This window comes from Dama dama, chromosome 19 (genome assembly GCF_033118175.1).
Source record: "Dama dama isolate Ldn47 chromosome 19, ASM3311817v1, whole genome shotgun sequence".
Classification (NCBI taxonomy): domain Eukaryota; kingdom Metazoa; phylum Chordata; class Mammalia; order Artiodactyla; family Cervidae; genus Dama; species Dama dama.
In genome coordinates, this window is record NC_083699.1 from 82,006,486 (window position 1) to 82,258,508 (window position 252,023).

The 252,023-nt window shown below is 44.2% G+C and overlaps 3 protein-coding genes and 1 pseudogene across 4 annotated transcripts; 3 read left to right on the forward strand and 1 right to left on the reverse strand.

The window, feature by feature from the left end:
* Nucleotides 1–8,313: 8,313 nt before the first annotated feature.
* On the forward strand, nt 8,314–51,123 carry LOC133074024 (inhibitor of carbonic anhydrase-like). Its single transcript, XM_061167996.1, has 17 exons — nt 8,314–8,379; nt 19,596–19,768; nt 22,449–22,557; nt 23,360–23,521; nt 24,749–24,896; nt 25,835–25,890; nt 29,503–29,681; nt 31,019–31,190; nt 32,664–32,815; nt 34,765–34,855; nt 35,975–36,031; nt 38,418–38,573; nt 41,564–41,705; nt 47,356–47,420; nt 48,144–48,328; nt 49,990–50,176; nt 51,006–51,123. The coding sequence occupies exons 1-17, from the start codon at nt 8,340–8,342 to the stop codon at nt 51,038–51,040; spliced, it is 2,109 nt and encodes a 702-aa protein (XP_061023979.1). The 5' UTR covers nt 8,314–8,339; the 3' UTR covers nt 51,041–51,123.
* Nucleotides 51,124–75,417: 24,294 nt separating this feature from the next.
* On the forward strand, nt 75,418–159,275 carry LOC133073733 (serotransferrin-like). Its single transcript, XM_061167620.1, is given in 25 exon segments — nt 75,418–75,570; nt 77,480–77,649; nt 84,689–84,797; nt 85,553–85,729; nt 86,615–86,762; nt 87,546–87,601; nt 88,089–88,267; nt 88,954–89,131; nt 90,508–90,659; nt 92,984–93,074; nt 93,693–93,731; nt 95,088–95,243; nt 100,065–100,209; nt 102,208–102,272; nt 106,286–106,470; nt 107,669–107,859; nt 115,347–115,358; nt 120,811–120,885; nt 120,887–121,056; nt 121,663–121,757; nt 122,500–122,577; nt 126,377–126,459; nt 139,238–139,374; nt 148,449–148,503; nt 158,205–159,275. Coding segments are annotated over 25 exon segments (3,003 nt in total). The 5' UTR covers nt 75,418–75,527; the 3' UTR covers nt 158,419–159,275.
* On the forward strand, nt 155,258–158,196 carry LOC133073732 (chromatin target of PRMT1 protein-like; annotated as a pseudogene).
* Nucleotides 159,276–163,841: 4,566 nt separating the features above from the next.
* Nucleotides 163,842–222,347, reverse strand: RAB6B (RAB6B, member RAS oncogene family). 2 transcript variants are annotated; one of them, XM_061167622.1, is made up of 8 exons: nt 222,002–222,036; nt 194,697–194,755; nt 175,771–175,824; nt 175,468–175,573; nt 173,855–173,966; nt 172,828–172,921; nt 169,838–169,904; nt 163,842–168,335 (listed from the first exon to the last, which is right to left on the reverse strand). In XM_061167622.1, the coding sequence occupies exons 2-8, from the start codon at nt 194,724–194,726 to the stop codon at nt 168,271–168,273; spliced, it is 528 nt and encodes a 175-aa protein (XP_061023605.1). In that variant the 5' UTR covers nt 194,727–194,755; nt 222,002–222,036; the 3' UTR covers nt 163,842–168,270. The 2 variants fall into 2 exon arrangements, with proteins under 2 accessions (XP_061023605.1, XP_061023604.1); XM_061167621.1 differs by lacking the exon at nt 222,002–222,036 and adding an exon at nt 222,112–222,347 and having other exon boundaries at nt 168,135–168,335.
* Between the last annotated feature and the right edge of the window lie 29,676 nt (nt 222,348–252,023).

The following is a 252,023-nucleotide window of genomic DNA, read 5'->3' on the forward strand; positions in this document are numbered from 1 at the left end:
TCTACTAGTTGGTAATTAAACAGGAATCAGTTGAATTTCAATAGGCACTGGCACAATTGAAGGTTGATCATTTTTGTAGATACCCCCTACTTTTTTTTTTTTTTTAAATGATTGTGAAACATTGGTCAGCCAATGTAACAAGGGCATTTGTTTGTAACTCTGACCAACCTAGGTTATCCTTTGACTAGAGTAGTCAAGTCCTTTAAGCCTTCTGAAAAAGCAGAGTTAAGCAAGGGGCTGCTTTGGTGTTTAGAATGATTCAGGTGTCAAGCCACAATATTGCTTAAAAGTTTTTTTTCAAACCTTTCATAATAATCTAGAATTTATCCATCTGATCTTTGCTTGCACTGGTGAATCTCTGTCTGGTTTTTCCTTATCTTTTTCTTTTTGGAAAAACCTGTGGCATAAGTTCAAACAATTTCTGAGTGAATTCCTTGTATTCAGTGTGAGCCTGTGGTTCAAAATCCATTAAGGAATGTTTACATCATGCTTTTTAAAATTCATTCCCTTGCTTTGCTTTCAGAAAATAACAGCTATATTAATTGATATAGATCTGAAAACCCAGACTTATAAGTCCAGATGTGTAACTCAAATTCCTTAGCAAATCCTAATGGATCCTAGCTTGGATTGGGAAATTCCTTAGCTAAGGCTCTAAAGTTCTGCTTAGGTCCTGGGTGTGTTGTAAGCATTAAGGATGATTCATCTCTCCCTGTAATAGGTTCCTCCTTAAAGGGAGTTAATAATCACTTCTGATTTTTTTTTTCTTCCTTTATTGGGGAAGAAAAAACAGCAGGAGACAGATGAGTTGGAAAAGAAAAAGATATAGCGTCTGAACCAGGCAATTCAGATAGAAAAAGATATGCGGGAGGAGAGACAGAGCCACACCTGGGCTTGTTCAGAGGCACCATGACTGGAAGCCCCCTGCTCTTCCTGACTCATCACAGTGCTCCTTGTCACAGGCTGCCACACATCTCTGACATTTCTAGGACCCAGTGAAGGCCTTGGAGGAGGAAGAGGGGAGTCATGTGCTGTGCATAGTCACTCAGTCGTGTCTGACTCTTTGCGACTCCATGGACTGTAGCCCACCAGGCTCCTCTGTCTATGGGGATTTTCCAGGAAAGAATACCAGAGTGGGTGGCCTTTCCCTTCTCCAGGGTACCTTCCCAACCCAAGGAGCGAAGCCAGGTCTCCTGCATTGCTGGTGGATTCTTTACCATCAGACTATGTACAAATAAGGGGGTGCATAATTTAAAAACGAGGTTAGTAAATGATCTTTCTTGCTATAGAAATAGTCTCTGTGGTGGCAAAATATTTATTTAAACTGTTGTCTTCATATCTGGAAGGTAGAACATATAGATCAACTGAATCCACTGAAGGAGGAGGTAAAATAGGATGTTACTAGCATGCATTGGTTGCTATTGGCTGCATTTAATTTGGTATTATAAGAAAGTGCTAAACTCAGGGAAGGATTAGCTTGTTTACATGCAAGAAGTAAAAGGAATTTAAAAATCCAAAACTTGGATTTTGCAAGGTTGGAAAAGCTGATTGCATCTAGGCCCTAAAAATGAAAAGAAACCTGAGAGAAGGTTTCCAGAACAAACGTACATTATACCTCATCCATGTGAAAAAGACCTACGTAAGAGTATGGGCCTCCTACTCAATCTGGGTTGTTGTTGTTCAGTCTCTAAGTCATGTCTGACTCTTTGAGACCCCATGTACTGCAGCAGGCCAGGCTTCCCTGTCCTTCACTATCTCCTAGAGTTTTCTCAAACTCATGTCCATTGAGTTGATGATGCCATCCAACCATTTCATTCTCTGTCACCCACTTCACCTCCTGCCTCAATCTTTCCCAGCAACAGGTTCTTTGCCAATGAATCAGCTCTTCGCATTAGGAGGCCAAAGTATTGGAGCTTCAGCATCAGTCCTTCCAATGAACATTCAGGACTGATTTCCTTTAGGATTGACAGGTTTGATCTCCTTGCAGTCCAAGGGACTCTCAAGAGTCTTTTCCAGTGCCACAATTCGAAAGCATCAATTCTTTGGTGCTCAGCTTTCTTTATGGTCTGACTCTCAAATCCATACATGACTACCGGGAAAACCATAGCTTGACTATATGGACCATTGTAGGTAAAATGATGTCTCTGTTTTTTAATAGCTGTCTACGTTTGTCATAACTTTTATCCAAGGAGCAAGTGTCTTTTAATTTCGTGGCTGCAGTCACCATCTGCAGTGATTTTAGAGCCCATGAAAATAAAATCTGTCACTGTTTCCATCTTCCCCCCATCTATTTACCATGAAGTGATTGTTAGGTATCATTAATTGAGAGAGAAACAGGTATGGGGTTAAGAATAGCAATCAGGTTTGAGAGAACTGTGAGTGTGGCAACTCCTGTAGGGGAACAGCTCTGCCATGGCTTCCTGGCAAACTTGTACGTATCCATACAGGTGAAGGTTGAAACTGTAGCACATCTAAGCCAAACACTCTGTGAGCCTGCTGGAACATCAGAGGATGGAGGCCACCTTCCACTTGTCTTCCCACCTGCCCTAGAAGAATGTCATCAGATAACTTCTCATCACCTCCCAGATTCTGATGAAGTGTGCTCTCTGCACTGCTCCCCTCAGAACAGAGCTGCAGAATATAAAACCACATAGCTATGATCTAGATGTGGTCCCCAGTGATGAGGTTTCTCAAATCTCAATTGCAGTCACCAGCCCCTTTTCTTCAGTATCATCCTTTTCAGTGTGGGGGTAAGGACTCAGTAAGCTAGCATCTTTGGCTTCTTCTATTTTTGCTATCTATGGAAGCAATAAATATGTCTCATATATCTTCACCAACTTCATCACTCAGGCCTTGCCCTTGTCTTGTATGTGTGAAACTGACTGGGAGCAAGTAGATATGAAGGTTACTAAGGTTTTGAGGTCATTGTTGTGTGAAGAAAACCAGAAATTTGGAGTATTCAAACTTTAGTATAATTTTCAAACTTGCATAATAGGAAGTGGGTGAAAAGTCATACAGCCTTCAGGGAGCATTAGTTTCTCAATACCCTATCTAGACCTGGTTAGAGAGGATCATAGAAAAGGAGGACCCTCCAAGATGGTCTTTGGAAAACACTGAGCAAAGGAACTACTTTCAGAGAGCAGAACCTGAGTCAGGAAGAGGAACTATCCAGTGTCTCTCAAGTAGGACTTCAAAGTTGATACTGACCAGCAACAGCTAGGGATCTCCCCTCCTTCCGGAACTTTCTGAAAAGGAATTTTACTGTAGTTGTTCTGTCCCTGCTCCACTATTATATGTCACCATGTGATTGGTAGGGATGAGGGGTGAGCAGCAATCGATCTTTTCAGTCCATATGTCACTGGACCATCCAGTGGATTCTGGCAGAGACTGTGTAGCCAATCCTTAGTATCCCATACATATCCACTCAGCCTCACCACTCACAGGCATATTGGGAAATTTCCAGCTGCCAGCACCTGTGTTTCTTTGCACGAAGCATTCTGTGACACCAGGAGTCTGCGTTGCCACCTGCACAGTAGTCCAGGAAGCAAGGGGATTTATGACCCATGAGAAAAAAAAAACCTTCAAACGATTACTGACAGGAGTTGGTGTACAAAGACTCTTGTTTGCAAGCCTCTTGGATGGGTTATTTTACCCTTGCTCCCAGAGTTTCCCCAGTGGAATTAAGCTCCAGTCTCCATGGTGGTAACTGACCTGTCAGTATATCCTTTGGTTGCCTTCTTATGCCTGGCTCTCTTTCTCATTCTCTAATTTTATTTTAGCAAATATTCTTTATTTTACCAAATAAAACATTTGAAAAGTCTTGTCTACAAGTGTGTTTTCTGGGGAAATACAAACTAAGACAAAAGACCAAAGACATGTGATCTCTTTGATAGTGTATGTTGTTGCTGGGACAAAGTTGCTGAGCCAGGGATTCCAGTTCCCATCCTGTCTGCATCTCGGTGGGGTCATGTGACTGAGCTTTAGTCAATAAAATATAAATAGAAGTGATGTATAGCACTTCTAGATCTGGTTCATGGAAACCTCTCATACCTCCCACACTTTCTTATTCTAGGTGTCAACACACAAGGCAGTCTTGGAAACCACATGTTGAAACTGGCAGAGCATCTCTTAGCCTGTATCTCTGATTGATTAACCAGAGCTATGAAGGTGGAACCCCCCACCCCACCCCACCCCTGCCTGTCCAACAAAATAAGACCTCTGATTCCAACTGGGCTTTATATTAGCAGGAAGCCAACTTCCATTATGTTAAACCATTGAGAGTTGGAGTTTCATCTGTTATGTCAACTAGTACCAGCCTAATCAATTCTGAAGTTGCCAGAGTTTAAACAAATATGTTACCATTTCAAAAACTGTTTTTATCATCAGAAAGACCCTTGGAAAGAGGAAAAAGTGAAATAGGTTCAGAGATAAATGCCAGAGGTCACATGGGGAAGAGCATGGACTTGGAAGCATGCTGCCTAGTTTGAATGCTGGCTCTGACACGTACTGACTGTCTGATCTCGGGCAAGCTACTTAACCTCTTGGTGCTTCACTTTCTTCCTATATGAAATGGGGATGACAATAACTTATGTTATTGTGTGTGTATATATATATGTATATACATATATATATATACATATACATATATATATTGTATATATGTATATATATAATGTAACTAACTTATGAGGTTGCTATAAATTAATATTTGAAAAACACTTAGCTTAGTGCCTGGCACACAGTTATGATAAATTTACAAATTCCTAATTTTCCAAAGGCCATCATGAAGTCTTTCCATTGTTTCCTACAATACAAGGTAATCTGCTCTGCTGTTATGATCGTGTCAAAGCAACAGAGATGGCTTTAGGACTACGAATGTCCTTCCTTTGCAATATGACTTGACTACAATAAATAGGAATTTTCCAGAGTTTACTCCACTCAGAGGTCAGTGGGTATCTTGGGCTACTGGTTTTAGGCTGTGTTAGCTTTAGGCAGATCATTAACCTTAAAAGCAATGCTCATCTCTTGACCCTATTTAGTTTTTGCCCACTGACCTACAGAGAAGATTGCTCAACCTACTTTTGAGATAATCCTTTATGTGCATTTATTCACCTATTTGACAATTTTTTGAGCCTTACACCAGACACTATTTTCCAACTTAGGGTTAGCATGTAAAACAAGAAAAACGTTAGACCGTATTTCTTTTCAAAGGTATGAATAAACGAGGAGTTGGGACAGTTGTAAATGAGCACAATAACCTGTAAAAATTCATTCATTCAGTTAACAATATGCTAGAATCTTAAAAAAATAAAGATTAAAAATTAGTAGCTAATGTCATCCTCATTTGTGTTTCTGTCATGTTGAAGTAGCCTGTATAAGAATCGGGCTCTTGTTGAGCACATCCAGATGTGGATAAAGCCCCAGAAAACATCTATTTAACAGCATTAGACATTAGAGGTGCCAAGTTTCTGGGAAAGGGAAGGGGTAACCCAGAGATATACCCATTTGAATGCAAAGTTCCAAAGAAGAGCAAGGAGAGATAAGAAAGCCTTCCTCAGTGATCAGTGCAAAGAAACAGAGGAAAACAATAGAATGGGAAAGACTAGAGATCTCTTCAAGAAAATTAGAGATACCAAGGGAACATTTCATGCAAAGATGGGCTCAATAAGGGACAGAAATGGTATGGACCTAACAGAAGCAGAAGATATTAAGAAAAGGTAGCAAGAATACATAGAAGAACTGTACAAAAAAGATCTTCATAATCCAGATAATCACAATGGTGTGATCGCTCACACTCACCTAGAGCCAGACATCCTGGAATGTGAAGTCAAGTGGGCCTTAGGAAGCATCACTACGAACAAAGCTAGTGGAGGTGATGGAATTCCAGTTGAGCTATTTCAAATCCTAAAAGATGATGCTGTGAAAATGTTGCACTCAATATGCCAGCAAATTTGGAAAACTCAGCAGTGGCCACAGGACTGGAAAAGGTCAGTTTTCATTCCAATCCCAAAGAAAGGCAATGCCAAAGAATGCTCAAACGACTGCACAATTGCACTCATCTCACAGGCTAGCAAAGTAATGCTCAAAATTCTCTAAGCAAAGCTTCAACAGGATGTGAACTGAGAAATTCCAGGTGCTCAAGCTGGAATTAGAAAAGGCAGAGGAACCAGAGATCAAATTGTCAGCATCCATTGGATAATACAAAAAGCAAGAGAATTCCAGAAAAAACATCTACTTCTGCTTCATTGACTATGCCAAAACATTTGACTGTGTGGATGACAACAAATTGTGGAAAATTCTTCAAGAGATGGGAATACCAAACTGTCTTATCTGTCTCCTGAGAAATCTGGATGCAAATCAATAAGCAACAGTTAGAACCAGACATGGAACAATGGACTGGTTCCAAATTTCAAAAGGAGTACATCAAGGCTGTATATTGTTACCCTTCTTGTTAGACTTATATGCAGATTATATCATGAGAAATGCCAGGCTGGATGACGCACAAGCTGGAATCAAGATAGCCAGGAGAACTAGCAATAACCTCGGATATGCAGATGACACCACACTTATGGCAGAAAGCAAAGAGGAACTGAAGAGCCTCTTGATGAAAGTGAAAGAGGAGAGTGAAAAAACTGGCTTAAAACTCAACATTCAAAAAACTACAATCATAGCATCCAGTTCCACCACTTCATGGCAAATAGATGGGGAAACAATGGAAACAGTGAGAAACTTTATTTCCTCGGGCTCCAAAATCACTGCAGATGGTGAGTGCAGCCGTGAAATTAAAAGACGCTTGCTCCTTGGAAGAAAATCTATGACAAATCTGGACAGCATATTAAAAAAGCATATCTTTGCTTTTGTCAGCAAAGATCTGTCTAGTCAAAGCTATGGTTTTTCTAGTAGTCATGTATGGACGTGAGAGTTGGACCATAAAGAAAGCTGAGTGCCGAAGAATTGATGCTTTTGAGCTATGGTGTTGAAGAAGACTCTTGAGAGTCCTTTGGACTGCAAGATGATCAAACCAGTTCATCCTAAAGGAAATCAGTCCTGAATATTCACTGGAAGGACTGATGCTGAAGCTGAAGCTCCAATACTTTGGTCACCTGATGGGAAGAACTGACTCTTTGGAAAAGACCCTGATCCTGGAAAGACTGAAGGCAAGAGAAAGGAGTGACAGAGGATGAGATGGTTGGGTGGCATCACGGACTCAGTGGACATTAGTCTGAGCAAGTTCTGGGAGTTGGGGTGCTGCAGTCCATGAGGTTCCAAAGAATCAAACAGGACTGAGCGACTGAACTGAGCTGAACTGAACTGATGCAACACCAAGCCTCGGATTGTGCATCAACAGCAAGGTAGATGACTCTTACAAATATAACCTTGAATGAAAGAAGCCAGATGCAACATTGTACATTGGTATGATTCTATGTCTATAAAGTTAAACAATCAGCAGAATTAGTCTGTGTTGCTAAAAGTCAAGATAACGGATACGCTTGTGGGAAGATGGGAAGTAACTGGAGGAGGGGCACCCCCCCCCCCCCCATTAACGTTCCTTTTCTTGTGTTATATGCTTGTGCTCATTTTGTGATAATTCATCGTTGTATACTTGGGACATGTGACGTTTCATGCATGTTTATTACATTCAAGACAAAGTTTTTAAACTCTCTCTAAATTCGGAAGACTTGCCCCAGGCAGAGCTCATAGACTTCCGGAGGAAGTCTTCCCCAGTCTGAACCTGCGCTTCACCAGATCTCAGCCTTCAGCACAGGGTTGCAGGAGACCATTTTATGGGGGTTGGGGGTTGGAGAACTTCTGGGAGGGACCCGGAGTGGGCATCCGAGACGCTTTGGAGGAAGAGTCTGAGGATCCCTGAAAATTGTGTTCAAAATGTCGTATATACGTGTGCACATGCCTTCCTAGAGGAGGGATCCACAGGTTTCACCTCGTCTACCGCCCCCCAGTCCCGAAAGGGAGGGCCACGCAAGAGGTGATGTCTATCTAGGTCAAGGAACCCGCAATCTAGCTCCTAACCTGGGGCCCAGGCGGTCACACTCACCTTGGGCCTCAGTGTCTCTCTCCAGCGGTCTCCGGGGTTGCTGCGGCTCGTACATCTTGGTGCGGACCTCTAGCTGGCCAGCGGAGATCCAGCCTCGCAGCTCCCGGCGCTGGGCAGAGATGCAGCCGAGGCTCGGCTGGTGAGATGCCGGCGCAAGGGATGGGGGTGTGGCGAGGGCGATCCGCCGGAAGAGCGAACCTTTGGGAGGAGGCGGACCCGCCCCCTCGCGGGCAGGTAAAGCTAGTTGAGGCCCTGGGAGCCGGGTAGGTGTCGCGCGCCGACGAGGAGAATGAGGCTCGTCTGCTCCCTGCTGTGCGCGGCCGCCCTGGGTGAGTGCGCACTGGAAGCTGGGTGAGGGCTGCCCCTAGGATGGGGATCGGGTACCAGCAGAGGGTCAGCCACGGCGGGACGCTACACTGCCTGGGCTAGGGCGGCTTCGAAGTAGCCCAGAGTCTGGCTGGCTGCAAAGTGCCTTCCACCCCCGGAGGTGCATCAGTACACCCGACAGGCAGTCGCCCCTGAAGAAACCCTATAGCCTAGGACAGCAGTTCACAAACTCCTATGACCAGCCGGCCAAATTCCGCCAGCCGCCTGATATACAGCAGACTGAGCTAAGAATGGGTTTTACATCTTCACATGGGTGGAAGAAAACAAAAAGAAAAATAGTTTTGACACATGAGAATTAAATGAAATTCAAACGTCAGCGTCCATAAATAACACCTCACTGCAACAGGATCAGGCTCATTCAGTTAAGTCCTATCCACGGCTGCTTTTGGGCTTCCCAGGTGGCTCAGTGGTAAAGAATTCTCCTGCCAGTGCAGGATACGCAGGTTTGATTTCCGGGTGGAGAAGATTCCCTTGGAGGAGGAAATGGTAACCCACTCCAGTATTCTTGCGGGGAAAATCCCATGGACAGAGGGACCTGGCAGGCTACAGCCCATAGAGTCGCAAAGAGTCAGACCTGACTCAGCGTCGAAACAATAACAACAACAATAGCTGCTTTCAGGATTTAAGGCAGCGTTGAGTAGTTGCCGCAGAGTGTATGGCTCACAAAGCTAGTCATTGCCTAGGTAGCCCAGTAAGGAAAATGTTCATGACCCCTTGCCTGAAGGCTGTTCATCCCATTTAGAGTGGAGGGTCAGAGGAGAGAACGGACTTTTTTCCCCAGGACTCACAGACTATTAATAAGAGGGGCTGAAGCCCCTGAGGTAATCTTGTCAAGTGTCTAACCAGAAGGATATTTCCTGCACTGAATGTCCAATGCCTCCCATCCCTACTATACACTAGAGAGGTGGACAAATATGGGAGACAAACACCCACCCTAGAATGAGATCCACCCACCTCTCAGTGCATGTGACTCTGAATGGTCCCTTGCCCTCTCTGAGCTAATTTACTCCTCCGTTCAGTAGAAATTACTTTTTCACAACAAACACAGCTGCTGTGCACGTGATGTGAGGTCATGTGCCTAAGGGCAGAGCTCTCGGGCACAGATGCGGTATCACTGGAAAAAATCCTGCCCTTAAATGAAGGGGGCCCCTTCCTGTGTTGGGATACGGGCACGGCTCTTGGTTGGGTAATTGCAAGGAAGGTAACAACAGTACAAAGTCACTGAGCTCATGCAGGTGGAAGCCCTCCCAGGCTGAACGACTGGGTTCCGTCCAGCCCTGGTTCTGTCAGGTCTCAGGTTGTCTTAAGTCATTTCTGGGGCAGTGTATCTATCATGGGGGGAGGGGTAACCTGGGCTGGGCAGAAGAAGGCAGGATATGCAAGGAGTGCTTTCTGGGCCTCCCTGGCCACTTGCTGCCATCTAGGGCCACAGAGGGAGCTCTGCTGGGGCTGAGGAAGGCTGGCAGGGCTGCTGCTGCTGTGGTCCAGCTATGGCCACGGGAAATCTATGTGCAGCCCCTTGGTCTCTCCCCGTTCTCCCTGAACAGTGCTTGTGTTGTTTGTTCTTCTCCACCCTTCGCCTGGCAGTGTCAGGCACTGACACTCTCCCAGTCAGCTCTGTGTTTACTAAACAGAGGCGAGAGCTGCCTCTCCTCTGTCCTCGGCCCACTCCACCCCAACATTTCATCCCTCTTGGCCGTCGGCAAGGCTGGAATTGGGGACTGGCTTTCTTCAAAGCTCAGTGTTCTTTTCCAATAAAAATTCTTCAGGTGGCAGATGACAGGAATGTGACCAAACTAGCTTAAACTAAAATTGTCAGTGGAGAGGGGGTGGTGGTTAGGAAACGTAAGAGCCAAGAACCAGAGGCTCAGAACAGCCTGTCCCTCCACCTCGGCTTCCGCCTTTCTTGATCTTTTGCTCTTCTGGGGAAGAGATTTCTCCGCACAGTGAGCATGGGCCACCAGACTGAAATATTCGAGGTGGGCTCTGAGTACCCCTTCTTGAAATTGTCACATGATCTGATGGAGTGTTATTGATGGCTGGTGTAGTTTAGGCTATTTGACTCCATTGACCCTTAGCTTGTTTACATACACTCTCTTTCTTTTTAAAATAACTTTTACTTACATTTAAGATAATGCCTTTCTTTATGTACACATACAGTTCAATGAATTTCAACAAATATGCCTACCCACATAACTACCACCACAATCAAAACACAGAACATTTCCGTCACTCTCAAACTGTCCACTATCCCTTCCTAGTCATTCCCATTTTTTCCCACTTTAGATAAGTTTTTCCTTTTCTAAGATTTCACATAAATGGAATTATATAGTACCTAGTCTTTTGTGTCTGGCTAATTTCATTCAGCATAATTGTTTAGAGATTCATCTACATTGTTGTTCTCTCCTTTTTACTGCTTAGTAGTATTTCACGATGTGTCTTTACTGCAGTTTGTTTTCCATTACTTTCTTAGTGGATGTTTAGATTGTCTTCAGTTCAGTTCAGTCACTCAGTCGTGTCTGACTCCTTGTGACCCCATGAACCGCAGCATGCCAGGCCTCCCTGTCCATCACCAACTCCTGGAGTTTACCCAAACTCATGTCCATTGAGTCAGTGATGTCATCCAATCATCTCATCCTCTGTCGTCCCCTTCTCCTCCTGCCCTCAATCTTTCCCAGCAAATGAGTTAGCTCTTTGCATCAGGTGGACAAAGTATTGGAGTTTCAGCTTCAACATCAGTCCTTCCAATGAACACCCAGGACTAATCTCTTTTAGGATGGACTGGTTGGATCTCCTTGCAGCCCAAGGGACTCTCAAGAGTCTTCTCCAACACCACAGTTCAAAAGCATCAGTTCTTTGGCGCTCAGCTTTCTTTATAGTCCAACTCTCACATCCATACATGACTACTGGAAAAACCATAGCCTTGACTAGATGGACCTTTGTTGACAAAGTAATATCTCTGCTTTTTAATATGCTGTCTAGGTTGGTCATAACTTTCCTTCCAAGGACTAAGCGTCTTTTAATTTCATGGCTGCAGTCACCATCTGCAGTGATTTTGGAGCCCCCCAAAATAAAGTCAACCACTGTTTCCACTGTTTCCCCATCTATTTGCCATGAAGAGATGGGACCAGATGCCATGATCTTAGTTTTCTGAATGTTGAGCTTTAAGTCAACTTTTTCAGGTTGGGGATATTATGACTAAAACTGCTTTGACAATTAGTATCCAGGTCTTTGGGTGGACATATATTTTTATTTCTTTTGGGTGAATATCGAAGAGTAGCATTGCTGAGTCATAATGGTAAGTGTATGTTTAACTTGTTAAGAAAATGTCAATTTTTTTGAGTAGTTGTACCATTTTACATTCCTACCACCAATATGAGAATTTCAGTTGCTCTACATCCTGCTAACACTTGGTGTTGTCAGTATTTTCAGTTAGTCTTTCTAATAGATATGTGTAGTAGCTCACAATGATTTTAAATTGCATTTCTCTGAAAAGTAATAATGCTGAAGATTTTTTTCATGTTTTATTGGCCACTTGTATATCTTCTTTTATAAAGTGTCTATACAAATATTTCCCTATTTTTCAACTGGATTATTTGACTTCTTGAGTTAAAAAGCCCTTTATATTTTCTAGATGCTAGTCCTTGGTCAGATAAAGTGTATTATTTACACTTTACTTACATATTACTCAGTCGTTTCCAACTCTTTGTGACCCCATGGACTATATAGCCCACTAGGCTCCTCTGTTGTGGAATTCTCCAGTCAAGAATACTGGAGTGGGTAGCCATTTCCTTCTCCAGGGTATCTTCCCAACCCAGGGATCAAACCTGGGTCTTCAACATGCAGGTAGATTCTTTACTGTCTGAGCCACCAGGGATAGATGTATTATAAATATTTACTCCAAATTTGTGGCTTAGTTTCCCATTTTCTAAATGATTTCTTCTGAACAGCAAATGTCTTGCATTTTGATCAGGTTCACTTACCTAATTTTCATTTTTTATTATGTTTTATGTCGTCTCTAAAAATATAACTGGCTAGCCCCACAAGTTGCAGTATTTTCCTCTTTATTTTATTTTAGAAGTTTTATAGCTTCAGGTTTTGTATTTTGGTTTATGATACATTTTTAGTTAATTTTTGTGTGTGGTGTAAAGAAAGGGTTGCGATTCATGTTTCTTGTATGGATATCTGGTTTTTCCAGGACTTGTTTTTGAAAAGAACATCCTTTCATCGCAGAATTACCTTGACAGCTTTGTTGAAAATCTACTGCCTCTATAGTAGTAGTACTGTTATAGTATGGTAGTAGTTTTAGTTGCTCAGTTGAGCCTGACTCTTTTCTGTCCCACGGACTATAGTCCACCTGGCTCCTCTTTCCATGGGATTCTCCAGGCAAGAATACTGGAGCGGATTGCTGTTCTCTTATCCAGAGGATCTTCCTGACCCGAGGAACAAACCTGGGTCTCCTGCACTGCAGGCAGATTCTTTACTGTTTGAGCTACAGGGAAGACCCATTGCCTCTATATGGGTCAATTTCTAGACTGTTATGTCACATTAAGCTTTAATCTCTCCTTATGACAAGATCATGCTGCTTTGGTTACTATAGCTTTATAAGTGTTGAAATCAGATAGTATAAATCCTCTGACTCTATTGTGCTACTTCAGTGTTGGTTTGGCCATCTAGATATTTTGCATATCCAAACACAGTTTTGAATCAGGTTATCAATTTCTATAAAAAGCAAGATTAGGTTTGGAGTTTTATTGAGATAGCAATTATAGATTATTTTGAGGTGAGTTGACATCTTAATATTTAGTTTTCTAATCCATGAGCATTCTATATCTATTTATTTAGGTCTTCTTTCATTTATCTTGGGAGTATTTTGTAGTTTTTATGTACAGGTCTTATTCATAATTTGTTGAACTTTTCTCTAGATAGGTCATTGTAAGTAGTATTTTTAAAGTTTCATTCTTGTAGTTTTTATCTTTTCAGCATGGTAGAGATCCAGTTGATTTTAGAATATTAACCTCAAATCTGATGATCTTCCTAAACATTTATTCCTTAAAGTTTCCTTTGTAGAGAAACATGTTATCTATGAATATAGACAATTTTGTATCTTCTTTTCCAATCTGTGTGGCTTTTGTTTCTTTCTTGAGCTTTGTTAAAATGATTAAGACCTCTATTACAATGTTAGAAGTGATGAGACTGTCTATCTTTGACTTGTTTCTGACCTGAGAGGGAAAGCATTCAGTCCTTCACCATTATGTATGACAGTAAGTGTGATTTTTTTGTAGATGCTCTTTATCAGGTTGAGGACATTTCTTTCTATTCTTATTTTGGAATTTTTAATTGGCTAGTACCTTTTCTGTTCTATTGAGATTATCATATGGATTTTTCTGTTTTATTCTGTAATATGTATATGTATATGTATATGTAATATGTAATATGTATACTGATTAATTTTTGCACTTATTTCAACTTTTCATTCCTGGGTAAGGGATAAATATGTGTGTGTTTGTGTGTGTGTGTGTGTGTGTGTGTGTGTGTGTATTCATGTACTCAAAAAATTTTTGGCTGGATTTGATTTGTTAATATTTTTTGATTTGTTAATGTTTTGTAAATGATTTTTGTGTCTGTGTTCATGGGGGATATTTGGCTGTAGTTTACTTTGTCTTTAGTGTCTTTGTTTGGACTTGGTATCAAGTTAATGTTGGGTTTAGAAAATGGATATTTTTTCTAAGGAGTATTTTCTAGGAGTATTACTTTCTCCTCTACTTTAAAAGGTAGTTTGTGTAGCACTGATGAGATTTCTGTTTTAAGTGGTTGATCGAATTCATCAGTGCAACCACCTGGGTCTAGAACTTCCTTTAACATTCATTGTAGTGCAAGTTTACTGAACCCAAATTCTCTCAACATTTGTTTGCTTGGAAAAGTTTGTTTTTGCCTTCAATTCTTAAAGTTATTTTCATTGGTTGTAGATTTCTAGGTTAGTAAGTTATTTTTCTTTTAGCACTCTAGTGATATCATTCCATCGTCTTTAACTTGTGTGGTTTCTGACAAAAAGGGAGATATTTATTGTCTTTGTTCTTCTGTACCTAATTTTGCTTCTTTTGTCTAGTTGCTTCAGAACTGTGATTTTGTAGTTTTCATAATATTAGGAAATATTCTGACTGAATATTTCTTCCCATATTTTTTCTTGCCCCTTCCCTCCTTTTTTATCCCAGACTCCAGTTACATGTATGTTAGATCACTTGATACTATATGATAAATCACTGAGACTCAGATCATTTGTTTTTTGACTTCTTTTTCCTCTCTGCTTCATTTTGGATAGTTTCTAATAATGTCTTCCAGATCATCTTTTTTCTCCTGTAGTATCTGTTAATCCCACCTGATGGGATTTTCATTTCAGATATTCTATCTCTAGCAATTCTTTTTGGCTGTTTACATCTTACATTTGTATCCTCATTGTGCTCAAGTTTTTCTTTTCTGAGGTGGTCACTATTTATGAAAAATATTTCACATATCCATGATCCTCTCCAGTCAGAAGTTCTTTTACACAGTGCCACAAGGCTTGACTGGTCATTTGACTCTCCCATCCTGTGAATGGCCCCACAGATAGCCTCAGTTTTAAACTGGCCTTTGAACCTGCCTGTCATTTTGTCAGCCTTGGCCAGGTTCATCTGGATGGTCCTTGGTGCTGATGATACAGTTGCTGGTGGAGCATTTCCATGGACAGTACAGGTCCACAAACTCGCCAGCATCATTCTTCATGCTTAGCGTGCATGTGGTGACTCCACAACTAGTGTGAGAGCAGAAAGGAAGTGCCACATCCCCTGGCAGCACTGATGTTCATGCTTTTTAAAAAATCTCTGAGCATACTTTCAACATTTTAAATAGCTGTTTTAAAGTTATTTTCTGTTAATTTCCTCATCTCTTTCACTTCTGGGTCTGATCCTATTGGCTGATTTTCCTCCTGGTTATGGCTTACATTTTCCTGCACCTTCACATGTGTATTAATTTTACTGGTTGCTAGACATGGTGAATTTTACCTTACTGATACTGGGTTTGTTTTTAATTTAAGGGGTGTCAACCTTTTTTCTGGCAGGCACTCATAATGTCTTCAGATCAGCTAATATTTTGCTAATCTTGAAAGTACTAATATTTTCAAGATTAGTTTTCAAGATGTTTAGGCAGTGTCTAGATTATTTTCCTTTCTAGATCTAGTTTAGCTTACTTCTGGAATCTTTCAAAAATGCACTATTTACTCAGTAAGATTTTATCCACTCTGAATGGTGCGAACTCAAATGATTCTTAACCCCATTTGAACTCTGTGAAATGTTTGGTTTAAGGTCCCCATTAAATTTTCTTTCCCTAGCAGCTGTCCTTGCCTGGCCTCCACAATGATCAGATTGATAATTAGCCAGAATCTCCAGGGTGTGAAAATTCTGGATCTCTATTTCTCTCTCTTTCTACTTTCTTTTTGCACTCCCTGCTCTTTGGTACCCTATGCTGTACATTCTTACTTGCCTCTGCCTTGCCAAACTACGATCTCTGTCTCCTCAGCTTAAAATGACCATCAGACTGTTTCCTCCTCTGCCCTGCCGTCTGGTCATTTTGTCCAGGAAGAAAGCTAGAGTGATTTCAGGGCTTACTTTATTTGTTTCCCTTCTCTCAAGGATCATAGTTGCAAACTTCCTGTTGCCCAGTGTTTTAAAACATTCTTTTTTCATATGTTTTTTCCCAGGGTTTTTGTTTTTTTTTTTTTTTTAATCTTTTTTTCAGTTGTTTAAAGTGCTAGGGCAAGTCCCATATCAGTTATCTCTCACAGGTGGAAACAGAAGTCTATCTGGTTTAATTTTTTTGTTTTGTGTTTTCTTTGTTTCGCTTAGTTCCCTGTTTTAGTACCATGATTTTGTCAAGGTTTTAGCTTTTCCCTAACGATGCAAATATCATTCACCCTATTTTATATTCACACTGAATGAACTATGGCTATCACTGGGGAGAGGGAAGGAGTGAGGGGTAATACAGAAGTAGGAGAGGGGAAAAAAGGTTATTATAGGATTGTATGAAATCAGCTGTGTGATACTTTGGAAAATTGTAAAGCACTGACTCTTTCATTCAATAAAAAAATAATTTAAAAACATCAGTAGTGCAAAAGCTGCAGGTTTAGTCATTTGAACATAAGCAAAAGTGATGGAAAATACAGACCTTCCGTAGAAGCTTTCACAGTAAGTGTATACTTTTGAAAAAGAAAAAAACTGCAATTGTATACAGTAGCTCTTTGTGTAACTTAATCGACGTATAAAGCTATTCTCATTTATAAAGTTGTATTGTCTCCATGGTTACCAGTCATTTCCAAGAGCAGAACATTTTAAGAATATGCATTGGCAAGCAGAGTAAACATGCTTTGAAAGGCTCAAAATGCAACGTGAGTTGTTACGCTGCACACTTCTATTCTGCATAAGGGCACATGGCCCAGCAGCTCCACTCTCTCACTGGCTCTCCTACCCTGGGTGGCTGCTATCAAATGGGCCTGTTCAAACGAAGCTGAAGCACTCCATTTGTCACTTCCTGTCTCTGGTATGGATTTTTCTGAGTGAAATTTTATATCTCTTGCCCCATTTATTTTTGTATTTACTACTTATAGGCAGTTAAAGAGCAATACAGGTTTTGCAGTCAAACAGACCTGGGGGTTTCAAGGATTAGCTTCATGTCTAGTCTCTGATAGGTTTTTTCTGTTTGCTTGCTTAAACTCATCTACAAAATGGGAACATCAGTATTTAACTGGCAAGACAGTTCCAGCAGCTCGAGAAGGGTTGTGAGCGTGGCCCACTGCCTGACACACAGGGCCTCCTCAAAAACTGGTAGCTGTGACTACTGTTACTTTCATCTGGATTTCAACTAAGTTGACATTTTGCCCAAATACTGCAAATTTGTAAACAGCATTTTGCTTTCATAATACTGTCAACACTAATTACAACAGTTTAAAGGGCTAGTGAAATGAACTGACACTGATTTTAATGCCCCAGCCGTTACTACTATGGAAGGCTGAAGTATCCAACGTCAAGACAAAGATTCAGGTTCCAACTTCCCTTCCATAAGATTTTTTTCTTTTTTGAGGTGAAATTCACTAACGTAAAATTAGTCATTTAAAAGTATGCAATTCAGGGACTTCCCTGGTGGGTCAGGGGCTAAGATTCTGCACTTTCAATGCAGGGAATCCAGGTTCAATCCCTGGTCAGGGAACTATGTCTCACATGCCACAACTGAGAGTTTGCATGCAGCAACTAGAGATCCCGTGTGCCATAACCAAGACTTGGTGCAACCAAATAAATAAGCAAATATTTAGTGATTAAATGAAAGTATAGATTAAGTAGTATTCAGTATTCACAAGGTTATACAGATACCACCTCTATCCGGTTCCAGCATGACTATCCTGTAGTCATCCTCCTCCCCCAGCCCCTGGCCACCACCAGTTTGCATCTTGATAGATTTACTTATTCAGGATATTTCATATAAATAGAATGATATAATGTGTAGCCACTTGTGTCTGACTTCTTTCATTTAATATATTATTTTTGAGATTTATCAATGCTGTAGCATTGCTTTATTCTTTTTATGGTAGATTACATTCTGTTGTATGGATATACTATATATTGCTTATCAAGTCATTCCTTGCTGTACATTTGGGTTGTTCCCACCTTTTTTGACCATTGCAAAAAGTGCTGCTATGAATATTTGTGTATATGTATTTGAGTCAGTTCAGTTCAGGCCCTCAGCCGTGTCTGACTCTTTGAGACCCCATGGCCTGCAGCACTCCAGGCTTCCCCCATCACCAACTCCTGGAGCTTGCTCAAACTCATGTCCATCAAGTTGGTGATGCCATCCAACAATGTCATGCTGTATCATCCCCTTCTCTTCCTGCCTTCAGTCTATCCCAGGATCAGGGTCTTTTCAAATGAGTCAGTTCTTCACATCAGGTGGCCAAAGGATTGGAGTTTCAGTTTCAGCATCTGTCCTTCCAATGAATATTCAGGACTGATTTCCTTTAGGATCTTGTTTGATCTCCTTGCAGTCCAAGGGACTCTCAAAAGTCTTCTCCAACACCACAGTTCAAAACATCAGTTCTTCAGTGCTCAGCTTTCTTTATAGTCCAACTCTCACATCCATACATGACTACTGGAGAAACCATACATTTGACTAGACGGACCTTTGTTGGCAAAGTAATGTCTGTGCTTTTTGATATGCTATCCAGGTTTGTCATAGCTTTCCTTCCAAGGAGCAAGCGTCTTTTAATTTCATGGCTACAGTCACCATCTGCAATGATTTTGGAGCCCAGGAAAATAAAGTCTCTCACTGTTTCCATTGTTTCCCCATCTATTTGCCATGAAATGATGGGACCAGACACCAGGATCTTTGTTTTCTGAATGTTGAGTTTTAAGCCAACTTTTTCACTCTCTTTTACTTTTATCAAGAGGCTCTTCAGTTTCTCTTCACTTTCTGCCGTAAGGGTGGTGTCATCTGCGAATCTGAGGTTATTGTTAATTCTTCTGGCAATCTTGATTCCAGCTTGTGTTTCATCCAGCCCAACATTTCGCATGATCTACTCTGCATATGAGTTAAATAAGCAGGGTGACAATATACAGCCTTGACGTACTCCTTTCCCAATTTGGAACCAGACTGTTATTCCATCTCCAGTTCTAACTGTTGCTTCTTGACCTGCATACAGATTTCTCAGGAGTATTTGAATGCCTGTTTTCAGTCCTTTTGGGTATATGCTGCTGCTGCTGCTGCTGCTAAGTGGCTTCAGTCGTGTCCAACTCTGTGCGACCCCATAGCCGGCAGCCCACCAGGCTCCCCCGTCCTTGGGATTCTCCAGGCAAGAACACTGGAGTGGGTTGCCATTTCCTTCTCCATCTGGGTATATACTTATACCCAAAAGTATGAGTGGGTCATATAGTAATTGTATATTTAACTTTTGGAGGGTGCTTTTGGCTCTTTTCCCCCAAAGGGAAAGGTACAGTCAGAGGAGTGGGACCTACCAGATAGCCAGTCCAATTTGTGTCTACTCCTCTCAGGCAACCCTTGACCTTGTCTTCAACCTCTCCGTCCAGCAGAGAATGGTGAGTACTATGGCTCCCTTACACACCTGGCCTCTCTTCCCTAGGGCTGTGTCTGGCTGTCCCTGAGAAAACTGTGAGATGGTGCACTGTCTCGAATCTTGAGGCTAGTAAGTGCTATAGTTTCCATGACAATATGAAAAAAGTCCTCTCAGTGGATGGTCCTCATGTCACCTGTGTGAAGAGAACCTCTTACCTTGATTGCATCAGGGCCATCGCGGTGAGTCACTACTGTCTAAGAAGAGTGGGGGGAAATCCATACTTTCTTGTTCTTTTTCTGTACTTGCTATAGTTTATAGCTCTAGAACAACTTTCTCCCCAAAGGAATTAGACTTGAAAGTACAGAGACTGTGTGTAGATGAAAATATAGGTGATCAACATTCATTAATAGTGAAAACAGCAATATTAATAATATTTAAACAACTGATAGATAAGGATTCAGTGAGAACGCCCATAGTAAAGCAAAGCCAGATTTATACTGAAAGACAAATGTATAAATAGTCATAAATAAACAAGAAGTTTTAGTGTCACTGTTATTACTTAATATTGTTTTTGGAATTTCTTAGTAATGCAATGATATAAAATGATAGAAACAAACAAAATGTCAATATTTTCAGATGCTTACATGCCTATAAAGCATAATGAAATCAAGAGAAATACTACTATAATTATTAATGAAAAAAGTACTTTGGTAAAAGATAAATATATCACAATTTAATGTCATTTTAACTGTCAGTGGTCACTAGTTGGGGAAAAAAGAACCCCAAATTATGATCTTATTTACATGTAAGATGATACACAGAAAAATGTTTCGGGGAAAAAAATTGTATGAGAGATCTGCAAGATTACTGTAAATATAATACAAAAGCCTGAGACAAATGAACAATATTATTAATAAATTAAAACATATGCTGTATTCCCAGATAGGAAGACTAAACTTTATATATTTGCATATTCTCCCAAAGTTGATTCATAAATTTAATATAATTTTATCAAAATTATATTAAAATTTTTTTAAGTCAATAAAATAACTTTGCAATTCTTAAGTGTGGATGAGAATATAAAATAGTATTATGAAAATTAAAATGATCAGGGGAGTAGCTGAGGCCTGTCTGAAACTGGAACGTATTTAATAACAGTATTGCAAAGAACAAGGTCCTGGAAGAGAACAAGATTTAGACATATTTCCAGCTTTCTAAAAGTAGCTAATTATCCACATGATATGATATAGATGCAAACTATGAATGTCCAGCACTATGACATTGGGTTCCAGACTTAATGGTTAGATCCACATAGATTTAGACACTGTGTGACAAGGCAAATTTTTCAAACAAAAGACTGAGAAAGGATTGTTTAGTCGGACAATTGGATAGCTATTTAGAAATAAAATCAACTGAGATTTTTAATACATTTACCAAAATAAACTCCTAGCTTGACTCAATTTGACTAATGTAGCTAGATGTAACAAGATACATCAGAAAAGTAGACAAATTTGGAAATGTAAAAATTTTAAGTCTCTGACCAAAAAAAAAAAAAATTAAAGTCCTAAGCCTACAGAAAAGTATATTCACATCAGCTATAACAAAGCAATGTGATCTAAAAGCTATATAAAGATGTCATTTAAATTTATAAGAAATGCTTAAGAATAACAAGCTATAAACAAGCTACTCACAGAAGTTACAACTAATGATGATATAAACAAGGAAGGAAAATTCCTCATCCTTTTTAATAATCAAAGAAATGCAAATAAAAGCATCCTTAAAGTAATAGTTTATATTTTTTAATGTAGTATTATTTCTTAAAAGATAGCATTTCTTGCTGATAGTTTTGCATGAAATTGGCATGCATTGCTAATTATACATTATAAATTATAATTTATACATCATTTCTGGAAAAAATTTGGAAAGATCCTATAAGGGTCATAAAGATACACACAAGCTTTTATTTATTTTCTGTAATTCTCATTATAAATTATAAATTTGTATGCTGTGCTATGCTTAGTTGCTCAGTAGTGTCTGACTCTTTGTGACCCCATGGACTGCAGCCCACCAGGCTCCTCTGTCCACGGAGATTCTCCAGGCAAGAATACTGGAGTGGGTTGCCATGCCCTCCAGTTGAAGAAAAAAGATTTCCATAAGGGCTAGGGAAATGGTCTAACCTGATTTTTGAGAAGAGGGTGTGAGGTTACTGCTTTTCTCAGGAAGGAAGGAATCCTTGACAAATTCTTGAAGAGGCAATCCAGACTTAAGAGTGGACTTTTTTTTTTACTTAAGTAAAAGTGGACTTTTTTTTTTTACTTAAGTAAAACATGACTCTTACAGATGGAAATGCCAGATGGAAATGGAGAAGAGGGCGACAGAGGATGAGATGGCTGGACAGCATCACCTACTTAGTAGACATGAACTTGGGCAAACTCTGGGAGACAGTGAGGTGCAGGGAGGCCTGGAGTGCTGCAGTCCATGGGATCACAGAGTCGGACACGACTTGGTGACTGAACAGCGGCAACATGGATGGAAATATTCTGATTCATTCACTTATCCAACAACATTTGTCGTACTCCTATCGGTAATAGGTGTCGGGCTTTGTTAAGATAAAACAACAGAACACTAACATCCCCACCTTGGTGGAGCTTGCATTCCAAAGGGAAGGACAAACAATAAATGAAGAAGGTTTGTCAGATGGTTGCTAAGGGCTCAGGAGAAAAACAGTGTTTCCAGCATTTGGGAGGTGGTAGTTTTAAAAGCATGGTTGGGGAAAGGTTTTTGAGCCAACATGAGGGAGGTGGAAGAGGTCTGAGCTGTGCAAATGTCCCAGGGCATACAAGTGACCCTGGCAGAGGATTAAGTGAGTCTTCCTTGGAGCTGAGGGGCTTCATTCATGCCTCGCCTTTCTTCTTTCAGGCACACGAAGCAGATGCTGTGATGGTGGATGGCGGTTTGGTCTATGAGGCAGGCCTGAGGCCCTACAACCTGAAGCCTGTCGTGGCAGAGTTCTATGGGTCAAAAGATGGTGCGTCCCCTGTGGGGACCCGGGTCTCTGTCCTGACACAGCTGCTGTGGGGGGAGGCAAGGACTCTGTCGGTGTTACACTTGCAGAGAACAAGTTGCTGGGGTTCTTTGTACTGTGGAAGGCTGTCCCCAGTGCTGACCTGTGGGGGCTGGGACCTTGGCTCTTTCTGGGAAGCTGTGAACTTTAAGCCTCCTGATGGGAATGCTGCTGGGTGCAGCTGAGTGAGAGGGGATGTGCTGTCCAGAGTCCACTGCCCACTCAGTGGGGTTGCATCATTGGGACGCCTCTCTGGAGACACATATCCCTGGACAGCCTCTCCTTTTGCCAAGTCCCCTGCAGGTGCTAGAGAACATGGGCAGTGAATGTTGTGAGAAGGGACTTTAAAGAGCTGAAGAATGAGGTGCCTGTCCTATTTGTCCATAAATGTCACCGGTGTGTGCTGGAACACAGCTTGCCTCAATCTGAGTCCAACTTGCAGGCCCCAGCAAAATCTTTGGATGCCCTGTGTACCTTCCTCCCACACCTTCACCTTTGTGGCTGTGCTGCAGACAGAGGAGCAGAGAAGGGGAGAAGCAGTAACATCACGATGATCGGGAGCTGTAGATCCTCCAGTCTATTGCCTTGAAAAGGGACAGTTTGCTTTCTTCAGTCAATCAGGGGCCTTTCCCTTTCCTTTTCTACCTGTTTACTAGAAGGTGCTGCAGGTCCTAGAATCCCCCAGGCTCCACTGCACACACTCTGGAAGTTTGGTAGCAATGATGTGGCATCTTGCCTCGGCCCTTCTTTCTCTGCTGCTTTGCAGATCCACAGACTCACCATTATGCCGTAGCTGTGGTGAAAAAGGGCAGCGACTTCCAGCTGAATCAGCTCCAGGGCAAGAAGTCCTGCCACACAGGCCTGGGGTGGTCTGCCGGGTGGAACATCCCCATGAGGATACTTCTTCCCTCTGACTGGTCCCAAGAAGGTAAGCTGGCCAGGGTGGGGTGCCCTTGGGAAGGGTTCCTATTACTGGGACTCACATGGATTGTATTGGGGCCTTGCAATCATTGCCAGGTATACGGGTTTCATAATGTCCAAGATGGGGTGAGGACAACTTGCTTTAAACATGTACTGGCTGGATTTGCTGCATCAGTGACCCTTGTAACTGGCAGCTGAGACTTCCCTTCCTTCAGCCAAAGAGACCCTGTCTCTGAGCTCCTGGCAGCCCCACATTCGTGGTATCCCAGCAGTGGGGTTTGACAAGGGCCATGGTGGAGGCTCATGAAAAAGGGGAGCTCCCTTCCAGCTGCCCAGGAAGACTCTCTAAGGGTGACCACCATACCACCAGCAGTCAGGCCGCAATGCCTAGGGTGAGGGCTGGGGGTGAAGGCAAGAGGAGATGAGTGGACCGGAGCTCAGTTATGATGAGCCAGGGTGAACCGAGGGTGCCTTTTTGTCCCCTGAAAGATAGCCAGATTTTCTGCACTTTGCAAAAGTGTTTCTTTTTGAGCTCTGCCAGCTCTGCAACATTCATGTTTCACCTGTATTTTGGGCTGCAAAGGTCAGATGGGGTGCTGCAGCCTGGGGCACATCTCTGGCTATATTTTCTTGGGGTTCCATCTTGCCTTGAGTTGTTGGACGTCTGTCTGGGTGGTTATGTTGGCACACCCACTTGCATGAAGCAAGTGAATGCAACCCCCTCCCATGAATTCCTGGAAGAGGGATCCCCATGAGCCACCATGGGCCCTGGATCAGAAGAGGAGAAAACTGGGTGGGACCATTTCCTGAGATAAGGAAGGACTGTTGGGGTTCCTGAGTGTTTAGGTTTCTGTGCTCCCCACCACCACTCCCGAGCCTCTGTGTTGGTGACTGAGCCAGGTGAGGAGCACTGGGGCTGCCTGGTTCAGTGCAGCTCAGCAGCTTTGGAGCCCTGCAGTGGACACGCTGGGAAACTTCTGGAGACCCAGGCCCACACGTGAGCCATCCATGCTTTTGGACCAGGCACCGTTGGCCACCTCTACATGCCCACTTCCTCACGACAGTCCGAAGCAGTGCATTCAAATATCTGCGCTCTCACATAGGGCTACTCACACACACACACACACACACACACACACACACACACACACACACACACACACACACACACACACACACGACCCAGGGGCCCAGCCAGCTCATGCCCTGAAGTCCATGTGTCTGTGTTGAGCAGCAGCGGCCAAGTTCTTCGCGGGCAGCTGCGTCCCCTGTGCAGATCAGTCGAACTTCCCCCAACTGTGCCAACTGTGTGCGGGAAAAGGGATGGACAAGTGTGCCTGCTCCCACCATGAACCATACTTCGGCTACTCGGGGGCTTTCAAGTGAGTGGGGCCCCCTTCTCTTCCTCTCTCTGATGTTGGGGAAACTGAAGAACAGGGAGTAGATGGGGCCTGCCCCAGACCACCTGAAGTGTCCTGGTGAAACCTTGGGTTTTGACTGTCTCCCATGGCACATCCTCATTCCTGCCTCTCCTGCAGAGGAGTCTTCTGTGTGGGGGGGGCTGTCATCTACCCAGAGCCTGGAGTCTGGACCAGGGAGGCCCCTGGGATCCATAGACACAGGCTTGAGCACCCAGCCAGGCCGAAGATCAGGTCCTGCCCCGAGCCCTTCACTGGCTGCTCTCTGCCTGAGCATCTCCATGCCGGGTACAAGTGCTGCGTCTCCCCACCTCCTCCTCAGCCCTGTGCCCGAAGGCAGCTTTCCATTCAACATGCCTGCAAGGGACATCACTAACATTTGAAACCCGAGCAAAACTGACCAGGTATCCAGGCTGTCTAGAGTTTTTATACTCTATGTGCTGCGCTAAGATACTTCAGTCACGTCTGACTCTTTGCAACCCTATGGACTATAGCCTATCAGGCTCCTCTGTCCATGGGATTCTCCAGGTGAGAATACTGGAGTGGGTCCTCTATGTAAAAGGCTTTTGACCTAAAAGAAAAAAGTACAAAAACCCTATTGCTTCAGGCTGCCTACAAAGAGGAAGGTGAGGGTCCTTCTTTTGAACCATCCCTCCCCAGAGTTGCCTGGGACGGGGCTTATGGGGCTCCTGCCTATTTCAAACCCTGGCTTGGCTCTGGGGGTTCAAAGACTCCTCAGACAGGGCTGTTGCCTCTGCAAGGACTGACTGAAGCCTGGGAAACTGCAGGCGAAGCCCTGTGAGCCAGTTGCTGGGGCAGAGCATGGGGGGGTGCTGCTGGCGGGGTGGGGGGTGAGCCTATGTTGTAGACAGTGGCCTGACCACAGCCATCCTGTTGCTCAGGTGTCTGCAGGACGGTGTGGGGGATGTGAGCTTCGTGAGGCACCTGACGGTATTTGGTAAGTCAGACGGAGGAAGAATCTTGTGGCCACACCCTGGCCAGAGGAACTCCTTTCCTAAGTTTCCTTATATCTAGAGATGGGTCATGCCAAGATCTTTAATGAAATAGAGTTTCTGTATAATGACACTTCCATTATCTGTGCTTTGTTTAGTGTTCAGTTTATAAATCTACTGAACAAATTTTCTGAACATTTAAACATTCAGTTCAGTTCAGTTCAGTCACTGAGTCGTGTCCGACTCTTTGCGACCCCATGAATCGCAGCACGCCAGGCCTCCCTGTCCATCACCAACTCCCAGAGTTTACTCAAACTCATGTGCATCGAGTCGGTGATGCCATCCAGCCATCTCATCCTCTCTCGTCCCCTTCTCCTCCTGCCTCATTTAAACATTACTTGCCAACTAATAAAGCAAGGTTTAATAATTAGATTCTCTTAGTCACTGAAATGCCAAATTCAGATCTAATCATGATCTCCTGAATGCTTCCTTATAAACGGCTCTTAAATGTTTTCTTTAATCACCTTAAACAAATAAATTCTTATAATGATTGCAGAACTTGTTAGCACATCTACAATTAAATCTGTTGCAAAGCATTACTACTGTGGACAAAAATGTATTTCTTCTTTATTTCTATGTTAAAAAAAAAACCTTTCCAAAGTTTTGGGCAATTTATCAGAAACAAATAAAATAGTGTTTCATATGAGTTCAGTTTTCAGATTCTAGGTTTTATAACCAGTTAAATTTCTATCAGACACAGAACACATTTGTAACACTTAAGATGTTTAAACAAGAGATGTATATTTTATACTCAGTTTATTTTTAAAATCACTGTCTGCTACCTCAAGCAGAATTTTGAGCCTTACACTTTTTTCTGGGGGCCTTGATTCCTTGCAGACTGGTCTCTTTCCCTAACATGAAACAGAAGTGTACTGGCTTTGTTCCCTCACCTCAGCCGTTCATAATTCACTATTCCCGCATTATAATACACTGACGTGGTTTGTTAGCCTTTTGGCAATTGATGTGTGTCTTATTATCAGTAATTTTCATTAGTAGGGGAATCTATGGGTCTCTTCTCCCAAAATCAAGTTACTCTCAATAGTTGTCATTGTTATTTTCTGTGATTGCTCAAGTTGGAACAGTTAGGCCAATGGACAGAATCTTCTAACACTCACTCTGGAGAACTGGAAACATCCTCACTTTCTGAAAACAACCAATTGTCTGAGACCATGTAGATTTCCCTTTGCTGAAAGTTGTATGTCCACTATTACACACAATCCTGTGTTACCTTTTAAGTGGGAGTTTCTGAGAGACTGTCTACTGGGCTTAGGGGTGAAAATGAGTTTTGGTGAGCTTCTGCCAGCACTGAGCCCTAGAAAGACTGAGGTGGAAACGTTCTTTCTTTCTGAAGCTATTAGATCATATTGTTCTTTTAACTTTAACATTACAAAATTTGTTTAAATTTTTCTTTTAATATAAAGCTTTAAAATGTGTTTTCTCTGCAACATGTCTGGTTAAATGGAACTGTTCACAGGAACTCTAATTGCACTACTCATTCTCTTTCACTATAAGATTTTATCAACCTAAGATACGAGTTTTCTAGGGCTGCCATTACAGAGTACAGTCATCTCTCAGTTTACCAGCATTTGCAGGTAGTCAAGTCCCTAGATTACTTATAATACTTAATCAATGTAAATGCTATGCAAATAGTTGCCTCCATGGAAAATTCAAGTTTTGCTTTATGGAATTTCCTGGAATTAAAAAAAATCTTTGCAGATGTGGAACCTAGAAATATAGTGAGCGGCTGTAACACACTGAGTGGCTTAAGCAACAGAAATTCATTCTCTGAGGCTAGAATTCTAAGATTGGGATGTTGGCAGGGCTGGTTCTTCCTGAGGGCTGTGAGGGAGAACCTGTTCTATGCTCCCCCCACCCCTGCGGCTTCTGATGTTTGCTGACAATCTTTGGTGTCATTGGCCTGTAGTTCCATCACCCCAATCTCTGTCTTTCCCTCCACATGGCGTTCTCCCAGTGTGTGTGTGTCTGTTTGTGTCCAAATTTCCCCTTTTAGGAAGGATACCCTTCATATGGGATCAGTCACCCTATTCCACTATGAGCTCATCTTTTTGTTTGTTTGTTTCCAAAAAAATATTTACAAAAACAGACAACAAGCTAGATTTTGCACAAGGCTGTAGTTTTCCAACCACTGCTCTATCCTGTTTAATGTATTTGTCTATCTATGCATCAGTGCTAAATGGCTTGAATTATAGTTTTTAAGTAATGTTTCACATCTTCTAAGCCCAGCTCTGCTTCAACTCATTTTCCTTTTTCTCCAAAATGTCTTATTATTCTTGGTACATTGTAGTTCCATATAGATTTTTTTCTGTTTTCTTTTTTTTTTTTTTTTAGTTGACTAAAGTCTACACTTTCCTAACTTTTTACCTAAAGTGTTTTTTCTGTGCTAGTATTCTAAGATACCAGTTACAACCTCATCTTAACTAATTACCCCTGTACTGTCTCTATTTCCAAATAAGGTCATATTCTGAGGTGCTGGGGATTAGGACCTCAACATATGAATTTTAGGGAGACACAGTTCAACCCAGAATACCTTCTTTTACCTAGACTAGGGGAGCCAAAGAGTCTGTTTTCCTCACATGGTTTTTTGGTCCTTCTTTGGACCTGTATAGTATCCTGACTGGGTCCATTGGCCTCCATCCATCTCTCAACCCGCTGTCACCTTCCCCCAGCAGACTCTGTCCCCAGAGGAGTATTGCCACTTTAGTGAGGGACCTAAATTGTCCCTGCAGCATGGCTCTGTGTCAGCCCCAGACTAGGTCAGACTTTGATGAGTTCCCTTAATCCTTTGAGCCTCAGTCTCCTCATCTCTGCAATGGGATAATCACATTACCAGCCTTCCCCAGTTGTTATGAGGATTAAATGAAACAGAGCATAGAGAGCTTCAGCCCAGTCTCTGGTGTGCTATGAGCTCTCAGAAAGCATTTGCTGTCACCATTCTTGTTAGCAGAGCCCTGGGCAGAGCATGCGTCCCAGCCCTGGGTCTCTCTGCAGTGAGAATCTGTCATTTCATCTCTGGAGGGCTCAGCATCCTCACCTGTCTAAATGTATTTGGAAAAGATTCTCTTTTAGTCCTCTCCAGGCTGTTAAAAAATGATGAAAGAAGACAGTTCAGCTGATATAGACTTTAGCACTTCTTGAAGTGGGCCATTCAGTCTCCAGAGAACTGCAAAACTGCAGAAGGCAGGAAGCTTTGATGGGATAAAGAATAAAGAACAATGAAGAGAAAAACATAATATCTGATTAGCCAGGGTCACTTTGCTCAGGGTGAGAAGAAAGAAGGAAAGAGGTATAGAGCCCAGAGTTAGTTTGGCATTGGATGCCTGGCTGACTGGATAGACTGCGTTTCTGTTAAGCAGAACATTTACAGGCACAGGAAGTTATCTAAGTTTCCATGGTGATGCAGCATCACAGACAGGAGTGGCTTCATCTTGGGATTGGCAAGCTATTTCAACAAATCCCTAAACAAACACTTTGGGAGGGATGGGCACCACAGCTCATGGTCTGCCAGCTGTCGGCTCATGTAGGCTTCCCTCCTCTAGAGAACCTGGCTAACCAGGCCGACAGGGACCAGTATGAGCTGCTCTGCAGGGAAAACACCCGAATGCCTGTGGACGCATACAAGGAGTGCCATCTGGCCCGGGTCGCTTCCCATGCCGTCGTGGCCCGAAGTGTGGATGGCAAAGAAGACTTGATCTGGGAGCTTCTCAATCAGGCTCAGGTATCCCTGCCCCCTGTCTTCCCCTCCTGCATAGGGGTCCCTGCTTGGTTTTGGGGTGCTTTCCCTCACTCTCTTCCAGCCACTGTGGAAATCCTGGTGTTCGGCACAGTGGGAACCACACCACATGTCCTCCGCTTCACTGACCAGCACTTGGTCTGGATATGTGATGGGCAGCAGTCACCATAAAACTCCTTTCCTTGGCATCACCAGCACCATGGGCCAAAGACTCTGCAGAAGGCCACTGTTGCCCCCATTTTATTCTTCTACGTTATATAGGGATCCTCAAGCTGCAATGCAGATGCACCTCTTCCAGGAGCTGCTCCCCTCTCATCCCACTGGCCTGGACCCCTCAGCAGCAGGTTCTGACCGTGAGCGTTTAGTGTCCTGCGCTGAAGGCCCTCCCTCCCAGCGCACCCACATCTGTCACCTGTCCCATCTCTGTTAGTGCCCTGTGCTCAGCACTAGGCATTCAGAGATGACCTGGACACAGACCTGCCATGGGATCACTCACAGATGACTGTGGAAGACACAGCAAGCACGCTGTATACAAAGATCACTGCCATGGGGCACAGCCTTGCACACATGAGCTGTGTACTTTGAAGAAAGTGATTTGCAGGCTGTATCTGGAAAGGTTTCTGGGCCCCAAGAGTAAGCTGTGGACACTCCAAGGAGATGTGGGGTTTGCCAGAGAAGGCAATATGCAGAGCCATTCCAAAAGCAAAAAGGAGACATTGCAAAGAGCATGTGGGTAGGTGCTACTGTCAGCTACCATCAGGAGCAGCTTTGGGCCAGTCAGTGGGGTTACAAGCAAAGGGCTCTTGGTTTTCTGGGAGGGCCAGAAAGAGTAAGGGACTGCTTGAAGTCCTTCATGGCAGGCCTGGGGCGTCAGGTGCACCTAAGACTCATGACCCCCAGGCTTGATGGTCCTGGATCAACACCCACTCCAGGATGAAGCCCACAGGAGCCACTCAGGACAATCAGATGTCCAGCAACAAGGTCACCGTCACTGGCTGCCCCACCCGTGGGAACACAGCGTAGGAGATGGAAGCTTCCTGACCCATGGTGACCATTACCCTTTGTACGGACCTGGGGGACAGCCCCTGGCAGTTTCCCTGAGGCTGCACAAGGCAGACAAATTGGGATTTGAGTGAAGTGTTTGCTGAAGAAGATTTGAGAACCCTGTGAGCCACAGGGACTTTGGAGGGTCTTGCCATGGTCGTCACTCTCAAGCATCCGTGTTTCTCTCCCTTTCTATTCCCCTGAGTTGGGGATTTGTTTTTACTTTGCTTCTCTCTGCCAGCCTCCATCCTTTACTATTTTTTTTATCCCTTGAACAGGAACACTTTGGAAAAGACAAGTCAGCAGAATTCCAACTCTTCTACTCTCCTCATGGGAAAGACCTGCTATTTACAGATGCCACCATTGGGTTTTTAAGAGTCCCACCTAAGACGGATGCCAAGCTTTACTTGGGATATGAGTATTTCTCGGTTATTCAGCATCTGGGGAGAGGTGTGTAAGGTCCTGGGAAGCCCTGGAGAGCTTGGGCATAGGGAAGGGCGGGGTCGTGGAGGCTTTCCTGGGGCCTGCAAGCCCCACCTCACCCACCCACACTGGCCTGTGGGGCTCAAGGGAGGGCCAGCTGCGCTGGGTTCTTGTGGGGATGTTCTGCTGAACTTGGGAAAATGCCTGAACCTGGGGCCACAAAAGGGTTTAAAAGACCTTCAGATTACAGGTAACTTAAGTAATGATGGGGGCTTCCCTCATAGCTCAGTTGGTAAAGAATCTGCCTGCAATGTAGGAGACCCCAGTTTGATTCCTGGATTGGGGAGATCCTCTGGAGAAGGGATAGGCTACCCACTCAGGTATTCTTGGGCTTCCCTTGTGGCTCAGCTGGTAAAGAATCCACCTGCAATGTGGGAGACCTGGGTTCAGTCCCCGGGTTGGGAAGATCCCCTGGAGAAGGGAAAGCTACCCACTCCAGTATTCTGGCCTGGAGAATTCCATGGAGTGTATAGTCCATGGGGTCTCAGAGAGTCAGACACGATTGAGTGACTTTCATATCTAAGTAAGGACAGTCCTGTCTCCTTTGTGTTAGCCAGGCTTGCCCCACCCCACAGCGGGTCTATTTGACAAGGAATAGAGCCCATCCTAAACTGAAGTGGGAACACAGCCTCTGCTACCACCACGATCAGAGCCAGAATTTCAGAGAGTTGGGACTTCCCAGGTGGCACTAGTGGTAAAGAATCTGCCTGTCAATGCAGGAGACATGAGAGACTTGTGTTCAATCCCTGGGTCAGGAAGATCCCCTGGAGGAGGGCATGGTGACCCACTCCAGCATTCTTGCCTGAAGAATCCCTTGGACAGAGGAGCCTGGCAGGCTACAGTCCATAGGGTCAGAGAGAGTTGGACACATCTGAAGCGACTGAGCACACACTGATCCAGCACACAGTGATCCAGCAAGCCCTGATCCAGCACTTGCTTTCCTTTGGTTGTCCATGCTTCCTTCCTCCTTCCTTTCTTTGTTTTCTTTCAGTAGTTACGGCACATCTGCCAAAGCCCTTGTGATTGATGTGGACATACTTGGTGGCAGGAGCAGGTGTGTGGGGGGGTGGGGGGTGGAACAAGCAGGCCCGCCCAGGACAAATGACACTAGCTTCCAAGTGGGGGATGCTCCCTGGATGGGAGATCTCCATCCTGTGAGAAAAAAACCCAGAAGGCCCTGAGTTGGGCTGGTGCTGGCAGAGGCTTCCCCTGGGGAGGTGATGTCTGAGTAGGGAGATCAGGAGGGGGCTTGCTCTGCCTTCACTGCTCTGTCTGGGAGCCGAGTTGGCCATTTCTCCTGGAGGTGATATGTGGGAATAGGTGGTGACATGGGCGTGAGACACGTCAACTCTGCCGCTGCCAGGAAGAGCCCGGTTGGGCAGCCACTTGGAATCCTTCCCCCATCTGGGGGCTTCTTTTGGATCCCTGGCTCTTCTCTAGCAGTCCCAGAGGCAGAAGATCCCCAGAGGGTGATGTGGTGCACAGTGGGCCATCACGAGCATGTCAAGTGTAACCAGTGGAGTGCGCTGAGCGGGGGCATCCTGAAGTGCACGATGGAGGAGAGTGCCGAGGACTGCATTGCTGCCATCGCGGTAAGGAGCACCTGCTTCTGCAGCTGGGCTTGGACACTTGGACATGCAGCGCTGCTGTGCGCTTGGTGGTGGAGGCCCCCTTCCCGTGTCTTCCCATCAGCTGTGAGGCTGAGACAGGCCTGTTCCATGCTGCCTCCCCCAGCCCCGCTCTCTGAAGCCCCACCCCACTGGCCCCACCTCCCCGTATCTTCAGTTCAACTCTGGAGTCCAGGGAGCTCTGAGGGGTCCTGCCTAGCATGTAGGGTGACATCCTGTGGTCAGAGCCCCTGTGGACTGTGAAAGCAAATCAACCTTATTGGTTCTCTGGACAGGTTAAACTTTTTTTTTTTTCCTGTGATAAAATTATTACATGCTGGAAGAGAAATGAAAAATAATATCATTTACAACTTCACAACTCAAAACTCATTATAATTTTTGAGTGATGGTGTTATGTTGTTAATAGCTGTCCATTTCAGTTTTGGAGATTAGAAAAAAAATTATCAATAAAAGACGGAAAAATTGACAAACTTAGAAGACACTACAGTTTTTCTTCAAAAGATCATAATTGCGGTAAACCTCTCTGGGACTAACCCATAATATTAAGGTCTTGCAATTTATATAGTCTCCTGAATTTGTCTGTTATAAGGATCAAATGAATTTGAGTGCTTGTAACATTGCCTAGTGTGTAATAAGCAGTCAATAAATTTTAACAGTTATTATTTCAATTCTTGAGCACAATTGGCACACTTTCTTAGGTAATGAAATATTCATTTAAAATGTTTTTAATGGCTGCATAATAGATCACCAAATATTTATGCCTCAATTTATTTAACCAATTTCTAACTGTCTATATTTGAATTATTTCTGAATCCTTGTCTATTATGGATAATATGTGATTGGATATTTTTGTTCTATGCCCATCAATATTTTTGAGTATATCTTTAATATTAATGACAGTGAATATGTCTGGAGTTACTTACTGTGTGCCATGCATGTGTATGAGTTCTTAACTTGTATTAACTCATTTAATCCTCATGATAAGCCCATGAAAGAGATTTTTTTCACTCATTTGATGGATGAAAAAAATGTACATAGTATTTAGGGATGTGTCCTTTGGAACAGTCAGTCCCAGAGGCTGACACATTCCATCGTGGTTATGAGCAAAGGCTAAGAAGATTAAACCGCCTGAGTTTGAATCTTAGTTTAAATCTTATCCAATCATCTATTGGATAAACTACTTAGCTTCTCTCTGCTTCAATTAAAAAATGTATAAAAGGGGGAGAATTATAGTACCCCCCCTTACTGGGTTCTGTGAGGGAGTACATGAGGAAATAGTGTTTAGAAAAGGGCCCAGCACATTTTCAGTAAGGTAAGCTTTTGCTTTTGTAGTTACTACTGTTTTAAGATAGATTTCTAGAAGAGCAGTTAGCAGGGGAACAGCAAAGAGTGTTCCTGTGTCTGTATGTTTTTTTCTTCATGACCTTATCTATAAATATAAGTATGCATTTTTGACTTTGTTGTTGGAAAAGTTCATTGATTAAAATCATAAGTTAATTATTAATAAATTATCAATTAGACTAGAGTGCTAATGGGATTATAGAAACAGAATTAAACTCTGCCATATGGAAGAAAACATCTCCCGTAGAAAGAGATTAAATACCCTAAGTCTGACCACGTGGATTGTTGAGTGAATGACAATGGTCACAAAGAAAATATAGTGACAGCATGTCCCATACTAAGAATGGGGTCTCATGGAGGGCACAGAGATGTCTAGGGAGCATGATCTGGGTTGGGACCATAGGCGTGTCCCGTTTTCTAAACCCTGTGTTTATGTGGCAGAAGCTTTGTGTCATATGCCATTTGGTTTATCACAAAGACACATAACGTGAAGCCAATAAGATGGAAACCTCTGAGGGTGAGACAGGATAACAACCTCACTGTTATGCTACTGTTTTATTTCTTAACTTCAGAAAGGAGAGGCTGACGCCATGAGCTTGGATGGAGGCTTCATCTACACAGCGGGCAAGTGTGGTCTGGTGCCTGTCCTGGCAGAGAACTACTGTAAGTGGAGGGGAGGGTCCCTGTGTTTTCTTCCCTCTGGCCTATGGACATAGAAAGGTGAAAAATAATTTAGTTCAGTGTTGAGATAGCAATAGCTGTTTTTGGAGCATAGAGTACTAGTAAATAACATCTATTTCCCCAGAGTCAGAACCAGCTAAGATATATGTGGAACTTGGAGAGAAATCAAAATAACACCTTCATTGCTGGAAGAGTGATATTGGAGACCATGGCACAGAACTGGCCACAAGGCTTGTTAAATTGCCCTTGAGTTAGAGTCGCCCACCAATTCAGGTGGACAGTTCTACTGGCTGACTGGCTCCATGGCTTAGTACAGAAGAAAACATGTTCTGTCACAGATAAGGAGGTCAAAACCATCCTCTCCCCATTCTCTTCAACGAAGAAAGAGCCACAGGTGCCTAGATCCTTTTGCCAAGTTTACTAATCCAAATGCACTCACTGTAGCGGTTAGAACATTGAGGATTGGGGCTACAAGGTCATGGTCTTTGTGGGGATCCATCTACCGGGAAAAATAAAGCTGGTTCATTTGTTAAACCCCTAAGCTGCTAGGCAGTGAGAAGCCATACTTTATCCTTCAAAACAAGACAACTCTGTGAAGTAAATAGTGGTATTTCCATAATAACTGAGGCTTGGGGAGGTTGAATGAGGTGTCCAGGGTAGAATGCAGACTGCAACCAGTCTTTCTGAACCATGGGCTGGACCCTTCCCTTACAACCTAGCAAGACTGTAATGACTGCCTGCACATCCCAGAGCTCTGAAGGGAAGAATGTCAGGATGCCTAGAATCACATAGCAAAGTGAAAAACCTCTGTGAAGGTTTATATGGCTTCTGCTTCCCCCTCACCCCCTTCAATGAGCATTTCATTTTCTTTCTCTGTAGCTCCCCAAGTGTTGAGCTAATTCTGGGATGGAGGCTAATTTCAAATAGCAAAGGTCAGGGGAGAGGAGGTGAAATAGGATGGCAGGATCTCAGCTTGTTGATGGCCAATGACAAACTGCTTGGTCAGCGTTTCTCCTCATTTTATTCTTGACTGTTCAGAGTGAGAAAATTGTGACTTGAGTAATGTGAGAGTTTAATGACCTGTACCTCAATTGTTTTTAGTGTCTCAAGATGGCAAAGAGCAGCTTGGGTCTAAGTGTGTGAACACATCTATGAAAGGTGAGTCAGAATCAGTAACACTGGGGCTCAAAGGTCAAGGCCTATTGTGGGGGAGAGGGGGTGAGGAAAGCCTTACGAATAAGCCAACATTACTAGACTTGTTAAAAAAAAAAAAAAGAGAGAGAGAGAGATGACCCTGCCACAGTTCGCTGTGAAGGAGCAAATCTGTTGGGAGCTGTGTAATAATTTCTGTTTGTGGAGCATGTGACAGTGGGCAGAGGGCTCCTGCTTGCAATGCTCCTGCTCAGCCGTCCTCTAGAATGTGGGTGTCGCTGTGTGCGTCGCATAGATGGGAAAGTGAGGCTCAGGGACTGTGTGACTGCCCCAGGGCCATGCAGCCAGCAAGTGGCCGCACCTGGGCTTGTTCAGAGGCACCCTGACTGGAAACCCACTGCTCTTCCTGACCCACCACTGTGCTCCCATCTCTGCAAGGGACAGGAGCCCATTCCTGACATTTCTGGGGCCCAGTGGAGGCCTCAGAGGAGGAAGAGGGGAGTCATAGATGCTGCTAATGAAGAAGAGGAGGAGGGAAAGGAAATTAATCCTTAGCTTTTAGTGGCTGGCTTTGAATAGCAGGGGAGTCAACCTCCTCTTCAGAATAGGAGGCCAGGTGACAAGTTTTGCCATCTGTGTCATCTCATGGGCAGAAATGGTCTTTGTCTGTTTCTGAGGTGCCCTGGGTAATCTAGGGCATTGGCTAGAGCAGTGGTTGTGTATGTTGTGTGGTGTCTGGAGCAGTAGCCCCATCACCACCTGAGAACTTATTAGAAATGAACCTTCCTGTGTCCAACCACAGGTCTGCTAAGCTCCAGGATGTGGCTGCTGCTGTCTATGTTTTAGCAAGCCCTCAGAATGATTCTGATATGCATTAAACTTTGGGAACTATTGTGATAAGGGATCTTGAGATGAAAACAAGTGCTTACTTGGGTTTGGAATTTCTTATGAGATAGGAGAGCTAGGGGAGGTGTGGGGGCTTGAAGCATCACAGCACAAGTGTGGGGTCACAGAGGCCCTGCACCACCCATCACCGCAGAGGCCTCAGGGGTGCAAAGTCGCTCACCCCACAGCTTCTCCCCTTTGAAGGGAGGAAAATCCGGGATATATTATTCCTCTTTCCTCCTTGCTTTCCTGGCTAACAGTCTTCTCTGATTTGGGTCTGTATCCCCAACCCCAAGGGCCAGCATATAGTCATTCTGATTATAAAATACATGAAGTTCTAAAGAATTGTAATTGCTTTACAGGTGATTGAAATTTTCAAGAACTGCAGTGATATACAAATGTGGGTCAATGAGGATGCTTGGAAGATAGTTCAGGGTGACAGAGAAGGTTAGATTGGACTAGAGATGGAGAGGAGTTAATCTCGAAGTCACACACATGTGCGCGCAAGCGCGCGCGTGCACACACACACACACACCCCTCAGATGACAATAGTTAATGCCATTTTGTTGAAATTGTTACAGCTCAAAGAAAGTTACTTTAACAGTGTTTGGCTGCTGGAATGGTATCATAGAACCCAGTCTGGTAGACAGGAGAATCTGCTTCACCAAGAAAGTGGCTCTAGTACTGCTTCTGCTGCAAGCAACATGGCCAGAAACCTATCCATGTAACCTCCCCTTCCCATTCCTAATGTACATTATGATCGTATTAGCACATTTCATCCCCTTCAATAGGTATTAGCATCTAAATATTACTCTTATCATTTCATTTACGAGAGATTTAGGATCCTAGATACTGGGTGACTTGTCTGAGGTAGTTTAGTAACTGGTGAGGGAGGTTGTCCACTGCCATGTTGGCTTCCAACTTTTCTAGGCTTGAATATATAGACATCTGAACCACAACAGCAAGCAAAGGTGTGTGTATGTGTGTTGGGAGGGGTTGGGAGTGGTGGTGGTGAACCACATTACCCATGATTTCAGTCTCTAAATTCAGCCTTGCAGTTTAGGTCTTACTTAACAAGCACAATTCTGTTACACAATACTGTGATAGACTACATCAGATATCAATGGTGTTCCTATAAAAATCAGGAACAAGACAAGAATGCTCACACTCACCAAATATATTTGGCATTATTTTGTGAGTGAATTCAGTAAGATAAGAAAAAGAGGTTTTTTTTTTAAAAAAATTGAGGAAAGGAAGAGATTAAATTGTCATCATTAGAAAATGGTATTACTATAAGCCTAGAAAATCAGAGACTTAACTTTAAAATGGAAGTCATTAAAGCACTTTCTTTTGGACTTCAACTCAACAGAAATACTCAAACATGTGGCTTCACACAGTTCTCCCTCCCTGAGAGACTGACAGGTGAAGGTTAGCTGCAGTGGCTCTGGAGTAAATTTTAGGGAGGACCTGGGAGGTACTGAAATTGCATCTTGGTATCTGTTGCAAGGTTATTACGTCGTGGCAGTGGTCAAGAAGTCAGATGCTGACCTAACCTGGAACTCTCTGCGAGGCAAGAAGTCCTGCCACACTGCAGTTGGCACTTCTGCTGGCTGGAACATCCCCATGGGTTTCATATACAATCAAACTGGGTCATGTAAATTTCGTAAGTGTGTTCTGAGTGGCGGTGTGCCTATGGGCCTGTGCCTATGTAGGGGAGAAATTCAGTTCAACGAATGGCATAAGTGGGTGGTGGACAGGGGCTGGATAGACATGTGGGCAAGCTTCACATCTCCTTAGCAGGACCCCCCATTCTCCTCCCCTCTTGCTTCCACGGAAGTGGTTTGGCTCAAAGAGCAGATCTCAGGGAAATACATTACTCTTTATGTCTTTCGTCTGGCTCATGGAAGAGGCCTGTTGGCAAAACAAGAGTGGAGGGTAGAGTGGGTGTAGGTGTACATGCGTAATGTGTGTGTTAGTGTGTGTGTGTAATGTGTGTGTTAGTGTGCATGTGTTGTTTTTCCATTTAAACTTGCCCTCCTTTTTAAGTGTAAAACAGGTTTATTTGGGGAGATACACACATACACAGAATGTGGACGATCTCGGAAGACGAGAGACCTGAAGTTACTCTCTTAATTGAACACGTTACACCAGTATGGTTCATCTTCACCCTTTGAGTGCTTTAGCTTTCACTTTCACCCTTCACCTCTCTTACATTTCTATGTTAGTCATTTCAGCAAGACTCTGGCCGATACCTAAAAGGCTCCTGCTCCTCCAGGAGCTTTCCCCAGTCGTATGACAAGTCCCAGCCCTGCAGGAACTGCATCACCCACTCTCTTGGTGCTCTGCGCCTGAGCAGCTGAACACAGATGGAGAATGTCACAGGGCATAGCAACTCATTCCATGCAGATGTTCCAGCCGCTGGCCTCAGCATCACCCATACCGCCTCCCCACCCCCACCACTGTAGGCTCACAAGCACCCCTACTGTTCCTCTGCTCCACTCCCCACACTTCCCAGTAATTACCCTAATGTCCTAGTTGTCCATACACCTCCATCCCACTTTCACCTGTCTACCACCCTTTCTGAGCAGATGATCTTGTCTGCTTCTGCAAGAGACACTTGAAGCCATCAGGACAGTTCCCATCAATACCCCACCAACAAAGCCCAGGACTCCTGCTGGCTGCATCTGCTCAGCCAGTCCTCCTACCCACTTGGCTGTTGGTCCCTGCCTTGACCCCCTCCCCAGAGCTGCACCCTCAGTTTCCATTTCTTCCTCTGGTATATGCAACAATTTCTCTCAACCTGTAAATGCACCCAACATCTTTCATCTTTAAAAATCCTCCCTCTCCCTACCGTCCCCTCTAGCTCCTAACCTTCTCCTTCTGCCTTTATGGCTAGGCCTCTTAAAATCATGGTCTGAGCCATTCACCCCTGCACTCCCTGCTGTGGGTGACTCCCCTGCCTCATTCCACAGGGAGAACTCTGGTCAAGGTTACCAGGACCTCCGTGTTGCTCAGTTGGAAGGATGGGCTCCAGTCTGTTCCTCCATGACCTTTCCTTCTTTGAGTCATCTTAAATCACAGTCTCCTGGCTTTTGTGAAAACATACTAGCTTCTTTTTTCTCTTACCCCTACAAAGTCCCTCTTTCCCAACCTGGTTAATAAATGTTTGAGTTGCTTAAAGCAACTTTTCCCCCCACTTTAAACTCAACCTCCAAGCACTCATATCTGTGCCTGCAGCCTAGATGACCATCTAAACCAATATTATATGTGCAAAGCTAGGCTCAGAGCAAGCACTAGATCAATGTTTGCTGCTGTCACTGTTGTTATGTCAATATGCTGACAATGTCAGGTTTTGCCCCTAGCACGTATTTCTCTTTGATCTCCAAACCTGCATATATTGAACTGCTTGTTTGACATTATCTAATCTTGTATTTCAAAAGTGCATTAAACTTAACCTGTACAAAATAGAATGCATTCTCTCTACCAAGCCTGGGCCTGCCCCAGAGCCACCCAGCTTGCTGGAGGCTCCCAGTCTGTGCACTGGCTCCAGCTGGAAACCAACCTGCCATCATCTCCACATACCCGTCCAGCATGAGATTTCAGCTGTCCTCCCTCCACCTAGCTCCTCCCTCTGCTTCATGAGACTCAAAGCTGCCCTCATGTCCCCCGGACTCCAGCAGTAGCCTGCTGCCTACACCCCAAATCTGTCTTGACTCACCCTGCTAGACCCTTGGCCCAATGTTATCTAGCCTGTCAGAGACTCCCCATTTCTTTACAAATAAAAGCAAAATGTACACAAAGATGTAGGTCATCACATGTGGTCTGGACCCTGACCCTTCCCACTCACTGGATCACTGAGTGGTTCAGGCCCAGTGGGCCTCCATTAAGCTCTCTGTGCTGTTTTGCCCTCCTCCCCAACCCTTGTCTTAGCCTTTAAAGATGCTGCTCCCTGTCTGGAAAGTGCATCCTTTGCCCTTCACTAGGGTAACTCCTATTCATTCTTCAACTCTCCACTTGAGACCTCTCCCTGACTTCTAGGTCTGTACCAGGCTCCTTTATTTGTAGCTGTGGAGCCATATTCTTTTTCCCAAAGCATGATGGGGAAATACAATTATGGGGAAATGCTAATTCATGGTGTAGTTACTTGAGTTGTGACTGTCGCCCCATGAACTTGGGCTCCAGGAGGGCAAGACTTCTGTGGTTTCATCATAGTGGTACCCTGGGGCTTAGCACAGGGCTGGGCAGTTGGGCCTCTTGGGCTCCTTCCTGTCCTTCGAGTCATAATTGCAGACCTTGTAAAGGTGGACAAGGGCAGTAGAGATTGGAAAGTGTGCAGGACAGGGTCAACCAACCAAAACTTGCAATTCCATCCACTCTCCTAGAGTTAATCAGTGTCCATCCCTCCCCCTGCTGCCCTGTGCCAGGGCTTCCGTGAGCTCACAGACCCTTGTCCCAGCTTCAATCAGGTCCCCTTTACTTTGCTCCAGCTGCAACCTTTTTTCTCTTTCTATTCCATAGGTTCTTATTTCTAATCAGATGGTACTAAACACTTGAATGTGTCTTTATGTCACTCAGGCAATTTTAGGGACAACATCTGAGGCTTTCTTGCCAACACAGGCAGGGAAAGCTAACCTCTGGTGTCCTCCTATGCAGATGAATTCTTCAGTCAAAGCTGTGCCCCTGGGTCTGATCCAGAGTCCGGCCTCTGTGCTCTGTGCAGAGGCAGCTTCAAGCCAGCCCACATGTGTGCTCCCAACAGCCACGAGCAGTACTACGGCTCCAGTGGGGCGCTCAGGCAAGTAGCATCTGCCCACTGCCTTTTGCTTTGGCACCAGCCCATTGAATCTCTTGTCCTTTCTCCTTTCTCAGCACCCCACCATCTGAGTGCTGCATTTAGGAGGGGCCAGGACTGGAGAACAGGAACTGCAGATTCCCAGGCGCGCTGAGGACTCAGGTCCGGCCCCTTCCTGGAGCACTCTTGGGCAGAGCTGGTGGACTCAGGGCACCTGGGGAGGGGCAAGAATGATAAGCACAGGTCACAGCCCTGCTTCTGCTTTCGATCCTTCCTTCTATGTGACTGTGGACAAGTCACAGGATCTTCCAGAGCCCGGTTTGAGATCAAAGGAAGGACACTGAATATGTGCATTTTACACCTGTTTGATGAGTACATTTAAAAACACATATATTCCTGGGCTCCTCCATTCATTCAATAAATATTTATTGAGCATGTAGTATGTGCAGGCGCTGTTCTAGGTAGGTGGGTTAGAGCAGCAGCAAGACATATGGCCCCTGTGTCTCATGGGGGGAGTAAGACAACATATAAAGGACGATCACTCCCTGACTGTGGTAAGCGCTATAGGGTGTGTGTATGGGGGCGTGGGACCGAGGGGCATGATATGGCAGTGATTCAGGGATAATCTTAGAAAAAGTGGTCAGGGAAGGCCTCAGCATCATGGAGGGGCTGTTAAATATTGAGGGTTAAATATTGCAAGGGAATCAGGAGAAAATCTGGAGAAGAATACTCCTGGAAGAAGGAACAGCAAAGGACAAAGGCAAGGCTAGACAAATCATGCTGTGTTTGAGGCCAGGGAAGGCCCCAGAGTAGAGGTGGGTCCGGGTGAGGGGAGGCTGGGGTTGCAGCCGTTGGCTGTTTTGCCCTTGGAGATCTGGCTCAGGATATCTCCTGAGTTAATTCTAAGTATGGAGGGCACTCGAGGGTGCTATGGAGTTGGGATTGTGTGGAAAATGTGGGAGCCTCTATAAAGAAGGCTTCTAGTCATCACGTGGCCAGACTACTCTGTCCCTCCCTCTCCAAAATTTTGTCACTTTCATAAACCATACATAAATTACATAGTTTCACAGATCCTACTACATAAATATATGATGAACATTAAACTGAGGGTAAAATATTTAAACTTTTCTTTCCATTGGGATGTGCATCGGTGTTAGGGTCCATGGCCCCATTTTGGTATGATTATGATAGCATCACAGAGACCTAGAGTTCTGTCCAGAACCATGGAAGTTCCATCGTGAAGATGGGGACGCAAAGAACAGTCTTAGATCTAGGCATGTCATTCTCCCCACCACCTCCTGCCTGCCTTGGCTGTGCTTCCCGCTTCCTGACTCCAGCATTCCTACTGACCTGAGATCCGTTGATCCTGTTCTCACCCCCGCTATAAACTTTTCCCTCTCCAGTCCACAGCAGACTTTCTATAGCTAACCGTGATAATTATTCCCCTGTGCACGTCCTCAAATGCCTGTCGCCTACTCCTGGCTGAACTGCGGCCTGGGTTGGGTCCAACATTCCCCTTCGGTGCCGGGTCCTCCAAACTGACTGGCCTCCGTGTAAAGTAATGAGAACCCAGTTCCCATGAGCCAGACCATCTCTAGTCCGTTACCATCCCTCTCTCTTACAAGACCATTCCATGCTCTTTCCTCTCCTCAGTCATCCGACATTTCTTCCTCCATCTATCCCACTGTTGTTTCCTCCTTCACCTGAGAAAACTGAGGTCATCCAGATAGAAATGCCAGTGCACCACTGCCATATCTGGGCATGTGCTAACCTCCGTGCCGGTGGGTATGCTGCCAGTCCTTCTCCTGGGGATGAGCAGGCCGGCTCCTGCTGAGCCCGATCCTGTGTTGGCATCACCTCCCTGCAGCCTGTTGAAGAGCGTTGCCCCAGCACGCCTCTCCTCTTCCTCCTGTGTCATCACATCTTATTCTCCACAGAATTACTTCCAGCAGCACGCAGACATGCTGCTTCTTTCTCATCCTAAACATAAAGAAATAAGACAAACTTCTCTTGATCTCACTGTCCTCTGTAGCAACCTCCTGTTTCTTCTTTACAACAGAAGTCCTTGAAGGAGGTTATTCTAATGTCCTTGCTCAGTTCAGTTTCTCTCCTTTCAGTCTCCCCCAAACCTAGTTTAAGAAACTGTTCACCTCTCCCTCCCCAACCAGTGGAGTTGGTTTTCATTATTGCATTTAAATTATCTACAGAAGACATTCTTCCTCATTGTTGGCACATGGGAAGATTATTCCCACCACACCTACCGCCCGCCCCCACATTGACCCCCATCTACCACCATCCACCACACAGCTGAAACTACACTTTTAAAAAATATATTTATTTATCTGGCTGCATGGGGTCTTCATTGTGGCATGTGGGATCCTTAGATGCAGCATGTGAACCCTTGGTTCTGACATGTGAACCCTTGGTTCTGGCATGTGGGATCTAGTTCCCTAAGCAGGGAGCAAACCTGGGCCCCAGCATTGGGAACAAGGAATCTTAGCCTGTGGACCACCAGGGAAGTTCTGAAATCATCCTTTTAAATCACCAGGGACCTCTGAGTTGCAAATAAATCCAAAGCCCAGATCATTGGCACCACCCATCTCTTCCTCCTCTTGGATACATTCTTCTTCTCTGGCTTCTGGACACCACACTTTCCTGGATTCCCTCCTTCTTCTCCTGTTACTGCATCTCAGCCCCTTTGCTGGTTCTGCTTCATTCCCTGACCTCTACATATTGGCGAGCCCCAGGGCTCCAGCCTTGGTCTTGTCTCTTAGTGCTCAGACTTTAGTGGTTTTATCTAGTCCTTGTTGTCGTTCAGTCGCCCAGTCACGTCCAACTCTTTGCATCCCCATGGACTATAGCACACCAACCCCTCTGTTCCTCATCATCTCCTGGAGTATGCCCAAGTTCATGTTCCTTGTATTGATGATGCCATCTAGCCATCTCATCCTCTGACGTCCACTTCTCATTCTCCATCTAGTTCTGTATGTTGACAATTCCCAAATCTACGTTCCTCTTCAGACATCTCTTCAAAACACCAGATGAAACTCTAAACTCATACATCTAACTGCTTACTGGGCATGTCCACTTGGATGTCTAATCACCAGGTCAAGTTTAAATGTCCCAAACTGAGCTTTTGGAATTTCACATGCTTCCACCCAAACCAGTACCTGCTGCAGTCTTCCCCATCTCAGTTAAAGGAAACTCTGTTTTTCCTTTTGGAAAAATTCAAAGTCTTGATGTGTATTAACCGTGTCTACTCTCTTTCTCTGAGACCCCATATCATCATATTATGTTAGCTCTACCTGCAAAGGGTAACGAGAACTGACCTCATCACCCATCTCTGCTGATGCCACCTGGATCTAAACCACCATTGTCTCTCCCCAGATTATAACCCCTAACAGAAATCCATGCATCTGTCCTATCCCCCTCCCCCACCACAGTCTAGCTTCAACACAGCAGTGAGGGTGATTGTCAGCCCAGTTCAGGGGAAATCTTCCTGCTCACACAGCTCATGCCCTGAAGTTGTGTTGTAAAGTCCTAGCTGCCTCCAGTGTGACCAGGTGGATTGAAGGGGATGGGGAGGCCTAATCAGAACTCAAAAAATATTAACACTTGGTAGACCAAATAAGAGCCAAGAATTAAAAAACAATGTTACACAAAGGGAATTTTGTATTCTTAGATATAAAAATCACATTACAGTACTGCTTAATAATATGATCAATACAGGCTGGTTTATGTGATGACTGACAAATCAGTGGAAGAGAAAAGACTTCCAAGACAGATACGTAGACATATTATGTTTAGTCTAAAACAAAGATGACAGTTAAGATCATTGGAGAAAGGATGGACTTGGGACATCAAATAAAACAAGTACAAGGAACTGGATCTGGTGACCCAGGCGGGAGCAGATTCAATAGTGAGTCAGTCCCCTAAGATGACTGGCAAGGGTCAGGGACTCATGTGCAGGAATGCTGATGGTAAGTGCTGTGATGCTCTTAGGTGTTTGCATGACTTTAGGGGAGAGGCCCATTGCTAAGGGCAGTGTAGGGTCAAGGCAAGGCTTAGCGTTTGTTTATTTTTTAAAAGAAGCATAAGTGCTGATGGAAAGAGCCCAGTGAAGAGGGTTATAGAGGGGAAAGAGGATGACTGCCATGGAAAGTGCCTGAGTGTGGGTTGAGATGGGGTGCAGAGCCCCTGGGGAGGAGACTTTAGCTGGAGGGAGGCCTTCCCTCCTCCTTTGTCCCTGGAGGGCAGGAGAGTGCTAGAGTCTTGGGCTGCCAGATTCGACAAAAGGATGCTGAAAGGAAGCCCACATGTTGATCTCTCTATTTCTTCTGCGAAGCCCGAGTACATGACAGAGTGTAAGTGTTGTGGAGGGGTGTATGGAAAGACAGAGGTTTACAGGAAGTGGGAGAACATTTTGGGGTCCCTGCTCTGTAGAGTGGCTTACCTGGTAGCTCAGACGGTAAAGAATCTGCCTGCAATGCGGGAAACTTGGGTTTGATCCCTGGATTGGGAAGATCCCCTAGAGGAGGGCTCCAGTATACTGGAGAATACATTCTAGTATTGTTGCCTGGAGGATCCCCATGGACAGAGGAGCCTGGTGGGCTGCAGTCCATGGGGTCAAAAAGAGTCATGGGGATGCTGTCTCAGGCAGTGTTCTCTCATACTCACTTGAGCATGCTCCCACAGGGCTTATTCAAACCCAGAGGGCTGAACCCCATTCCAGAGTTCCTGAGCCAGTGGGTCCAGGGCCCAAGAATGTGCATTTATAACCCGTTCCCAGGTTGCTGATGCTGCTGGTCCAGCCCACCCTTGGAGAGTCACAGGTCTAGAGTAGAGAAGGGATGCCAGAATGCCCATGTGAAGTTAAGGATCGGGGAGCTCTCGTCTACTTCACTGCTGAGGTGCGGACACACCTGAGACAGACGATTGGGCTCATTCAGGACTGGGATTATTGAGGGGAGGTTGTTAATACAAAAAAATAGGACAAGATTGCTTAGGAAAATTGACGGGAGTAACTGATTCTAGTGAAGGATAGAGGGGCCTGATGATGGGACAGAGAAAACTGGAGAGGTATTCCTAAAAATTAATAACATCATTTTCTAACTGACTGAATGTCACAAAACTGATTTTTCGTGTGCTCAACGTTTCTCCCAAAGCATGCACCTTGAACACTGAGAAACATTTTTCAGGAGATTAAGCATGAAAAATATCTCGTGATACATGCACATTAACTTTTGTTAAGGCTGCGCAGACACATAAGGTGTGACAAGACTCCTTCAGAATCATATCTTCCACGCTGATTTTAATCTCTGATGTGAGTTTTGATCCAGCCAGAGAATTATCTTTGGATAGCCCTGTTAATAGAACACAAGCATCTCCCGTGGAGAAGCCAATCACAGTTTAAGGAAGCAAGCAATGGGTATCTACAGTGGAATCTAAATAAGCAGATTTCTTTTTCTATGACATTTCTTCTGAAGTTGCCAGGGACAGCAGACATTACAGCAGTGTGTGTGGAATAAGCGGGCCATGTTAGATGTGCCCAGTTGTCTGGGCAAGGGGAGGGGAGCTCCCAGGAATTCCGTCTTGGAGCTGCTCTCTCCCACCTCTGTGGGTCCCCTTTGCTGACCTGACCTTCTCTGTGCAGGTGTCTGGTTGAGAAGGGAGATGTGGCCTTTGTGAAGCACCCCACAGTCCTGCAGAACACTGACGGTATGCACCTGCACTGTCCTTTCCTCCCTCAGGAAAACTCAGAGTCCTTCCTGGGAAATCACTCCCCAGGCAGTCACATTGGTCCTAACATTCTTTATTTAGGGAATGAAAAAATTCTTCATGTCTGCTCAGACTGGACAGGGTTGGTTATCACATTGACCTTGAACCCAACCAACAAACACACAAAGGCCATAGTCCATAGAAGCACATCTGGCTATCTTGATTTTTAGGCGTTCTTTGTATTTTCTGGACACAAGTTTTTGTAGCTGTATGTAATGCACATAGCTTGTCCCTCTTTGAAAATACTTGCCTTTCACTTTTTTTTTTGGCCATGCTGCAAGGCTTGTGGGATCTTAGTTCCCCACCAGGAGTTGAACCTGGGCCCAGCAGTGGAAGCCTGGAGTCCTAACCACTGAACCACCAGGGAATTCCTGCTTTCTTAATAATGTCTTTTGATGAACATTCTTCATTTTAATATAGTTTAATCAGTCGATCTTCTCTTTTTTGACTAGCACTTTGCAGGCCTGTTGAGGAAATCTTTGCCTCTAACAGGACTGACAAATGAATTTATGAGTTTATGAATGTTTCTCTTCTGTTTTATGTTTTATTGTTTTGTTTGTGCCTTTGTGGTTCTCCCAGGCACTGGTGGTCAGTCACACCCCCCAGTGAGGGTGCCTTGACTGAAGTGATTAGCTATGACCTCTCCACCTCCTCTCTCTCCAGGAAAGAACCCTGAAGCCTGGGCGAAGAATCTAAAACACGAGGACTTCCAGCTGCTGTGCCTCGATGGCTCTAGGAAGCCTGTGACTGAGGCTCAGAGCTGCCACCTGGCCATAGTCCCAAGTCATGCTGTGGTCTCAAGGAAAGATAAGGCAGATTTTGTTCGCAGAATGCTCTTCAATCAACAGGTGTGGGAATTCAGTCCTCATCCCCCACGTGAATGCTCAGCTCACTTGCAGAGCTGCACAGACACGCCCCAGCCCAGTCGCACACTCTTTCTCCCTGGGCAGTGGACCCTGCCTCTGATGAAAGTGGGAGGCTGGTGGCTGTGCTCACTTCTTGCCCTGGGGCTGTCTAGGGTATCCCAGTGGAAGAGTCCAGACATATGGGCATCTCAAGTGTCTCCCTGAGACTGAGCAGAGTCATGGTACCTCCTGGGCTTGTTCTGTCCTGGAAATAAGGGAGTCAGCCCAGGTGCCCTTCCCACCAGGCAGGGCTACATGTGGGAAAGGTGGAACAGAGGTTACTCTGCCTGACCAAAAAGAGGATCTCACTGTGTTTCTTGAAACTGGGCAGGCTGAGCACTGTTTTGGGCTTCATGAAAGTCGAAGAGCTAACATTCAGATAACTTATGACCTCTATAGGCAGCCAAAAAGGGCTGACCCTAGGGAATAGTGGCTGCCTGAATCAGAAGATCTTAAGGAACCCAAAGCCCCGTCTGCCTTTTGCCCTAGCGCACTCTATTCCTGGAGGAGCCCCCAAAGAGTAATCTATATCTTAGCATAGGCTGTTGACACATCCTGCTTAAAGGGTGATGACCCAGAGGCAGCTGGCAACACAAGAGGCTCTTGGACTTGGGCTTTTGAAGGGATGGTACCATCCAGGGTGAGCTGCCACCTCTGCTACAACGGAAGTGGACAAAGGAAGTGGTGGGGGGAGGGGCAGGAAGCAATGGAAATGATCAGTGTGTGGGTCAGGTTCAGAAAACAAAAGATGCAAGGTAGGAAGGGATCTGGTCACAGGAAATCATGTAAAGATGACTCAGAGAGTTGAAAACATCCACCAGTTGTTGGTGGGATAGTAATAGAGCAGTGAACTTGGGGATCTTTCTATTTAACAGTTGCTTTACATACATTGGGCTTCCCTGTATTCTTTATCAGATAGTAAAGAATCTGGTTGCAATGCAGGGAATGCAGGTTCAATCCCTGGGTCAGGAAGGTCCCCTGGAGAAGGGAATGGCTACCCACTCCTGTGTTTTTGCCTGGAGAATTCCATGGACAGAGGAGTCCATGGGGTTGCAAAGAGTTGGATGTGAGTGAGTGACTAACACTCTCACTTTTTGCATAGATCATCTCAGTATCTAATGTAATTACCTCCATTTACAAATGAGTAAATTGAAGTTCAGGTGTTTCCACCTTGGTGCAGTGGGAAACAATCTGTGGTGCAAGAGGTGAAGGTTTGATCCCTGGGTTGGGAAGATCCCCTGGAGAAGGAAATGGCAACCCACTCTACTATTCTTACCTGGAAAATTTTATGGACAGAGGAGCCTGGTGGGCTATAGTCCCTGGGGTCCCAAAGAGTCAGACACGACTGAGCATGCACACATACAAAGTGTAGTTCACTGAGCTCAGTCAAGAATTTTCTTAAGTCACACTATAGGAAAAGCTAGGGCCTGGCTTTGAACCCAGAGAACTTTTTGCCGTTTTGCTCCGGTGCCTCCTAAGCTGTTGCTGTGTCCCAGGGTCGCCAGGCACTGGAGCTGAGCAGTCCAGCAGACTTGGGGCTTCTGATGCAGAACACGTGGCCCGGGCTGCTGGTCACTCGCTTTCTGTCTGTCTGTCTGACCCAGGAGCTCTTCGGAAGAAATGGGTTTGAATACATGATGTTCCAGATGTTTAAATCCCCAGCCAAGGACCTGCTCTTCAGTGATGACACAGAATGTCTGGCTAACCTTCAGGACAGAACAACTTACCAAAAATACTTAGGGCCAGAGTATCTTCAGGCTATTGCTAATGTGAGGCATTGCTTACACTCAGGTGAGTAGAATAAACACCAAGGAGTAGTAACATGTGCATCAAGGCAAACATGTTTGTCTTAAGGATGACCTTGTGCCGAGACTGGGCCGGTACCAATAGGAGCATAAAGATTCAGAGGGCTTGCTCCTGGCCCCACAGGAGGATTCAGGCTTACCAGGGAAGCAACTCAATTAGGCAACAGTATAAGATACTACCTGAAAAGGCCGAATTGTTTGAAGGAGACAGAGGATACAGTAGAACTAGAGATCTTTTGCAAATTGAACTTTTTTACATGTCCTTTTCCATTTTCTTTGGCTGCTAGAATGAAAATGTGTGTTAGCATTTCAGTGTAGGGAGAAGGTTTGAAATGACACATATATACCACTCACAGGGGACCAATTCACAAAGATTTTAAGTAAAACATATAGATAATACTTTATACAATTTAATAGAAACAAAGTATTAGCGCTAAGTAGGCCATTTCTACATATATACATATATAGAAATAACACTAAGTATATCATCTCTCTCTATTTTTGTGTATTATAGAAATGGCACAGCTGCCTCCAAAAGAAATAAGTTGGAGAAATAAAATCAGACCTGGAATAATCAAATTATTGGGAGTGTGCCTGATTTTTGTTAAATTATATCATGTATTAAAGATGAGGAGAGCAGGGGAGGAAAATGTAGATGTTTAAGAATAGCACTGACATCAGTTAGAACGATGAGAGAGAAATTTAAAAAAAAAATCTTTATTATCTACCATTTACTTTTAGAAAATAGGAAAAGGATCGTGTTTAATAAGCACAGGCAGTACCTGATGATCTTTCTCTTATGTTACCTCTCACAGAACTTCTGGATGCCTGCACATTCCATGGAAATTAAAAACTGATCAAAGTGGGCAAACACAGAGATGTTCAGAGCCTGAAAAATACAGTGGGGTTACATCCTCACTTGTCTGCCTGGTGGGTCTGTGTTAACATCACTTATCTTTATAATTATATACTGTAACTGATGCAAAAGTTGGAATGAATAAAAATTGTTGTGTCAGAAAACTTCATGAAATGTTCTCAGATTTTTTGGGGGAGGGCAAGAGAACGATTTCTTTATACTACAATTGTGCTTGTGAATTTAGTATCTATTAAATTATATGTATTTTAAAGACCTCTACAAGACTAACTCAACTTCCCTGTCAATTCTTTGATTATTTTACCCAAGAGTCAACTCACTTAAATTGAATTTAAGCAATAAATCTGTCTGAAGGGAGTCTGAGTGGTGATCATGAGTGTGCAAAGAAAGCGTCAGTATGCGCAGTATCAAGGACTTACATAATGAAAATAAAGAAGAAAGAATGAGTTTGTGCATTTTAAAAGTATATTCGTGTATTTAAAATTCACAATTTCAGGTAGAATTAAACTCCTGATCAGATTAATTGAAAAATATCAAAATTACTGTAAAAATCTAATCCTACTATCCTTCCTCAGTCAATTTCCTGAAAGTGTGATTTACATTTACTTAAGTGAGTTTCTTATCAGAGATTTTCCCATTTCTGTTATTACCATGATTCCAGCCTATGGTGGAATAAACACTGTATGGGAACCCAAGTTATATACTATGGAGTACAGCTTGGTGTTTGGACCTCTGCCTCTGCCTGTGAAAGAGTAACCAGTGCAGAATTTGCTCCTCTTCCATAAACAACTAAAAAACTGGGGGAAAATAGGTTGCACAAATGTTTTCAAACACTGGGCGATAATAGTGCAGGGCTATATGATCCTTGAAAGAGGGCAAAGAAAAATGGTGAGCACAGTGATGACCATAGTCTTTGCCTAGAGGAAATTTCCAGATGACAGCAAATGGAGGAGGAACCCACAGCAGCCCATCACGTTTGAGTTGAGGAACAGAGATAGGAGTTGGGGAAGCCAGAGTGACTGGAACTTGACTGGCATACGTCAAGAGATACGTACTGGAATCTGGTTGAAATGCTTGGCCAGATACGAATCTGCCTGTGTGTAAAGTGAAACTGAAGTCCGTCAGGCTAGGCAGAGAATGACTGTGAGAGATCTAGAAGTTGAACAATGCCCAGGGCTCCCATAAGACCAGGAATCAGTTACGGCCCTACCAACCAGTCTGAAGAGACCTCACTGAACACCTAAGCTTTTCACTGAAGGCAGCTGGGGTGAAACAGCTGTAGATTAAGGCCTGCTCCATAACTGTCCTTACTGAGAGTGATACTAGCCCTAGTAGGATAAACCAGATCTGCAAGTCACTTGACTGTCCCCTAAAATAAACCTCAATATTCACTAAAGGAATACAACAAAATCTCAACAGGATGGCATGCATAATATCTAGATGTGGCATGAGAAGATTGTTAGCTGTGTAAAGAAGCTCAAAGTGTGACCTAGAGTCATCAAAAAATCAACCAATGGAAACACACCTAGAAACCACAGAGATGGTATTCAGACGATGAACTTTAAACAGTTGTAATAAACAGGCCTAAGGATTTAAATGAAAACTTGAAGGAGAATTTCCTGCCCTCTAATGGTTAGAACTCTGCCCTTTCACTGCCAAGGGCCTGGGTTTGCTTCCTGATCGGGGAACTAAGATCTTACAAGTCACACAGCCAAAAATAAATAAGCAAATAAATGAATGAGTGAATAAATAAATGAACATAGCAAAGAAAAACTGTTAGATTTAAAAAGGAACTAGTGAAAAATATACAGTGGCAAAGTTTGTGTTTCGAGGAATTTGTTTATCTAAATTGTCTATTTTTGCCATAAAATTGTTCAAAATATTTTCTTATTCTTTTAGTATTTATGAGATGTATCTCTTCTTCCATTTTTCCTACTAGTAATTTGTATTTTCTCTCTTTTTTCTTGACTCATGTAGCTATTGCTCTATCAATATTCTTGAACTTTTCAAAAAATGAATTTTTTGTAAATTTTCACTACTATTTTTTAATCTCACTTTCTGTTCTTAGCCTTCCTTCTACTTATTTTTCATTTAATTTTCCTTTTTCTCTTAGATTCTTAAGGTGCAGGCTTAGATCAATGTTTAGAACATTTTATTTTTCTAATGCAGGCACTTAAAATTATAAATTTCCATCCAAGGACTACTTTAGCTGCATCCCCTAAATTTTGATATGTTTATTTTCATTATCATTGAGGTGAATTTTTTTCTAGTTTTTCAAAGATTACTTCTTTGATCTGTTGATTATTTAAAAACTATTTTTAATTTTCAAATATTTGGCAGTTTTCCAGATATGCTTTTGTAATTTATTTCTATGTTCCAGGTATACTTTTTTTCTTAATAGATATTCTTAATTGCTTGGTATAGTACTGTAATATGTAGTGTAGTATTATAAGTAGCAGTTAGGTCAAGTTGGTTCAAGTTATTATTCAAATCCTCTGCCTTGGCTGATTCATATCAATGTATGACAAAACCCACTGAAATGTTGTAAAGTGATTGGCCTCCAACTAATAAAAAAAAAAAATACAAAAAAAAAAAAACAAAAACACTATGGACGTGTACAAGACTTGTACTTCTGAGATGGTCCCAACGATCCCCATCTCCACATACTCACTGCTTTGAATAGACTCCACCACATCGAATAACGCTGATCTGTTTGCCCAAGTATACACATTGTGGAAATGATGTGTAATATCCAATACTAAATTATATTAAAAAATATATAGTTTCTAAAAAAAAAAAATTAAAAAAAAATTAAAATCAAATCCTCTGCCTTGACTCATTTTCTATCAACTTTTTGCATTAGCTACTGAGAGAAAAGGGTTAAACTCTCCAACTAAAAGTATGAGTTTGCTCATTTCTCCATCCAGTTTGATCAGATTCTGCTTTATATATTTGGAGGTTTTGTTAGATACATACCAATTTAGGATGTTAGGCTTTCTTGATGAATTGACTCTGTTACCATTATGAAATGTCCCTATTTGTCCTATAACACTTTTTCTCTTTGAGTTTATTAATTGGATATTAATATGACTCTTTCTTCTGATAGTTTTTTCTTGGTTTATTGTATTACATTCTTTTACTTTTAATCCATGTTTCTTTCTATTAAGGAAGGCTTCTTATAAAGAACATATAGCTTTTTTTTTTCATTCAGTGTGACATTCTTTTTTCTTTTAAATGAAGGGTTTAGTTCATTTGTATATAACATAATTGTTGATATTTGTTTTCTGTCTCATCTGTTCTTTGTTCCTTATTTCCTCTTTTCTGCCTTCTATTGGATTAATTGAATAATTTTTAGTATTCTACTTTTCTTCTCTATTAGTTTATTATTCCATATTGGTTTATTATAATTTTATTTCTTTGTTCTATAATAATTTTATTATTTTTATAAATAAAAAGATATTTATTTTAAATATTTTCTTGAGAGTTTGTAATATACATCTTTATCTTAAGACTGGCATCAAAGAACTTTATATCACTTTGTAAATAACATATTGGGTTGGCCAAAAAGTTCATTTAGGTTTTCCGTAACATCTTATTTTTGGCCAACCCAGTAAGATCTTGTAATAGTGTAGCTCTACCTTCACCAGTGGAGTGATTTTAACAACCAGATGTTCAAGGTAAAAAAGGCCCAGATTGGTATCATTTGCCAGTTTCATGGAGCACATTCTCTTGCCATGGATGATTTCAAACTATCAAAGTAATGTCAGAGATGAGAAGAGATACACAGTCAACCTTTGCAAGTCAGCCCAGGCTAGCTGCACCACCTCCCTGACTTCCCTGTTTTATTTTTTGTGTTTTTATTATCAGACATTTTACTCCCGCATATGTTAGAAACTCCACAATAAAATATATACAAAATCATAAAAGTGATATTTTTACATCAAGTCATCAATTACCTTTTAACAATATTTTAAAATGAATTTGAAATAGCTCCAGCTGCTATTTCAAATCCTAAAAGATGATGCTGTTAAAGTGCTGCACTTAATATGCCAGCAAATTTGGAAAAGTCAGCAGGGGCCACAGGACTGGAAAAGGTTAGTTTTCATTCCAATCCCAAAGAGAGGCAATGCCAAAGAATGTTCAAACTACTGCACAGTAGCACTCATTTCACATGCTAGCAAGGTAATGCTCAAAATCCTCCAAGCAAGGTATCAACAGTGCATGAACTGAGAACTTCCAGATGTACAAGCTGGATTTAGAAAAAGCAGAGGAACCACAGATGGAATTGCCAACATCCGTTGGATCATAGAAAAAGCAGGAGAATTCCAGAAAAACATCTACTTCTGCTTCATTGACTATGCTAAAGCCTTTGACTGTGTGGATCATGACAAAATGTTGAAAATTCTTAAAGAAATAGGAATATGAGACCACCTTACCTGTCTCCTGAGAAACCTGTACACAAGTCAAGAAGCAACAGTTAGAACTGGACATGGAGAAACCAGTCTAACAATGGTTAGACTGGTTCAAAATTCAGAAAGGAGTACATTAAAGTTGTATACTGTCACCCTGCTTATTTAACTTACATGCAGAGTACGTCATGCAAAATGCCAAACTGGATGAAGCACAAGCTGGAATCAAGATTTCTGGGAGAAATATCAATAACCTCAGATATGCGGATGACACTACCCTTATTGCAGAAACTGAAGAAGAATTAAAGAGCCTCTTGATGAAGGTGAAAGAGGCTTAAAACTCAACATTAAAAAACTAAGATCATGGCATCCAGTCCCATCACTTCACGGCAAATAGGTGAGGAAACAATGGAAACAGCAAAAGATTTTGTTTTCTTGGGCTCCAAAATCTCTGCAGATGGTGACTGCAGCCATGAAATTAAAAGAGGCTTGCTCTTTGGAAGAACAGCTATGACAAACCTACACAGTGTATTAAAAAGCAGAGACTTTACTTTGCCAACAAAGGTCCATATAGTCAAAGCTACGGTTTTTCCAGTAGTCGTGTACGGGTGTGAGAGTTGGACCATAAAGAAGGCTGAGCACCAAAAAATTGATGCTTTCAAGCTGTGGTGTTGGAGAAAACTCTTGAGATTCCCTTGGACTGCAAGGAGATCAAACCAGTCAATCCTAAAGGAAATCAACCCTGAATATTCACTGGAAGGACTGATAGTGAAGTTGAAGCTCCAATACTTTGGCCACATAATGTGAAGCGTGAACTCGTTGGAAAAGGCCCTGATGCTGTGAAAGATAAAAGGCAGGAGGAGAAGGGGACAACAGAGGATGAGATGGTTGTAATGGTGTCATCCACTTGATGGACATGAGTTTGAGCAACCTCTGGGAGATGGTGAAGGACGGGGGAAGCCTGGCGTGTTGCAGTCCATATCATTGCAAAGAGTCTAACATGACTTAGCAACTGAACAACAGCAACAACAGAAAATGAAAAAAAAATCTTTACTATTTACCCACATCTTTAGGCTTCCCTGGTAGCTCAGACGGTAAAGCGTCTGCCTACAATGCGGGAGACCCGGGTTCAATCCCTGGGTCGGGAAGATCCCCTGGAGAAGGAAATGGCAACCCACTCCAGTATTCATGCCCGGAAAATCCCATGGACTGAGGAGCCTGGGGGGGCTACAGTCCATGGGGTCGCAAAGAGTCAGACACGACTGAGCGACTTCAGCTCAGCTCAGCTCAGCTTACTGTTTCTGGCTCCTCCATACTTTTTGTAGCTTAGAGATTTTAGATATTTTGTGGATACATCTTTCTGGCTTGTCTTATTGTCTGTAGATATGTTATTTTTCATCTTATTTAATTTTTGGTAATAACTTTATATAGTATTTGACCATGATACTTCCTGTTATTCAATTTTAGGTGAAATTTGCTTTCCTGAACTTTTAAAATAAGGCTATTTTCAAGAAAGGGTTTCTTACTTTAAGAGCTCCATCTTCTGTTGTTTTGTGCATTATTCAAAAGCATAGTTCCTTGCTTTCTTGGGTTTCTTGGTTTTATGTCTTTGTCCACTTTGGTCTAGACCTTCTTTTTATTTCCTCCTTGTTTTCCTTTTCCTATACAAATTTGATTCCACTTTCAGCGGTTTCTTGCTCCAGACAGCTCTAGGTCCTTTTGTCCTTCTTGGTTGGGAAAGGTATTTTCACTCCTGTCCTAGGTTATCTCCTTGCAAGATATCCCTAGGAAACCACAGGCATGCTTATCCTTTACACTGGGGCTTTTATCCTTTATGACTATGACTATGGCCTCTGATTGGCTTGAGTTTCTACCACCAGTTTCCCCCACCAGGAGAGCCACCCATGCCGCCTTCAGTGGAATAGACCTGAGGCAGAAGCCTGAAGATTTTGGTCCAGCAGGGACCTCTCCCTGTTTGGGGAAGAGCTATCGAGTACCTTATCACTTGGAAAGAAGACCAGAGCAGATTATTAATGTTTAGTATTTCAACAGGTTTGAGGTACTAATGGACCCTTTTGAGGATTAATAAAATCCACTCTCACCCTAGTAACACACACACACACACCTTGGTGTGTAATTTTTGTATATTTATAGCTCCAGTCCAGTGATTCTTCCTCAACCTCACACCACCTTCCCCTAGGGTGTTTAGAGTTAATAGGGATAAAGGCTAGTTAATCTGTTTTCAGGCAGATGCTATCTCGTGGGGTTAATAAGTCTTGTTGCACAAGTTGCATATATTTATGTTAAAGGAACATTTATCTGTGGAACATTTATGACAATTAAAAGAGTAAGCTAATTCAACTGTAGATACCAACAGTTGACACCAATTTCTACAAATCTGTAAAGATCAGAGGTTTACTTTGGCACAGCTGAGAAACAAGGTGGACTTTGCCATCCTCTTCCCACGCAGAGCAGGAACATCAAACAATGGCATTTGCTGTCAAGGCAGTAGAGGAAATCTGTTCTCTGTTTGTTTTGCCCCAGGAGCTCCAGACTTTGCTCAGCTTCACCAGCCACTGCTCATGGCCCATTTGAAGATCTTGGGACTTGGCTTCTCTTGGTGAAAGAGAATGGGAAGTGAAATCCCTAAATGACTTAGAAAACATTATGAATGGCAACTTTCAAGAAAGCATGTCACCGGCTGGTGGGGAGAGCTCAGGATATTAAGTCTAAAGTTCTGGTTTTTGGCTTTGTCTGCCTTGCTGGGTACCCTACCAGTTATGTCCTCTGGCTGGGCCTCAGTTTTTCTCTCTATAAAACGAGATCATTGTACTGGATGGTCTTATAGGATATGTTTTGCTGAAGAGTCCATTAAAAATGGAAGGTGCCATAAAGAAATTGTGTGAAGTCACTTCATTAATTCACTGAATGTATTGTTAGTACTAGACTATGCCGAGTGTTCTGTGAAAATGATAGCATTGCCATTTATTGGTGATCGCTATATGTCGGGCAGGACTTGTACCTTAATAGCACTGTGAGTAATCTTCAAAATGACCCAAGAATGTAGGTGATCATATTTTTATTATTAAGGAGAAAACAGATGCTAGGAATAGATAAGTAACTTGTGCAGCATCATGTATTTTCTAAGTGGCCTATGATTCAAAACCAGGAGTCCCTGACTCCAATTTCATATCCATTTTGTTCCACAGATTGCACATAATACCCAATATCTGTCCTCAGTAATGGACAGGTGAATAAAAAGTGTGCATACATAGCTAGCATAAAGAGAAAAAGTTTTGCAGCATCTGTTTGCTACATTTATGATATCTTTAGGTATCATATGTATCTTTATGATACATTGTCTAGGATTTAGTGGTCAGTATTCTTTCAGGGCTCCCTAATGTGGTGTGACTTGAGGAGCTGGGGTCACAGCACTGTGTAAACAGAAATTGAAGGGGAAGATATTGGTCATGACATAAATAAAAATAAGAAGGAGAATAATGTGATGGATACTGTAGTAGATGATTCACCTTAATTGCTAATTTAGTTCTCATAATAACCCTATAAAAGTGGATATTATTATTCTCATTTTCTAGGTAAGGAAATGAGGCAATGAGAGTTAGATTAACTTGCCTAATTCACTAAACAACTGAAAGTCTGTTCAGTAGAACAGAAGTGAAGGTGCAGAAGCAAATGATCAAACCACACTAGTGAGGGAGAACCAGGGTCTCATTCCCTTCTCGTCCCAAGCTTTGCAGTTGTGATCATTTCTCATGTTTACTTAATCCTACTGCTATCACCACGACATTCTTATTTAGCACTGGGCAGATGATTTCCAAATTCAAATCTGGGAAGTAACTCCACTTCCGGGAGCAGATTCTTCTATCTGAAATTCTTCCTTTATTTAAAAATTCAGACTCCTTCATACCCTGGTGTTCTGGTCCACTGTATACTGAACTCTCAGAATTTCCCAGGCTTCCTTTCCCCTCCATATTATCCCACTGAGTGGACTAGGAGAAGTCAATTGTCAGAGTCGCCTCTGGACAGATGTTCGACCCTGAGACAGATCCTGCCTGTCTCACAATTTTGCCTGAAATCAGCCCTGCCATGGAGCTCTAAACTGTGTCCCAGCCCTATCTTCTAACTGCTTTCCCATCTTGGCCAAATCTGTCCGAGTGCTCTGCAAAGAGTATACCAGGGAAGACCAACTTTTCCTGCTTGCCTGCCTTTGATCAGGGACTTTTGTCCCTCTGCATATGACCAGAGTCCACTCAGTTCCAGGGTCAGTGGCCTGTGCATCTATTGGCCTAGAGGTCAGATATGGCCAGGTTAGGTTAAACGTTATACTGGTAAGGAAAGAGTTTTCTTAGGAGATTCTTTTGCTTGCAGAATGGACATCTTTGACTTTTGAAATACGGACAAACCCCTGCTAGTCTCTCCCAGTACTCTATAGAAGAATGATTGGGTTGAGGAGAAAGAGTCGAGAGCTTTGTTTAATGGTAAAAAGTGATGACTATCTCTGTTCAATTATTCCTCATTCCAAACATGATCCTGCATTCTGCCCTTCACAGAATACTGTGTAACTATGGAGACAGGTAAAAAAGGATAAAAAGGCTCCTCTTCCTTTTCCTTTTCTCTACTTTTCTCTTTCTGTTCTCTTTTTGTTCTTTTTCAGTTAAAAATATTTATTTGTTCTTGTTCATTTCATTTCCTTGAGTGTGTCAGGGGGAGTGAAGCCTGAGAGACTGGGGCAAAGAGGCAGTTGGAGGATCAGGAGATTGATAACATACAGGGGAAGGGAACAAAGCCTAGAAATATTGAGAATATTTAGATCAAGGAGAAGGGAGTTGCAAATACGTGGAGGGAGAAAACTAAGACTTGTGGTAGAGTCAACTTGAATTGCAGGAATCAGTGTGAACACATGGTTGGAGAGAGAGAGAGAGAGAAATGAATGTAGATGTGTGTTAGTATGGAGATCCATATCTATACCTAAGATATATCTATATATGTCTGTTGAAAGACCCTATTATCAGTTTCTCTCCCAAGCGGTTCCCGTACCTAGCACCCACATTTTGCTTCCTAAATACCATTCTATGCTACAATAATAAAGTTTCTTAGAGAAATGAGATTCCTGAAACAGAGATTCTAGAACTGGTATAGGGAAAGTGTGAGATAGGGCTGAATGTCATATTCTGCCAGAAAGTGAAGCGCTTGAAAACTTATAGGGCTTGTAAAAAATACACAGCAGCAAGCTTGAAGGGCCACAGCCATCTGATCATCCAAATAAATGAGGAGCAGAGTTCTGGGAAGATGGCAGAGTATAAAACACCAAAAATCAGTCTTCCTACTCAAACAACAAATGCACTAGTAGAATTGTTTGATTTAAGTATTTTTGGAGGCTTCCAACTTCTAGGGGAAGGTTTAAAGTGTAAATTGCTATTAATTTTGGTCAGTTTCAGTTCTTATCTTGACAGTGGCTACCTATCTCCATCCCCACTGCCCCGCATCAGACAGCTGTGCATGTATTCCAGGAGCAGCTTGCACATAGCTTGTGGAATCAAGGTGTGCAATAAGGATTCTGTTATGAAATATTTAGAATCTAATGTTAGGGTCATTGATAGTTGCTTATGAACATGGAGGTTCACGTACAGAGGAGGGATATCATTGTTATTGCACTTTACCTCTTTGTTGCAAGACCCTCCTCCACTGAGTGACTTCCAGAGAATTTAAAAGGCCAGTATAATCTTACCTGGGCTTTCCAGGTAGTTTAGTGGTAAAGAATACACTAGCAATGCAGGAGACTTGGGTTCAATCTCTGGGTTAGGAAAATCCCCTGGAGAAGGAAATGGCAACCCACTCCAGTATTATTGCTTGGGAAATCCCATGGACAGAGGAGCCTAGTGGGTTATAGTCCATGAGGTCACAAAAATGTTGGACATCCTTTAGAGACTGACAACAACAACCACCTTTTCATCATACTTTTTCACTTTTCTCCCTTTCTCCCTTCTGAGAGCAAGGCATTTAAGACTTAAAAAGCAACTCTGTAGTCAGAGGAAATTAAGACGTCATTGTGCATACACAGGGAAAGATGTGGGATCAAAAATACCTGAAAAGACCTTAACTTTGTACTTCTGATTGATTCTTGGCACAGAGACAGTACACAGCAATGTAAAAAACAAAACAAAACTGCAAACCCCAATGAAGAAGGAGAATCTGATTTCCAGAGTTACTATATTGTTAAATTCTAATGTCCCATTTTCATTAACAACAAAAACACAAGACATACAAAGAAACATTCAAAGGGGGGAAAAAATCAACAGAAAAGATCCCTGAAAAAGACCTGATGGTGGATCTACTAGACAAAAACTTTAAAGTGACTGCCTTAAAAATGCTCAAAGAACTAAAAGGAGATGTTGAAAAAGTTTTTTTTTTTTTAAATATATAAACAAAGTGGAAATATCAGTAAAGAGATAGAAAACCTAAAAAGAAGCTTAGAATTTCTGTAGTTAGAAGTATAATAACTGAAATAAAATTCATTAGAAGAATTCAAAGGCATATTTGAAAAGGGAGAAGAATCAGTGAACTGAAATTATTGAGTCTGAGGGAAAAAAAAGAAAAAATATAGAGGAAAAGTGAACAAAGAGAAAAGAAACTGTGGGTAATCATAATGCAGAATAACATATACATTGCGGGAGTCCCAGAAGGAGAAGAGAAAGGAGTAGAGAGAATATTTGAAAACATGGTCAAAAATTTCCCAAATTTGATGAAAGATATGAATATAAATCCAAGAATCTCAAGGAACACCAAGTAGGGTGACCTCAGGACTCACAGTGAGACATAACCAAAGTATCGAAAGCCAGAGACAATAAGATAATCTTGAATGCAGCAAGAGGGAAGAAATTCTTGACATACAAGCAATCTTTGACAAGATTATTAGCAAATTCCTCCTCAAATACTTTGGAGGTCAGAAGGCAGTGGGCTGAAATATTTATGGTGCTAAAGGAAAAAGCACAATCAACCAAGAATCCTGTATCTGGCAAAATTGTCCTTCAAAAGTGAGGGAGAAATTAAGATATTCCCAGAGAAACAAAAGGTAAGGATGATTGTTACCACTAGATCTGTTCTACAAAATATAGTAAAGGTAATCCTGCAGGTTGAAATCAAAGGACACCAGACAATAACTTGAAGCCTTATGCAGAAATAAAGATCACAGTAGAAGAAGATACAGAGTGATTATAAAAGCTAGTATTATTGTAACAATGGTGTGCAATTCCACATTTTGTTTTCTATATGTATGAGGCCAGGTGGCACTAGTGGTAAAGAATCTGACCGCCAGTGTAGGAGACTGAGGAGATGTAGGTTTGATCCCTAAGTCAGCAAGATCCCCTGTAGGAGGGCATGACAACCTACTCCAGTATTCTTGCCTAGGAATTCCAAGGACAGAGGAGCCTGACAGACTACAGGCCAAAGGGTCACATAGAGCCGGACATAGCTGAAGTGACTTAGCACACATGCAATGCAAAATAAATTATTACTCTATGTTTTCAAACACACTGTATAAAGATGTAATTTTATGAAATAAACTATTGAAAGTGTAGGGAATGGAGCTGTAAAGGAGCAGTTTTTGCATGTTACTTCAGTTCAGTTCAGTCGCTCAGTGGTGTCTGATTCTTTGTGACCCCATGAACCGCAGCACACCAGGCCTCCCTGTCCATCACCAACTCCCAGAGCCCATCCAAACCCATGTGCATTGTGTCGGTGATGCCATCCAACTGTCTCATCCTCTGTCATCCCCTTCTCCTCCTGCCCTCAATCTTTCCCAGCATCAGGGTCTTTTCAAATGAGTCAGCTCTCTGCATCAGGTGGCCAAAGTATTGGAGTTTCAGCTTCAGCATCAGTCCCTCCAGTGAACACCCAGGACTGATCTCCTTTAGGATGGACTGGTTGGATCTCCTTAAGTTAAATGGTATAAATTCAAATTAGAGTGGTATAAATTTAAATTATATAATCTATAGTAACCACAAGGTAAATAGCTATAGGAAACACACAAAAGGAAATGAGAAGGAAATGAAACTATTTCTCTACTAAAAAAATCAACTAAACACAGGAGAAGACAGTAATGCTGAAAATGAGGAACAAAAAAGCTATGTGGCTTATAGCAAACAAATAGTACTATGACAGAAGTCCCTCCTTATCAGTAATTACTTTCAATAAAAGCAGATTAAACTCTCCAACAAAAAGATAGAAATTAGCAGAATGGGGGAAAAAAGATCTAATAATACATTGTCTACAATGGATTTACTTTGATCCAAAGACACAGATAGATTGAATATAAAGTGATGGACATGAGTTTGAGTAAGCTCTGGGAATTGGTGATGGACAGGGAAGCCTGGCGTGCTGCAGTCCATGGGGTCACAAAGAGTCAGACATGACTGAGCAACTGAAATGAAACTGAACTGAACCCATTGGAAAACTACTATCAAAAAACCAGAATATTTTAAGTGGTGAGAATGTGGATAAATCAAAACCCCTAAGAATTGAAAGCAAGGTCTCATAGAGATATTTATACACTCATGGTTTATAGAAGTATTATTTGCAATAGCTAAAGTGTGGAAGTAACCCAAGTGCCCATTGCTAGATGAATGGAGAAGCAAATATGATATGCACACACAGTGGAATATTTTTCAGCCTTAAAAGAGGAAAGTATTGACATATGTACAGCATGGATGAAGCAAAAAGCAAATATTATATGATTCTGCTTAAATGAAGTACTTAATGTAGTCAAAATCGTGGAGATAAAAAGTAAAGAGGTGGTTGCCAGGGGCTGGAAGTAGGGTAAAAGGAGGAATTATTGGTTACTTGCTACAGAGTTTTAATTTTGCAAGATGAAGAGTTCTAGAGATGAATGGTGGTGACAGTTTGCACAGCAATATGGATGTACTTAATACCACTGAACTGTACATTTAAAAATGGCCAAGATGACAAATTTTATGGTATGTGTTTCTTAACCACAATAAAAAATGGGAAAAGGAATGATAGAAATGTATTATAACCCACTGAATATAAAAGAAACCCCTAAGCCCCATGCTGATAAAAACAAGTAAATGGAGAAAGAGAAGTACTTGTTTACTTTAGAATGTGAGTTGATAAATGTATAAGGAATGATATAATCAGAAAATCACTATTTGGCAATGAATATAGTAATAATTGATTCAGGCAAGAATCATCAAAGGATACTGAAACTGGAGGATGAAAGTTTGATGAGGAAGAAAAGTAGTCTCAAAGTATCTCCTCACAAGCTGCTCATTAATTACAAAGGAAAATTTACAGTGTAGAAACCTGTCAGACATCACCTTAACCAGGCAAATAAAGTTGACAGAAATGATAACAGGACAAATTATCATTGTCTTACTTCTAGTGCAATACTCAGACGCCAGCATCACTTCTGTGACGTTGCTGCCAAAAATGCACACCCTGAATGAAATCATGGAGCAATTTCAGACAAACCCAAATTGAGGGACTTCCTGTAAAATGCTGTTAAATGCAAAATAACATGTTAAATCACATAAGCCAAATTCAGAATATTGGAAATACCAAAGAACAAAAGATGCCGTTTCTTCAACAAGTAACTAGCATAAAAGGTAAAAGAAAAGAGTAGAAGAGTTTTAAGATATATAACCAATTCAACCCCTGGGTCTTGTTTTAAGTTCTAATTTGAACAAGGTAACCTAAAATTTTTTGACAACCAGGGAAATTGGCATATTCCTTGGGAATTAGATGATAATATGGAATAATTAATCTTTTGACAAATGTGATAAACATTTTGGTTATATGCTAAAAATTCTTTGGTTGTTAGAGACACATATTTTGTGGTGAAATAATGCAATGTCTGCTGTTCTAGGAAAAAAGGTGGGAAGTGGGAGGATAGCTGAAATAATATTGGCAAAATGTTGACAACTGTTGAAGTTAGATAAGGGGTTGTTGTTTAATCGCTCAGTCATGTCCAACTCTTTGCAACCCTATAGACTGTAACCTACCAGGCTCCTCTGTCTATGGGATTTCCCAGGCAAGAATACTGGAGTGGGCTACCATTTTCTTCTCCAGGGGATCTTTCTGACCCAGGGATTGAACCCACATCTCCTGCATTGCCAGAGGATTCTTTACTGCTGAGTCACCAAGGAAGCCCCAGGTAAGGTGTGCATGACAGTTTATTACATCATTTTCTCTATTTCAATGTATATTTGAAATTTTTCTATGTCTATGTAAAAGAAGGAGGAGAAAGAGGAGAAGAATTTGAAATACATCCTAAACCATAACTAGTAAAGAGTTTAATTTGCTTCTCTTTTGCCACTTCATTTATTTTTTAATTGAAAGATAATTGCTTAACAGAATTTTGTTGTTTTCTGTCAAACATCAACAAGAATCAGTCATAGGTACACCCATGTTCCCTCCCTCCTAAACCTCTCTCCCATCTCTCTCCCCATCCCACCCCTCCAGATTGTCACAGAGTCCCTGTTTGACTTCCCTGAGTCATATAGCAAATTCCCATTGGCTATCTATTTTACATATGGTATTGAAAGTTTCCCTGTTACTCTCTCCATACATCTCATCCTCTCCTTCCTCTCCTTCCCCCACATCCATAGGTCTGTTCTGCATGTCTGTTTCTCCATTGCTGCCCTGCAAATAAATTCATCAGTACCATCTTTCTAGATTCCAATATATGCATCAGTATATGATATTTCTCTTTCTGACTTACTTCACTCTGTATAGTAGGCTCTAGGTTTGTCCACCTCATTAGAACTGACTCAAATGCATTCCTTTTTATGACTGAGCAATTTTCCATTGTATGTATGTATCACAACTTCTTTATCCATTCATCTGTCAGTGGACATCTAGGTTGCTTCCATGTTCTAGCTATTGTAAGCAGTGTTGAAATGAACATTGGGGTTCAGTTCAGTTCATTTGCTCAGTCGTGTCTGACTCTTTGAGGCCCCATGGACTGCAGCAGGCCAGGCTTCCCTGTCTTTCACCAACTCCTGGAGCTTGCTCAAGCTCATGTCCATTAAGTAGGTGATTCCATCCAACCATCTCATCCTCTGTTGTCCCCTTCTCTTCCTGCCTTCAATCTTTCCCAGAATCAGGGTCTTTTCCATTGAGTCACTTTTTCTCATCAGGTGGCCAAAGTATTGGAGTTTTAACTTCATTATCAGTCCTTCCAGTGAATATTCAGGGTTGATTTCCTTTAGGATTGACTGGTTTGATCTCCTTGCAGCCCAAGGGAATCTCAAGAGTGTTTTCCAACACCACAGTTCAAAAGCATCAATTCTTCAGTGTTCGGCTTTCTCTATAGTCCAACTCTCACATCCATACATGACTACTGGAAAAAGCATAACTTCAACTAGATGGACCTTTGTCAGCAAAGTAATCTCTCTGCTTTTTAATACACTGTGTAGGTTGGCCATAGCTTTTCTTCCAAAGAGTAAGCATCTTTTAATTTCATGGCTGCAGTCACCATCTGCAGTGATTTTGGAGCCCTAAAAAATAGTCTCTCACTGTTTTCATTGTTTCCCCATCTATTTGCCATGAAGTGATGGGACCAGATGCCATGATCTTAGTTTTCTAAATGTTGAGTTTTAAGGCAACTTTTTCACTCTCCTCTTTCACTTTCATCAAGAGGCTCTTTAGTTCTTCTTTGCTTTCTGCCATTAGGGTGGTGTCATCTGCATATCTGAGGTTTTTGATATTTCTCCTGGCAATCTTGATTCCAGCTTGTACATCATCCAGCCTGGCATTTCGCATGATGTATGCTGCATGTAAGTTAATGTGTCTTTTTCAATTTTGGTTTCCTCGGGGTATATGCCTAGGAGTGGGATTGCTAGGTCATATGGTGGTTTTATTCATAGTTTTTTTATTCCTAATGTTTTAAGGAATTGCCATACTATCTTCCATTGTGGCTGTATCAATTTACATTCCCACCAGCAGTGCAAGAGGGTTTCCTTTTCTCCACATCCTCTGCGACATTGATTGTTTGTAGACTTTTTGATGATGGCCATTATGACTGGTGTGAGGTGGTATCTCATTGTAGTTTTGATTTGCATTTCTTTAATAATGAGTGATGTTGAGCAGCTTTTCATTGTTTGTTAGCCATCTGTATGCCTTCTTTGGAGAAATGTCTGTTTTTTTCCCACTCTTATTGGGTTGTTTGTTTTTCTGTTATTGAGTTGTATGAGCTGCTTGTATGTTTTGGAAATTAATTCTTTGTCAGCTGTTCCCTTTGCTATTATTTTCTCCCATTTCTGATGGTGTCTTTGTAGACAAACTACAAAGTACTTGTTTTTAGTTTCCTTTGCTGTGCTAAAGCTTTTAAGTTTAATCAGGTCACACTTGTTTATTTTTGTTTTTATTTCCATTACTATAGGAGGTGGGAAGGAGGTGAGTCATAGAATATCTTACTTTGATTTATGTCATCGAATGTTCTGCCTATGTCTTCCTCTAAGAGTTTTATATTTTCTGGTCTTACATTTAAGTCTTTAATCCATTTTGAGTTTACCTTTGTGTGTGGCTTTAGGAAGTGTTCTACTTTCATTCTTTTGTATGTAGCTGTCCAGTTTTCCCAGCACCACTTATTTTTTTTTCATTTGTTTTTATTAGTTGGAGGCTAATTACTTTACAATATTGTAGTGGTTTTTGCCGTACATTGACATGAATCAGCCATGGATTTACATGTATTCCCCATCCTGAATCCCCCTCCCACTTCCCTCCCCACCCCATCCCTCTGGGTCTTCCCAGCGCACCAGCCCCGAGCACTTGTCTCATGCATCCAACCTGGGCTGGTGATCTGTTTCACCCTTGATAATATACATGTTTCGATGCTGTTCTCTCAAAACATCCCACCCTCGCCTTCTCCCACAGAGTCCAAAAGTCTGTTCTGTACATCTGTGTCTCTTTTTCTGTTTTGCATATAGGGCTGTCATTACCATCTTTCTAAATTCCATATATATGCGTTAGTATACTGTATTGGTCTTTATCTTTCTGGCTTACTTCACTCTGTATAATGGGCTCCAGTTTCATCCATCTCATTAGAACTGATTCAAATGAATTCTTTTTAATGGCTGAGTAATATTCCATGGTGTATATGTACCACAGCTTCCTTATGCATTCATCTGCTGATGAACATCTAGGTTGCTTCCATGTCCTGGCTATTATAAACAGCCAGCATCACTTATTGAAGAGGCTATTTTTGCCCCATTGTGTATTCTTGTCTCCTTTGTCAAAAATAAGGTGCAAAGGTTTATCTCTGGGCTCTCTATCTTGTTCCTTTGGTCTATATTTCTGTTTTTGTGCCAGTACCATACTGTCTCAATGACTGTAGCTTTGTAGTATTGTCTAAGTCAGTAAGGTTGATTCCACCAGTTCCAGTCTTCTTTCTCAAGACTCCTTTAACTGTTCAGGGTCTTTTGGGTTTCCATATGAATTGTGAATTTTTTTTTGTTCTAGTTCTATAAAAAAATCCATTAGTAATTTGATAGGGATCACATTGAATCTGTAGATTGCATTTGGTAGTATAATCATTTTCACAATATTGGTTCTTTCTACCCAGGAACATGAAATATCTCTCCATCTGCTTATGTCATCTTTGATTTCTTTCATCAGTGTCTTATAATTTTCTGTGTACAGTTCTTTTATCTTCTTAGATAGGTTTATTCCTAGATATTTTGTTCTTTTTGTTGCAGTGGTGAATAGGATTGATTCCTTACTTTCTTTCTCATTTTTCATTGTTAGTGTATAGGAATGTAAGTGATTTCGGTGTGTTGACCTTGTATCCCCTGACTTTACTGAACTCACTGATTAGCTCTAATAATTTTCTGATAGTTTTTTTTGACATTTTCTATGTATAGTATCATATGAGCTGCAAACAGTGAGTTTTACTTCTTTTCCAATTTGTATTCCTTTTATTTGTTTTTCTTCTCTAAATGCCATAGCTAGGACTTCCAAAACTATGTTGAATAACAGTGTGAGAGTGGTCACTGTTGTCTTGTTCCTGATCTTAGAGGGAATGCTTTTTTCACCACTGAGAATAATGTTTGCTGTGGGCTTGTCATATATGGCCTTTACTATGTTGAGGTAGGTTCCTTCTATGTCCATTTTTTGAAGCATTTATATCATAAATGGGTGCCAAATTTTACTGAAGGCTTTTTGCATCTATTAAGATGATCATATGATTTTTATCTTTCAGTTTGTTAATATGGTATATCACATTAATTGATTTGCATATATTGAAAAATCCTTGCATCCCTGGAATAAATCCCACTTGGTCATGGTGTGTGAGCTTTTTAATGTGTTATTGAATTCTGTTTCCTAAAATTTTGTTGAGGATTTTTGCATCTATGTTCAAGTTATAGAAAGCACATAGGTAATTTTATTGATAATGAATACCTGAATTATATAGACATGACAATTATATTTCAGATGTCAGTACTTAGAATTGGCAGAAAAATTTAGAAAAATCAAATGCATTCTGTTCTAATTTTGAGATGCTACAACTTACACAATCAACCAAATGTCTCTTTAAGGTCTTTTGTATTTCTTTATAAACTTTAGAATTATATTGTCCATTCCCACCAAAAAGTATAAAAAAAGTTCTTGGGAGTGAGACTGGGAGTGATTGAACCTAAATATTATAATTTGAGAAGAACTGAAATCTTTGTAATATTGAGTCACCACTACATTTTCTGGGTATAGCTCTTCATTAACTCAGAGTTTCTTTAATTTTTCTCATCAATATTTTATAGTTTGGTATGTGAAAATTTTAGACATTTTTTGATAGATTTATTCTTGGACATTTGTAGTTCTTATACTATTTTAAATAGCATTTCTTTTAAAATTTTGAATATAGAAATATAATTGATTTTGCATATTTATCTTGTATCCAGAAACACTGCATAACTCAATTACATTTCTAATATTTGATCTAGTTTTTTTTTTAATTTTATGTATTTTCAATCATTTCATTTGTGAAAATAGCAGTTTTATTTTTTCCTCTTCAATCCTTTTACATATTGTATCTTTTCTATACCTGAGCAGACTGGCAGGTAGGATTGGAAGTAAAAATGTTGAATAGAATGATAATAGTAGACCTTCTGATCTTTTTCTTGATCTCAAAGGGAAAGTTTTTATGTGCCATTTCACCAATGAATATGATAATTTCATATATAAGTTTCTTATATGTATTTTTATACATTTCTTTTATTCATATTTCACACACACACATACATACTCTGTCAGATTAAGCATATTTCCTAGAAAAATTTGCTAAGAGGGTTTTAAAATGGGTGGTTGTTGGATTTTACCAAGTGCTGTTCCTCTACCTACTGATAATCATACAATTTTTCTTCTTTATGCTGTTATTGTGATCAGTTACACTGATTGATTTTTTTAAAAAGAGAACTGCATTCCTGGAATAAACTCAACTTGGTAATGGTTTAGTATCCCTTTTAGATGTTGCTGGATTCAATCTGCTAATGTTTTCCTTAGGATTTTTGCATCTATGTTCATAAAAAGAATTTTTTTATCTTTCTCATGACATTCTTGATGGTTTTTGCTTTTTGCCATACTTACTTGCCTCAAAGGGGGCTTCCCTGGTGGAAGGGGACTTCCTTCAGTGATAAAGAATTTGCCTGCAATGCAGGAGACACAGGAGAGATGAGATTGATCCCTGGGTCAGGAAGATCCCCTGGAGGAGAAAATGGCAACACACTCCAGTCCTCTTGCCTGGAAAATCCCATGAACTGAGGAGCCTGGCGAGTAAACAGCTGGACACAACTGAGCAACTTAGCACATACACACACACTGGCCTCAAAAACTTAGTCAAGGAGTGTTCCTTCTTTTTCTATTACCTGGAAAATTGTGTGTAACAATTCTTCAAGGTTTGGTAGAATTCATCCATGAAGCTATCTGTCCCTGGACTATTCTTCTTGAAAAAGATATTTTTATGGGTTTCCCCAGGGAAAGAATAGAAAACCTAAGAATCATTCATTGTTCAGGGACTTCTGAGGGGTAGAAATGAGAGAGAGATGGAAGTGATGGTGTATGGCATTTCAAATTATCTGACATTTTCCAAAGACACTTTGCTCTTGTTTACCGACTGTCATGCCACACATCTTTGAGCTGGCAGATCTGTGGGATAATGAGTCTATGAGCATAGTTCTCAGGCTGCCTGATCCCATCTTCCCAATGATCCAGAGGCAAGTCTCTCCAATGGTGTTGGGCAGAGGGCTGTGAGGGGAGGGGGAGGAGTGACCGGATTAAGCAGACAGAGGCTCTTTGTTTGCCCTGCTTATGTAAATCTTATGTTGTAAATGAGGCAACATTTGGAAACAAATATTGGCTCAGAGGACTAATGCCTTCATGCCATCTCCTTTTAGGTCAGCTACCCAACCTCCCTGCACGTACACACAATTTCAGCTCTTTCAACAAGAAAGCTTGTTGAAATTTAAGACTTTTATTCAGTTTATGGTGGAAGATTTGGGTCACGACTTAGATTCATCTGTAACTGGAAACTCTCTCTCTCTCCTGCCTCCCTCCCCCCTTTCCTTCCTCCCTTCCTTTCCCTCTTTCTCCTCTCCTTTTCTGGACAAATGAAGAGAAGATCAACATAGAAAAAAAGGAAAGAAGATCAATATAAAAAAGAGAGGATCAATATTTTTTTAAAAAAGGAGAGAAGATCAACATCAAGAAGGCAGCTGTGGTCTAGAGAAGGCTGGGACTTAGGAGATTTGAGTTCAGGTCCCAGAGCGCTGTGAATGAGGAACTTCATTTTACTATGATGTCCACAAATAAAAAGTGGTGAGCTAATCTTATCTCCTTAGGCAGTTGGTCAAGATCACAAGGTCTTGCCTCAGGACAGTGTCTGGCATGTGGAACAGTTGAAAACATGATTCTTTCCTTTCATCTGAACATGATAAGCCAATGTGTGCCTGAGATGCTGCAGTCAGGGCACCCAGATTCCTCCCAGAGACAAGCTCTTCTGCAGTAGAAAATGGGTCCATGTGTCTGTGGAGAAATGGCAGGGCTGGAGGTTCTAGATCTGTCTCTCTCTCAGTGTCACCCCAAACAAACCCCTTGGCCTCTATGTTTGTTCCTGTTTGATGGCAGAGGCAGTGTCCCTGGTGGATGGGTTCACACACTCTGGAACCAGACAGCCTGATTTTGCACCTGGCTCGCCAGCTGACCTTGGACAAGTTATTAACCCCTCAGAACCTCAGGCTCTTCATCTCATCTGTAAAATGGCGAATCTAATGCACCTATCTTACAGGGCTAGGGTGAGGGCCCAGTGAATCTCTCAGCAAGTGTTAGTCATCATCAAACTGTAAAAGAGGGATGATGAGTTTCATGAGGCCAGAGTGTCTCTAGTAAAGAATTAAACACCAGAAGGGAGAGCAAGCATCATGGGACAGGGACAATTGTCACAAGAGAGGGACAAGAGTCATGGGCCACCAAGGACACAAAACACTGACTCTTTAACCTCTCACCTCCACACACCCCCTTACACATCATAGATGTGGGCACAGCCATACCACCAGGGTCACACACACATGGACCACCAGAGCCAGCTTCACCCCTTGCCTCCCAGAAGTGACAGACACAGGCCTCTATCCTGTCCTCTTGGGCAAGAACCAAGGCCCACGTGAGAAAAGGGCATAAGATTCTGTTCTCTGTGTCTCATCTGGCCCTTCTTCAGATTCCATGGGCCTGCCTGTCTGGGGCTCAGAGTCAGAGGGCTCCACTGAAGCAAGGCATGGGCTTGGCTGGCCTGGAGAGATCTCTGCCTGGCCAGAGTGCTCCCTCTGAGGGGCTCAGGCTAGGCGGTGGGGCTGTTCCTGGAGGGACTGACTCAGGAAAGGCTCACTTGTAAGTGTAGAAAGGACCCCAGGGGAGGATCATGGTCCGTCTGTCCTCCACCGAGCTCCCCTGAGTTTGTGAAGCAGCTCAACATTTGACAACTCTCCTTTCTGCTTCTGGGCAGACTCTGCAAGCTCACTGCAGGACCTGTAGAAGGCGTGAGCTGAGAGGGGCACCCTGATCTGCAGAGTCTCACCCAGCCACCCCTGCCCTTAGGTTTCTCCCTCCGTCTTTCTCTCTGTACCTCAAGGTGTCCCCATGAGGCCAGACCACCCCCTAATGCCTGATGCAGGGGGCAGCAGGAAAACACCCCTCCTGCTAAGATGCTGGCTTTCCCAAGGCTGGAGCAGAGGCCCTCCCACCCCGAGGGCAGGGGCAGAAGAAGAGCAGCAGGGATTTGGAGAGATGGGCTTGTCTTCTGTCCCTGCTGTAAACAGCAAGTCCCTGCTAACACAATGCTCTTTGTACTGGGGTGTGGGTAACCCCTTGCACATCAGACAATCTACTGGGGTGTGGGGAATTTATCCTAGCTACAGGTTATATTTACACCTCCTGCAAAAGATAAATAAGTTAATATTCACTCCTGCTTCACATGAGGATTAGCACTGGCTCCCACCTGGTGTGCAGGCCAGACCAATGCACAGCCTTGAGGGCCTTTGAGGTGTCCTGAGGAAAGAAGTGAAAAGTCTCACAAAGAGTGAGGTGGGGAAGGGAATGCTGGAAGCTTGTGATTCCCTGACCTGTTCTTTACTTTTGACTTCTGTGACTCCACATTTTGTGGTTTGCACATGCCCAGTAAAATGGATGTACAGATGAAGCAATGTGATTTAACTCATCAGATCTCACAAGATGCACAAGTGCCTTAGAAAGATTTCTGCAAAGAAACTAGAAGATGATTCTGAAATCAAAAACATAAGTGAGTGAAAATGGCACTACTGACATATCTTCTAAGCCTGGTATAAATTAGTGTAAATAAAACCAATAACAATGACCATTTGATCAAGTTGGATAAGTAGCTTTCTTAAGTAACTTAAGAAAACCCTAAAATTATCTTGATGATCCCCTGGAATGTAGATTTACAACAACTATCAGGAACCCTACTCTCTCCCTAAGTGTATATTTTGCTTTGAGATATTTTTCATTGTATATAAGGCAAATAGACATTTTTAAATGAATGTTTCATTTTTCCCATAGTTTAAATTTTTTCTATTCCTTTCATGATTGAAATAAACATGATGTTAGTTTTAAGTATATATATGGAATGTACAGCTTCACTATTTTTCCTGATAAGGATGGGTGATCAAAATGGTTTGGAGACCACTTTTTTGGAGGGAGCTGGGGATGAAACAGGGGATTGAGATCAGGCCACATCCTCTCCTGGGTCCCTTTCTTTGTGTTCATGAGTCCCTTGTCCTCAGTGTCACAGAGTCTCGACCACACGCCTGGACAGCTCCTTGTAGGAGAGACGTTGTCTCTCCTGTGACTCTGTCCCTAGTCAAGGTGCTCAGCAGTCTACATGAAGGGGAGGAAGGTTACCTGTCTCGGATCCTGTGCTCAGGAGGGTACACAGGGACGGAAACTGGTCCTTGGGGTTTTAAGGGCCCAAGAAGGAGCAGGGAAACAAGTGAAAAGGGATGAGCCTGTTGTCTTTGACTTGCGATCAGCTTATTCTTCTCTCACACCGTCTCCCGGAAGGTCTCTGCCTGTCTTCCTCCTATTCTAGTCTGCCTTTGGGGCAGTCGGCTTCCCTCTTCTATGGAACGAGCACAGAGGTTGATTCAGGACAGCTCTGGCTCCCCAGGATTCAGAAGCAGAGCCACCCCCACACCAGCCGGCTGCAGCTCTGCTCCTGGTACAGAGCAAGCACACTTGAACAACGGGCTGACTTGTCTTTCATTCCGTTCCAATCAGCACTTTTTTGTTGGATTCCACCCACGGGTCTGTTCCAGAGGTCAGGAAATGAGGTGATCAGCCTGGGCGAGGAATGAAGGGGGAGGGCTGAGGGGCGATTGGGCAACCGGGCTGAGCAAACACAAGGGGTCAAGGATTGTGCTCGGCCAGCCCCGCGGGAGATATAGGGGCGCCGGGCGCAGGGAGGCGACGCAGAAGCCGGTCGGTCTGTGCTCTGCGCTCCGCGTCACAGACCGGGGAGGATGAGGCCCGCTGTCCGCGCTCTGTTAGCCTGCGCGGTTCTGGGTGAGTGTGGCGGCTGGGAAGGCCCTCAGCGTCGCCGGCCCTGGCGCCCCTGCATCTCGGAGCCCTCTGCGCCTTCCCTGGGCTCCGCGCTGGAGCTGGAAGCCTGGGACCTTTCCTTCGCTTCTCCCCGCCGCACGCTCGCACCTGCTTCAGCACTGCCCTGGGGACAGCTCTGCGCCTGCGCGCACCTTCCGGACATGCTGGTGCCTCTGCCACCTTTCCACTCTCTCCTTCCTTTCTGCTCGTATCCAGTAAATCTCGTGCTAGCGGAATACAGTAAATTAGGGCGCTCCCATCCCGGTTTATCAAATCCCTTTGTTGCGACCTCAAATAAGTCCAAACTGCTTAGGATGGCCATCAAGGCCTTCCCATAGCTGGTCCCACCCCCACTGACAGTCTGATGTCCCATGGGTGCCCTTGGTGCTGACCGTGCCTCACTAATGAGACAGGTCTGTCGAAGGGTCCCGAGCGTAGGGTTTGAAGCCAAACCTTGAAGGGTAGTGCAGCTTGGCCTGGGAGGGTCCCATGGAAGTAAGTAAGGCCACAGATCCAGGCACGGGTGGAGTGGACCTTGCTGTGCAGATCCGTGTTTCGCAGCTTGTAGCTGTTGGGCCCCCTTTGTCCTCTAACTTCTGCTGGCCACTCGTGCTGCCTTTATCTTACCTTTGGAGCCTTCTGTGTTTAGTTACTTGACTCTCTTGAAAAAGTTAGCCCTTGAGAGTCCACCCACCTTACTCACCTTTACCCTTCCCCCTCTCAACCTCAGAGGATCTCGCAAGGCTGTGGAAGGTAAATGCATGACTGAGGACAAACACCTGTCTTTGGGACCTCAGGAGGGATGGTTTGGAGAGGGTCTGGAGGAGTGGTTTTGGGGAAGTCTGCCACTGACCCCTTGTTGCCTGGTTCAATACCCCATGGGTGGAGCTGGGGTCAAGGGTGATTGGGGAGTAAATTTCCTGTGGTTCCTCTTTTTCTATCCTGGAGAACCATTCCCTCCCCATCTCCTGCTTTGTGCATCATAGATATTTATCAGCTTTGAGTCAGCCCTGTGCTGTTGATCCATAGAGTGGAGATGACAGAGGGCTTTAGGGAGAGTGCCAAATGCTCATATCATGGGAACAAAACATCTGCAACCATGGCGATTGATTTTCACAGACACAGCTGGCTTTAGCTTCTCCTAGTGACAGTCCAAAGGCCTAATTGTGGAAATTGAAGGAGGGGTCATTGGAAACAGAGAAACATTGAATATGTGGAGTTTCTAGTTTTTCCTAGAACAGAGGGTGACAGATGAGCATTGTGGGCAAATTCATTGCCTCATCAATCATTTATCCCTTTCTTCTGGCCAAGCAGATGGAAAACAACTCAGAATGTTATCTTCTTTTGTTACCTGGGCAGAGACCAAAGTCTGGAGACCTGATTTCTAGACCACTTAGCTATTAAGAGGCCAGGTAACCTTGGGTAAAGCATCTAATTACTAGAAAAGATACTAATTACTAGAAAATGTGATTCCTACCCTGCTGGCTTCCCAGAGTTATAGCATTGAACCAACAGCTTGATGTAATTAAAAGTCCCCCGTGTATGTGGAAGTCTGTATCCCAAGGCAGGCCACATGTCATGAGGTGAAAGAAGGAGGCTCAGAGAACACAGAGGAACAGGTTGTTGTCGCCAATTGAGAGCTAACGGTCAAGCCAGCATCCCTCTGATCAGCACATGCTGGTCAGTGGGAAACTAAGAGGCCATTAGGATACTTGTCACTTGTCCCCAGACTCAGAAAGCAGGGGAACCTCTGCCCTCATGGACAGGAGTGAGGTGAACAGGAGAGAATGGAGAGGAAGTAGCCTCCATGACCCTCCAGAGGCTGCTGCTGTCCTTCCCACTGACACAGGGGTCTCTGGCCTCTTTCCCCTAGGGCTGTGTCTGGCGGACCCCGAGAAAACTGTGAGATGGTGCACCATTTCAACTCATGAGGCCAGTAAGTGTGCCAGTTTTCGTGAAAATATGCTTCGTGTCTTTGAGACTGGTCCTTTTGTCTCCTGTGTGAAGAAAACCTCACACATGGATTGCATCAAGGCTATCATGGTAAGTCACTGCCACCTAAAAGAGAGGGGAAGAAAATCCATACTTTCTTTTCCCTGTCATTTGGAATGATTCTGTACTCACAGGTAGGAGACTGATGTGTGGAACAGTCAGCCCCTAGTGCTAGTAAAATCATTTTAGAACTGAAAATAGAAGCAGTCATCTTTAATGGCTTAAAGGAAAATATAGCATACTCTAAAAGGGGACTATTTTTGACCCACTAAGTTCTCTGAACTCAGAGAAGAAATGCATGCTCTCAAAATGACCGTGTAACACTATTTTGGAGGTTCTTGATGCATCACAAGAAGTAGATGCATCACAAGGAAGAGGAATACATTGTCGTGACTGAAGATGATGGCTGATCCTTTTGTTCTAGGTTTTCCGAAATACTTGTTCAACATTATTCCTACTCATCTGAACACGGGTCAGACCCTGTGCTGGGCAATGGGGCTGTAGCGGTGACTGTAAGCACACATGGTCCTGATTCTTGAGTAGCTTACAGTCCAGTCAGGAGAGAAGAAAAACATGCAAACAAGTAGACATGAAATGTCAAATTGTGTGATGTACAATGGAGGAAAAGAAACAGAACTTTCAGAGGAAACTTTCTCTGGTCTGGGTGTCAATGGCAATCTCCCTGAGAGGGAGCAATGAATCTGAGACCCCAGGGATAAGTATGGGTAAGCCTGACAAAAGCTACAGGTTAAATATGTCAGGTAGGGAGCCATAGCATGCGCAAAGGGCCTGAGACAGGGGAGAGCTGGGCTTGTTTGATTTTCTGTAGGGAAGCTAGGGTGACTGGAGCAGAGCAAGCAGGAGACTGGAAGGAGTGGGGGGGTATACATAGACTCAGTCAGATGGAGCATGATTAACTGAAGGAATCAGGGTTTTTGTATAAATAACTGGTCTGTTGTGTGTGTGTGTACTGAACCTCAGTTACTATCCAGGCTTAATTATAACTTTTGATTTATGACTTACTTTCAGATTTGGTATATGCATACCCCTCTTCGTTTTAAAATACATTAATATTATGAAATAATACTATCCACAAACCTACCAGAGGTTCTCAAAACTTCACCATTGCCAGTAGCTGACTTCTAGGGCTACTGTGTAGCAGCATGGATTCTACAGGAACTTCATCACTTGGGGCAGTGTAACCCTCTGACCCTGCTTAGAACTATCCATGTATTTCCCTATCCAGTGCAAACAGAATCCCAGAACTTTCTTGCTTTTTATTTAAAGACTTGTATAGGTATTTGTGGATAATTGCATAGTTTTGCTTCTTAAAATATTTTATAAACATGTCATTACTATGTGTTGGCTTCTCATACTTGCTTTTTCCTCCTCAGTGTTATACTAGGATTTCACCCATGTTGTTGAACACAGCTATTGTTCAGTCATTTTCAGAGCTCTGCAAAAGTCCATTGTGTTAGTATACCACAATTTATTTTTTCTTTTCTGGTCATTAAGCATTTGGATTGTTTCTAGTTTTTTGTTATTCTAATCAGGGTTTGAGGAATACTTTTACACAAATCTCCTGGTACACAAGTATTACTAGTTTCTCTGTAATATATATGTACTAACAGATTTTCTGTGCCATGGGATGTGTGAGTATTTGACTTCAAAAACAATGCCAAATGTATTTGGGTTTTTAAGCAAATGCAATGTGGCTATTCAAATTCCCACTGTCACCAGCCGTATATGAAAGAATAATCCATATAACTCTTGGTGAATTTGATATTTTATCATTATAAATTAATCACTGTCTCTGGCAGTGCTTTTTAACTAAAGTTTATTTTTCTGATATTAGCATACTACATTAACTTTCTTTTAACTAGGATTGTCCTTCTATGTCTCTTTCCATTCCTCTATTTTCAACTTTCTGTGTGATTATCCTTCAGGTGTGTCTTATGAAAATGGTATGTTGCTGAGGATTTTGTTTATTAATGAAATCTGGTAATCTCACTTGTTTTGTGTGGTAAATTTAAACCATTAATAAATTATTGCTTTCATTAATGATAAATTTGTACTTATTTCTGCCATATTACTTTTTGATTTCTCATAGTCCTCCTTTCCCCTGGATTTCTGATTTTTAAAAATTGAGTTTGCACATGTGTGTGTTCATTTGGATTGTGTTCCCTTTATTCCACCTTTCCCCCATTGGAAGTAAATTTAAACAATTTGTTTATATTCTTTAATGAGTCCCTTAAATTTTTACTGTATAATTTTTTAGCTTAACAAAGTGTTAACAGTAAAATAATCAACCCCATACCTCTTTCTGAAACAGAAAGAGAACTCTGGACTATATCGATATTTTATGTCTGTCTTTTCTTAAGTAACCCTGGAATGTAGATACTTCATGTATTTCTTGACAGTATACATACATATTATATAGCTAAGTATGTGTGTGTATGCACGTGTAAGTTTGTTCAGTTCAGTTCAGTCATTCAGTCGTGTCCGACTCTTTCCGACCCCACGGACTGCAGCATGCCAGGCCTCCCTGTCCATCATCAACTCCCGGAGTTTACCCAAACGCGTGTCCATTGAGCCGGTGATGCCATCCAGCCATCTCATCCTCTGTCGTCCCCTTCTCTTCCTGCCTTCAATCTTTCTCAGCATCAGGGTCTTATCCAAGGAGTCAGTTCTTCGCATCAGGTGGCCACAGTATTGGAGTTTCAGCTTCAACATCAGTCCTTCCAATGAACACCCAGGACTGATCTCCTTTAGGGTGGACTGGTTGGATCTCCTTGCAGCCCAAGGGACTCTTAAGAGTCTTCTCCAACACCACAGTTCAAAAGCATCAATTCTTCAGTGCTCGGTTTTCTTTATAGTCCAACTCTCACATCCATACATGACTACTGGAAAAACCATAGCCTTGACTAGATGGACCTTTGTTGCCAAAGTAATGTCTCTACTTTTTAATATGCTGTCTAGGTTGGTCATAACTTTCTTTCCAAGGAGCAAGCGTCTTTTAATTTCATGGCTGCACTCACCATCTGCAGTGATTTGGAAGCCCCAAAATATAAAGCCTGCCACTATTTCCACTGTTTCCCTATCTATCTGCCATGAAGTGATGGGATCGGATGCTGTGATCTCAGTTTTCTGAATGTTGAGCTTTAAACCAACTTTTTCACTCTCCTCTTGCACTTTCATCAAGAGGCTCTTTAGTTCTTCTTCACTTTCTGTCATAAGGATGGTGTCATCTGCATATCTGAGGTTATTGATATTTCTCCTGGAAATCTTGATGCCAGCTTGTGCTTCATCCAGCCCAGTGTTTCTCATGATGTACTCTGCATATAAGTTAAATAAGCAGGGTGACAATATATAGCCTTAATGTACTGCTTTTCCTATTTGGAACCAGTCTGTTATTCCAGTTCTAACTGTTGTCCAGTTCTAACTGTTGCTTCCTGACCTGCATACAGGTTTCTCAAGAGGCAGGTCAGGTGGTCTGGTATTCCCATCTCTTTCAGAATTTTCCACAGCTTGTTGTGATCCACACAGTCAAAGGTTTTGGCACAGTCAATAAAGCAGAAATAGATGTTTTTCTGGAACCCTCTTGCTTTTTTGATGATCCAGCAGATGTTGGCAATTTGATCTCTGGTTCCTCTGCCTTTTCTAAATCCAGCTTGAACATTTGGAAGTTCACGGTTCACATATTGTTGAAGCCCGTCTTGGAGAATTTTGAGCATTACTTTACCAGCATGTGAGATGAGTGAAATTGTGCGATAGTTGAACATTCTTTGGCATTGCCTTTCTTTGCGACTGGAGTGAAAGCTGACCTTTTCCAGTCCTGTGGCCACTGCTGAATTTTCCAAATTTTCTGGCATTTTGAGTGCAGCACTTTCACAGCATCATCAGTGTAAGTTTGTGTATGTGCCCAAAAGTTCAGAAAGAAGGAGGAAGACACAGAGAAAATTTTGGATTTATCTACATTTTTGCCATTTAATCTATTTACCATTTCTTCTTCTTCTTTTTTTTTTAAGCTTTTAAAAAAATTTTGGCCATGGTGTGTGACTTGTGGGATCTCATTTCCCCAACCAGGGATTGGGGCTTCCCTGGTGGCTCAGTGGTAAAGAATCTGCCTGCCAATTAAGGAGATGCTAGTTTGATCTCTGAGTGGGAAAGATCCCCTAGAGAAGGAAATGGCAATCCAGTCCAGTATTCTTTCCTGGAAAATTCCATGTACAGAGAAGCCTGGCAGGCTACAGTTCATGGGGTCGAAAAGAGTCCAACATGATTCAGCAATGAAAACAACAACAACAGGGATGAGCTTAGGCCATGATGGTGAAAGGGCCAAATCCTAACCACTAGACCACCAGGGAACTTGCTACTATTCCTTCTTATATTTCTAATCATCCTTCTGGGATGTTTGCTTTTGAAATGTGTCCTTTTGGTGGTACTTTAGAGTCAATTTCTTGGTATTAAACTCTCTCTGTTGCTTGCTTGTTTCCTCTGCAAATGCCAGTCTCCCCTTTATTCTTGAATGGTAATTTTGCTGAATGTATAATTCTAGTTTGATGTTTTTACACTATTTTAAAATATTTCCATTGTTTCCTGACTTCCTTTGTACTCATTGAGAAGTATCATCCTATTTCTCCTTTAATCATCTCACTGGATAACTTTTCGTGTCCTTGGTTGAGGATGTTCCCTAGATTCACCATGATATTTCCAGTTGTGGGAATCTTGGTACTTATCTTGCTTAGACTATGTTGGATCTGTGGAATCATGTCTTTCAGGAGGTCTGGAAAAGTACTGCCTTTCTTCTGTTTCTTTCTTTTTTTAATTCTAAAATTCCAAGAAGACACATGTTAGGCTTTCTTTAATCTAGCTTCCATATCTTTTAATCCCTCTTTCATAGCTTCTGTCTCTGTACCTCTTTTTGGCACAGATGGGCACCAAATTCATCCAAGATGAGTTATTCAGATATAACTTTCAGTTCCCTAATTCTCAATTTTAATCTGTTTTATCAACTTGTTGCCTATTCATTCACTTTTCAAATTTCAATGGTTACATTTTTTACTTCTAGAAGTATGAGTTAATTTTTCTTTTTATTCCTGATAATCTCATTTCCTATGCTTATCTCTGTGATTATGGCCTTCACTTTGTACATAAAGCACATATATAGCTCTTCTCCATTGTTTCTGACCATTCTGAACTCCACAGTCCTTGTGCTCCAAGTCTGCTGCTCCTGCTGCTCCTGAGCCAAGCCCATGCATCATGGCTTCCCTTCTTTTGGGTTTGGTTTTCTGCACTTGGGAAGTCATGCTTGATTTTAATCCTCCACCTTCCTGGGGGTTAAGTTTCCCTTCAGAATCCCTGTGGCCTTCGTGGAGTTAGGGCCACATGAGTTAGGCCTTGGCTTCTTGATTTCTGAGCCCCCAAAGCCTCAGTGATTCCTGCCCAAGGTACTGGTGTCTGGGCCTAGAAAGCCCCAACCTCACTGCTTTAAGAAAAGCTCTGTTTTTTTTACTCATTTATTTTTATTCTGTGGTGGGTGGGGTGGGTGAGGAAAGTCTCTGGAGGTTTCATCTACCTTTGGGATACCAAGAAAGCCATAAAGATTGCTTCATATAAGGAGTCTAGTTGTGGAATAAGAGAGTCCTTCACCAACATGCATGTGTTTAATGGCACTGAAATGTACATTTAAAAATGATTAAATGATAAACTTTATGTTACATTATTTTATTACAATAAAACAACAAAAACAACTCCAACCATTGAAAGAAAAGTTTCAGCTAGACATATATATTTTGGCTTACATTATTATTTTATTTCATTTATAAATACTATTTTCTTGTTATTTACCTATAACATGATGCAGACTGTGGAGCTACAGTTTCTCCTTTGTAATTTAATTCATAAGAACTATTTATTTATGGAGTACTAGCAAAGGATTCAAGAAGAGTCATTTTGATAAAGATGTTTAAAGCAAGAAAAAAAGCAATAAAAATATGTTATGAAGTGTCTATATAAAGATGGTGCATCTCACTTTGAGGGAAAATAAATTCTAGACCTAGTGGGATGGTATCTGTAATACTTCAAATGAAATATTGGTTTAAAGAAGAGAATTAGTAAAAGCAAAAACTAAGAATAAAACAAAGCAAAAAAAAAAAAAAAAAACAAAGCAAAACAAAATCCAGAAAGTAACAGTGTAATGGAAGAAATAAACCCACACTGTGTGGATTCAAATCCTAGCTATATGACTTATTTGTTATGTGGTCTGGGGAGGTGATTTAAATTTTCTCTGCCTCTATTTTTTAATGTGTAAGATGGAGCTGAGTTGGACAATGATGTCTGAGTAGTTGATTAAATGAACAGTCAGCCATAATGGAACTAAACACTCATTAGTGCTCATAATGAGCATTAAACAGTCAGTTTAGAGTATAAGCATGAAGTTAAAGCCAGAGAAAGCTCTGGTCCCTGAACAAAAGACTCCTCTGGTTATATGGACCCAGGACAGGAAGGAAAAGTACTGAGTACTGAATTGCAGCAGGGAAGGATGTCTTCACGTCTCCTCTTCCCCACTGAAAGTTCTCCACAGAGACATCTGAGGACAATCTCAGCAGAAGGCCCAAGATAAAGAGGTTGGACCTGAACTTGAAATATAAATATGTGTAAAAGCATGGCTAGGCAGGGAGCCTGGAGTCCTTGACTGCAGCTCCTTCAGAGCCTGTAGTGAATGGACTGTGCACCCAGTCTGGTGTTGGAGCTTTCCCCCAAGAGGCCTGCTGGCAAAGCCTCTGTAAGTTAGGTCTATTTTGAAAATCACAATAGTTTTCTGGGCCAGTAGCTGGACTCCTCACCAGGAAAAAGAGAAAAATGATTCATTCCATCTTTGCAGGAATAAGGAAAATGATGGCCAAAACCTCTCACCAGGGAAGCAGAGTTAACTGAAGCCCGTGGTGTTACGTAAGGTCTGGGCAAGCTGAGGGTTCATCTGGCCTCAGATCTGAGAAGCACTACCAGTCACTTCTACATACCCAAGTATAGGTGGGCCTTTCTTGGAAGTAAGGGCTTCACTGAACTCTGGTCTGTTCTCTTTCAGAATAACGAAGCAGATGCTGTGACATTGGATGGAGGTTTGGTGTATGAGGCAGGCCTGAAGCCCAACAACCTGAAGCCTGTAGTGGCAGAGTTCCACGGGACAAAAGAGAGTAAGTTCTCCTTTGGACCCAGAAAGTAATTAGTAGCCCTTGTTCTCTCCTGGTAGACACTGGGTCTTGTCTCATTCAGGCGGGTAATGGAGATTAGCTACTTATGAGCTTTCCCCATTGGGGAGTGAGTGGGGAATGAGGGGCCCTGTCAACAACTGTAGATACAACTCAAGGTCTCTGGGAGCTTTGGGCTGGTTGAGGACTGGTGCTCATGACGCTGACCTCGTAGGCAGGCTGTGTACAATGAACTGAACCATCGGGGTTTAGAATAAAGAGGAGTTCTCCAAGAACCACATGCAGGGGAGAGACTACACAGGAGCATGTACCTGGAGCCCCCACGGCCTTGGATCTCATCTGAGAGCAACTCCACTGTTCCTGGGTCTGTGTGAGGAACAAAAATACTAAGAGAAAGTTAGCAATGTGGCCTCTCACAGTTCCAGTTTCCAGGGGGAGACTCGTTTGGTAGTTACAGGCAGACACTCCCTGCAAGGCCAGGGTAGGCAAGAGCACTGGGGCATGTGTGCACATAGCTTCCTTGATCCTGGGTGTGCCTGGAGGGTCATTACAAATGTCTCTTCTGTGGCCCATCCTTTCCCCTGTAAGCCTAGGAAGGCTTTTCTGGTCCTCTTTAGGACCCAATCCATCATAAATGTTACCTCTGGGTAACCCTTCCCTGCTCAGGAGCCCAGTAGTAATGAACAGTGCTTCTCTGGTGGGCCGTTTGAGAGTCTTTCATCCACACTGTCCCTTCGCAGACCCGCAAACTTTCTATTATGCTGTGGCGGTGGTGAAGAAGGGCACTGAATTCAACCTGGATGGGCTCAAAGGCAAGAAGTCCTGCCACACAGGCCTCGGCAGGTCTGCTGGGTGGAACATCCCCATGGGCAAACTTTATAAGCAATTGCCTGATCCACAGGAATCTATTCAGAGAGGTAAGTGGGCAGGAGGGTGAGCACCCTTAGCAGGAATCTCTTCTTCAGATGCCCACACGGGCCACACTGGCATCACTCAGACATGGTCAGGTGATGATGTGTGATGGCTCTGGGAGTGGAGGTGGGAGATTAACCTGCTTTAAATGGGCAAATCTGCTGCATTAGCAGCTATTGTGGGCTGTCACGAGTCCTTTTTTCCTATAAGCTCCTGACACCCCACCAGAGGCTGTCCTGAGGAACTGGGGGAAGGGAATGGAGGGCTTCATTCAGGGCCAAGGCTCCTGGGCCCTTTGTCCACTTCCCTGGGGTGCTTTCATGTCTGTGGCTGATGATTTCCCCATTCTGCTGGAGCTTTCCTAAAGGCCATCTGCTGGCTATGAACTTGGCCTACACCTCTCCGGGTGGGTTCTCCATCTGGTCTTGGAGGCCAAGTCCAAAGGGACACATAGGCCTATGCCAGTCTGGTTTTTGGGGAGGAGGTGGGAGGGAAGGGGTTAAATATGCCCCTTTTTGAAAACCTTTAGTCTTGAAGAGAGGCTTCTCAGGCGGCCCTAGTGGTAAAGACGCTGCCTGCTAATGCAGGAGGCTCAAGAGACATGGGTTGAATCCCTGGGTAGGGAAGATCCCCCGTAGGAGGAAATGGCAACCCATTCCACTACTCTTGCCTGGGAAGTCCCATGAAGAGAGGAGCCTGGCGGGTTACCGTTCATGAGATTGTAAAGAATTGGACATGACTGAGTGCAAACACACATTCATAAAGGCAAACTGTAACTGTGGGGATGCTGGTTTTGTTTGGATCTCTCTTGTGAGCCTGGACCGGGAGCTGTAGTTGCCTCTGGCCAGGCTGGCTCATGCCCTGTGTTTCTGTGTCTCTGTGTTGAGCAGCTGCGGCCAACTTCTTCTCGGGCAGCTGTGTCCCCTGTGCGGATCAGTCATCATTTCCCAAACTGTGTCAACTGTGTGCAGGGAAAGGGACAGACAAGTGTGCCTGCTCCAACCACGAACCATACTTCGGCTACTCAGGGGCCTTTAAGTGAGTGAGACTGGCTGCTTCTCCATCCCAGCTCCTAAGTGTCCAGTGTCTTCAGGTTGGGGGGCTTCCCTGACCCATAGCAGAGTCCAGCCTGCAAAGGGGCATCCAGGGTACCTAATCCCCTCCCAGGAACTCAGTGACACAGCTGGGACTCTCCAGACCAGGCCAGGGCACACTCTCTTCATGTGACGTTGACAAGGAAGCCCCCTCCTGGGACCCTTTGTCTCCCCAGAGTTTTCTCACTGCACTAGGCAGAGCCAGAAGCGGCAGGCACTGCCCTGGTGCCCAGGGAGCTCCGTGGGGACGGCCCTCTGCTCTCCATGGCAACAGCGTCACCTGCTCAGTGCACTGGCCTCTCTCCCGCCTCCTTTCTCTGTCCCTGCACAGGCAACTCGTGTGGCTGATTTCTTGCTCCCTCTTCTCGCTTGGTTATATCCTGAAGTTTTAGAGCAAGCGAAGGGCACCTTTCCTCCCTCAAGATACACTATGCCTTTATCCTTCACTAGAAGTTTGAAAGCACTTTTCACTATTGAGATATCTTCAATACCTTTTTGATGCTTTGGGGCACATGGTGATAGCCCTCCAGCTCCTGTGAGCTCACCCCACATCTCCATGGTGCCCTGGGGATCAGCCCCCCATGGTGCTTCCTCAGCTGTGGGTCTGCACAGAGGCTTCCCCCAGGCCCTACCCTTGTCCGAAGGCTGGACGGTGTGGTCAGACACTGGAGCCTGAGGAGAAGGGCCCGCCCTGCAAGAACCTCTCTAATGTGTCTCCTCTCCACAGGTGTCTGACGGAGGGCGGTGGGGACGTGGCCTTTGTCAAGCACTCAACGGTATTGGGTAGGTGATAGGAGAAGAATCTATAGACCCTTCAAGCAGAGGGCCTTCCTTTTCTTTGTCTTCCTGCACAGGTGTCAGATGTGAGCACAGTGTGTTCCTCCTTTCTCACTGCTGGGATGTTCACCTGTGAGGAGGTGTGTGCCCATAGGGTCCCCATCTGGACGCCTGGGCCTCATCCTATCACCCAGCTTACTGAATACCAGGCCAGTGTTGCAACAGCAAAGGATCAGGAGCAGGTCTGGCTGACCTTGTCCTGTAGTCAGCCTGCTGAGATGCAATTTCTTGTGGGATGTGGGCAGTCACCCCTGCACTGGGCATCAGAAGCTTCTCGACCTGTAACTGCCTAGGGGATCTTGAGCAAGTCAGTTTCCTTCTGGCCTTCACTGTTTGCTCTTGGCTTCTCAGCTCACATAGTTCTTGATTCAGTGAGGTTGCAAGGGAGAGGAGGCAGCACCTGCCATTGACCTATGTGGGCTTCCCTCCCCAGACAACCTGCCTAACCCAGACGACAGGAAAAACTATGAGCTGCTCTGCGGGGACAACTCCCGGAAGCCTGTAGATGATTACCGTGAATGCTACTTGGCAAAGGTCCCTTCCCATGCGGTTGTGGCTCGAACCGTGGGCGGCAAGGAGAATGTGATCTGGGAACTTCTCAATCACGCCCAGGTACCAAATCCCCTGTCCTCTCTCCTGCTTAGCAGTCCCTGCTTGGATTTGGGGCATTTCCTTCACTCCCTCTCAGCCACTGTGGAAGTCATTCTGTGTTTAGGACATAGCAGGGACCATGCCACACACCATCCACTTGCATGCAGACACCCACCCAGTAGAACCTTCTTGGAGTTGCACATAGCCTAGTCCTGCATTGTCATCTGCCAGACCCTTACATTCTGGGTCAGTGATATGAAGCTGCTCCTTCTTGCTCTCTTTCATTTCTCTTCCATTGGAAAGGAAATGGTCTCTCTTCCAAGTCCCTCAGCCTGACAGAAAGGGAGTTGCACATACAGCCAGCCTTCCTTTCCCAGAGCAGCAGAATGCCAGAACCGAGCCAGTTTCTCTTGTCCAGCCCTCCCATCTGTCCATAAAGGCAACCACACAGCCTCTGAAGTTGAGTTTCTTACACCCAGTGAGCTATCATCCAGCCAGAGAGACAGGCATAGAAAAAAGTTCAGAGTATCAGATATTTGTTACATGGCCCAAAAGGGCTGTGAATGGAAAAGGTGCTGGGTGGGAAATAGCAGGTCTGACTGCCCTCTCTCTTCGTATGTTGAAAATTTCACAGTTTTAATCTTTGGCCCATTTTGCAGCACCCCTTGTTGCTGTAGCCATTCAGATCTGTGTTTTACTACAAACAGGAACATTTTGGCAAAGATAAACCGGACAATTTCCAGCTCTTCCAATCCCCTCATGGGAAGGACCTGCTATTTAAGGACTCTGCTGATGGGTTTTTAAAGATTCCTTCTAAGATGGATTTTGAGCTGTACTTGGGATATGAATATGTCACTGCTCTTCAGAATCTAAGAGAAAGTAAACGTAAGTATTTGGAAAGGACCGTGTGGCTCTAGGAGTCTGGAAACCTGGTGAGGGTGGGGACTAGAGGTTAGAGTCTTTCCAGGTACTAAACACCTGTCCCAACAATCCTTCATTTGCCCTGCCCATCCAGCCCAGTGTTAGATGGATGCTAAATGACTTTGGCCATCATGAGATGGACCTGGACATCACCAAAGGACATTAAAGGAAATTCACGCTTAAAATGATTTTTATCAGAAACTCTCTGGAGGCCAAGTAGTTAAGATTCTGTGTTTTTACTACAGAGAGCCCAATTTCGATCCCTGGTCAGGGAACTAAAATCTCACAAGCCACAAGGCAGGCCCCCACCCCAAAAGAAGAAGGTTTGTATTGATGCCAGTATTGCTTCCCTTGTATAAGCCAGGGCTCCCCTACCCACTTCATGAAGCCAATTAGCCTGGTACAAAGTAAGTCAAATAGAATGAAACTGCTACAAATAAGCACATCTGCAGCCAGTGCTGTGGTCACCATGTACCATGGTGAAGCTGGAGCTTTAGACAGGTCAGTCCTTCTCCTGAATTATTTCCTTGGGTCATTAGAGATGTGTTTGAGCACTCATTTATTCAACAGACATGTATTGATCATCTACTATTAATAGCTATAAACTATGTAACATGCTGGGCATATAATGGTGAGGCAAAGATGTATTAGATTCTGTTGTCACAGAACTTTCAGACCAGTGGGGAAGATAAATGTTGAAGGAATAGTCACTCCACTGAATGATCAATTGAAATGAGAGATTTCCTCAACAGAAAGAAAGCAAAAACCCAGAACAAAATATCATAGCTCTACAAGAGTGCAAAAACAAAGGTAAACAGGTCCAAGAATTGAGGTAAAGCTTCCCTAAGGAAATGCCTCTTGAGCCAGTCTGAAAGTTGGGTAGGTGTTTGTTTATTCAGTAAACATTTATTGCACTGACCATAAGCCTGGCATTAAGGGTGCCATGGAGAACAAGACAGGCATGGCCATCACCCTGGCCAAGCTTATGTTCTCCTGCAGGGAACAGACGGTAAACAATGAATAAATATACAACATCTGCTTGGATGGTTGAGTGCTATTTCTAAATGAGGGGAAAAATAACCCCAGCCTGAAGTGATAGAATGCCTTGGAGTTGGGAGGAGAGTGGACTTCTCAGAAGAAGTAATTTTAAGTTAAATCTAAATGATAAGAAGCCAGCCAAGAGACTGTTATTGCCTTTAATTTCTAAGAGATTAATTCCTTGAATGGAATCTGTTTGTGTATTGCTAAAAAAATCCCAGCGTCTTTCTGAAGACAGCAGCAAAACCAGCAAGCCACATCTGGGCCTCTTCTCATCACTGGTTTTCTTGCTTATGTCCTAGCCCCGGACACCTCAAAGGATGAGTGCAAGGTGAAGTGGTGTGCAATTGGCCACCACGAGAGGACAAAGTGTGACCGGTGGAGTGGGTTCAGTGTTGGGGCAATAGAGTGTGAAACAGCAGAAAACACTGAAGAGTGCATCGCCAAGATCATGGTACGTCCCTCCTGCCGCCACAGGGCCACGTGCCTGCCACTGCTGCCTACCCGTCCCCAAGGCTGAGTGAGTGTTCCTGGGAATTATACAAAAAGCAGGGTTCCTGGGAACCTCACCCTCAGTGTGGGTGGACCTCAGTGTGGGGGACCTCAGTGTGAGGACCCTGCAGGGTCCTCAGGACCTTTGAGCTTGTGAATCTGAAGGGCTCCGGAGGGCTTATTTCCTCCTAGTGTCAGCACTCCGTGGAGGGCAATCTGAGCTGTGTCTGCTTAGGGAGGCTGGACCTCGGTGTGAGTGTGCCTGAGACCCACGGTGTGCCATGGCAAGCGTGACAAGGTCATGTTACTGAGCAAACACGTGGAAGTTTAGCTTTGTTGCTCACAAGGGCATTCCACATTTGCTTTCAGAAGTGTTGAAAAACTGAAGGCGATAAGAAAATACATAAAAAGTAACCGTAACCTTATAAATCAGAGAAAATCCTGTTAACTGGGCTCATATCATGCCTGCAATTTATTACTCTTTTCTCACCTAAAGTTATCTAGGGAGCTTTTTTCTTGTTTTCAGAGAATGACTTGCTCCTGTGTTCACAAAGAAAAATTTCATTCTTTGAAAACATGATTTTTAAAAATGTATTTTAGTTTATTTTTGAAAGAATATACACTATTCTGTTTACAGTGGCTTGTCTGGGGACCAAGTTTATGAGGAACTATCTCTTTCATTTCTTTTTTTCTCTTTTTTTAACTCAGATTTTCCTTTTCTTTTCCATTATGGTTTATTATAGGATACTGAATACAGTTCTCTGTGCTATACAATGGGACTTACTGCTTATCTAGTCTGTGTATTAATATAATAGTTTGCATCTGCTCATTCCAAACTCACAATCCATCCTTCCTCCATCCCCCTCTACCTTGGCAACCGCAAGTCTGTCCTCTATTTCTGTGAGTCTGTTTCTGTTTTGTAGATAAATTCATTTGTGTCATATTTTAGATTCCACATATAAGTGATATTATATGGTATTTGTCTTTCTCTGAATGACTTCACTTAGTATGATAACGTCCAGATCCATCCATGTTGCTGCAAATGGCATTATTTCATTCTTTTTATAGCTGAGTAGTATTCCATTGTATATACATGCCACATCTTCTTCATCCATTCATCTATTGATGGACGTTTAGCTTGTTTCCATGAAAACATGATGTTCTAATGTTGATAGTTATTCCAGAGTGTGGGTGTGCTGCAATTTATTGAGCCATTTCCTCACTATTAAGTCTGGTCCTGTCTCATTGGTATTATGAATCATACATGCATGTTTTTGCCTACTTACACATTTTGCCCAAATAGTTTCCCACCCATCTGATTGTTCCTTTAGGGTATATTCCTCAAAAGTATATTTCTAGGCCTAATGGGAAGCTTGGCAGTCTTATTGAATTAAGCATCTCTGAAATTTGGGGCTTATTAGCTCTATTCAGTTCAGTTCAGTTCAGTTGCTCAGTTGTGTTCAATTCTTTGAGACCCCATGGACTGCAGCATGCCAGGCAGAATTCCTTGTCTATCACCAACCCTTGGGGCTTGCTCAGACTCATGTCCATCAAGTCCAACCATCTCATCCTCTGTTGTCCTCTTCTCTTCCTGCCTTCAATCTTTCCCAGCATCAGGGTCTTTTCAAATGAGTCAGTTCTTCACATCAGATGGCCAAAGGATTGGAGTTTCAACTTCAGCCTCAGTTCTTCCAATGAATATTCAGGACTAATTTCCTTTAGGAGGGACTGGTTGGATCTCTTTGCTGTCCAACAGACTCTCAAGTGTCTTCTCCAACACCACAGTTCAGTTTATTTGACTCATTTGAGCTTATTTTACTCATTCATTAAAGATCTTTTATTGACCAAGCACTGAAATAGCACTCAGCTAATGAGGTCAAGATTCAAAGCGAGGCACTCCATGCCACAGACACAGCCCTATGTCCCTGACTCCATTTGTTTGTCTTACAAATGGAGAATTCTTGGTGTCAGAAAGCTGTTGTGAGTGTATCTGGAACAGCGTGTCCTATGAGAGGTCAAGGGGACTGAATGTGGGTCTTTGCTCCTGAAGAAACAAAGCAGATCACCCAGAGTTGATCATCAGTTCATCATGGTTTGGGTAAAAATGGGAGTACTTTTTATTTTCTATGTCAGGTCTGCCTGACTGATCCTTTGGGGGTCCATTACCAGCACCTTCTGTCTCTTCACAACCTGTGCTGGCAAGGTTGCTTCAAGGAAACAACCAGACGGGCATGTGGGACTGGAGAGGATTTCTTTTACCTGCTGTGATGTGTTATGTCTTTGCAGAAAGGAGAAGCTGATGCCATGAGCTTGGATGGAGGCTACCTCTACATTGCAGGCAAATGTGGCCTGGTGCCTGTCCTGGCAGAGAACTACGGTAAGTGGGAGGGGCAGTGGTTCATTGCCTCTGAGACAGGTTGTTAAAGAAAACAACCTGAGACAGGAAACAAAATCACAGCCTGATTCAGCCACAGGGAGCATAAAGCTCTTGCTTACTGAGCACCTCCTACCTGCTTGGCTCTGGGCTCCCTCATCTCTAGTCCCTTTTGTTATCTTGAAAAATAAGAATCTTCTACTGTACCTTTTACTGTACTCCAACAAGGGAGTTGGAGACTTTGCACTGGGAAGTTCTAGCTAAAAGTGACCCCTCTGCAGAGGACAGCTAGATTCTCAGCTGGAATTCCTGGCAGGTCTTCTTGCTTCCAAAGTCCGCACTTCTCCTGTTGCCCTGGTGCAGGGATTCAGGTACAGTTAGCAGAGTTACACTATGGTCACAGGATAGATAGAGCGGGAAACTTGAAATATAAAATTTTGGGCTAAATTCCAGAGGCCAGGGAGCTAAAGTGAGCTTGCATAATCCAGACAGCCTGGACCTTTTGGGAACTGGTAAAACGTAGATAGTTTTCCTGGCTCTTATAATTCTGAGCTGCATATGGGGAAGAAAATTTTCAATCTATACATGAGTGTCTAATGACTTTGTTTTTTTCCCCTGCAGAACCTGGGAGTGGAAATTGTAAGGACACACCAGAAAAAGGTGAGTTGGTATCGGTAACCTCGTGAGTTTAAGATAAATTCCCATTGCTTTTGGGAAAGCATAGGCAAGCTTAAATTCAAATCAAAAGTAGATAAGAGACCAATTTTCAGAATCAAAAGAACTATGGGAGGAGAATAATTGGCAAGATAATTACACTTGCCACGACACACACATGGGAATTCTCATTTAATCCTATAAGATGTGTCTTGTCGTCTACTAATGATGCATAGAGGAACAACAGCTTAGAGAGATTACAAGTTGTCTAGACTCTGACATCTAACAAGCAAATACAGACCCTCCCACCACTGCTTTGCATTGCGTGCAGCCTGCAAAGTTATAAACAAGAGAGTTAGCACGAGCCCAGAAACCTTGCTGACGTGCCTGGCAGGCCTGAGGGGAGAGGCTCACAAAGGAAGGTGTCTAGAGACATGAAATTGCCCAGCCTCCCAGCCAGGGCTAAGCCTAGAAACCCAGGCTAACCTGGCTCTCACCCAGGACTCTGGCTTGCGGTGGATCTGGAAAGATGTGGCAAGAGCAGGACAGGAAATCGTATCAAAGATTTGGGCTCTGCGTCCCACGCTCAAGCCCTGCAGGTCATTTCCAGCCATTAGTGTACAAGTCTGTTCTCATCACTTTTTCTAGTTAGAGCATCCCAGCCTCTCCCCATCATACTAGGAAGCAAGCTCTTTAGCCAAAAATAGAACCATTCTTAGTCCATGAGCAAAAATATTTGTATCTTTTCTATTGGAAACAATTTCCTGAATTAATTAAATTGGAGAACTGAAATCATGAGTTTATATTCTATTCCCAGCTTTAAAGATCAGCATATATTTGCTGCCAATGATAGCAGCTAACTTGATTATGACAGTTTCACTTTGCATATTTATTTTGGTGCAAACCTTTATTCTCCTTATCATAAAACATCTGACCAGAATAATAAACCTACAGTTTATTGCACATTTACTACTCTTTTCTAATAAAATTGTTAATGTTTAGAATGTTGGAGTTACATGTACCCTTCAGTATCCATTCCTCTGCTATTCCACAGTGGAGGGTGAGTTGCTGGTTTATGTCAGTAGCTTCATGCATTTGGGGAAGTGTTGTCCATCATCATCCATTGCTTCAATGATTAAGTATTCTTACTGTTTTGTTTTGTTTTTAAGTTCAGATTAATCTCCACTTCCTGGAATGACTGGTATCTCCCTTCAGTCAGTTATTAGGAAGACCCTTTCAAAGAGAGAAAAAATGTTTTGGGATAATTTTATTCCATAGGATGATGGCTAGGTTTGACTGTAGACAGACACTCTGGAGGGTCCAGAGGTGTTAATACTCCCTTTTTTGGTGTCTTTCTTGTAGGGTATCTTGCTGTGGCTGTGGTTAAATCATCAGATGCTGATCTCAACTGGAACAATCTGAAAGGCAAGAAGTCCTGCCACACTGCAGTAGACAGAACCGCTGGCTGGAATATCCCCATGGGTTTGCTCTACAACAAGATTAATAACTGTAAATTTGGTGAGTAAGCTCTGGGGGTGTGCTGTTGTCAGGGCTGGGTAGAAAGAGGTGCACTGGCAAGAGTAGTATGGTACAAGAGGCCCTTGTTCTATGATAATACAATTTGATTTAGTGAACTTCAAGGAAATAAAAGGAATGGCAGGACTGGGAGGTGGATCAGAATGGCTCTTCTCAGTTGCACATAATGGCTTGAGTGAACTTATGTTTACTATTCTCGCTCATGAAAAAGACCAGAGACAGGAGTCCATGTTGGTATTGTCATTAGAAACCCAGGCTTCTCTGTCTTCCCACTTCCCCATTCTCAGCGTGAGGCCTCCATATTCCAGGTTACCCATGGTTGCCATTACATCCATGATCCAGGCAACCTTAAGGAACAAGGAGTAAGGGCACCTGAAGTCCACACCACCTTGGTAAAGGAGCCAATTAGGAGGTCTAACCCAATTACTTCAGCTAACTTCTCACTGCCCCTAACTTAGGTACATAGTCACAATTATCTGTAAAGTGGGCTGGAAAATGTTATCTTTTGTTTAGATTTTTATTCAAAAATTAAAAATAGAACTACTGTATGATCCAACAATTTCACTTCTGGGTATTTACTAGAAAAAAGACCAAAATACCATCTCAAAAAGAAAAATGTACCCACATGCTCACTACAGCATTATTTACATAATAACACATAACATGGGAAGAACCTGTGTCCATCATGAGTGAATGAACAAAGAAACTGTGGTTTATATGTATAGAGTAGAATGTCATTCAGCCATAAAAGAGAAAGAAATCTTGCCACTTGCAACAACATGGATGGACCTTGAGAATACTATGTGAAATAAGTGAAATAAAACAGAGAGAGAAAGACAAATACCATTTGCTCTCATTTATACGTGGAATCTAAACAAAACAACCTGAGCTCACAGACACAGAGAGCAGATTGGTGGTTGCCAGAGGCAGGGGCTGGAGATGGGCAAATTGAGTGAAGGTAGTCAAAAGGTATGAACTTTGGTTGTAAAATAAGTCATAGGGATGTAACGTATATCCTGGTGACTATAGTTAATGCCATATTGCATATTTGAAAGTTGCTAGGAGAGTAGCTGTTAAAGTTCTCATCACAAGAAAAAAAATTTTAATGTGATATACCATATTAAAAAATTGAATAATAAAAATCATATGAGCATCTCAATAGATGCAGAGAAAGCTTTTTGATAAAATTCATCATCTATGCATAAATGCAAAAAGGCAAAATGGTTGTCTGAAGAGGCCTTACAAATAACTGAGAAAAGAAGAGAAGCAAAAGGCAAATGAGAAAAGGATATACCCAACTTAACGCAGAGTTCAAAAGAATAGCAAGGAAAGATAAGAAAGCCTTCCTAAGTGAACAATGCAAAGAAATAGAGGAAAACAATAGAATGGGAAAGACTACAGATCTCTTCAAGAAAATTAGAGACACTAAGGGAACATTTCATGAAAACATGGGCACAATAAAGCACAGAAACGGTATGGACCTAACAGAAGCAGAAGATATTAGGAAGAGGTGGCAAGAATACACAGAACTATATAAAAAAGATCTTCATGACCCAAATAACCACGATGGTGTAATCTATCACCAAGAGCCAAACATCTTGGAGTGTGAAGTCAAGTGGGCCCTAGGAAGCATCACTATGAACAAAGTCAGTCTCCACTGAGGAATTCCATCTGAGCTATTTCAAATCCTAAAAGGAGATGCTGTTAAATTGCTGCACTCAATATGTCAGCAAATATGGAAAGCTCGGCAGTGGCCACAGGACTGGAAAAGGTCAGGTTTCATTCCAATCCCAAATGCCAAAGAATGTTCAAACGACTGCACAATTGCACTCATTTCACATGCTAACAAGGTAATGCTCAAAATTCTCCAAGTGAGGCTTCAACAGTACATGAACCAAGAACTTCCAGATGTTCATGACGGATTTAGAAAAGGCAGAAAAGCCAGAGATCAAATGGCCAACATCTGTTGTACCACAGAAAAAGCAAGAGAATTTCAGAAAAACATGTACTTCTGTTTTATTGACTATGCTAAGGCCTATAACTGTGTGGATCATGACAAACTGTTGAAAATTCTTAAAGAGATAGGAATACCAGACCACCTGATCTGCCTCCTAGAAAACCTGTATGCAAGCCAAGAAGCAACAGTTAGAACTGGACATAAAACAATGGACTGGTTCCAAACTGGGAAAGGAGTATGTCAAGGCTGTATATAGTCACCTTGCTTAATTAACTTATATGCAGAGTACATCATGGGAAATGCCCGGCTGGATGAAGCACAAGCTGGAATCCAGATTACCGGGAGAAATATCACTAACCTCAGATAAGCAGATGACCCCACCCTAATGCCAGAAAGTGAAGAGGAGCTAAAGAGCTTCTTGATGAAGGTGAAAGGGGAGAGTGAAAAAAGCTGGTTTAAAGCTCAACATTCAAAAAATAAAGATCATGGCATCCAGTCCCATCACTTCACTGCAAATTAATGGGGAAACAATGGAAACAGTGAAAGACTATTTTGGGGGGCTGTAAAATCACTGCATGGAGAAGGCAATGGCACCCCATTCCAGTACTCTTGCCTGGAAAATCCCATGGATGGAGGAGCCTGATAGGCTGCAGTCCATGGGGTCACTAAGAGTCAGATACAACTGAGCAACTTCACTATCACTTTTCACTTTCACACATTGGAGAAGGAAATGGCAACCCACTCCAGTGTTCTTGCCTGGAGCATCCCAGGGACAGGGGAGCCTGGTGGGCTGCTGTCTATGGGGTCGCACAGAATCGGACATGACTGAAGTGACTTAGCAGCAGTAGCAAAATCACTGCAGATGGTGACTGCAGCCACAAAATCAAAAGATGCTTGCTCCTTGGAAGAAAAGTTATAACTAACCTAGACAGTGTATTAAAAAGCAGAGACATTACTTTGCCAATAAGGGTTCATATAGTCAAAGATATGGTTTTTCCAGTAGTCATGTATGGATATGAGAACTGAACCATAAAGAAGGCTGAACACTGCAGAATTGATGCTTTTGAGCTGTAGTGTTGGAAAACACTCTTGAGAGTCCATTGGACTGCAAGGAGAATCAAAACAGTCAATCCTAAAGGAAATCAGTCCTGAATAGTCCTTAGAAGGACTGATGCTGAAGCTGAAGCTGAATCTTTGGGCACCTGATGTGAGGAGTCACTTCATTGAAAAAAAGACCCTGATGCTGGGAAAGACTGAAGGCAGAAGGAAAAGAGACGACAGAGGATGGGATGGTTGGATGGCATCACTGACTCAAGGGACACGAGTTTGAGTAAGCTCCAGGAGACGATGAAGGACAGGGAAGCCTTGGCGTGCTGTAGTCCATGGGGTTGCAAAAATTCAGACACAAATGAGTGACCAAACAAAGAACAACAGCAATCATCTATTTAAGGTAAGGACTCTCCAGAAAGTGGGCATGAAGGGAACGTACCTCAACATAATAAAGACCATATATGATCAATGTACAGCTAAAATCATACTCAACAATGAAAAGCTAAAAGCATTCCCCAAGACAAGGATGTCTACTCTTACCACTTTTACTCAACATAGTTTTGAAAGTCCTAGCTAAAAGGAAAAGAAATGTAACCCTGTATGGTGATAGATATTAATTAGATCTATTGTAGTGATCATTTCACATATAGTCACAATAGTGAATCATGTTGTACACCTGAAATTAATATAATGTGCTTGGCACGCTATGGGGTCGCAAAGAGTTGGACACGACTGAGTGACTAACACACACACATGTCAATTATATCTCAATATAAAATTAATAGAGAAAAAAAATTAAGAGAAAAAACCAACTTGATCTTTGTTACAGAGAAACAAGAGGAAATGGCCATTTGGTGGATGGCTACGAGCCCTGCCACAGAGCTTTCTAGGCAATACGGTGTTAGGGATTCTGGGGTCTCTTTAAGGTCTTGGCAGCTTCAGCTCTTAGGCCCCTTTGAAGCGGTGGAAATCAGTTGGTTCTCTGTGTCCTCTGAATATCTTCAGGTGTGGCCTTAGTTCTACCTCCTAAAATCTGTAAGTTCACCATGGATATGTTTCCTCGTGGTTCTTATTAACTTTAACTTCCTGAGTACTTTCCCTCTGCCACCTCCAAATATGTGTAGCAACTTTAAAAGGAGAGGCCTCTAAAGACAGAACCAGGCAAGTCCTGTGTGTACTGGAGAGGAGGTTCAGATTCAGAGAGGCAATCACATCTTTGCACTAACATGCTCTGTGATATCAGTTTGCCAGGAAGGTGGTTGGGGCGACTTTCAGGAGTTCTGTTCCCCACCAGCAAGGGCACCACCTCTGCTCTCTTGAGCCTCCTGGCAGTTATACAGCCATGGGAGAGCAGCTGAGCTGGGAGTGCGATTTCCCCAGAATTTTCTTGAGTTTGGAGTTCTAAGTTCTGTTAGAAACTCTTCTAATAAATATCAGAGAAAAGAAACACCTGAAAACAAATGGTGCAACTCAGGGAGTGAGACTTGCAATTTTACACCTGCTTCAGTCACCTTTCACATAATTTCCATCTCATCTCGCTTTAGGTGAGTAATGACACTATTGGGAGGCTGATGGAGTCCCCTCCACCTGAATTGTAATGGTCACTCACCATTTCCAGCCTCAGTGAAGTTTTCTTTCAGAGCCTACAGCCTGGCAAGTCTTGTGCTGATGCAGGTCACATAATAAGCATGTTCTGCCTACTTATCTACCTGGGCCAGACACACCTGTGATGTGTTAGATAAAGTCCACTCATACTGACTCGGGAAGAGCTGACTTTCTCTTGTCCTTTTGCACAGATGAATTTTTCAGTGCAGGATGTGCTCCTGGATCTCAGCGAAATTCCAGTCTCTGTGCTCTGTGCATTGGCTCAGAGAAGGGTTCAGGAAAGGAGTGCCTTCCCAACAGCAATGAAAGATACTATGGCTATACAGGGGCTTTCAGGTGAGTCTTATAATCCTCATACAAAAATAATAATAATCCCAACCCTGACAAGAGTTCCTTTTAGGAGCTCAGGTGAGATTCTTACATTCCCAGCTCATTAGTCCTGCATGTTAGGGTGGCATGTTTACAAACGTAGGTAGAAACCTCTGTGAAGAGGCATCCAGGTCCCTCCAGGACACCATCTCCGGAACTGGCTGTCATAGAGAGCAAAGACTGGTGGTATCGTGCAGGTCAGGAGTTCTCAGTGGCGGGGGGGGAGCAGGGGAGGGATTTGCCCCTCAGGGGACATTTAGTGGTGTCTGGAGATGTTTTTTGATTATCAGTAGGGTTGAGACGGTGCAACTGGCATCTAATTGGGAGAGGCTGATAAACATCCTACATGCGCAGGGCAGCACCCTACAACAAAGAATTATCTGGCCCCTCATGTCACTAGTGCCAGGTGAGCAAACCCTACCATAACTGAATAAACACAGGAGTCAAGCATCTAGCTCACACTCTTCCAGTCACCTCTGGGGGGACCTATGACCACGGAAATATACAAAAGTAAAGTCCATCATTTCTACATCTTTGGTTACATCTCTGTTTCATGGAATTTTAATTATTTTTAAAGAGACACCTGTGCACTTTACGACCTTATTAGTTTTTAACTATCCTGTTTGACTTTGGCCTTTGCTACCCTGGTAGTTCATGAATCCATCAACTTCACAATGATGGTGGTATTCATAACTAAACTGCTCACTGATGCTGCTGCTGCTAAGTCACTTCAGTCGTGTCTGACTCTATGCGACCTCATAGACAGCAGCCCACCAGGCTCTGCCGTCACTGGGATTCTCCAACCAAGAACACTGGAGTGGGTTGCCATTTCCTTCTCCAATGCGTGAAAGTGAAAAGTGAAAGTGAAGTCGCTCAGTCGTGTCCGACTCTTCGCGACCCCATGGACTGCAGCCTATCAGGCTCCTCCATCCATGGTATTTTCCAGGCAAGAGTACTGGAGTGGGGTGCTATTGCCTTCTCCGAAACTGCTCACTAGCAAAGGAAAAACAAAGATTATCTCAATTGTCTAACTAGAACCACCTTGTGAGTTAAAATTAGAACAATTCACAGTCCACAAGTTTCCAATGTCACAAGTAGACTGTGCATAAGGAATCACCTTGGTGGAAAACCGCTCCTCTAACATCTGTATGATGCTTGGCAAAGTATGTAGACCTGTTGGATAAAATGTGCCAGAGTTTAGAATTTAATATATAGAACTGCAATTGTATAACTACAAAGCATATCAGAGATTTTGTTTTCTTTTTATTACTTACATTAGTAATATATAAGATCAGTGAACAAAGGAGAGTCACTGTTGCTGATATCAGATGGCCAGCCCTGGATCTCCAAGGTGGCATAATACTCAGGCATAAAAAGGAATGAATTGGGTCATCTGTAGTGATGTGGATGAACCTAGAGTCTGTTATACAGAGTGAAGTAAGTCAGAATGAGAAAAACATATTGTTTTTTAACAATATTGTAAAAATTGTATATTGTATATTAACGCATATATATGGAATCCAGAAAAACGGTACTGATGAACCTATTTGCAGGAGAAGAATAGAGATGCAGACATAGACAACAGACTTGTGGACACAGAGGGGTGAGGAGAGGGTGAGACAAACTGGGATAATATTACTTACACACACACACACACACATATATACTACCATATATAAACATAGATAACTAGTGGGAAGTTGCTGTGCCACGCAGGAGCTCAGCTTGGTGCTTGGTGATGACCTAGAGGAGGGAGACGGGGGGTGGGAAAGCGGCTCAAGAGGTAGGAGGTACACATATACGTACAGCTGACTCACTTCGTTGTACAGTAGACACGAGCGCAATGTTATAAAGCAATTATCATCTAATTAAAAAAAAACAATTTCAGATTATAAGATGGCCCTTCTGAATGACAGATGTAACTCTGATCTCTTTTCTTCTCTCTCCCTGTCTGGGACCTCACAGGTGTCTGGTGGAGAAGGGAGATGTGGCCTTTGTGAAGCACCAGACTGTCATACAGAACACTGACGGTATGTACACAGCTCTTTGTCCCCATAAATCAGGGTTGCTGGTTCCCTTGTATTCAGGATGTCTTTGTGGAAATGTTAGGGGCTCTTGTCAGGGTCCAGAGCTGTGATTCTCAACCTGTTTGTTCACTGGTGAGAGACGCATCCACTTGGGTAGGCAGAATGGTGAGGACCGTGAGCTTCCCAGCGGCTGTGAAATCTCTCCTAGAAGCCTTTCCACAGGTGTAGGCACTGTGCCTTCTTTCTCCTAAATACTCCTAAGAACAAGGACTTTTTCATACTTTTCCTAAGAACAAGGACTTTTAGATACTTACATTATAATTAGCAAAATCAGGAAATTTATACTAACGTGGTTTAATACTCATCCCATCCACAGTCCCTATTCAAAATTAGTGAACTTATCTCCCACAGGCCCTTTATAACTATTTCTCATACATCTAGGTCCAATATATATTTAACCATATTATAAACCCACTGGGGAAAACATACAGACAGTGGCACCCCTGTAGGAATGAGCACCAGGACTTTGTCTGTCACCATTCTCCAAGAGGAAGAACCAGGGCCCCTTGAAAAAACAGCTAATTCTGGGGCTGGGGCAGGAAAAGTGTAAGGTGAACCGAAGAGCATTATAGTGAAGTGTCCAGAGAGATGGAATGTGTCAGAACACAATGGAACTATTGTGAAAGCCCTCCACTGGCCAGATCTGACATTTGGAGCATTACAAGAAATAATAACAGTAGTAAGATGGAATAGCCCATTGAATAAAATAAGAACACATGAGTCCATCCTGATTAAACAAATGAGTATAAGGGAAACATCTTCTTTATTGTAGAATGCTAATTATAGATGTAGAAAAACTCATGAAGTTAAACAACTATCATTTGGCAACCAATATAGCAATAATTGATTCAAGCAAGGACCATCAATCAGTGGGTACTAAAACTAGTGGGTGGATATTAGATGGCCATGACATTAAAAACATGTGGTAAGAATGAGCATTCCAGCTGCCCATGCTCTATCACTAACAGCTTACACCACCCCCTAGAGTCCAGGCAGTACTACTTCCCTCCCTCCCTCATAACCCTTTGTGTGTGTGTGTGTGTGTGTAGTCGCTCAGTTGTGTCCAGTTTTTTGCGACCCTTTGGACTGTAGCCCATCAGGCTCCTCTGTCCATGGGATTCTCCGGGAAAGAATACTGGAGTGGGTTGCCATGCCCTCCTCCAGGGAATCTTCTTGACCCAGGAATTGAACCTGTGTCTCTTATAACTCCTGCATTGGCAGGTTGATTTTTTATCACTAACCCACCTGGGAAGTCATCCTCCATTTACCCAACCTCAAATTTTTCCTCTAGTGCAGGACCAACTCCTCTAAGAAGCCTTCCCCAATGGCACCCCTCCATCCTACAACAGAATCCTCTGTCCACATTGCTATTATTATTGAATCCATTACATTCTTTAATAAAATATGGTCACAGGGAGCTCTTCTTTTTTCTTACATCTCAACACCAATCACAGTATAAGGTACACAGAAGTTACTAAGTACTTACTTGAAGGAATATTGGTTTGGCTAATTTTTCTTTCACCCCTCCTGTAAGTTTTGCTTTTCCCTTTAAGGGCTATCCTCTTCCTGCTACCTGAGTGTTACCCTAGGCTGGTTCTTTGTCACTCCTTGATTTCTCTTTGTATCCTTCCAATAGGGCTCCCCTCTCTAGACCTCAATTCTCTTTGCAAAGACTCCCAAAGCCTTAACCTTCTGAGGGGAATTTATAGAGGAGGCCTACCTCCCTATACACTCCCTACCTAAACACCATCCTAGGATCCCTGTTTGCCCTGTGGTCATGTTTATGTACAAAGTACACTGATAACTACAACCTGCACTAGAATAAATCCAAACTCCTTACACTTGTCTCTCACAGAGCCTCTGTCCCTATGGAGGACTTTGTTATAGGTCCTGTCAGTCAAGCCTAGATTAATCAATGTTGAAAGTGAATGCTGTGGAATTATACTGGGTTCCAAAGTCTTATTCCTTAAAACTATGTAGTGTTTTATAAATTAGCTACAGTAAACAAGCATCTTTTACTGGAAAGAAAATTTTTTATCATGCCCTTCTAGATGCCCACTGCCCCTAACCCAGACCAAATCACCTCCCTTCTCATTTTTCCTAATTGTCCTATTTGGAGCTCACACATTAACACTGATTTCCATTAAGTTCTCATAGACCAACCTTTCTTATTACCTAAGTGCCACACTAGGGCTTCCCACAGTTGCTCAGCAGTGAAGAATCCACCTGTAATGCAGCACACCTGAGTTTGATCCCTGGGTCAGGAAGATCCCCTGGAGAAGGAAATGGCAACCCACGTCAGTATTCTTACCTGGGAAATCCCACAGAGAGAGGAGCCTGGGGGGCTGCAGTCCATGGGGTCACAAAAAATTGGGCGTGACTTAGCAACTAGACAGCAATAACAACAAAGCTCTGTACTCCATCCCACATTCATCTTGAGGGCGTTTTTAGCCTGACTGCCCAAGGCTCTGTTCCAGTGGGGCTGTTCTCCACCCACTAGAAACACTAGGCATGTAGCCGTCCCTGAGTCTTGCCAGAGCATTCCATTCCCCCTCAGAGAAGTGGTCCTTTCTCCTCTCAGTCCTACACATGATACAGGGCACTGCTGAATCCTTGGCCTCTCCAACTAGGCTTCCGGAGTCAGCATACTCTCACTGTGCTGGTTCCCTTGCTCACACAGCATTTAGAGAGTGTTACACAGAATATAGAATGATACTATCCGTGCCCTGCACTTTTGCTTTTGGTATGTGTACTATTTCCCACTTTTAATAAGATTGTGTCTTACAGAGGGCTGGGAACATAGTATTGAATAAATGCTTAAATTACTAAGTAAAACAGAATGGGTTTGGAGAGGAGGATGGACTTCATTTGGAAGGTACTGAATTGGAGGGACCAGTAAGAAAAGAAAGGCAAAAAGTTGAAAGGTGAACAAGATATGTGCAGATACTGGTGGGAGGAGAGGCAGGCAATTTGGAGTTTCCTATTAAAACCTAAAGTGTACATTTGGAGACTGTAGGACAAGGGGTATTTTTACTTTGTATGTAAGTTTAAACTTTTAAAATAGTGAATTCATATAGTGGTTGTTCGATTAAATGAGAAAATTAGATTAAGAAAAAGACTGCAATCCTGTATTTTAGGAGAGAAGCAAAAACCAGGAAAGCTTATTTGAGAATTGCCTCAGGAGGAAGGCGCTTAAACCATGGGAATGGGTGAGATGTTCTTTTTTCAGAGAAAATACAGAAAAGATGAAGCAAGGGGCTGAGAACAGGATATGGGCCTTCATGCACAGAGGTGTTTGTGCATTTTACAGAGAACTAGTGTGAATGAGCCAGATTTCAAGCACTGGGCTACCTTCCAAAAGAGCCTCTGGGGAAGATTCTTTTGCTTGCTAGTGCCAGATGGTATGGGGCTTCCCAGGTGGCTCAGCCGTAAAGTATCCGCCTGCCATTGCAGAAGACCCAAGAGTTGCAAGTTTGATCCCTGGGTCAGGAAGATTCCCCTGGAGGAGGAAATGGCAACCCGCACCAGTATTCTTGCCTGGAGAATCATGGACAGAGGAGCCTGGTGGTCTACGGTCCATGGGGTTGCAAACAGTTGGACACGACTGTGCAACTACACACACACACACAGCCAGATGGTATAGCACAGAGATTGTCAATCTGCTTAGAGGGTCATGTGCTTCCTACAATGGAGTCTAAATGGAATTTGGAGTTTAGCAGAAATGAAGATCCTTTTGAACATCATCCACAGAATGTGGTTCACTCTCCCTTGTCTGGCTGGGAAGACCGAAAGGAGTGGCCCCAGGGAATTCCTGATAACTCTCTTCCTCTCCATATCAGTGAAACCCCTGCTGGCCACTGGGTCCAGACCCCCCACATGCCAGTGGAGGGTGGTCACATCTCCCAGTGAGGGTGTTTTGATCAAAGCTTTGGCTGATGCACCTTTTCTGAACCTAGGAAACAATGATGAACCGTGGGCAAAAGATCTGCACAAGAAAGATTTTGAACTACTATGCAAGGATGGCACAAGGAAATCTGTGGACGAGGCTGAGAGCTGCCATCTGGCCCGAGCGCCGAATCATGCTGTGGTCTCACGGAAAGATAAGGCAACTTGTGTGGAGAGAATATTAAACGCCCAGCAGGTACGGACCAGCCAGGGACTCCAAACTGTTTTTCTTGTGTGGATATGGATTATTGGGGGATTTCGCAGGCGAGGAGAAGCCCACACACACTCCTGCATTCTTTCCCTGGAAGTTAGAACTGGGAAGGTATGGATGGTGGACTGAATCTCCCAGACCTGGCTCTATGCATATCTTCTGCTTGCTGGAAATCAGACCTCAACTGATGCAGATGTTCCAGGGTCCAAGCATCTGCCTTCTAGCTCGACCCTGACCTTGCTCTGTGGTACCCTCATTTTACCCACTTCTGCCTTTTTTTAAAATGCAGGCAACTAATCTTGTTTCCCAACCTTTCTGGATACAAGTCATGAAATGTGGACTGTGTTTCTTTTGCTTAGACAGATTGAGAACCATCCCAAACGGCAGAAAAACCCAGGAACCTTACCCTCAGGGAGCTTGTCCTCTGGTGAAAACAACCAACCCAGGGCTGGCCCTGTGGGGAGAGGGGCTGTCTGAATATTTTAATCCTAAAGACCCTTCCACCCCTAAAGACCAACCTCCCCTCAGTGACAGCTTCCTGCCTGTTGATCCATCATTAGTTTTCTCCTTTTAAAAATGAAGATAGCACACCTTTGTGAGTCCTCTTAGGGTAAATGACACTAATAATTAACATTTAAGGAACATTTCCTAAGTGCTAGATGGAATGCTAAGCTCTCTGTAATCATTATTTCATTTATAATCTTAGAAGATGTGGACGAGTCCAGCCTCTTATTAATTTAGGATCAAAGATGCAGCTAGCAGCCCCCTGAACCACCCCTCATTGGGTGGCTCTTATTTAATACCTTCTTGATAATAATACTTAAAAGGGACATGTCTCTGCCCTCTCATTTCCTGGAAGCCATCCCCAAGGCCATGGCCAATGAAGTGGGGAAGAGAGATCAGAGAAGTCAGCCGTGGTGGGTGGGTGGGAGGGAGGGACTTCCCCAAGGAGATGGGACTAGGTTGGACCCTACAAAGGATTTTGGGGCCTCATGGAAGCCTAGATTTGGGGCCCATATTTGTGTGAATGCCAAGGGATGGATGTGGAAAGATCCTGAGGCATCCTCTGCAGCTTTCCTTTCTTCCCAGGGCTGGTTCCCAGCTTCCAGTTTCCTCCATCCCTTCCATGTGTTCCAGTGACTCTTTTCCACAGGTCCTCATGTACTTTCTGTCCACTTGACAGGAAGAATTTGGAAAATCTGTAACCGACTGCACCAACAATTTTTGTTTATTCCACTCAAGTTCCAAGGACCTTCTGTTCAGGGATGACACTAAATGTTTGGCTTCAATTGCGAAAAAAACATATGACTCCTACTTAGGGGATGACTACGTCAGAGCTATGACTAACCTGAGACAATGCTCAACCTCAAGTGAGTAGGAGGAACAGCATGGGGAAACTGCAAAGTAAATATGGTTGGGGTTCTGGGTGCTGGATTCAAAAGCAGGGGCAGACTGTAGTCACCAGGAGATGATCAGTTGACTAGATGAAATGATGAGGGAACTTTGCAATCTAGCATGAATGAAAGGCTACTTGTATGGGCAGATGGTAAGGGGACATGGGCTGATGGCACTGGATACGCAGAATTCCATGCTATTACTTAGAAAAGGAAGAGAGTTATGTGCCCATGCCTACTGCTCTGCTCTGAACACCTTTTTTTATACTGTGCTGCCTTGTTCAAAATGGTAGCCTCTGGCTACATGTGGATATTTAAATTTATATTTACATTAAACAAAATTTTAAATCAGTCACACCAGCCATGATTCAAGTGCTCAGGAGATACCTATGTCTCCACATACATGAACAAAGAGAACATTTCCAGCATTGCAGAGAGTTCTTTTACATGGTGCTGCTCTTGAGAGCTTGAACGGTGATAAGTACCAGTAACTCTAAAGTTGCTATACACACCACAGGCACACCTTGGAGATATTGCAGGTTCAGTGTCAGACCATTGCAATAAAAGAATATTGCAACAAAGCAAGTCATATGAAGTTTTTGGTTTCCCAGTGCATATAAAAGTTACATTTATACTACACTATAAAGTGTGCAATAGCATTGTCTAAAAAATGTCTAACAATGTACATATCTTAGTTAAAGATACTTTATTGCTAAAAAACACTAACTATCATTTGAGCCTCCATAATCTCTTTGCTGGTGGAGGGTCATAATCTCTTTGCTGGTGGAGGGTCTTACCTCACTATTGATGACTGCTGACAGATCAACTGTGGCAGTTCCTTAAAATAAGACAACAATTAAGTTTGCCCCATCAATTGACTCTCTTTATTTTTAATCCTTGTTGACTGGGCTTTACCTTTATTTTCATAAATGACAAAAACTTTTGATTCTTTAGAGAATCAGAGATACATTAAAAAATTCTGCAGTTTAATTTAGGTATTATAAATACCATTGGGGAAAAAACTAAAGGATACTATTATTGAAATATTTTTATTATTTATTTATTTTTTATCCTAAACACCACAACATATTTACTTATTTATTTTGCTAGCCGCATATCTATTTTTTAAATTAGAATTCTAGCCTTCTCTTCATACTAAATCAAACAAATAGAATCAAAATGTCATACATTTTTTAGACAGGCAAAAAGTTCATAATCACAACAGTAAAAGATGTTTACTAGTTTATAGCCAGACCCCCCCAAAATAAAAAGATAATTACAATTGCAAGCCATAATGGGAACATGATTAGCCTAACAATATATAATAATTACACACAATTTGATGGGTCAAGCAGAGTCATGTGGCAAGTGGAAGTGCATACATGCACAAGTTTTCATCTGCCCAGCCAGTCTATGTCTTTAGGTTGGTTTAATCCATTTATAATTAAGGTAATTTTCAATATGTATGATTCTATTAACATTTTCCTAATAGTTTGGGGTTATTTTGTGTAGGTATTTTCCTTGTCTTATGTTTCCTGCTTACAGAAGTTCCTTTAGCATTCATTGTAAAGCTGATTTGGTGGTGGTGCTGAATTCTCTTAACTTTTGCTTGTTTGGAAAGCTTCTGATCTCTCCATCAGATCAGGAGAGTCTTACTGGGTAGAGTATCTTGGTGGTAGGTTCTTCCTTTTCATCACTTTAAATATATCATGCAATTCCCTTCTGGCTTGTAGAGTTTCTGTTGAGAGATCAGCTGATAGCTTGATGGGAGTTCCCTTGCATGCTATTTGTCATTTTTCCCTTGTCACTTTTAATATTTTATCTCTGTCTTTAATTTTTGTCGGTTTGATTGCTATGTGTCTCAGTGTGTTCCTCCTTGGGTTTATCCTGCCTGGGACTTTCTGTGCTTCCTCGTCTTGGTTGATTATTTCCTTTCCCACGTTTGGGAAGTTTCCAGGTATTATCTCTTCAACTATTTTCTCAGGTGCTTTCTCTCGTCTCCTTCTGGGACCCCTATAATGCAAATGTTGGTGCATTTAATGTTGTCCCAGAGGTCTCTTCAGCTGTCTTCTTCTTCTTCTTTTTTTTTTTTCATTCTTTTTTCTATATTCTGTTCTGTGGCAGTGATGCCCACCATTCTGTCCTCCAGGTCATTTATTCATTCTTTTGCCTCAGTTATTCTGCTTTTGATTCCTTCTAGTGTATTACTCATCTCAGTTTGTTTGTTCTCTAGTTCTTCTAGGTCTTTGGTAAACATTTCTTGCATCTTCTCCATTGTTTTCCCAGGATCCTGGATCACCTTCACTATCATTATTCTGAATTCTTTTTCTGGAAGGTGGCCTATCTCCACTTCATTTAGTTGTTTTTCTGGGGTTTTATCTTGTCCCTTCATCTGGGACATAACTTTCTGCTTTTTCACGCTGATTTACTTTCTGTAATGTGGTTTTTGTTCTAGCTGCTGTGGGCTTGCTTCTTCTGTCTGCCCGCTGATGGAGGAGGTTAAGAGGCTTGTGTAAGCTCCCTGATGGGAGGGGCTGGCAGTGGGAAAAACTAGGTCCTGCAGTGTTGGGCAGGGCTTTGCTCAGTAAAGCTTTAATCCAATTATCTGCTGATGGGTGGGGTTGCACCCCCTCCCTGATTTTTTGGCCTGAGGTGACTCAGCCTTGGGGTCTATGGGCTCTATGGTAGAGTTAATGGTGACCTCCAAGAGGGCTTATTCCAAAGGGGACTTTCCAGGGCTGCTGCCAATGCCTCTGTTCCTGTTATGAGCCCCTGCCCTCCCACACCTCCACAGGAGACCCTCCAACACTAGCAGGTAATTTTGGTTCAATCTTCTATGGGGTCATTCTCCTTTCCTCTGGGTCTTGGTGTGTACAAGATTTTGTTTGTGACCTCTAAGACTGGAGTCTCTGTTTCCCTCAGTCCTGTGGAAATTCTATAATCAAATCCTGCTGGCCTTCAAGATCAGATTTCCTGGGGAGTCCCAGTGCCTTTATCAGATCCCCAAAGCAGGGAAACCTAACATGGGTTTAGAACCTTCACAACAGTGGGAGAACTTCTTTGGTATTATTGTTCTCCAATTTGTGCATTACCCACCTGGAGGGTATGGGACTTGATTTTATCATGATTGTGCACCGCCCCCCCCCCCCCCCCACCATCTTGCTGTGGCTTCTTCTGTGTCTTTGGACATAGGGTATCTGTTTTTGGTGGGTTCCAGCATTCTCCCATTGATGGTTGGTCAACAGCTAGTTTCGATCTTGGTACTCTCACAGGAGGAGACGAGGGCACATCCTTCTAGTCTGCCGTCTTCAACTGGAAGCCTGAAATTGATGGATCAACTCTTCTTTCATGACTGATTCCTCTGTAGCATCCAATGCTATTTGATAGCATTTTATCCACAGTAGAACTTTCTTTCAAATAGGAGTCAGTCCTCTCAAGTCCTGCCATTGCTTTATCAACCAAGTTTATATAATATTCTAAATCCTTTGTTGTCATTTCAACAATCTTCACAGCATCTTCACTAGGAGTAGATTTCATCCCAAGAAACCACTCTCTTTGCTCATGCATAAGAATCAGCTCCTCATCTGTTAAAGTTTTATCATGAGATTTGCAGCAATTCAGTCATATCTTCAGGCTTCACTTCTAGTTCTAGTTCTTTTAATATTTCCATCACATCTGCAGTTTCTTCCTCCACTGAAATCTTAAATCCCTTATAGTCACTTATGAGTTGGAACAAATTTCTTTCAAATTCTTGTTCATGCTGATATTTAACCTTATTTCATGAATCACAAATGTTCTTAATGGCATCTAGAATGAGGAATATTTTCCAGAAGGTTTTCGGTTGACTTTGCCCAGATCCAGCAGAAGACTCACTGTCTATGGCCAGCAGAAGACTCACTGTCTATGGCAGTTATGAAATGTATTTCTTTAATAATAAAACTTGAGAGTTGGAATGATTCCTTGACCCATGGGCTGTAGAATAGATGTTGTGTTAGCAAGCATGAAAGCAATTTTAATCTTGTACATCACCATCCAAGCTCTTGGGTGACCAGGTACGCTCTCAATGAGCAGTCATATTTTAAATGGAATGTTTTTTTTTTTTTCTGAGCAGTAGGTTTCAATAGCAGGCTTAAAATATTCAGTAAACCCTCTCATAAACAGATGTGCTTTCATCCAGGCTTTGCTGTTCCATTTACAGAGCACATGCAGAGCAGACTGAGAATGATTCTTAAGGGCCCTAAGTTTTTTAAGAATGGTAAATGAGCACTAGCTTCAGCTTCAAGTCACCAGCTGCATTAGTCCCTAACAGGAGAGTCAGTCTATCATTTGATCATGAAGACAGGCACTGACTTCCCCCCTCCAGCTATGAAAGTGCTATATGGCATCTCCTTCCAACTGAAAGCTGTTTCATCTACATTGAAAATCTCGTTTAGTGTAGCCACCTTTATGAACTATCTTGGGTAGGTCTTCTGTGTAACTTACTATAGCTTCTATACCAGCACTTGCTGCTCCACCTTGCACTTTTATTTTTTAGAAATCTTATTTATTTATTTTATTAATGGCTTCACTGGGTCCTTGAGGCTGTGTGTGGGCTTTCTTTAGTTGTGGTGAGCAGGTGCTCTGCTATGGTGCTCTGACTTCTCATTGCGGTGGCTTCTTTTGTTGCAGAGCATGGGCTCTAGGTGCACAGGCTTCAGTAGTTGCAGCGCACAGGTTTAGTTGCCCCACAGCATGTGGGATCTTCCTGGATCAGGGATTGAACCTGTGTCTCCTGCATTGGTAGGCAGATTCTTTACCACTGAGCCACCAGGGAAGCCTCCACCTTTACTTTGGAGACAACTTCTTTCCTCCTCATGAATCAACCTGTACTCACTTGAAGCATTTCTCCTGAAGTTTCCTCACCTCTCTCAGCCTTTACAGAACTGAAGAGAGTTAGAGTCTTGCTGCAGCTGAGGCTCTGGCTTAAGGGAATGTTATGACTGGTTTGATCTTTCATCTAGGCCACTAAAACTTTCTCTGTAACAGGAATAAGGCTGTTGCTTATCATTTCTGTGTTCACTGAAGTAGCACTTTTAATTTCCTTCAATAACTTTCCCTTTTCATTCACAGTGTGGCTAACTCTTTGGCCCCTCTTTGGGCCATCTTTGCTTTTGACATGCCTTCCTCACTAAGCTTAATCACATTTAGCTTTTGCTTTAAAGGGAGAGTTGTGCAATTCTTCCTTCCACATGAACATTTAGAGTCAATGCAGGGCTATTAATTGGCCTACTTTCAACATTGTTGGGCTAGTGGAGCAGCAGGAACACACATACATTTATCAATTAAGTTTGCCATAGTAATGGACATGGTTTGTGGTGCCCCAAAACACTTAACAATAGTAACATCAAAGATCACTGATCACAGATCACCATGACAGAGATAATAATAATAATGAAAAAGTCTGAAATATTTCAAGAATTACTAAAATGTGATGCAGATACATGAAGTGAGCAAACGCTATTGAAAAAATAGCACCAGCAGATTTGCTTGACACAGGGTTACCACAAACCTTCAATTTGGAAAAAACACAGTATCTCCAAAGTGCAATAAAGCACAGCACAGTAAAAGAAGGTATGCTTGTACTTATCTAGAATAGCAGTTTGTGCCATAGCTATGTTGGACATCATTTAATGACTTGGAATCATTTGGAAGATTTGGGAGAATACCATGTAGCTCAAGGGAGGTTACTCTTCAACTGCAGAGTACAGGTCCATGAGCTACAGTCCTTAAGATACTGATTCCCAGGCCCTGGGATACTGATTCAGCAAGTCTGTGCCAGGTTCGGGATTTCTGTGTTTTAACAGCTGCCCACATAATTCTGGTTTAAGGATCCTTGGCTACTGTTCTGTTGAGGGGGCGGAGACTGGATCTGCTGGGCTCTGTTCTATCCCTAGCCCCCGGCAGGGGAACTGGCACAGGCCTGGTGCTTAGTGCATCTCGTTATGTTAGCTCCTTGCCTGGATCTGAGAGGATAGTTCTCCTAGGCTTGTTCCAACCACATGGACTCAGATGTGGGAGCTCCGCCCATAGGACATAAGGCAGGAGATGATGCAAGGCAGGGAAATCCTGTTACTGTCCTTGGTGTGGGGCACTGCCCAGTGCAGACACAGGAGCTGTGCAGGCAGGAGGAGGAGGCACTGGGAGGAGGGTCAGGTTCACCCATCAGAGGAGCAGGGCAACTAGTCTGAGTACTTTTGTATTGGGCTTAACTGTTGATTCACTTAACAGGAACTAAACATGGGTAGATTTTTAACTGTACAACCCCTCTGCTCTGCCCCTACAGAACTCCTGGAAGCATGCACTTTCCACAAACCTTAAAATCCAAGAGTGGAGCCAACACCTGATGGAGATGGGAGCTCATGGGACCCATAAGCTTCCTCCGGTCTCGCTGGTCTGAGTGATTTGGTTGCCCTCACAACTTGGTGGTGGCACCTCTGCAGGACAAAATAAAAATAAACATTATAATTGGTTTTATCTTTTAAAAAAACTTCATTTTTCCCGCTTAATGCTTGGTCTGCAACTAGCCTTTCCTTCAGAGCTCAAGATTCATTGTCTCTTTCCCACAGCCACAGTTCCTGGGTACAGTCCAAGTAGGAATTCTTTCTAAAAGGGGTCTGCATGGTCATTTTATTTTTTTCCATTTATTTTTATTAGTTGGAGGCTAATTACTTTACAATATTGTAGAGATTTTTGCCATACATTGACATGAACCAGCCATGGTGCATGGTCATTTTGATAACATCAACTGTACAAGGCTTGATTGAATCAAGTGTGTGTGTGTGTGTGTGTGTGTGTGTGTGTGTGTGTGTGTGTGTTGTTGGGGAAAGGGCAGGAAGGAGGATGCAGAGTAAATATTGACATAGAGTGCTCAAGGCAGTACAGAAAAATAATATAGATGATTTACATAGTTTAAAATATTTTTAATACATTTCATCAGGTATACTTGAGGTTCCAAGTCTTAGTGCTTGCAAAAGTGAATCACTGAAACCTCATCTTGCTAAAAATCGTCCCTTGACCCCCAACTCTCATGGCAGTCATTGCCCTGTCTCCTCCCACGCTTAGTGGAGCTCCTGAAAGGTGGATTCTCATGAATAACTGAACACAGAGAAATCAGTCTTCTGTTCCACCCATGTCCCTGAAGCTACTCTGGTCAAGGTCACTGTCAAGGTCATTGCCACTGAAAGCCAATTAGTTCTTTTATCCTTGAGTCTGTTTACTAACTTGATACAGATGACCACTCACCCTTCCTTGGAAACCTTTCCTAGCTTCTCTGATATGGCAGCCCTCTGCTTTGGTTCCACCTCTCTGTCCTTTTGTGGTCTTACTGTGGGCTTGTCCTACCAGTTCTGAAATGTAGGGTCATCTTCCTGGGGCTCTTCTCTTCATCCAGAGCTCTTTCCACTTTCCAGGCCCTCCCTAAGCAGTGAGAATGACTCCCAGGTAGTTATATCTGTAGTTCTGGCCCCTGCCTGCAGCATCTCACATGCACACCTCCTCCTGCCTGTGGATCTGTACTGTAGAGTTCTCACAGCAATCATAAGCCCAACAAATAAAGAGGGAGGTGATCATTTTACTCCTTCCCTCCCCTGCTACCCTAAGCCAACTCTTGTTCCCATACTTCCTAAAGACATGGTCTGCTACCCACTCACAGGAGTCATAAACTGAGGAGTCAAATTTCAGTTCAGTATTCTACTTCATTCGACATCTAATGTCAGCAAGTTCTGTTAATTTTGCCTCCTAAACAACTCTCCAAGTTTGCCCTTTTGTTTCCTAACTCCTACCACAGTTTAAATTTACAGTCAGGGGCAGAGCTGCAGGTAGGGGTTTTCTAAACACAGTAGTCCACAGTTCTCAACTTTCTGGTATCCAAAGAAACAGACATTGGGTCTACTTTGCAGTCCGGACCTGAGGTTCGCCTTTTTACACACAGCCCTGCTTTGCTTTGAGCCTAACAACACTGCCTTATGTAATAATCACCTAAGCTCCACCTTCACCCCAAATCCTATAATAATTCTTTCTTATCCTTTGTTTGATAAGATGTCCCAACCATTCCTCTGGCATCTAGTCTGTCTTATTGCAATGAATCAACAAATCTAATTTTATCAATAATGCACTGAGTACCTACCATGATTCAGGCACTGTTCTAGAAACTGTGAACACAGTAATGTATATTATAGTCTCTAAAAATAACTTTGTTCTGTCATTTATTATTCCTTCTAGATTGCCTTCTTGTCAGTATATCTGTACAGAGAAATGTCTGAAATCATGTTCACCAGATACTATTGATATAACAACTAAGGTGATTTCTGGTTTTCTTCTTTGATCTTTCATTATTTCATTATTATATTGAGTTTTTAATATAAAAACATGTCCCATTTTAATTCTTTTCTTTTAAAAAATCCTCTATTTTTTTTTCAAAGAAACAGAGTTAAGGAGATGAGCCAGAGAAGGGGAATCACATGATTGGTGTTCTGAGTCTGAGATAGGTTCCGTTGTGATTTGGAACTGCTGGGAACAGCAGAGGGAAAAATGCATTCAGTGAATGAGACATTTTAACTGATGAAAGAGAAGAAAAATTGTCTCCACTGGTTTTGCTGTAACTCTCCATCTGCTGACAGAACCAGGGAGCAGAACACTTTCAGCCAGCGACAGTCAGTGTCAGCGTGTCCTACTCTACATCATTTCCACGGAGCTGTCCTTGTCTCCACCCATCTCCACAGAGCTCCCAGGAGCCTGAGTCCCTGAGGTGAGAGGACAGGAAGCCCCTGATGCCATCCTCCCCTGCTCTCATTACTGAGACTGACAGCCCCACCTTCTTACTCAAGTGTGGAAGGTGTGCACATCTCTCCTGCCTTCATAATACCCAGGAAACAAATTGAAAAAAAGAGTATGACCATGTGTTATCAAACCCTTGCTTCCTCATTCCCAAATTGCACCACCAAAATGGTACTTGTTCACTCACATGCTCTGACTGAAAATCCTTATACAGTGAGGACAGTTCTGGTAGGTGTCCTCCGTGTCTGGCCCTTCCTCCTTCACTGTATTTTTAGTCACTAACAGAAGTTATTATTAATATAAAGGAGGTGAGTGTGTGTGTGTGTGTGTGTGTGTGTGTGTGTGTGTTGGGTGTTGAGGGGTAAATACAGAGCAGGGATCAGGACCACAAGAAAGAAAGGAAATAGAATGCAGTAAGATTGCTGTTGGTTCTGATAGTTTTAATTCATAATGCTAATTTAAAATAAAATAGTTGGGGAATTTCTCTGGCAGTCCAGTGGTTAGGACTCTGCAGTTCCAATGCAGGGGGCACGAGTTCCATCCCTGGTTGGGGAACTAAGATACAACACCTTTAGTGAGTCCAAAAAAATTCCCTGGTAGCTCAGCAGGTTAAGATTCTGCCTGCAATGCAGGAGATCCTGGTTTGGTTCCTGGGTCAGGAAGATCCCCTGGAGAAAGGATAGGCTACCCACTCCAATATTCTTGGGCTTCCCTGGAGGCTTAGCTGGTAAAGAATCTGCCTGCCATGTGGGAGATCAGGGTTCAATCCCTGGGTTGGGAAGATGCTCTGGAGGAGGGCGTGGCAACCCACTCCATTATTCCTGCCTGGAGAATCCCCATGGACAGAGGAGCCTGGCAGGCTACAGTCCATGGGGATGCATAGAGCTGGACACAGCTGAACGACTAAGCACAGTAAATACACACACACACACACAAGTTAGTTGGTTTACTTACTTTAACTTCACATCCTAAACATCTTTCCTTAGTCTGGAGTCCCTATTGCCTCCCTTTATTGATGAATTGTGCCTGGAAAATTAATTTTGCCAACAAAGGTCCATCTAGTCAAAGCTATGGTTTTTCCAGTAGTCATTTATGGATGTGAAAGTTGGACTATAAAGAAAGCTGAGCGCCAAAGAATTGATGCTTTTGAACTGTGGTGTTGGAGAAGACTCTTGAGAGTCCCTTGGACTGCAGGGAGAACCAACCAGTCCATCCTAAAGGAAATCAGTCCTGAATATTCACTGGAAGGACTGATGCTGAAGCTGAAACTCCAATACTTTGGCCACCTGATGCAAAGAATTGACTCACTGGAGAAGACCCTGATGCTGAGGAAGACTGAAGGAGGGAGAAGAGGACGACAGAGGATGAGATGGTTGGATGGCATCACTGACTCAATGATGTTTACTCAAGAGTTTGAGTAAACTCCAGGAGTTGGTGATAGACAGGGAAGCCTGGTGTGCTTCAGTCCATGGGGTTGCAAAGAGTCGGACACGACTGAGCGACTGAACTGAACTGAACTGAAGCAAGCACTCATTGTGTGAAGTTATCCTCTTTACCTCCTCACCCTCCCCTCCTTGTTCCCCCTGAGCTCACTTTTCATTCAAGCCCTCATCATCTGTTACAGGAATGCTGCTGACCACTTCCAGGACATGATTTACTTCTGTGTTGGTGACTCTCTCTTCTCAGGCTTCTTTGTGGCATCCCCTTTCCTCCTCACTCTTCACGCTCTCCATGATTTATTTTTTCCCCTTCTATTTTTTTTAAAATTTTTAAAATTAAATGGAGGCTAATTACTTTACAATATTGTGGTGGTTTTTGCCATACATTCACATGAATCAGCCATGGGTGTACATGTGTTCCCCTCTCTGACCCTCTCTCCCACCTCCCTCCCCATCCCATCCCTCAGGGTCAACCCAGTGCAGCAGCCCTGAGCACCCTGTCTCATGTATTGAACCTGGACTGGCGATCTATTTCACATATGATAATATAGATGTTTCAATGCTATTCTTTCAAATCATCCCACCCTTGCCTTCTCCTACCAAGTCCAAAAGTCCGTTCTTTACATCTGTGTCTCTTTTGCTGTCTCGCATATAGGGTCATCATTACCATCTTTCTAAATTCCATATATATACACATTAATATACTATATTGATGTTTTTCTTTCTGACTTATTTCACTCTGTATAATAGGCTCCAGTTTCATCCACCTCATTAGAACTGATTCAAATGCACTCTTTTTAATAGCTGAGTAATATTCAATTATGTATATGTACCACAGCTTTCATATCCATTCGTCTGCCAATGGACATCTAGGTTGCTTCCATGTCCTGGCAATTGTAAACAGTGCTGCGATGAACACTGGGGTACACGTGTCTCTTTCTATTCTGGTTTCCTCAGTGTGTACGCCCAGCAGTGGGAATGCTGAGTCGTATGGCAGTTCTATTTCCATTTTTTTAGGACTCTCCACACTGTTCTCCATAGTGGCTGTACTGGTTTGCACAACCACTTGTTTACGTATGACTCCCAAATAAAAATCTAGCACCTACTGCTGACACTTCACATTTGTTTACTGTATCGCCTGCATGATAGATGATTTTAGACTTCCCAGAGGCACTGGAAACTCCATGTACAGAAAATACAGGCAGTTTTCATTCTGGCTATGTCCCTGGCTCCAAAGAACTTCAACTGAGTTCTCACATTCATGCTGAACACTTTGATCTTCCCAGCAATACACACCATGTGTTTCAGATGCAGTCTTGCTAGCTCTTCTTCTCCTTAACTCAGCTTGTACAGTTAATCACCAAATCCTATATATTTTCCTTCTAAGTGTCTCTCATAACTGTACCCTAATTTCCACACTTCCTTGGTTCAGACCCTGTGCGTTGTTTGCCAAAACACTGCAACAGCCTCTACCTGGTCTCCCTGCCTGTCTTTTCTCTCTCAAACCATAGTACTCCCTTGATCTGCCAATAAACTATTTCACTCTCAACTGAAACTTCTTATTGCATTGTAAAATCTAGGTTCCTCAGTATATCTCCCAGTCCCTTCATGTCTAGCTTTTGCCAGCATTTCCTGCTCATCTCCTGCCAATTCTGCTGAAATAACAACTGCTTAATGACAGACTGCAAACTGGCAGCTTCCAGACCAGCCACTTCTAACTCTATGAGGTGTTTTATTTAGACTACAAGTTTTCATTACTCGCTGAAATTTAAAAACTGGAACATTCCCCTTAAAAACCTTTTTTTCTGGCTTCTCTTAAAAACTGAAGAACTGGCCACCTCGGCCCCACATACCTGTCTGGCAAAGTAGTGTCTGCCACTTAGGGCAGAGTGACAATTTTCAACAGCCTCAGCCCCGCTCTTTGATTTTCCTGGCTGCTTCCCTTAATGTCTCTAATCTCAGGGGCAGCTCTACATTAAGGGAAGTAGCCAGGATTTACAATGCAGTGGTGGTGGTGGTGGTGGTGGTTTAGTTGCTAAGCCGTGTCTAACTCTTGAGACCCCATGGACTGTGGCCCTCCAGGCTCCTCTGTCCACGGGACTTCCCAGGCAAGAATATTGGGGTGGGTTGCCATTTTATTTTCCAGGGGATCTTCCTGACTCAAGGACTGAACCCGCGTATAGGTACACTGAATTGCTCTTTCTTTTCTGCACAGAACACCCTTTCTCCTATTACACCTGCAGAGGCTAACTTGTCCTTCAAGGCTCACTTCCTGTCATTTTCCTCCAGTAGCTTTTCTCTGAACCCATGTGGCTTAAGCGCCCCTTTATGCATCCCCATTCCTCACCTTACACCCTCTGTCACACCTTGTGCCACATTATATTCCCATGAACGTTTGTGTAATGCGTTCCTCACAAGATTCACTTCCCCTCGCGAAGGGAGCGACTGGAAATCCTCAGGGGAGGTTTCTTGAGCCATTCGTTGTATTCACCCATCATTCTGTCAACAACCATGATGAGAGCGGGACATTCGACTCATATCCTAAAGGATGAGTGTGTCGCTCATCCTTCCGGTTGGCTGCTTAGTCAGTCTTTCGCTGGCAGTTCGGTGTCAAAGAGAACTACAACTCCCATCAGGTCTTTCGGCATACCGGCCTGGAAGGAGGAAATACAGCTGAGGAACTACCACTTCCGTGATGCTCCGCTTCGCAGACCTGCGCAGAGCCCAGGGCCACGTTGCTTTCGCGGTGCCGGGTAGCGTGATCTCAGCCATGGCTTCCACGGACTCCCGGCGGATGGGGAATGGGGGTGGTGTTGGGGGCGCCTTCCAGCCATACCTGGACTCTTTGCGGCAGGAGTTGCAGCAGAGGGACCCGACGCTGCTGTCAGTCGTGGTGGCGCTCCTTGCGGTGCTGCTGACGCTAGGTAAAGAGGCGGCCGGTGGATCTGGCGGGTGCGGGGCGGGCGGGGATCCGAGCTCGGACTGGGCTTCTGTAGACCGCGGAGCAGAGGTGGCACCTGAGGGGCGTCTAGAATGGGAGACTAAAACCTTATATACACCTGCCCTCCTGCCTGAAGCAGCAGAAACAGCACAGCGTTAGAGGGGATTTCCCGCAACCCCCAGAGTGACGTCCTGGTCCTTGGGCACAGGTTGCTAGCCCCTGTCCTGCCTGAGCGCCCCGTTTTCCCCTTCCATTGCTCTTGCTACCAATACTCAAGTGGTTTTCGCTCCAAGTTTGAGCATCCTGTGTTTGCGAGCTGGGCGCTGGGGATATAGAGTTAATAAGGCAAGGTTGCACTTGAGTATACTGGCAGGGTAGGGGATGCATATGGAGAAAAGTTGACAGTTGATGGTGGCTGGCATTCAGCGGAGTCCTCAAGAACAACGATTATAATGGTGGTAATAACACTGAAAGTCAGCTCCAGATGAATGAGGCCTTCTATGGTAGACTTCATTTCCTCCAGCCCAACCATATTTGCGTACTGTTGATAATCAAGGCGTCATTTTGGTTGTTTTTCTCTATTTCACAGTGTTTTGGAAGTTCATCCGGAGCAGAAGGAGCAGTCAGAGAGCTGTTCTTCTTGTGGGCCTTTGTGATTCCGGGAAAACATTGCTTTTTGTCAGAGTAAATGCTTTGATTTATACCTCTCTTAACACTTGATAGGAAATTTTAGGGCACCGTATTATTCCTGTTAGTTTTACTTTGGGAAAAAAGCTGTTGCTGACAAATTGGGGGATTAATTTTTGACTCACTTGGGAGGATGAAAAGACTCTTAAACTGGAATTTCTTGGCCATTTTTATTCTCTTGCATTTACCAGAGATAGATGGAAGACATTAATCTGTATGCAGTGTATAACTCTGAGAATTTGTCAAAGAAACTTTTATTGGCTATTTAGGCTTCTTTTCACTAATATTTATTTCTAGTCTGTGTAGTATTTTTAAATGTTCGGTTTTTGCTACAAAGAGTAGTGGAGGTTTTTTCTTTATTATAATTCTTTTTGAATGCTATTTTCCTTTCCACTAAAGAAATATAATCTCTAATCATTTTTGATGATTGTAAATGTTGAGAAGTTTGGTAAATTTGGCCACTAACCATTTGAAAGTACTATTTGAAAATAGTAGTTTAAAAATAATAGTTTTCCCCCTCCTCTCATTAAGGAGAGGGGAATGAAGTTTGCAGTTAATTAGGTTTTTCTACAAGCAAAGGGGAAAAAAAATCAATATGGTCCTTTTTAGCTATTGTAAGCAACATTTGTTTGTTTGACTTTATGCCTAGGAGAGTTAGAGCGGAGTTACACTCTTTAGATTTGCTATTTATATGTTTGCTCAGATCTCCCCCCATATTGTGTTTTGTTTTGTCTTACAGTTGTTAACAGGCCTTTACAGAGACACTCAGACTTCCATCACTGACAGCTCTGCTGCCTACAAAGTCAATAACAACAGGGTAAGAGGTTCCTGGAATGTGGGAAGTCTTGACAGTTTTACTCTACTTTGGTGTCAGGAAAAGACATTTCTAGGGTGAATTAGTCTGAGGGCATAAGTACCATTCTTAGCTTATTTTTATGGATAAGTACCGTTCTTAGCTTATTTTTATGGATAAATATTGTGCATGTGACAAATTCTTCTCTTGATCATCCAAAAGTGAACTTAATCATGCTCTCCGCTTCTTTGTTGTACCGTATGCATATTGATGTTACATCACATTTCATTAGCTTTTATTTCTGTGTCTTCTTTCCAGCTTTACCTTGAGTTCTTAAGAGTGAGCATTAAGCCTTTTTCTTTAGTACATGTATATGGGACAGAATTCAAAAGGTTAAAAGGATATTTGGTGAAAAGTAATTTTGCTTTTCCTATCCCTCCTTAAAAGTCTTCTCCTTGGAGGTAGTAACTTACCATTTTCCTGTGTAGCCTTCCAGATGGCCAGTGCTATCCAAACAGATCTGTTCTCTTTACTTTTTTCTTTCATAACACTCTGTTCCACCCCTCCCTTTTTAAAAATTTAATAATATAATTGATACAGCTTGGGTTTGTTCTCATTTTTTTCTTTCTCGTTTTCATACATAGTACTACCTGGTTGATTTATGAGCTGAATATTGTGAGTACTCCGTTATGTGACTGTACCATACAATTTTTTTTCTTTCTTAAAGCCTTTAGTTTTGAGACATGACAGAAAGATCTTGTAGTTACACATGGAAAAGTAAATCATAATCATAGTTGAAGGTGAAAGCAAACTGATCAGAAAACTTACTTTTTTTACTTTCAGTTCATGTTGAGTTTTTATTTAATAAGAGCCCTATTAATAGACATTTAGTATTTTTGTTATTACAGTCTTGCTTTTACAAATGGTGTTGCGGTGGAAATCTTAAACAGTATATATGAGTATATTTAAAAAATACCAAGAAGAAATCATGAGAAGGACTTTGTATGTACCTGTATGTCTCCAGAATGTAGATAGTGACTGCCAAGCTGATTTTACTGCTTAATAAGTGTTTAGTGAGTGAGCAAAGAGACAGCCTTTTAAATGTCTTAGAGATATTTTTTCTTTTTTCAGTAATGACAGTGTTTCTGACTCAGACCTTTTTAAATTCTCAAGGATTCAGATTTTGAAATTTAAGATCTGAGAGATCTTTAATTCTTGGGACACACGTACTGGATATTTTAAGTCGAGTATTCCAGGGTATAAGCTTTAGACCTGTGCTTTCCAACACAGTAGCCATTGGCTGTTTGTGACTAATGAACATCTGAAATGTGACTAGTCCAAATTGAGGGCTGCTGTTAAGTATAAAATACACACCCAATCTTGAAGACTTGAGATGAAAGAAAGAATGTAAAATATCAATTTTTTGAGTTTTTTTATTATATGTTTAAAAAGATAATTTAGATAGATTAGATTATATAATATATATTATTAAAATTTTACCTGTTTCTTTTTACTTTTTTTAATATGACTGTCAGAAAACTTAACATTACATATGAGACTTGCATGTTTCTATTGACTATGTAAAACATCCTCTTTTTAACTTCTTTTCCCACCCCTTTTATGTTTTAGAGCAGCAGTCCGCAGCCTTTTTGGTACCAGGGACCAGTTCTGTGGAAGACAGTTTTTCCACGCACTGGTTCTGTATCCCTGTACCCAGGGTTCCCAGTTTTAGATCTTGTCTCTCAAAATAGTAAATGTATCTTTTTTTTTTTTTAACCTTTTGAAATTCACACTTTTAATTTTTTTAAATAGTCAGAATTGTTTGATGCTCTGTTACACAGATACAAATGAAATTACTGTTGAAGTGAACTTGACATTAACATACACAGTGTGTTTGACTCTTTTCTGACAACGTTTTTTTGGACATGTCTATATTTATTATTATACAATAAAAATGTTTTCAGTTACCCAGTGAGAATTCTTAACTGATATTTTTGTTAATTGCTACCTCTGATTTCTTCAGTCTCCAATATTGGGAGATTATTAAGAAAAATTTTATTGGAGCATACCTGATATCAGGGCTTCCCTGTTAGCTCTTTGGTAAAGAATCCGCCTGCAGTGCAGGAGACCCTGGTTTGATTCCTGGGTCGGGAAGATAGCTGGAGAAGGAATCAGCTACCCACTCCGGTATTCTTGGGTTTCCCTTGTGGCTCATCTGGTAAAGAATCCACCTGGCAATGTGGGAGACCTGGGTTCAATCCCTGGGTTGGGAAGCTCCCCTGGAAAAGGGAAGGGCTACCCACTCCAGTATTCTGGCCTAGAAAATTCCATGGACTATATAGTCCATGCGGTTGCAAGGAGTCAGACACGACTGAGCGACTTTCACTTTCACTTTTATACTTGATTTACAATGTTGTGTTGTTTCAGGTGTAGTGAAGTGAATCAGTTGTACATATACGTATATGCACTCTTTTTGTTTTTATTTTTAGATTCTTTTCCCATGTAGGTCTTTACAGAGTATTGAGTAGGGTTCCTTGTGCTATACAGCAGGTTCTGACTAGTTACCGATTTCATATATAACACTGTGTGTATGTCAATCCCAGCCTCCCAGTTTTTTCCTACCCCCACCTCTATCTCTTGGTAACCATAAGTTTGCTTTCTACATCCGTGATTCTACTTCTGTATTTTAAATAAGTTCATTTCTACCCTCTTTTTAGGTTTCACATATAAGCAATATCATGATATTTGTCTTTCTGTATCTGACTTACTTCACTTAGTATGACAGTCTCTAGGTCCATCCATGTTGCTGCAAATGACATTATTTTGTTCTTTTTTTATGACTGAGTTAGTAATATATCTTATGGATTGTTTGTATTGAAAGTATGTGATGTGATGCTGATTATGCAGTGTGATAGTGGGACCAACCTGAGGTCCCTAAACTCTTACTGGTATTAAAAAACAACAACAAAAAAAGTCTTATACACTTTGTGTATTACCTATAAAAGATCACACAGACTAAATTACAAGTCACAATATATTTAGTAGTAATTATGTCAAATCTGTGCATAATGCTGACTCCTTCCTCCTAGATAGTGGTTGAGGCTCGCTGTGGAGAAAGTAGGAATACCTGAGAAATGATCCATTGGTCTGATACATGTAGTGGGACTATGCTCAAGTCTTAGCATTGAGCATGGCCACATCTGCCTTGAACTTGAGCCCAAGAATGAAAGCTTAGAATGAGTAGCATGTAAGTGGGCAATAATCAGTCTGCTCACTGGGGTACAACCCTGCCTTGTTCAGTGACTGTCACTGGAATCAACAATTGACACAAAATATTAACAGAACAAAAAAATGGTGTGTCTGGTGGACATGTATTTTAAAAACAGATTGCAGTAGAAATATAAAAAGGTGTTTTGTTTTTATAAAGGTTGGATATCCCTATAACATGCCATCTGATGAAGTATAGGTTCTTATATCACATTATTAAGCTTGTGAGTATTTGTTACTGTTTTTCACATGTTTTTGCTTTTATTCATGCTGGTGTATTTCCCCAGCTCTAGATGGACTTTCCTGACTTCCCCAAAGAGGGTCAAGTCTCTCACACACCCTCAGAACATTTATCAGAGTTGTAATTTTACATTTTCCACAGCCTTCTGTGGTTTATAGAGGATGCTCTGTCAACATTTGATTCATTAATCAATTACATTGACATTTTTGATTAATTAATTAGGTACCATTCACATACCTGAGATATGTTGTGAAAAATTTATGTTGTGAATGTGAATCAGTACCAAAACATTAATATTACTGCTGCTATCCTTAGGGCACTAACCTGACCTTGATTGACCTCCCTGGACACGAGAGCTTGAGACTTCAGTTCTTAGAGCGATTTAAGGCTTCAGCCAGGTATGTTGGAAGTGGGATGGGCTTGTCTGAAATCTGTGTATCAAGGCCAACCATGTAGTTTGCCCTTGTGGTATGCTGGAGGCAGCCTGGTGTCCTGGAGTGGAAAGAGCATGCACTCTGGCGTCAGCATTTCTGGGCTGCAAGCCTGCCTTCACTTGGATTATATTAATGTTTGAAAGTATTTCTCAGGAGGTTCAGAAAGTATTTACCCCTTTTGTCATGTCAGTAAATTTTTCATTTACTCTGAGGACAAATTTAATAATGTGTAGAACTATTAAAATCTGAAAAAGAATTTTAAAGCTAGATGGAATCCTGGAAGATATTAAAAATCCAATATTATATATTTCTATCCTTAAATTACCTAAAATCGATGGTTGAAAAGTATGGAAGAATATTTTCATACTTCTTTTAGGATTGTCCTAGTGTTACTGTCTGTTATTTCCTAAATTTCTTGTGTTTCAGTTTAAGATGCTTTGTTCTTATTTAGTCTCCAACACTGATAGGAACTTGAAGAAAATCAGAATACTACGTTTCATTGATTTTAAGACTCATTTAAAAATCTTTGACTTACAGAATGCCACTTACAGTTGATGGTATCATAGTTCAGTTGGCAGTATTTTCTTTCTTAGTCAAACCTGAAATAATGTCTTTTAATTGATGGAAGCCTTGTTTTGATGGAATAAGTGAAGATTTTCTTATTTTTGAAAACGTCTTATATTTTGTTGTTGCTTCCTTGCCCACAAGGTGGTGATGATGAGCAGTCTGTCATAGTTGTGATTGTTACTTGATTTAAAAAAAAAAAAAACAACAACAAACTATTTTTTAGAGAATTTCAGGTTCACAGCAAAATTGAGCAGAAGGTACAGAGATTTCCCATATAACCCCACCCCTACACCTAGCATTCTTCACCTATTATCAGCATCCTTCACCTAGTGAAATTACAAATGTTCACCCATTTGTTACAAATGATGTACTGACATTGACATATCAAAATCACACAGAGTCTGTATTTTACATTAGGATTCACTGTTAGTGTCATACGTTCTAGGAGTTTGAGCAAATGTACAGTGATATGTAGTCTCCATTATAGTATCAGTATTTTCAGCACCCTAAAAATCCTCCATACTCTGCCATTTCATCCCTCTCTCCCCTAACCCCTGACAACCACTTATCTTTTTACTGTTTCCATAGTTTTGCTTTCTTTAGAATTTCAAATAGTTGGAAACATACAGTATATAGCCTTTTCATGTTGGCTTCTTTCACTTAGTAATATGCGTTCAAGTTTCTTCCATGTCTTTTCATTGTTTGATAGCTTATTTCTTTGTAGTGCTGAATAATATGTGTTGTCTGGGTTTACCGCAGTTTTTTCATTCATCTGTTGAAGGGCACTGTGGTTGTTTCCAAGCTTTGACAGTTCTGAATAAAGCTGGTTTTTGTGTGAACATACATTTCTGGGTAAATATCAAGGAGCACAATTGCGGAATCATATAGTAAGAATATGTTTAGTTTTGTGAGAAATTCCCACACTGTCTTCCGAAGTGGCCATGCCATTTTGCATTCCCACCAGTGATGAATGAGTGTTCCAGTTGATATGCATCCTCACCAGGATTTAGTGTTGTCAGTGTTCCGGATTTTGACTATTCTAAATGGGTAGATAGTGGTACCTGATTGTTGTTTTAATTTGCATTTCCCTAATGACATGATATGGAGCATCTTTTCATATACTGATTTGCTATTTATAAATAAATTTGCTGTTTTAAATCTTGTTTGGTGAGGTGTCTGTAAAGATCTTTGACCCACTTTTAAAATTGGGTTGTTTGTTTTCTTGCTGTTGAGTTTCAGAAATTCTGATCATCTAGTGCTTTCTACACTGGTGTTTCAACACTGGTTTTCTCCAGTGTGGAGTTTTATAGTTTTGGTTTACATTTAAGTATGTGATCCATTTTAAGTTAATTTTTGTGAAAAGTATAAGTTTTGTATCTAAATTCATTTTGTGTTTGTGTGTAGATGTCTGTTCCAGCACTGTTTGTTGAAAACACTATCTTTGCTTCATTTATTGCCTTTGCTCCTCTGTTAAAGATCACTTGACTGTATAGATGAGGGTCTCTGGGCTCTGTTCTGTTCTGTTGATTTATTCTCTCATCAATACCATGCTGTCTTCATTACTATGGTTTCATAGTAAATTGGTAATGTCAGTTCTCCAACTTTGTTCTTCTTTGGGATTCTGTTGGCTATTTTGGATCTTTTGCCTCTCCATATAAACTTTAGAATCAGTTTGTCAGCATCCACAAACTTAGTTGCTGAGATTTTGATTGGGGTTGCATTGAATCTATAAATCAAGTTGGGGAGAACTGACATCTTGACACTATTTAGCCTCCCTATCCGTTTTCTTAGTTCTACTTCAGTTTTGTGGATCAGAGTTTTATAGTTCTCCTCATGTAGATCTCGTATGTATTTGTATCTCTTTCATGTTGTAGGATGCTAATGTAAGTGGTATTGTGTTTTTAATATTAAGTTTCATTTGTTCATTCCTGATATTTGAGTAAGCAATTTACTTGTGTATCAACCTTGTATTCTGCAATTCTGCTCTAATTGTGTGTCTTAGTTCCTAAGCTTTTTGGTTGATCATTTTCAGATCTTCTACATAGACAGTCATTTCACGTGCGAACACAGACATTTTATTTCTTCCTTTCTCAATACCTTTTATTACCTTTTCTTGTCCTAATGAATTAGCTTGAAATTTTAGTATGATGTTGCAAAACCAGTGGTGAGATGGGACATCTTTGCTGTGTTCCTAGTGTTAGCAGGAAATCTTCAAATTTTCCACCATTAAATACATTAGCTCTATGATTTTTGTAGATACTGTTTGTCATGTTAGGGAACTTCCCCTCTAAGTTTACTGGAAGTTTCTATATCATGATGTTAAATTTTGTCAGATGGTTTTTTGGATCTGTTGATATGATCATGTGATTTTTCTCTTTTAGTTTATTGATGTGATTATGTTAATTGATTTGTGAATGTTGAATCAGCCTTGCATACCACTTGGTTGTTGTGATACTGTGATTTATTATGAGAAGTATATATTTGATCTTTGTCCCTATTTCTGGCACAGAGCTCCTAAAATCCTTGGAATTTCCTAAGTGATGAGAATGATAAAGTTGTCTTTTGGTATGTTATTGAGGTGAGTTTTGGATAGGGGCTAAATGCCAAGATAACCAACCATGTGAGTTAGAACTTTTCATTCCCTTCCAGGGAAGGGAGAGGAGAGAGACTGGAGGTTGAATTGTGGTCAGTTGTTCAATCAGACATGCCTGTATTTATTATATGCTCTATAAAACCACCAAAGGATGAGATTTGTAGGGCTTCCATGTTGGGGAATCAGAATGCTTCCACATGCCACCCTGCAAGGCCCAGACTCCCTGGGGATAGAAGCTCCCTTGTTCAGGAACTTGCCATATGTATCTTTTCATCTGGCTGTTGATTGATATCCTTTAATAACTGTAATAAACTGGTAATTTAGTGAGTAAATGAGCTTCCTGAGTTCTGTGAGCTGCTGCTGCTGCTGCTAAGTTGCTTCAGTCGAGTCTGACTCTGTGACCCCATAGATGGCAGCCCACCAGGCTCCTCTGTCCCTGGGATTCTCCAGTCAAGAATACTGGAGTGGGTTGTCATTTCCTTCTCCAATGCATGCATGCATGCTAAGTAGCTTCAGTTGTGTCCAACTCTGGGTGACCCTATGGACAGCAGCTCACCAGGCTCCTCTGTCCACGGGATTCTCTAGGCAAGAATATTGGAGTGGGTTGCCATTTCCTTCTCCATCTGTGAGCTGCTCTCACAAATTAATTGAATCTAAGAAGAGGGGTCATGGGAACCTCTGATTTATAGCCAGTCAGTCAGAAGTACAGGTAACAACATTGACTTTTGACTGGCATCTTAGGTCCTTTCTACCAAGCTAACCAAACCAAAGAAAGGAATTGTGAGACCTTCCAATCTGTAGCCCGTTACTCAGAAGCACAGGTAACAACCTGGACTTGTGATTGGCACCTGAAGTGTAGTCAGTCTTGTGGCACTGAGCCCTTAGCCTTTGGAACCTGATGCTATCTCCAGGTATAAGAATTGAGTTGAGTTGTAAGACACCCAGCTGGTGTCAAGAGAATTGCTTGGTGGTAGGAGAAATCTCCATCCACCACATTGATATTGAGTCCAAAACCCATTTATCATGGTGTATAATTCTTCTTATAAATTGTTGGATTTGATTTGCCAGTATTTTCTTGAGGATTTTTACATATATGTTCATGAAAGATGGGCTTCCCTCATAGCTCAGTTGGTAAAGAATCCGCCTGCAGTGCAGGAGACCCTAGTTCGATTCCTGGGTCGGGAAGATCTGCTGGAGAAAGGATAGGCTACTCCCTCCTGTATTCTTGGACTTCCCTTGTGGCTCAGCTGGTAAAGAATCCACCTGCAATGTGGGAGACATGGGTTCGATCCCTGGGTTGGGAAGATCCCCTGCAGAAGGGAAAGGCTACCCACTCCAGTGTTCTGGCCTGGAGAATCATGGACTGTGTAGTCCATAGGGTTGCAAAGAGTTGGACACAACTGAGCAACTCTCACTTTGACTTTCATGAAAGATATTTGTGTGTAGTTTTCTTGTAATGTCTTGATTTGTGTTTTAAAGTAATTCTGGCCTCGTAGAATAAACAAGAAAATATTCCTTGTTTCTATTTTCTGAAAGAAATTGTAAAGAATTTGTATGTTTTCTTCCTTAATTTTTTAATTGAATATATTTGACATAATAACATTGTATAAATGTCCTTAAATATTTGGTAGAATTCACTAGTGATCCTGCTTGTGCCTAGTACTTCCTGTTTTGGAAGGTTTTTAATTTTTGATTCAGTTTCTTTAATAGATACAGGGCTATTCAGATTGTCTGTTTCTTACATGAGTTTTGGCAGATTGTATCTTTCAAGGAATTGGACCATTTCACCTAGCTTATCAAATCTGTGGGCATAGAGTTACTTATAGTATTCCTTGATTATCCTTTTAACGTCCATTTTATGTCCTCTCTTTTTCTTAGTTAGACTGGCTAGAAGTTTATAAATTTTGTTGATCTTTTCAAGGACCAGCTTTTGGTTTTGTTGACGTTTTCCATTTATGTCCTATTTTCAATTTCATTGATTTCTGCTCTTTTATTCTTTTTTCTATTTACTTTAAATTGCTCTACTTTTTCTAGCTTCCTAAGATGGAAGCTTAGATTATTGATTTTAGGTCTTTCTTCTCTTCTAATAAGCACATTCCATGCTATAAACATCACAGGGTATAGAATTGTAGGTTTGGGGATTTTTCTCTTAACACTTTAAATATTTCCCTTCACTCTCTTCTTGCTTGCATAGTATCTGAGAAACTGGATATAATTCTTATATTGCTCATCTGTACATAAGGTCTTTTCCCTTCTGGCTTATTTTGATATTTTTTTCCTTTATCTTTCATTTTCTGTAGTTTAAAAATGATATGGCTAGCTATAGTCCTTTGACATTAATCCTGCTTGGTGTTTTCGGAGCTTCCTGTGGTTTCTGTCGATCTGTGGTTTGGTGTCTGACATTAATTTGGGGAAGTTTTCAGCCAATATTGTTTTATATATTTCTTTTTTCTCTTTCCTCTCCTTCTGAAATTCCCAGTACATACATGTTACACTTTTTGTAGTTCTCCCTCAGTTCTCAGATATTCGATTCTGTTTTTTTAAGTCTTTGTTTTCTTTGCTTTTCAGTTTTGGAGGCTTCTGTTGAGATATCTGAAGCTAGAGGTTCTTTCCTTCAGTTGTATGCAGTCTACTAATAGTTTCATCAGAGGTGTTCCTCATCTGTTCGTTTCCTTTTGATCTGTATCGTTTCTGTTTTTATATATAATGTTACTTTTTATGGCTGTGCTGGGTCTTTATTACTGCACAGGTTTTTCCCTAGTTGCAGCGAGCAGGGCTCCTCTCTGGTTGTGATGCACGGGCCTCCCATTGTGGTGGTTCCTCTTGTTGCAGAGCACAGGCTCTAGGCACACGGGCTCCAGTAGTTACATCCCGTGGGCTCAGTAGTTGTGGCGTGCGGGCTCAATAGTTGCAGGTCCCCGATTCTGCACAGGCTCGGTAGTTGTGCTGGGCCAGCCCAGTTGCTCTGCTGTATGTGGGATCTTCCCAGACGAGGGTTTGAACCCGTGCCACTGCATGGCAGGTGGATTCTTCACCACTGAGCCACTGTGTAGCATTTCATTTTAGTTATTTTTTTGAACTTCATCTCTCTCCTTAGGTTTCCCATCTGTTTTTGCATTTTGTCTTCTTTATCTTCTAGAACACTTAGCACCACAAACAGTTATTTTAAATTCCTGGTCTGACAGTTCCAACGTCTCTTCCATGTCTGAGTCAAGTTCTGTTGCTCGCCGCTTCTTTTCAGACTCTTTTTTTCTTTTTAGTGTGTAATGTAATTTTTCTTGATAGACATGCAGTAAACTGGGTAAGAGCTGCCATTAGTAACGTGGTGAAGTGTGAGAGGAAAGAAAGCATCCTGTGACTAGATCTCAGTCTTAATCGGCCTGTATCTGGACTGTGAGCTTTACACTTGATTCTCAGTTGATTCCCACTTCCCCCTTAAATGGGATAGGATTAGTAGTATAGGCTGGAGATGGGTATTTTTCTTCTCCCACTTGGAATGCTAGAGCTGTGTGGAGTTGGATATTTCCCTTTCTGCAGGTCAGTTAGGTTCTTTTAAAATCCCAGCAAATTAGGCTCTGGTTAAATAGTTTCTCCTGAGACTAGACTTCATTTGTAGTTGTTGTTTAGCCTTTAAGTCTTGTCCAGCTCTTTGTGACTCCATGGACTGTAGCCCACCAAGCTCCTCTGTCCATGGGATTTCCCAGGCGGGAATACTGGAGTGGGTTGCCATTTCCTTCTCCAAGACCTCATCAAGGTCTGGCATATCTCAAAATGATTTCTTTTCCCTTCCCTGTGCCGGAAGCATGAGGGGATTTTTCTCTACTATATACCACAAGAACCTAGTCAAGCTTCTGGTGGTAAAACTTACAAAAGTGTGGGTCTCCCTGGGGTTTTATATCTCAGACTTGTTCATGCTGACCTTCTAGCAATTCATCAGTTACCGATCAGGTTTTCACACCAGGTCCCACAGAGATTTTTGCTCATGAGTTTATACTCCAGTAAGTTGTACTTTTCCGTGTATATATGTTGTTTTCTCCAGTTTGAGGGGCAGTGCTTTCCCCTGTAACCTCACTTCTCTGATGAACTTAAGTGCTGTGGATTTTTCAGTCTGGTTAGCTTTTTACTTCTTAGAATGCAGTGGTGACTTCCAGCTTCTTTCATGCCAGACTGGAAACTGGAAGTTGTGTGATATATATTTTTTTTAATCCTCAAACAATTTATACAAATCCAGAACTGGTAAATTTTGCTGTAATTGGGTTTTAATTTCTAATTTAAATTTTTTTTCTCACTTTCAGCTACAAATTTTTTACATTTCACAGTGTAATTATAATTGCTCTTTGATCCAAGTATTTTGGGTTACTAAAACATTCAAAGTGTGAAGATACAAATGAGCTCAAATCATAATCACAATAAATACAAATTCAAAAGATACTGCAGTGAACCCTTGAACAAAATGGGTTTGAATTATGTGCATCTGCTTATAGGAGGAATTTTTTCACTTAATATGTACCACCCAATCTGTGGTTGCTTTAAATCAACCAGTGTCAAACCTCAGATATGGAGGGCCAACGGAAATTTATACACAGATTTATGATTAGAGGGTCAGGCTCCTAAACCCCATGCTGTTTAAGGATTAAGGTATAGTATATTGATCTGTGTTTTCTTGTTTTTTAATTGTACAAAGTTTTTAATCGTACCTGATGATCAGGTTTCCCTAATCATCTCATTTTTCACCCTCAACTGATTTGAAATTATGTTATTTCTTCTTTTTTCATTGTTATCCTCTACATTTCTTTTTCTAAACATTGACTGCTTAACAAACATTAAAAATCAATAATACTAGCTTCCTTTAACTGAATCTTAAAATACCTTACTTTGATCTTCCTTATATCTTTCATTTTAATTTTCTTTCCTCTTTTTTAACCCCCAACAGTGATTTTTTTCTCCTCCATTCAGTGACAGCGTAGAATTACTAGCATGTTTATGGATTTTTTTCCAGTCCATTGCTTCTTGCCTCTTACTCTTTCCTTGTGATTCAATTTTCTTTCACGTATTTCTTTTAGATATGTTTGCAGAATGGTGAACAAGAGATACAATTTCTCATTTTTTGTTCATTTGAAACTTTTTTCATTGGCCTTCATTTTTGAATAATTTTCTTAGCTCTGTTTTCACACTGAAGGCATTACTCCTGACTTCAAGTATCTATTGTTGTAGATTAGAAAGCAGTGCTCAATCTACTTGTCATTTCATGATATAGAATCTTTTATTTTTATCCTGTGTTAAGGGGTAGTTATCCTTCTGTTTAGGGATGATTTAGCTTTATTGTGGTTGGAATTCAAGTGTACTATTTCAGTTGAAATATTTGCATTTTCAGTTCTGGAAAATTCTCAACAATATCTTTTCAGGTAGTTCTGTTTCTACTCAGTTTCTTTTCCTAAAACTCTCATTAGCATCATTAAGCCATATCTTTTCTGCTCTTCTTGTCTCTTCTCTATCGTACCTTCCAGGTCTTTTCACCTTGCATATAGTAAGATATTTTTACGTTTATTTTGTAGTTTACTCTATCCTTTTTAGCTGTAGTATTCTCTGCTTATTTGTTCCATTAGTTCAGTTCAATTCAGTTGCTCATTCGTGTCTGACTCTTTGCGACCCCGTGGACTGCAGCAAGCCAGTCTTACCTGTCCATCACCAACTCCTGGAGCTTGCTCAGACTCATGTTCATTGAGTCGGTGATGCCCATCCAACTATCTCATCCTCTGTCATCCCCTTCTCCTGCCTTCAGTCGTCCCCAGCATCAGGGTCTTTTCCAAGGAGTCAGTTCTTTGCATCAGGTGGCCAGAGTATTGGAGTTTCAGCTTCAGCATCAGTCCTTCCAGTGAATATTCAGGACTGATTTCCTTTAGGATTGACTGATCTAATCTCCTTGCAGTCCAAGGGCCTCTCAAGAGTCTTCTCCAACACCACAGTTCAAAAGCATCAATTCTTCGGCACTCAGCTTTCTTTATAGTCCAACTCTCACATCCATACATGGCTACTGGGAAAACCATGGCTTTGACTAAATGGACCTTTGTTGGCAAAGTAATGTCTCTGCTTTTTAATATGCTCTCTAGGTTGGTCATAACTTTTCTTCCAAGTAGCAAGTGTTTTTTAATTTCATGGCTGCAGTCACCATCTATAGTGATTTGGGAGCCTCCGAAAATAAAGTCTGTTATGGTTTCCATTGTTTCCCCGTTTATTTGTCATGAAGTGATGGGAATGGATGCCATGATCTTTGTTTTTTGAATGTTGAGTTTTAAGCCAGCTTTTTCACTCTCCTCTTTCATTTTCATCAAGAGGCTCTTTAGTTCTTTGCTTTCTGCTATAAGGGTTGTATCATCTGCGTACCTGAGGTTATTCATATTTTTCTTGGCAATCTTGATTTTAGCTTGTGTTTCATCCAGCCTGGCATTTCACATGATGTATTCTGTATATAACGTAAATAAACAGTGTGACAATATACAGCCTTGACATACTCCTTTTCAAATTTGGAACCAATATGTTGTTCCATGTCCGGTTCTAACTGTTGCTTCTTGACCTGCATACAGATTTCTCAAGAGGCAGGTCAGGTGGGTTGGTATTCCCATCTCTTTAAGAATTTTCCACAGTTTGTTGTGGTCGACACAGTCAAAGGCTTTTCCATTAAGCCATTAAGCAACTTAATCTTTTCCATTAAGTTGTTATTTTGTTCTTTGCTTCTAAAAACCTATCTTTTAACATTAGTCTAGTATTTTTTTTTAGTACTATCTTTTTTCTTTTCTTATGATATCTAGTATTCTGTTAAATTGTTTAAAATCTTTTATTTACTACTTATTATTGTCTTTGTAGTTTAGATCTGGAACCCCTGTTCAAGGGGATGAGATTTTGTTGTTGATATTGTGGTTGCTGGGTTAATTTGTTTTTTTATTTGCTTTAGGTTAGAAAAGCCTCTCTCCAGAAAGGATTCATATTTCCTTCTGTTAGGGGCCGTGGGGGTTCATTGAGTCTGGCGCAGTCTTCCTGCCTCAGGATCTTACACCATGAGAAAATGTAAATTCATACTGTATTTCTGTGTGTGGCACAAGAGGCCTAGTGATTCAGTTCTTGGATTATTTTCCCACACCACCGTCTATTAGACTGCCTTTAAGTTCTAGGCTTTGCACAGAGCATTCATGTATTGGTCATTGCACATCTCCTAGGCATTCAAATACTTGTCCCTGAGGTCTGTTGTCTGCTCTTTTCCTGGGTTGCTTTGCTTTAGCTTTGATGCCTCTTTATTTCTGGCAAATGAAGATTCTCACTGTTGCTGCCTTAGGTTAGACCCTACCTGATCACTCTGCTTCTAGTTTGATTATCCTCTTAGTTTTATCTTTCATTCAGGCACCAGTATTCTTTGTAAGATGCGGTAAAGAATCCACCTGCCAATGCGGGAGACACAGGTTCAATCCCTAGGTTGTGAAGATACCATGGAGAAGGAAATGGCAACCCACTCCAGTATTCTTGTCTGGTAAATCCATGGACAGAAGAGCATGGGGGGCTACAATCCATGGGGTCACAAAAGAGCTGGACATGACTTAGCAAATAAACAACATTCTTTGTAAGACAGAAAAACATAAACTCTGTAGATCGTGTGTCACGTCCCTCTTCTCTCTGACCTAACTTTCCTTCATTTCCCCACCTGTCTGTGTATTAGGTTACATTGAGTTCTCCAGGGCATTTGTGCCCTGCACAAACTACTCTCTAGACAATCTGTGCCACAATGATATTTTGTCTGGCTAAAATTCACTCAACTATTACACCCTCCTTTAAGTCGTCTTGATCTAGTTTTATGTAAATGATCTTCCTCTTTGTTTCCTAGCAGATACAATGTCTGTCCTAGTGTCTTATCACATGATTTTGTATATGACAATTTCCTGGACTTGAGAGGAAGCATCATTTCCTGCTGTCTTTTTAGATACAGTCATTGATTCATTTTTGTTATTCAGTCACTGAATCATGTCCAACTTTGCAACCCCATGGACTACAGCATGCTAGGCTCCTCTCTGGTTCACTGTCTCCTGGAGTTTGCTCACATTCATGTCCATTGAGTCATTGATGCTCCCTAACCACCTCATCCTCTGCCACCCCTTCTCCTTTAGCCTTCAACCTTTCCCAGCATCAGGGTCTTTTCCAGTAAGTCATCTCTGCATCAGGTAGCCAAAGTTTTGGAGCTTTAGCTTTGGCATCCGTCCTTCCAAAGAATATTCAGGTTTGATTACCTTTAGGATTGACTGGTTTAATCTTGTAGTCCAAGGGCCTCTCAAGAGTCTTCAGCACCACAATTTGAAAGCATCAATTTTTCAGCACTCAGCATTCTTTATGGTCCAACTCTGTACATGACTACTGGAAAAACCATAGCTTCGACTGCATGGACCTTTGTCAGTAAAATGATGTTTCTACTTTTTAATACACAGTCTAGGTTTGTCATAGCTTTTCTTCCAAGTAGCAAGTACCTTTTAGAAAATTTCATGGTTGCAGTTATCATCTGCAGTGATTTTGGAACCCAAGAAAATAGAATCTGTCATTGCTTCCACTTTTTCCCCTGTTTGCCATGAAGCAATGGGACCAGATGCCATGATCATTTCTTGAATGTTGAGTTTTAAGCCAGCTTTTTCATGCTTCTCTTTCACCCTTATCATGAGGCACTTTAGTTCCTCTTCACTTTCTGCCATTAGAGTAGTGTCATCTGTGTATCTGAGGTTGTTGAAATTTCTCCTGACAATCTTGATTCCAGCTTGTGATTCATCCAGTCGGTCATTTCTGCATAGAAATTAAACAAGCAGGGTGACACAAGCAGCCTTGATGTACTGCTTTCCAAATTTGAACCAATCCATTGTTCTATGTCCTGTTCTGTTGCTTCTTGACCTACATACAGGTTTTGCATGAGGCAGGGTGGTATTGCATGAGGTGGTCTGGTATTCCTGTCTCTTTCAGAATTTTCCACAGTTTCTTGTGATCCACACAGTCAAAGTCTTCAATATAGTCAATCAAGCAGAAGTAGATGTTTTTCTGGAATTCCTTTGCTTTCTCTATGATCCAAAGAATGTTGACAATTTGATCTCTGGTTCCTTTATCTTTTCTAAACCCAGCTTATACATCTGGAAATTCTCAGTTCACGTACTGCTGAAGCCTAGCTTGAAGGATTTCGAGCAAAACCTTACTAGCATGTGAAATGAATGCAATTATATAATTGGAACATTCTTTGGCGTTGCCCTTCTTTGGGATTGAAATGAAAGCTGACCTTTTCTAGTTCTGTGGCCACTGTTGAGTTTTCCAAATTTGCTGACATTTTGAATGTAGCACTTTAACAGGATCATCTTCTAGGATTTTAAATATCAACACATGGTAGCACTCACTAGTCCTTTGTTAAATACTTATGTTTTATGATTACTTGTGCACACACCTGTATGTGAGCTTATTTTGTGTTATTCATTAGGATTGAATTGAACAAAGTTAGGGATATCATTTTTCAACATACCGCTTCACTATTGCATGCTTACGCGCCAGTTTTTCTTTTTTCCCCTCCAGGGCCATTGTGTTTGTTGTGGATAGTGCAGCCTTCCAGCGAGAGGTAAAAGACGTGGCTGAGTTTCTGTATCAAGTCCTCCTCGACAGTATAGGTCTGAAGAACACACCATCATTCTTAATTGCTTGTAATAAGCAAGGTACTATCATGTTTTCTGGCAGTAATAGTTGAAATTTTTCTGGGATTCCTACTAAGAACTAATAGTTATCTACAGTTGTTATTACTGAGGATGAGAGACAGTTGCTAATGAACTATAAATTAAGGATTTTATTTATTTATTTATTTTTTAAGGATTTTAAAACTTAAAGTTTATTTATACTCCAACAACTTCTTTATTCTCCCTTACCAGACTATTCTAAAGAGTGACAAAGGAATGATTATTACCATTCATTTATAAAGTGTTTTCTTTTTTTTAATCATAAATAATTTTAATTTACCAAGTTAATAAGTTCATCAGATCAACAGTATGTCTTATCAGATACACAATCGAGGAAGGACAGGGTAGAGTCTCTCCATTTAAACAAGTTTGCCATCTAGCACATTTCATCAAGCAGAGTTTGCAGAAGTGTTTTTCTTTAGCTTCATAAGAATGAAAAACTATTTAGTCTCAGCCAATAAAACTAGGCTTTAGTTTTACTATTTTTAAAACCAGATTAGAAGTGGTGTCAGTATCATGAGGTGTGAGACACCCTCTTTGCCTCCCCTGCATTCTACAACTTGTAAAACATTCATAACTCAACAAAGGTTCCTCTGCCTAGCACACTAGGACAGGAGAGATCCAGAAGTCTACTTCTGAAGATGGATGAACTGGAATACATAAAAGGGGTAGAACTCAGGGAACAGTGAAGCAAGTGCCTGCAGCCTTGGCCCTTGGCCACCGTGGCTGAGCCGGAAGCCCAAGAGACCCCTGTAGCCACAGGGAGGACAGCACACACGACTCCAGCCTCCTGGCTGCAGTGGCTCCTTTGACCACAGGGAGCCTAGCAGCAGCAGTGATGGTGGGTCCTGTGACCATAATCCCCTGGGTCACAGCGGTGGTGAGTTGTAAACCTGACAACCCTAGATGTGGAGAAGGTGCCCATGACCCTGCCTCCTCCACCCTTCGCCAACCCCTCCCTCTAGCAGCAGTGGCCATCCAGGCCACCCTGGAGCACAAGCAGTGATAGTACAATCAGGCGGAGGTAGTGGAGGGTGGAAAGTGTCAGTTCTCAAATGTAGCTAGAGGCGGCTCAAGTATGAGAAGTGAAAAACTTGTGTTATAGCAAGAGAAATAAAAGAAAGGCCTCTAATTTCCAACTTAGAGGTAAAAAAAAACAAAAACCCTTTACCTTCATAAGAAAGGTATTTGCTACTTTAAATGCACTGGCAGAGGAATAACTTGTTGAGTACCATGTGAAACCACATACACAGTGTCACAAAAAGAAAATGAAAGTTCTTCAGAAACCAAACTTAAGTCATGGAAGATTGCACTTTAACTGATAGAGAACTCAAAATAGGTGTTATGAAAAAACTCAGCAAGCTACAAGAAAACTCAGGAAGGCAGTTCAGTGAGCTCAGAAATAAAATTAATGAAAAGAAGAAATACTTTGACAAAGATATTAAAAGTCTAAAAAATAAACCACACAGAGGTTCTGGAGCTGACTGTGTCAATAAATGAGATGATGAATGCATTAGGAAGCACTGGAAACTAGAGTAGACCTAATGGAAGTGTGAATTAGTGAGCTTGAAGATAGATCTAGAATCTTATGTTAATTCTCCTACTTCATTATCCTTCATAAGAATAATGGTTATCCCAGAGGAAGAAGAGAGGGAAAATGGAGCAGAGAGTTTATTTAAAGAAATGCTAGAATTTCACGAACCTGGGGAAGGAACTGTATATACAAGTCCATAAAGTTAATAGAACACTTAATATCTCAATGGTAAAAGACCTTCTTGAGGGAACATTATGTTAAAATTGTCAAAATTCAATGATGAAGAATTTTAAAGGCATCCCAGGGGAAAAAACAGTAACCTACAAAGGAACCCCTATTAGGCCATCAGATTTTTCAGCAGAAACTCTATAGGCAGGAGAGGATGGAATGACCTATGCAAAATATTAAAAGATAAAAACTGCTGAAAATTCCTGTAGCAAAGTTGCCCTTTGGATATAAAGGAGAAATAAAGCTTTTCTGAGACAAAAGTTGAAGGAGTTCATTACCACTAGGCCTGTCTTACAAGAAATATTGAAAGGAGCTTTTCTACCTGAAATGAAGAGGCAAAAGTACACAAAACTTAGAGTAAGGTGATAGGTGGGTAGATTCAGAAAATTGCAACTTTACATCAGAATAGGTTGCTAAACAATTATTGCATAAAGATTAAAGGAGAAAAAGCAGTAAAATACCCATAGCTACTGGAATTTGGTAATGAACTCACAGTATAAAAAGAGATAATTTGAGATGACAAAATGTAAAAGGGGAAGAGAAAAAGAACAGAACTCATATAGTGGCAAATCAATATAAGATGCTATCAACAGAAAAAGGACTAAGTTATCTATGAGATGTTTTATACAAATCTAATGGTAACCCAAGAAATGTAAGTCTTGAGACATGAAATGTAATAGAGGAGGAAGCTAAGAAAAACATGACAGTAAACCATCAACTAAGATGTCAGGCAGGAACAGTGGAGATATATATAGAACAGCCAGGAAACTAAAGATAAAATGGCTAAGGCCTCATTTATCGGTGAAAAAGTGAAAGCGTTAGGTCACTCAGTCGTGTCCCAACTTGTTGTGACCCCATGGACTGTAGCCTGCCAGGCTCCTCTGTCTATGGGACTCTCCGGGCGAGAGTACTAGAGTGGATTGCCATTTCTCCTCCAGGGGATCTTCCTGACCCAGAGATTGAACATGGGTCTCCTCCATTGCAGGTGAACTGTTTACCTACAGAGCCACCTGGGCAGCCCCATTTATCAGTAATCACACTAAATGTAAGTGGATTGAATTTACCAATCAAAAGACACAGGGTGGCTGGATGTATTGAGAAACAAGATCCAACTACATCCTTTCTCCCAGACTCATCTCTGCTCTGAAGAGAAACATAGGCTCAAAGTGAATGGATGGGAAATGATACTCCAAAAAATGGCAGGCAAAACAAAGCAGGTGTAGCCATCTCAGATCGGATCAGACTGACTTCAAGTCAAATAAGAGAACAGGATGAACTTGTATAATGATGAAGGGGACAGTCCATCAAGATGTAATTTTTATTAATATTTAAGCATGTAAGCAGAAGCTCCAGAGTATAAAAGGAATTATTAACAGATATAAATGAAGAAGTCAACAGCAATAACAATAGGGAGCTTTATATCCCACTTATATCAATAAATTGGTCATCTAGACAAAAAATTAGCAAAGTACCATTGGCCTTAAGTGAAACGTTAGAGCAGAACACGAAACATTCCTTCCCAAAGCAACAGAATACACATTGTTCTCAAGTGCATATGGAACATTCTCACGAATAGACAATATGTTGGGATACAAAACAAGCTTCAATAAATATAAGAGTGAAATTATATCAGGCATCTTTTTGAACCACAAAGATATGAAACTAGAAATAAACTATAAAAAGAAAGCTGATAAAATCACAAATATGTGAAGAATAAACAACATTCTGCCAAACATCTATATAGGTTGGTGCAAAAGTAATTGCGGTTATGCATTGTTGAACTTTGCTGTTTGATATTGGAATACATTCTTTATATGTGGTTATCTTATACACCATTTTAATGTGCATTTCTCGCTTTATTATTTTTTTTTTTTTTACTAATGACATTACTTGCTGTTTAATTTAAACTAGGGAAGTGAGTGTTAGACAAAAAGCAAATTCGAGCGATTTTCTTATCTGAGTTCAAAATGGGTTATAAAGCAGTATAGATAACTTGCAACATCAACAACACATTTGGCCCATGAACTGCTAGCAAACGTACAGTGCTGTGATGGTTCAAGAAGTTTTGCAAAGGAGATGAGAGCCTTGAAGATGAGATACGCAGTGGTCAGCCATTGGAAATTGACAGCAACCAGTAGAGAAGATCATTGAAGGTGATCCTCTTACAACTACACGAGAAATTGGAGAAAAACTCATTGTCGACCATTCTACAGTTATTTGGTATCTGACGCAAATTGGAAAGGTGAAAAAGCTTGATAAGTGGATGCCCCATGAGCCGACTGAAAATCAAAAAAATTGTTTCAAAGTGCCATCTTTTATTCTATGCAACAACAACAAACCATTTCTCAATCAGATTGTGATGTGTGATGAAAAATGGGTTTTACATGACAACCAATGATGACCAAATCAGTGGTTGGACTGAGAAGAAGCTCCAAAACACTTCCCAAAGCAAACTTGTACCAAAAAACATTGTGGCTCACTGTTTGGTGATCCACTACAGCTTTCTGAAGCCTGGTGAAACCATTGAATCTGAGGAGTATGCTCAGCAAATTGATGTGAAGCACTGGAAACTGCAACGCCTGCAGCCAGTATTGGTCAACAGAATGGGCCCAGTTCTTCACAACACCCAACCACATGTTGCACAATACTTCAAAAGTTGAACGAATTGGGCTACAAAGTTTTGCCTTATCTGCCATGTTCACCTGACCTCTTGCCAACTGACTACCACTTCTTTGAGCATCTGGAGAACTTTTTGCAGGGAAAATGTTTCCACAACCAGCAGGAGGTGGAAAATGCTTCCACAACCATCAGGAGGCGGAAAATGCTTTCCAAGAGTTTGTTGAATCTCAAAGCACAGATTTCTATGCTACAGGAATAAACAAACATTTCTTGTTGGCAAAAATGTGTTGACTATAATGGTTTCTATTATGATTAATAAAGATGTGTTTGAACCTAGTTATAGTGATTTAAAGTTCACCATCTGAAACCGCAGTTACTTTTTCACCAACCTAATACTAAGTTAATGAGGAAATCAAAGGAGGAAAAAATACACCTGAAGATAAACGAAAATATGGAATACCAAAATCAGTGGGATACATCAAAAGCAGAACAAGTTTATAGCAATACTTGCCTACCTCAAGAAATGAAAAAGAGAAATGAAAAAGCCCAACAGTCCTTATACCTAAAGGAACTATAAAAAGAACTTCAAATTAAGTCCAGAGTCAGTAGAAGGAAGGAAATACTAAAAGTCAGACCATAGAAAAGATCAATGTAACTAAGAGCTGGTTCTTTGAAAAGATAAACAAAATCGACAAACCTTTAGCTAAACTCACGAAGAAAAAAAGAAGGCTCAGATAAATAAAATAAGAAATGGAAAAGAAATTGCAAGAGGTCCCACAGAAATGCAGAGAGTTAGAAAACTGTGAGTAGCTATGTGTGAACAAATCAGACAACATAGAATAAATGAATACATTCTTAACATCTTCCATCTTCCATTAACATTCCATCTTCCAAGATGGAATCTCAAAGAAGTAGAAAATCTGAATAGATGGATCACTAGTAAGGAGGTTAAAACAGTATTCAAAAACCTTCCAAAAAACCAAAGAGTCCAGGACCAGACAGTTTCACTGGTAAATGCTACCAAATGTTCAAAGATGACCTAATATCTGTTCTTCTTGAAAGTGAAAGTGAAGTCACTCAGTCATGTCCGACTCTTTGGGATCCCATGGGCTGTATACTGCCAGGCTTCTCCATCCATGGGATTTTCCAGGCAAGAATACTGGAGAGGTCTGCCATTTCCTCCTCCAGGGGATCTTTCTGACCCAGGAATCGAACCCAGGTCTCCCACACTGCAGGCAGACTGTTTACCATCTGAGCCAAACTCTTCCAAAAAGTTGAAGAGGAGGGAGCACTTCCCAACTCATTTTTTGAGGTCAACAGTACCATGATATCAAAGCCAGACAAAGATAATACAAAAAAAAGAAAATTACATGTGAGTATCTCTGATGTACGTAGATGCAGAAACCCTCAACAAAGTATTAGCAAATGAAATAACACATTAAATGGATCATACAATATAATCAAGTAGAATTTATTCCAGGGTTGCAGGGATGATTCAACATCTGCAAATCAACATGCTACAACATTTTAAAAATAATGATCAACTCAATAAATGCAGAAAAAGCATTCAACAAAATTCAACATGCATGTGTGATTAAAAACTCAATGAAATTGGTATAGAAAGAATGTACGTTAACATAATAAAGGCTATGCTTGTCAGACCCACAGCTGACATAGTCAACTGTGAAAAACTGAAAGCTGTGCCTCTTAAGATCAGGAACAAGACAAGTGTGCCCATTCTTACTGGTCTCATACCTGAAGACTCCACCAAAAGCCTGTTAGAAATAATAAATGAGTATGGTAAAGTTGCAAAATGCAAAATCAAAATACAAAATCTTTTGTGTTTCTGTACACTAACAAAAAACAAGCAGAAAGAGAAATTAAGAAAACACTATCATTTAAAATTGCAGCCAAAAGAATAAAAAAATGCCTAAGAATAAATTTAATCAAGGATGGGAATTTCCTGCCAGTGATTAGGCCTCTGTGCTTTCACTGCTTGAGGCTGCAGGTTCAATCCCTGGCTGGGGAGCTAGGATTCCGCAGTATGCTATAAAACTTTGTTTAAAGAAATGGAAAGATGAAGGATGTTTCATGCTCACGGATTGTAAGAATTAACATGGCTAAAAATGTCCATTTTTTCTATAGCAATCTATAAATTCATTGTAAAAATCCCTATCAAAGTCCTTGATGACATTTTTCACATAAATAGAACAAAAGTTCCTTACATTTATATAGAACCATAAAAAACTATGAATAGGCAAAGCAATTCTGAGAAAAAAGAACAAAGCTGGGGGAAGTATCACATACCCTGATTTCATATTATACTGCAAAGCTATAATAATCAAAATAGCATGGTATTTGACAGAAAAAGAGGTTAATGGAACAGAATTGAGAGCCCAGAAATAAACCCACACATATATGGACAATTAATTTACAACATAGGAGCAAAGAACATACAATGGAGAAAGGACAGTCTCTTCAATAAATACTGGTGGAAAAACTGTACAGCCACAAGAAAAAGAATGAAACTAAGCCATTTCCTTACACCATACACAAAAATTAATTCAAAATGGATTAAAGACTTGAATAGAAGATCTGAAACCATAAAACTCTTAGAAGAAAACAGGAAATTCAGACTTTGACATTGGGTTTAGCAATTTGTTTTTGGATGTATCTCCTCAGGCAAGGCAAGCAAAAGCAAAAATAAACAAGTGGTACTATATCAAACTAAAAAGCTCTTCACAGCAAAGGAAACCATTAACAAAATGAAAGAGACAACATACTGAATGGGAGAAGATAGTCAGATATATCTGATAAGGGAGAGCCCATATAACTCAACAACAACAAAAATGAACAGCCTGATCTAAAAATGGGCAGAGATCAGAATAGACGTTTTTCCAAAAAAGATATACAGATGGTCAGCAGGCACATGTGAAGATGTTCATCACTAGTGAAGATGAGTGTCATTAATTATTAAGGAAATGCAAATCAAAGCAACAGTTAGACGTTACCTCCCACCCATTAGAGTCATTGTTGTCAAAAAGAAATGTGTTAGTGAGGCTATGGAGAAAAGGGAACCCTTGTTGTTGTGCACTGTTGATGGGATTGTAAATTGGTGTAGCCACTGTAAAAAACAGTGTGGCTATTCCTCAAAAAGTTAAGAATAGAACTACCACATGATCCAGTTAGTCTGCTTCTGGGTATTTATCCAAAGATAACAAAAACACTTGAAAATATAGATGGAAACTAAACTTTTGGTAGTAAGCACAGAAATATTGTATACAAAAATTGAATCACAGTGTTTCACATGAAACATAATGTTGTAAACCAGTGTGACCTCAATTATAAGATAAACTTCTTTCCTTAAAGAAAGTTAAAATGAGATAGACTAGCTGATGTCTATTGGCCTTTTTCATACCTAATATTCTCATTCTATGAAGAGCCCAATGCATTTCTTAAAGGGGAGCTAGTAATAACCCTACCAGTGACTAATCAGGAATAGTGTTAAGGTCATTAACTGACTTCTTTGTTTCTTTTATTCAATATAAAAAGAGGAAGTGATATTTATTTGGCTTTTGCTGGTGCCAAACCAGTGCCTTTTATTACCAGAGTGCACTTGCTGCTGCAACATACCATTTTAGTATCAGCTGGAAATGTTAGTTTAGTTTCATATTACAGGTTGAGTATTTCTGTTGGAATGAAAACTTTTATTAAAATCACAAAGCAGGTAGCTTTTCTTTTTGTCAACATTGGCTGGACTTATTTGTGTTGATTTAAAATGTAAGATGTAGAAAACTTTTATGAAAGACTAGTCAATTTTAGGGTCACCAGCTTAATATATTTATAAGCATTATTATAAATATTTGTGCTTACTTTGATAATGGGGGGGAAGGATTAGTTGGGAGTTTGGGATTGATATGTACTCACTACTATGGACTTCCCTGGTGGCTCAGACAGTAAAGAATTAACCTGCAATGTGGAGACCTGGGTTCAATCACTGGGTTGGGTTCGATCACTGGGTAAGGCCATGGCAACCCACTCCAGTATTCTTGCCTGGAGAATCCTCATGGACAGAGGAGCCTGTTGGGCTACAGTCCATGGGGTCACAAAGAGTCAGACATGACTGAGCAACTAAACACAAGCACACTACTGTATTTAAAATAAATAACCAACAAGGATCTGTTGTCAGGCACAGGGAACTGCTTAGTATTCTGTAATAATCTCAATGGGAAAATAATTTGAGAAAGAATAGGTATATGTATATGTGTAAATGAAATACTTAGTTGCACACCTGAAACGTAACACATCACAAATCAACTATGAAAGTGAAAGTCACTCAGTCGTGTCCCAACTCTTTGCGACCCCAGGGACTATAGCCCTCCAGGCTCCTGTCTGTGGGGTTTCCCAGGCAAGAATACTGGAGTAGGTTGCCATTTCCTTCTCCAGGGGATCTCACTGACCCAAGGATCGAACGTGGGTCTCCAGCATTGCAGGCGAATTCTTTATCACCTGAGCCACCAGGGAAGCCCATAAATCAACTATAATCCAATATAAAATAAATTTTTTTTTTAAATGGTGGGGCAAAGAAACCTAAATTTAAATGGGAATTTTCCATATGTGCAGGAAGTCTTGGGAAAAGACCCTGCTTTAAACAATGTCTTTTGTTTCTTTACAGACATTACAATGGCAAAATCAGCAAAGTTAATTCAGCAGCAGCTTGAAAAAGAAATGTAAGTAAAAATAAGTCCTACTGGTTAATTGTGTATCTTGTCACTTAGGAAATATGTATTATATTGCTTAAGGTCTTTGGTTTTACGTGTTTACCATGATTATCCTGAAGATTAGTGTGAAATATACTTGTTTAAAAATTGACAACAGAATTAATGCAATTATAAAATGTATTAATGGGATGTTTATAGATATTTAACATTTTCATGGGAAAAAAATCTCAGGTTTATTGAAACTGTAAGCTCAATTTGTTTTCCCACTAGTTCTAGCTATAGCTTATAGTAGATATGAAAGATTTTAAAAACAAAAAATTTGAAAGCCATGGAAATTTTTGTTGACAGAATAAGAAAGGAATACTTCAGAAAAATACAAAAACCTGTGATACCATTTTGTAACATGTTTTTTTTGTTTTCAAGATGTGTGAGTATCATTTGGCTTGTGTTTGACAGGTGTTGATTCCACACAAAAGTGTAATCATATGATATTTGTCTTATTCTGTTTGTTATTTCATTTAGCATAATGTCCTCTAGGTTCATCCAAGTTGTCACAAATGGCAGAGATTTCTTTTGTAGGGCTCAGTAATACTCTTGTATATATGTTCCACATTTTCTTTGTTCGTCCTTCAATGGACATTTAGGTTGCTCCATATATTGGCTGTTGTTAATAATGCTGCAGTGAACATGGGAGTGCATGTATGTTCATCTCTCTGAGATCCTGATTTCAGTTCCTTTAGATAAACATCCAGAAGTGGAATTGCTGGATCATGTGGTAGTAGTTCTGTTTGTGATTTTTTGAGGAATCTCAGTGCTTTTTTTATTACAGCAGTACCAATTTACACCCACCAACAATGTAAGAGGGTTACCTTTCCTGCATATCTTTGCCAATGTTTATCTTTTTTTTTTCCCCTTAATGTTAGTAATTCTGTCTCATTATGGTTGTGACTTGCATTTCCCTGATGGTTAGTGATGTTTAGCATTTTTTCATGTATTTGTTGACTGTTTGTATGTCCTCTATGTCTGTTTTTGCCCATTAAAAAATTTTTTTTAGTTACTTTCTTTTGACTGTGCTGGGTCTTCGTTGTTGGGTGTGGGCTTTCTGTAGTTGTGACGAGTTGGGGCTACTCTTTGATGTGCTATGCAGGTTCTCTTTGCAGTGGCTCCTCTCGTTGTGAAGCATGGGCTTTAGGACTCAAGCATGTGGGCTCAGTACGTGTGGTGAATGGGCCTAGTGTTCTGCGGCATGTGGAATCCTCCTGGACCAGGGGTCGAACTGATGTCCCCTGATTGCAAGGCAGACTCCCGGCCACTGGACCACCAGGGAAGACCTTTTGCCCACTTTTTAAATTGAATTATTTTTTTGTTTTTTTACTGGGTTGTATGAAGTCCTTATATATTTTGGATATTAATCCTTATCAGATACATGTTTGCAAATATTTCCCCCATTCCACAGGTTATCCTTCCATTTTGTAGATAGTTTCTTTTGCTCTGCGGGAGCTTTTTAGTTTGATGTAATCACATTTGTTTGTTTTGCTTTTGTTTGCTTTTAGTCTCATATCTTAAAATAACTGCCATAGTGTCAGTGTTTTCTTCTTGGATTTTTATGGTTTCAGGTCTTATATTTAAGCCTTTAATCCATTTTGAGTTGACTTAGTATATAGTATAACATGAGGGTCCAGTTTCATTGTTTTGCATGTGGATATCCAGTTTTCCCAGAGCTCTTTATTGAAGAGACTGTCCTTTTCCCATTATATACTCTTGTCATCTTTGTTGAAGATTAGCTGACTGTATATGTGTGGGTATGTCCTGGGCTGTCTATTCCATTGTTCTGTATGTCTTTGTAAAGTACCATATTGTTTTGATTACTATAGGTTTGCAATATAATTTGAAATCTGGAAGTGTGATGCCTCCAGATTTATTGTTTTTACCTGATTACTTTGAGCATTATAGTTCTTTTGTGGTCCCGTATGAATTCTAGCATTGTTTCTTCTATTTCTGTGGAAAATTCCATTGAAACATTGATTGAGATTCCGTTGAATCTGTCAGTTCCGTCACTTAGGCGTGTCCAACTCTTTGCGACCCCGTGTACTGCAACATGCCAGGCTTCCCTGTCCGTCACCAACTCCCGGAGCTTATTGAATCTATAGATGGATCTATAGATGGACATTTTAACAGTGTAAATGAACACGGGATGTCTTTCCATTCATTTGTGTCTTCAGTTTCTTTTGTCACTGCTTTACAGTTTTCAGCGTACAGCTCTTTGAACTGCTTTGTATTATGCCTAAGTATTTTATTGTTTTTGATGCTATTATAAATGGACTTGTTTTCTTAATTTCTGATAGTTCATTAGTAGTGCATTGAAACAGAACTGGTTTTTGGATGTTGATTTTTGTATCCTGCAGTTTTACTCAGTTTATTGGTTCTGTTTTTCGGTGGAGTCTTTAGGGTTTTCTATATTTAAGATCATGTCAGCTGAAGTCAGAGATAATTTTGCTTCTTCCTTTCTGATTTTGATGCCTTTTATTTCATTTTTGCCTATTTGCTCTGTCTAGGACTTCCAGTACTGTGTTGATTAGAAGTGGCAAGAGTAGGCATCCTTATTTTGTTCCTAGTCTTAGAGGAAAAGCTGTTAGCTTCTCACCACTGAGTATGATGTTATCTGTGGACTTGTCATATATGGCATTTTTATTTTGAGGTATATACTTTGTATAACTGTTGAGTTTTTATCATGAAAGGATGTTGAATTTTGTCACATGCTTTTTCTGCATCGATTGAGATAATCATAAGATTTTTTTCCTTCAGCCTATTCATGTGGTGTAGCTATCTCATTTATTTACAAATGTTGAGCCATCTTTGCATCTTGGGCAAATCCCACTTGATTATGATGTATGATCTTTTAATATACTGTTGAATCTGGTTTGCTAATATTTTGTTGAGGATTTTTGCACCTATGTTCACAGGGATAGTCTCCTGTAATTTTCATTACTGGCAGTTAATATCTTTGTCTGGCTTTGATATCAGGGTAATGCTGTTCTTGTAAAATGAGTTTGCAAGTGTTAAAACTTCTTTAATTGTTAAGGAAGTTTGAGAAGAATTGGTATTGATTTTTCTTTAAATGTTTGGTAGAATTCACCAGTGAAGCCGTGTGGTCCTGGGCTTTTCTTTGTTGGGAGGTTTTTTTATTGCTGATTCAATCTTCTTCCTCTGTTGGTCTCTTCAGATTTTCTATTTATTCATGATTTAATCTTGGTAGGTTGTGTGTTTCTAGGAATTTATCCATTTCTTTGATTGATTGTGCAATTTGTTCATAGTCATCACTTATAATCCTTTATATTTCTGTGGTATCAGTTACAGTGTCTCATTTCTGATTTTATTTATGTTAGTCATCTTTTTCTTCATTATTCTAGCTAAAGGTTTGTCAATTTTGGTTATCTGTCAAAAAACTGACTTAATTTCATTGATATTTTCAGTTTTTCTAGTCTGTTTCACTTATATCTGCTCTGATGTTTATATTTTATTTTCTTCTTCTAATTTTCAGCTTAACTTGTTCTTTTTCTAGTTTCTTGAGATATGAAGTTAGATTGTTTACCTGTACCTGAAAGCTTTTTCCTTAGTGTAGATGTTTATTGGTATAAAATTCCCTCTTAGAATGCCTTTTGCTTCATCCTGTGACTTTTCATATATTGGGTTTCCATTTTTGTGTTAAAATTTTTAAAATTTTGCCTTTTGATTCTCTTTTGATTTACTCGCTGTTCAGAAGTGTGTTGTTTAACCTCTACGTATTTGTGAATTTCCCAGTTTCCCTTCAGTTATTGATTTCTGTTTTCTTACATCATTGTGATCAGAAAAGATACTTGGTATGATTTCAGTCTTCTTAAATTTTTCTTAAGACTTATTTTGTGGCCTAACATATGCACTATCCTGGAGAATATTCCATGTATACTTTAAGGTATTCTTCAGTTGTTAGAAGTAGTGTTCTGTATATGTCTGTTGGTATAGTTGGTCTATAGTATTGTTCAAATATGCTGTTCACTTATTGACTTTCTGTCTGGATGATTGTTGAAAGTATTGAAGTGCCCTTCTATTATTGTATTGCTGTCTATTTTTCTCTTCAGTTCTGCTGATATTTATATAGTTAGGTTCTCTGATATTAAATGCATATATATGTGTGTGTGTGTGTGTGTATGCATAAACATTTTATTCTTTTGATGATTTTATTTATTTATTATGTAATAACCTTTGTCTCTCATGACAATATTTGACTTAGTCAATTTTGTTGATATATATGTATTCAGCCCTATTCTCTTGTTTATCATTTGTATAGAATATATTTTTCTGTCCCTTTGAACATTAAATTGAGAGTTCATCTCTTGGAGGTAGCATATTGTTAAGTCTCAGTTTTTTATCCATTTATCCACTCTGTATTTTGAATGGGGAATTTAAACCACTTACCTTTAAAGTAATTATTGACAGATAAGAACTACTTCTGTTTTTTTATTGTTTTCTGACTGTTTCATAGTTCCTTTATCTCTTTCTTCCTTTCTTCCTTTGTAATATGATTGCTTTTGTGTTATTATGCTGTGAGTTTTTCTCTTATTTTGTGTGTTTACTACAGTTATTTTCTTTGTGATTGTAATGAGCTTATATAAAACGTAACACTGACAGTCTGTTTTAAGCTAATAACAACTTGGACTGTATACAGAAATTCTAAACATTAACTTCTCTTTCCCCCACATTTTATGTTGCTTATGTCACAATTTACATCTTTTTATATTGTGTATCCATTAATAAGTTCTTGTAGTCCTAGCTACTTCACCTTGAAGATTCGCTCTCCTTAGCATTTGTTATGAGTTAGGACTAGTGGTAATGAACTCCTGCAGCTTCTGTATGTTTAGGAAAGCTTTTATCCGTCTTTCACAGCTGAAGGACAGCTTTTCTGGGTATAGTATTATTGGATGGCTGTTTTTTTTACCCCCAGCATTTTGAAAATATCATCCCACTCTCCACTGACCTGCAAGGTTTTTGCTATGAGATCCACTTTTAGTCTTAAGGAGTTTCCCTTGTTTGTGACAGTTGACTTTTTTCTTAATGCTTTGAGCAACTTCTGTCTTTTACTTTTGTCAATTTGATTATAATGTGTTTCATTAAAGTTCTCTTTATGTTTAATCCATTTGTGTTTTAGCGGCTTAGTGGATCTGGATGTTCATTTCCCTCCCCATATTTGGGGATTTGCTGTCATTTTTTTTTTAAATAAGCTTTCTGATTCTTTGTCTTTATTTGCTGTTTCTGAGAGCCCCATAATGCATACATTGGTTCCTTTTATGATGTCCCACAAGATTTTCTTCTTTCTTTTCTTACAATTTCTTTTTGGTTTTCTTACAGAGTAATTTCAAATTACCTCTGCTCAAGCTTTCTGATTTTTTTGTTTTGCTTGGTTGAGTCTGCTGTTTAAGCTTTCTGAGTTTTTCACATCCAGTCATTGTGTTCTTCAGCTCCATAATTTTTGTTTTTCATGATTTCTATATCTTTGTTTGCTTTCTGATTTTTTCATTTAGTCTTTCCCTCATCTTGTTGAGTTGTCTATGTTCCTTTATAGCTTACAGGACTTTCAGATGATTATTTTGAATTATATGTCAGGCAGTTTGTAGATCTCCATTTCTTTGGGGCCAGTTATTGGTGCTTTATCATATTCCTTTAGTGGTGTCATGTTTCCCTGATTACTTATGAGCCTTGGGTCTTTATTTTGGTGTCTGCACATTTGAAAAAATAATCACCCCTTCTAGCCTTTATTGACTAGCTTTGTCAGAGAAAGTGCTTCTCTAGTCTGTCCAGCCAGAGATCTGGATGGGCTTGCTACTGGATTTCTTGGGCAGGTTGGCTTTGCTCATGGGCTTGTGGGTGGGTGGGCCTGCTGCCTGGGTCCATGGAAGCTAGCCTGGAAACTGAACCTGTCTTGGCTGGACAGGTGCCTGTGTCTACTGGGACTGGCCTGGTGCTGGGTTCCATGACACAGTGGGTACTCGTTTTACCCTCCCTCTCCTGTGTAAATCATATGTCTCCATGCTTCACTGTGCAGGCTTGCAGGAGCAGTAACATGGTGATTTGAAACTGCCCCTTCTGCCCTCTTCAAGGCATCTTCTCTTACTTCTGTGCTACACCCATGTGCTGTAATCTCTGACCTGGATTCCTTAGCTCTCATGAAAGTATTCTTCTGTGGGGATGGTTATGTAAATTGATGTTTCTGTGAGAGGACTTGTGCTGAAAACTCCCATTCTGTCATCTTGCTGGTGTTACTCAATGGTTTCTATCCCTTCTGAAATTGCATGTTCATCATCTATTCTCCTATCTTGATGTTCACTCTCTTGAGACTGCCAAAGCTAAGAAAATTGGAGCTAGATGATTTGTTTTTGTAAAATTTCTGTTGCAGTTGTTGAGCATTATCTTTGGGGGAAAGTAGTAATATTATTTGTATATCCATTTTTTGAAAATTGTATAGCATTTTTTTTAAACTTTTTTATTTTGTATTGGGATATAGCCAACTAACAATGTGATAGTTTCAGTTGAATAGTACAGGAACTCAGCCATACATATACATATGTCCATTCTCCCTCAAACTCTCTTCCCATCCAGATTGAGCAGAGTTCCATGTGCTATGCAAAAGGCCCTTGTTGGTTATCCATTTTAAATACAGCGATGTATTTAAACCAGCAACCATAAGATTATTCTCCGTGAGTCTCTTTCTGTTTTATAAGTAAGTTCATGTGTATCCATTTTTTTTTAACAGCATGGTTCAAGTCTTCCCATGTTTAAAATGTTTTCCTTGATTCATTTGCTTTACATTCTAAACAGCCATAGAAAAACAATACAGAAAGAAATGCTGTGTTATAAGGGCAGTGAAATAAAATGTTAAAAAGTTACAAAGATTAATATCAGTTAAATTAGGAGTCTAAGTTTAGTTTAAATCCTGTGTTTGTGAGAATTAGGCCTTATCAGCTTTGAAACATTTCATAGTTTTCTGAATGATAAGAGCTGAATATAATGTTTGTTTTTTTTTCCTTTTGAGTTTTTTGTAAAATATTTTACATATAAAAGAGCATATGTGACACATGTATTGAGTTTGAAGACAGTGAGATGAAGACCCATGGCCCTAACACCTTGCCTAGAAGGCCCTTTGTGACACGGAGTGGGAGTTGACGGCAGCGGCCGTGGTGAAAGGAAGGAAAAGGCAGGCCGGGTGAGCAGGCGGACTGGCTGACCGGATGACCAGCCAACAGCAACGGACTAACTTAGCAATCTACCGCTTAACACATCTAACCAACCGCCCACCAAGTTAACCCGAGCCCCTCCACCGTCAACTCAGGTTCAGCCGGCCCCCGGCCCGCCTGCCACAGCTGTGGTGGCAGCCCCGGGAGGAGCACTGGCGTCCGTTTCCTTCAATTCTCGGGATTTGAAGATGGCTGCACAGTCTGCACTGAAAGTTGTGCTAAAAAGCACCACCAAGATGTCTCTAAATGAGCGCCGATGCCAGTGAATATCCGGGCTTCGATGCAGCAACAGCAGCAGCTAGCCAGGGCCAGAAACAGAAGACTGGCCCAGCAGATGGAGAATAGACCCTCTGTCCAGGCAGCATTAAAACTTAAGCAGAGCTTGAAGCAGCGCCTGGGTAAGAGTAACATCCAGGCACGGTTAGGCCAACCCATAGGGGCCTTGGCCAAGGGACCAATCGGAGGAAGAGGCCTGCCCGTTGTCCAGAGAGGCTTGCCCAGAGGAGGACTTCGTGGGGGACGTGCCACAAGAACCCTGCTTAGGGGCGGGTTGTCGCTCCGAGGTCAAAACCTGCTCCGAGGTGGACGAGCCGTAGCTCCCCGAATGGGCTTAAGAAGAGGTGGTGTTCGAGGTCGTGGAGTTCCTGGGAGAGGGGGCCTAGGGCGTGGAGCTATGGGTTGTGGCGGAATCGGTGGTAGAGGTTGGGGTATGATAGGTCGGGGAAGAGGGGGCTTTGGCAGCAGAGGCCGAGGCCGTGGACGAGGGAGAGGTGTCCTTGCTCGCCTGGTACTGACCAAGGAGCAGCTGGACAGCCAGTTGGATGAGTACATGTCGAAAACAAAAGGACACCTGGATGCTGAGTTGGATGCTTACATGGCTCAGACAGATCCAGAAACCAATGATTGAAGCCTGCCCACCCTTCTGTAAGACTTGTTCAAGTCACACATCTGTAAATAACCTTAAGATAACAGATGAGAAGAAAGCTGAGGGATACTGAAAGGCCCTATCATAATAGGCTATGGACTGACTTGCCACAAGTTCCTGCCTTTAGTGTGTTCCTTTTACTTTTTGATACTATGTTGTGTGAAACCTCTTTTTTCCCCTCTGAGTGGGGTTTTGTTTTGTTTTGTTATTTGGTGGGGAGGGGTTTCCTTCACCCAGACTTTTCTTTGAACATGAATGTGTTGGCCTTGTGGCTAGTACACCTTCTTCCCCCATCTGCCTCCACTCATCTGTCATATGCTTTGACAGTCTTAACATTTCCTCTGCTCATTTTGGTGCCCCATGAAAAAGTCCCAGAAAGCCCACCAGTGTTCACCTTAATGTCTAAGTCTCTGAGATAGAATTCTGTTTTATGTCATTTTTAATAGCCTCTTTAAAATGTTCAGAAAATCTGGAACTCATAAATGCATTCTACCACAAAAAAGAAAAAAAAAGAATTCCCTTTGTGCGCCTCCTCAAAGGCTTTTCCTCGTATTAATTGTTTTTAAAATACTTCTCCCATATGTGTGTCTTTCTGAACAAGGTACTTAGTTTTTCATATGGATTCTGCACCAGTTTTCATGAAATCTTACAGTACTAAGTCATCCTTTATTTTGTCAGCACACGTTCCTCTGCTTCTGGGGAGAGAAATAGACCCAGTGAGCCTTGCTTTTGCACTTCTTATTAAGGCCTGCAGGTGGCAGTTAAGTGACTTAAATTGAGAAGGTGTTAGAATTGGAAAGAGATTGGACTGCATATGAGAACCTGCAATTTGTAGATTTCTAAGCTCTGTATCGAGATAGACTCAAGATAAATATAAATATCTGCCTACCCACACTTCATTTCAGAAACTTAAGGTTTTGAAACCAGCAGGTAATGTAAAAATATATCTTAAAATGGCATCATGCAGGAAATCCCAGTAGAAGGGGGCACTGTGCTGAAAGAAGGTTGGTGTGACCTTGGTTCATTACTGACCCCCTGTCATCTGGCCATGGGGCTTCCCTGGTGGCTGGCTCACTTGGTGAAGATCTGCGTGCCACGCAGGAGACTACCTGCAATGCCGAAGACCCGGTTTCAATCCCTGGGTCAGGAAGATCCCCAGAAGAAGGAAATAGCAATACACTCCAGCAGACTTGCCTGGGAATCCCATGGACAGAGGAGCCTGTTGGGCTATAGTCCATGGGATCACAGAGAGTCAGACATGACTTAGCAGCTAAACCACCACCATCTGGCCATGTTAGGTTGGACCTCTATCCTGTCTTGTCTGAGAGAGTGACCTATAACTTGTAAAGCAAAGGATTATTTAACAATCCTAATAGCATAATTGACAGTTTTATGATTCAGTATTTAAGTGAGTGTTGAATTATTTAGGAATTAATGTGATTTTCTAAAGGGCTTTAATTGTTATATAAGAATTAAGGTCTTTTTGCTTCCTGATTCATTTTCCTTTTGTCTCACAGCAATACTTTACGGGTTACCCGTTCTGCTGCCCCGAGCACACTGGACAGTTCCAGCACTGCCCCTACTCAGCTGGGGAAGAAAGGCAAAGAATTTGAATTCTCACAGTTGCCGCTCAAAGTAGAGTTCCTGGAGTGCAGTGCCAAGGGTGGAAGAGGGGATGCTGGCTCTGCTGACATCCAGGACTTGGAGAAGTGGCTGGCTAAAATCGCCTGAGGACTAGATCCAAACACAAGATGTGAATGTGTGTGTGTGAGTGACAGTTTTGGAAAAGGATGTGGTAGTCTGGAGGGAATATTTCAAATATAGTTAGGAACTTTTGCTTATTCTGGAAACAAATTATTGTTGAAACCAGTGTGGAATTTTTATTTTTTAAGCTCAGTTCTCCCATATTGCTTTCAAGCTAGTTATTTTCTTTTATTTGTGTCTTCCCTTTTTAAAGTGTATGTAAGATCCCTTTAGTATATGCTTGATGTAAGGTCGAGGTCTAACAAGTGGACCTCATATAGAGAGGATACTATCATGAGAATATGACGTCATCTAAAATGTTTTCTTCTCCTTTGCTTCTGTGCTTTGACCCCCTTATCCTGGAAACAAACCTGTCTTGTGTGGATCTGGGTGATTTCCAGTTACCCTTCATGGGCAGTACATGAATCTTCAGATTTGTTAGTACAATTACAACATGGTCTCCGGACATGTAAAGGCAGGTTGAAAACAGCAAGGCTGTGCTGACAGTGGTCTGTTCTTCATCAGCTCAGTGACTTGTCCACACTCCAGCCTTGTAACACTTAGGTTTCAGAAATGTTATGAATTCTTGGAGTCATTCCTAGACGATGGGACTGTAAGTGCTAAATCCCCAAATGCTGCTAAAATGTACACTAGAAATGACCATCCTAGTGTTTTCCCTTACCTGGGGAACACATGGAGATTTAGAAGATGTTATGTTTTTCTGATGCATGAGTTCTTCTGGGCTATATCTTCGTGTGCTATTTGATGAGCTCCTATTTTTGTACTCATAGCATGAATGCTGTGGAACAAACACAAAATGAAAAAGTTCTCTGTAGATTTTTAAAGTGCACATTCACTGATGGTTTTTTTTAAAGCGATTTCAAGGTGATGTTCTTTGCTATCTTTTTAAAGGTATGGCTTTATAAATAGCTTTTTATAAATGATTAATATACAGGCTTCCCTGGTGGCTCAGTCCATAAAGAATCCACCTGCAATGCAGGAGACCCGCCTGAGTATAGGAGACTCTGTGCATTGAGTGCAGGAGAAATGATTAATATATTTCTTGATAAATAAAATGACCTGTCTGTGGGGCTTCCCTGGTGGCTCAGTGGTGAAGAATCCGCCTGCCAGTGCAAGAGACACAGATTCGATCCCTGATCTGGGAAGATACCACATGCTGCAGAGCAACTATTAAGCCTGTGCTCTAGAGCCCAGGAGCCACAACTGCTGAAGCCTACACGCCCTAGAGCCCGTGCTCCACAACAAGAGAAACCACCACAGTGAGAAGCCACGCGCACTGCAGCTAGAGAGTAGCCTGCTTGCCACAACTAGAGAGAAGCCTGTGCTGCAACAAAAACCCATCAGAGCCCCCTGCCCCCCGAAATAAAAACTGTCTGGCTCAAAGCATTTACACAGAATATGGTAGAGTGAATTCAGATAGGAGCACATGTTAGAATTCAGGCCTGTCTCCACATTTCCGGGGCCTAATGATGGTAACGTACATAGAAACTTCAATCCCTACTTCAGACACCCAGAGACAAGCCAACTAGAGATTAAAAAGGAGACAGGGGTGGCTGTGGATAGGTGAAACGCTAATCCCAGCACAGTGAGGGAGGAGCCATAAAAGAGGAGGTGCAGGATGCTCCAGGAGTATGCAGTGGGGCTCCTAACCTTGCCTTGAGGGTCGGGGAGAGGCAACGGAGAACGGCATGGAGCCAGTGACATCCCAGCGAGTGTGGTCCCCACATCACGTGCTGTGGCCCGCGCCTCTGCCTGCCTCCATTCCTGTGTGTCACTCTGGCTCTGCCTCAGAGCCCCTTTCCCTTCCCTGCTCCCACACCCTGCATCACACAGCTTGCTGCTGGAATATGAAATAAACCCAAGCTGACACAGAGATGCCATTAGAGTCCAACCCTGGCAGGGTTCTTATTGGGAAGTGTCACTGCTGATATGTCTTTCTGTCTTTTGGACTCTTTCTTGCCCTTTCCTTATTAGCCAAGTGGTTTTAGGAAGTAGGTAAGAAGAATGAACCAGAAACTCACAAGGTATGTGATAAATGTGACATGTTCACATAATCAAAGGCAGTGCTCACCTAAATAAACATCAGTGGCTTGATGCTTCCATTAAGGGGCATGCCTGTGCTGTCAGCTGTTTTGTTGTTTTTTTCCAGAGGTGTTTCACTTCATTAGAGGAAGAAATACATAAAACAAGTGACTGAAGAAGGGGTACAGGTTGAATTTTATTCAAGACTTAAAGATGATCTTTTGAAAAAGGAAAGTTCTATCTCAAACAGTGATTCTCAGATGTTAGCATGCATCAGAATTAAGTGATGCTTGTTAAAGAGCTCATCTGAGGACCCCACTTCTGAGCATTCAGTTCAGCAGTAGGTCTCGTGTGGTCTCCGGAATCTGCATGTGTAACATGACCGAGCACCTGGGACTCCTGGGAGCAGTCTCACAGGTGGCCTGGCCTCCTGGAGTATCACACAGGTCTTTAATGTGTTTTGTTATGTTCTTTGGGCCACAAACCATGTTTAGTGTTTTTTGTTGTTTTTTTTTTTAATTTATTTATTTTACTGTGCCAGGTCTTAGTTGTGGCATGCTGGATCTTTAGTTGTGGCATGCGAACTCTTAGTTGCAGCATGTGGGATCTAATTCCATGATCAGGGATCAAACCCAAGCCCCTTGCATTGGGAGCACAGACCGAGTCTTAGCCACTGGACAGCAAGGGAAGCCTCAGGCCCTGTTTAGTTTTACTCAGGGTGAAGTAAGCAGGCGGGTAACGTAGTCCCTTCTGAGCACTCTCATTCTACCTCCTAACTCTGCCACAGTCATCCCATTGTTGTGGGTCTGGGCCATGGTGACTCGTCCTTGGGAACTTGGGTTATCAGTGGGAGGTCAAATTATCTTCCTGTGGCCTTGAAGCCATTCAGCCAAAGTAGGCCCATTTCTTCTTGGGCTGGGAGCCAAGTATGGCCAGAGTGGAAAGAGGGATGTCAGGTCACAGGTCCAGCAGACTCAGCCTGACGGTCTCATAGATGGGAACATGGCAGTGTCTGAGCCACTGCATTGGGAGGCACTGAGACTGCTCCCCGGGCCGTTGCCTCCTGATGTGAAAGAACCTGTGCTCTGCGAGTGGGGAGGTGCAGATTGCAATGCAGTGCCATTGTGGAGGCAGCTGGGACGAAGAAGCCCCATGCACCGACTGCCCTGGTAAACACCACCCACTGCCAGAATGGAGTCTCCACTGGGTACAGAGCACACCTGCAGACTGAGGCTGCCTGTCCATTCCAGCTCTTTCAATACTTTTCCAAACATTTCGGGGCCTTGGTAGCCCCTCTCCTGCCAGATGCCTCACTGTTTGCTGGAGGTTAGTTTCTGATCAGCAATAACTGCTGTTGCTGGGGAGTACCTGGGGTCTGCCCTTAGACTTCCCCATGCTCTCTGTCTCAGTGCCCCTGAGATTCCGGTGGCCCTACTGTGTGTAAAAGGCACTTGGCTGTGTTCTGTTGGTTTAAGATCATTTCAGCCAGAATATTGTGCTTTTGCTTTTTCTTAAGGTTTGAATTTAGAATGAAATCAAGGCTTCAATTGGTTTATGCCCATTCTTACCTAAAGGTGTATTAGCAGCAGTTACAATGCTTACCTCTTCCATTTCAGCCCTTTGAGTACTTAAAAAAAGGTGGTTACCTCACCTGACTTTTGCACAGGAAAGTAGTTCCACTTCCTTTTTCAACTATGAAGTCCTAACCTGTTGACTACTCACACGAGCCATGTATGGCATTTGGAAGATGCCAAGCACTGTGCCCAAATCTGGGAATTCTAAGTGTGGCACACTTCCTGCTTTTGTGGGCATATAGTCACAGTCTGAGGTGAAGAAATAGCACCTGCTTTCCCCTCTCATTAGCATGGGCTCCATCTTGGCTGCACCAACCTCTGTCTGCAACACCCCCCGCCCCCCCTCCCACCATGGTGCATGCCCCAAGGTCAGCTGCCTCAGTACCATCCTCACTTTCGCCCTTCCTTGTCTGGCTGCACCACCCATGCAGCCCCAGCATGACCTCAGTGCTTCCTGGGATCCCAGTGTTCCCCACCCCCACCCCACCCCTCTGGTCGTGTCCTGTGTGAGGCACTTGGTGTTCTTTTGACTTCAGATCTTTTTGTTTCAACTGAAATATGCTTTAAAAAAAAAAAAAGCGGGAGGGGGGGGGTCGGTTATCATAGGATTATCAAAGCTCCTTTCTGCACCCTTGGTCACTGGGTGACCAAAACACAGCTACAGTGATAGAGCTCAAGCAACATACCTTGATGGCTTGCAGGGCACTGCAGGTAGGACATTCACAACTCCAGTTTTCACACTCACGTCTGGGAAGCCCCAGCATGCTTCCTTCACCTGCTGGATGTTGTGCGTGTGAGCATGATGCTCAGGGAGATGACCCACTCCCTTTCCTGTCTGTAGTCACACTGCCCTGAATACCGGTCTTGGGGAAAAGCTGTCTGGAACAGCATTCCTCTGGCTTTGGCCTGGTTCATACAGGCATGTGTGCTTGGGATCTCAGGCCTCAGCCCTTTGAGTTGCCTGGTACTGCCTCCACCTCACAGTTTACACCTGGCACCCAGAAAAGTTAGGCTGAGTCGGCAGGGAATCTTACTGCCTACCCCTCCTAATCAGAGATGACTTCCTTGAGGTGGCAGATTGGAGGGTGTTCCAGAAACTTTTAGAACCTTTAAAGGAGAAAGATAGTGAAGCTGAACTTGACAAAGAAGACCTGGTGAACTTGGTTTTCCCTATGGCCCCAGGATTCCCAGCATTCCCAGACCAGGGCAGTTGTGGGCCTGATCTTGGCCTTTGTGTTCTCTTTGGGTTGGTCCCCTGGCCTTCAGGGCCCCTTTTAGTCTGGAGGTGACTGAGACCTGAAGGGCTGTCTCAGGGATGTTCTCTAATTGGTGTGAGGTGACGCTGGAGGGCATACGAGGTAGCTTCATGTCATCTGAAAGGTGATTATGGTTCATCTTAAATTCTTGCCTTTAAATACTTCCAGAAATCATGGGAATAGAGATCCAGCCCCTATACCCACCCTTCTAACCCTCAGCCACTGTGGAGAGCAGGGATGACGAGATAACACATAGCCCTGAGTCTCAGTTCTGCCTGGAGTTTCCCTTTCCATCAGCCTTCAGGCAAAATGGAGATTATGGAAGCTCAGCATGTCCTGCCCTTTCCCCTTCTGAGTTGAGAGCCCAGTGAGGAGCAGGAGGGAAAAGCAAAGGGAGGTGGTGAACACACCACCCAGACATGAGGAGGGTCTTCTTCATGGAGCATGCATTTGAAGAAATCTGTTTTTTCCACACCCCCTCCACCAATATACGACCACACTGCTTAGAAACAAGAAACAAGAGGCTTTGTGTTGAGAATTAGGACAGTTTATTGTTTGATCAACATGCTGAGTCTTCCACATTTTACACAGTTTTATGTAAAGTCAATGTGGCCATTTAAGCCTGCTGAGCCAGTGAGATGGGAATGCCATCCTTTGTGCTCCTCGTGGCCAATCACTTCCCTGGGGCCGGGTGAGGAGGAAGGTGACACACACCGTGTGATACAGCTGGCCGTCCACCTATGGAGGCTTCGCACTAGAAGGAAGCTTCCCATCCCACTGCAAGGATAAACCACACCCTACCGTGAGCATCAGCAGGGGCGGGGTAGGGGGTTGTCTGGTGTCCAGGGAGTTTACACATTGAGAGCTCAAGGTTTGGGGTCACTGAAATAGTTTATTTCAAACAAAAAAATCCAGAGGGTGCCCTGCTGTGACAATCAGAGTGGACTTGGGGGCTGGCCCTTCTTTGCAATGGAGGAGCCTGAAAGGTACTCAGATACGCTGGACCGACTTTTAGGTCCAAACCAGAGTAGAGATGGTCTGAGGAGCACACGTGCCCTGTAGCCCTGCGTGCCAGTGCAGAGTCACATCTGTTACACACACGTCAGCGATAGATGAAGGGTGAAAACACTTGATTCTGACTGCTTGCAGGTTACTGGGTAATCACAAGCAAGTCACCCTTCTCGGACTTGGTTTTCCTGCATTTCCTGCAGGAAGGTTGTGAGCCTGCCGCCTCACTCTGCTGTAGCCAGGGGACAATGTCTCACATTCTTGGGGGAGAGGTAGTTAGGAAACTAGTGCGCACTGGTTGATGCCCAGACACTTCAGCTCGGTTGCCCCTCGTGTGGCTCAGACATGCCTCACAGCCCTCAGGTACCTGTTCTCACATCCCGACACCCTCACCTGCCTTCTGCCATGTGGAGAAATGAGGCTTCTCTGCCTGCAGGACACCGAAGCCAGCGGTGCCATTATTGTCACACCTGGTACTTGAGGGCAGGGGTCCCCAGCATTGCCGCGACCAGGAAAACGACAACATCACACTCAAGATGTGTCCACAGTCTCGGCTACCACCATACCAATCCTCGTTTCTGCTGCCTGAAACCCTCGAACTGATCTGGCCATTGCTCCTCAGACCTGAGCCATCCCAGACCAACTGAGGATGCTGACAGGAAGAGTGCGGTGATGGTGATGGCAGGGAGACCTCTGACCGAGTCAGCATGCTTGCTAACCTTGGACCACACGGCGGCAGCTCTAGCACTCGAGATGCCAAGACCACCCCTTCACTCTGGCACATCTGCATTTATAAACACGCTTTCTGCTTTCTCCACCATATGCTCGATTTTTCAGATGTCCACAAAACAGGAGCTTTACTGACAGCGTTTTTTTTTCTTTTTTTTTGAGATTCCTCAAAGTAAAACAGAGGGCTACAGAAGATGAGCCTGCTCTATTTCCAGGTCAAGTGTGCTCTGTGGAGAGAGACTGAACCACTGGCTAAACTGAAATCATTTCCTAAGAGGGTCCTTCCTCTCTGCCTCATGCTAGCCCACCTGGATCCAGCAACGATGGGATACTCTCACCAGGAATGCTGAGGAATTTCATGACATTCTCTTCAAGGGAACCTGATCATTTCATTATTGAGCCTTAACTCAGACAAGATCCTACCTACAAGCAAGAGGACAGTGACGGCACCTGCCCCCAGTGGGAGCCAAGGAGCCAAGGCCCTTCTGTGCTGGAGGTCTGGCTGCCCTGACAGACCCAGGAAGAGGGGTGGAGATGAGGCCCGAGGAGGGCACTCATAGAACAATGTGGCGCCACCAGGATAGGAGGATAAGGGGAGGCAATTGCCCTCCCCACCTCCCCCTCTCCTACAGGGCTGGGAGAGCTGGGCTCAGGAGAGAGGATGTCATGTATGTGTTGGGAAAGGAGGGCTCACGGAGGCCACATCAAGCCACACTGTATCTACTTCATCTCTTACTATTATTCTAGGCTGTGATGGAAAAAAACATGGTACCCTGGATATGTGTACACATGAGAAGGGGACTGAGTTTCTATCTTTTTAACAAAAATTTTTAAAGAAAAAGTACTCTTTAGTACCAAGAAAATAAAAATCCACCATTCATTCACTGAGACCCAATGAGATCCCTGCAAATTGGGCTGTCCTAGGGGCCACAAGCAATGGCCCTCACTGCCAGCCAGGCTTGGTGCTGTCTCCTGGACTCCTCTGAATTCTCACGAGGTAAGTAAGCACTCTTCCAACAAGCACCACTTGGGGGGTGTGCCATGGTGGGGGGACTGGCCTGTATAGGCATGCACACTTGTGCATATAAGTACAGACAGAAACAGTGTGCATATTCCCAGGGTCTGTTTTTGCCTTTAGTTAACACATCTATGCATTGTTTTATTGATGGCAAGACAATTCACAAGTTTTTGGACAATATTAAGCATTTCTTATTTCAACACATTGCAGTACTTTTGGATTTCCAAAACTGATATCACAATGCAAGTTCCAACTTGAGAGCAGGAAAAACAAGAATATACATCGAGCACACGTATCTTTGTGAGAATGTGTGTGGAAGGTGTATACACAAGTCTATCTCTATATATAATTATGTACACACATATAAAAACTCAACATGTGACACTGGAATTACGTTCGTACGTTGGTCTTTACCTTCTGGAAGAGGAGCTCAGTGGGAATTCTGCTTCCTCTTTTCTTCACCTGAAGATAAACTTCTAAAGATCAGCTCTGACACACAGTCTCCTTAGCTGAGTGTGTGACAGGCCCCTGGACACAGTATCAGTGAGTCCCGCCGGGTCCCTGCTACGCTTGGTGGCTGCCATTTTGGCTTAGTTTCTGAGAAGTTCCAAATTCAACATAATAACTTGTTGGGATCCTGCTTTATGGTGGAATTTACTCCCTACTATACGCCAGATAGTCATTTAGCTCGTCTATGACAAGCCTAACAGCTGCCTGGAGGAAGAGCCAGGCAGGGTTCACTGATTTTGGCCAGAGTGGCTGCCCTCCGCCTGGCTTTGTGCAGACTCGGAGTTGGTGAGTCTGATCTATTTGGAATGCTGGTCAAGCGGGCAGCATCACTTAGTGAAAGAGAGTTCTTTCCGAAGATTTTACAGGTAGGTCCTCAGGACTAAGTCCTTCTCAGAAATGAGTCAAAAATGGCCAGGATGGCTCTCTGGAAAGCCTTCTGGGGGCCCCACCTCAGCCTTACCCTCAAGTGACCAGAGTGCTGCTACAATATCTGCAAAGGTCTGTGCACAAAAAGGTCAACTGCCCTGCACCAGGGAGACAGAAACACATCAAGAAGTCAGCTTTTCCAGAACAGCACTCAACAGTAGTAGCAACCAAGGACCGGCAAACATGCATCTTCCTGGTGGCAGTTCTGCAGACCCTCCCTTCCCGCACCACAGACGGGCCAATGCTGGGTGGAACAGGCTCCAGCTTCCCTGGCATCCAAGGAGGAGGACTTCAGGGGCACACACCGAGGTTTCTCCTGCCCTTCCCTTAGCTTCAAACCAGACATGTTTGCTGATCGTTGGACGGCTTGGTTAAAACATTTTGATGACTACATATGGTGCCCCCAGTCTATAAACCACACCTTGCCCCAGCCCACAGTTGCCAACAGCACCCCGTCCTTCCTTCCTGCCCATGACCTCTTGCTCTGCCAGTTGGGTGGACCACAGAACACAGACAGTCGCCTGTGGCAAGTTGTCCTCCACCCTCTTCGAGGCTTTTCAGGGAGGGGATTCAGCAGAAGTGATTCCAGTGGGTCTGGCCTGGGCTCCCTGCAGTTCACAGGCCTTATTTCAGCTCGGGGCTGTGGTTCATGTCCTGCTCTGGCCACAGAAGGACGGAGTCAGAGCTGCCTCTTCAGAACCTGTTTCCTTCCATCAGTGTTTGATTTAACCACGGAGGGCCTGTTTGGTGAGGCCTGGTTGGTCTGGGCCAGACAGCCTCGGGATTGGAGCCTAAATAAATTGCCCAGTTAATTGTTTAAATTTATTGGTCTGGGGGTGGGAGGAGGGCAGAGGTGATGAACCATTAAAAGAGGACAGGAAGGAGGAGGTGTGTGGAAAAGGTTCTCTGTAAGTTTACAAATATACAAAAACAAAAAAAGCACATCTTTCAAATAAAAATGACTACATTTTTATCTGGCAAAAAGTTGTATACACATGATTTAAATTTTTTTTTAAATTTTAAGTTTTTGGCAATCTTAATAAAGTACAATATATTACAACCAAACCAAAAAATAGTTGTTTAAGTAACAGCTGTTAAGAGTGACGTGATCCCTGATGCCCAGCCTCCCTCCCCACCCACCCGACTCCTAGAGACAGAGAGAAAAGAAAACTCCTCCCATCTGGATAAGCTCATCTCCCACCCCCCTTAGGAAGCTAACCAATAGGAAGCAACACAACAAGCGAGTAGTGTCAAAGGAAGCCGGGGTCTGGCTGCATTAGCAGGAGCAGCCGCCCTCGCTGGCCGGGGGCTCCTGGGGTTTGTCCAGCTTGATGTCAATCACTGCAGGAGCCGGGCTAAGGAAGATGTCTCGCGGAGAAGCTCCCACCTGACTCCCGCCCCGGTACCCACTCAGCGGCCCTGCACAGCCCCTCTGTCCCTCCGCAAACACCCAGGGGCTCGCACTTTGCTTAGCCTGGAGGGGTAGGATGCAGGGTCGCCAGGTCCCACCCTTCCTCCTCTTCCCGGAACATCCCCCACGGCCTTACCTCTGTCTACCAGAAGCAAAGCTTGTCCTGGGGCTGTGGGACCACCACATAAACACAGGCTTGACAGACCCTTTCTCAAAAGCCTTTCTGGTGGGGAGTCTCGGCCTTGTTCCCTGTCAACCGCACCCCGAAGTACACAGGAGGTGGAGAGCCTGCCGGCTGGGTGGACAGCCCACCTCGCCAATCACAGGGCTACCCGGGCCTTGCTCAGCGGGGCACAGCAACCTTGACCCCCTCACTTCAAGCTCCGGTCAGAGGGGGTCCTAGACTCTGAGCTTGCTGCTGTGAGAAGCCACAGCCCCTCTACAGCCCTTTCCATGGATGCCCTGGGGAGTGTGGGTTGGAGGAGCACCAATAGGAACCGCCAGAGTTGGGATGGAAGCAGTCCTGCTAGGGATCAGTTGCCCACGTCCCAAGGAGGTTTTGTGGCCTCTATGTAAGGGCGATGGGAGAGGTGCTTCAGGAGTCAAGTAGTATAAAAAAACCATGCTTCCCTAAAGACACCCTACCCTTTCCCTCCTTACCACTTTTTTTGTCACTGGCCATGGCATATATTCTGAGTATGACCTTGTCCATGACTTTTCCTTATTTTTTTTTCTTTTTATGGTCCCTAAACCTCAATATTCTTTTGTATATTTTTATCTTGTTTTGTGTGTATGTAGTATTACATATACATAAACATACATTTTTTATAACACGGCAAAGTAAACTAGTAAAAAGACAAGAAACAACTGACTTCCCTTCCACTGGGCAAATCAGACCACCTCTCTGAGCCTCAGTTTCAGCCTCTGAGTGTGGCCCAAGGTCTGGAGTGGACTGGGTGAGTGGTGTGCAGACCCTGTCCCTGGGGCAGTGGGAAGGACCCAGGCTGTGCAGGGCTGGGCTGAGGAGGCAGTTGTCTCATGTACAGGAGGCTGAACCATGCTGAGATCATGTCTAAGTGTACAGAAGTGGAGATTCTACTTGTCCACATGAAACACAAATCTGTGTTCACTAGAAAGAAGGGCAGTTACTATTTCTCACTCCTTGCCCCACACTGTCACTCCACACACATCCCTCTGGCACCCCTACCCTGTTTTGGAAGACTGTTTGGTTCAAGATGGACGGGGTCTTGAAGACCTTGGAGTTCAGCCTCATTCCTGTACATACGAGGCTCCACAGCACAGCTGCCCATCAGGAAGGCTGGCCTGGGGACCAGGCAAGGGCTTGTCCACTGTTCTAACATATCATGTGATAAATCCATGAATAAATGACTTCTGCAGCATCTTTCACTCACTTGTCAAAGGAAAAGGATACTCCCTTCTTTGCTTTTCTCCTGGACATTCTCCATTCCAGGCAGAGCCGAGGCCACACGTCGGAAGAGCTAGGGAGAGGGGGAGATGCAGCATGAGCCCCATCCTTCCCCCCCTGCTCCTGGCATGTCCACCTTCTGCCTCTTCTCACCCTGACCTCAGGCTCTACTTCTGTCCTGTCCCGCTGACTGCATCCTGGAAGCAGAGACTGCACCCTTGACAAAAGGGACTGTACCTAACTTCTCCCTCCCACCCCCTAGCACCCTTCATGGCATTGGGCCCCAGCAGGCCTCTCACCCAGGCAGGCTGGCCTCGGGGTCTCAGGGGCTGAGTGTGGGTCATGGTGATGGCAAGGGATCCACCCCAGTGCAGAAAATGATCTAGGCCCTGGGAGACAAGCTTCTGTCCCACTGCCCACCTGGGGGCCAGTGGGGAAGTAGCTTTCAACCTGCCCTTTTGACAATGACCCTCTCTTCAGGGAGCCTTGCGAGTCCACAGCATCGAAGCAGCTGGCTTCTAGGAGCCAGGGCCACAGTCAGAGTTGAGGAGACTTTTCAGAGGGAATAAGGACATGGGAGTGTGAATGTGATATTGAGGGTTTGCTTGGGCGTGGGCAAGTGTGACTGCGTATACTGTGTGTAGAGGAGTGTGTGCAGTGTGGATATGGATGTGCGGCATCTGTGTGTGTAAGTATGTGGGGGGATGTGTGGGTGTGACATGTATGTGCACGTGTGGGGTTTCTGTGTCTGCGTGTTTGTAAGTGTGCATGGAGAGCTGTGTGGTGTGTGCGCACATGTGCATGTGCTCACTGGGGCAGGGGTGGACAGGGTGTCGGGGGGGGAGGGCTGGCAGGACCTAGGGGGATGGAACCTAGGGGGATGACAGTAAGTACAAGACAGAAATACAAGGCACCAGAAGATTCTGAATGCTCTCCCCATCTGTTGACAAACACCAACTGCAGGAACTAGGTGAGCTCTGGGCTTAAAACGTCACTGCCTGAGCTCTCTGAAGACAGGGTGAGGCTCTTTCATGGTCTCACGGCAGAGCCCAGTCGCGTGGGAGCACCCAGGCTGGGTGACAGGACCAAAGGTGGTGAGGGTGAGGGCCCAAGTGGGGAAGATGCTGGTGGGCAGGGTGCGGAGACGGGCAGGAGGGGGTGCAGAGGTCCAGTCACTCCCCGAGCCTTCCTCCATGGCCATGCCCCAGGCAGCCCCACTCCGCCTGTCTGGCTGTCAAAACAGTCACAGCCTCTGCCAATGGCCAAGTTGCCAGTCAAACAGAAGCTCTAAGGGTCACATGGGGGCCTCTGAGAGCAGACATGCTTATGTTCAGAGTCCAGGAGCCTGCACTGCACGGAGACTCCTCTGAACCACTCAGGGTTGAACTGACTATACACAACTCTTGCTCAGACCATTGCATGGCTTCCAGAATGTTCTGGAAAGGGGGCATCAGCATCTCTGTCCACTGCGGGCAGAGGCTACCTGCCCTCTGGACCACTGACCTCTGCTTCCCCACCCTCCAGGCCTTTCCATCAGGACCACACAAAGCCACAACCTGGTGTCTCCTGTAGGCCCCCAAGGACGGGCAGCTCCGTCGTCCAGGGGACACCTTATGCCAAAGGAGGCTGGCAAGGGGTTGTGAGTGAACAGAGCAGCGCTGAGGCCCTCCAACTGGGGTGGGGGCATCCCCTGGATCTGGAGCTCATTCTGCCCCTTCCAGCTCCTCTGCCACTTCCCACTGGCACAGCACTGCCCAGACGGGGTAAACCCTCAGACCCTCACTGCGTGTGGCCAGCTGCTGCATGGCAGCTTGTCTAGTGCTCTTGGACACTACTGGGGGTGGCGGGGCAGAAGTGACCCCGGCAAGGCCCCAGCGCCCCTCCAGTCCCACCTGTGCCCATGCAGTCCCCCGCCTGGGAAGCCCCCTCCTTGTCAGCTCTCCAAGTCCTCTTTTCCTTGAAGACAGGGGACCCTCACCTTTTTTGAACCAAAAACTCCTTTGGCAGGCTTGTGAAGGCTATGGCCTCCTTTCAAGCATATGAAATGAATGGTCCTCTGTCCATAGAATTCTCCAGGCAAGAATACTGGAGTGGGTAGTCATTCTCTTCTCCAGCGGATCTTCCCAACCCAGGGATTGAACCTGGGTCTCCTGCATTGCAGGCAGATTCTTTACCATCCGAGCCACCAGGAAAGCCCAAGTTTTATGTAAGGAAACCATTTAGTACTGAAATAAATTTCTAAACTCTTGAAAGATACAGGCTCGTGACACAGCAACACCTGTGCTTCCTCAGGAACGTGTTAAAGAGCCGGAGCCGGCAGGGGACCCCCTGAGATACTGAGGGGGGAAACGTTCAAGAGACTCAAGACACCAATAAAGCCAGGGGAGCTACTATCACACGGAGTCCTGTTGCTATGCTCATGGCTGCAGAAAATGCTGAAGATCTGTCAGGGGATGGTGCAGAGACAGGTGCAGTTGTTTCCACCCAAGTCCACTGACCTGCTGAATGCCATCTGTGAGAAGTCTCTTGCTCCGAGGCTCAGCCCTAACCCCACCTCCTCTATGGCTCCTCTGAGGAGTCTGACTCTGCAGGTTCCCCCCGTGAGCTCTAACCGCACTGAGGGTGGGCTCTTTTCCCCAAGTCCACCTGCCCAACACAGCCTCAGGTGCTTGCCAAGCACAATGCAGGAACCCCAAAATGCTGAGTGGATGGCCTCTCCTGCATGCCCATCCCAAGTGAGGGAACAGGTAGGAAAGTGCTGCTTCTCGGCTGCCTAGAAGCTGGGGGCTGGACATCCACGGCAGCTCAGGGGCCATGGGGCTGGCTGCTGGGTGCAGCTGATCCCATAGTCCCCGATACCCTGAGGCTGAGCAGTAGAGCTCTGGAAGGACTCACTCCCCGTCGGGTGGGCTGGCTGGCCACGCTGCCCCACCTGGTCACTAGCCCCTGGCGCCAGAAGCCCAGCGTGGGCCCCTGGCCAAGGCGGCACCTCCCACCTGCTTCACGTTGTAGCCAGTCTTCGCACTGGTCTCGATGAACATGACGCTCAGTTCTTTGGCGCGCTGCTCGCCCTCCTCTATGGTTATCTGCCTGGAGGGGAGATGAGGGGGACCAGTTTTCAGGAGAGAAGGAGCCCCCAGTTGGGGTGGAGGGAGCGGCCTCAGATGATGAGGGCACTTCAGCTGGCCTGAGACCAGGGCTTGAACCCCAGGGCTCCCTCAGGGCGCATGAGGTGCAGAGCACAGCAGGAAGCCAGCATCCCCACTCCACTCCTTGGCAGTACTGTCCAGTCCGGGAGCTGGCCCTGTGGCTGGTGGGCTGCTGGCCCCTACCCACTTTTCCCAGGATCACCACTGCGGGAGCCAACATTTGTCACACTCCGCCAGCCACAGGCCACCTCTCTGGGTGGTACCACCAGCCCCATTTGCCAAATGAGCGCATTGAGGTCAAAAGGGATGGCCCCAAGGTCACCTATTGCAAAGAAGCTGGGCTTTGAGCTCTGTTTTCTTCACTTCAAGGACAAGATTTTAATAAAGCAGCTTCTCATTCAGAATACTCCCTAAACGGTCAGAGTGCATTTCAGGAGGCCCTCAGTTCATGACTGGTTGCTTTATCTGACCCATAAGATAAGGAAAGGGTGCTGAGTTGAGCCCTGTTCCTAGAGGGCAGCCTCTTTAGGGACAGTGTCACACTCAGACATAGAGCTGGACCAGGAAACTCTGTGTGTTCAAGCCTGGGGACCAGGCCCTTCACACTCACACCAGCGTTAGCACAGGCGTTTCCCAGGGGCAGGGCCAGTGGGAGCCCGAGGGCTGCTGTGTCCATGACTGTGCTGAGGCCAGGCCCAGATCACGCACTGCTGGGCTGGCCGGGCACATGGGTGCTTCCAAAGCCTTCGGGGCCCTTCCCAGATGCAGGGGGACAGGTCATACAGGGCGCTCACCACCTACAAGTCCCAGGACACCCCATCCAGGAGGAGTTGCAGAGGAGGGCGGGGGGTGGCCCACAGCCCCCTGCACCTACCTCTTGTCAGCCAGGTCCGTCTTGTTGCCCACCAGCATGATGATCACATCGCTGCCCCTCTCCGTCCTGACATCATCAATCCACTTAGAGGTCTGCTGGAAGGAGTTGAGATCTGGAGGTGGAAAGTAGGGATAAAGCTTGGCATGAGAGGTGGCCCCGTGGGAGAGGGGAAGGGTTCAGGGAGGGAGAGCGTGCACCCTCAGACACCTGGGCAGAGCAGGTGGGAGCACAGACCGGCAAGTCTGGACCTTCCTGAGAATGCCTGGGTGTATTTGTGGAACTGTGCTGCGGGCCCCCAAAACCCCTCACATTGCTGAGCCACCCACTGGGGAGAGGTCATGGCACCTGGAAGGCCACTGGGTCGTGATTTGCTCCATGGACTAGTGGTTTTCGGGCCCATCTGAGAGTCAGATCTGACTTTGCAGGCTCTCAGCGGAGTGAGGTATGAGTGCGGTGGACTTGGCTGAGCTTGGAAACAGTGTGACACTGTGTGTGGGAGAGACCATGCAGCCCTGAGTCCAGGAGGGCCCTGCAGGGTGGCCTCCCACCGACAGGAGCTCAGAGGCGTTCTCGAACAGCACCCTCAGGCCCTGCAAGCAAGGGGAGTGGGAAGTGGGCCCAGGAGCAGACGAAAGCCAGGAGAGGCCAGTTTTCGCAGGGCAGTCCCCTCCTCGGTCAGAAGCTGAGACAGGCTCCCAGAGGAACAGTCACAGGGTGATGCCCACCACTCAGCAGCCTGCAGGCCCAAGGGGAGGCGAAGCTCTCTGTCCTGGGAACCTGGGCTTCCCACAGCTGATCTTCTGCTCAGCATCAGGGGCCCAGGCCTCCTCAGGGCCCCGCTTCCATGCTCAGGTGTGCAAGGAGCCTGCGGTCAGGGAGACGGTGGGGGGAGGAGGTGGGGAGGGCTAGAGGCAGCAGGCTGGGGCATCCTCCCACCATAAGCTTGACTGCAGCCCAAGGGCTTGCCAGGTGTGTACCATGATACCTGCCTGGGAAGTGGGGCTCTGCACGGGTCCTAGCCCCTCACCCCCAGCCCCACAAGTCTCCCTCAGGGCTGTGTCTCTCTCTCCAGAGCAGCCGATTTGGCCAGAAGAGCCACAGGGCGTGAGATGAACAGCCCACCCCCGGCCCCCAGGGGCCCACCGGGCCTCGCCTCCCAGAGAGCCCTGTAAGGAGCTGGGGTGCTGCTAACAGAACCACGGCTGCCAGGTCAAGGCTGGCCCACGGACCGGCATCCTTTCACATCTGCACGTGTACACACACACCATACAATGAAATTGCTCTCTAGGGGTCTTTCCGGCAGCCAGGGCCCAGGACGGTGCTGAGGGGCAGGGGAAGGGCCAGGCTTCTGAGCATCTGCTCTGCTCCACACACAGGCCCCTGTTCTGAACAGGGTCATGCTGGTCCAGTATGCTGTGCCTGGTGCAGGAGGATGGGGGAGGCTCAGAAGCAACTCCCTCTCCACTCTGAGCACCTGCCTTCCTGCAACCAGAGGACAAGCACACACGCATGTACACACACACACACACACACGCTGCTCCCTGGCTGGGGACGCACCGGGCCCTGGAGCCCTGTGAGCTGTTCCCCGCCCAGCACCCAGGCCCCACACTCACTTGTGATGTCATACACCACCACGGCCACCGTGGAGTCCCGGATATAGCTGGGGATCAGGCTGCGGAACCTCTCCTGGCCGGCTGTGTCCCAGAGCTGCAGTCGCACCTGTCGCAGGGTGGGCAGGAGATTCAGGGCACGGTGGGGTCCTCAGGGTGGGAGCGGGGGGCTGGGGGGCAGTCCTGCGGCGCTGGCACGGCCTGCTGTGGGCAGCCATGGGCTCTCAGTGGTGCCCAGGAGAGGCCCCAAGTGATAGGTCCCAGGGAGCACTCCCTGTCCTCCCAGGTCCCCAGTCAGGCACTCACCGTACGATCCTCCAAGTACATGGTTTTTGACAAGAAGTCAATCCCAATGGTTGCCTGTTAGAGAAGAGGATGGAACAGTAAAAACTGAAAGGTCTCAGGCAGGGGGGCAAAAGCTGAGTCATCCAGTCAGGGACACAGCCAGCAAAAGGGGTCATCGCTCAACCCAAGCCTTGAGTGGGTTCTATTTTGCTGTCCCACACCCCAACTCAACAGTGAATCCTCTCGTCCCTCTCAGAGGAAATGAGATAAATAAGGATGAGGACAGGTTGTTTTTTTTAGAGAGTGACACACTCTTTGGAGAGGAAGAGAAAAGTGCTTCGGAAAAAGGATGAGAGAACAGGGGAGGAAGCTTGCTTGGGAACAAGGCCACTGGATCTCCTGCCGCACTCAGGCGGGGGCCTGGAGGAGCAGGAGCTGCGTGGTCTCCCTGCCCCAGCCTGCTTGTGCCCTGCCTACCTGCTTGCCTCCCAGCCTCCCCTGCAAAAGCCTCTCTCCTCAGACCTGGAGTTCAGGTGCCGGGCTCACTGCTGCCCAGGTGGGTGGGGATGGAACGGGAGCAGGGCAGCTTGTTGGTGTGGGGGCAGAGAGCAAGCTGGCTTTCCACAGGAGCATCACAACCACCCACAGCAGCATCTTGCTGAGAAACCCCACTGGCTCTTTTCTACCCAAACCAACACACTGGAAGTCAACTGTCTATGTCATGCCTGTGCTTCCACTCTCCTGGCATCAGGGGAGGCAGCTGGACCAGAGGGAAGGGTCCACCACTCACTGGCTGTATGGCCTGAAACAGGCCACCCAACCTTTACGGGCCTCGCCAGCACCGAGTGTTTGTGACAGGAGCTAAGATGCTGTCAACGGGGAACAGTCCCTGCCATGTAATTAATAACAATGAAGACTCAGACACAGCCTGAATGCTGGGGCACCGGTGAAGTGCAGCGTGGTTCGTCCAAATGATGAAAGTTGGGCATTCATTAAAAATCACGTTCTTAAAAAATATTTGAGGATTTCAGGAAATGGTCATTAAAAGGAAGCAGATTACAAAACATCAGCTTGATTAACTGAAGTAGAGATACAAGCATTTTTCTTGTTTTCTTAGATGCTGAAGCGAAGGCACTACAGACTAAGGCCTGAATAGTACCAGTGTCCATGTGCTGACACTATGGGTGATTTTTGTTTGTTTGTTTCCTTCATTATACTTGTCTCCATTTTCTACAATGATCATATAATAGTTCTAAAAGCAGAATTTAAAGTCTCTTTTAAAGAAATATAAGGTTTAAAAAAATAGGCTTAGTTGAATGGAAAATTGACTTCTGACTACAAAAACCACAACTAAAGAAACCCAAGGAAATAGAAAAGTCCAGGTCTGCAGGCCCCCAGCTGACTGCAAGCAGGTGTGTGTATACCGCCGACTCCCTCCCATTTCATAAAGGAGTTGAGGTGGCTGCGTCCTCCTGGGAGCTTGCCTTAGTGCAAAGACAGGGAGTGTCAGGGAATCATACAGTCCTAGAACATTCATGCTAAACAAATACCTTAGACACAACTCAGTTCTCTACTCTGGAGACCAGGAACATTAAAGCCCATGCCTACTGTGACTCTGCCAACCAATGGCAGAGACAGGAGGATCAGCGTAAAATCTTGGCATCACTTGGGCACTTTCAACCCCAGCTTTGTACACCTTTCCAGCATGGTGTAGCCGCTGGGGAATGGGGAATTGATGAGCAGCTTGTGGAATGAGCTTTGTTCCTTACCAGCTACATTACGTCCATTTTATTAATATATGTTAGAGCAATGATCCTTGTCTGCTGATACCCACAAGGATAAATGTACAGAGCAGGTGGACATCCCTCAACTCCAGTGCTCAATGGGTTCCCCAGTGACTGTCAAGCTCCTTCCACAAAGTGACCCTTGAGCTAAAAACCAGGTTCATGACCTCAAGATTGGTGACAGGGACTGGTGGCTGTCCCCAGCATGAAGTCTCCCTTTATACAGTATTAGGGCTCCAAACATAAAAATGAACTCACAGCTGCCCCAAGTAAAGACTGTATTTCTCAGCTTTCTTTGTAGCTGGGTAGCTAAGTTCTGGTCAATGGGATGTGAAGGTGACATGTGTACCTTCTGAGATGGGTCCCTCATGGGGAGGTGGGATGTACCCATAGGTGCCCCTTGCCCTTTCCCACTGCTTGGAATAAAGACAGGTGATAATCAGTCATACTGGCCCATCTAGATGAGAGTGATAGAGTGGGGATGACTGGTGAACAAGACAGAGGAAGCCCGAGTTCCTGCCCTGTAGAGCTTGTCTCTGCAGTCTGAGACTCTTAGACTATTGTGTGACAAAGAACTGAACTATCTTCCCTAAGCCACAGTTATTTGGGGTTTCTTTTTAACATTTCTTAGCTCTGACCTAACTAATAGAGCAAAGAACCAGAGAAACAAGGCAGCATGGATGGTGATGGTGATGTTCCTGATGATAATGTAACAACAATCCCATTTCACCTCATATGTGCTTCCATGGACAGAGAAGTCACCAGATGACATGACAAGGATTGTGCCATGTGGATCAGGCCCTAGTAAGCTAAACTCAGTGGCCTCCATAATCATAAAACCATCTACTGAACACTCACATACTTTATTACCCCTAAAAACAGTCTGACCAAGTCGCCAGTAATGATGAGTCAGGCTAAAAGGACCAACTTCCTATCTCTCCAGCTCTCTCCTACCTTTATTCCCACTTTCATGCTTCTTTTTATATCAGAGAAATATCTGGTTCCTTAACTGCCCACTCTCTTAGACTGTCTGGCCACACTTTCCACCCAACCAGGCTGCCGAGCCACTGCAAGACCTTCCCACAACCTGGTGCCAAAGCACGTGTCCTTGGTCACAGCTGAGCCGTCAGCTCAGCTCAAAAACATCTCCCTAAATTCTGCTTCCAATAATGATTAAATAGCTTGTATTAAATTAACCCACCCAAGACAACTATTATAAATCCTGGACAAGTACAAGAAATAATTTGCAATCACTGAAAAGTGACCAAAACAGGCAGACAAATAGAGGGGTTATAATCTCTAAAGGAAGGAAAGAAAACAAAGTGAGATCCTATGCTTAACCAGTTTTTCCCCTGAGGTAGCCTTCTAGTCCCACCAAGTTAGAAGGACTTGGTAACACCTCAGGCTTTCCATTAGAACCCCAGAAGGGTCAGCTTTGGGAGAAAGGACATCATCTCAGAAATAAGGGTTATATCAGAGGACTAAGCGAAAAACAAAAAGAGACATATCTTATAAAAAATTTTAAACATGGTAAGTAAACCCTTCAAAAAAATTAGTTGCACATAATTTAATGCCATTAAAATAAAATTCAATACTTTTTCAGAGGAAGGTAACAGAATTCAAGCATCTAAAACTTATTATTCACAATGTCCACTACACTATAAGAAAGGATTAGACATGAAGAAGCAGATTTAAGCCAATAATTGAGGGTAAAAAAAACTCAATAGAAACATATTCAGATGACCCAGACACTGGATTAACAGACAAGGACTTTAAAGTAATTCTTATAAATGCACTAAAAATGTAGAGGAAAAAGATGAATATAATGGGTGAATTTCAAGAGATAGAGGGAGACTAAAATAAAACCCAGAAATCTTTTTTTAAAAATATTTATTTATTTGGCTGCACCAGATCTGAGCTGTGGCCTGCAGGATCTTCTAGTTGTGGCATATGGGAATCCAGTTCCCTAACCAGGAATTGAATCCAGGCCCCTGCATTGGGAATATGGAGTCTTAACCACTGGACCACCAGGGAAGTCCCCAAATCCATAAATCTTTACACACAAAAAAACACAATATCTGAAATAAAAATCCTCTGGGTTTGAATAAGAGCAGCGAGGACACTTCAGAGGAAAGGGCAGTAAACTTGAAGACAGGTCAAAAGAAATTGTTCACATTGAAGCACAGACTAAAAAGATAAATTAAAAATGAATAGAACTTCAAGCGCAATATAAAAGACCTGAGATATATATATACACACACACACACACACACACACACACACACACACACACACACACACACACACACATGCATATGCACTTGGGGTTTCAGAAAGAGTAAAGACAAAAACAAAACAAAAAATGCATACATAGCCAGATATTTTTTCAATTTGATTAGAAACATCAGCGCACAGCTTCAAGAAGTTCAGTGAACCTAAAGCAGGATACAGACAAAGAAAATCACACCCATCCAAGTCATAGTCAAATTGCTGAAAACTAGAGATAAACAGAAAACCTTGACAGCAGCTAGGAAACAGAAAGATGCAATACACACAAGGAAACAATGACAGCAATGATGGTTGATTTCCCTTCAGAAACAACTGAGGGCAGAAGACAATGGAAAAACATCTTTAAAATTCTAAAAGAAACCACCACCACCATCCTCATCATGTCAGCCCAGAATTCTGCAGCTAGTAAAAATTTCCTTCAATAGGGTAAAACAGAAATATTTTCAGATAAGGGAAAGCTGTGATGATTTGTCACCACTGAGCCATCATTATGAGAAATACTTCAGGCTGAAGGGAAATTTTACAGATGGAAGCTTGAATCCTTAAAAGACGGATCAGGTTTTCTCCCTCATGACCTTGTCATGGGTGGGATCTCGTGTGCTGGCTCCCGGCAAAGAAGGAATCTAGGAGCACCAGAAGAGGTAAGTCTGTGGGTAAATATAAACACACGTGACTTGTCCTTGACCAACTCCTACTTCTATCCATATTAGCAATAATTCATAATATCCTCCCCTCTGCTTTGCCCCATCTCATCTTCAGTGAGACTTACTCTCAGAAGATGGCCTCAAATGTTACTTTATATTAGGTACAAACCACTTCATTCCTTGCTTTTCCCCCTCTAATATAATAATAATAATTACTGTTGTTACAATGGCTAAACATCTGAGGGCTTATCATGTGCCAGCCATTGTCCTAAGTGTTTTATATGTATTAATTAACTTATGTTACCTTTTTATGAGTAATATTCTTTAGTATTTGTATATTTCTGCTAAGAAAACTGAGTAAAGTTGATCCCTTAACAACGTGGGGGTTAGATTTCCACACAGTGGAAAATCTGCATAAAACTCATAGTTGGCCCTTTGTATATGTACTTCGATTCCTCTGTTCAACCAACAGCAGATGGTGAAATTCTGTAGTATTTAATACTGAAAGCAATTGCATAAAAGTGCACCCGCCCAGTTCAAACTCATATTATTCAAGGGTCGACTGCATAAGAGACGTTAAATTACTTGCCTAGCATCAACAGCTGGAAATGAGAGAGTCAGGATTCAAAGGTATTTGCAAAGTTGTCTAGGTGTGTCCACCTGTATTCCCATCCCTCTAGGTGCTGAGCATTTGCTCCTTCTATCAAAGCAAGCCTCTCCCTGCGTTCTCTTGGCTCCGACCCTCTCAGCCATCAAGGATCTTTGCTCTGTCTTCAACCTTTCATTCTCTACTCACTCTTTCCTTTCATCCAAGAAACATTCTTAAAATTCTTACATCTTTAAAAAAAAATAGGTCCCTGTCACTAAGTGGCTCTCTAGCTCTCCGCCAATCTCTCACCTCCATTCCATTGGTAGGCTTCTTGAGAAAGGGCCCCAAACCAGCTGTCCCCACCTCTTCTCCCACCCACTGCTCAGTGAAGGTGGTCTGGTTCCTGCCCCTCTGCCCACTGAGGCTGCTCTGGCTATGGTCGCCATGGCCATTCATCTCCAAATTGTAAGGAAACTCTATAGGCCAGACTCTACTAGTAATAGATGAACTTGACCCAGTGGAACAGTCCTCTTCCTGGACACTCTGGCTTCCTCTGCTTTCATGACATGACTCATTTCTGGCTCTCCCTGCCTCTCTAGCTGCTGCTCCTCATTAGCCTCTTACAGGATCCTCTTCATTTCTCTGTTCTTAAAACATTGGCATTCCCGACTATTTTGTGTTGGGTACCTCATTTACATCCCAATCTACATCCCAGGCCTCACCTCTGTCCTGAGCCCCAGATCCAGGTAGCCGATCTCTTACTGAACATGTCCATCCATGTGTCTTCTAGACCCCTCACTAAACACAGTGTATCCCATAAGGAGCCCACTCTCCCCTCCTGGCTTAGTTCTTCTGCTTTCCCCATCTCCATGAAAGGCACCTCCTGCAGGTGCCGAAGCCTCCGGAAGCCCTCCTGAGTTCCTCTTCTTCCCTTGTTCTCACATCCACTTCCTCACAGTCCACTCCCTCACAGCAGAGGATCACTGAGCTGACACTTTGCCTCCAGAGTGTTTTCAACTGCCCGTGTCTCTCCATTCCCACCATCACTGCCCCAGTTCAGTCCCCCAACCTCTTCTACCTGAATAGCTGCAACAGCTTCCTGACTCATCTCTCTGCCCCCAGGTTCTCCCCTGGATGATTTTTTAAATTAATTAATTTATTTATTTTTGGCTATGCTGGGTCTTCACGGCTACATGCAGGCTTTTGCTAGTTGTGGCGAGCAGGGGCTACACTCCAGTTGCAGTGTGAGGGCTTCTCATTGCGGCATCTTCTCTTGTTGCAGAGCACAGGCTCTAGCTGCACAGGCTTCAGTAGTTGCAGCTAGTAGCTGTGGTAGCTCTAAAGTAGCTGTGGTGCATGGGTTTAGCTGTTCTGCAGCATGTGGAATCTTCCCAGACCAGGGATCAAACCCATGTCCCTTGCATTGGCAGGCCGATTCCTAACCAGTGGACCATCAGGGAAGTCCCTCTCCTGGATAATTAATCTTTCACATAGCACCAGCGTTATCTTCCTAAAACATAAATCTTACCATATGACTCCCTACCGCCTCCAGGGAACTGTATAAATGCTTGAGCTTGGCCTGCATAGGGCCTGCTCCTAGCTTCCCCTTTTTGATCTCATTCCCCTCTTGCCCAGCTTGAACTTTACACTTAAGCAATAAGACTGTGGTCAGGACTCTTACCTACACATGTTACTTTGTGTTTCTGTGCATTTGCTAATGCTGTTCCCTGCCTCTTCTAATGCTCTTTCACAAGGTTAAAACTTATTTAGAGATCAAGATCCACTCCTTTGCAAGTCATTTTCCAAGCCCTCAAGTTGGCCTCAGGGCCCCTCTTGTAACAGTCTCTCTACTAAACTGGAAAGATCTCTCGGCGGTCAGTTTCTCCCACTGGCCAGGGATTTGGTAATTCTCAACATGTAGTCCATGGACCACTTGCTTCAGAATCACATCAGAAGCTTGTTAAATATGCAGGTTGCTGAGTCCAGCCCAGACAGACAGAATCATAATCTCCGGGGTGTCAGTCTGGGAATCAGAATTCCAGACAAGCCCTTGGATAACTCATTTGAGAAATAAAGTTTGCAAACAGCTGTGCAGACTCTGAGCTCCTGCAATAATTGGTCTGAGAAGGCTATGGTACCCAGAAGGAGAGGCAGACTCCCTGCCCGAGGTAAGAGACAAGGAGATGCCCATGCCGGCAGAAGGGACTAATCATGGATGAAGAAACCAAGGCTCACTCAGGCTTGAGGTCATCCAGGTGGGATGGCAGAGGCAGGGTTAGGGCCCAGTTTTCCCTGACTGCAAAGCCCTTCCTCCTGACACTTGAGCCGTATTCCCTCTGCTTCCTGAAGTCCCTTCATTTCTGAAGCTGTCACTGAGTGTGTGTGTGGGGGGGTCACATCCTGTCTGGTTCCTTAGTGTCAAAAATCTGTGGCCATTGTCCATAGCTTGGCAGAGTCCACCTAAGAGGAAGTTCATGTGCATTTCAACAACAAGAAAAGTCAGCTAAGGGCAGAACAGAAACAAGAACTTTTAAGATGGCCTTGATTACCAGAAATTTTCTAGCTCCTCAGCATCATCTATTTTTCCAGACACAAGGCATAAGCAGCTGGCCCTACACGACTGCCAGCTCTAGCCCATCACTCCCAGACATGCCAGATCTACAGGGAGAAGGCAGTAGTGGTCTTCCCTGGGCAGCTCCTTTCTGGCATATGGTGTAAGTAAGTAAGTAAGACTCATTCACTTATCACTCTTGAGTGCTTACTATGTGTTATTCGCAGACCAAAATAGACTCTGGTCCCTGTGTATAAGGAGCTATTCCCTCTCCTGGAATGCTCTTCCACATGGTTAACACCTATTCAGAGTTCAGGATTCAGCCTTGAATTTCCAAACTTGTGGAGGAGCTAAGACGAGCACACAGAACTAATCAGAACACAGATTAGACAGATGGAAGGACTATTGTAATTGAGGGGCACTAAGAGGGGGGGGCTTCCCATGTGGCGCTACCGGTAAAGAACCCTCCTGCCAATGCAGGAGACATAAGAGATGCAGATTCAATCCCTGGGTGGGGAAGATCCCCTGGAGAAGGGCATGGCAACCCACTCCAGTATTCTTGCCTGGAGAATCCCATGGACAGAGAAGCCTGCGGGCTACAGTCCATGGGGTTGGCACAGCTGAAGTGACTGAGCAGGCGTGCATGCAGGAGGAGGGAGAAGTAGTGGATTGGAGGCATGGGGGAGTAAATCCCAGACAGAGGGAGACGGGTTCTGATTTGGGCAACCGCAGAATTCCTATCAGACCAACCCTCCTACAGACTACAATGATAAACTCTGAGCAAAATGTAACAAACTACTACCTGAAGGCACTTACAAACAGGTAGAATCTAGAAGGGAGTCAAAAACTTAAGAGAATGGCTCTGGGTGAGCCTCCTGTTTTTATGATTGTTTATTCACCCGAAGGCAGTCCCGGCTGGAGCTGAGGGGTGGGGGCTAATACTTGGCAAGAAACCCGTAGTCTTGTTGGTTAAAAACGAAAGAATAGGTCATAAAACTATCACAGTGCTAGAAAATGTGGAAAATCCTGGAGATGAGAACACCACAGACAGGGCACCCCAAATTCTGCATGAAAATGCTACTCAAATCCCTGGCCCAAAGAGACCATAAGCAGCTTAAGACTGAAAACCAGACAGGCAAACAAAGCCGAACAGAACTTTAAACTGCTGCCTACCACAGGGAAGAGAATTGAAAATCTGGGCTCAACGAATGTTATTTCAAAGGAACAAGCAGAATCCATAGTCTTAATCACAATGTGTAGTATACAACTCAAAACTACTATAAAGTGAAAGCCATATTCAATAAAAAAAAAAAAAAAAAAAGACTAAATGGAGACCAACCTTGAGGTGATGCAGATGCTGAAAGCAGCAAGCATTTTTAGATAGCTAATATAATTATGCTCAGGCATATAAAGAAAAATATGCTCATAATGAACGCCCAAATTTTAAAATCTCAGCAGAGAAAGAGAAACTATAAAGAAGCAAATACAAATTTAGAACAAAAAAAATACAATATCTGAAGTTTTAAAATGCTTAACAGTAGATAGCAAATGACAGATGAGTCAGTGAATTTGAAAACAGATCAGCAGGAATTGTTTGGAAGGATAATATGGGAACACCAGACAAAAAGAATAACTAGCTACCCAGGCAGGCCACGGGCTTCTCTCACAGCTCAGTTGGTAAAGAATCTTCCTGCAGTGCAGGAGACCCAGGTTCGATTCCTAGGTCGGGAAGATCCCCTGGAGAGGGAAATGGCAACCCACTCCAGTATTCTTGCCTGGAGAATCCCATGAACAGAGGAGCCTGGCAGGCCACAGTTCATGGGGTAGCAAGAGTCAGACATGACTTAGCAACTAAACCACCACCACAGGCAGGCCACATCCTCCTACCAAAGGCCCCAGAAATCTTGCCGATTTCCTGTTATGTGCCACAACCTCCCTTCAAAGTTCAGTAGAAGTCATACAGTGTGTGTGTACTGAGGGGAACATGTGTATGAATGTGTGTGAGTAGACATATGATGAGTGGAGACACACAGGTGTGCTTGCAACTATGTATGTGCAGGTGGAAAGAAAAAGATGTAAAAAGATTGTGAGGCATGAGTGTGAGGTGAGATGGGGAGGAAGTCATTTCTGCTTTGAAGGAAAGCAGATCAATGCCCAGATCAATGATACGCACACAGCCCTGATGATGGCAGAGGCCAAGAGACTGAGGTGACCAGGAGCCTCCATGGGGGAGGAGGACAGATTTCTGACAACAAACCTACATGCTCTGTCAATGCCTCCTGGGGCAGAGCACGGCCAGCCCTGGAGGATCTGGCATGCAGCTAGCTGAGTGCCTCATCCAAATGGGTCCTTGGTCTGTTTTCAGTGACTTCTGCCGGTGCCTTAATGGGCTTGTCCTGGAACAATGACAGCTTCTTTGACCCTCAGCTTCCCATCTCTAAAATGGGGACAATCATAACTTCCTTCAAGGACTCTTGGATCAAGTGAGTTAGACTATGTGACGGTACTCTGTACAGACAAAATGAGGACTGACCAACTGATGGTAGGATTTCCAAGAGAAGCTGTGGAAAAACCCACTCACTCAACCTACAGGAGACCCTCCAATAACGTTTTTCAGGCTGGTTTTGTGGAACATAGCCTCATGAGAGAGGCCATCTACAAGGATGAAAGTGAACTGTGAGTAAGTGTTTCTAGGAAAGGTTTCATGTTCCAGCCCAAACTGGGGGGCCATAAAGCACACTGACACAGTAAAGGTTCTGAGAAGTCCTGCACTGAAGAATCAGGAACAATTCCATGTAATCTGATGTTTCCCAAACTCTTGGTCCTGGGAATCTTGGTGCTTACAATTGCTATTCACATCCCCAGTAAATGAGTGTTAATAGAGCTTCAGGAAAGGCTGGCCTTCAGAGAAATGAGTTCCAAAGGAACCACAGCATTCACTCTCTGTATTCTGTTTCCTCTTATGAAGTAGGCAGTGAATTATTCTTGCTGGAAACTATTCCACAAAGATGGAAAGAGGATAACAAGGGCAGCAGGCCTGACTCTGGGGACTCTCCAAGACCCCCACGATCCTTCCCTCCCTTCCCCTCCGTGGCTGTGCTGGGTGAGCCTCCTCTACTGCCTGATGACCTTCCAAGGAAGCCAGACTGCATCCTGCTGTGGTTGGATCACCCCAAACCTGGCAGTGCTTATTTATTCCTTTAATATTGCCAACTATACTGCTTAGGAAAAATGGCAGGCACTTCATCTTATACAAAAAAGGAGGAACCTTAACAAGACAGATTTCATAGCTGCACCCACGTTTATCTTCTTCCGCAGGTATGTTAACTAGTGTTAACAGGGGCTCAGACACACAGTGAAGAATGATGGCACAATATACACCTCCCTCTGCACAAAAGCTCCCATTGGCCCAGCACATGCCCAACGAAAGACGTTTCCTGAGGAACTTGTTGAAATCGTTTTTGCTACGTGCATTTATTATGAAATGTAATTTTGCATCCACTTTCTGACAAGACACAGTAATAAAGTCTGTGGTAGAAATTTGCATGGTGATTTGCATAAGTTGACTCGAGATTCTCTTCTCAGGAAAAGAAATCATGAAAAGGAATGTATGCATGTCTTCTTTCAGCCTTGGCCAGGGCTTGGCCCGTGGCTGGGGAAGCATCTTGGCAAGTGGCAGAAAGCAGCTGAGCACGGCAGGCCCTTGACAATGAAGCTGCTGTTTATGCCCTGCACTACCAACCCTCAGAGGAGAGTATCAGGATAAAGTCATGCAAATGAGCATGCAAATGAAGCTGGTGAAACTCAGGGATTCAGACCAGCAAGTGGGTGCAGCAGGGGAGGGAGACAACAGCTTCTGGAAAACACGCTGGGCAGGGTCTAGCCTGGCCAGCAGCTCAACCAAGTACCCTGGGGGAAGGGCGGTTGGTTGGAAGGCCACAGGGCAGATACCTGGATTCCTTCCGATGTTTTAGCCTCAAAGGTTACACACAGTCCCCGTGGCCACTTTCCTCCCAATGGGAACTGGCTTGTGCTACTTACCAACCAATATAAATATGTATTGACTGCTCTTTCATTTCCTGACTGTGCTCTAAAACATCAACCAACAATATATACTTTCCAACTTTAAACAAGGGGTTGTATGTGTGCATGCAAGTCGCTCAGTCATGTCCGACTCTGTGTGACCCCATGGACTGTAGCCCGCCAGGCTCCTCTGTCCCTGGGATTCTCCAGGCAAGAGTACTGGAGTGGGTTGCCATGCCCTCCTCCAGGGGATTTCCCTGACCCAGGGATCGAACCTGCGTCGCTTATGTCTTCTGCATTGGCAGGCAGGTTCTTTACCACGAGTGCCACCTGGGAAGCCCAAATAAGGGGTTAAGTTTCATCAAAATTAGTCAATTCTTCCAAAAGCTACACAGATGCAGAGGGATGTGTGGCCTGAAGCTCCCCTGAGAGCTCTCCCACAGGCTCACAAATGGATCCAATGCACAAGCCCTCTCCTCGGCTCTCAGGGAGAAAGAGGTTCTAGGGGGAGAACTTTTAAGTGCCTCTATAAGCAACCCACAAAGTAAATTAGGAAGGATTACTAAAACCTGGGCCAGAGTTATATGATGGGGCCACTTCACTTATGAACACTAGCAGGTGCTATTGGACTTCCCCTGAATACCAACTGGCAAGCTCCCACTCCCTTGCAGGCCTGGAAACTGTAAAAGAAAAACTGCTTTCCCAGCCTCTCTAGAGGGTAATGGTGATCAGGTGACTCAGTTCTGGCCAATAAGACACAAGCTGCAGTCTGCTGGAGGGGGATGGGATTCTAGGGACGTTCTTGCTATCCTTTTTTTTCTGCCTTGAATGCACAGGTTGATGTCTGAAGCAGCAACAGCCAAGCTGCATGAAGATACGAACCCACAGGACAAGAAGGCAAAACAGAATGCCCAGGGGCCTGGGATGTGCCTGATGGCATCACCGCACAGCTGGGCCATCTCAAGGCCCGCTGTGACTTCTTGCACCTGAAAAACCGAAACCCTCCCTTGTTTAAGCCAGGTTAGTCAGCCTTCTGTACTAGAGGCTGACCACATAGCTAATTTTAATATGCTTGACAGAAGAGTGGAAGAGAAGCCAGAGGAGAGGAGGGAGGGAAAGAAAAGATGTCACAGTCAATCTGCCCTCAGACCAGTCCTAGGTAAATGTCCAAATGGAGCACCTGGGTGACTGGTGCTGCTCTAGTGGGTGTCTGAGGGCAGGGTCATCTTGCCAAGCTGCCTGACATTTAGGGGTATTTCACCGTATAAGAGTGTTGCCTCACATTTTGACCACAGAACCTAATATTTGTGAAACATGAAACTCTTAACTGTATTAATAATGATAAAATCACCGTGTTGCTAGAGTTGGCCGAAGACAGAGTTGAGTGTTCTGCCAGAAGTCTGGGGACCTGGCAGCACCCAGCAGAGTGCCAGAGCTCTGCACAGATGCACGTGCAGGCATGGGTAGGAGGGCCACGGTTTCCCACACAAACACTTGTGAGCAAGTTATTGTTCACTTCACTTCATCATCATCAACTTCATTTGCAGTGGAGTTGTTGTTTAGTATTGCTCTCTATAGAGCATGGTAATGTACATTTGTGTCAACAGTATTTCTGGTCTAAAATTTCCCATCATCTAGGCTTTAAGGCGTCCATGCTGCTATGCTTTAAATACAGATTGACCACATTCCTACTGCTGAAGTTTGAGGCCACTGGTCTAGGTGATGTAGGGGTTAAATGCCATCCAAATAATTTCTGGATTAAAAAACGCAATACTAAGAAACTGGGATGCTAGCCCAGACTCTCAGCTAAGTGACAGAGGTGGGATTTCAACCCAGGCCTCGGAAGGCAGCATTGTTTTGAAGGAAAAGAAGGAGCCAATATCAGAGGATGTGCTGACTCAGTGTGTGACTCAGTTCTCCTCAGTGTGTGACCCCACTCTGCCCACCTCGACAGGGGTGAAGACCCTCCCCTGTCTCCTCGGGTGCCGGGTGGTTACCTGAACACCACCTAAGGACACGTGGCACCTTGGATTCTATGGAGAAAGGCCTTTCCTCTTGGCCTTCTGCCTGCTGTCTACAATCCAACCCAGGAAACTCATCAGCTCTTAAGGCTTCAGGGATCCAGATCCTGCCAGCCCTTCCTGGACCCACTCACATAACAGCCATTTTCAAACATCTTCACTTGGCTGTTCCATCATTACGTACCACTCGACTTTTCGTTTTCCTTTGTGTTGATGGTACTGATACTCTTCTGGAGTGTCTGGACAGAAACCCAGGGCCCACTCAAGCCTCTCGCTCCTCTGCACCCCACAGGCCTACTCTGCTCACTCACGCCTCCCACGATTCTGTGTGTCCAGCCCAGGCTTGGCCCAGGCCCCCTCACCCAGCCCTGCATGACTGATGAGTGATGCCCCTCCCTGCCCTTCCACTCCCAGAGCTGCCCCAAGTCTGTGGGCCCTGCTGCAACTGCCATCCTGCCCTGGCCCAGGCCCCCAGGCCCATCTCCTACAAACTCTGGCTTCTTTGATCCCATCAGAGCCAGCCTTCAGGAAGCCCCAGTAGCTCTCCACTCTGCCCCATAAGCCCAAGCCCCATCAAGATTCTAGGGCCGCCACAGCCTCATCAGCAGGATCCCAGACAGGTCTGGTGGGGAACCCCGCTCTGCATGCCCGGATCCTCACACCAGCCCCCCCGGGGCCGCAGGCAAGTTCAGCCCCAGACATGGCCAGGGGTGGGGGGGACTTGCTGTCACACAGGATGAGGTTGAACACCCTCTACCCTCCATGCCCTGGCTCAAGGCACAGCCAGATTCTGTGGCCAACACAGAGGAAGCACATGGCAAACGTGTTGTCAGAGTACATGAGCAGGGGAGGGGACAGGAGACAGAGCCAGAGACACACAGCGAAGACGGGAGTGAGGGAGTCAGTCCTGAAAACTGTCTGGGCACCTCAGCCAATCAAGGCCGGCGGGGAGGGCAATGCTGGGCTACAGGGCTGATACCTGAGGTATGAGTGGGCAGTGCTGGGGAGTGATCACCGTGCAGGGGACAACTGGGAATATCCCCAGAGCCCTCGGGGTTGGTGTCTACTTCCCAAGTGTCTCTGCCATCATGTTAAGAAAAAATAACATTTCCCTCTCTCCATCTCCAGAGAATTTATTAAAATGGACCTGTGTGTGCACAGAATTGGAGCCCCAGCCTCCCAGCCTAATTACCATTTTAGAAGGTATTGGGAAAGAAATTCCACCTGCAGTCCAAAAAAAAGAAGTCAGAAAAGCCTGCGGTGAGGAGGGCACTTGGGCTTTCATTGCTTGTTTCCACGACATTGGACATTGACACTGGGCCACTGTGGCAACTTAGCCTGATGGGGTCTAAAAAGCAAGGCAGACAGTCCCTCCCGAAGCCACTGTGGTATGAAGAGGCACCTGACACCAGCTGTGGGCAGGCCCTGAGAGGGCCCAAGAACGCAGCATTGAATCTGATGGTTCTGGTCTCAGCCAAGCCAAGAGCCCATTCAGCAGCCGAGGCAGACGGAGTTCCTGTAGAGCCAGGAGGACAGTGGGCTGGGCAGAGGGAGCTGCAGATGGGCACAGAGCATGGGCATGACCCAAGCATGGGGCACAGAGCAAGGCACGGCCCAGTCACAGGGCACAGAGCATGGGGACGGCCCAGCCACGGGCACAGAGCGAGGCACGGCCCAGCCATGGGGCACAGAGCATGGGGACTGCCCAGCCATGGGGCACAGAGCATGGGGACGGCCCAGCTATGGGGCACAGAGCAAGGCACGGCCCAGTCACAGTGCACAGAGCATGGGGACTGCCCAGCCATAGGCACAGAGCATGGCACAGCCCAGCCATGGGGCACAGAGCATGGGGACGGCCCAGCCATAGGCACAGAGCATGGCACAGCCCAGCCATGGGGCACAGAGCATGGGGACGGCCCAGCCACAGGCACAGAGCATGGGGACGGCCCAGCTATGGGGCACAGAGCGAGGCACGGCCCGGTCACAGGGCACACAGCATGGGGACGGCCCAGCCACGGGCACAGAGCATGGGGACGGCCCAGCTACGGGGCACAGAGCAAGGCACGGCCCAGTCACAGTGCACAGAGCATGGGGACGGCCCAGCCATAGGCACAGAGCATGGCACAGCCCAGCCACGGGCACAGAGCATGGGGACTGCCCAGCCATAGGCACAGAGCATGGGGACGGCCCAGCCACAGGGCATACAGCATGGGGACAGCCCAGCCACGGGCACAGAGCATGGGGACAGCCAAACCACGGGGCACAGAGCATGGGGCGGCCCAGCCACAGGCACAGAGCATGGCACAGCCCAGCCACGGGGCACAGAGCATGGGGACGGCCCAGCCACAGGGCACAGAGCATGGGGACGGCCCAGCCACAGGGCATACAGCATGGGGACAGCCCAGCCACGGGCACAGAGCATGGCACAGCCCAGCCACGGGGCACAGAGCCTGGGCATGACCCAACCACAGATACAGAGCATGGGCATGACCCAACCACGGGGCACAGAGCATGGGGACGGCCCAGCCACGGGCACAGAGCATGGCACAGCCCAGCCACGGGGCACAGAGCCTGGGCATGACCCAACCACAGATACAGAGCATGGGCATGACCCAACCACGGGGCACAGAGCATGGGGACGGCCCAGCCACAGGGCACAGAGCATGGGGACGGCCCAGCCACGGGGCACAGAGCCTGGGCATGACCCAACCACAGATACAGAGCATGGGTATGACCCAACCACGGGGCACAGAGCATGGGGACGGCCCAGCCACGGGCACAGAGCATGGCACAGCCCAGCCACGGGGCACAGAGCCTGGGCATGACCCAACCACAGATACAGAGCATGGGCATGACCCAACCACGGGGCACAGAGCATGGGGACGGCCCAGCCACAGGGCACAGAGCATGGGGACGGCCCAGCCACGGGGCACAGAGCCTGGGCATGACCCAACCACAGATACAGAGCATGGGTATGACCCAACCACGGGGCACAGAGCATGGGGACGGCCCAGCCACGGGCACAGAGCATGGCACAGCCCAGCCACGGGGCACAGAGCCTGGGCATGACCCAACCACAGGCAGACGTGTGCTTGAGCCTTGGTGAATCAGAAGAACATTTCACAGCAGAGAGGAGGAGCGGGAAGGGCATTCCAGCAAAGCTGACACCATAAGCCAGGGCCTGGAGGCCTCAGAGTGTCACTGTCTGGGGAGCAGCAAGCGGGGAGGCCCCTGGACCACAGGATATAGGACAAGCAGTGGGTCATGGGAGATGACACTGAAGATAGAGGTGGGCTGAGATTCTGAGGGACTCAAACAACATGGGGAGAAATTGAGGCTTTGATCCACAACAAAGCACCACGGTGACTCTTGAGGACCACTGCAAAGACCTTGAGGCCTCCTCTGCTGCCCATCACTGCCAAGAATACCAACCAGCCAGAAGTGTCACTATTATCAATGGGGCATCAACAAGTATTATAAGTATTATAACATTTGAAAGATCAAATAATCAAAATAATGTCTGTGAGATCATTCATACACACACACACACAAACACACAAGTGAACACCAAGTCAGACTTAAGAACTGAAGTTAGGGCTGTGATTAGATGTAAAGTGATGCAGGACGACGACCCTTGCAGGGAAGAGAGGCCTCTCGCAAGCCCACCCTGGTACAGAGCATGACCAGTACCAAACAAGACAAAGTGTGGCTGAGACAGTCATCCCAGAGCTGATGTCCCAGGTTGTGTACATCACTCGGGACCCCACATCCTTACCCTTTAGTCAATTCTTACCAAGTCTACTAGTTATCTGGTATTTCAAATGACAGCAGAAGAAAAAAAGGTTTAAGAGGGAGGCAGAGAAAGGGGCTGTATTTAGGCAAAGATGCTGACTGGTCCAGAGTGAGACAGACAGATTAAAGAGTAGACACAGAACTATAATTGGCAGTGAGCTGTGCTATGCATGTTCTGTAAGTCCGGGAACGTGGGGAGACCTCTTAGCACAACAGTCCCCAGAGTGTTCTATAAATATTTATCCTTTGAGGACTCAATGACAGAAGGATTCCATGATCAAATACATCTGGGAGACTCTGCACACTACATCTTTCAGCAGATCAAAATCATATACTGATATGGTAAAGGCCCTGAGAAGTCCTGCAGTAGAATTCTATTCACCAGTGATCCTGAGTCTCTTGCCTTTTTTCCTCAAACAATACCTACTAACATCCCTTAGAACTACTATCTCACAGAACCCACTGGCTTAGAAAAATGCACTATTATTTGTCTGTCTTAAGGAACGATAAATTTTTTCTTAAAAACAGTTGAAATGATTAAGTTTGGGGCCTTATGATAAAAGCTATAGTTGCAGGGGAAATTCACTTCATTTGACGAGCCTCACCACTCAGCCATGGTGCCAGAAAAGTAAAATGTTACTGACCTTCAAGAGCTCAGCCTTCAGTTCCTGGAGCCATTTCTGTCTGACTCCAGATCTCCCTTGAAAGCCAGGAGCACACAGATCACTTCATCTAGCCTCCTGCCCACATAGAGCAGTGTAGGCCCATCACACTAGTCTCTCCAGGGAAGGAAGGACCCCTGCAACCACATGTGTGTGTGTGCGTGCACACACATGAAGGTCCAGCCAAGAGCCACGCTAGAGAAGCACATTCTCCTACTGCTCTTTCACGACTCTCATTTAGAATCTTGTCCATCCTCCTCCATATGATGACACCCAAGAATCCAAACACTGTAAATGACTTAGACGTGCCATGGGGGCAGGAGAACACAGTTTGAAAGGTGTCCTTTCTCTCCTGGAAACATTTTCTTACTGAGGTTTGGAGCTTCAGAAGGGCTCAGGGTCTTTACCGGGCTGGGACCAGGGTGCAAATGGGAGGCTCCTTCAAGACAACATAGATGTCCTGGGCCCCATGCACAGCCTACTTTCCTCAAGCATCAGCAGTCCTGGGAGGGTGGCTGGCATGGTGTCCAGGCAGTCGTCAAGGCTACAAACACCATGAGGCTTAGTGAGGGGCAGGGACCCAGGAACTCACCTGGTACGTGTTGTCGAAGCTGTCGTACATGAACCGTGTGATCAGAGATGTCTTCCCGACTGTAAAACAAAAAGAGAGGGGTTCAGCTGTGATTCCGGCTAGGCTCCTCTAAATACACTTCATGCAACAAAAACAAATAATGAAATCAAAAAGCCCAGAGGAAAAGATGAGATGCAGAAACAGTGGGAGGTGGGACCCGAGAGAGGGACACTGAGGTGAGGTATCCAAGTCTACATTGGGTGGGCTGCAGAGGACTTCCTGCCAGGCACCAAGGAGGAGGCCTCTGCCTACTCTGTGAACACTTACCACACAAATCCAGGTCTTCCTTGACCCATAAGAGCCATATAAGAACAATCAGAGAAAGTGTGTGCATTACAGAATGCTTCTGTCACAGGCCTACATTCACCTGGAAATAACACCTTGCCCTTGGTCACAGGCTGGGATAGAGGCATGCTCTTTTATTTTAGCCTGGGGACTGATGAGGAAGGTGACTCTCCAAGGAACCAGAAGGCAGGGGAAGTAAATGGATCATTCCCCAGTGTCTCTCATGGGCAGGACTATTCTTCAAAATGTGTACCTGACTGCCCAGCTCCTCACTGGATATTTAACATCCCTGGACCTTGCTGGGTAAGTGCCAGTGGGATCTCCAGTCATTGTGACAAGCAAGGACTCCCCTGCATATCTGCAAATCCCTCTAAGGGCAGTAACATCTCCAACTGAGAACTACTGATAGGACTAAGGGAAAAAGGACATCTCTGGGGAATCCCATAAATACTTCTGATTTCCCAAACTGCAGAATTTGGCTTCTGACCTAACCCTGTGCAGGTCCCCTGAGGCCTGGCAGTGGCAGAAATGCAGTAGCAGCATCTCTGAGCATCTGGGTGGGGAGGAAGGGCGATAGAGGAACATTTGTTGGGTCAGGCCCAGCATGGAATGCTATACCATCCCACCAAGCCTCTACTATGGCCCTGGGAGGCTCAGAGGTAGCCTGGACCCGCTGAGCTTGGCTCAGAGTCCCTTCTGCTCTGGGCTGTGAGAGACAAGTAACTCTGGCAGGAAGAGCAAAAGATCCAGCACCCAAGAGTTCTCCATTCTGCCTCTCCCCAGTTCTCGGATGGGATGTCCACAGGCCGAACCTGGAAGGGTGGCTGGTCCCTGGTTAGATGGAGCAGGGCAACCCAAAGGGGCTCCCTTGGGAAAGGTCCCTTTCCAGTTCGGAAGCCTCAGCAGTGCAGCAGACAAGGGCAGCCCTCTCCTGACAGCTGGCATTTCTAAGGAAAGGGCAGTCATCTTCCACAGGGAGAAGGCATGCAGCTTGGTTCCAGACTTGCCCAGACTCCACCCCTTGGGTCTCTTCACTGGGCTGTTTCTGATTCATATCTTTTGTGGTAAAACTATAATTATAAGTAAGAGTGCTTTCCTGAGTTCTGTGAGTTGTTCTGGTGAATTATGGAACCTGCGGAGGGCCGTGGGAACCCCCAGACTTGTAGCCAGTTGGTCAGAAGGGCAGGACCCTGGGGACCTCACTCACAGCTGGTGTCTGAGGTGGGTGTCAGTCTAGTGGGGACTGTGAGTCCCCCACTTAAGCCTGAGCACTGATGCCAGCTTAGCTCAGGTAGTGCCAGGACTGAACTGCTGTGTGTCTGCTGCTGTCAGAATAGCCCCATTTCTCTGCTGAACATCTCTGGGGTGAGCAGTAATACACCCAGGATCTCTTGCCTAAGTTTACCTGGAAACTGCCCTTTGAGCATCCAGTACAAATTAAATCTGTAAAGTGCTTTCCAATTGCTTTAAATCTCTGCTTAAATTCACATGAAAATGAGAAGTGGGGGCTTCCCACGCTGGGAGGATTGACTCTGAGGCCTCAGAAACGCATGGCTGTTAACTGTTTAAGGGAACCCAGAGTGAGAAGTGGGGCAACCCCAAGCCAGCAGGAAGAGGATGGAATCAGGGAGCACGTGGATCCTCCTCTTCCAAGAGCAATGGCAAGTTCCTGCCGCCTCAGGAAAAGAGGCACTGCACGGCCCGCTGGGAGCTCCCGTCTGTGGTGACACACAGCACCTTACCCCTCAGGGAAGGGGCCCGGTCCTTTCCTCCAACAGGCTCCTCCCTAGGACAGGCAGGAGAGACAGCAGAACCCCTAAAAGCCACGGAAGGAACAGGAGGCTTGTGGAGCAGCTGAGAGAGCAGAAATCTCTGCGAGGCTTCTCTGCCAAGTCCGTTCTCAGGGCACCAGCCACGACCAGTGGCTTCACAGTGGCTTCCAGGGTAACGGCGAGGCAGGAGGAGAAAATGCCCAAGAAACAAGCAGCGTTTTGGGGACCGCACAGGACAACCTTTTAGGTTTGGGGTCCTGGTCAGTGTCAGTATTTTCTCAGCTTTCTCACAGACCCAATAAAAGATGACACCTGAACCCTGTATTTATGGAGGTCGTGTCAGACACACCACAGGGGCTGTGCCAGGCACAGATTTACAAGGCAGCAATAAACAGGGGAGACAGGACACCCGCCTGCCTAAAGCCTGTAGGACTTCTGTGCTTGCAGCAACACTAAGCCCCTAAGACTACCCTGGCTAGTCCTCAACTCTGAGTCGGGTACTTATGCACCTCCATTTTATACAAGGGGAAACAAGCTGACAGCTCCTTGCCCAGGGCCAGAGCTGAGTGGGGCCAGGATGAGGAGGTCAGACCGTGAACTGAGTTCCTATGCCTCACGCTCCTCAGCATCTCTGGGTCATGCTGGGTTTCAGGATTCTGCCAGGTCATCACTGCCACTGCTGTAGATGTCATGGAGCTCCAGGAATAGCTTCGCCTAAGCCAAGGAACCTTTCCCTTGGGATGGGCAGGAGGCAGGGTTTCCCCCTACTCGGGCAGTGCTTGACCCAACCTAGAAGGCCAGAAACTAGGAATTCAGGCAAAAGGCAGGCTTAGAAAATCAAGGATGGATGGTTTAAGACACCTGGGGTGTAGCACCCCAAACTGAGGCCTGGACTGAATGACAACCTCATTATGGATTTGATGCAAAAGGGAATGAGTTCTTCCCATTCTTCCAGGTCAGTTTTTTCATTTCTCAGAACAGAAGCCCTCCTCTTCCCTGCCTCAGAGCTTCCCCAAGACCACCCATACTCTTTCCATGGCTGCCGGGCCGGTGTGGCTCAGACTCTGTCTGAACCTGTCAACTTGGCCTTCCTGCTTGGAGGCCTCCTCCTCGCCTCGGCCTCGGTCTGCACCCTTCACTGCAGGCAAGTGTCCGTGGCCAGCGTGTCCTGCCCCAGCCCCAATTTGGGTAAGACTGACCGCCGGGCCTCCACCCTGATCTGTGGCCTCGGGGGCTCCAGGGCGGGGCTCACCAGCCTGAAGGGGACCAACCACCCCTCAGAGTAGAGCCCCGGGCAATGCTGTCTGGCACCAGCAGTGGGAAAGGAGCCTCCACACTTTGCCCCCAGGGCCCTGAGACAGATCTTCACCAAGGAGCCCCTCACCCACTGATGCCCTGTGTCACGTCGAGAAGTGGGGCGGGTAAAGGGGCCCCCACATCTACATTCCTCTTCGCCTGAAGGGCAGGGGCCTCTTCCTGACCCCACACCCCACCCTCAACAACTGCCCCAGGTGGAAGGTGCTGGAACCTGGATATGGAGAGCCCACCCACCGGGTCACTCTCAGGCTCACCACCAAGAGCTGCCGGACAGCTGGAGCCATCCCCTGACTGGCCACGGCCACTGGGGTGTGGCCAAGGGGAGCCCAAGAGGGGCCGCGCATTCAAGCAGCTGACAGGGCTGGGTGGGAAGGGGAAGGAGGCCCTCCCCTGAGGCCCCCCATCCTTCTGCGGCCCCCTGCATCCTCTGGGAGGGCCATCCTGCCCACATAGCTCTGTTCTCAAGGTCACATTGCCCCACTGCCCTAAGGACAGCTCTCAGATACCACCACAGCAATGCAGAGCTCTTTTCAGGAGCAAAGATTCAGCTCTTTTGGCAGGATTTTATTAAAATTAAGCAAGCAAATCATAACTGAGCTTTTTCCTCTCTGCTCACAGCTCAGCAATATTCTCATAATCTTCTGGCAGTTTAGGCGCACATGATTAAGCAGGGAGATGCATTTTCCCTCTTTCACCCAAATGAGGGTGAGAAAATTCATCCTGAGCACTTACTAGGAGGCTCCAGAAAGAAGGAATGGAAACGTTCTTACTGAACTTCTACTCAGCACCAGACAAGAAATTCTTAGTTTTCCTCATTAATCCTCATCGGGATCCAATAAGGTGGTTCTTGTCTCCAAGGTCATGAGGCTGGGAAGCAGAGGTACTGACATATAAACCCAGGTATGACGCCTAAGACCTCGCCTCGTGCAGGACGCAGTGCTGGTTTATGGAAAGGTCTGGGCAGCAGCAGAGCGGGAGGTCACAAAGGGCAGGGGTCCTGGGGTGGGGGCTGCGGCTTGGCAGTCAGGAAGGCCACAAGGGGTGGGGAGCAGCCCGACGGGGAAATGGGGGTTTGGAGGAGAAGAGGTATTTCAGGCAGAGGGCACAGCGTGAGCACTGAGGCAGGGAGACAAGAAGCTTGTGTAAGGCGATGGGATGGGAGGCAACAAGCTAATCGCAGTGAAGGAGGGGCAGCAGCCTGGCCAGGACCCATGGGGACACACTGGCGCCCTCCAGGTCCACTTCTGACCTTGGTCTCAGGGGAAATGGGGCCAAACCAGGTGTGTGAGGGATAGATAACGAACACTGTCCAAGGAAGCTCTGTATGGGCACTGGGTTAAACTCAGATCAGAAGCAAGCCCAGTGGGACAGGGCTAGATGGCCAGGCCTGTGGCCACAGCGCGGAGCACAGTTCCCTCCCAGGGATGGCAGGAGCTTCCGAAGGGTCTTACGCAGAGAGGCGGTGGGAAAGGTGTGGCGGATCATAATGCCCGTGATGGCTCACAAAAGACACCCCAGCCCACGTGCTCTCCTCACAGGGCACCTCTGCCACTCTCTCTGGGGGGAAGTTTGCGGGCATATGACTATGGCAGAAATGGCACTGTGTGTGACTCCAAAGGCAAGGTTAAAAAGGCAGCACAGCTTCTGTCTGGAGAGCTCCAGCCCCCTCACACTCTGGAAGCTAGCCCTCCAACCCAGCTGCCATGCTGAGAGGATGCCAAAGGCAGCCTACACACAGGAGGACCACACGGAGACACCCACATGGCAAGAAATGGAGACCCCCCAGTCAGCAGACCTGTGGGTGGGCGAGCCCTCAGATGACTCAAGCCCAGCCTTGGAGCCATTAAAGTGGGACAGAGACACCGTTTCCCTGCTAGGACCTGCCCAAACTATAGATTCCTAAGCAAAGAATATAGCCTCATTGTCTTGAGCCACTAAATTTTGGAGTGGTTGCCAGGAGAAATATCAACAACCTCAGAGATGCAGATGATACCATTCTAATGGCAGAAAGTGAAGAGGAACTAAAGAGCCTCTTGATAAGGGTGAAAGAGGAGAGTGAAAAAGCTGGCTTGAAACTCAACATTCAAAAACGAAGATGATGGCATCGGTTCCATCAATTCATGTCAAATAGAAGGGGATAAAATGGAAGCAGTGACAGATTTTATTTTCGTGGCCTCCAAAATCACTGCAGATGGTGACTGCAGCCATGAAATTAAGACACTTGATCCTTGAAAGGAAAGCTATGACAAGCCTAAACATCGTATTAAAAAGTAGAGTATCACTTTGCTAACCAATGTCTGTATAGTCAATGCTATAGTCAAAGCTATAGCCAGCAGCACTCACCTGGATCTCAGCCATGGGGCGACTTACTCCCCCAGCCTCCCATGACCCCCACTCCCCATCTCAGTGCAGGTCCCAGGTAAATGGATTTTTGTAACTTCAGGTGGCTTCTAGGTAGCAACAGAGGATGTGAGGCATCTCTACTCGCTCAAACACCTGCCGGGGGCTCACTCTGTGCTAGGCCCAGGCTGGGCACAGAATCCACAGTGGAAAGCAGATGACCCTTTGCCCTGCAGCAGCAGCCCAGCTGAGCTGAGGGAGCAAGATTCAGGTGCAAACACCCAAGATGGCAGGCAACTTGAGACAGGGCTACTGAGAGGCCAAAAAAAAAAAAAAAAGACAAGGTCACTGTCTGCTGGGGAATTGCAGAGGTGTCCTGTAGGAAGCTGTAACAAACCTAGACTGCATGTTAAAAAGCAGAGACATTACTTTGCCAACAAAGGTCCATATGGTCAAAGCTATGGTTTTTCCAGTAGTCATATATAGATGTGAGAGTTGGACCATAAAGAAGGCTGAGCACCAAAGAATTGACACATTCAAACTGTGGTGCTGGAGAAGACTCTTGAGAGTCCCTTGGACTGCAAGGAGATCAAACCAGTCAATCCTAAAGGAAATCAACCCTGAATATTCATTGGAAGAACTAATGTTGAAGCTGAAGCTTTAATACTTTGGCCGCCTGATGCAAAGAGCCAACTCAGTGGAAAAAAGCCCTGATGCTGGGAAAGACTGAAGGCAAAAGAAGGGGGCAGCAGAGGATGAGATGGTTAGACAGCATCACCGACTCAATGGACATGAGTGTGAGCAAACTCCGAGATAGTGAAGGACAAGGGAAGCCTGGTGCACTGTAGTGTATGGAATGGGCAAGAGTCGGACATGACTTGGTGACTCAACAAGAATACAATGAGTAAAAGTGCTATGAACATTTGTGCCCACATTTTTTTTATGGATCTAGGTTTTCATTTCTCTTGGGGAAAAATCTAGAAGTAAAAATTGCTAGATCAAAGGGTTTGTGTATGTGTAACTTCATAAGAAACTATTAATACCTGTTTCCAAAGTTGAAATGGAAGCAGAAAAATCCAGTAATTACTTCTATATACAGTGCAAGTAACATTAACCATAAAAGAAAAGACCCTGATGCTGGGAGAGATTGAAGGCAGGAAGAGAAGGAGACGACAGAGGATGAGACGGTTGGATGGTATCACCAACTCAATGGACATGAGTAAGCTCCAGGAGATGGTGAAGGACAGAGAAGCCTGGTGTGCTACAGTCCATGGGGTCACTGAGTCAGACATGACTGAGCGACTGAACAACCACCTGCAGGAGGTGGCGCTTGGGCTGGGTCTTGACGGATGGAGACAAGACATCAGGGGAGTGATATTCCCAGGGGAGTGACCAGACGGGTCTGGTGACATGAGGCTAAGGCGTCCTCTGCACACAGCTGCCCCTTACCCACATCTCACCACTGCTACCACCTGAAGCCAAAGACTCCCAGGACTTTGGGGTCAGTGCCCATGAGAGTTCCTGGGTGCAGCTGGCACCCGGCTCACAGGGTGACACCTGAGTAGGCTGTGAACCCTCAGACCCCAATGCAACATTGTCTCCCTCCATGAAGGACTCCTCTCTGCCCTGTCGTCTCTATAGCAGGTGTGGGTGGAGGTGGATGGAGGTAGAGAGATTTCCATGAGGGCCAGGAATGGGGCAAAATGTGAGACAGAGCACAAGAAATGAGCTGGAGACTTGATGGAGGGTCTGCCAAGGCCTGGCAGTATATGCCCCACCAGAAGAGTCTCCCCCTCACTAAGCCATCCCCGAAACTTGCCCCAAAATCTGTTCTCTGTGGCATGCTCATGTTTACTGCCCACACCAGTGTAGGTGTGCCATTGAATGGTCGGTGGATCCCGTCTGGTCCTCCTTGGGGTCAGAGGGCTGGGCCCAGGGTGGGAGGTAGGAAAGCTGTGGCAGGGCTCACTGCCATCTCCAGGCTGCTGTGGCGGGCTGCCCTCCTCTTAGACGCCGGTGTTTTTAGAGAAGGGAAAGGGTCTCTGCATCCTTGGCCCAGAGCCTCTATCAGCCAGCCCCGGTAGCAGAAATGTCCACAGCTGTCACAAAGGTCTGTCACTCGGAGCTAAAAAGGCAAATCTGATTCCCCAAGGATCAGGCCAAGCAACCCATTCCTAGGATGGGCCTGGCTGACTCAGATCTCCCATCCCCTCAGTTTCTAGAACATAGATAGGAGATGTTGGGAAGGGCTGCTCACCAAGGGGTCCAGTCCTCGTCCTGATGCTGGGAAGGTGGCCAGGCCCTCTCTGTTTAGTGTCCCTGCTCTGCAGGGCCTGGGAAGAGGGTTCCACCATTCCCCTGCACACCCTGTCCACAAAGTCCCCCATTACTGCCTGACCATGGGGTACACAGCCCCCAGGCCCTGTGGTGACAAGAACAACAGCTGGAGACATGAGCTTCATCTGTCGGATTCTTGTTTCCTTTTGTTCTGTTTTCACAACCAGAAAACTCAGCCCCACCCACCCTCCTGCAAGGTGGACAAGCATGGAGGCCCAGGGGCCAGGCTCCCACTGCACACACCCTGCCACCCTGTACTCAGAAACGCTGCCGCAGAATAGGGCTCTGCCAGCTCCTACCTGAGCCCTGAGGGGCCAGCTGGCTCACCGTAGGCTAAATGAGGAAACACGTGAAAATTCCATTTCAAACCATCCCCCAAAGGACTCAAACTGTAATTAAGAAGTATGCAAAGCTCTTCATTGGACACTTTAATTAAGTGTGTTAATTCCCTCTGCCAGAGGATGCTCAGTCACCTGGGCCTCACTGGGGGATCCAGGGAAGACAGAACAGAGGAGGGAGGAGGAGGGAAGAAGCCAAAGAAGGGGTTGCAGGACAGTCTGTGTGTGGGGGGTGGGGGGTCTGGGCTGGCCCAGGCCCTTTCTCCTGCTCCAGTCAGGAGCCTGGCCCATCCCTGACGCTCTTGCTTCCGCACTGTCCTCCACCTGTCCCCATCTGCTCTGTCTGGACCCAGGACACCAGGAAAGTCTGTCCTGGGTCAGGGGCAGTAGGGTGTTGTTCACTCTGTCCCCCCCCCCCCCCCCCACCAATGTATATCTCAGCTTTGCCATTTAAGGAGCTAAGAGGTCATTATTCCAATGAGGTCAGGTTAGGTGGTCTTTAAGGGCTGCTTCCACTTTGACAATGCTTACCAAGTCTGAAATGCAGCTGGATAAAGGGACCAAGGGAGGGGCTCATTTCCTGCTATGAGCAGAGTCCCTCTGACCCTTGGTTCTTACTAACCTTCAAACATTTCACGCCCACTCCCACCTGCATCAACCTGGAGCCCTGAGAGCACAGAAGGGCCTGTGCTCCACTGTGTCCTCTGGTGGAAGAACAGAGGATTGAGGGGCCCAGGGAGGGTGCACCGGGCTGGGAGCTGTGCACAGGAGTGCTTGCACTCATCTGCACTAACCCTCTCCTGTTTCTCCCCACAAAATGGTGAATTTTGAAGCTATCAGCGCTTAAAATAATATCAGGATATAATAGCTACCTATCAATAACAATAGTGAATAGCTGCCCAATCCCTCTGAATGCCTCTACTACCCTGGGGAGGTCTAACACCATTCTCCCCAGTGCAGCAGCCTCTCTTGCAGCTCTGTTGGAAGCATCTGACTTAGGCTTTTCCCACTAGATACTCACGTGAGACTCACCAGAAATGAATCTAGTGAGGTGTGGGATGTCCCTGGATTCTGCATGCAGGGGCGGCCATGACGTGGGTTTCAGCATCAGTCTTTGCCAGTTCTCAGCACATGGGCTGTCTCTCCCCCTGGACCAGTCCTGGTATGACTCAGGCTGCTGCTCCAAGCCTGGTCCTCTGAGCCTCCCAGAGACTCTGAGCTCCCTAGTCATTGCTCTGACACATTGACTGTCTGCCTGAATCAACGGGAGAGTGAGAATAGATTTTTCTTATTTGCAACTAAGAACTTTGAGAGCGATATAAGACAAAGGACAAATAAGCTAAAAAGAGAAGGCGGGGGAAAAGAAGTTTGTTCATAGACATACACCTTAAAATATATTACTCAATCATTAAAGTCAGACTAAGGTATTGCCCAAGACTCTTGACAGTCAAAAAAGTCAAGCAAAAAAAAGTGAACATGACCAACTGTTCAGTTCACAGTATTCATAAGATAAAACCAAACTACTCATTTAACAGTGAGTTTTCAATAAGAGCTGAATAGCAGAAAGTTCTTGCAAAGAGTCTGGAGTACAGAAATCATGCAGCAAATTTAATGTTTATATAATTAATTGTAAAACATTGCAGATGAAAATCAAGGATGCTAACCAGACCAGACAACACCACTGCCCAAGCCAATGTTCTCACTCATAGGCCTAGACCAGTGTCCGCTACAAATAAATAATTAAATGAAAAGCCAAAGACCAAAGGATGTTAGCTTCCAGTCAACATTGTGTAAAAAGGATCAGATTTGTCTTCTCACTGGAAACATCCAAAATAAAGACAAAACATAATAAGAAAAGACAGTACACCAGGCAATAAAGGTCAGTAAACCCTGAGGGATATGAAACAAATGAGGTGAGCCCCCTAATTGCTTCAGATTGTTGCTTTGAGAAAATTTCAGGCCATGGGACAGGCAGCAGGGAGACGGAGCTAAGAGTCCAGGGAAAACAAGGCAGCCGAAGTTCACAAGAGAAGACAGAGGTACAGAGAGGGTGAGGGAACACCAGAGGTCTGCAAAGTGACTCCCTTAAGTCTTTGGCTAAGGATTGATCAGCAAAGATGTACAAAAAAAACTGCTCAAGACTTGGGAAAGAAACACCCAAATGGATTAAAAAGGAAACACTGCCTGGCATCCACACAGGCCTGGGATAGCGCCTGCTCCTACCAGCCAGAGTGAAAACATTCCTCACTCATGGGACATTGGGGGCGAGAACTCAGAAGGGCTGTGCCTCAATAGTGGGAGATAATTAGCCCCAGACTGAGCACCACTCCAGTCCCAGCTAACAAATCCTAAGAATATCTACAGAAATACAAAAACTGTACAATACACAACGTGACAAGATTCACAATGTCTAGCATCTAATAAAAAATTACTAGGCATGAAAAGAAGCAATAGATCCTTAACAACGAGGGAAAAAAATCTATTGAAACTGACACAAATATTAGAATTAGCAAACAATTACTAAAAAAAAAAAAACAATTATTACGACTGCATTTCATATGTTCAAAAAGTTAAACAGAGAGATTTCCCTTGTGGTCCAGTGGTTAAGATCCACCTTGCAATGCAGGACACACAGGTTCAATCCCTGGTGGGGAAACTAAGATCTCACATGCCACAGAGCAATTAAGCTCACTTGCCACAACTACTAGGCCTACATGCCACAACTAGAGAGCCTATGCACCTCAGTGAAAGACCCCATGATGCAATGAACACCCCACATGCTGCAACTAAGGCCCAACGCAGCCAAATAGGCATTCTTTTAAAAAGTTAAACAGAGATATGGCAGATATTTAAAAAGACACAACTCATCCTCCTAGAGTAAAAACTATATTGTGGGAGATGGAAAATATGTTAGATTGGATTAGCAACAGACTAATCCCAGATTAACTGCAGAAGAAAAGATTAATGAACTTGAAGACATATTAATATCTAAAATAAAATGCAGAGTAAAAAGAAAAGAAATAAATTATTGGAGTACCAGTGAGCTATGGGATGACATCAAGTAGACTAACATACACATAATTGGAGTCCTTGAAAGATCTGAAGAAAGGTTTACTGAAAATACTCTGAATTTGAGAGAAAATATAAACCCATAGATCCAAAAAGTTCAACAACCCCCAAGCAAAGGAAACATAAAAGAAACCAAACAAACTTATATCATAATCAAACTGCAACAAATCAGTGATACCAGAAATTCATAAGAAGAGCCAGGGGAAAATGACACATTAAACAAATATAAGGAAGAAACAAATATAAGGAAGGCAGCAACTTATCCTCAGAAACAAATACAAATATAAGGAAGACAGCAACTTATCCTCAGAAACAATGCCAGCAATATCTGTAAAGTACAGAAAGAAAAACACATTAATCTAGAATTCTGTAGCTTTAAGACATATACAATCTAGCATCTTTCAAAAACAAGAATGAAATAAAAAAACTTTTTCAAATATTCAAAAGCTGATAGAATTAATCACCAGAAGACTCTCACAACAAGGAATGTTACAGGTGGTCTTCCAGGAGAAAGTGAAATGACACTAAATAGAAATGTGGATCCACATAAAGGAATGGTGAACACAGGGAATGGTCACTACATGGCTAAATATGTAAAATTTCTTTCATATCATTTAGATATCTTTAAGAGACACCTGACTGTTTAAACAAAAATAAGAAAGTTATCGGATCACAGATCTAAGAGAACACTGAAGAAAAATCTTCGTTACCTTGTCAGAAGCCATGCAAACCAGAAGAAAGTGAAGTGATACATATGAAGGACTGAAAGAAAAATACTGTCATCACAGAATTCTATACCCAGCAAAAATCTTTCAAAAATGGAAGTGCAATAAAAAAGTCAGGTACCAAGACTATTTCTAGCTAGCAGACCTACAACACAAAAAAGGAAGTCCTTGGGGCAGAAGAAGCAGGACACCAACACATTCACACACCACAGAAGGTTAGTACACTCACTGACAGGTCTAGATTTTAATCCTGGCTCTGCCACTGTGTGCTCTTGAGTTAGTCACTCTCCTCTCTGAGGCTCAGAGTCCTTATCTGTCCAATGGGGGAAGAAATGCCTATTTCACAGAAGTGCCATGAATACCATGAGAGAAGTAAAAAGTTGTCATTCTGGGTAAAAGGCATATGGAAAGTCTTCATAATATTCCTACAACTTTCTATAAGCCTAAAAGTATTTTGCCATAATTTTAAATAATATAAAAATAAAAGTTAAAGGAAAAAATAAACAGGATGATTTTTAAAATTTATGCATACATATACATATAGTGCATAACACTATAGCCATGTCTCTCAGATTCTGAACACATTCAGGAAATGGCTTGTTCTGATTAAACATTCTGGTCAACATGCAAATTTCCTAAGGAACTAGAATATAACTATATTTGGCATCAACAGTTTTCACAGAGAACCAGGACCTAGGGGAAAATTGCTGTGAGCCCTTCTAAGCACAGACGGGAGAGGGAGCAAGCCTTGACAGGCCAGCTTGGTGGGCAGAACCTGGCATAACCACACAGGCACATGCTCACCAAGATGCATGCAATACACACACACGAACACACTCAAGCCAGCAGGCACCAGAAGCCCTGGTGTGTGAAGAAACTCTCTAGTACTCCTGGTGTCTTAGCTGTGAAATGGAGAAATCATCAGGATTTCTTAAAAATTACCTGAGATCTGAGCACATAGTGATCAGCCCACCCACTGTCTGGACCCTCTCTGCCTCAGAGAACCATCTCAAACACTCTTGTCAGCTTCAAAGGTGCTGAATCTCCCCTCCATGTCCCCAAAGCACCAGCACCAGCGAGCTTTGAGTGGTAGCTACCCTCCATCCCCAGCTAGAACAGGAGCCCTGCCCATAGCACACACAGTTACCCCCTGGCCTGGCTTCCCTGGACAGCCAGACCCCGGGTGGGCAGAACATGCTCCATTCCAATCCGCTTGAGGCTCAGCCCAACTCCACACAAACCCTACACTGGCCATCATGTCACATGTCTGAGAGCTGCATGGGTGCTATGGAGAATTCATCCACAGTGAGGATATGCACATTTCAGAGCAGGAAGCAGCATACACTGAATTCCCACCACCAGCTGATCTTTTGACAAGGCTGATGTTAATGCAATTTGGTAGTTTATTTAACTGAGAACTCTTGGCCCATCCATGGCACGGAGGTTTGCAAAGTAATATTATAAGTACATACTCACATTTACACTTGTCTTCCTCAGGCAAATTGTTGGTGGCATTGCTGTTAAAAGCCTCATTCTAGGGAGAGGAGAGTGGGGGTGGTGACAGAGAGGGTAGACAGAGTGCAGAGAGCCACGGCTTTTGTTTCCCAGATTATCAGCTGAGGTCCAGTCAGAGGGGTCTTGTGACAATGGACCGACAGCCTCCATGCATGGAGGCCTGGTCATGAGACCAAGCTCCCTCGGGCAGGTGGAAGGTGGCCTCAAGGTCACAGGCTGCTGGAGACAGGGCATCCTTCTGAGGAACGCTGGGCTGGCTGATCAGGAGTGCTGACTCCAAGGCTTCCCCATGCACAGGGGCTGCTCCCAGCACTCATGTGGGCCCAAAGCCCCTCCCTGGCCCTGCACCCCACCCCCACCCCCGCCGAGTCTGCTCACTCCAGGCACCTTGCTGCTTTGCCACAGAAGAAACAGGCAAAATCCCAGGCCACTGCATGTTCAGGGGGCTGGTGAGGCAAGAGTGGACATGGAGACCTCCCCACTCAATCAACGGAAAGAAGAGCCCTCCTGCCTTCAGGATGGGCTCAAGGGCACCTGCTCAGGCTTCACGCAGGGAGTAAGGACAGACCTGCAGGTGAAATTTAGAGACAAGGATCCTTGTTTCTGGGGTGGAAGAGGCATTCTATATCTCTGTGTCCCTAGGCCTGACAATGAGCACAGGAACACTCAGCAGGCAAGGAAGATTCTGCGTCTCTAGCCCTGTGGGCCAGAAATGACTGCCGGCTAGGCACTGGGGTGCTTGCAGGGCCAGGCTTGGGGAACAAGGAACTGGGTGGCTATCCAGGTCTCCTCCTGGACTTAGATGCCTGGGTGCCAGAAAAAAACGTAGCCAGCCTCACCTGCCTCCATCCCAGAAGCTCCAAAGCAGCACCACAGAGAGTGGGAGCCATCGAGGACCTTGGAATTAAACTTGACCCAGCCTCTCGCCGAGCTGACCAGATGTGAGGTCAGAGAAGAGGCGCCACTTGCCCAGGATCACACAGCACAAGGGTCACAGTCAGAGAGTAACTCTCCTGGTGCATAGCCCAGAGCTCCACCTCTGAGCCCATCAGGCTTACTGAAGTGTGCCCAGGTCAGGAAGGTCCTGCCTCTTGAAGCCCCGGGAGAAACACAACATGGGAGAAGCAGCAGAGATTAAACTGCAGTAAGGCCCTGAAGCCTGGCTTCTAGAAGGATGACAGATCAGAGTGGCTTCAGAATACCAAATCATGGCAAGAAGGCACCTAGAGATCACCTGATCCGGTGCTTCACATAACAGGAAAAATCAGAGACCCAGGGAGCAGGAGGGTTTGGTCAACGTTGCACGAAGGAAGAGCAGCAGCAGAGCAAGAACCAGGGTCCAAATCTTGGGCTACCCCAATGCCTGCTTTGGGGGGCTCAAGCCAGCTGCTTAGCCAGGGGCAGGTCACAGCCCCTCCTGGAAGCTCCAATTCCTTGTCTGCAGAAGAAGAGCATCTCTAAGGTGTGTCCTCCCTGGAAACATTTTCACCCCATCTGTATTAGTTATCTGTTGCTGTGTAACAACCCCACGAAGTGGATCAAAACAACACATATTTATTATATCACAGTCTCCTGGGGCAGGAGTCTGGGCACGGCTTTCCTGGATCCTCTGGTTGGAGTCTCACAAGGTTACAATCACAGTATTGACTAGACTATGTTTCTTTCTGGAGCTTGGGTCCTCTTCAAGACTCCCATCTGTGGTGGTTGACAGAATTCAGTTCCTCGTGGCTAGAGGACTGTTTCTCCTCTAGAGGAACACCCACAGTTCCTTTCCATATGACCCCTCTCTACCCTCTCCCCACATGGAAGCTCACTCCTTCAAGGCCAGCAGAGGAGTCTTTCAGAGCTACAATCACAGGAGTGACAGCTGTCCTCCCTGCCATACTACATTGGCTAGAAGCACGTGTTGGGTTCCATCTGATTCAAGGGGAAAGGACTACACAAGGGTGACTCATTTAGGGTCACCTTAGATCGTTATCTGCCAAACCATCTCACATTCCTAAAAGATGCCCCCTCTACTCTTGCCTTAGCCTCCGCCTCCTCTCCTGCAGCGGCGTCAGTGGCCGGGCACCTGCAACAGAACCTCACAGGTCTCTCTGTTAGAGGCTAGGACTACCTCACCGTACACTTCCCACAGCACTGCCAGCCCTCTGGCTGAGGTGGACAGACGAGCAGACACTGCTGTCTGGACTAGAACTCTGGTTTAGATGACCCTTTAGCTGCATGATGGAGGAACACAAGGAGCTGAGCTGTTCTGGCCCAGCCTCTGAAGTTCTGCCCTCTTCTGACGCAGGTGGGAGACAACAGGTGGGTGGGCTAGGTGTGTGACACGCATGTCACACTCTGATGTGGGCAGCAGCCTGCAGTGCTCCGGCTGGATGTGGGGGAGTGATGGATTAGATCAGGGGAGAATTTCCGGATGCTGGTGCTGCACGTAGGATCTGTTAATATCCCAAAATGAGTGGCTGCTCTGAGAGTGGCTTTTTTATTTCCCCTAAAAAGAAACCCTTCTCAGAGGTGCTCTTAACACAAAGAAGAACAGAACCAGACAATCACGTGGATCCAAGGCTTGACCCCACTTGCAGCCGCCCAATCTGGGAACTGCGATGTCCTAGTGGGGAAGAGACACCTGGACTTGTGGAGGGAGAGACAAGACTGGGTATGTTCAAGGAAGCCTGGAGTCTCAGCGCTGGTGCAGTGAGCTGACAGACGCCCCCCTCACCCCCGGGACAATGTGGGAGCCCTTCTCTCACTCCTGCTCTGCCTGGTGAGGGGTCGTCGGTCTCCTCACAGCAGCGGGTCCCGACCTCTCACCTCATCCTCCACCTGAATACAGAATGAGTCCCATCATTCCTGTGCCCAACAGGAATCAGTGTCTCCACAGGATCCTTTGATTCTCTTTGGTCAGCACCACTGCCTGGAGCCTACACCAGCCGAGCTTCCCCAAGGCAGAAGCGTGAGACGGCCAGAAGCCCCGTGACAGTGGCGCTTGGCATGTGGGTCCAGTGGGGGGCCTCCCCTCAGTGCCTCCATGGCCTTCTCTTTCTGGCACCCCTGATGCTCCCATTTTCCTCCCCTGCCCGTCCCGCTTCACTGGATGGGGAAATACCCAAGAAACGTGTGTTCTGAATGCTTTATTCTTTCCATCTGTATGATTTCTGTTCCCTGCTCACCAACATGGTCAGCATAGAACATTTTCTCTACCTCTCTCTCCGTTGCCCTCTCCCCCAGAGGGACCTGTCCCCCGTGTGGGGGTCACACATGCAGTTCTGCAGTCCCAAGCCAGGGATGGGTCTCCTGGTCCCGCCTCTGCCCCGGGGAGGAGGCCAAAGTGGGTAGGGAGCAGGGTTTTGCACAGGTCAAAGCTGGGCTGAGCTGCTTGCTGCCAACTTCCAGGCTGGTTTTTCCTGGGCCAGCAACCTGGGCAGGGGTGACACCGCTGGTGAGCACCAGTTGAGGGCACAGGTCTCCCTATTCACTCTGACCTCACAGATGGTGAATGTGGCCCTGCCCACTGAAACGTGCAGTGACCACTGACAACTCCTAATTAGGATATTCTCCCGACACCAGCTACACTGACAAAGGAATACCCAGGTGGGGCTCAATAACCTCCAGGGCCAGAAGACAGGAGGGGCAGGGAGCAGAGGCTACCAGGGCTTTGGAGGGCAGCATTTCAGGCCTTGAGAAGAGACTGTGAGACCATGACTTGGCCTGTGGGTGGGGGCTGGGTTCAGGACGTCAGGACCTTTCCTCCATGCTGGCTCCCTGGCTTTTTGTGCAGCCCACTCAAGACCGGGTTTCTGTTTCCCAGGTGGGGAGGGAGGCTCTTCTCCACATAGGCCTCCCTCCAGTCCTCAGAGATCCCTGAGCTTGCTGGGGAGCTGGAAGCCACAGAGAAGAACAAGGGGAATCCATGGAAGAAAGCAAAAAAGGGAGTCAGGTGTCTGCTGGAAGGGAAGCCCAGTAAGGGAGGCAGTAAGAGGAGGCCACAAGAGGGCTGGGGCGTGCACACACTCAGCAGCAGCTTCTCACCAGCTGGTGAATTCTGCCCTGAGCAGGATGGGAAGAGTCTGGAAGGGCAGCCAGCAGTCCAGGAGCACCCAGGAGAAGCAGGGGCCAAAGGATTGAGGAGCTTAAGGCAGCCAGTTTGGGCCCATCTGAGGACAATGTGCTCTTGCAGAGAAGGACAAAACCCCCTCCTCCCCATCCCTTAACTGTTTCTGAGTCCTCACTCAACAGAGAAACAATGAAGGAACTATACATCCCCAGCAGAGCTGAACTTGAGAACTGGAAGGAAGCTCAAGTTGACACCTGTCACAAGCCCTTCTCCAAATTCCATCCTCTGAATGTTCCCAGTGGCCTGGTTCAGGACACCTGCGTCTCCTGCTTGCAACCAGATCATATCTTTGTCTTTTAACCTATACACACACCCTTCCTTGGTTGAAGCCCCCCAGTGTGTTCTGGCTACCTGCGGGGAAGGCCCAGACCCTGGCACGTGGCCTGACCCTGCTTCCCCAGGGAGAACTCCTCCCACCACGTTCCTCCAACCACAGCAGAGCCCAGCCACGTGAAGCACACCCAATTCTCTGGAAGACCCACACCCATCACAGCCCTTGGCCTTGGCAGAGCCCGGCCCTCTCATGAAGAGCCAGGAGGCTCATGATGCCTCCCCTCACCTGCCAGTGAATTCCTGCTCACTGTATACCACTTCTTCCAGGAAGCCTTCCCTGACTCCCCAGCAGACCACACCCACAAGATTGCCTGTGTACTTAATATTCCCATCAACACTGGCTGAGGCTTACAACCCACTTACCTTGGGTCAAGCACTATTCCACTCACAGGGCAGAACCTTTGGCTGCAGTCCCTGGGCCGTGTCCTTAGGGAAGGACAGTAGCCGTGAAGTTGAGGTGCTTAGCCTGTGAGCAACTGTGGGGCCAGGGGGTTCAGGGTGAGTTTGCCTGGCTCCCTGCCAGGCTGGGAAGCAGGGAAAACACCACCTTGGGGTTTTCAGGGCCCTTGTGGTCCTTCCGAGCTTGGCGGTAGCGACTTGCCGGTCCTGCACGCTGTGTAAATGCCTCCGCCTCTCAGGGCCTCACTTCCCTCCTCTATAAAATGGGATGGGCAGCTCTACCTGTCAGATCAGGGATGCATGCCCTGCAGCTCACTACACAAAGATAGTCTATCAGTGACTCTCCAAGCTTTGAACCCTTACTTCTCTCCCCCTCACACATCTACCAGGGGGGATCACCATTACTACTTCATTAACAAAATGACCTCCTCTGGAACATTCAGCATTGTTATGTATTATTGCAGTCAATACATCATGAAAGTCATGAAAACCCTACTGTCTTGGGGAGGGAAATGAGCACAGGGGGTCCTGTTACATCCCAACACCCAGACAGAAAGGGCTGGGCTGGGGTGGAAGCCCAGGGCTTGAAAGGACAGCGCTGGTGATGGGGCTGGAACAGGAGCCAGGACTGGGTCAATAAGCCTGACTGGTCTGTGGTGGACACCGCATACCCCTTTTGGCTCTGGGCCTTTCCCAGCCATCCCTGCTTACCACTTGCCCACCTGCCTGCAGAAGGAAGTGTCTTGGAGTAGGAGTACCTGGGAGCTGTCCTCATCAGGGGTCCTCTGTATGGAATAAATGCCTGCCGGCAGGAAGGGCAAAACAGCTCCATCCCTGTTGCCTGGCAAGCTGAGCCAAACACACCAGCAGCAGGGATGAACCATAGCAGCCTGAGGGCACAGCAGGGAGGGCTGGGCCCAGGTGGGTGGGCCTAGAATGCCGGCCAAGAGAAGAGGCGGCAGACTGGAGTGGACCCTACACTGGAGCCCAGGGCAGCTGCATGGGAGACAGCTGACAGAGGCCCTGATCCCATGCCTTCATCCCTGCAGCCCCTCCAAACTGTGCTGTGTCCAGGCTGGGAGTGTTACTGGCTTGGCATCCTTCTCTAAGCTGGCGCTGAATAAAGAACCATTTAGAGCTCCACTGGCCCCAGTGATCACCAGGTCTTCTAGCCTCCAGGGGCATATCGCGAAAGTCCGAGATGGGCTGAGGCTAATCCAACCACATGGCCAGCTGATGGCAGGCACCGGACAGAATCAGGGTTTCCGGGGCCCTGATATCTCCAGGCCTATGAGGGAGGAGGAAGCCAGAGGAAGGGTTACCCCCAGAGCTAGTGGGAACCAGCTTCTCAGAGTGACTGGTTCTTCCCTCCTGTGTAAGTTCTCAGCTAGAACTTGGGGAATAGACTTCCTCTACAGCAGCAGGCTGACTTAGAGGACTTTAGTGACACCATCCCTATCAGCTCCCTTTAAACCATCCCAGATAAGCAGCTCACACTTATGAGAAGAGAGGGCCTGCTATGCAATCCCAGCTCCATCAGACTCCCTCGAGGAGACCTTCCTTCCGAGAGCCCGCTGCCCTCCTCCCCGCAGTCTGGGGGAATCAAAGGCCACCACCCCCCACCCCCCGGCCACGCTGTGTTTGCCAGCTCCACCTCAGCCTGGCACATGATTCCCCAGGAGGCATTTACTGTGGACCCCGTTTCCACACAACCTCAGTGTTCTTCTGTCTCCCTGCCCGCCTCAAGCCTGGGCCTGCCTTTGAGGCACAAGGCCCGGCAGTTCACGGTTTCTCGATGGTGACCTGGGTTTGGATTTCCAGCCTGCCACATAAGCAGGGAGTCACTGGGCGTGACCAGCTCTCTCAGAGCCTCTGCAAAGCAGGATGAACCCCACATCTGCGGCTCCCTTTGTGGAGCCTTGAGCACACTGGGTTTTCCCAAATGCCACCTGGGTTAACTGGGGGAGGGCCCAGGAACCCAGGAGGGTCAACTCCATCTTGTCAGGAAGGGCTGGCTGGGTCTGGACACCACCCCCCCTTCCTCTCCAAGCCTCTAGAATAATGGATCCTTCCCCAGCAAAGTGACCAGGCCACTCCCCAGCTGAGGATCCTCTGCCAGTTCCCCACCACCCTTGGGTGAAAGTCCCAGCTCCTGGCCAAGTCAGTCTCTGTGACCTGCCCTCACCGCATCTCCAGCCACAGGGGAAACTCAGTGAGTCTGTGACCCCAATACTGGAAACCTCTTGCTCTAGGGAAACCCCGTGAAGGCAACAAGCCCCATCCCAGCTGCCCAGGCCCTGGAGAAAAGCTGAGGTCTCCAGCACAGAACGAACCCAAAGGAAGTCTCCTTCTTGACCTGTCCACTGCCCCCAGCTCCTGCTGGGGCTCCGGGCTGCCATGCTTTCCAAGCATTTTATAGAGGTAACCTTTACTTTAAAGGCTCCATTCTGCCCTCATGGGTGAGGAATAATCTGCTTTCTCCTGCACCTGGGTCTGTCCTTTGATTATGTCACCCCCTAGGAAAGACTGCTACCCCATCCAGGACATGTGGTTGAGTCACCTGGGCTCCCACCAGACTTGTTACCAAGAGACCAAAATAAATAGGCCTTTCTACTAAAAATAAATCATTTTACTAAAATAATAATGTATTCATGGTAGTGAAAATTTACTTTTCAAAAAAGATCTCACTTAGTTCAGGGCCAAAGTTACCAAAACAATAAAGGGAATTGGAAATGTCAAGTTTGGTATTAGAAGCTCTCTTAGGAGTCCTCAGGCATTAGGAACCTTCATTCTTCCCTGCCCTGTTCCAGGAAGCAGAGACTGGCTTTCTCATCCTCACAGTCCCCTCAGGGCTTAAGTGCCTAGCCCAGCCTATGGCCTGATTTCCTGGCAGCCTGTCTTTCGGGATCTAACAAAAGCTGGCCATCACAGGGTGCATCGGGTACTTCTCCCTGGCAACCTCCGCCATCTTCTCTGTCGTGAGAAATAGAAAATGATGACAGACACACAGACAGTTGAAGAAATGCCCAGTACAGCAGTCCACTCCCAACGTTTATGAATTCTGCAGTTCGACCTAACCTTTCCTCACCTTCTGCAACGCGGCTGTCCATCTGTTTCTCTAAATTATTTACACTGAGAGCCAGACAGCCCTGCACATTCAATGGCTCATTCATTCCGCAACAGTGGAAGACACGGTGGGGAGGAGAGGGACACTCTGCAGCCTGGATGGGACACGGATGGTACCACCCTCAGGCCTGCTCTGGGTGAGCTTGCAATGTCAAGATAACACATAAGGATAACTATTCATGGGCTAATTTTAGGGATGCAATAAGTAACAAAAGGACAATGAGGTTGTTATATTTTAATGGTATTCATTATAATTTGGAGGTGACAAATGATAACGATAATCAGACCATGTAATCATTGTTACACCTGCACCACCAAAACCAGTTCTCACAGTTTCTTGTTTCTCTTCTGGCTGGTTCTTGAGCATTTATCATCAGCACTGAGGATACCACTTTTTTCCTTATGCCAGAAAGAAGAAAGCACGCACTAAGTTGTGTCTGACTCTTGCAACCCTACGACTGTAGCCAGCCAGGCTCCTCTGTCCATGGGATTCTCTAGGCAAGAATATTGGAGTGGGTTGCCATTTCCTTCTCCAGGGAATCTTCCTGACCCAGGAATCGAACCCAGGTCTCCAGCATGGCTGGCAGGTTCTTTACCAACTGAGCTACACAGGAAGCTCCGTTTCTTATGCTGAGTACAGGTTAACTCTTGTCTTGGTGTCTGTCTGTGTGTGTCTGACCTCATACACCCAGTTGCTTAAAAAAATAAAGCAAAGGTCCTGGGTCTGTATCCAACATCCAAGGTTCCCTCTCTTACCCAGCCACTAAGGCAGGGAGGAAACCTGGGAAGAGAAAAAAACAGGACCATGAAGCTGAGGCACAGAGTCGCCTGGTGACTCAAACCGGATCTCACAGAAAGCTGGATGTGTCCCTTCTGCCCCATCTCTGGGGGCCTTGCTGCTCTCACCGTTCTTCAGAGATGCTGGTAGGGATGGGGGTGCCCTAAGAAACTCAGGCTCCATAAGATGAAGGGTGAGTAGAGCACAACCAAGGATAAATGAGCCAGTCCTCTATGAAAGACTCAAGTGCTGCAGATAAAAATCCTCTGGCTTGACAAAGCGGCAGGTGTCCGCAGGAAGAACCTTATTTCAAAGCTGTCTTGACTCCTTTCACTTTCAATGTACTGATGGGCCATCAGCAAATCCTACACAGCAAAGATCTCTCATCATTTTCACATGAGATATTGAATAAGTACAAACCTCCTGCAGTTGGACAGGTGGGAAAGGTGACTAGATCTTAGGTGCTGAAATTTGCTCTTAAGGGGCTTAAAATTTTAGGTAGGGTTTTTGTACCTAAAAAATGTTAGTAAACATTTTAAAATCCAAAATAATCAACACAACAGAGGTCTCGGGGCAGCATATGATTGTTTTTTAAAATGTTCAGAAAAAGCAAAGCTCTGCCACGGCAAGTGCCCAGCTAGACTGGGCACAGCAGGGCTGGCGGGTCTGGGAGGAGCAAACCTCTGGGGTAGGCACAGTCACCAGGCCAGTGGCGGGCTTCCGGGGTGGCTGTGGCCGTGAGCGTGGTGGGAAGGCAGGGGTCCAGGGTGGGCCCGGCCATGGGCAGGGAGGGAGCCCTGTCAGCAGTGAGGACTGGGATGAAGCCCCTTCCTTCTCAGCAGTAGCAAGCCAGACACCTGAGGGTCACCTTCAGCGTCCTGCTCCCCACCCCACACACTTCTACAAGGTGGGGAGAAGAACAAACAGAGCTTTCTAGAGAGGATGGGCCCCTTGTGAGAGCTACTCCCTGCGCTCAGCCCAGCACGCGGCCTGTAGAAGCATCTCCTCCTCTTCTCCTCTGAAGCCTTTAGAAAGCACCGTGGTCACCTGCCCCCGAAGGTGGGTGGGACACCCTGCTACGTGCTTCCACAGCAGCTGTTCCTCCCTCGTCACGGCTCTCGCAGACCTTTACTGGAATTATACCCGCAGACATCTGCACTCCCCAGTGGACTATAAGCTCCATGAGGCAGGGATCCACTCAAAGACCTGACTGGATGAATAAATGGATGCTGGGAGAAGGAAGGGAGGGGTGGGTGGGGGAGGGAGAGAGGGATGCTTGAGCAAATGACTAAACAACAACGCTGCCTGCAGGGTCACTGTGCGACACGAGTCCAGGGACACCACTCACACTGTGTCCCATGCGTGGATGGCACCTCCAGCAGCACCACTGCCAGGGGCAATGGGGGGCACCTAGTCAGAAGGGGCAGCTGGCCTGCTGGCTTCAGCCTAGGGAAGTAGACCAAACTTGGGTCCACCCATCTTCCTGCTCTGGCTGGAGGAGTCTCAGGGAAGGCAGATTAGCAGAGGCCAGCATGCAGCAGACACAGCACACTTCCTCCTCCAGGCCACATACACTTGGAGAAGCCCTGCATGAAGCCAGAGACCCCATCGAACGCCAGCAGAACTCAGAAGCAGGGCTGTGTCCCTGAGGTAAGCTCCTTCCTCAGATATCTGCTCAGGCCTCCCTTCTCTGGATGCCACCAAGTGCCCAAGTCAGGACTGGTGTGCATCACCCCCTCTCCCCGACCACTGCCATTGGCATGAGAGCAAGGCCAGCAGGCTGAGAGAGCCGTCCGAGCCCCAAGAGGATTGCTCAGCCTCCCCACTGCAAGGAAATCCTTCATCCTGGGTCTACAACACTCTCTGCACAATCCCTTCCCCTGCCAGGCTGACACTGGCCAGTCCTGTATTCCACAATCCAGGGCAAGCAATCATTCTGTGCCTGGAGAGGATGCTCTCTTATAGACTAGAGGTATTTTCTCTAGAGTGGCTCCTTAAGATGTCCCAACCAAACCTGGTCCCCAGTTTATCTCTGAAGGCCCCATGCCCCTGGTATTATCTGGTTCAAGGCACCCTCCTCATCACTGGGCTCCAGGGTGGGCACTCCTCTCTGGGACCCAGCTGTCCTTGCGTACTGGCCTAGAGAGATGCCACCAAGATGCCAGGTACAGGAAACAAGAGAAGGCCATAGCCCTCTACTTCCTTCCCCGGGCCCGTTTCCAGGAGGCTCAGCTTATACAGGCCAGCCCATTGCTGTTCTAGAAGTCTCCACTGTGCTCAGCAGACCTGAGATCCCCATGTACAGAAGGGGAGAGACCTCCCACATCACACAGGGAGGGAGACCCAGGGTGGAGGTGATGACCAGAATTCAGCAGCTCCCTCCACCACACAGGCTGTGGAGGATGTGGGCACAAAGGACCAACATGTGTAAAAGTGCATGCAGGCAAGATGGAAGTCATGGTTGTGGTGGTGATTTCTCTGTTTCACCAGGCTCAGGGATGCACATGTCCCCTGCATAACTTGGGGACCCCAAAGCTCTGTAAAACTGAAGGTGAATAACCCACTAATGACATAAAGTGGGAGGAGTCTTCAGGGCCCTAGAGCTCCCTGCCAGAAGGAACCAGTGTGGCTAATGGCAGTGCCTTTTCCCCTAAAGACCAAGTTCAAAGGGCCCAGAAACCATGATCCCAAACAACTGGCCTGGCATCCCCACCAGGTCACCCAACTCAGCCACAATCCTGGCCAGAGTTTGGTAACCACCACCTCCTAAGAGTAAAGATTCCCAATTCTTGGCTTTCCCAATTCAAGGTCACCTCATTTCCCAATGGCATGTTAGTGACTGTGAACAGGAGACATGAGTTTCAGTCTCAGAAGTGTTAACAACTCACAATAGACCTCTGGGTCCACACCCCACCCTGGGGTTCGAACTTCCCTTATAAACATGCTGAAGAGGTGGGGGCTCACTCTCTGAGGCCTTCAGCTCTTGTTTCTGTGATTTTAGGTGCAAAGGGGGGTTTGTGGAGCTCAGCAGGGGCCTCAGCCCATCAGAGGTTCCGAGGGAGCCCAGAGTTTTCACTCAAACACACCAGATGCATTCTCCTCATCAAACCCCTGGTCCTTGACTGAAGCATATTCAGACTTGGAATAAAAACATGTTTACTGACAACCTCTCAGGGTCCAGCCCTTTGAGAGACACTGGGAAACATGAAGGGGTAAGAGAACGACCCTCAGGCAACCATCTTACAGAGACAGAAACTAAGGCTCAGGGATGCTTCGAAATCTCCTCAAGGGAACACAGCTAAGAATTCAACTCCCAGGGCTCTAGCACTGGTAAGAGGAGCACTGTAATGTGAAGACCAACCCCTCTACCCCCAAATCCCTTTAGGCACAAGAAAAAGTTAGTTTTGTGAAACTGGAATCAGTAGAAACTTAAGAGTCCAGGACACAGGGCTGGCTGGCTGGGCTCATCTTGTTCAGAAATGCCCAGCTTGGCCCTAAAACACACGTCAGAGCTTGGCCACCTTCTGACACCCTTCTCTGAGCCAGCCCTCCATCCCAGGTAATGAGCAGCGGCAGGCAGGCGACTGTCATGTGACCTCCACAACCAGTATGTACACACGCATCACAGCAGCGCTGTTCCTGGGGCTCACCAGGTCCTCCCAAGGTTGTGTGTGTTGCGGCCCCTTGTACAGACAGGCACTACACCGGGTGAACTGGACCGGTCCGTAGAGCTAGAGCTGGTGGTCCTGCCTCCAGAGACAGCCTTCTGCCAGAGCAGGTCAAGGCCCAGCCTGTCTCCCCGCAGCCTCTAGTTAGAGGCCTCTGCAGGGATGCTCGGAGAACCACTCCTTCCTACAAGTGTCAGAGGCTCCATGCTCTTCAGTCTGGTCTTCCCTCCTCAGGACTAACCTGGCTTTCAGAGATGCTTTCCCCGGGGGAGCTACCAGACAGCAGGAAAGCCGTTTGTCTCCCCGTCTCCCTGGCCCCTGGCCCGCTGCCACGGTGGCCTCCCCTCCCCCAAGAAGGGCGGTGAGCTGGGAGGTGGGGGTGGGAAGAATCCGCCGAGAACGCTCTTGGGAGGGGTGCTGGGAAGCCAGGCAGGGCGTGTCGCCTGGTCCTTTCTCTGCCCAGCGCCGGGCTTCACGGCTCTTGGTGCAAGGCGCCCCGGTACCATCCCCCAAATCTGCCCTGCACTGGGGAACCCCGCTGTCATCGCTCAGACCCCTGAGCCTCAAAGCGGCTAACACACAGCAGCGAAGGGCAGCGGGTCTAGAACCTTCTGTGCCCAGTCGGACGTAAGCCAGGGGAGGTAGGCGCCCTGTTCCCCCACGATCTGCACCTGCTCTTTTCAGAGGAGACAGATGTCGGTCTTCTCCCCGCGGCCGTCTGCCCCAGGGCCTGGACGTGTCCGCAATTACGGTTCCCGTCAGGGGCCCCAGGGAGCCCCTCCGGTGCCGCGGTTTGGGGAGCGGCCAGACGACAGTGCCGTCTCGTTCTCTAAAGAGGTGCACGCGCCCTCCCTGCGACCCTCATCGGCGCCCCGCCACCTGCGCGGTCGCCCGCAGCCGGTGCCGCAGTGCGAGCGAGCCAGCGAGCCCGGAGCCTTCACGCCCGCGGCCGGCGCCGCCGAGCGAGCCGCCGCCCTCCAGCCTCCCCGCCGCGCCGCACCAGCACCGCACCCCGAGCGCCCACCCCAGATCCCACCCTCACCCCCACCTCTGGCCCCAGCGCCTCGTCGGCCCTTACCCTCGGAGCCTCCCCTGCCGGCCCCTCCGAGCCGGCCCCGACCTCCCCATCCCCAAACCTCTCCTCTACCCGGGCACCGAGGGGCCTTTTCGAGCCGAGGTCGGCGTCCCAGTGGGGTGGATGATTTGGCGGCGGGGGTGGGCTCGACTCCAAACCCGGGGAATAAGCGGGGTACTTACCGCTCTGCTCCCCCAGGAAGACCAACTTGAATTTTCTCAGTGGGTTCCCAAAATCTCCCCCTGCGGACATGGTGCTGGCAGCTGGGGCTGGGAGAGGAGGAGGAGGAGGAGAAGCGAAGGAGCAGGGAGGGGAGAGGAGGAGGGCGAGGGGAGGCGGCCGGCGGTGCGGGAGCCGGAGGGGGAAGGGCTGGCTGCGCGTCCCTGACTCCCCAGCTGCGTCCCGGCCCCGGCCTGCGGCTGCGTGTCCGGCGGCGGAGGAGGAGGAGAAAGATAAGGAGGAGGAGGAGGAAGGATGGGGCTGGGCGGCCGCAGGCGGCGCTTGATGCGGCGCGCTCTGGACGCCCGAGGCGCGGCGCGGGCTGCGAGGATCGGGCGGAGCGGGGCTCAGGGACTGCGCGCGGGGCGGAGGAGCGCTCTTCCGAGCCGCACCAGTCGGCCCCCTCCCGCCTTGCTTCTCCGCCCGCGCCTGCGCTCTGCGCGCTCCCTAGCCTCTGATGTCATGCGGGGCCCGCGGCGCTGCGGGACTGAGGGGCGTCAGTCCACCCACCCGGAGCCCGCACTCGGGCGGGAGAGGGTAGCCCCGCCGTGCCTCCAAGAGGCTACCGAATCGGACCCTCTCTCATTGCCCCTCTGCGTCTGTCTTCCCCACTCCACCTCTTTTTTGAATGCAGAAAATGACGTGAAATTGTCAAGGGATATTTGTTTCTGGTCTTCAAACCTAGATGTTACCCCTTCTTTCTCCCCCTGCGACACTGATACACACTCAGCCCAGCCATCCGAGAGGGTGAAAAGGAAAGAAGTCGGGGCGGGGGGTCGGTGAGCCCGGGTGTGGTGGACCGTGGGGCGCAGACCGGCTCGACTGTCCTCTTGTGCGTGTGTCTCGCCCTCCCTCCCATCTTCTCCCCAGATCCCTCCTCTTGGGCGCCTCTGTAGAGTCATAGGTGTCCCCACCACCCACCCGCAGACAGGCCCGACTGGAGAGGAGCACTGATAAAAGGAGCACCCTACTTCAACCGCTCCTAAGCATCACTTTATCCTAAACCTGCTGCCCCGTGTGAGAGAAGAGGAACGAGGCCCTGAATGTCAGCTCCTCCATCTCCAGGATGGACCCCTGGATCCCTGGGCCCTGGGATCTCTGGGCTGACAACGCCACTCCTTGCCCTGGCAATTAGGTGTATCTGGACAGTGAGCTCCCAGAGGACAGGAGGGAGACCTTCCATTTGCCTCTGCATTCACCGTTTGCACACAGATAATTTGTGAGTGGGTGAGAACAAGGAGCTGGTGCCAGGTGTTAGGAGCTCTCCCAACCGGGTCCTAGCAGTCTGGGTAACTGAGGTTTCCCTAAGCTGCTTCTGCTATTCTGCTGCCAGGCGGGCTGTTCTTTTAGGGCTGTTCAATGAATGTTCATTTGGGATTATACCCCAGATGTTAGGGAACAAAGGGTGTGTGTGTGTGTGTGTGTGTGTGTGTGTGTGTGTGTGTGTGTGTGTGTGTGTGTGTGTGTGTGTTTCATTGAGAGAGAAAGGTGAGAAGCAACCTTCATCTCTGGAGTTATCTAGGGGACATTTGTTGCTCTCTTTTTGACTTACATAGCTGGCTTGGAATGTCTGACTCCCTGGCTTATTTACTTAGAATCTTTCTCTCATTGCTTATTAAAAACTGTAGGATGAGTTCCATGAAATCAGCAGTTGAGTCTCCACTGCTGAATCCCAAAGACCTAACTTAGAGCTTAGGAAATAATTGTTGAATGTTTGGATGAATATCTAGAACCCAAGTCAGTACAACTGTTCCACTTATTGAAGAGACTGTGTTTTCTCCATTGTATATTTTCCCCCACTTTGTCATAGAATAATTGACTGTAAGTGTGTGGGTTTATTTGGGGGTTCTATATTCTATTCCATTGGTCTATGTGTCTGATTTTGTGCCAGTGACATGCTGTTTTGACTACTGTAGCTTTGTAATATAGTCTGAACTCAGGGAGCATGATTCCTCCAGTTCTTTCTCAAGATTGTTTTGACTATTCAGGGTCTTTTGTGTTTTCATACAAATTTTGAAATTATTTTTTCTACTTCTGTAAAAAATGCCTTTGGTATTTTGATAGGGATTGCATTGAATATGTAGATTGCCTTGGATAGTGTCATTTGGACAATATTAATTCTTCTAATCTTAGAACATGGTATATCTTTCCATCTATTTGTCATCTCCAATTTCTTTAATCAGTATCTTTTAGTTTTCTGAGTACAGGTCTTTAAACTTCTTAGGTAAGCTTATTTGTAGGTATTTTATTACTTTTGATGTGATGGTAAATAGGGTTGTTTCCCTAATTTCTCTTTCTGATAGTTGATGGTTGGTGTATAGAAATGTAATAGTTTCCCATATATTAATTTTGTATCCTGAAACTTAACCAAATTCATTGATGAGCTCTAGTAGTTTTCTGGTTGCATCTTTAGGATTTTCTATGAATGGTACCATGTCATTTGCAAACAGTGTCAGTTTTACTTCTTTCTTTCTTTCCAATTTAGATTCCTTTTATTTCTTTTTTCCCTCTGATTGTTGTGGTTAGGTCTTCCAAAACTATGCTAAATAAAAGTGGTAAGAGTGGACATTGTCTTGTTCTCTTCAATAAATGGCTCTGGGAATACTAAGCAGCTATGTGTAAAAGAATGAAGTTAGAACATTTTCTAACACCATATACAAAAATAGAGTCAAAATGGATTAAAGACCTAAATGTAAGACTAGATACTATAAAACTCCTTGAGAAAAACATAGGCAGAACACTCTTTGACATGAATCATAGCAATATTTTTCAATCCATTTTCTAAAGCAAAAGCAAATACAAACAAATAGGACATAGTTAAATTTAAAAGCTTTCACACAGCAAAGGAAACCGTTGGCAAAATGAAAGAGCAACCTACTGAATGGGAGAAGGTATTTGCAAATGATATGACTGATAAGAGGTTAATATTCAACATATTTAAATAGCTCATACAACTCAATATCAAAACAAAACAGAACAAACAACCTGATTTTATAAATGAGCAGAAGAACTGGATAGACATTTTTCCAAAGAGGAAATGCAGATGGCCAACAGGCTTATGAAAAGATGCTCAACCACTAAGCATCAGGAAAATGCAAATCAAAACCACAGTGATATATAACTTACACCTGTCAGAATGGCTATCATCATCCAAAAAAAAAAAAACAAAACCCCACAGATAACAAAACTTGACAAGGATGTGGAGAAAAGGGAACCCTTGTACATGTTTGCTGTGCATGTAAAGTGGTGCAGTTACTGTGGAAAACAGTATGGAGGTTCGTCAAAAAACTAAAAGTAGAACTGCTATATGACACAGCAGTTCCACTCCTGGGTATATATCCAAGAGAAAAAGAAAAGCTAATTCGAAAAGATACATGCACCCCAATGTTCATAGCAGCATTTATTATAATTGCCAAGGTATGTAAGCAACCTAAGTGTCCACCAACAAATGAATGGATAAAGAAGACATTGTGTATATATATAATGGAATAATACTCAGCCATAAAAAGAATGAAATTTTGCCATTTGCAACAACTTGGATAAACTTGGAGGTCATTGTACTAAGTGAAATATATCAGGCAAACAAAGATAAATTCTGAACCATGTTACTGATATGGAGCATCTAAAAACTAGAACAAACTAATGAATAAAACAAAAAAGAATCAGATTCACAGATATAGAGAACAAACTGTGGTTAAAGTGGAAAGGGAAGGGAAAGAAACAATATAGGGGTAGTAGAAAAAAGGGTTGTTAAGGCATTATATGAAATCTTCTGTTTGCAACTTCTGAAAGTTGTAAAGCACTATAGAACTTAAAGAATCTTTCATTCAATAAAAATTTTAAATAAAAATAAATTTTAAAAATAAAAAATACATTCTTTTCCCACTGGGGGAAAAAAAGAACAACTGATCTACTCCTCAGAATGGCCTTTGGTTTGGAGCCCCGTGAACTGTAGGGCATACAGTCTGGGATACAGGCCTTGAGTTATCTCCTCTATGGTGCCTGGCATCAGGCTCAGGGTCATTTCCAAACCCCTGCCCCACTTCTGCTCTGGGGTTTTGCTCTCTCAGGAGACCGCATCCAGATGGAGTTGAAGGAAGCTCTAGAAGGAGACGAGCCTCCCAAGCCACCATCCACAGGGGAGGCAGCCAACTGGGGCACCCTTCCTCCCACCCACACCTTCTCCTAACATCTCTCTTACCATACCTTCCCATACTTTCTCATTGTGTCCTGAGGAAATCATCATCTGTGGCAAGACAAAGTGTGGCAGAAAAGTACCCCCTTTTAGTTAAGCCTGGACAAGTCCATCCTTCCCTGACTGTCCAGTCCATACACGATCATGTGTCAGTAGAGGAGGGAGCAGGGAACACAGGCCCCTCTGGGCACTCTAAGCCTCTGTGTCAGCTCAGGTGCTTACCAGCCCCAGCAGGCTGACTGTGGGCCAGGATGCACCGTGGGACTCTGTCAGAATTCTTCCAGTTTAAGTGACAGAACCCTGACTCCAGCTACTTCAGACAGAGTGACGTGGGCTGGCTCAGGTAGCGGGAAGAGACGGTGGCGTTGCTCACAGAACATGGTCATCGTGCTGTGGGACTCCTTATTTGGAGTCTTGTCCTTAGCCTGCCCTGGAGCAGACAGGCTTTTTCCAGGTGGCAAAAAAAAAAAAAAAGAAAGGAAAGAAAAAAATGAAGTGTGGCTGCTGTTCCACTCAATTTGGCAATTTCACTGAAACAAGTTTCTTCCACATGGCATCCTTGTGGTCCATTTTTTAAAATTATGTTAAGCTTCCTGTTGAGGCTGACAATGTATATCTAGGCTGTAAAGAAAACCTGTCGGACTTGCCTGGTGGTACATGGGGTAAGAATGCGCTTGCCGATGCAGGAGGCGTGGGTTCGATCCCTGGTCGGGGAAGATTCCACATGCCGCAGAACAACTAAGCTCATGTGCCACAATTACCGAAGAATGCTGTTCACAGAGCCTGTGCTCTGCAACAAGAGAAGGTACCACAATGAGGAGCCTGTGTAGCTCAACTAGAGAGTAGCCCCTACTCTCCACAACTAGAGAAAGCCCACATGCAGCAGCAACGAAGACCCAGCACAACCATAAATATATAAAACATAAAAAAAGAAAACCTGTCATTCAGTTCAGTTCAGTTCAGACTCTCAGTCATGTCCAACTCTTTGCGACCCCATGGACTGCAGCATGACAGGCTTTCCTGTCCATCACCAACTCCCAGAGCTTACTCAAACTCTTGTCCATCAAGTCAGTGATGCCATCCAACCATCTTATCCTGTTGTCCCCTTCTCCTCCCACCTTCAATCTTTACCAGCACCAGGGTCTTTCCCAATGGGTCAATTCTTCATATCAGGTGGCCAAAAAATTGGAGTTTCAGCTTCAGCATCAGTCCTTCCAATGAATATTCAGGGCTGATTTCCTTTAGGATGGACTGGTTGGATCTCCTTGCAGTCCAAGGACTCTCAAAAGTCTTCTCCAACACCACAGTTCAAAAGCATCAATCTTTGGTGCTCAATTTTCTTTATAGTCCAACTCTCACATCTATACATGACTACTGGAAAAACCATAGCTTTGATTAGACATTTGTCGGCAAAGAAGTATCTCTGCTTTTTAATATGCTGTCTAGGTCGGTCATAGCTTTTCTTCCAAGGAGCAAGCGTCTTTTAATTTCATGGCTGCAGTCACCATCTGCAGTGATTTTGGAGTCCCAAAAAATAAAGTCTGTCACTGTTTCCATTGTTTTCCCATCTATTTGCCATGAAGTGATGGGACCGGATGCCATGATCTTAGCTTTCTGAATGTTGAGTTTTAAGCCAACTTTTTCACTCTCCTCTTTCACTTTCATCAAGAGGCTCTTTAGTTCTTCTTCACTTTCTGCCATAAGGGTGGTGTCATCTGCTTATCTGAGGTTATTGATATTTCTCCTGGCCATCTTGATTCCAGCTTGTGCTTCATCCAGCCCAGCAAAATATACAGCCTTGAAGTACTCCTTTCCCAATTTGAAACCAGTCTGTTGTTCCATGTCCAGTTCTAACTGTTGCTTCTTGACCTGCATGCAGATTTCTCAGGAGGCAGTCATTAGGTATGCCCATTTACCCTCCACCCAGCTGAAGCAGTCAAGCATCACAATATTTTGAGGCCTCTGTTTGTTGTTTCCCTCCACTGTACTCTGGTCTCTTCCTCCTTCCCCTACACAGAAATACAGAACCCCAGCTGGCTTTTCTTTTAGTCTTATCACATTTTGATGTGCCCTTAAGGAATATTTTCTTGCATTTGCATCTTTTGAACTTTTTCTAAGGTATCAAATGACATGTTTTCTCCTATGACTTGCATTTTTCTTATATTATGTTCCTACAATTCGTCTGTTGATAGGTATCGCAGAAGTCCTTTCATTTTCACTGTGATTTTGTATTCCACTGTATGCTCTAATTTTAAAATCATTTTCAGTAAAATGTGTCCAGTTTAAAATGTGAAATACTTTTTGATTCACGATAACATCTTACATAGCCACAGTACATTAGTAAAACCAGGAAATTAAGAATGAAAAGTGCACCCAATTTTCCTTCAGCTACTACCGATAATGCTGCTGTGAACATTCTTCATGTCTCTATCGATACACCTGTGAGAAGTTTTTCCGAGCTGTGTACTGAGGAGATAAACTGAGGTATAGAACCAAGTATGTATTTAACCTTATGCCAAACTATTTCCCAACAGTCAGTTCAGTCAGTTCAGTCACTCAGTCTTGTCCAGCTGTTTGCGATCCCATGGACTGCAGCACGTCAAGCCTCCCTGTCAATCACCAACTCCCGGAGTCTATTCAAACTCATGTCCATTGAGTTGGTGATGCCATCCAACCATCTCATCCTCTGTTGTCCCCTTCTCCTCCCACCTTCAGTCTTTACCAGCATCAGGGTCTTTTCAAATGAGTCAGTTCTTCGCATCAGGTGGCCAAAGGATTGGAGTTTCAGCTTCAGCATCAGTCCTTCCAATGAATATTCAGGACTGATTTCCTTTAGGATGGACTGGTTGGATCTCCTTGCAGTCCAAGGACTCTCAAGAGTCTTCTCCAACACCACAGTTTCAAAAGTATCAATTCTTTGGTGCTCAACTTTCTTTATAGTCCAACTCTCACATCTATACATGACTACTGGAAAAACCATAGCTTTGACTAGATGGGCCTTTGTTGGCAAAGTAATGTCTTTGCTTTTTAATATGCTGTCTAGGTCAGTCATAACTTTTCTCCCAAGGAGCAGGCATCTTTTAATTTCATGGCTACAGTCACCATCTGCAGTGATTTTGGAACCCCCCCCAAAAATAAAGTCTCTTACTGTTCACAGTTTCCCCATCTATTTGCCATGAAGTTATAGGACCGGATGCCATGAACTTAGCTTTCTGAATGTTGAGTTTTAAGCCAGCTTTTTCCCTCTCCTCTTCCCCTTTCATCAAGAGACTCTTTAGTTTTTCTTCGCTTTCTGCTTTAAGGGTGGTGTCATCTGCATATCTGAGGTTTTTGATATTTCTCCCGGACATCTTGATTTCAGCTTGTGCTTCCTCCAGCCCAGCGTTTCTCATGATGTACTCTGCATATAAGTTAAATAAGCAGGGTGACAAAATACAGTCTTGATGTACTCCTTTCCCAGTTTGGAACCAGTCTGTTGTTCCATGTCTGATTCTAACTGTTGCTTCCTGACCTCCATACAGATTTCTCAAGAGGCAGGTCAAGTGGTCTGGTATTCCCATCTCTTTACGAATTTTCCATAGTTTGTTGTGATCCACACAGTCAAAGACTTAGGCGTTCCAACGGTAGTCCTCAACTTGTATCGCTCTATACCTTCAACTATATTTTTCATTTTCTTCAAGAAAGTCTGGACTATTCTCATTTTCAGCTCTTTGCTATTATACGCAATTTTTAAAATATTTTTAAAATTTGAAGTTTGGTTGATTTACAGTGTTTCGGGTGTACAGCAAAGTGATTCAGTTATGCATATTATTATATGTGCTTTAAATTAAAATTTTAATTTTGAGATCATTATAGATTCACAACAGTTGTGAAGAAATAAGACAAATCCTGTATTTCATTTATCCAGATTCCCTCAGTGGTAACATTTTGCAAATCTATAGCATCATATCACAGCCAAGATTTCAACCTTGGTCCAGTCAAGGTGCAGAAGATTTTCATCCCTGCAAGGGTTCTTCTTGAGGTCCTTTTATAGCCGCACTCACTTTCTCCTGCCCACCCCTTTCCTAATCTCTGGCAACTGCTAAACTGTTCTTTGTCTCAATAATTTTGTCAGTTTAAGAATGTTATATAAGTGGTATTATACAGTATGTAGACTTTTGGGATTGGTGTTTTTCACTGGCCATAATTCTGTGGCGATTCACCCATGTTGTGTATATCCACAGTTGGTTCCCTTCCACTGCTGTCTAATATTCCATAGTAGGGAGTACCACCATTCATTTACCTACTCACCCATGTAAGGGCATCTGGGTTATTTCCAGTTTGGGGCCATCACAGATAGAGATATTATCAGCATTCCTGTATAGGTTTCTTTTTTTTTTTTTTCTTCCCATTTACTTGTTTTTCCGTGAATGTTAAGTTTTTATTTCTTTGGGATAAATACCAAGGAGTGTCACTGCTGGGTCATATGGTAGCTTCATGTTTAGTTTTTTTTTTCTTTTAAAGGAACAGCCACATTGTTTTCCAATTGGTACATCTTTAAATTCCTACCAGCATCATGTGAGGGATCAGGTCTCTCCACATCCTTACCAACGTTTGGTTTTATCACTATTTTTTAAGCTATTCTGTGAGATGTGTAGAGACATGTCACTGTGTTTTTAAAAAATACTATTTATTTTTGGCAACATTGGATCTTAGTTGAGGCACCCAGGATTTTCATCATGGCATGGGGGATCTTAGTTCCTGACCAAGGACTGAACCGACGTCTTCTGCATTGGAAAGTGGATTCTTAACTACTGGACCACCAGGGATGTCCCCCCATGTGGGTATTTTTTATTTTTAATCTCCATGCTTTTTGTTAAATATATTTTAAAAAGTGAAACAAAGATGAATATTTTTAATGATAAAAGGTACAATTCACAAAGAAGATAGACATCATTAACCATTAGATACCTAACAACAAAGAAATAAAGACATGTAAAGCAAAAATCAGAAGAAATATAAGGGAGAAGGAAAAATATATAATCATAGTGGAACATATTAATATTTCTTTGAGAATATTTTATCAAGTGCAGAAAAATTAAGAATAAATTATCTTTTTTTTAAGTAAAAGAATGACTTTATTCATTAGCTAAAATATTCACTTGGAGATTCTTATATAAAATAATCTTTATAAATATATTTTTTAGATAATAAAACAAAAATATTTTTATGTGAATTAATTGTATGTTTTTTAAATTTATTTATTTTTAATTGAAGGATAATTGCTTTACAGAATTTTGTTGCTTTCTGTCAAACCTCAAAATGAAAAAGCTGTAGGTATATATATATATCCCCTAATAGAAGCATCTTGAATGTCATAATAATTTAAATATAATAGATTTCTATTTATATTCATTTATATTAATCTGATGTCCTACACAAATTATTTAAAATATTGTATCTCATAGATTGTTATTAGATGTCCATAGGACATTTAGAAAAACTGACAAAAAGATAAGCATTACTAAATTTTAAAAAGGAGAATTCTTTTTATTTTTGTGATTGTTATACATATACACATTGTTTTTGAAATTTTCCATTATAGATTATTACAAGATACTGACCGTAGTTCCCTGTGCTATACAATAAATCTTTGTTGCTTGTTGCATATCTATTTTTTAAATTAGAAATCTATCATTCTATTCATACTAAGTCAAACAAGTGGAAACAAAATGTCATAAATTTTTTAGTTAGGCAAAAATTCATGAGTTTTCCAAATTATATATTATACATATTATTTGTATGTATATATGTATACAAGAACTTTTCTACTACACTTGACAAAGGCTTGAGAAAAAACATCAAAAAAAAAAGAAGAGATATGGAGAAATTGGAAAACATAAACTAAATGAAATGGGAGCACTGAATATAAAATTTAAAAAGTGAAATAAACTAGATGAAAATAAAAGATTCTCATATAGTCCAGTTGTTTTTAAATATGGCTGCCCTTTAGAAACATATCCAGAACTCTGGCAAAAAAAAAAAAACACCAGGGCAATTGTATTTTCCAAAAAGTTCCAAGGTAATTCTCATATGCATCTGGATTTTAAAAAGTGATTACAGGTTTTTCTATTAAATGGTAGTTTTGGTGATATAGAATTCTATTATTTATCTGTTGACCAGTAATGATACAACGGTATTAAGTCATAATAGTTACATAATCACAGTAGTGAAAGATGTTTATCAGTTTTCACAATCAATAGCCAGACTCCCCCCCCCCCAAAAAGATAATTACAATTGCAAGCCATAATGGGAACATGATTAACCTAACAATATAAAATAATTACATACAGTTTGAGGGGGTCAAGCAGAGTGATATGGTAAGTAGAAGTGCATACATGCACATGTTTTCATCTGCTCAACCAGTCTATGTCTTTTAGTTGGTGCATTTAAGCCATTTATATTTAAGATAATTATTGTATGTATGATCCTTTTACTGTTTCCATTGTTTTGGGCTTATTTTCTGTAGATAGGTCTTTTCCTTCTCTTCTTTCCTGCCTAGAGAAGTTCCTTTAGCATTTGTTGTAAAGCCGGTTTGATGATGCTGAATTCTGTTAACTTTTGCTTATCTGGAAAGCTTTTGATTTCACAATCAAATCTGAAGGAGAGTCTCACTGGGTAGAGTATTCTTGGTTGTTGTTGTTCAGTCGCCCAGTCGTGTCCGACTCTTTGCCGCCCCAGGGACAGCAGCATGCCAGGCCTCCCTGTCCTTCACCATCTTCCAAAGTTTGCTCAAGTTTGTGTCCATTGCATTGGTGATGCCATCCAGCCATCTCATCCTCTGATGCCCTCTTCTCCTTCTGCCCTCAATCTTTCCCAGCATCAGGGACTTTTCCAGTGAGTTGGCTGTTCAAATCAGATGACCAAAATACTGGAGCTTCACCTTCAACCTCAGTCCTTCCCATGAGTATTCAGGGTTGATTTCCCTGAAGATTGACTGATTTGATCATGCTCTCAGGAATCTTCATCAGCATCACTGCTTGAAGTCATCAGTTCTTTGGTGTTCTACCCTCTTTACAGTCCAGCTCTCACAATTGTATGTGAACACTAGGAATACCACAGCCTTGACTATATGGACCTTTGTCAGCAGAGTAATATCTCTGCTTTTCAACACACTGTCTAGGTTTGTTACAGTTTTCTTAAAAAATTAGAGATACCAAGGAAACATTTCATGCAAAGATGGACACAATAAAGGACAGAAATGGTATGGACCTAACAGAAGCAGAAGATATTAAGAAGAGGTGGCAAGAATACACAGAAAAACTATACAAAAAAGATCTTAATGACCCAGATAACCATAGTGATGTGATCACTCACCTAGAGCCAGACATCCTGGAATGTGAAGTCAAGTGGGCCTTAGGAAGCATCACTCTGAACAAAGCTAGTGGAGGTGATGGAATTCCAGTTGAGCTATTCCAAATCCTAAAAGATGATGCTGTGGAAGTGCTTCACTCAATATGCCAACAAATTTGGAAAACTCAGCAGTGGCCACAGGACTGGAAAAGGTCAGTTTTCATTAAAATCCCAAAGAAAGGCAATACCAAAGAATTCAAACTACCCCACAATTGCACTCATTTCACATGCTAGCAAAGTAATGCTCAAAATTCTCCAAGTCAGTCTTCAACAGCATGTGAACCATGAATTTCCAGATGTTCAAGCTGGATTTAGAAAAGGCAGAGGAACCAGAGATCAAATTGCCAGCATCTGTTGGATCATAGAAAAAGCAAGAGAGTTCCAGAAAAACATCTACTTTTGCTTTATTGGCTATGCCAAGCCTTTGACTGTGTGGATCACAATAAACGGTGGAAAATTCTTCAAGAGATGGGAATGCCAGACCATCTATCTGCCTCATGAGAAATCTGTATGCAGGTCAAGAAGCAACAGTTAGAACTGGACATGGAACAATGGACTGGTTCCAAATTGGGAAAGGAGTATGTCAAGGCTGTATATTGTCACCCTGTTTGTTTAACTTATATGCATGCAAAATGCCAGGCTGGGTGAAGCACAAGCTGGAATCAAGATTGCTGTGAGAAATATCAATAACCTCAGATATGCAGATGACACCACCCTTATGGCAGAAAGCAAAGAAGAACTAAAGAGCCTCTTGATGAAAGTGAAAGAGGAGAGTGAAAAAGTTGGCTTAAAACTCAACTTTCAGTAAACGCAGATCATGGCATCTGGTCCCATCACTTCATGGCAAATAGATGGGGAAACAATAAAAACAGGGAGAGACTTTATTTTTTGGGACTCCAAAATCACTGCAGATGGTGACTGCAGCCATGAAATTAAAAGATGCTTGCTCCTTGAAAGAAAGACTATGACCAACCTAGACAGCATATTAAAAAGCAGAGACATTACTTTGCCAACAAAGGTCTGTCTAATCAAAGCTATGGTTTTTCCAGTCATCACTTATGTGAGAGTTGAACTATAAAGAAAGCTGAGTGCCAAAGAATTGATGCTCTTGAACTGTGGTGTTGGAGAGGACTCTTGAGAGTCCCTTGGACTGCAAGGAGATCCAACCAGTCCATCCTAAAGGAAATCAGTCCTGAATATTCATTAGAATGACTGATGCTGAAGCTGAAGTTCCAATACTTTGGCCACCTGATGCAAAGGACTGACTTATTGGAAAAGACTCTGATGCTGGGAAAGATTGAAGGCAGGAGGAGGAGGAGATGATAGAGGAAGAGATGGTTGGATGGCATCACTGACTAGATGGACATGAGTTTGAGAAAGCTTCAGGAGTTGGTGATGGACAGGGAAGCCTGGCATGCTGCAATCTGTGGGGTCACAAAGATTCGGACACAACTGAGTGACTGAAGTAACTCCTGCCAAGAAGCAATCATCTTCTGATTTCGTGGCTGCAGTCACCATCCACAGTGATTTTAGAGCCCAAGAAGAGGAAATCTGTGACTGCTTCCACCTTTCCTCCTTCTATTTGCCATGAAGTAATGGGTCCGGATGCAGTACCTGGGTGCAAAAATGGCAGAATGATCTGTTTCCAAGGCAAGCCATTCAACATCACAGTAATTCAAGTCTATGCCCCTTCCACCAATGCCAAGGAAGCTGAAGTTGATCAGTTCTATGAAGACCTAGAAGACCTCCTAGAACTAACACCAAAAAAGATATTCTGTTTATCATTGGGGATTGGAATGCAGAAGTAGAAAGTCAAGAGGTAAGTGGGTAACAGGCAAGTTTGGCCTTGGTATTACGGTTCTCCAGTTTGTGGGCCGCTCACCTGGAGGGTTTGGGACTTGATTTTATCATGATTGTGCCCCCGCTGCCATCTTGCTGTGGCTTCTTCTGTGTCTTTGGACGTGGGGTATCTTTTTTTTTTGGATAGGTTCCAGCATTCTCCTGTCAATGGTTATTCAACAGCTAGTTGTGATTTTGCTGCTCTTGTGGGAGATGAGTGCACATCCTTCTACTCAGCCAGAAGCCCTCACTGTGGTTTTAATCTGCTTTTCCTTAATGGTTAGTAGTGTTGAACATCCTTTCATGTGCTTATTTGCCATCTGTATATCCTCTGAAATAACTGTTCTTGTCTTTTTTCCATTTTTAAATTGGATTGTTTGTTTTTTACTGTTGCATCTTGAGGGTTCTCGGTATATTCTAGATATTAGTCCTCTGTCTGGAGACGGAAATGGCAACCCACCCCAGTGTTCTTGCCTGGAGAATCCCAGGGATGGGGGAGCCTGGTGGACTGCCATCTATGGGGTCACACAGAGTCGGACACAACTGAAGTGACTTAGCAGCAGTCCTCTGTCAGATATATGATCTGCAAGTATTTTCTCCCAGTCTGAAGCTTGTCTTTTCATCCTCTTAGCAGGATGTCTTGCAGAGTAAAAGTTTTCAATTTTCATGAAGCCCACCTTATTGAAGTTTTTCTTCTAAGGACTATGCTCTAGCTGTCATGACTAAGAACTCTTCACTAAGCCCAGAGCCCCAGAGATTTTCTATGTTTTCTTCTAAACATTTAAAAACAGAGACTTCCCTGGTAGTCCAGTGGTTAAGATTCTGGGCTCCCAATGCAGGGGTTGAGGTTCAATCCCTGGTCTGGGAACTAGATCCTACACACCTCAATGAAGAGTTTGATGCTGCAACTAAAGATCCCACATGCCACAAATAACACCCAATGCAGTCAAATAAAGTAAAATAAATACAAAAATTTAAAGTTTAAAAGTAGGTTTATGTTTTACATTTCAGTCCATGATTCAGTTTGAGTTAAATTTGTGTGAAATCTGAAAAGGAAATGGCAACACAGTCCACTATTCTTGCCTGGAAGAATCCCATGGACAGAGTAGTCTCACAGGCTACAGTCCATGGGGTCGCAAAGAGTTGGACTGAGTGCCTGAGCACATGAGACTTAGGTTGGAGACTTATTTGGGGGATTTTTTTAATCTATGATGTCCAGCTGATTCAGCACCATTGTAGTTCCTCTATTGAAATTTTTGTCCCTTTGTCAAAGATTGGGCTTCCCTCATAGCCCAGTTGGTAAAAAATCCACCTGCAATGCAGAAGACCCCAGTTTGGATCTCTGGGTCCAGAAGATCCTCTGGAGAAGGAACAGGCTACCCACTCCAGTGTTCTTGGGCTTCCCTTGTGGCTCAGCTGGTAAAGAATCCACCGGCAATGTGGGAGACCTGGGTTCAATCCCTGGGTTGGGAAGATCCCCTGGAAAAGGGAAAGGCTGTCCCCTCCAGTATTCTGGCCTGGAGAATTCTATGGACTGTATAGTCCATTGGGTCACAAAGAGTTGGTCATGACTGAGTCACTTTCCCTTTGTCAAAGATCAACTGGGCTTTGTCACTGTTGTGGAAGGGGTGAACATCTGGATTTCGCACATAGTCTTCGTTGACACTGCAAGCAGGAGGCACTCCACCCTCCCCGCCCCCAGTGGGGACAACAAGCCCAGCTCCCACCTTGACCTTGAACACCTCGCTCTAGCTTAGCGATGATAGAAGTCTACACTCACCACTTGGACTTTGCTGGGACTGGTAGCTGGAAGTCAGAGGACCTCACAGTTTTTTTCTGCAGTGTTTGACTAAAAGTTTTCTGTATTACTAGGCTGCTCCTTTCCTGCATTATTGACTAGAGAGAGCAAACTTTGGTTGGGGTTTTATTTTTGGCTGTACTCCGTGGCATTTCTGAGTCACTAATTTCTTCAGCTCCACATTCAGGACATATGCGATAACAAGAAAACCCAGGGAACGCATCACTGTGTCTTCCTCAGGTCCCAAGGTCCAAAGCTTGTCTGCCTTCTTCTACCTTTTACAGTTTTCTTATATTTGGGTTTTTTGTAATTATCTAGTGTTTTCAATTGTATTAGGCAGAAGGAATAGGGAAAAGCACGTTTACTCCATCTTTCTACTAACACATTTTAATGTAAATTTTTGCATGCATAAAAGTCAACAAATCACAAGAGTACAGCTTAATGAATTTTTGAAGAGTGAACATACCTACCAAACCAGCACTCAGATGAAGAAAAGGAACATTACATATATGTGTATGTATATGTAACTGAATCACTTTGCTGTTCACTTAAAGTAACCCAACACTGTGAATTAACTATACTTCAATCAAAAAAAAAAAAAAAAAAGAAAGGAAAGGAATATGAGAGATCTCTGTAATGCCCCTCCCAGGCGTTATTCTGCTCCCACAAAGGAAAGAACTAACCACATATTGCAGAAAAGATTGGTTTTGCCCATATGTAAACTTTGGAGAAGTGGACCCCGTATGTACTCCTGCATCTCTGGCTTCTTTCATTAAATATTGGGTTTTAGAGAGTCACCCATGGTGTTGCATGTAGTAGCAGTTGTTTCATTTTCGAGGTTGTATAGTGTTCCAGGGTGTGAATATATCAATTTATCTATCCATCTATTGTAAAGGGACATTTCCATTGTTTCCAATGTTTGGTTATTACACATATCAATGTCATGAAAATTCTTAGATGTGTTTTTTTGATGAATATATGTGCCAAATGCACATGTATATTTCCTCTGGCTTAAAATTCAACATTCAAAAAACTAAGATTATGGCATCTAACCTCATGGCAAATAGATGGGTAAACAATGGAAACAGTGAGAGACTTTATTTTCTTGGGCTTCAAAATCACTGCAGATGGTGAGTGCAGCCAAAATTAAAAGATGCTTGCTTCTTGGAAGAAAAGCTATGACAAACCTAGACAGCATATTAAAAAGCAGAGACATTACTTTGCCAACAAAGGTCCATCTAAGTCAAAGCTATGGTTTTTCCAGTAGTCATGTATGGATGTGAAAGTTGGACTATAAAGAAAGAGTTAGGCAGTGGGAGGATTTATGAAAGGTTTGCCCACAATAAAAATATCAGGCCAATGTCAGAGGAGGTCCAAAGCAGTCCAAATATGGGCAAAATTTCTGCCTCATGGACTGTGGCTGTAATCTTTGTGAAGAAGAGATTTGGTACTATAAGTTTAGAAGGTTCAGTTATTGGGGAGTTATTGTTAACAGGGGGCTCCATGCTTAGTAGAGTATATCTTAAGATCCACAGTAGCTATTGTAAGAATTTTCATACGGCTGAGAGACAGAGTATGAACTCACTGACCTCTTTATTGCTCTCATGGAATGCTGTCCTCTCTTGACAATGGGAAAACAGAATGAGATCACAAGAGAATTTTAGGACACTACTCCCTGTTCTGTGGAAGGTATGTGTTTCAGAGCTTTCTGTGACTGGATAAATTGATACCCTGGTTGGATGAGTATTTGAATTAATAGAAAGGATGAGCGGATCCATGAGAGATATAATGGACTGATTTTTGAATGAGTGGCTTTGTGGGCGAATAGATGAATGTCTGAAAGAGTAGAAATAATTATGTATGAATCTGTGTACTTGGATGGATGTTGGAGTAAATAAATGTAGATAAATGGATAGATAGCTGAATGGAAGGATGGTGGGTAAACTGACAGATAAAATAGGGGGATAGAGAAATGGCTACATATGTACGCATGTAAGTTTGAATTATATATGTTACATATATATGCATGTAAATTGTGTGTGAATGGACTGATGAAGAAGTAGATAGATGGGTGTTTGATGGATGGTTGGGAATAACAGAACAGAGCTACATAGCAGGGAATGATGATAATGAGCAAGTGTACAAGTGGATGAGGGCAGCAGATAATGGATGCAGTGAAGTTTGAAATTAGGCCTGTATTTGCATCTTGACTTTGCATCATAGTTGTGCAACACTAGGTAAAAAATTTTAATTTGTATAAGTCTTGGGAAATTTTTAAATATTCAAGAAAAAATAAATCACAAGTGAAAAATTTAAGGGGAAGTATTATAGAAAATAAATACTTTTGAGAATAAAACCATTCAAGAAATAAATATCAGGGAGGGATTAAGGTCTTATTTGAAGTTAAATGTCTATAAATCAAAATGATTTCATGAGTGAAGAAACTGTGCTAAGATTTGGAAACATTTAGCTATGAAATAATAGTAGTATAAAACATTTTATAAATTATAGTTACAAACTAAAATTTCCATTAGCACCACCTGGGAAACCCACAACTAAAATATAAATACTATTTATATTAATCATATAATATTAATATTACAACATGGGGGAGAAAAGGCTCTGGATCAGATGACCTCATCTTTCACATCAGAGAGTCCAATGATAATGCCTACATTGAAGTATGGATTGTAAAAATGATTACCCTCATATCAATATTTTTCCCCCTCCAAAATCTATTTTTGTAATTACAGAAGCATCTTGTACTTTGGCAAAACTTTTTATTTTTTTAAATTTATTTATTTAATTTTTTGGCTGCGTTGGTCTTCCTTGCAGTGCATGGGCTTTTCATTACAGTGGCTTCTCTTATTGCGTTGCATGGGCTCTCGGCACGTGGGCTTCAGTAGTTGAGGCATGCAGTCTCAGTAGTTGTAGCTCGCAGGCTCTGGAGCTCTGGCTGAGTGGTTGTGGCGCCCAGCCTGTGGGATGCTCCCAGACTAGGATCAAACCTTGCATTGCCAGCTGGATTCTTAACCACTGGACCACCAGAGACGGAGAAGGCAATGGCACCCCACTCCAGTACTCTTGCCTGTTAAATCCCATGGACGGAGGAGCCTGGTAGGCTGCAGTCCATGGAGTTGCTAAGAGTCGGACACGACTAAGCGACTTCACTTTCACTTTTCACTTTCATGCATTGGAGAAGGAAATGGCAACCCACCCCAGTGTTCTTGCCTGGAGAATCCCAGGGCCGGGGGAGCCTGGTGGGCTGCCGTCTACGGGGTCGCACAGAGTTGGACACGACCGAAGCAACTTAGCAGCAGCAGCAGGACCACCAGAGAAGTCCCTACAGAATTCCCTTGAAGTGAATAAACATTTATTTGAAATTTTATCACTCTTTTATGTTCATTTTGATTTATTTTTCAAGTTTTAACTACAAATGAATTCAAATGCAATAACATTACAAAAACATACTTTAAAATAAAATCACGTTTAAATCACTTTTAAAAAAATCACATTTAAAATCACTTTTTAAAAAAATCACGTTTATCAAAATACTTCAATATATCTACATTTGATCTTAGCCAAAAGGCTGAGAAACAATAAAATACTTCAGTATATCTATTTAGCTTTTCTTGAACACATACATGGAACGATGTCTAGAATGATACACTTCTAATGTAAATACTAATTATTTATGAGCAATGGCACTTAATTTTTTTAACCTCTATGCAGTGCTTGAATAATTTATCATAATATGCATTCTTTCTACAAAACTCATACTGGTTTTCCTTCATATAAAAGAAAATTTTTAAAAAATTAATTCTCTGCTTATTCAAATTGTTTCATCATTACCTTAAGTAGTTTATTTGTAGGAGCACCCTGCAACCTTCTAACTCTAGGCTTACTGTTAAATTCTCTTTGGAATGTAACCTTTAACCTCAGGATGCAGAAATGCTATGCCGACTTTACTTTGTATGTTTGTGTGAGAAAAGTATTATTAAGATATTTATTATAAAAATTATTGCAAACTGTATTTGAGGTAGGAAAATAAATTTGCTCACAATCCTTGAAAAGTAATCATTGACTCTGTCCCCTCTGGCCCTGTTATAATTAACCTGAGAGTATATAAACTAAGTAGAGTCTATGGAGAATAAGAAATTTAATGGTAAGCTTCCTCTTCTAAAAATACATATGCATATTCACTTTTAAATAAAACATATTCATGGGGAGTGGGGGCAGATGGCGCCAGCTCCCCAGCCTAGGGCTTCATCAGGTCTGGGTGCTATCCAGGCTATGAGGTGGCTGTTTATGCTTTATAACCACTAAGTCATATACAGAAAGGAAATGCCCACCAGCTAAATGGGTTGAGAACCAACATTTTCGAAACCGTCAAGAGGAAGTTTTCTTTAAGAATTTAGGGTTCTGGCTGAGATGTGGTATACTAACTTTCTTTGGCTGCTCTAACAAATGACACAACTTTGGTCAGAATTTTTTATAACCAACAGAGATAAAAGAAATTTATTCTCACAGTTCTAGAGCCCAGAACTAGGCTGAAACTAATAACTGGGCTGGGGCGGCGGGGTGGGAAGCTAAAGAGGGGGCAGTGCTCCCAGAGGCTGAGGGGAGAATTCACTCCCTGCCTCTTGCAGCTGCTGGTGGCTGCCTGCATCCCCTGACTTGCGGCCTCTACAGCACCGTCTCCACCGTCTCCATGTTCCACTGGCTTCTCCTTTTCTGTGTGCAATCTTCTCTTCCCCTCTCTTAAAAGGACACTTGTGATTGCATTAGGGTCCACCCAGGTAATCCAGGATAATCTCCCCGTGTTAAGATCCTTAATTACAGCTGCAAAGTCTTTGCCATATAAAGTAACCTTCACAGGCTCCGGGGATTAGAACGAGGATGTGTGGGGCCATTTAGCATACCATGCAGCCTAAGATGGAGAAACAGCTAGCAGAGTTTTTTCTCTTCTCACACTGTATAAATTAAGGTCTCCATCCGAAAGCTGTGAATGTGTGAATTTACTCTGATCTGAATTGTGAAATCCCGATCTGGGAGATTTCCATTTCAGCCCTGGACCAAGGCAGAGGCCTGGCTCTCCTCAGCACTCCCCTGGCACCCACCGGCCTCTCTTCCCTGAAGTTTCTTTATGCGAGAGGATAGAGCCTCACTCAGAGAAGACACCTATGCTGGTGGTCTGAGTGTTTGCTTTTCGGGACCCTGGGTGAGGACAGAAAGGCAGAAAGCTGTGTATTGATCCAGAAATGGCCACCCTAGGGCTTGTTTCCACAGGAGTCCGGTCTGACCACGTGTGTCTCTTTCCTTTCCCAAACTGCCCCTGGGGTGTTCTGGGGCAGCATCATTCACACGGAAACAATGGGGCCCACAGTGAAACGAGGACGCTTGCTGTGTGTGTCTCAGGATTTGTAGCCTGTCTCTGGATGTGTGTCCTCTGCTTTTCACCCCACGAAACACCCAAACTTGACGAAGTCCGGGCAGCACCATGCAGGTTGGGAGGGCCTCCTGGTGCTCTCCAGCTGAACCAGGTTATAGCTCTGTTCCTTTTTTAAGTATGAATTATTTGTGCCATGAATGTCCCAGCACAGTGAGGTGGGAGGAGAGAGGAAGGTGCGTCTCCATGGATCCTTGCTCAGCACATATCATCACAGTCCTATGAGGTTACCCATCCAAAGACACGGAATAGGATTCAAGGGGTATTCAGACAGACAGTACAGTGATTGGTAGATTCCTGACTCGTTGCCTTAAGGCTCAATGCAACTTTCTGTTCGGTCCCCCTGCCCTCCCCCTTGCCCTCCCTTGCAATCTCATACAAAGGCCAGTGGAAGAGTGTGATTTTCAAATTCTAAAATGTGTTCAAGCATATTAAATAAGTTAAGAAACTTCGTGGTTAGAGAACCGAACTTTATAAAATAAAAACTTTGTTCTTGAAAAAGATATATTTTGAGAATAAAATTAAACTATGTGTTAACAATTAAGATCCCTTATTAACTTGTAAAATTAGTTAATTAAGCTATTAGTTAATTATTATTAACAATTAACAATTTAAATTGTTAAACAATCTAACAAGTAAATATTGTGCTCTGAAAGAGAGAACAAATGTATGCAGATATTTGGGGTAAAAATCTATTAACTAGAACATCATAAGTGCCAGATGAAGTTTGAACAATAAAAATTAAAATTTATTATAATTCATGCTGAATGTCAAAACTGATAATTCCATTTTTTTCTCACCTAATTTGTTTTCTCCCCATTCAGACAGTGCAGACTGAGAAAGCAGGAAATTAAAAAAATCACTTATTTTCTTCATCTTTTTAAGTTACAAAAAATAGCAGACTTTTGGCTTGAAACTTTCTCTGTCTAAAATAAGTTGCAGAGCAGGTGGTGCCATGTAACATGATAATACTGCCCTTCATTTAAAAAAATCATAAATACAAAGGTAAACTGGTGAAACTTTTACAGTTGGAAATGCTTTCCATTTGAAGCACTTCAATACAAATACTATTTATTTAAAAAGATAGTAACATGTTCAGTTCAGTTCAGTTCAGTTGTTCAGTCATGCCCAACTCCTTGCGACCCCATGGACTGCAGCACGCCAGGCCTCCCTGTCCCTCACCAACTCCCAGAGTCTACTCAAACTCATGTCCATTGAGTCGGTGATGCCATCCAACCATCTCATCCTCTGTCATCCCCTTCTCCTCCCACCTTCAATCTTTCCCAGCATCAGGGTCTTTTCAAATGAATCGGTTCTTCACATCAGGTGGCCAAAGTATTGGAGTTTCAGTAATATGTTACTGTGTAATAAAGCCATGAGTGTTGATTTTAATCCAAAATATACCAAAAGGCCATAATTAAATAAACCCTTGGAAAATCAAATCTTAGGTGTGAGTTTTATCCTAAGGATGATTCTGTGTTTCATCCCTGGGGCAGCAATAGAGTTATGATGGATCCCAACAGAGATGCATGCCTGCCATTTTGACACTTTACACTGTGAACTATGATACACAGATGCACATAAAGTATAAATGTATGGCTCAAGAATTATCACAAAAGAATGTACCCACCAGGAGCTCAAGAAGTACAATCACAGCAGCTTTCCACACTCCTTTCCCAGTTACTCAGCCTTCCTTCCTTCCCCAATATAAATGCTTTTCCAACTTACAACAGGCACTTTCATTTGAGTAGTTCTGGAAGCCCGGTGTATGAGTTCTTTTGTGTCTCAGTTTTTCACTCAATGAAATGTTTGTAAACTCATCCATGATGCTATATTAGTTGCTGTATGTGTTGCATATGTATGTGCTCTTGTATATATGTGGCAGGGTTTCCAGGTGGGGTTATTATGAATGATTTTATTATGAAACAACTTGCCTGTGTCTTCTACACGAAGGCAGTGTATTTCTGTGTGTATATACCTAGGAGTGGGGCTTCTGGGTCAGATGATATGCATGTGTTCAACCTCAGTAGAAAATGTCAAAATGAGTTCAAAATGATCTACCAATTTACACCCCCAGCAGCAACATATGAGCATTCCTATTCTTAACCAACATTTAGTATCATCAGTCTTTTTAACTGTGGCCATCCTGGTGGAGATGCAGTAGAATCATGTTGGAAATTTTACTTCTTATTTCCTGAGTGACTAATGATATTCAGTTCAGTTTAGTTGCTCAGTCATGTCCGACTCTTTGCGACCCCATGGACTGCAGTATGCCAGGCTTCCCTGTCCGTCACCAACTCCTGGAGCTTGCTCAAATTCACGTCTATCGAGTCAGTGATGCTATCCAACTATCTGATTCTCTGTTGTCCCCTTCTCCTCCCACTTTCAAATTTTCCCAGCATCAGGGTCTTTCCCAATGGGTCAGTTCTTCGCATCAGGTGGCCAAAGAATTGGAACAGCTTCAGCATCAGTCCTTCCAATGAATATTCAGGGCTGATTTCCTTTAGGATGGACTGGTTGCATCTCCTTGCAGTCCAAGGGACTCTCTAGAGTATTCTCCAACACCACAGTTCAAAAGCATCAATTCTTGGGTGCTCAGCTTTCTTTATGGTCCAACTCTCACACCCATACATGACTGCTGGAAAAACCATAGCTTTAACTAGATGGATATTTGTTGGCAAAGTAATGTCTTTGCTTTTTAATATGCTGTCTAGATTGGTCATAGCTTTTCTTCCAAGGAGCAAGTGTCTTTTAATTTCATGGCTGCAGTCACCATCTGCAGTGATTTTGGAGCCCAAGAAAATAAAGTCTCTCACTGTTTCCATTGTTTCTCCATCTATTTGCCATGAAGTGATGGGACCAGATGCCATGATCTTAGTTTTCTGAATGTTGAGTTTTAAGCCAACTTTTTCACCCTCCTGTTTTCCTTTCATCAAGAGGCTCTTCAGTTCCTCTTCACTTTCTGCCATAAGATTGGTGTCATCTGCATATCTGAGATTATTGATGTTTCTCCCAGCAATCTTGATTCCTGCTTATGCTTCATCCAGCCTGGCATTTCACATGATATACTCTGCATATAAGTTCAATAAGCAGGGTGACAAATATACAGCCTTGACATACTCCTTTCCCGATTAGGAACCAGTCCATTGTTCCATGTCTGGTTCTAACTGTTGCTTCTTGACCTGCATTACAGATTTCTCAGGAGGCAGGGAAGGTGGTCTGGTATTGGTATTCCCATCTCTTGAAAAATTTTCCACAGTTTGCTGTGATCCACCCAGTCAAAGACTTTGGTGTAGTCAATAAAGCAAAAGTAGATGTTTTTCTGGAACTCTCTTGCTTTTTCTAAGATACAGTGGATGTTGGCAATTTGATCTCTGTTTCCTCTGTCTTTTCTAAATCCAGCTTGAACATCTGGAAATTCTCAGCTCATGTACTGTTGAAGCCTGGCTTGGAGAATTTTGAGCATTACTTTGCTAGTGTGTGAGATGAGTGCAATTGTGCAGTAGTTTGAACCTTCTTTGGCATTGCCTTTCTTTGGGATTAGACTGAAAACTGACCTTTTCCAGTCCTGTGGCCACTGCTGAGTTTTCCAAATGTGCTGGCATATTGAGTGCAGCACTTTCACAGCATCATCTTTTAGGATCTGAAATAACTCAGCTGAAATTCCATCACCTCCACTAGCTTTGTTCACAGTAATGATTCCTGAGGACCACCTGACTTCACATTCCAGGATGTCTGGCTCTGGGTGAGTGACTACACCACTGTGGATATCCGGGTCATTAAGACCTTTTTTGTATAGTTCTTCTGTGTATTCTTGCCACCTCTTCTTAATATCTTCTGCTTCTGTTAAGTCCCTACCGTTTCTGTCCTTTATTGTGCCTATCTTCATATGAATGTTTTCCTGGTATCTCCAATTTTCTTGAAGAGATCTCTAGTCTTTCCCATTCTATTGTTTTCTTCTATTTCTTTGCATTGTTCACTTAAGAAGCCTTTCTTATTTCTCCTTGCTATTTTCTGGAACTCTGCATTCAGATGGGTATATCTTTCCTTTTCTCATTTGCCTTTTGCTTCTCTTCTTTCCTCAGCTATTTGTAAACCCTCCTGAGACAACCATTTTGCCTTCTTGCATTTAGTTTTCTTTGGAATGGTTTTGGTCACCACCTTCTGTGCAATGTTATAAACCTCTGTCCATAGTTATTCAGGCACTCTGTCTACCAAATCTAATCCCTTGAATCTATTCATCACCTCCACTGTATAATCTTAAGGTATCTTATTTAGGTTATACCTGAATGGCCTAGTGGTTTTCCCTATTTTCTTCAATTTAAGCCTGAATTTTGCAATAAGGAGCTCAGCCTTATTGCAAAAAAGAAACAAACAAACAAACAAAAAAACTGAAAACAACTTAAATACCCAGTTCATGCATGCATTCTAAGTCACGCCAGTGTTGTCTGACCCTTTGGGACCCCATGGACTATAGCCCACCAAGTTCCCCTGTCCATGGGATTCTCCAGGCAAGAATACTGGAGTGGGTTGCCATTTCTTCTCCATAAGTGCCCAGGTGAATGGATTAATTATGGTATGCTCATCCAACAGAATACTAACCAGCAATAAACAGAAGGAACTATTACATATTCACAACCACACGAATGACTCTCTGAAATATTATGCTAAGCAAAAGAAGCCTGACCCAGAAGACTATATGAAATTGTAGAACAAGTAAAGTTATCTGTAGAAATACAGCAGATCAGTGGTGATTTGCATGAGAAGGGAGGATGGGGTAGGGAGGTGAGGGAAGTACGGCTGGTGAAGGGTATCAAAAAGTTTTCTGGAGGTTGTGGAAACTATATATCTGGATTCAAAATTCACTAAGTGAATTCATAATTCATTTAAGAAGGCTTAAAATGAGTGCTTTTTGTTATACGCAAATTATATATCAGTAAAGTTGACTTTTTTTTTTTTTTTTTTTAAGAAAGGCTTATTTTCTATTGTCTCCAAGTTTTTGGTCTAATCACTAGAAGGTCGGAGTGCCATTTAGTGAGATGGGAAAGTCAGTGAAAGGAGGTCTGGGGAGAAATACGGGAGTTCTGTTTGGACTTCATTCTCCAGTGGGCCCAAATCAGGCACCTGCAGTCAATTGTCCCTCATAGTTTCTCCCAGACAGTCATCTACCCGGCTGTTATTTCTCAAACACAACCCTTTGCTGCTGGACTGGCCCTGTCCAACATTCACCCAGATTTCCACGGCTTAGCTTGACTCTTTGAGGGTGTGGGTATGTCTGGAAATTTCAATACCCAAAGGGGCTGAGCAGGTGACGTGGGGAGCCTCAGTAACCCTAAGAATACAGGGGCCACCTCACAAGGTGATCTCTATTCAGCTGCAGTGCCTTGTTGTAGGGCTTGAGTGCTGGTCCAGGTTTTTTTCCAAGAAAAAAAAATCCCAAGATTCAAACTCTCAATGTTTGCAGATAATTTAAATACATTAAGTGTCAAGTGGGCCAATTAGACCCCACGTGTTGGGCCCACAGACAGCCAGTTTCCCAACATCTGCTCTTTAACAAGGCACATTCTGGTGCAAGAATCCACTCCAGCACCCCTCACGCTAACTCCCAGTACTCTGGGCAGCTCGGCCTGGCCCCAGGGAGGCGCCTGAGAGGCTCCTGCTACTCACTGGTCCTGCCCTCCGCTCTGACCTGTCGGAGCCCCTTGGCTCGGATCTCCTCCTGTGCCCGAGCCCCCCAGCAGCCACAAAGACAAGAAGGAGACCATCTTCCTAAGAACCTACCTGGGCCAGCCAGGCTCCCTTTCCCAAGTACGAAGCAGCCCCAGTGGCTTTTGAAACTCAGAAACTGGGTGGCATCTTGCCTCTTAAAAACCTGTTGGTGGTTCCCCATTATCCATAGCAGCATCCAGCCACTAAAGGAGGTGTATACATAGTAACCCTCCCTCTGGAGCTTGCCTCCCACTACACTCCCCCTCCAGCCATTTGTAACTGTGCTTCCTCCCTGCTGCCCTCCAGGCAAACACACCTCAAGCATCTCACCTGTGAGTCTCCAAGCCCGAAGTTCCCTCTGCCCAGAACACCTTCATTCTAAGGCTCCTGCTTCATAAACTTGCTGCCATCCTTCACGATGCAGCTGGCGTTCACCTGATCCTTACTGCACTAGGGAACTGGCCTCTATCACCTTTGTGATATCACCACACATACCCCTCCCCCCTGCATTCTGATCCAGGCATCTGTCTGCATCTCTCCTACATGGCACTGCTGCATCTGGAATTATTAGCCTATCTCAACCACACAATTTGTGTGCCTTCTTGGTTACGTGTGTCTTCCTTCCAAACTGTAAATTCCCCCAGGGAATGGGTTCTATTTGTCTTGTTCACTGCCTCCCCCTGCCGCCACCCCCCGCACCTGCCCGATGCTAGAGTCTGCGACAGGATGGGCAATCGGCACTCCCTGAGATGGGCAGGGCCTGGATCTGCACACAGGTTTCTCTCTGATGCCCGCTTCTGTTTCAGGGTTGGGTCCCAAGAGATGCTCCAGGAGCCAGCCGGAGGAAAGAGGGATGGGAGGATACCTGAGTGCCCTGCAGCCACAGAACCGTGGTTCCCAGGCGGCGGCTCCGCGGGAAGGCTGGGACACCCTACTCCCCCTCCCCCGCCCACGGCACTTCGGAGGGGTTACGGGAAGCCGTGTGTTCTCCCGGACCCTCTCGGGCTTCCTGGTCCTTTTTTCTCTACCTTCCTCGTTCTTGAATGTGTTTATTACACTCTTGTACTAAAAATACAAATAGACCAAACGGTGCTTTATCGCGCGGCGCGGGTGGGACATCATCTCAAGGACACGCCGGAGGCTGGCGCAGGCGGGCTCAGACTGCGGACAGATTCGGGGTGGCCAGGATCGGTGGATGCAGGCTGGGGTGGGTGGTGAGCGAGTGGACGCCAGGGCGGGAACGCTGGGCTGCAGGAAGCGCGGGGCTAGGTGGCGGCGGGGTGGGGGCGCGGAGGCGCGGGGGCGCTGAGGACGCGCGCGGCGGGGATGCAAATCCGGCCTCCCTCGCGCCCCTGTGCAGGGCCCGGCGTGGCGGGTGGCGCCCCCTGGTGGCACCCACGAGGTGCAGTTCTGCAGACCCCAGCGCCTGCCCCGGCCGCCTTCGGAGGAAAGGAGAGACAGGGGGCTCTGACCACAGTCGTTCAGATATGCAGATGACCCCATCCTTATGGCAGAAAGTGAAGAAGAACCAAAGAACCTCTTGATGAAAGTGAAAGAGGAGAGTGAAAAAGTTGGCTTAAAACTCAACATTCAGAAAACGAAGATCATGGCATTCGGTGCCATCACTTCTGGCAAATAGATGGGGAAACAGTGGAAACAGTGGGAGACTTCATTTTTGGGGGCTCCAAAATCACTGCAAATGGTGAGTGCAGCCATGAAATTAAAAGGCACTTGCTCACTGGAAGAAAAGCTATGCCCAACCTAGACGTCGTATTAAAAAGCAGAGACATTACCAACAAAGGTCCGTCTAGTCGAGGCTATAGTTTTTCCAGTAGTCATGTATGGATATGAGAGTTGGACCATAAAGAAAGCTAAGCGCTGAAGAATTGATGCTTTTGAACCGTGGTGTTGGGGAAGACTCTTGAGAGTCCCTCGAATTGCAAGGAGATCCAACCGGTCCATCCTAACGGAGATCAGTCCTAAATATTCATTAGAAGGACTGATGTTGAAGCCAAAACTCCAGTACTTTGGCCACCTGATACGAAGGACTGACCCATTGGAAAAGACCCTGATGCTGGGAAAGATTAAACGCAGGAGGAGAAGGGGATGACAGAGGATGAGACGGTTGCATGTCATCACCGACTCAATGCACATGAATTTGAGCAAACTTTGGGAGTTGGTGATGGACAAGGAAGCCTTGCTTGTTGCAGTCCATGGGGTTGCAAAGAGTCAGATATGACTGAGTGACTGAACTGAACTGACCACAGTTGGCCATGCCTCAGGTTCCTCATGGGAAATGGCATGATAATTGCATCTCTTTGGTGACGAATAAAGGTGCAAACTTATGTGAAGCTCTTAGGGCAAAGTCTGGCTGCTCAACGCCCTGAACTGCTGAACGCTGGGCTGCAGGAGCCCTTCTGGAATCTCAGAGTGAATAGAGAGGAAGCTGAGGTCAAGGAGCCAGATGAGAAGAGTGTGAAACCCACCTCGGACTTACCTAGTGGGGACCCAGCAGAGAGCTTCTGCCTCTTCTGGACTTACCACTCCCTCTTCTGTAAGCTAATGTCAGTGAAGTGTAATGAGGGCCAAGGTTTAAACAAATGTTGGGCCCCGTCTGGAATCTCTGAGGTCATGTTATGGATCTGGTGTCTGTAGAAAAGGATTCCTATCCTATCGCACATGCATGGACCACAAAAAGGAGAAGCGGGTAGCAACACACTGGAGACCGGATGGACGTTCCTTTAAATTAGCTGCCATTTTGTGCCCTGAGACTCAACTTTTCTGACTTCCAGCTCCAAGCCTGAATTTCCAAAGCTTGGGTGGGAAGAGAGAGGAGATGAGAGGGGACGAGAGGGCATAGAGAAGCTTCCACCCCACCCTGGGCTGGGGCAGCCCAGAACTCTGGCCAAGAAGGGAGCTGCAAATGGGCAGCTCCTCCAAGCTCCAGAGGCGGGAATTCCTGGGAACTGGTGGGCAGGCTGGTGTGGCTGGGGTGCCAAGAGGACCACTCCTGGAAAGATAGAAGTGCCTATTCACAAGCCCCTTCCCAGTGTAGACAGAGTCCAGGAGGGGGCCTGAGTTAGGAGGACCTTCCTGGAATGTGTTGGCTGAGGCTCAGAGGCCCTCTGGCAGGCCCAAGTGGGAAGAGGGGGGCCTGGGCACTGCCCCAGGAGCCAGGACCAAGAGGCCCACCACTCACGGCTGCCCTTAAAATCCTCCAGGAAACTTGAAGTGACTGCCTCTCCAGAGGTGACCCCAGCTCTCCTTCATGTACCTTGCATTCTTATGCAAGAATGTCTTCTCTTGCATCTTGTGATTTCTTGAAATCTAGTCCATCTTGTAAGGATGGATCAAGCCCCTTCTCTGATCTCTCAGTTGAATGCACTCTCAGCCCTTGTACCTAATTCTTGCTTCTAATTATGTGACCTTGGAGGTGAGGGACCATATGCGCATCATCTTTTGTCCTCATCTATGTTGGGGACTAAGTGAATAA

What these genes read in the sequence shown, in the direction of transcription:
- RAB6B (XM_061167621.1), bottom strand. Translation starts at nt 222,181, where the DNA reads ATGTCCGCAGGGGGAGATTTTGGGAACCCACTGAGAAAATTCAAGTTG. An exon ending in CTTCCTGGGGGAGCAGAGCG is followed by an intron (nt 194,756 to 222,111) that starts GTAAGTACCCCG and finishes TTTGTTTTACAG; the next exon opens with TCGGGAAGACATCTCTGATC. An exon ending in ACGGACCTGGCTGACAAGAG is followed by an intron (nt 172,922 to 173,854) that starts GTAGGTGCAGGG and finishes TCTCCCCTCCAG; the next exon opens with GCAGATAACCATAGAGGAGG.
- LOC133074024 (XM_061167996.1), top strand. Translation starts at nt 8,340, where the DNA reads ATGAGGCTCGTCTGCTCCCTGCTGTGCGCGGCCGCCCTGG. An exon ending in GTTCTATGGGTCAAAAGATG is followed by an intron (nt 22,558 to 23,359) that starts GTGCGTCCCCTG and finishes GCTGCTTTGCAG; the next exon opens with ATCCACAGACTCACCATTAT. An exon ending in TGTGAACACATCTATGAAAG is followed by an intron (nt 36,032 to 38,417) that starts GTGAGTCAGAAT and finishes ATCTGTTGCAAG; the next exon opens with GTTATTACGTCGTGGCAGTG.